The sequence below is a fragment of the Equus caballus genome, unplaced genomic scaffold (genome assembly GCF_041296265.1).
Source record: "Equus caballus isolate H_3958 breed thoroughbred unplaced genomic scaffold, TB-T2T haplotype1-0000016, whole genome shotgun sequence".
Lineage (NCBI taxonomy): Eukaryota > Metazoa > Chordata > Mammalia > Perissodactyla > Equidae > Equus > Equus caballus.
In genome coordinates this window covers 12673554-12961911 of record NW_027222391.1, presented here as the reverse complement: position 1 = coordinate 12961911, position 288358 = coordinate 12673554, and the positions used below count along the sequence as shown (strand labels likewise).

At 45.0% G+C, this 288358-nt stretch overlaps 2 long non-coding RNA genes and 1 pseudogene across 5 annotated transcripts; 2 read left to right on the top strand and 1 right to left on the bottom strand.

Moving 5' to 3' along the window:
• The first annotated feature begins 59227 nt into the window (after positions 1-59227).
• LOC138922856 (uncharacterized) lies at positions 59228-118552 on the top strand. 4 transcript variants are annotated; one of them, XR_011436022.1, is made up of 16 exons: positions 59228-68648; positions 69611-69779; positions 69927-70131; positions 70685-70740; positions 80731-80828; positions 85064-85890; positions 89005-89099; positions 89266-89448; positions 91075-91552; positions 91649-91768; positions 93411-93616; positions 98319-98591; positions 111139-111294; positions 112538-112663; positions 116430-116479; positions 116605-118551. It is a non-coding gene; the product is annotated as an uncharacterized lncRNA (long non-coding RNA). The 4 variants fall into 4 exon arrangements; XR_011436021.1 differs by having other exon boundaries at positions 116602-118551; XR_011436020.1 differs by having other exon boundaries at positions 59229-68648; positions 116430-116665; positions 117781-118552.
• On the bottom strand, positions 103584-111142 carry LOC138922857 (uncharacterized). Its single transcript, XR_011436023.1, has 4 exons — positions 109667-111142; positions 108875-108920; positions 108216-108276; positions 103584-107937 (listed from the first exon to the last, which is right to left on the bottom strand). It is a non-coding gene; the product is annotated as an uncharacterized lncRNA (long non-coding RNA).
• Positions 118553-118869: 317 nt separating the features above from the next.
• Positions 118870-262847, top strand: LOC138922881 (heparan sulfate glucosamine 3-O-sulfotransferase 4-like; annotated as a pseudogene).
• Positions 262848-288358: the final 25511 nt, after the last annotated feature.

Genomic DNA, 288358 nt, shown 5'->3' with positions numbered 1-288358 from the left:
ATTCCATTGTGTATACGTACCACATCTTCTTTATCCATTCCTCCCTTGATGGGCACCTAGGTTGCTTCCAAGTTTTGGCTGTTGTGAATAATGCTGCAGTGAACCTAGGGGTGCACGTGTCTTTCTGCATTTGTGTCTTCGAGTTCTTTGGATGAATAGCCAGCAGTGGGATAGCCGGATCATAACGGTAGATCTATTCTTAGTTTTCTGAGGATACTCCCTGCTGCTTTCCATAGTGGCTGCACCAGTCTGCGCCCCCACCAGCAGTGCAGGAGAGTTCCCGTCTCTCCACATCCTCTCCGACACTTGTCTCTTGTCTTGCTACTTAGAGCCATTCTGACCAGAGTAAGGTGACGTCTCATGGTAGTTTTCATTTGCACTTGTCTGATCGCTAATGATGTTGAGCACCTCTCCATAGGCCTGTTGGCCATCCGGATGTCTTGTTTGGAGAAGTCACTGCTCAGATCTTTTGCCCGTTTTTTTAATTGGATTGTTGATTTGTTTTGTTGTTGAGGTGTATGAGTTCTTTCTGTATTTTGGGTATTAACCCCTTATCCGACATACGGTTTGCAAGTATCTTCTCCCAGGTGTTAGGTTGCGTTTTGGTTTTGTGGATGGTTTCCTTTGCCGTGCAGAAGATTTTTTTACTTTGATGTAGTCCCGTTTGTTCATTTTGTATTTTGTTTCCATTGCCCAGTCAGACGTGGTACTTGAACATAGGCTGCTAAGACTGATGTCAAAGGGTTTGCTTGTAGACGTTGCGTGGTTTCGGGTCTGACGTTCGAGTAAAACCCGAGGGAGGAGGCTGCAGTTCCCCGAGAGCGAGCTTGGCGGGGACCCTGCGTCCCTGTCAGCGCACCTTCCCGCTCCGCGAAGGTCCGAAGCGTGTGGGCGGGGCCCCAGGAGTTCTCCCAGGAGGGTGTCCCTGTCCCTGTCCGCAGTCCACCGCCGGAGGGGGCGGGGCAACGGCCTGGGAGCGTCTGGGCGGCGGCGCGCGCCCGCGAGGAGAGGAGCGCGCGCGGCTGCCGGGCCACCGTCGCGGGAGGCGTGGGAGGCGTCGGCGAGCCGCGCCTGCCTGGCCAGAGCCGAGCCCCGCGGAGTCCGGCCGCGCTCTGCGGCTCTCTCCCGGGCCGGGCTCGTCCGTGGACGCCGCTCCGTGTCCCCGCTGGGCACAGCAGCCCGGGCCCTCCACAGCCATGGCCGCTGGCCTGAGGTGGCCCTCCTTCAGCTCCCGCTCTTCCTGCTCGCCGGACACGGACGACCAGGGCGCCTGCGAAGATGATGCCGTCTGGGAGAGGTACCTGGGGGCGTGGGCCTGGGGGCTGGTGGGAGGCGAGCGTGTTTCTGAGGAATAGGCTTGTGCGCCGAGAGGTGCCCGTCAGGTCGCGGGACAGCTGTGCGGCGCGCGGAGCGGGGGGGGGTGGGGGGTCTCTTCGTGCGCGTCACTCGTTCATGGAACGGGCGGTGTGTGCCGGGCACGGGGCCAGCCTGGGGACGCGGTGCCCGGGAGTCGGGCGCTGAAGCGGCCCCCGGGGTCTTGGCTTCTTGGAGGGACAGACGCGAAGTCGATAAGGACACTGGTCTCGATGCGTTCTGAGGAGTGCAGGTCTCCCTCCTTTAGAGGCTACGTTCCGTTGGGGTTTTCATGAAGCCTGTTGTGCCCCTGAAGCTCAGGCCGGTTCAGGGGAAGTGGCCTGTCGAGGGCCACGTAACGTTTGTGTGCAGAGCCAGTGCTTTCCAAAGCCCTTGACTGTGCGGAAGTCTAGCTGTTAGGGGTGCGGTGGGGGCTGTCCGGGGAGCATTGTGAGCACAGGTATGTGTCCCACACTTGAAAGTCTGGCAGAGAAAGCGTGAGGCTCGAGGGTGCTCCGTTCGTTCCCTCCTTGCACAGAAAGTCTGGAGAGCTGACCTTGGGACAAGTCCTTCCTTTCCTCTGGTCGGTGCGTTGTTCAGTGGTCTGGACACTTGGTGAGCAAGACTGACAGGGTGTTTGACGTACTGGGCCTCACAGCCTAGTTGGAAAGGACAGATAGGCAGCGACTAGTTACCTAGGAGATACGTAAAAACTATTTCGTGTTGGGTGCTGAGAAATACGGCATTTACTGATAGACTTTGTGGCTTAGGCAGTGATGTTGAAGCTGAGAGCAGATGCCTACAAGAAAAGGAGGACTTGTGCGGGAGAGCGTTGGGACGGGGCAAGGGAGGAGTATGGCCTGTCAGAGGAGCTGAAAGAGTGCCCTGGAGCCTGGGGCCGCGTAGGGACTGTAGGGTGGGGAAAACAAAACTTTTCGGTTAAGGCTGGCGCTTTCTATAGGTTTTTGGAGACCAAGCGTGGTGATTCGGAGCGTGGACTCTGGAGCCAGACTCTGTCAAACGGGTCCTAGCTCTGCCACCTACGGGCTGTGTGAACTTGGGCAAGTTACCGTACCATTCTGTGTGTCAGTTTCCTGATCTGTCAAACGGGGATGATTATCATACACACTCCATAGGTGAGTGTAAAGGTGAGAGGATATTTCATAGCCGTAAAGTACTTAGAGCAGCGTCTGGCCTGTAGTAGGCGTTAGTAGTGGTTGATTAAATAAATGGATAAATGCATACATAAGTATTAAAGGCTCGGAGGCTGTCCCTGGTGAAACGTGTGAACTTGAATGGATTACACCCAACTTTGTTTCCTTTCCAGCTTGCAGTTGCTACTGACCGCATCTGTAGCACCGTGGAATTCGAAATAATCTCCCTCGACTTGGCTGCTCTTGGGAAAACAATCTAATGCTGTCAAAATTATCCCAGGGAAATAAACGCCTTTTCAGTAGCATAGTAGGGTTAGGCTTATTTAATATGTATTGTTTATATTGGTTTGTTTAGTATTTGTTGGTAACCTTTTTTTTTTTTTCTTTTCTGCAAAGCTGTTCGGTTAAAAAGAGCAGATTAGCTATGAAATGGTTCAGACACAGAGAAAAGTAGAGAGTCGTGTAAGCAGAGCACGCCTTTCCCTGACTCTCTGTCGAGAGTTTGTGTGATTCCAGCTGCTCTCTGCCTCAGACACGGTGCCCTCTGCGTGTGCAGTCATGTAAACAGTGCAGGGTCTGGAACCGTGGAGAATCTAAGGCAGTCCCGTCATGCTTTGCTTAACAGTGGGGATCAGTTCTGAGGAGTGTGTCACAGTCAGGCAATCTCGAGACTGTGCAAACACCACCGAGTTCCTAATCCTAGATGGCAGAGCCTCCTACACACCTAGGCCACATGGGACTAATCTTATGGGACCCCCGTTGTGGACTGAAACGTCCCGATGTAGGGCATGACCGAACTGCCCAACTCCAAGGGCACGGAAGTGTAGCCTGTGGGGCTTTTTCAAAGAACAGAGACGCTCAAGGCCTCCTCTGGGCCCACTGACTCCGAATCTACTGGGATAGTTCCCGGCTTTAAAGACCAGACGTAGTCCTCCTCTGCAGACCTCTCATCAAGGGTTTTTCACACTGGGTTTTCCCTCCTCTGAGAAAACAGGCCAAGAGATTGTGAGGATCCATAATTAGTGTTTTAATGCACTTGGCAGGACTCAGTGTTTTTCGCGTTCTGTGATACTGGGATCTGCATCTTCACTGTAATGTGTTAAACCTTTAAGTCTTGTCCAAAAGTCACGTCATTACATAGAGAATCCTTCTGTGAATTCCAGGCAGATTGCCATCATTCTGCTTCCGTCTCCTCACCTTTAAAATGGGGAGAGTAGCGGTAACCTAGCTTTGGGATGTGAGGATTAAGTGAGATAGTTGGTGCAAAGCAGTTAGCACAGGATCTGGCACAAAGTGAGGCCTTTGATAAATTATTATTATTATAGTAGTTTTGATTTTCCTCCGGTCGGAATATAATTTAGTTGAAGTTAGTGACTGTGTCACAGCTGTGTCTCAGGCTGGTGTCTGCCGCCCTGAGCTAAGCCGTAAAAATCCCTAGAATAACTTTTCAAAAGCCTGTCAGCCTCTTGAGGCTCCTACACTTCTTTATTGTATTGTATTTTATTGTATTGTATTTTATTTTATTTTATTGCAGTAACAGTGGATTCTAACATCATATAGCTTTCAGATGTACGTTGTAATATATTTCGAGTTCTGTGTAGATTACATCGTGTTCACCACCCAAAAACTAATTATAGTCCGTCACCTCCCATGTGAGCCTCATCACCCCTTTTGCTCTCTCCCCTCCCCCCCTCCCCCTATGGTAACCAGCAATCCAATCTCCGTGGCTCTGTGTGTGTTTGTGATTGTTTTTATCTTCTGCTCATGAGTGAGATCACACGGTGTTTGACTTTCTCCTTCTGATTTATTTCACTTCACATAATACCCTCAGGGTCCATCCAGGTTGTCACAAATGGCCGGGTCTCATCATTTCTTATGGCCGAGTAGTATTCCATTGTGTATACGTACCACATCTTCTTTATCCATTCCTCCCTTGATGGGCACCTAGGTTGCTTCCAAGTTTTGGCTGTTGTGAATAATGCTGCAGTGAACCTAGGGGTGCACGTGTCTTTCTGCATTTGTGTCTTCGAGTTCTTTGGATGAATAGCCAGCAGTGGGATAGCCGGATCATAACGGTAGATCTATTCTTAGTTTTCTGAGGATACTCCCTGCTGCTTTCCATAGTGGCTGCACCAGTCTGCGCCCCCACCAGCAGTGCAGGAGAGTTCCCGTCTCTCCACATCCTCTCCGACACTTGTCTCTTGTCTTGCTACTTAGAGCCATTCTGACCAGAGTAAGGTGACGTCTCATGGTAGTTTTCATTTGCACTTGTCTGATCGCTAATGATGTTGAGCACCTCTCCATAGGCCTGTTGGCCATCCGGATGTCTTGTTTGGAGAAGTCACTGCTCAGATCTTTTGCCCGTTTTTTTAATTGGATTGTTGATTTGTTTTGTTGTTGAGGTGTATGAGTTCTTTCTGTATTTTGGGTATTAACCCCTTATCCGACATACGGTTTGCAAGTATCTTCTCCCAGGTGTTAGGTTGCGTTTTGGTTTTGTGGATGGTTTCCTTTGCCGTGCAGAAGATTTTTTTACTTTGATGTAGTCCCGTTTGTTCATTTTGTATTTTGTTTCCATTGCCCAGTCAGACGTGGTACTTGAACATAGGCTGCTAAGACTGATGTCAAAGGGTTTGCTTGTAGACGTTGCGTGGTTTCGGGTCTGACGTTCGAGTAAAACCCGAGGGAGGAGGCTGCAGTTCCCCGAGAGCGAGCTTGGCGGGGACCCTGCGTCCCTGTCAGCGCACCTTCCCGCTCCGCGAAGGTCCGAAGCGTGTGGGCGGGGCCCCAGGAGTTCTCCCAGGAGGGTGTCCCTGTCCCTGTCCGCAGTCCACCGCCGGAGGGGGCGGGGCAACGGCCTGGGAGCGTCTGGGCGGCGGCGCGCGCCCGCGAGGAGAGGAGCGCGCGCGGCTGCCGGGCCACCGTCGCGGGAGGCGTGGGAGGCGTCGGCGAGCCGCGCCTGCCTGGCCAGAGCCGAGCCCCGCGGAGTCCGGCCGCGCTCTGCGGCTCTCTCCCGGGCCGGGCTCGTCCGTGGACGCCGCTCCGTGTCCCCGCTGGGCACAGCAGCCCGGGCCCTCCACAGCCATGGCCGCTGGCCTGAGGTGGCCCTCCTTCAGCTCCCGCTCTTCCTGCTCGCCGGACACGGACGACCAGGGCGCCTGCGAAGATGATGCCGTCTGGGAGAGGTACCTGGGGGCGTGGGCCTGGGGGCTGGTGGGAGGCGAGCGTGTTTCTGAGGAATAGGCTTGTGCGCCGAGAGGTGCCCGTCAGGTCGCGGGACAGCTGTGCGGCGCGCGGAGCGGGGGGGGGGGGGTCTCTTCGTGCGCGTCACTCGTTCATGGAACGGGCGGTGTGTGCCGGGCACGGGGCCAGCCTGGGGACGCGGTGCCCGGGAGTCGGGCGCTGAAGCGGCCCCCGGGGTCTTGGCTTCTTGGAGGGACAGACGCGAAGTCGATAAGGACACTGGTCTCGATGCGTTCTGAGGAGTGCAGGTCTCCCTCCTTTAGAGGCTACGTTCCGTTGGGGTTTTCATGAAGCCTGTTGTGCCCCTGAAGCTCAGGCCGGTTCAGGGGAAGTGGCCTGTCGAGGGCCACGTAACGTTTGTGTGCAGAGCCAGTGCTTTCCAAAGCCCTTGACTGTGCGGAAGTCTAGCTGTCCGGGGAGCATTGTGAGCACAGGTATGTGTCCCACACTTGAAAGTCTGGCAGAGAAAGCGTGAGGCTCGAGGGTGCTCCGTTCGTTCCCTCCTTGCACAGAAAGTCTGGAGAGCTGACCTTGGGACAAGTCCTTCCTTTCCTCTGGTCGGTGCGTTGTTCAGTGGTCTGGACACTTGGTGAGCAAGACTGACAGGGTGTTTGACGTACTGGGCCTCACAGCCTAGTTGGAAAGGACAGATAGGCAGCGACTAGTTACCTAGGAGATACGTAAAAACTATTTCGTGTTGGGTGCTGAGAAATACGGCATTTACTGATAGACTTTGTGGCTTAGGCAGTGATGTTGAAGCTGAGAGCAGATGCCTACAAGAAAAGGAGGACTTGTGCGGGAGAGCGTTGGGACGGGGCAAGGGAGGAGTATGGCCTGTCAGAGGAGCTGAAAGAGTGCCCTGGAGCCTGGGGCCGCGTAGGGACTGTAGGGTGGGGAAAACAAAACTTTTCGGTTAAGGCTGGCGCTTTCTATAGGTTTTTGGAGACCAAGCGTGGTGATTCGGAGCGTGGACTCTGGAGCCAGACTCTGTCAAACGGGTCCTAGCTCTGCCACCTACGGGCTGTGTGAACTTGGGCAAGTTACCGTACCATTCTGTGTGTCAGTTTCCTGATCTGTCAAACGGGGATGATTATCATACACACTCCATAGGTGAGTGTAAAGGTGAGAGGATATTTCATAGCCGTAAAGTACTTAGAGCAGCGTCTGGCCTGTAGTAGGCGTTAGTAGTGGTTGATTAAATAAATGGATAAATGCATACATAAGTATTAAAGGCTCGGAGGCTGTCCCTGGTGAAACGTGTGAACTTGAATGGATTACACCCAACTTTGTTTCCTTTCCAGCTTGCAGTTGCTACTGACCGCATCTGTAGCACCGTGGAATTTGAAATAATCTCCCTCGACTTGGCTGCTCTTGGGAAAACAATCTAATGCTGTCAAAATTATCCCAGGGAAATAAACGCCTTTTCAGTAGCATAGTAGGGTTAGGCTTATTTAATATGTATTGTTTATATTGGTTTGTTTAGTATTTGTTGGTAACCTTTTTTTTTTTTTTCTTTTCTGCAAAGCTGTTCGGTTAAAAAGAGCAGATTAGCTGTGAAATGGTTCAGACACAGAGAAAAGTAGAGAGTCGTGTAAGCAGAGCACGCCTTTCCCTGACTCTCTGTCGAGAGCTTGTGTGATTCCAGCTGCTCTCTGCCTCAGACACGGTGCCCTCTGCGTGTGCAGTCATGTAAACAGTGCAGGGTCTGGAACCGTGGAGAATCTAAGGCAGTCCCGTCATGCTTTGCTTAACAGTGGGGATCAGTTCTGAGGAGTGTGTCACAGTCAGGCAATCTCGAGACTGTGCAAACACCACCGAGTTCCTAATCCTAGATGGCAGAGCCTCCTACACACCTAGGCCACATGGGACTAATCTTATGGGACCCCCGTTGTGGACTGAAACGTCCCGATGTAGGGCATGACCGAACTGCCCAACTCCAAGGGCACGGAAGTGTAGCCTGTGGGGCTTTTTCAAAGAACAGAGACGCTCAAGGCCTCCTCTGGGCCCACTGACTCCGAATCTACTGGGATAGTTCCCGGCTTTAAAGACCAGACGTAGTCCTCCTCTGCAGACCTCTCATCAAGGGTTTTTCACACTGGGTTTTCCCTCCTCTGAGAAAACAGGCCAAGAGATTGTGAGGATCCATAATTAGTGTTTTAATGCACTTGGCAGGACTCAGTGTTTTTCGCGTTCTGTGATACTGGGATCTGCATCTTCACTGTAATGTGTTAAACCTTTAAGTCTTGTCCAAAAGTCACGTCATTACATAGAGAATCCTTCTGTGAATTCCAGGCAGATTGCCATCATTCTGCTTCCGTCTCCTCACCTTTAAAATGGGGAGAGTAGCGGTAACCTAGCTTTGGGATGTGAGGATTAAGTGAGATAGTTGGTGCAAAGCAGTTAGCACAGGATCTGGCACAAAGTGAGGCCTTTGATAAATTATTATTATTATAGTAGTTTTGATTTTCCTCCGGTCGGAATATAATTTAGTTGAAGTTAGTGACTGTGTCACAGCTGTGTCTCAGGCTGGTGTCTGCCGCCCTGAGCTAAGCCGTAAAAATCCCTAGAATAACTTTTCAAAAGCCTGTCAGCCTCTTGAGGCTCCTACACTTCTTTATTGTATTGTATTTTATTGTATTGTATTTTATTTTATTTTATTGCAGTAACAGTGGATTCTAACATCATATAGCTTTCAGATGTACGTTGTAATATATTTCGAGTTCTGTGTAGATTACATCGTGTTCACCACCCAAAAACTAATTATAGTCCGTCACCTCCCATGTGAGCCTCATCACCCCTTTTGCTCTCTCCCCTCCCCCCCTCCCCCTATGGTAACCAGCAATCCAATCTCCGTGGCTCTGTGTGTGTTTGTGATTGTTTTTATCTTCTGCTCATGAGTGAGATCACACGGTGTTTGACTTTCTCCTTCTGATTTATTTCACTTCACATAATACCCTCAGGGTCCATCCAGGTTGTCACAAATGGCCGGGTCTCATCATTTCTTATGGCCGAGTAGTATTCCATTGTGTATACGTACCACATCTTCTTTATCCATTCCTCCCTTGATGGGCACCTAGGTTGCTTCCAAGTTTTGGCTGTTGTGAATAATGCTGCAGTGAACCTAGGGGTGCACGTGTCTTTCTGCATTTGTGTCTTCGAGTTCTTTGGATGAATAGCCAGCAGTGGGATAGCCGGATCATAACGGTAGATCTATTCTTAGTTTTCTGAGGATACTCCCTGCTGCTTTCCATAGTGGCTGCACCAGTCTGCGCCCCCACCAGCAGTGCAGGAGAGTTCCCGTCTCTCCACATCCTCTCCGACACTTGTCTCTTGTCTTGCTACTTAGAGCCATTCTGACCAGAGTAAGGTGACGTCTCATGGTAGTTTTCATTTGCACTTGTCTGATCGCTAATGATGTTGAGCACCTCTCCATAGGCCTGTTGGCCATCCGGATGTCTTGTTTGGAGAAGTCACTGCTCAGATCTTTTGCCCGTTTTTTTAATTGGATTGTTGATTTGTTTTGTTGTTGAGGTGTATGAGTTCTTTCTGTATTTTGGGTATTAACCCCTTATCCGACATACGGTTTGCAAGTATCTTCTCCCAGGTGTTAGGTTGCGTTTTGGTTTTGTGGATGGTTTCCTTTGCCGTGCAGAAGATTTTTTTACTTTGATGTAGTCCCGTTTGTTCATTTTGTATTTTGTTTCCATTGCCCAGTCAGACGTGGTACTTGAACATAGGCTGCTAAGACTGATGTCAAAGGGTTTGCTTGTAGACGTTGCGTGGTTTCGGGTCTGACGTTCGAGTAAAACCCGAGGGAGGAGGCTGCAGTTCCCCGAGAGCGAGCTTGGCGGGGACCCTGCGTCCCTGTCAGCGCACCTTCCCGCTCCGCGAAGGTCCGAAGCGTGTGGGCGGGGCCCCAGGAGTTCTCCCAGGAGGGTGTCCCTGTCCCTGTCCGCAGTCCACCGCCGGAGGGGGCGGGGCAACGGCCTGGGAGCGTCTGGGCGGCGGCGCGCGCCCGCGAGGAGAGGAGCGCGCGCGGCTGCCGGGCCACCGTCGCGGGAGGCGTGGGAGGCGTCGGCGAGCCGCGCCTGCCTGGCCAGAGCCGAGCCCCGCGGAGTCCGGCCGCGCTCTGCGGCTCTCTCCCGGGCCGGGCTCGTCCGTGGACGCCGCTCCGTGTCCCCGCTGGGCACAGCAGCCCGGGCCCTCCACAGCCATGGCCGCTGGCCTGAGGTGGCCCTCCTTCAGCTCCCGCTCTTCCTGCTCGCCGGACACGGACGACCAGGGCGCCTGCGAAGATGATGCCGTCTGGGAGAGGTACCTGGGGGCGTGGGCCTGGGGGCTGGTGGGAGGCGAGCGTGTTTCTGAGGAATAGGCTTGTGCGCCGAGAGGTGCCCGTCAGGTCGCGGGACAGCTGTGCGGCGCGCGGAGCGGGGGGGGTGGGGGGTCTCTTCGTGCGCGTCACTCGTTCATGGAACGGGCGGTGTGTGCCGGGCACGGGGCCAGCCTGGGGACGCGGTGCCCGGGAGTCGGGCGCTGAAGCGGCCCCCGGGGTCTTGGCTTCTTGGAGGGACAGACGCGAAGTCGATAAGGACACTGGTCTCGATGCGTTCTGAGGAGTGCAGGTCTCCCTCCTTTAGAGGCTACGTTCCGTTGGGGTTTTCATGAAGCCTGTTGTGCCCCTGAAGCTCAGGCCGGTTCAGGGGAAGTGGCCTGTCGAGGGCCACGTAACGTTTGTGTGCAGAGCCAGTGCTTTCCAAAGCCCTTGACTGTGCGGAAGTCTAGCTGTTAGGGGTGCGGTGGGGGCTGTCCGGGGAGCATTGTGAGCACAGGTATGTGTCCCACACTTGAAAGTCTGGCAGAGAAAGCGTGAGGCTCGAGGGTGCTCCGTTCGTTCCCTCCTTGCACAGAAAGTCTGGAGAGCTGACCTTGGGACAAGTCCTTCCTTTCCTCTGGTCGGTGCGTTGTTCAGTGGTCTGGACACTTGGTGAGCAAGACTGACAGGGTGTTTGACGTACTGGGCCTCACAGCCTAGTTGGAAAGGACAGATAGGCAGCGACTAGTTACCTAGGAGATACGTAAAAACTATTTCGTGTTGGGTGCTGAGAAATACGGCATTTACTGATAGACTTTGTGGCTTAGGCAGTGATGTTGAAGCTGAGAGCAGATGCCTACAAGAAAAGGAGGACTTGTGCGGGAGAGCGTTGGGACGGGGCAAGGGAGGAGTATGGCCTGTCAGAGGAGCTGAAAGAGTGCCCTGGAGCCTGGGGCCGCGTAGGGACTGTAGGGTGGGGAAAACAAAACTTTTCGGTTAAGGCTGGCGCTTTCTATAGGTTTTTGGAGACCAAGCGTGGTGATTCGGAGCGTGGACTCTGGAGCCAGACTCTGTCAAACGGGTCCTAGCTCTGCCACCTACGGGCTGTGTGAACTTGGGCAAGTTACCGTACCATTCTGTGTGTCAGTTTCCTGATCTGTCAAACGGGGATGATTATCATACACACTCCATAGGTGAGTGTAAAGGTGAGAGGATATTTCATAGCCGTAAAGTACTTAGAGCAGCGTCTGGCCTGTAGTAGGCGTTAGTAGTGGTTGATTAAATAAATGGATAAATGCATACATAAGTATTAAAGGCTCGGAGGCTGTCCCTGGTGAAACGTGTGAACTTGAATGGATTACACCCAACTTTGTTTCCTTTCCAGCTTGCAGTTGCTACTGACCGCATCTGTAGCACCGTGGAATTCGAAATAATCTCCCTCGACTTGGCTGCTCTTGGGAAAACAATCTAATGCTGTCAAAATTATCCCAGGGAAATAAACGCCTTTTCAGTAGCATAGTAGGGTTAGGCTTATTTAATATGTATTGTTTATATTGGTTTGTTTAGTATTTGTTGGTAACCTTTTTTTTTTTTTCTTTTCTGCAAAGCTGTTCGGTTAAAAAGAGCAGATTAGCTATGAAATGGTTCAGACACAGAGAAAAGTAGAGAGTCGTGTAAGCAGAGCACGCCTTTCCCTGACTCTCTGTCGAGAGTTTGTGTGATTCCAGCTGCTCTCTGCCTCAGACACGGTGCCCTCTGCGTGTGCAGTCATGTAAACAGTGCAGGGTCTGGAACCGTGGAGAATCTAAGGCAGTCCCGTCATGCTTTGCTTAACAGTGGGGATCAGTTCTGAGGAGTGTGTCACAGTCAGGCAATCTCGAGACTGTGCAAACACCACCGAGTTCCTAATCCTAGATGGCAGAGCCTCCTACACACCTAGGCCACATGGGACTAATCTTATGGGACCCCCGTTGTGGACTGAAACGTCCCGATGTAGGGCATGACCGAACTGCCCAACTCCAAGGGCACGGAAGTGTAGCCTGTGGGGCTTTTTCAAAGAACAGAGACGCTCAAGGCCTCCTCTGGGCCCACTGACTCCGAATCTACTGGGATAGTTCCCGGCTTTAAAGACCAGACGTAGTCCTCCTCTGCAGACCTCTCATCAAGGGTTTTTCACACTGGGTTTTCCCTCCTCTGAGAAAACAGGCCAAGAGATTGTGAGGATCCATAATTAGTGTTTTAATGCACTTGGCAGGACTCAGTGTTTTTCGCGTTCTGTGATACTGGGATCTGCATCTTCACTGTAATGTGTTAAACCTTTAAGTCTTGTCCAAAAGTCACGTCATTACATAGAGAATCCTTCTGTGAATTCCAGGCAGATTGCCATCATTCTGCTTCCGTCTCCTCACCTTTAAAATGGGGAGAGTAGCGGTAACCTAGCTTTGGGATGTGAGGATTAAGTGAGATAGTTGGTGCAAAGCAGTTAGCACAGGATCTGGCACAAAGTGAGGCCTTTGATAAATTATTATTATTATAGTAGTTTTGATTTTCCTCCGGTCGGAATATAATTTAGTTGAAGTTAGTGACTGTGTCACAGCTGTGTCTCAGGCTGGTGTCTGCCGCCCTGAGCTAAGCCGTAAAAATCCCTAGAATAACTTTTCAAAAGCCTGTCAGCCTCTTGAGGCTCCTACACTTCTTTATTGTATTGTATTTTATTGTATTGTATTTTATTTTATTTTATTGCAGTAACAGTGGATTCTAACATCATATAGCTTTCAGATGTACGTTGTAATATATTTCGAGTTCTGTGTAGATTACATCGTGTTCACCACCCAAAAACTAATTATAGTCCGTCACCTCCCATGTGAGCCTCATCACCCCTTTTGCTCTCTCCCCTCCCCCCCTCCCCCTATGGTAACCAGCAATCCAATCTCCGTGGCTCTGTGTGTGTTTGTGATTGTTTTTATCTTCTGCTCATGAGTGAGATCACACGGTGTTTGACTTTCTCCTTCTGATTTATTTCACTTCAATAATACCCTCAGGGTCCATCCAGGTTGTCACAAATGGCCGGGTCTCATCATTTCTTATGGCCGAGTAGTATTCCATTGTGTATACGTACCACATCTTCTTTATCCATTCCTCCCTTGATGGGCACCTAGGTTGCTTCCAAGTTTTGGCTGTTGTGAATAATGCTGCAGTGAACCTAGGGGTGCACGTGTCTTTCTGCATTTGTGTCTTCGAGTTCTTTGGATGAATAGCCAGCAGTGGGATAGCCGGATCATAACGGTAGATCTATTCTTAGTTTTCTGAGGATACTCCCTGCTGCTTTCCATAGTGGCTGCACCAGTCTGCGCCCCCACCAGCAGTGCAGGAGAGTTCCCGTCTCTCCACATCCTCTCCGACACTTGTCTCTTGTCTTGCTACTTAGAGCCATTCTGACCAGAGTAAGGTGACGTCTCATGGTAGTTTTCATTTGCACTTGTCTGATCGCTAATGATGTTGAGCACCTCTCCATAGGCCTGTTGGCCATCCGGATGTCTTGTTTGGAGAAGTCACTGCTCAGATCTTTTGCCCGTTTTTTTAATTGGATTGTTGATTTGTTTTGTTGTTGAGGTGTATGAGTTCTTTCTGTATTTTGGGTATTAACCCCTTATCCGACATACGGTTTGCAAGTATCTTCTCCCAGGTGTTAGGTTGCGTTTTGGTTTTGTGGATGGTTTCCTTTGCCGTGCAGAAGATTTTTTTACTTTGATGTAGTCCCGTTTGTTCATTTTGTATTTTGTTTCCATTGCCCAGTCAGACGTGGTACTTGAACATAGGCTGCTAAGACTGATGTCAAAGGGTTTGCTTGTAGACGTTGCGTGGTTTCGGGTCTGACGTTCGAGTAAAACCCGAGGGAGGAGGCTGCAGTTCCCCGAGAGCGAGCTTGGCGGGGACCCTGCGTCCCTGTCAGCGCACCTTCCCGCTCCGCGAAGGTCCGAAGCGTGTGGGCGGGGCCCCAGGAGTTCTCCCAGGAGGGTGTCCCTGTCCCTGTCCGCAGTCCACCGCCGGAGGGGGCGGGGCAACGGCCTGGGAGCGTCTGGGCGGCGGCGCGCGCCCGCGAGGAGAGGAGCGCGCGCGGCTGCCGGGCCACCGTCGCGGGAGGCGTGGGAGGCGTCGGCGAGCCGCGCCTGCCTGGCCAGAGCCGAGCCCCGCGGAGTCCGGCCGCGCTCTGCGGCTCTCTCCCGGGCCGGGCTCGTCCGTGGACGCCGCTCCGTGTCCCCGCTGGGCACAGCAGCCCGGGCCCTCCACAGCCATGGCCGCTGGCCTGAGGTGGCCCTCCTTCAGCTCCCGCTCTTCCTGCTCGCCGGACACGGACGACCAGGGCGCCTGCGAAGATGATGCCGTCTGGGAGAGGTACCTGGGGGCGTGGGCCTGGGGGCTGGTGGGAGGCGAGCGTGTTTCTGAGGAATAGGCTTGTGCGCCGAGAGGTGCCCGTCAGGTCGCGGGACAGCTGTGCGGCGCGCGGAGCGGGGGGGGTGGGGGGTCTCTTCGTGCGCGTCACTCGTTCATGGAACGGGCGGTGTGTGCCGGGCACGGGGCCAGCCTGGGGACGCGGTGCCCGGGAGTCGGGCGCTGAAGCGGCCCCCGGGGTCTTGGTTTCTTGGAGGGACAGACGCGAAGTCGATAAGGACACTGGTCTCGATGCGTTCTGAGGAGTGCAGGTCTCCCTCCTTTAGAGGCTACGTTCCGTTGGGGTTTTCATGAAGCCTGTTGTGCCCCTGAAGCTCAGGCCGGTTCAGGGGAAGTGGCCTGTCGAGGGCCACGTAACGTTTGTGTGCAGAGCCAGTGCTTTCCAAAGCCCTTGACTGTGCGGAAGTCTAGCTGTTAGGGGTGCAGTGGGGTCTGTCCGGGGAGCATTGTGAGCACAGGTATGTGTCCCACACTTGAAAGTCTGGCAGAGAAAGCGTGAGGCTCGAGGGTGCTCCGTTCGTTCCCTCCTTGCACAGAAAGTCTGGAGAGCTGACCTTGGGACAAGTCCTTCCTTTCCTCTGGTCGGTGCGTTGTTCAGTGGTCTGGACACTTGGTGAGCAAGACTGACAGGGTGTTTGACGTACTGGGCCTCACAGCCTAGTTGGAAAGGACAGATAGGCAGCGACTAGTTACCTAGGAGATACGTAAAAACTATTTCGTGTTGGGTGCTGAGAAATACGGCATTTACTGATAGACTTTGTGGCTTAGGCAGTGATGTTGAAGCTGAGAGCAGATGCCTACAAGAAAAGGAGGACTTGTGCGGGAGAGCGTTGGGACGGGGCAAGGGAGGAGTATGGCCTGTCAGAGGAGCTGAAAGAGTGCCCTGGAGCCTGGGGCCGCGTAGGGACTGTAGGGTGGGGAAAACAAAACTTTTCGGTTAAGGCTGGCGCTTTCTATAGGTTTTTGGAGACCAAGCGTGGTGATTCGGAGCGTGGACTCTGGAGCCAGACTCTGTCAAACGGGTCCTAGCTCTGCCACCTACGGGCTGTGTGAACTTGGGCAAGTTACCGTACCATTCTGTGTGTCAGTTTCCTGATCTGTCAAACGGGGATGATTATCATACACACTCCATAGGTGAGTGTAAAGGTGAGAGGATATTTCATAGCCGTAAAGTACTTAGAGCAGCGTCTGGCCTGTAGTAGGCGTTAGTAGTGGTTGATTAAATAAATGGATAAATGCATACATAAGTATTAAAGGCTCGGAGGCTGTCCCTGGTGAAACGTGCGAACTTGAATGGATTACACCCAACTTTGTTTCCTTTCCAGCTTGCAGTTGCTACTGACCGCATCTGTAGCACCGTGGAATTCGAAATAATCTCCCTCGACTTGGCTGCTCTTGGGAAAACAATCTAATGCTGTCAAAATTATCCCAGGGAAATAAAAGCCTTTTCAGTAGCCTAGATCACTTGATTCTTACACCCAAAGTCCTGGACATTATTGTCTCCAGTTTATATGAGGACACTGAGACTTAGATGGATGAAAGGCCTTTGCCAAGGTCACCCACGTAGTAAAGTGTAGAATCAGTATTAGAACCTGACTTTATATCCCCATCTCTGTGCATAGTGCCATAGGTGCTAAACAGGTTATTTCAATTAACGTGATCAGGCACAAAGTACCCTGAACTCTGGTATAAGTTCTTGGTCCCTTAGAAAAGGAATCTGCTGCTGTCCTTAAGGAGCCTGTAAGATTTCTGGGGTTATAGAATACATTGTTTGTAATAGAAAATTATGAAAGGGTGAGTCTGCAGGGCTAAAATGTTGAAGAGTGTGTGTGCATTAAGAGTCTTTTAGTTGCAAGTGGTAGAAACTCAACTCAAAATGGCTTCAGGAGACAAGAATACATGTATTGGAACACTTAACTGATTCAGATATGGCTGGATCAATGAGTTCAAATAATGCCATTGGGCATATGTCTCCTTTTGTTTTATTCTTGATTCTTAACCAGTCTCTCCTCAGTAAGGGAAAAGATGGGCACAGGCATCTCCAGGGTCTACACCCTACCAGCTTGTCCTCCCCAGAATAAAAATTGTGTCTATTTCCCAACATAGGTTTAACAAACATCCTGAGGTCCGGTAGTTGGCCCAGGTTTGGTGGTATCTCATTCTTGGAGCCTGGAGTTGGAGTTGAGCTTCAGGTAAATCACCTGGACTGATAATTTGGATGTGCTGGCTCCCTCAAAAGAAGATTGGAGGTTACTTCCAGAAGGAGTGATTAATGACATAGGCAGGCAATAAAAGAGAAAACATACTTTCACTACAGATAGAATATTTGGAGTTTCAGATTAACCCGTTTGTCCCGGTGTGATCCCTGTTGGCTTCCTGGAGGAGGCAGATCTTCCCTTTGGCCTTGATAAACATGGAGGGTATTGTGGTGAGGAGAGAAACAGGAAAGGTATTTCAGGCAGGGAGCCCCTTCTTCGCAAAGACTTAGATGTGGGAAGATGTGTGCAGGGGCACTGAGGAGAGGGTTTGCCCTCACAGAAAGGTTAGGGCTAGTGTCTCTTGATTAGGTCCCTGCTGTGTGCCCACAAGTGATCGAGCTCCTCGAAGGGCTATGGATAGTCGAGAGTCATCGCACAGTCTCTGGAGGCGGATGCTTGAGTTTCATCGTCATTTTCAAGCTGTGTGATGTTGGGCAAAATCTTCACGTTCCAGGGCTCAGTCTCCTGTTCTGAAAAATGGGAATAATAGTACCACCTCGCTGTAAGAATTAAAGCCAGTGGGGGCCAGCCCGGTGGCACGGCGGTTAAGTGCGCACCTTCTGCTTCTCGGTGGCCGGGGCTTTGCCAGTTCGGATGCCGGGTGCAGACATCGCACAGCTTGGCAAGCCATGCTGTGGTAGGCGTCCCATGTATAAAGTAGAGGAAGCTGGGCAAAGATATTAGCTCAGGGCCAGGCTTCCTCAGCAAAAAAGAGGAGGATTGGAAGCAGTTAGCTCAGGGCTAATCTTCCTCAAAAAAAAACAAAAAAGAAAGAAAAAAAAAAGAATTAAAGCCAGTGATGCCCAGAGAGTGCTTAGCATTGTGTCTGTCACATTAATATTCGATAAACGTATTATTTTTATTTCCCTCAGTGACATGAGGTTACTTTGACTCCCCCCTTTCAGATGAAGGTAAGTAACACGTGTAATGTGCTCTGAATCCGGAGACATGGCCCTCCTTTTATCAGAAAGCTCTTTGTTGGGGGGAAAGACAATTAGATAGCTAAGGCAGGGCTGAATCGTGTGGAGTCTTACCTCGTCCTAACAGAGCTGTGCTCCCACCATCCCAAATCCATGTCAATGTGGGGTTTTGAGTCAGAAACACCTGCCTTTAGGTCCCACTTCTACCCTGTACTGGTTTTGTGACTCATGAGCTACTCTCACGGTGCACATTTTAGGATACGTGACATCTTTCAATATCACACAGTTAAGAAGATTCAAAGCCCAGATTTGAATGTTGGTCTTCTGATTCCAGACAGGGGAAATCACAATCTAGGAAGTTCAACTCTAGGAATCTCTAGAAATTCAAGGGCTAAAATGACACGGTAGCATCCTCCTCCATCCATAAAAGCCCTTAGGAATTCAGGTAGCTCTTGGGGAAACCAAGGCCCCTCCTTGTCTCTCCACACCCCTTGGCCTCGTTCAGTCTCTGGGCCAACAGCTGAGCGCCCACCACATGTGGACACTGTAGGAGGTAGGAGGCCGCCTGTTGTTCAACACATGACCCAGGACCCTCTGGCCTTCCTGGGGTCAAACGCAGCTTTTCCTGCCCATGGCATCCATCTTCGGGTCACTCTTGATTGCAGGATGGGGTGTCAGAAGTCTACTCAGTCATTCACACACATTAACCCACTCATCTGGATTATATAGCTCTGCCGTTTTGAAAGCTCTCTCATATATGTATTTTCATACCATTCTCCTGGGAACAGCAATACCTACCATCTATTGGATATTTACTGTGTGAGTCTGGCTCTCTGCTCAAGTCCTGATGCATGTAGACCCACCAGGTTGTTTAAATGTCACCTTCTCAGTATGACCTTCTTGACCACTCTATTTAAAATTGCCTGCATCCTCCACCGCCCATTAGCATCCCCAGTCTCCTTCTTTCAGTTAATTTTTCTCAGTAACAGTTACCTCTCCCTAACGTAGCATCCAACGTAATTATTCATTTCCTAGTGTCTGTCTTCTCCCACTGGGATGTAAGTTCCACACAAGCAGTTGTTTCTGTTTTGATTACTTCCGTGTGCCCAGAACCAAGCCTGGAAACTGGCATTATGGATGAATGAATAAATGAGCTTAATATTCACAATATCTCTGGGAGGTCAGTTGTATTATTACCCCACTTTACAGACGATGAGGCTGAAGGTTAGGGGGAGTGCTTTGTTTTCATTTTCGTTTTTAGTTAATTTGCCCCCAATGTCACAAAACAGGAGAGACCAGAAGCGAGACCCGTGGCCAGGGTCTCTGGTTCCCAGTCCTCTGCTGTCTGAGCAGCCACGCGGAGGGAAACAAGTCAGTTCAGTGGCAGTCCTGTTTCAGTCAGCACTGCTGTTTATGCTTGCAGCGTCCATAAAAATGTTATTTTAGTCCTGACACTGATGCTTATGAATAAAATTTAGTCCTCATTCAAAAGCACATTAGCTGAAGCCATTTGGCGTCCTGTTACAGCGTTAATTTTTATGGAGAAGAATACACTGGCGAGGAGTACCTCTTCCACCTTCAAACAGAACAAGCACCTCGAAGGCCAGGCCTGGTGACGCTCCCTCTGATCATAAGGCATTCCAGCATGTTGCTGCCGCTTTACTTATGGGACCAGGGATATAATTTTCAGATGGTGGTTTGTTTTGCTGCCGTGTTACATCTCGGGCTTGGCAATTACATTTCATTAACAGGGAAACATAAGTGATAAATCATTGATCAGAAACAGGTTGTTAATCGGTCTAGTTAAAGCGGCTGCCGGCTGGTAGGGCGCGGACTATAAATTGATGGATGCCTGGGCTCAGAACTTGCCCAGGTAGCCCATTAAAGCAATACTGCTAATAATTTTCACTACTATTTATTGAGTTAGATTCCTATGTGCCTGTAAGTGCTTTATCCTCACAGCAACCCTAAAAGGACTATTCCCATATTACAGATGAGGAAATTGAATTCCAAAATGCTTAAATGATTGGCGGCACTTCACACACCTTGCACGTGGCAGGGTTTGGACTCTGAAGCTGGTGCTCTTAGTACATTCCTCCTTCCTGAACTTCACCATTGGAGGGGGAAAGGGGACCACATTTGAGGCCACCGGCCAAATGTTTGACTTGCACACTGCTCCCCGTGGCGGCGCCTTTCTGGGGAACAGACCTAAGGCAACCGCGAGGAGGTTTTGGGAGAAACGTAGAATTTGCAAGACTGAATTTTAATCTGTGCCTCCAAGCAGCTGAAGTTGACCAGCACGGCCAGGCTGCAGGGTAATTCATCTGACTTCATCGCCACGCCTGTCGTCCGCGAGCAGAGTGGTGGCAGCTGGGCCCGTTCACATCCTATCAACCTTGTCTGTTGGAATGACACCTGGCTGTGCTGAAGCCTTGATTCCTGTAATTAGGAATGTAAACAACTCCAGCTTCCTCCCATCAGCGCTGGCTCTGTGCCTGCTTCCAGGTCTCCCAGCCCCAGGCTGTGCCTCCTGAAACAGGTGCCCTCCCCAAGCTGAGGCCCCATGGAACTGTGGGTGCCTTTTATTTTGGGTCTACCAGTGACCTATTGGTCCCCTTACCCTTTCTAAGGCATGACCTCAGTTAAACTCATAGTGACCTCACCTGGGTTATTTATTCCCATTTTATGGATAAGAACATGACTTTGGGAGAGATTGAATGCATGAGCTAAGGTGACACAGCTACTTTATCTCTGGGACAGGTTTTTTGTTTAGTCATCAAAAGTCCAGAGTATACATTAGTGTTCACTCTTGGTGTCGTACATTCTGTGTACAACATAAATTTGTTTGGACACATTTCTCAAGACATATACCCACCATCGTAGTATCATACAGAATATTTTCACTGCTCTAAAAAATCTCTGTGCTCTGCCTGTTTCTCTCCCGGCCCCCCAACCCTGTGAAACACGCATCTTATTACTGTTTCCGTAGTGTTCCCTTTTCCAGAATGTCATATAGTTGGAATTATACAGTATGTAGCCTTTTCAGATTGGCTCCTTTCACTTAGTAATATGCATTTAAGCTTCCTCCGTGTCTTTTCATGACTTAATAGCTCATTTCTTTTCAGCACAGAATAATATTCCATTGTCTGGATGTCCCACAGCTTATTTATCCATTCACCTGTGGAACGACATCTTGATTGCTTGCAGGTTTCGGCAGTTATGAATAAAGCCGCTGTAAACATCCACGTGCAGGTTTTTGTGTGGACATAAGTTTTCAGCTCCTTTGCGTAAATACCAAGGAGCACAACTGCTGGGTCCTTGGTAAGAGTATGCTTAGTTTTGTGAGCAGCCGCCAAACTGTCTTCCACAGTGGCTGGACCATTTTGCATTCCCACCAGCAATGAACAAGAGTTCCTGCTGCTCCTCATCCTCACTCGCATTTGGTGGTGTCAGTGGTCTGGATTTTGGCCAGTCTAAAAAACTTTTGAACCCAGATGTTTTGGCTCTAAATCCAGTGAACCTTCTAGTGGGATAATAATGCGTATCTAATAGGACCAGTGTGAAGGTGAAATGACATCACACATGTATTAGGAAAAGGAGAATATCTAAGCTTTGGCACGTGCCTGGCGCTGTGCTAAGTGACAGGTGGACTTCATCCTCACAGTAACCTCGGGACTCAGGTGCTGTTACTATCTCCATTTTGCCAATAAAGACAGCAGCTCAGCGAGATTAACTGCTGTGCCCAAGGATGTGTAGGGAGTGGCAGAGCCAGATTGAAACCCAAAGCTGCCTGACTCTGGGGTCAGTGCCTTTAACCACTGGGCTCTGCCTTGCCTTGTATATTAGATAGATGTTCAATAACAGTGTTGTTCTCCCTCAGGCACACAGCAGGATCAGTTTCCATTCATTGGAGCAAAGGATCTACTGTGATGCCAGGGTCTCCATCAGGTGGCCTGTGGTTGTCCTCCTTGCAGCTTTTGTTATAAGACCCTGCGGTCAGCTCGCCAGCACACCCCGGCAGAGCCCCGAGTCCGTGCGTGCGGAGAATACGGAAGCCCAGAGCATCACCCTCCTCACAGCCTCAGCACGCGCTCTGAATCCTCATATCATCAATAACATTGATACCAACTAATTTAAACCCACTGAACCAGTGAACTGGGGCTGCAGATGTGTTTATGAGCAGGATACTAAGTAGCTATTTTAACTAAGTGGAACATTTCTTGCTTCAATTAATGAAAAGGTAGCAACTCTGAGGAAATATTAGGGGCATTAAGTTTTATATTGGCGCCATTTATTATATATGATTTTTAACACTTTTAATCACTTTATTCCATGTTGACAGCTACTGAGAGAAAAAGAGCTTTCCACGGTGAGTGTGACCCAGGAATTACTGTCAAGCTGAGACAGATGATCATTGACCCCTGAGTTGCCTTGGTCTTTTGAGGAAATAGTGAGGATTTTATTAGTTTTATTAATGGCACTCAGGGAGATCAAGTTATTGATTAGCAAAGAATGAGTCCTTAACACGCACATTTCTTGGAAAGGGTAAACGAAGTAGAAGGGAATTAACATTTATTCAGCACCTACTGTGTGCCAGGTGTGTGCTGGGCTATCTACATACTGAATTAAATCTCCAAGCAGTCCTGTGAGGCTGGCTACAGTGATGTCCGTTACACAGAGGAGGAAATGGAAAGACTGAGATACTTGCTCATTCAGTAAAACTTTTGCGCCCTGCTAGTTCACGACGGGGCTTAGATCGTGAATACTATAGTACACTCCCTGCCCTCAGGAAGCTTCTATTCTGGTGGGGGAACTAGATATTTATGATTATTTTTGATGATTATAATAGTGAAGCAAGTGCTGGGACAAGCAGAGAATGGAGGTTCTCTGGGAACCTGGAAAAGGCAAACTTCATTTAGACCTTAGGGTGAGAAGTTAAGGAGGGCTTCCTGGAGGAAGTGATGTCTAAGCTGAGATCTGGATGATGACCAGGGCTCAGCCAGGCAAACAGGGGAGGTGGAAGAGGGGTGGAAGCGTGTGCCAGGTAGAGGGAATATTATGTACCAAGGCACAGTGGTAGGGCAGAACCACTAACTTCCCAAGGCTCGTGTCTCTAGTATGTGACAAAGCTAATGTCTGAATCCAGGTTTATCTGACGCTTTCTATTGAAACCCAACACAAAAGGGAACCCGTGCTCTTCTTAGCCACATAATTAAAATATCTAGTCCTCAAAGCAAGCATCCAAGTAGTCTGAGATATGCCTACGGCTCCTAGTTCGTGCCTTGGTGGTCTGACAGTGACGTCCGTGGTCCCAGAGAGTCAGCATCTTAGGGCTTTGAAGCTAGGCGTGAGAATTGTTCTTGGCTTCCTTCATGGTTTCTCACACAGCGATGTAAGGCTTCAAGGGGATGTCTCTGTAAATGTTAGGTTGTGAGGAAGGAATCCCCGGGCTCGCCAGCTCAAGCGCTTGTAAGGTGCGGGGAGCATTTTGCCTTCGCGTTGGCGTGACTGAGGGTAAAGCAGTGCCAGCAGAATGGTGGTTCTTTCTCCACTGCCTGGCTCCGTCTTGCACCCTATGTGGCCCATTCCCAGGCAGGTGCTCCCCCTTGTGGGGTGGATGGCTCTCGCCGTTGTGATTCTTCATATTGTCGGTTGAAGTCCCGACCATATACGCAGGATGGGGTGGGATGCGAGCGACAACCTAAGCTCAAATGGAAGCCCTGCCATCTGAGACCCCTGGCTCTGATTGGCCTGCTTCAGCCGACTGCTCTCCCTGGAACACTCGCTGTTGTGAAGGGAATGCGATAAGCTGATTGGCTGAGGCCGGGCTTGGGCGCTCCACGCCAGCTGGGCAGGGGCTGCGCGTGTCCAAGACACGGTTCCGGTGGGGGGAAATGGGGCTGTAACTGAAAGGCTGGGGGGTGGATCCCGGGCTCTTGCGAGACTACCTCATGCCCTAAGGATATCAGTGCTCTCTTGAAATCCCAGTGACACCCACGACAAACACCAGCCTTGGGGAAACGCTGAGGGGGAGCCCCAGCTGTTTCAGGGGTCGCGTGGAAGGAAGCCAGTCTGCTCTAGAAACCCCAAAACCGGCGTTCCCGTCGAAGCTGCACTTCCACGCGCTGTGACACCTCAGGCACATCTTTTAGTCACTCCGGGCCTCAGCTTCCCTCTTTGTGAAATAGGAATGTTGATCCTGGGTTTGCAGTGCTATTGGTAGGATAGATGGGATACGGGACATAAAACCCCCCGTACCTGTCACACACCGTCCACGCGGTAACCGCCAGCAGATCCAGTGAGCTGCCTGGCTTTGAATCCTTCTGCTCCTCTTAGTATGTTATTCAACTCCGTTAGCTGTATGATATCTTCCTTTTTCCTATTATTACCTTATCATATTTTTCTTTTTGTTCTATGTAGTCTTGTTTGGTATTTTTAATGTTTTAGATTTATTTTTTCAATCTTATTATAACTTATTCTCTCTATTTACCCATTTTATTTTATGTTATCTACATAGCTTACCATTTCGTACGATACTGTAAAGAGAACATGATATACAGTGTTTATTTTCTAGTCACCATTTTTATCTTTCTAAGACTGCCTTTGAGCGAATTTCTTCTATTAGTAAATGCAATTAAGTTGATCCTACTTATTTATTTTTTAACCAATATTCGTTTCTTTAAATATGTTATTTGTTTTTAATGCTGGGTCTAAATACTCGGTGATTATCTGTTGTAATAATGGCACTGGAACTCTAAGCTGTACCCAGATACCCCAGCAACATTTAGCAATATTACATTAGAGCCCTTTGCAATTAAAAAAATAAATAAAAGTACTTTAATAGCCAAGATCTTATTTTTGTCTCGCAAAAGCTCTGCCAGGAGGAAGAGAAAAAATTAAAGTTCAGAAAAGCGCACCCTCTTGACTCAAATCGCATAGCTGAATGGTGGAAGCAGAATTCTCTTTCTTTTCTTTTGACTCAGAGCCCATTGTTCTTTCCATGTTAACATGTTCTTTTGCTTCAGGACCATGCACCTGTTGAATAAAGCCAAATCCTTGGGAACTGGACTTCACTGTTTTTTTTCAGGACAATTGAAATCTCATTTCCATCAAATTTCCCAGAATGTTCTTCACTAATCAAAGACAGTGTAGAGTTCACAGCAGGCTGAGGACGTGTCAGGTATCACAGCAGATTCTTGAGTGAATTATACTATTTTCCTCCAGCTAAGAGTGTTTTACCAGGAAACAGGGCCTTGTAGAAAGATCATGACCTTTGGAGTCAAGAAGAAAGACGTTTATATCTTGGCTTTATCATTTCTTGGCTCTGTGGTGACTCGGTTAATCAAGACATTTTCCATACCAGGGACAGCAGCCCAATGTAAAGTGATTTAAGTAAATAGAGGAATTTATCAGTCTATGTATATGCAGAGTTCAAAGGTAGCATTTGCTAGGTCTCGTGCCTATCTCTGAACCAATCTCTGTGTCCAGGGAGGGAAACACAGTGATTGGCTCTGCCTCAGCCATGTGCGCATCCCTGGATGCACAAGGACTCAGAATGGGGGTGGATAGTTTCTCAAAGAGAAATCAAGAGTCCTGAAAGGAGAGAACAGTCAGGAAGCTTCATCAAGAAAGTTATCACAATGACCTTGAGCAAATTATTTCACCTTGCTGAGCCTTGTTCTCCTTATTTATGAGACAGGAAGAATGACATACTTACTCTGCTTGTGGTTTGGATGAGATGTCAAAAATATTTTGCATGTAGTGGGTGAACAATAAGTGTGAGTTTTCTTACTCTCTTCTGATGCTTCCACCTCCATTTTTCCCAGACTCTCCCAGGAGTATGTATTGGAACAGCAATGGTGTGTCACCTTAGTAAGAAGCGTAGTTGCTTTAGTTGATTTGTTCTTCCTCCTTATAAAAAATGGTATATTTGTAGATAAGATGGAGCAGGAGATAATCAGTAAAAATAATGATACAGGAAATTCTTTCCTTGCTGAGAACCAAAACAGAAATGTGATCCGAGACCAGATAAGATTTGGGATGAAAATGCTTTCTAATTGTTGTTTATAGCAATTCTCTGCAGACATTGGTGGTGGTAACATTCTATCCTGATACCTTCCTAGGTTCTCAGGAGAATCCTTAATTTGTTGTATGACTGATTGCTTTATACCCGTCCTGTTCTACCAGAGGGCTGGGATAAGACTGAGGACAAGAGAAAGTGCTAGGAGAGAATTTTAGAGCTGTTTTGTGTGGTTTAAATATCTAGAGAGATGCATATCATTTAAAATTATAAGATAGGATTTAACCATATTATTTTTTCTTTACATTTAGATTTTTAATCTATCTAAAATTTAATATACAGTATAAAGTAACGGATTTCATTTTTTTCCCAGATAAAAGGCAGTTGTGCCAACACTATTTGTTAAATAAAAGTATGCTTTGGTTACTGGCATTTTTCATTATTTACAATTGTCATCTATAATGCAATTTATCTCAAGGTTCACCCCCCCATCTATTTATTTATTTATGTTAATACCGCATTGTTTTTATTATGATAATTTCATTATATGTTGTAATACCTTGCAAGGCATGTCATTCCTCAGTATTCTTCTTTATTGTATTTTTGGTTATTTGGGGAAATTAATTCTCCAAATGAAAATTACCATCATTTTATAAAATTGACAAAAGTTTGGTATCCAAATTGAAATTATATTGAATTAATATGATAATTTTCAAATAGTTGATATTTTAATACATTGTCATGCCATCCATGGACATTTATCTTCCCACTTACTGTATCTACATTCATATTCTTAAATACAATTTTATAGATTTCTTCATTTAATTCCCATATCTTTGCGTTTAATGCATTTCTAAATATTTCCTAGCTTTTATCATGTTTATGAATATGTTTTTCCCATTTTTATTTCTGAGTGCTCAATTTAGAAATGTATTGATTTTTGTGTATTTATATTACATACAGCCACTTTATCAAATTAAAATGTTTTGTTTTTTTTTTGAGGAAGATTAGCCCTGAGCTAACTGCTGCTAAAATGGTTTTTGTGTGTAGACTCTTAGACTTTCTATATTTATAATCGTGTCAGCAAAGATAAAAAAATTTTCTCTTCTTTTCCAGTAGTTCAGCAATCATTCATTTTTCTTGTCTTATTGTATTTTATAAAACCTCCCCCAAAATGAAAATTAATGCTCGTGTGCAGAGCATCTTTACCTTGTTCTTGATGTCAATGAAATGGTTTTTGAGAGTTTAAGGAGAGCAGTCCTGATGTCCATGTGCCATTTCAATTTCAAAATTAACAGTTCCTTTACTCGTATCTCATAAGACATGTTTTAAGGTTGAATTAGGTAGAAATCTTATGGCGGCAAATGGCAGAAACTGAACTTAAACTAGGTAAAGAACATTTGTAAATTCAAATAACTGTAAAGTTCATGTTGGCTTCAGGAACGATTGGACCAAGGTTCTCATTAATGACATCAGGAACCTGTCTCTCTCCATCTGTGATATTCTCTCCACTGGCTTCATGGCCACACTGTCCTCTAGTAACCCCAGACTTACGTCCCCTCAATGCAGCAAGCCAAACAGAAAGTGCACATTTTCCTAATAGTTCCAACTGAAATCCTGATCTGATTTGGTGACCATGAGCCTCAAAACTAATCAGTCGCTTTTGCCCAGAGGATAAAACTGTGACGGGACATGCCTGGATTATATGCCTATTGCTCTGGCTGATTTTAAGGCCCAGCGTGGGCTAAGAATGGGGATGGGAGAGATGATTCCCTAAGGAAAAATGAAGTGTTGTTCCCTAAAGAATGAGAATCAGCAAAACAACACGTTCCACCGAGTGACTTCTCATTATCCTAGTCTTCCTCTGGATATGTTCTCTCTCTTTTTAAGAAATTAATATTCCTTTAAAACTGAGTACTATATTAAAGTGTACTGACCAGAACACTGTGGAGGGAGACTATTATCTTCTTCTTTCTAGACAGTATACTTTTGCAGTATAACCTAAGATTCTTCACGTTTTTGCTAACCACATCATATTTCTGAGTCCTTTTGAGTTAGTGTTGAATAACTGACATCACAGATGTGACTACTTTCCCGGTCTTATCTACCAAAGTTTAGTACCATATTTGGTATTTTTAGAATCAGCTCCATCACTCCAGATTATTGGACTATTTTCCATTCCTAGTCCTGACATTTAGTCCTTTTTTCATTCTTTTCAGGCTTGTGTCATTTGATGAATATTTATTTCCTCCATGTATTCATCCCTCCGAGCCTTTGCCCTCCAGATTCCCATTGCCTGGGATGAACGTCCCTCTCCCATCCATTTGATGAATCCATAGTCTAATTTTGAGAACTAGCAAAATGCTCCTGCTGAAGTGCCCTGATAAGTTTTTAATGTTTCTCTGTGAGCATTTATCACCTTATGCTTTAAAAGAATGTTCTATAACAGATTAAATGACATAAGACTTTTCTATTTCTTGAAGATTTGACAGAATTCACTTCTGAAGCTTTCTAGGCATGTATTTTTTCTTGCAAAGTTGGATTGCCTCTGTGTCTGAGACCCTTTCTCCATTCTTCAATATTGAGAATTTGAATTTTATTCTTCTTCTCTTTATTAAGTGAACAGATTTTTTTTTTTCCCCAGAAAACCATGTTTGGAGTTGTATTCATCATTTCAACTTTTTTTTTTTTCTATTTCATAATCTGGTAATTTCTGCTTTTATCTTTGGAAAGTGCTGCCATCTGTTTTCCTTGAGTTAAGTATAATTTATTTTCATTTGTATAATTTAAAATTCATAACATTTAGAACTATGAATTTTCCTCTGAGACCTCCTTTGATACATCCTAGGGGTTCTCAGGAATTCATATTGAACTTTCTGTTTAAAGTATAATTTTAAATAATTATGTACTTACGTCTTCTACCTGACTACTCATGAGCAAAGCTGAACAGTGTTTACAGAAATATGTGAACGCAGAATCTAAGAAATGTTGATCTGTTCTGTAGATAAATGTGCACAACGTTGAAGAGTAAGTGTGTGTATTATCACCTGAGTCTGTTACCATGCTTGGACTTCAGCAACACAGGCCAGTATGAAAAAAGAGCATCAAGTCAGATTCTTGCAGTTGACAAGTTAGCTTAATCCACACAGGAATTTACCCACTCATGCAACTGAAAAGTCCTGGGTAATGAAGGATACAGGCATGATGCAATCAGCTGCTTAAATGATGTCATCACATATCTCGTCCTCTCTTTTTCTCTTTCACACACACTTCAAGTTGTAGCTATGTTTTCCCTTATTATCCTCTCTCTCTGTATTGTAATAAGCTGCCCTTCCTCTACAGATCCACACATGCACTCCTTATAATTCACAAGGCTTGAGGAAAAGAGGTACGTCCTGTGAAGTCCGGAGAAAGCCCAGGACAGCTCAACTTGGGATATGTGCCCATCCTTGCATTTCTGTGGCTCAGGAGAGGAAGGACCTTGATTGGCCATTCCTGGTCCCTGATGATATCTCTAGAACCACAGAAGTGGGATCTACCCCATGGAAAAAATGAAGATTGAGCAGCATTAGTAAGGAATTCAGGGTTGGGGGGGGCGTTCCCCAAAGGAATGGATATTGGACAGGCAAACAGATTCCACAATGGCTGATCCCTAGGTGTTCAGTCAGACAGGGTTCATGGGTAATATCAAAAGGAGGAATGTGTGGACTCTAGGAAGAGTCAAAATTTAGAGACCTTGAATGCCACATTGAAAATATTTGGGCTTCCTAGACATGTCACCCTAAGGAGGACAGGGTTTTACTTATGTGGCATCCAGTCGGGGAATGGTTGATTTAAATCTCATCATGAGGAAACATCAGACAAACCCAAATGAGGAAAGTTCCATTTAAAAGAAAAAAATGGACTCTACAAAAAAAAGTCAATGTCATAAAAGATAAAGAAAGGTTGTGGGAATGTTCCAGATTAAAGGAAACGAAAGAGACACAGCAAGTAAATGCAATCTGTGATCTACTACGTCCTGTACTAGAAGGAAGAAAACTGCAGTAAGGGACTTTATTGGGTCACTTGGCGATATTGGAATTCAGACGTTAGATTAGATAAAAGTATTGAATCAGTGTTAAATTTAGTGAAGAGGATAACTGGACAGTGGTGACGTAAAAACACCTCTTATTCTCAGAAATACACACTGAACTATTAAAGGTAAAAGGCCGTGATATGTATGACATACTCTAAAGTGGTTCTGGAAAATAATTGTGTGGTGTGTCTGAATATTTACATAGAGCAAATGATAAAGTAAAATGTTAGCAATAGGTAAATCTGAGTAAAGCGTATACAGGTATTCTTCGTAATATTTTTATTCTTTCAACTTTTCTGTAAGTTTTAAATTATTTCCAAATGTAACGTTTAAAAATATATTGGGATTTGTCTTTCTTTAGGCAATAGCAAAGTAATTGAAGTTTTTCAACAAGCTTGTGATATACGATACATTTTTAAATCTATTTCAAAAGACACTGCAATTAATGTCAACTCAGCCCTGATTCAGAACGCGATTGATTTCATCTTGTTGGCAGAGATCTCACACCATGCTCTTATTGGTTGTTTGAGGGCATTTTCAAGGGAATTCAGGAAAGGGTTTCCTCACTGCTTATATCTGCTGTGCCCTTTTCTCTAAAAATCGGAAACACCTTTTAAAGAGAGATTGTGCTGTTTACGATGGCCAGGGCACATTAGAATGGAGATGACCTGGAGGTGGGAGGGTATTTAGTGGGCTCTTGGCAATAGTTCTGCCGAGAAACAATGAGGGGAAGAGAAGAGAGAATGTCTCTGGGAGATATTTAAGGGAGTATTATCAGGACTTAGTAACTAATTGAACATGGAAGCCGGGGCAAGGATGATGAAAAAGCCAAGTTGTCTGCTGTCGAATCCTGATGAACGATAATGCCGTTAGCGGAACTGAAATAGAGGTAGAGAAGTGGGTGGATGGAGCTTCTGGAGCAACGTGGAAGAGAATGAGGTTGTTTTGGCGTTGTTGCCTCTAAGGGATTTCCAGTTGCACGTATTGAGTAGGAGATTGGAATGAGAGGTATGGTGTTGAGAAGAAGAGTCAAGACGCCCTGTGAAGTTTGCGGGTCCTCAGGGCATAGGTGGTCATAAAGCCTTGGGGACGGCTGGACTTCCTCAGGAAAAGTGGAGGCATGAAAAAGGAGAGGACTCTGGGATCATTGCTTTTTATGGATCACTCCAGAGCTCCTGGGACAATAAAAATTCACCACGCTTGAAATATATCTCATGAAGCCAAGTGGGACAAGTTGGGCAAAGTCCTAGTTTGTTTATTACCGAGGAAATAACTCAGAAATGGTGGAAGAGGTTAAGACTTAAATTCCTTGCTGACCAGAAATCTGAGTAGCTGGCAAATCCAGGCGAATGGTGGAAAGGTGGGCCTAGGTGTTGGGGGCTATCCAGAAATAAGAGCTGTTGAACATATGCCTTTAGACAGAACACAAGAATTGGATCATTCCATGTTTCCAGAGAAAGGACTTTAGCTGCCCAAACGCATCGCTAGAGTTCCTTACTTGAAAACGAGTCACAGAAGTATTTATTAAGGCATTTTACACAAATAGTCTTTCTCTGCTTGTCAGGTTCCCATCAGTAAAGATTTCCGGGTAGACGAGATAGTTGACTGGTTAAGTCTCTCTCCGACAGAAGGGACAGAAATCCACCTCCAACTGACTTAAACGAGTGTGTTGACTCACGGAACTCACCACCAGGGATTATGCAGTATAATGTTTAAACTTTTAGGCTCTGGAACCTGACACCCTGAGTTAGAATCTCTGCTTCACTACTTACTTATCCAAACAGTTTTCTCATCAGGAAAACAGAGACAATTATAGTACCTACGTCATAAGGCTGCATGAGGGTTAATTGATTTAATATCAGTAAATCTTTTAGAACAGGGTCTGACAGAGTAACTGCTAGTAAGCGTTGGCTAATTTTATCCCGCAGTAACTGGTGTTCCAACAATGCCCTGCATGAATCTGCCTCTGCCAGTTTTTGGACTGGCTCTCCTGTTGACATTGATCTCAGGCAAGCTCTCCCCTGTGCAAAGACAACCACCAGAAGCTGCAGGCTCGATGCTACCAGGTTAGCAATCCCGGCAGAAGGAATGTGTCTTTTGCTTAATATTTCCAGCAAAAGTTCCGAGGGGCCGGCACTGTGGCTGAGTGGTTAAGTTCGCGCGCTCTGCTGCGGCGGCCCAGGGTTCGGATCCTGGGCGCGGACATGGCACCGCTCGTCAGGCTACGTTGAGGCAGCATCCCACATCCCACAACTGGAAGGACCTGCAACTAAGATATACAACTGTGTACAGGGGCGGTTTGGGGAGATAAAGCAGGAAAAAAAAAAAAGATTGGCATCGGTTGTTAGCCCAGGTGCCAATCCTTAAAAAAAATTAAAAAAAAAAAAAAGATTGGCAACAGTTGTTAGCCCAGGTGCCAATCTTTAAAAGAAAAAAAAAAAAGGTTCCGAGGGTGACTTTCACTGGAACTAGGTAAAATGGCCATCACTGAACTGGTCACTAAGGGCAGTGGAATGAACTAGACTAATGTTCCCTCTGGAGCCAAACACTGTGTTTGCTTCTCTTTCATACTGAAGGTATTTTCATCGTGACACTTGAGAGGGTAGGTTGGAAGCGGGTGAAGGGATGGCCTGGCAGTGCAGGACGAGAAAAGTAGACTTTTAACCAATCCTGCTGTATTTAGCTTTATGCCACGCACTCACCTCTTGCAAGTGCCTGGTACCCCCAAGTCCCAGGCCTTCCACGTTCCTTTGGAACAAATTTGCTTGCTCCTTTTTCGTGTCTGCCAGTGTGGGTGCTTAATTCCAGCTTTTTCCATGCTGCCAAGTCAGTTTTGTCACCCACTCTTGTCCCCTCTCAAGTTCACTTTATCCGTGTATATTTACGCTACTTAACGTGTATTTACAGTCATGTTAGTGGACTTTCTGGAGAGAAAGGAGAAGAATGCACATGTTCATTCCACCTTGTAATCTTGATGCCCTACAGAAAGTTTTCTTAAGGTGGTGATTCCTGCCGTGCTGACAAATACTGTTCTCGAGTATAACTGTTTCCCTCAATAAGATGTGTTGGATAAATAGGAGAGACTATGGATTCTGCCTGCTTCCCTGAGCAGTGAGGACGCTTCTTTCTCTACCATTGATGGGAGGCACAGCAGACTATGCTTTAAGAGCAGCTGGTGAAGAAACTGGTTAGTAAGTACCCTTAAAGATGCTGTGGTAAGGACAGCATTTGGTAGAGAGATGTACAATGGTTAAGATCATGTGTCCAGTCTTATTAATCATAAATAAAGGTAAAAGAGCCCTTAAATGAGATCTGTGGGGAAACTCAACACAAGAAGCAGATGCTTAACTTCTGTGGGCACTTCTGGAAGCATCCATTTCATGAGACATCTCATGGCCAATGTCTCTGCGTTACATATGCAACAGTGTTTCTAGGTGCCAGCACCTTGGGCCAGCATGTGGGATATGAAGGTGAATAAAACAGAGCATCCACTGGGGCTTTGTTTCCCATTAGAAGGACTAAAATATTTTGGTAAAATGTGATGGCTGCCAAAATAGTAAAAGGCCCACTGTGGGATGTGACATATAGCATGTTATACAGAATAAATTAAAATACCTGGTCAAAGTGATTTCCTGATTACGTTTTTTCAGACTCTTCAGTTAGTGGTTTCCACCTGAACTGGGAAGATATTTCTGTTTTTTTGTCCATAAGCATCAGCTCAGTGCCTGTGGTTAATGTTCAGAGTTAACCCATTTTTATTATAATGCCTGTGGTTTTTGTATTTGTTGTTGTTACTTAATATCCGAGCTCATCTTCCCATTTAATGTCTTTTCTTTCAAGCATAAAATTTCCCCGCCTATGCTGAAATAGCATTTTAAAGAAAAAGGGTTCCCATATGAGTGTGTATTTTTAGGGCTAAAAGCAAAGATCCTGTTAAGGTGAATACAAAAACTCCACTATCTAAGTTAGCCTTGGGGCTGGTTAAGACCCAGAAGGTGGCAGGTAGAAGGAAGTGCTCAGGCCGGTTTGGGAAATCAATGGGAAAGTGTAAAAGTGGAATTTCTTAATAATACCCCATCCTGAAAACTAAGGTGACTTTGTTTTTACTCAATAATATAATGAGTTTTATTTTGAGTGATGCTGGATTTAATGGCTAAATCAATATGTGTATTTAGCCTTGGGCTTTATTTCCACAGTAAGTGATGGGAGATAAGCAGCCTTAGAGTGTGTTAATTGGTTTGTGTTTAGCATTTAGGCTAATCAGCAGTAGCAGAGGTGCCCCGGGCCACTTCGGGCCTGGTAATGGGCTTTATCTAAACCAGGCTTTGTTTACTTTATTGACTGGAGTTGAATTGCTCCTGTTTCTTATACACTTGAACGTTAAGCTGGATTTGCAAGTGTAAGTCAAGAATTAGCCCAGGTCTGGAACAAGGCAAACCAAATGAAAAGCAAGTATCATGCCATCCCTGGCATAGGACAGCTGTGAGGGTTAATAAGAGGCGGAGAAGACTTAGCTGGATGAAGAAAACTTTAAACCAGGCATCAGAGCTCGAGGGACCACATGTGAAACCAGGGTTTCTCAAATTCAGCACTATTGCCGCTTGGGGCTGGATAGTTCTTTGGTGGGGGTTATCCTGTGCATGGCGGGGATGTTTAGAAGCATCCCTGGCCTCCTTCCAGCAGAGGAGAGTAGCACTCCTGCCCCAAGTTTTGACAAACAAGTGTCTCCAGACATTGCCGACTATCTCCTGGGAGCCAGCATCACACCGGATTGAGAACCACTGGGTTAAATGAGGCTCAAATATAGCTTTGGTCCCTGCAGAGGTAGGCATGTATGTATGTGTGTATGTCGTTGTATTAGATGCTAGCATTTTAATAGTTTGGAGATTTCACGTAATTATCTGCATTTTGGGGTTCTCCTGAAATATGGGGAGATCTGTCCTCAGTGCCACATGGTAATTACCAACAGGAGGTGGTTAGTAGCTGTCCCTTTTCAAAAAGACACATGCTGTCCAGGCCCCCCTCTGCTGTGTCTCTCCCAGGCTGCTTGTCTCATTTGCCTGCACTGGCTCCTGGAGGCATTTGCTTTTCTAACTCCTGCTTTAACTTTTGCACTGTCAGAAGCGTATCCCTTCACGCCAGGAGGATTTGGGCTCAGATGGAACTGAACTTGGGTCTTGGCTTGACCATTACCGCTTTTGAGACTTCTCTGTGTCTCAGTTTCCTTATCTGTTGTATGGTTTAGCCTCAGGAGCATCTGCAAAATGGGAATGTTAACATATACAATTTAGAGAAGTTAGAGACTTAAAAGGGACCATATCTGAAAGCCCTAGAACTTAATAAATGTTGCTCCTCTGTCTCATTTTTTCAAATGCCCCTGGGCTTCTGTTCCGAAGGTGCGCAGACTCATAAGATTAGGCCATTTCCTCTCTTTCTCATTTGCATCTTTTCAGGCCTTGGAGACCGGAGCCTCTATCCATCAGCTGACAATGGCCGTCAGGGCCGCCACGCTTTGTTTTCATGAACTATGAGGGGAAATGGGGGTTTATGAGGCAATATCAAGGGAAGCTGCTTCAACACTACTTTTCTCTCTTTCCCCTCAAGGACAAACTTCTGGGGACCAAGGCAGTTAGATACAGTGCCCCCGTTACACACACACACACACACACACACACACACACACACACACACACACACAAATCAAGCAGGAAGTCAGGCATTCAGGACATGCAGCACGGATTCAGACTCAGCTGGCGTCTGTGAATTAGCTCCTAGGACCTTGAGGTCCTGAGTAATTTCTCCTGTACTGTCTCACTTGGCAGCTTCCGTCCTGCCGGTGGTCAGAGAAAGTGGGACGTTCTGAGTTAGTTTCGCTGGTGCTTCACTGGCCTTTACGCAGCTCCTTAAACGGTGGGGTCTTGTCCTGGAGTCTTTGCACATGCTGTTTCCTCTGTCTCATGTGTGCCTCTCCTCTCCCCCAAACCCTTTATCTAGTTACTTGTTCCCTTCCTTCAGCTCTCTGCTCAATTGTGAATTCCTCAGGGAAATGTCTTCTGATCACCTGATTCTGTTAGTTTGTTTCATGACCTCATGCTCCTCCTCTCAAAGCGTCTGTCATTGTTACCCTGTAGTCTCTTTAATAAGTATTTGTCTTCCCCGATAGACTTGCACTTGTCTCAGGTCAAAGGCCATATCTGATTTTGCACACCTTTATATCCTTAGCTCCCAGCATAGTGCCTAGAACATATTAGGTGCTCAATAAATATTTTCAAGTGACTGAGAGAATAGGTTTTCCTGGAGTAGCAATCTCCAGATTCCAGTGGCTTAACAGAGCAAAGGGGTCTTTCCCCTTCAGGCACGCTTCTTGTCGACAGCAGTAGGCTCCAGCCTCTGCCGCATGTCATCCTTTCGCAGATCTGTAGGCAGAGGCAGCCTCTGCCATCTGGACTGTTGCATGGTCAGTGTGGCCAAATGTGCACCAGCTCTTAAATAGCCTTCCACCCAGAAGTGACATATTTCACTTCTACTCACATTGTATGGGCTAAAGCAGGTCACATGTTGTTGCCTAACCTCAGTGGGGTGGGAAGTGCAATGCTCCTGTGTAAAAACCAGTTTAACCGTCTTGGCTATAAGACCTGTGTGAACTACAGCCACTGACCTTGGGGAATCAACTCTGCCAAGTCAGCCTTCCATTTTAGCTTAATTTATCCTGGCAGCGTGGGCCACATCTCCCTTGCTCTTAGGAAGCCCACATTAGCATCCATTCTTCCATTCCTTCAACTAACATTTTCAGAAACTGCATTCTGGGCCAGGCCCAAGGTGAGCAATGAGGCCAAAGATGAGTAGGGTGTGGTCCCTGCCTTCAAGAGGTCTATAGACTAGTATGGGTGGGAGTTTTTAATGTGTTTATAGTCTAAGTGGCTTTACAGTGTGGAAAGTGTAATTTTTAAATATAGTTTTGTTTGTTAAGGTAGGGCTTTTAAATTGAGGTTCAAGGAAACCTGGCAATCTCTGGATATATTCTTGGATGTCTGTCACTGTCAAGTCTGAGAAGTATTCGTCTAGGGGGATATTTACATGGAATCAAATAAATGCAACAAAGTCTGATGACTTCACAAAGACACGTTATGTATAGTGCTGAGGGAATCCTCAAGAGGGAATGACTAATTCTGCCTGTGGGAAGTGAAAGAAGCCTTCACAGAGGAGAGATTGTCTGAACTGGGTATTGAAGAAGAAGGCAGAATGACTAGATAACTTGTTAGAAGAGAGAGTACGTTTTGGAGCTGATAGCTGATTCCTAGTCTGGGATTTGCCATTGATCAGCTACATGATATTAAACAGTTCTCTTAATCTCTCTAAGCCCGGGTTTCTCTTCTGTAAGAATGGACATGACAACACTCCCTGTTGCGAGAACGGTTAGCACACATACCACATTCGCAGTTATCATTACCAGCTTGAGAAGGAAAAAAGAGTCCAAGTATGGAGGTACGTGTGCAGTGGCAGAAAGCTAAGACACAGCTTGGCATGGTTAGGAAAGTGGAAGTAGTTCAATGTGACTAGAGCTATGGATTGCTAACTCAAATTCCTCCAGGGGCCAGGCAGGTAAGATCAGCAAGTGAAACCAGAGAATAAAGATGGGTGGAGACTATGGCAAACTGGAGAGCCCACCTGTTGCCTGAAAACATTGAAATTTAACTGTTTAAAACGCACGAGCAGGTACAATAAATCATGACTTCAGGCTGGGTTTGGCTGGTGGACTGCCAATAACAGCCTGATAACAGGTATGTGTGTGGTCATGAGTGTGTGTGCTTGTGTGCGTGTGCATGCAGAAAACGGGCTTGGAATGGAGACAATGTGAGGGATTATGATAGAAAGGGAGGCAAAATTACAAGGGCTATATGAGGTTGAGATCTGAGTTACAGAAGTGAGGATATGAAATCTATAGATTCCAGGCTTCCCTTCCCATGTGTTATTCAAACCAAAATTAATGAAAGCCGGGCCAGGGTCAAAGAGCCTTTGGAGTTTCTGGAAGAGATTGAGAGGGCTGTAAAGTTGGAGAAGAGAGTAGATTCTACACCTGAATAATCAGTTAATGCCTTTTTAATGATTGTGAAGGAGATATGTACAAGTTCCAAGTCAATCTCAAGGATTAATTAACCAAGGCAACAGGGCCTGTGTCTCAGCAGATAAGCCAGCAGAGAGTGGCTTGCAGACAAGCCCATTTTACCGTCAAACAGGAAGACACAGATTCACGTCTTACCTCCTCTCACGTGGCATCTGCGGAAAGGACTCAGCATTTTCCTGTCAAAGTGTATGAGTTTGAGGAGCAGGGAGAGGAGAAATGATATGCAAGAACACTAAAAAGAAAGGAAGGTTTGTTCCTCATCCAATGAGCCAAATCTAATAAAGAAAGCTCCAGGGAGAAGAAAATCAAGATTCAGGCAGCTGAGAAAACCTGGTTAGCGGAATCTTTTCTAAGCGCTATTGAAGATTTCCTGAAATTTGTAGTTCCACTACCACAGTTTTTTGTTTCTCAGAAGCCACTAATATTTTTTCCATTGTTTATGAAAATGTCCAGGTACCCTAGCAATAAATTTTGTACATCACAGCCTCGGCTGACATGTCCCTGTTGGGAAGACAAGCTGAAGAGCATGAGACAGTTAAATGGCATTTCGAGGCTTGAAATAGTACATTATAATTTTGCCCTTGTCTCTACCCCTGCGCTCCAGGAGGTATAGAGGCCGGGCCACATTCTTTATATTCCCCGTGCCTGTTCAAGGGCCAGGAACCTGGCAGGTGTTTGATCAATGCTTGTTGAATAAATAAATTTATTAAATAAGAAATTCACGGTAAAAGCCCAAGTGTGTTTGGAGAGGTCGCAACAAAGAGACCAGATCTTAGATTGGAGCTATTGTTAAAACGTGCAGTTCAGCAGAGTGGTCGGGGGCAAGGTCATCGAGAGCCAACTGCCCAGTTCCTATTCCTAGTTTTACCACTTAAAAGCTGTGTGAATTTGGGCAATTCACTTAAGACACTTGCCTCAGTTTCCTCATCTATCAAAATGGTGAAGAGAACGTTATCTCCCTCAGGAGGTTGTTGTGAGCATCACATACATTAGTTGATATTAAATCTATGGGAAGCACACAATAGAATCCAATCAGTATTATTCCTGGGGTGTTTTCTGGTAACATTCGACACACATTTATGCAGATTCACCTAAAAGATCCTTGAATTTTCATTTAAGTGCCAGGTATTGAGTTCATTAATTTTGTAGGCTTAATTTTCTTTAATCCTTGATGACTGTGTTTTTCTGTACTTCAAATATGCCAAACTTGTTCCTACCTCAGGACCTTTGCACAAATGATTCTCCTCAGGTGTTCTCGAAGGGCTCTGTTGAAAAGAACACCCACTCCTATTGTCACTTTCTCTTCCCTTACCTGCTTCATTTCCTTGGTGGCGCTTTTCATCATCTGAAGTTGTTCATTTGTGGTCCATCTCTCCTACTGGAATGTGAACTCCCTGAGGGCAGGGACCTCGTGTTGTTCGCTGCTGTACCCTGGGGGCCAGTTCAGTGCCTGGCACATGGTGGGCACTCCCTGAATACTTAGTGAATGGACGAATGAAAGTTCTGTCATCACCATTTTACACATGAGGACAGCATGTCTCAAAAAGGTCAAGTCACTTGCCCACTATATATAAGCAAAGGGACAGAATTAGGATTTATAGTCATGATTCCGAGGTCCAGGCTATTTCCACCACACCTATGTGACTTAATGTGTTGGAAACTACTCCTGGCTGTTACAGTGAGCTAAAGCTCTGGAACACAGCCCTTCCCCCAAAGGAGCTATGCTGAGCCACCAGAGAAAAGATTTTTAAGACAAAATTAATAAAATTGATGGTTAAAAATAGATGACCCTATTACACCTGTACTTGGAGTTAGCCAAACGGGAGGTTAAGGATATAGTCTTCTAGATGCCCAGTCTGCCCAAGATTTCTGACTCCAGCCACAAGTTCAGGGATCCTCAGGGCCACTCTCACTTCAGACCAGCTGGTTACAAATTTTGGGGTTCCCACAACTACCCTCGGGTGCAATATTTCAGTAGAATGACTCTCAGAGCTCAGGAAAGTGCTATACTTATGATTGTGCTTTATTAAAGCAAAAAGATACACATCAGAACCAGCCAAAGGAAGAGGCGTATAGGGCAGAATCAGGCAGGCAGTTCCAAATGCAGAGCTTCTGTCTTCCTCAGAGATGCCTCATCCTCCGGACATCAAGTGTGGCCATTCGCATGTGGTATTGCCAAGGCAGGACGTTCCTCCAAGCTTTGTTGTCCAGAGTTTTCATTGAGGCTCCATGACTTCGGCATGACTGATTGAGTGATTGCCCATGTGGTTGAGCTCCATCTCCAGCCCTCCTCCCCTCCACCCACGTCAGGCTGCTGCTGTGAAGCTCAAAGCCTCTGAGCACAGGGTTGGTCTTTGTGGTCCGGGCAGGGCCAGCCCCCTCTCAGGCAGTTGGGTACCAGTTTATAAACTATCTCTGGGCCCCCTTTGAGGAACTTCATTAGCATAAACTATTCGGGTGCGGCCCCTCATGAATAACAGAGACATTCCAGTCACTCAGGAAATTCTCCCAAGAGCGAGGACAAAGGTCAGACCTCTCTCTAGAGGCCAAATTCCTTACTCCTCAAGCTGCCTCTCCAATTTTTTGGATTTAAGTTAAACCAACATTTCTCAGCTAAGAGTTCTTGGAATCCCACCCAGGGACATTGCCAGGTAGGAGAGACATTTTTGGTTGTCACAACTGTGGTGGGAGGTGGTGCGACTGTTACCAAAATATGAGCAGACCGATTTTGCCCTCTCACATGCTGTCTTGCTCCTGCAAACACAGCAACTCTGATGAGGCTGTCCTCATAGGTAAGGATATAGGAATCTGCCTACAAATGTGGCGGTCAGACCAGGCCCCAAATATCTGATTCTGTTCACCCAGACATGCTTTAGGTCAGAGTAGCTCACAGGTGTGAGTACGGCTGGTATATACTACATCATTCTAGAAGCTACGTGGACAGGGCGTTAAATAACACCGAGTCACATAATTAGGACGTTACTCACATTTTACTTCTCTTTCTGTCTGATTTTGCCAAGGAGAGTGTCTGAGTTTGGGGCTAGTGTATCTTTAACACCTCTCTATCGTTAGCTTCCCTCCTTGTTTTTTATAAAGAAAGAGTGGTTTTCGACTTGGACCCTTTATCGACAATATCTACGTAAAATTGTAAAGTGTACTTCGTTTCTGTTTCTGATATATTTGTGCTTACCATCTATTTTTGGCAAATGATACCAGTTATGTTAAGTTTCCTTATACATATAATTTCTCTCAAGAAGTACAAGTTCTAATTTAAATGAGAGCTTTTTATGTAAAAGTCATTCAATTGAAAGACAATATTAAGTAAATGTGGTAGAAACTTGTGGTGCTCACTCATATCTGGTCCTCCCTTTGGGCATCCAAGGGGACTCTGTCCCATTTTCCTGCAGGTAGACAGGGCCAGGACATTAGTCCTGGCTCAGAGGCAGGCTGAGGCAGGGAGTAGCCCGCGTGATCTCCCCACTGTCACTCAGCCACCATCCACCCAGAAGCCATGTGCTGAGAGGACCGTAAGCACTTTCTGGTGGAGCCTCCCTGAGGTGGGGGCAGAGCACATCTCCTGCCAGCCAACACTGGGCACGTGGCATGAGCAAGAAGTAGGCATTGTCTGCATTAGACAATTGACACCTCAGGATTCGTTTGTTATTACAACATAGCCTAGCTCTGTTTGCAACACAGAAATTAGTACCAGGAGTGGGGTGATTTTATAACAACAACTGAAAATATGCAGCATTAGCTTAGCAGTTGGAAGATGAGGCGCCTGGAAACTGCTGTCAGAGGCCACTAGCATGGTTCTCCCTAGTGGGCAGCAGCAAACATTTGGTCACACTGTCCCTTGTGATAACTTGGGAGGCAGACCATGTATGTGATTGACTGATGGCTCTAAGAAAGAATTGGAAAATAACATACTAGGAGTGTGTGTTGGCTGCATGTGGCAGTATATTGTGTGAAAGCAATGAGCTGGGAAAAAATTGGTCAGTTTGTAGTCAGAAATAAAAAATAAATGAATAAAGAGATTCCAGCAATTGTTTGCATAATCATAGTCATAGAACAGGAGATATGTAGTTCTGGCAAAAACGGAAACCCTTTATGGCAGCGCTGTCCGGAGCTGACTCTTTCTGTTGAGGAGTTACTGTTTAAATGAAGTCCCCTGTGTCAGGAGGGCACGTCTCCAGGATCAGTCATCAGCAGAATCATGGAGTTCATGTGAAATCAGAACTAGGGTTCTTCAAGTTGGAAAGAGTCTTCAAGGAACTCCCTTGATGAATAAGGCTAAGATATAGGTTTAGGATATTTAATGCTGAAGGGCTGAGGGGGGCAAGAGCCTTGAGAAGAAAACACAATTTGGAAGGAAAGGCAGGCTCCATGGATGGTACCCGAGGGAGATTGGGACAGCCAGGATTATGCTGAGAAGAACTGTCAGGAGGGAGCAGAGAGGGACTTCTGACATGAATTTTCAGAAGTCAGGGAGCAGCACCAGGATTCTCGAATGTGTTTTCTAAGGTAGGATTATGGGTGAGTTAGACAGCTGAGTCAAAAAGATATGCCAAAATGGCTCCTTGCACACATCTCCACTAGAGAGTTGATCACATGGCATTCCTCTTCCAGGCTCACCTATTATTCGATCTCTCTAGTTTGGGTGCTGCTTGAGAGCAGAGCTAAGGTCGTTGTCTCTATGCCCAGTGCCCAGCACGGGACCTAACCTAGGAGAGTGGGACTACGTTAAGATTTCATAGATGAATGACTAAATGAGTGAAAGTGGATAAAGGGAAATATAAATTGAGCAAGCAGCAGAGTTGGGGACCAGGGTTTATGTCTTGGTCAACAGGACGAGGAGTTGCAGAGAGAAGACTGGTCAGAACTGACAGTAAGGAACCAGAAGACTGGATGTTAGGACCCTCACTCATTCTTTCATTTATTCAGTCATTCAACAAACATTTTCTGTGCACTAGCTATGCTCCCGGCATGTTGCTGTGCTCTGGGGGGATCATGGTGAGCAAAAGAGACATAATAATTGCCCTCAAAGTGCTTACAGCCTAGAAGACTCTATTTTACAAATGAGGAAACTGAGTCCTAGAGAGGGAAGGGTAATACAGCCAGCTGTTGACAAGGTCAGGAAAGGACACAATATCCTGACCTCTGCTTTTAAGTATTAGAAACTACACCAAAGACCACAACTAGTGCATCAGGAGCCATATCTGGTCCTCAAAAACATTGTATTTGGCTCACATAGTGTTTGGAAAATTGGGAAATTCAGACAAACATCAAGTTTTCAAGTTTCTCTTGAAAATCAGAAGATCTGGCAATGCTGGGCCCATGCTTCCTCGTGGCAAAAAACTGACAGGAGCTGAATAGCAAGCAGGTGTTTACTTTCAACACAGTCACCCCATCTCCATTCCCTTTGTGGCACCACCTGTCTCCCGTAGTCATGTGACTTTGCAACCCCTAGCAAAGGATGGCAAACATCACATTCTTATCCTGCAAGTGGAAGCTGCCAGCTACTCAACTTTTCTTTCTCATCCGATCTCCCCTCCATCTTGCCTCTCAAGCCTGACTTCTACTCGAGCATAGGAGCAAAACGGCAGGGTGAGCTGACCCGGGATTCTCTCCCCTCCAAAATACAACAAAAGATCGGAAGAACTGAATTTCAGAGAATAAACATAATGCCAGCTTGTTAGAGACCTACAATACCAAGAAGGCGGAGATCATAACCTTGCTTACACCTTCGGAGGCGCTGGAACGGTAGAGAGAACATCGCTCCCTCCCCTAGAGTCTGCGATCGCTGCGGCGCGGGTCGGGAAGAAGCAGGGGAGGGGTTGCGCGACCGGGGGACCATCCAGGACTCCTGCCGCTGATTCAGTGGAGACCCGCTGACGGGGGGAAAGCTTCCGTCCACGGGGACCCCATAAATCAAGGGCATTGGGAGACCAGAGAACAGAACTGATCTGAACCCAGACTGGTGCGTGTGAGTAACAGCACCCCACCCCACCCCCCCCCCCCCCCCCCCGCCCCGGCAAAACCACTGGGCGCAGCCATCTTGTCCCAAGGTGGAGAGCTCATAACACGCGGCTCTTGACCCCCATCTAGTGGCGACAGGCTGTAACTGCAACTGAATTCTACTACCATGCGAAAAAAACGCTGCTCTACCATCCAGCAATTTATAAAAGCCCCAGACCAGAAGGAAAACAATAAAAACACAGAATTAAGTCCTGAGGACTTGGAATTAGGTAAACTAAGTGATAATGAATTCAGAGCAGCTATAATCAAAAAACTCAATGAGGTAGAGAGAAAGATAGAGAAACAAGCTGAGTTCTGGAGTTACTTTACAAAAGAGAATGAAATCATAAAGAAGAAGCAAACAGAATTACTTGAGATGAAAAACACAATGGACCAGATAAAACAGAATACGGATGCCCTGAATTCCTGTGTAGGCAACATAGAGGAGCAAATTAGCATAATCGAGGATAGACAGGCTGAATGGCGCCAGACAGAGGAAGAAAGAGAGCTAAGAATTATAAAAATGAGGAAAATATCCGAGAAATAATGGATTCAATGAGGAGTAAGAACATAAGGATCATAGGAATTCCCGAGAATATGGAAAAGGAAAATGGAACAGAAAGTGTGCTTAACGAAATTATTAAAGAGAACTTCCCAAATCTAGGGATCAATGGAGAAATGTGTGTAGAGGAGGGTTTTAGATCTCCTAGATTTGTCAATGTAAAAAGACCTACTGCAAGGCACATAGTAGTAAAGTTGGCAAATAGGAAAGATAAGGAGAGAATACTCAGGGAAGTAAGGGAAAAAAAGAGAATAACCTATAAAGGAGCCCCTATCAGACTGTCAGCAGATTTCTCTACAGAAACCCTACAAGCTAGGAGAGAATGGAGTGATATATTCAAAGCTTTAAAGGATAAAAATCTTCAGCCAAGAATACTCTATCCAGCAAGAATTTCCTTCAGATATGAGGGAGAAATTAAATCTTTTCCAGACAAACAAAAGTTAAGGGAATTTGTAACTAAAAGCCCTCCATTATAAGAAATCCTCAAGAAGGCGCTCATACCTGAAAAAAGAAAAAAGGGAGAAAGGGGACACAATCCACAGACTAGGGAGACCGATGGATAGGACCAGAACAGGATAGCAAATATTCAATTATAGCATTAGGGTAAAGGTAAGGAAACTACCAAAGCAAGGACGATCTTAGCACTCTAACTACAAATTAGTAAGACGAGTTGGAATAAAAAATGAAAATAATTATTTAGGAGGGGAAGAGCAAAGGGTCTAAATCAGTATTGGTCAAGTAAGTAAGAGACCACCAGAGAATAGACTATATTATACACGAGATTCTAAATACAAACTTCAAGGTAGACACTAAAATAAAGGACAGGACAGCGTCACAAATCATAAATAAGGAAAAATCTAAGAAACCCAGCATAAGAAATTGCAGTATTAAATGGGTAGTCTAAAGCAAACAGGAAAAGAAACACAGGAAAACAAGATAATGAGCGACAGATTAACAGCATTAAGTTCACATGCATCAATAATCACTCTCAATGTAAACGGATTGAACTCTCCAATAAAAAGACACAGAGTGGCAAAATGGATTAAAGAACACGATCCAACAATTTGTTGCCTCCAGGAAACACACCTCAGCCCCAAGGACAAACACAGACTCAGGGTGAAGGGGTGGAGGACGATACTTCAAGCAAATAGCAAGGAAAAAAAGGCAGGTGTTGCAATTCTCATATCAGACCAAGTGGATTTCAAAATAAGACAGGTAAAGAGAGACACAGAGGGACAATATATAATGATCAAAGGGACACTTCATCAAGAAGAAATAACGCTTATAAATATCTATGCACCCAAGACAGGAGCACCAAGATTCATAAAGCAACTATTAACAGACCTAAAGGAAGATGTTAAAAGCAACGCAATAATAGTAGGGGACCTCAATACCCCACTCACATCAATGGAGAGATCATCCAGACAGAAAATCAACAAGGAAATAGTGGAGCTAAATGAAAAACTAAAACAATTGGACTTAATAGACATATATAGATCACTCCACCCTGAAAGAGCTGAATACACATTCTTCTCAAGTGCACATGGAACATTCTCTAGGATAGACCATACGTTGGGAAACAAGGCAAGCCTCTACAGATTTAAAAAAATTGAAATAATAACAAGCATCTTCTCAGATCATAGTGCTATAAGGCTAGAAATTAATTACAAGAAAAAAGCTGAGAAAGGCACAAAGATTTGGAGACTAAACAACACACTACTGAACAAGCAATGGATCATTGAAGAAAAATTAAAGAAGAAATAAAAAAATACCTGGAAACAAGTGAAAATGATAGCATGCCATACCAACTCATATGGGATACAGGAAAAGCTGTGTTAAGAGGAAAATTCATCACAATACAGGCACATCTTAACAAACAAGAAAAATCCCAAATAAGCAACCTTAAAGCACACCTAAGTGAACTAGAGAAAAAAGAACAAATGAAGCCCAAAGTCAGCAGAAGGAGAGAAATAATAAAAATCAGAACAGAAATAAACACTATTGAAACGACAAAGGCAGTAGGAAGGATCAATGAGACAAAGAGCTGGTTTTTTGAGAAGATAAATAAAATTGACAAACCACTAGCCAGACTTACAAAGAAAAAAAGGGAGAAAGCTCAAATAAACAAAATCAGAAATGAGCGAGGAGAAATAACAACAGACTCTGCAGAAATACAACAGATTATAAGAGAATACTACAAAAAACTCTATGCCAACAGAATGGATAACCTAGAGGAAATGGATAAATTCTTGGACTCCTACAATCTCCCAAAGCTCACTCAAGAAGAGGCAGACAATTTGAACAGACCAATCACAAGGAAAGAGATTGAAACAGCAATCAAAAACATCCCAAAGAATAAAACCCCAGGACCAGATGGCTTTCCTGGGGAATTCTACCAAACTTTCAGAGAGGATTTAATACCTATCCTTTTCAAGCTATTCCAAAAAATTAGGGAAGATGGAACACTTCCTAACACATTCTATGAGGCCAACATCACGCTGATACCAAAACCTGACAAGGACGCCACGACAAAAGAGAACTACAGGCCAATATCACTGATGAACATAGATGCAAAAATTCTAAACAAAATTTTGGCAACCAGAATTCAGCAATTCATCAAAAGGATCATACATCAGGATCAGGTGGGATTCATACCAGGGACACAGGGATGGTTCAACATCCGCAAATCAATCAACGTGATAAACCACACCAACAAACTGAGGAATAAAAACCACATGATCATCTCAATAGATGCAGAGAAGGCATTTGACAAGATCCAACAGCCATTTATGATAAAAACTCTGAACAAAATGGGCATAGAAGGAAACTACCTCAACATAATAAAGGCCATATATGACAAACCCATAGCCAACATCATACTCAATGGGCAAAAACTGAACCCCATCCCTCTGAAAACAGGAACAAGACAAGGATGCCCTCTATCACCACTCTTATTTAACATAGTACTGGAGGTCCTGGCCAGAGCAGTCAGGCAAGAAAAAGGAATAAAAGGAATCCAAATAGGGAGCGAAGAAGTGAAACTCTCGCTGTTTGCAGACGACATGATCTTATATATAGAAAATCCCAAAGAATCCATTGGAAAACTGTTAGAAGTAATCAACAACTACAGCAAAGTTGCAGGGTATAAAATCAATTTGCATAAATCAGTAGCATTTCTATACTCCAGTAATGAACCAACAGAAAAAGAACTCAAGAATACAATACCATTCACAATCGCAACAAAAAGAATAAAAATAGATGGGGGTAAATTTAACTACGGAAGTGAAGGACCTATATAATGAAAATTACAAGGCCTTTCCAGGACCAATTCTTTGATTTCAAAAGCCGCTATATTAGAGCTTCATCAGAAAGCGTGCTTTTAGCCACACGTAACAAAGAGCTTTGATTCTTTCAGGTTACACAATAAGAATAGTTCGTTACTGCACATAAGGAGAAGTTTGGAAGGTAGGGTGGCGCCAAGGTTGGATAATTCAGCAGCTCAATGATGTCACTGGTGATCTGGTTATTCTTGGCTTTCTCCTCTCCTGTTGTGATAGGTCAGTTTTCTGTACAAGCTAGCTTTTCTTCATGGTCGTGAAGTAGATTCAGCAATATTAGGCATCACACCCAGAATCAACACCATCCAAAAGAACAAGAACGTGAAAAACAAGATATGACACCACATTTCTGGTGCGGTTTTTTTTTTTTTTTTTTATCAGAGAGGAAACCTTTCTCGGAAGCCGCCCAGCTGATTTCTGCTCAAGTCTGTTCTCCAGAATTGGGTCACATAGCTCCCCTGCATGAATCACTGGCAAGAGAAATGGGATCATCGTAATTGTTTTGGATTAATCAGATGTGTCCTCTAAGGCAGATGGGGAAATGGACACTGGTGCTCAAGCCATCAAAGAAGGAGCCACGAGAACCTGCTGCCACAGGGCAAAGGGGAGAGTAGATGTCGTTATGGGTCACTTAAATGATAAATGACAAACCTTTTTATGTGCATACATCTGTGGGCTAAGCATTTAGAAAATATCCTGCGACACATGATAGAATCCTTAGTCCTAAGTCATTGTCTTCCCTCCTCGTTCAAAGGGCCCCTGTTCATAAATTTCTACTGCCCGAGTCCCAACTATACATCTTTGGAATATGAAAAAATACTCTTTTTAATTTCAGAAGTAAAATCTGTTTTACCTTTTCAAAAGTGAAAGTCAAACTCTGAGCTGGAGAATATCTGCATGCAGCCATGCCGTCGGGGAACTATAGAGAGGTCCATTCTTAAGAGGTAGTGTGGCTTTCATTGGCCGGTAATTGAAACACTACCTACTGAGTGCTTACTGTTCAGTCTAACAGCCCAGCTTAATATTTCCTCTTCCAAGAAGACTTCCTTAGTTCACCCAGTCTGAGGTCCTGTTTCCAGTTCTCCATGAACATTGTCTTCTCTGTAGTCTAGTTATTTAGGTCCACATTTACCTCCTCCTTGCTGACTAGTCTGTGAGCTCCTCTGGATCTGGGCCTCAATCTCATTCTGTTTCTCCAAACTGTGGTGCAGAGCTGGACATAGGAAGTATGCAGCAATATTTCTATATGTTGATAAATGAATGAATACGTGACTGAACCAGCAGAGGAGTTAGCTGAGAACAACTTAATAACATTACTGCCAATCACGCCGCTACTAATGGTTAACACCCATGAAGCACGTTACCAATGTGCTGGGCGCTTAAGAGTCGCAACCTTATGAACTGGGCATTCCTTTATTACACGATGAAGAAACTGAGGAGAGGTTTGATACTTGCTCAAGTTGACACATCTGGTACCACGAGGGGCTGGGCCTAAACTCAGTTATGCCCGACTCCAGGGTCTTAAGCACTTTGCACATCTCAGGATGTGGTTGGATTATGTTCCATCACACGGGAAAGAAACAACCTGGATAACAGAGTCTTCTTAATTTTGGTCTAAATGGACTAAATAGGGTAAAAGAGTGAGTGGGTGTGAACTTGGGGTTCTGTTTTTAAACCTCCTTAAAATTTGTGATAATTGAATAGAAAACTCTGTTGCCTTGAATGGATGTGTTTGGTTATCAAGGAGAGAAGCTTCTCGATCTGCTTGTTGAGTGCAGCGTGGAGGCCTGGTCCCTGGGATAGCCCAGGGATGAGGTGGCCTCGGCAGCAACAACAGTTTGTTAAGAAGTTCAGGCAACCCGACGTCTCCACTTGGATTTCCTCTCTAGGCTTTGGGAAGATGTTCATGGCACTGGATGGTTGTTGACATGTGTTGATTCCATCTCTTGGCAAAGCCTAACTGGTCCAGGCCCTTTTTACAATCCAGGCACAAAACCGTCTGAAGTCAGGATTAGACACAGAAGCCCTGAGCTGTGGGCAGGAGGCATAGTAGCAGACTGTGTTAGAACATGGGCTTTGGCGTCAGAGGATTTCAGCTTTGAGCCCCGGGACTCCACAAATGTTATGCATTAGTTGTCATTTCATTATTATTCTGATCTTGACATGGTTACTAATTCCGAGAACTTGATCAAGTCATTCTTGGCCTTACAGATTTAGTTTCCTCAGCTGGAACTTGGGCGTGACAATACTCAGTTCCCAGAATTGTCATGAAGAAAAAATGAGATAAGGGAGGTGACATTGTAGCTCAGGGAGACCAGGGGCAGGCCTGGCTTTGTGGGCATGTGGCCTGTGCAGTTGCACAGGGCCCTGTGCTTAGGAGAGCTCCACGCTTGGTTTAATGATCTACTGTCGCCATCTTGAAATTCTTAATAATTTCTGAACAGGGGTCCTCACGTTTTCATTTTGCACTGGGCCCCACAAAGTCTGTAGCTGCTCTGCCTGGAGATCCCCTGGACATGTTACAGCACCAGTCCCAGGAGGAGAAAGATGCTCCCCGGAAGGAGCTGGCCAGGGAGGGGCTCTTCCTGGTTGGGAGAGCACCGTTTCCACATCTGGTGTCAAAAGGAGTGAGTGATCATCTGGACCATTTTTTGGGGAACCAGGATGTGCTCTTCCTTACCCCTGGACCTTTGCACAGCCTTTCCTCTTGCCAGTAACACTTTTCCCCTGCATGCCTGTCAAGACTGAACTCCTAGTCCTCCACATCTTTTGCTCTTTATGAGAAAAGACCTTTCAAACTTGCGAGCAAGTGGCATGATAGTATAGCCCTGGAGACGTTTGGGAATCTAGGCTTCCTTTAATGCAAGATCAATTTGTATCTCATCTTTGAGGAGTGAGTAGACATAGTGGGGAGGAATTGGACCCGGCACCAGCCAGCCTGGGTTCACATCCCAGCTCTGCCCCTTCCTAGCTCCATGACTTTGGGGGAGTTTCATAAACACTCAATCCTTTAGTCTCCTCATCTGTAAGAAGGAAATAATACTAAAATTACCTACATTCACAGGTCAGCTAGGAGGAGCAGATGAACCCATGCAGACACAGCAGCTGGAGCCATGCCTTTGCAGAGTGGGTACTCTTGTCCATAAGCTAGAATTATGATGCTTTTCCACGCTCTGTGACCTGATTAACTGAAAGACCTTTAGAATCAGTAAGGACCAGTTTGCAACTGCCCCCGGGAACTTGCTAGCTGTGCGAACCCAGGCACAAGCTGTTATATCTTGATCTTAGCCCTTCAATCCTAGGAATTCTGGGAGTAAGACCTGCGAGCAGCTGCAAGAGGTAGGATGTAAGGGAAGGAGCATAGGTTCGGGTCTTAGAAGCCAGCGCTTACATTTCATCTCTTCTCTTTACCAGCTGTGTGAAATTCCAAGTTATGAAAACTCCCAGAACCTTATTTTTCTCTTTAAAAATGGGGGTAGCAGTATCATTTAGAGAGGTGCTCCTCCACAAAAGAACATAAGTTCCACAAGGAGAGGGGTTTGCTTGCTTTGGTTCTTTGCTGCATCCCTCGGACAGTGCCTAGCACTCAGGAAGTGCAAAATAAATATTTGAAGGAAGGGATTGTTGAGAGAATTAAATAGCATGATTTATGTAAAGTACCTAGCATGGAGACAGGCCCCTACATAGCAGACGCTCAGGAAAGCAACGGCTGTGGATATTTTCAAGTCAGGTGGGTGGGAACACTGTGGGTCTAGCCAAGGGCTCCATTGGGAGCGGGACTGCCTGTCCCTGCTCCTGCCCAGGCGTGCTGCTGGGATTGAGAAGAGGGATCTGCCACAGCAAGGATGAGCAGAGTTGCTGAAGTGAAAACCAGGTGCGTGGATCTCTCCAGCAGAACGAGGGGAAGGAGATGGCTGTAGGTCACGTGGCAGTTTCCACTTACGCAGCAGCAGGAAGAATGCCCCCCGACTCCCTCAGGCAGAGATGAGGCTCTCATCTCACTCTTTTCTATCAGAGTAAGCTTAGAATCGTGGTAGAGCTTAGCTTACCTGAGGAAGGTGTTTGTATTCCAGCCAGGGAGGGGCTGGGGAAGGCTGGCACCCACTGCAACACGCTGCACAAAAGCAAGCTCTGATTATCACTCCATTTGTTTTGACTAGGCAAGTGTTAGATCCTTATCAAGCAGAGAGGAGCAAATTGGTTCCAAATTTAAAAAATGAAAGAGAAGAATGATCATTTAGAAAGCGTGTCAACAAGGGGCGCTGGCCTGATTCACCGGCAGCATGGCCCAGCGGAGAGTAAGGTGTGGTTTGAGTTCTGATTTCTACTCTAAGCCAGAGTATCCTCATAATACGTTAGGAGAAAGTGGCTCTAGCTCAGGTGTTCTCTTTACACTCACTGAAGAGTGTGTATGAGGTGAGACCCCCTCATCAAGACCTTGAAGAGAGGCTGTGAAGTTGAGTGGAATGAACACAGGCTGTGGAATTGGGCTGGTCTCGATTTGATGCATGCTCCACTGCTTGCAGGCTGGACAATCTCAGCCTCTCTGAGCCTCAGTTCCCTAAGCAAAAGTAATAAGAACGCCAGTGTGCAGTGAGAATTAAGTGGACATTACATATAGTCTTGCTTAATAAATGTTCCCTGGGTCCATACCCCCGCAATCCAGAATCCAAGGTTCCACAATCAGATTTCAGCTCTGGCTGATTCTAGGAAAGCCAATGAGAGCTGCAATAAATGATTGAGAGAGTCTCACCCCTGATCACCTCTTCTCTAGGACCTTCCTGGAGTCTCTGGCGTCTGACTGAATTCCACAGGTTCTTGGGCGGAGGGTAGGGTGAGGGAGGGACGGCGGGAGGCAGGCCCATGGATATCTTGATATCAGGGGCAAGACTCTGCTGGGTTCTAAGTGCAGATGCCCAACCACCGAGGCAGCACTTAAGGGTAATATATGCCAGGATGTCTGAATGACATCTTCAGCATCCTCAGCCAGTCCTCATCACTGCTCCGTATATTCATCATCTGCAGAGTTATTAACACACATTTATTGAAGCCCGCTTTGTAACAGGCCTGTCCTGGCCCAAGAACACAAGAGGCGTAAGTCATGGATCCTGCCCTTATTCTTGGGACCACATGGAATAAGTCAGATAATATCCCCAAGTTACCTTGCTCCCCATCCTGCATGGCTTCCAGCCTGCTCTCTGTGCTGGACCCTTGTCCACAGGACATAAACTAGTTCATCCATTCCTGTCCTAATGTATAATCTCCCAAACTGGAGATGCTTCATGAAGTATGGAATAGGAGGTCTGGATGCATAGAGTACAGGGTTTCAGATTCCAGATGCCTGGTGTCTCCATTTCAAGAACCAATAAAAGACAAAGTAGAATTAGCCTCATCGTTTGCCCACATCTCTTTTGCCATCTCTGTGCAAGGCATTGCCATGATTCTGCCATGAAAAATATTTAACAAAGTCAAAATACCATCTGCAGAAATTAGCAGGGGGGGATATTGGGTTTAAGTAGGAACAAGTCATGTGTGCGTGCATTTTGAGAGGTAGAAAAACCAAGAGCATAAATGTAAGATGGAAAGAGAGTGTTGTCGGAGGGAACACAGAGGGGGCAGTTATGAGGTTGGTCTCTGGCTCGCTCTTCTCCTCTCACTGATATAATGCACGTCTTTGGCTTTCTACGTGGACTGGCAAGTTAATATCTCCAACTCAGATACATCCTCAGTGTTCCATATTTGTATATCCAATTGCCTCTTAACACTTTCTCTTAGGTGTTTCAAAATACTCCGAACTGAAGCCATGCTCTTCATGACTCCCTTCCTCAAGTCTGCTTCTCTTTCTGATTTCCCTCTATCGGTGAAGTCACCGTGATCCATTCACTTGCACAAAGCGCAAACTTAGGAATCATTTGTGACATCTCTTTCTCCCTCCATCCCCCATCTCCAATTCATCACCAGCCTGTTGACTTTAATTCCTAAAAGTCACTCGAGTCGATCTACTTCTCTTCCACCTCCTGCCAATATGCTAGTCCAAACTGCCATTTCTTTCCTCAAAACTCCCCACAGTCTTCCAGCTGGTCTTCTTGCATGCAGTTTCTTCCTCACCCTGCACCCAGAGGGATTCTCCCCAGATGCGTCTCTGATCACACCATCCTGCCATTGACTCTGTCCTCATAGGGACATACTAAAACTCTTCAGTGGCGGCTCCTTGCTCATATGATAAAGATATGCTCTAGAGCTGGAGACAAAGTGAGCTCCCCCGAGCTGAGCACGGAAGTGGGAGTGGAGGAAGGATCCTTTATCAAGGCCAGGTACGAAGCTGTTACAGCACAAGGAGAAGTGGATGCTGGTCATGGAGAGACAGCAGACATCCACTACAAGGACAGTCTCTCAAGGGAGAGTTTTGTCAAGGAAGAACTTTGCAAGAGATTAACAGGATTTCAAGACCCTGTACAGGTGGGCTGAGATAATGGTTTCAGCAAGAGACTAAGAGACCTTAGAGGCTTAGGGAAAAGCTGACTGAGTGGAATCAGGGCACGTATATCAAGTTTAGGGCAGCGTTAGTAAGACCACACTAGTGGTGAGGCCAAGGCACCTAATATGCATCTGACTGCTGAAGACTTCCAGTTCATGGAGCTATACAGGAGCAGGCTGGGGCTGACAGGAGTCTGGCATGACTTGGTCATACTGAACCTCCGTTGGCTTCTCCCTGCTCAGAAACCATCTGTTCTATAATGTCTTCTAGAATTGAACTGGGATATGATGTTGTACTACCCGATCTCTAATTCCTGGGAGTCAGCCTTGAATCTTTGTTCTTGCCTGAAAATGAGCTCAATTGCTCATCGCCAGTCTCCTGGTGTCTCTCTCACCTACCTACCCTGAAGATTTCTTCTTTCTTTCTTGAAGTTGAACTTATATTTCATAATAGGTGCCTCTGTTTAATCCACCGTTTGAAGTGCTGGAGGAGCAAGGAAGGCCAGATGAGTTTCTTCCCTTTCAGCCCATCTTCTGTGTCTCTCTAGAGACATTAAAAAAAAAAAAAGCCAGCTCTCTGTTTAAAAGCCTCCAATTTTCTGCAGACTAAAGTTCAGCCGCTCTAATGTGGCACATGGAATTCTTTGTAACACAGCCTGCATCTTGTAGGGTTTCTTGGTTACAGGCACAGTAACTATCTCTGAATGGTGCAAGCCTTAGAAAGCTCATGGAATGGAAGGCATAGCTGATCAAAGAAGCCTAAGAAAGGACTGGAACCAGCAGACCTCCAATAATCCAGAGAATAGGACTTAAGCGACACTCTCTTCAAGACGCTGTGGCTGGTACAAACCAGCTCCAAGACATTTCCCTCAGCCCCTCCATTCATGATTTAAATTCCTAAGAACCACCTCCCACCACCATTGTGTGGCTTCTTAGAGGAAATCCCAACCAAGGTGTCCCACGTCCCTTGGGTAAGGAGCAGTGACCTAAGCTCAGCCGGCTTGATTGCGGAGGGCAGCGCCATTCTTAAGCCCATGCAGAAAACATCCCTGCACTGAGTCATCCGCCCTAGAAGTCTCCACTCTAGTCCTTCTCCCATCACGTCTTCCCAGGGGATAAGGAGGCCACAGGCCAAGGGCACTTGCCCACCTCAACCTGCACCCTCTCTTCTGGACCATTCTCTTGGTCACAGAGACCCTGGACTTCCCTGCCCAAGTTGGCTCTTCCCTGGATCTGTCCTCCCGAGGGCACATGGCACATGAAAGCCAGAGGGGATGTAAAGACTGCTGTCCACCCATTTTCACTGTGCAGGTTATGATGTACTCACACACGTACAAAAAGCCACTACAGTGATGGGCAGAGCTGGGAGTAGGAAGAGAAGTGGGGAACAGGCTGAGGGTAGGGATCCGGGAGCCATAAGCCAGGAGCCAGCTCTCCCCATGCTGCTATATTCTGGCAAGAAAATCTGAGAAGCCAGAGGATTCCAAATTTGAACTTGGCCTTCCAGGTCATTATGAAGATAGGAGGATAGTACATATTTTAAATGACACTTTAATAGATTGCTTTATCACTTTCAAATCCCTGGGCATGTGGTATATGGCCCTTCATTTGTACGCTTCCTCTGGGTCCTGCAAGGGTATAGGCAGGTCGGTCAAAGAGCATCAGGATGCTGCTACCCGAGGAAGAGGCCAGTGATGTCCACGTGCTGTTGAGATCCCATGTTCCCACCCCTGTGTCTAGTGACCCAGCGCCCCGTGACTCAGCTGCCCAGGCCCTGAGCAGACCCTGCAAATGCCGGAGGCTCCCAACTGTCTCCCTGCCTCCACGTTAGCCCCCTGGAGTCCTCTCAGTCAAGCATCCAGAGGTATCTTTAAACATATAATGAATCAAGCCACTTCCCAGTTTAAAAGCCTACGGTGACCGCTCCCCACCCCCACCTACCCCGCCCAGAGGAAAAGTCAAAATCCTTTCCACATTTCGCAAAGCTTTGCACGACACCTCCCAGCCTCCATCCACCGTCTCTCTGTCCTCTTGCTGACCCACTCCAGCCATGCTGTCCTTCTGGTGGTCGCTGAGACACGTCAAGCTCAGCCCTGCATGGGGTCCTCTGCACCTGCTGTCCTTGTGGCTGGAACATTCTTCCCTTGGTTGTCCCCATGGCTAGCTCTTTCAGCTCCTTCAGCTCTCTGTTTATGCTACTTCCTAGCACAATCTTCTCTGGTGACCCCAACTAAAATAGGGGGCCCCGTTCCCACCGCAGCATCTCCCACCTCCTTTCCCTGCATTATTCTCCGCACAGCACTCCCCGTCACACTATGCGTCTTGATTGTTTCTTGCACGTTATCTATCTAGACAGACTAGAAGAGAAGCAACGTGCGGGCAGGGACCTTTGTCTGTCTGTTCCCTGCTGTCTCTCCAGCACCTGGAACACTCCTGAGCTCAGAGGTGACACTCCACAAATGTTTGTTGAGTGAATAATGGGATGAATGAATGAAAGCATACATGCCATGCCCCTGAGCCCCTGCATATGGTCCCCTCTCTGTCTGGGATGCCACCATCATCATCTCCTTCAAGGCCTAGCTCAGCATTACCCTATCTCTGCGGCACCTCCTCCTCTCCATCCCACCCCAGCAGCATTGTTTTTGGTTCCCCCATCATGCTTTACACATACTTCTCTGATAATACTCACTACATTCAATTATTGTCTGGTGTTTTTTTTTCTTTTAAAAGATGTACATAAGCAGTACATGAATACATTCACTTTATTAAATATTCAAACAATATAGTAAGCGAAAGATCTCCTCTAGGCTACTCTCAAAATCTACCTTTCCTTTCCAGAAGTAATCTTGTCTGGGAATTTACATACACATACATGGATAAAAAAGTAAAGTTTTGTTTTGAGTGTGCATGTGTGTGCTTTATTATACCTATGTTCTGGCATTTTCTATGATTTGCATCTTTGACACAGAGTACTTTGTGTGATTGTCTGTTTTGTACCTGTATGCATTTAAATCACTTTAAAAAATAATTTAGCATTGAATTAGATAGAATGAAGGCATGAAGATTTAGTTGGCCATTCCCCATCTTATGGGTATTTAGATGGTTCACATTGCTGCAGCCATGCCACAGTGAAAGTTCCTACACAGGTCTGTTAGAGCATATGTGTTTCTCCAGACTACATACCTAGAAGGGAAATAGAGGATTTGAAAAGTGTGCAGATTTTAACCTGTCAATTCACCCTTTAAAAAGCCTGTAAAAATTATGCTTCTGTGAAGGTGGGATATTTTTAATATTTGCCTATTTGCTGGGAGAAAATGTCTCCTTCGAGTTTTGTTTTTCATTTCCCTGATTATTGCTGAAGTTTACATGTTTGTCTATATTTATTAGAATTTAGTTTCTCTTGTGACTCGTTTTTCCATCTTCTTGGCCCGTTTTTCTTTTCTCTTGCTGTCACTATCTTACGTGCCTGTTTGTTTTACTTGACTGTGAGCTCCTTCAGGTGGTCATCACATCTTATTTATCAAGGTTTCCCCTTCCAGAGCACACAGACAGTGCTTAATGAATGTATATCCAATTGCATTATTGAAGCCATAGGCATTACCCTTTATCATGGTTATCATCATTATCATCCTCCTCATCACCGCCAGTACCATTTATTTAGTCTCACAGGATGCTAAGCCCTGTCTCGGGAGGTGTGCGTATATAGTCTCTCATCTTCCTAATACCTCGCCCAACAAAGTGACTATTGGTAGCTCTGTTTTACAGATAAAGCAGTTGAGACTCATGCAAGTTACACGGGCTGCCCAAGGACACTCAGCCGGATTACGAAGGGAGGGGTTATGGAGCAGAGTCTTTTCAGCCTGGTTCCAAAGTATGTGCAGTCTCCCTTAGAGCAATTGGCCTCTTCCTGGCCAGGCATTAGAATCACCTGAACAGGCTTTTAAATGATAGCTATATCCAGTCCTACCCCAGGCCAATTGATTCAGAAACTCTGGGACTAGGTCTGGGGAAGTGGTGTTATAAAAATCCCTACATGATTTTGATGTGCAGAAATGGTTGAAAACCTTTGGTCTACATTGGGAGTGAACCAGCTTTTTTTGTAAAGTGCCAGATAGTAAATATTTTAGACTTTGCCTGCCATACAGTCTCTGTGGCAACTATCCACCTTTGCTGTTGTAGGGTCAAAACAGCCAAAGACAAAAATGAACGAACATGACTGTGTTCCAATTGAAACCCATTTACAAAAACAAACGGCAGCCAAATTTGGTCCATGGGCTGTAGTTTGTGGACCCCTAGTCTATATCATAATACTTCGAAGATCTTGGAATTTCGGATTGTCCCAGTCAAACCAGGACATCTGGTCACATTAATTACCTTGCTAAGTCTCAAGGACAGTGGCATGAGAATCTTTGCCCCACCTCAACAGATTCTGCTTCAGTAGGTTGGGGCCTGGGCATCTGCATTTCAACAAGGGATGCAGCTGATTCTGATGTAAGCAGACTTCGTGGGTCCTTACTGCAAGAATCACTGGGCTACCAAAGCATAATGTTCTTGGCAAGTAGCGAAAGCTTGGCTGGAGAAGCAGAACTGGTTCTTATCCAACAATTCTTTAAGCTCATGGATAGACATTTTGTGCGTCCCTGCCTGCCTTATGTTCCAGCATCCTGCCTCCAAGGTTCTGGAACCTTGGGTGCCCCAGCATCACATCTTCCCAGTCTGCACGTTGGCAGAGAAGGAAGCCGTCCTGCCTCTTCAACTCTGAAATTAGTAGAAGACCAAAGTCCTTGTATATTTCAAAATATTGAAGAAGAAAGTGACTGTTTAACCACCTACGTGATAAAACTGATACTGGCATTTATCAGTCTGTGTGTGTGTGTGTGTGTGTGTGTGTGTTTTAATAGTTCAGTAGTTAGAAAATGGAGCCTCCATTTTCCCGTCATCCGCTTTGAAGCTATGTAGTGGGTGAATGCCATCATTTCTGTTTCCGACCTCTTTAGCATCCATTATTTCTCTGTTGTCCACATCTAATAGTCTGGATCCTTTTAGTTGTTGATGGCGCAGCGATTACTGGGGCTGCTGCTTTAGGATGACTTCCAAATGCATCTGAACAGTTGAATTTACTTACTGCTTCCCTCCTGAAAGCTTTTTAGCATGATCCAGCTGGGGTGGTTTCATCGGGAAAACCATTATTTGCGGCTCTCTTTTTTTGAGGGGTAGAAATAAATTTCCCAAAAGGTGAAAGTGGACGCTGTTCATTGTGGATCTGCAATCTTACTTTTTCTTCTCTCTCCTTCTTACATTCCATTTGCACAGTTTTTCTCAGGAATGACTTCTTTCTGGGGAAATGGAATGTTCTAAATGGCACGATTGAGTCAAATCAATGTTTAGAGTGGTTTGGACTTTTAAGCCTTTTGCTGGATTTTGGCAGTATCATTTTATACTGTAAAACCCCTTTTTCCCAGGTAACCTATAATATTCATATTGAACATTATTCACAGCTTTCTAACACCCCCTCATTTCACTTAGCTATCAGCTAAGCAAATAGTGCTCAAGAGTTAAAAATATGCTATTCTTCCTCTACAGCACATGCACTTTTATGTGAAAGGGGAACCGCTCTGTGTTCCTAATCTCTATATACATATCTATCTGTGCATGTAGTAGCTTTCAACACTGTAATTAGACACAGAAACCACACCGTGCCAACACAGTGCACACATGCAGGTTTATAGAGCAGCTGTGACAAGTATATAATATGGTAAGACACCTTTTCACCAGCTGGGACAAATTCTAGAGTATACAAGGAGAGTTTCAAATGAAAATTAGGTAGAAGAATCTGAACTATTTCATGCAGGAGGACTGCACAGATGAAAATATCTAGGACGCCTCTCTGGAAGAGTGTATTTGAGAGGCAATGTGCAATACTGGAAGGCTGATAGCTCAAGGAGTCCAATCCTCTTGGATTTAAATCCCAGCCAAGGTGCTGTGTGATCTTGGGCAGGTTGCTTTACCTCTCTGAGACTCAAGTACCCTGTTACGTCACAGAGATAATAGCAGCACGTTTACCTCATGGGGCTCGTGTGAGGATTAAGTGAGGTAACAAATGTCAGGCTGCAGACACACTTTCATCATCTGAGGATCGGAACCACAGTGTGGTGATGAAAATGAAAGGAGATACGTCATCATTACAACAGAACTCTCTGGAATATGCCCCTCCCTGCCACACACACAGCAAATATGAGTCTCTTTTGTGAACTGTCAATGTTAATAGCATCCACATTTACTCAGCTACCCTCATAAAAAAATTAGAAGCTACACTTAAATGGTTTCTCTCTCCTCCTACCTGTCCCCTTCTTCTGGTGCCTGATCCCCCATGGTCACTTGGTACCAAATTGTGCCATTCAGCCTCCGAAATAACTTTCTAATTCGGTCTCCTCAGCTTCATCCTCCCTGTCACTGCCTCAGTTCAGACCCTTATTGTCTTTTGTCTGGATTAATGCAAGAACCTCTTAACCAATTTCAGTATCTTCGGCTTGGATCCTCCATGATCCATTAGTAGCCCCATTTTACAGATTAGAAAATTGAGACAGAGAGAGGTTCAATCAAGAGCCCCAAATCACACAGCTGGTAAGTGGTATTATAGGGATTCCAACCTCAGCAGCCTGGCTCTAGGATCTCTGCCCTTTCCTGCCTTGGAGCTTGGTGCAGTGCATTATTTGGTTGTGGAAATCGGCAGTACCTCCTACGTCTGGTAATTGCCTGGAGTGAGTCCTGTTTCCCCCTCACCAGATGTTTCCTTAGAGCTGCTCTAAGTGATACATCGATCCTGCATGAGCTCCAAGGAGCAGCCAAGCCATTCTGCAGGAAGAGAGCGGGTGAAGGAGGAACAGGCAGAAATGTACAAATGAGTTCTGGTGGGAGACCATCAGTGCATCGTGGATGCTGTCCAGAGGCTGACGTGGGCCACGTATAAAAAGAAGAGGCTGAACTAGGGATGGAGAAAGTAGGGATTCAGGTCCATTTCAGCATTTCAGGAGTCTGGTCCAGTGGGTGGGGCCTGGCACGAAGAACTGCCAGCGGGGATGATGCTGGGATTCTGGCAGTATCAGAGGCTGCTGGTTTAGAGCAGGATCGCAGGCAGACGTGATGCTGTGGTACCACAGGGACAGATCATCCATGTTCCCGTGAAGCCACAGCCACTCTGAAGCCGGGGCCAGGGCTTTCCCACGCCCTGTGGTCGTAGGCACTAGAGTGGCAGGAAAAGTAAACTGAGAAACTACAAGTTTCTCCTTGTAGAAACCTTACTCATTCTTTAAAGCTCACTTAAAAATTAATATTTATCTAAGGAATCCATACTTGTGCCTTTAAAATCAAATAGTACTGAAGGCTTTATAAAGGACCGTGACAGGCCCTCCCCAACCTTACAACCCCAGTCCTTTCTATCCCCCCAGTTCCATTCCCCATGGAAACCACTTGAGCCATTTCTATCCTAGCTGTTCTTGTGTTTACCTCCATTTATATAACTAGTACGAATACTTGTATTTAAAAGTAATTTTAAAATATTAGACACTAACTTCTTGCCGTGGTAGATAAAATTTGAGTAGGTAAAATTGCAGGTGGATGAAATTTGGTCGACACCCCATTCCCCTCTTCACTCTTCTCAGTCTGTCCTCACTTAAATCTTTATTCATGCAAAGTTCATCTTGGCATGGAAGGTGACCCCTTTCCTGGAACGTGTTCAGAGACTGCTCCTCCCCTGCTCCCACAGAGCTGTGTATCTCTCTTAGTGCACTGTTCCCCTTGCCCTTCCACGTTGGGGTTATCTATAGAACAGGTCACACAGCTGTGGTCTTTACTGCTGTGTGCCCGATATTGGTAAACCCTGCTCTTCTTCCCTGTCCCTAGCCATCTCTATATCTTTCTGCTTTGCCAGTCTCTGGGTGGGGGGAAACCAAAGTGGGTACTTCCTGTGTGCCCTGAAAGGCTGGGACGCCGGTCGTTCACTCTGCTCTCTCTTTCCCTGAAAGGAGAGCTCTTTCTAGCTGAGGAGTTCCCTCTTAGCACTGAGTAATGCCAGCTTAAAGGACGGGGTGATGCAGGCAAAATGAAGCTGTTCTTCTTTCTCTTTATGTGTGGTTATTCTCACATTTTTTGTTCCGCTATGTTGCTAAAGTTTCTTAAGAGGGCTTTAGAGCTCTCCCAGAACTCTTTTTGATCATGGATAGGTAGCAGTCTAATTGTTGATCTTTCTGGGAGGACAGAGGCTAACATCTCCTACTCCCCCATCTTGGTGACATCACTCACTAACACATCGTTAAGGCTTTTTCATTTATATTCATGAGGGATAGTGGTCTTGTCTTTGCATGTGATGTCTTCACTTGCCATTGAAATTAAGGTGACTCTGGCCTAATAGAATGATGTGAGACCAGCTCTCTCCTTCTAATATTTTCTGAAATAGATGGTGGGAGATTGGGATTATTTTCTCCATTAATAGTCAATGGAATTCACCAGTTGAGTCATCTGAATCTGGGCTTTTCTTCCCTGAAAGGGTTTTAATTAGTAATTTAATTTTCTTGTTTGTTACAGATCTATGGAGATTTTCTATTTCTCTTTGAGTCAGTTTTGGAAATTTGGATCTAAGAATTTGCCAATATCTTATAAATTGTCTAATTTGTGGCATAAAGTTGTTCATAATATTCTCTTATAATCCTTTAATTTCTCTGTGGGTGTCCCTTTCTAATTTCTGATTTTGGTAAATTCTATCTTCTCTCTTCCTTGGGGATGCTAGCTAAGGGATTGTCAACTTTATGTGGTAAACAGCCAATTTCTGGTTTTATTGATGTTTGTGTTTTGTATTTCACAGACATGTGTTCTAATCTTTTGTATTTCCTTTCTTTTGCTTGTTTTCAGTTTGGTTTATTTTCCTTTCTTTCCTTTCTTAGGGTAGGAACTTAAATTATTGATTTGAGACTTTCCTCTCTTCCACTATAGGTGTTTAATACTCTAAATTTCTCTCTAAGTACTGCTTTAGGCACATCCCATAGACTTTGATATTCTATTTTTTAAATTTTCATTCACTTCAAAGTACTTTCAAATTTTGTTCCCAATTTATTCTTTGACTCATATGTTATTCAGATGGGTGTCATTTAAGTTCCAAATGTTTGTGGATATCCCAGATATATTCCATTCTTGATAGCTCACATTCCATTGTGGTTGGAGAACATATTTTATATAATTTCATTCTTGCTAAATCTGTTGAATTTATTTTATGGCTGAGTACACGGTCTATCCTGGAGCATGTTCCATGTGGTATTGAAAAGAATGTGTGTTTTGTAGTCATTGAGTGCAGTGATCTATACACGTCACTTAATTTAATTTGGTTGATAGTGCTGTTCAAGTCTTGTATAACCTTGCTGATTGTCTTTCCTCTTTTTAATCCATTATGGACAGGAGGCAGTTGAAATTTCCAAGTATTGTTGAATTGTCTCTTTCTCCTTTCGTTTCCGTCAAATTTTACTTCACGTATCTTGAAGCTCTGTTGTTACATTTGTAAGCATTGATAATTTTTATATCTTTCTGATTTAATGACATTTTGTCATTTGGATATGTCCCTCTTTGCTTCTAATAATATTTCTTGTTTTAAAATCTACATTGTCCAGTATTAACACAACCCTCCAGCAATCTTTTGGTAACTATTTGTGTGATGTGTCTTTTCCATCCTTCTAGTTTCAACTTCTGTTTGTCTTTGAATCTAAGATGTGTCTTTTGTAGATCACGTATAGTTGGATCTTGCTTTATTATTCATTTTCCCAATCTCTGTCTTCTAATTGTTTTTTTTAGACCATTCACATTTAGTGCAGTTATTGATAGGATCAGAGTTACATTTGCCATTTTGCTATTTGTTTTCTTTGTCTTCAGGCTTTTTTGTTCTCTGTCCTTCCTTTATTAACTTCTTTTGTGCTAAATAAATCTTTCAGTATATCATTTTAATTCCTCTATTGAATATTTTTTACTGTTTTTGAGCTATTTTCCTAGTGTCTGTGGTAGGGATTCCAATATGCATTTTAACTGACTATGGTCTATTTCAAACGAATATTAACTTAATTCCTATGAAATATAGAATGTTTCCTCCAATGTAACTCTGTTACTTTCCCCTCTTGTGCTCTTGTTTTTATATATATTATATCTATATATGTTACAAAACCAATACTAGAATGTTACAGTTATTTCTTTGTACAATCTCATGTCTTTTAAAGAATTTAACAGAAGAAATGAGAAAATATATTTATAGATTCTTTTTTTTAAAACCCAGAAATTTATTACTTCTGGCTCTCTTAATTTCTTCCAGCTGATTCGAGGTACTGTCTGATGTCATTTTCTTCCAGCCCAAAGAATTTCCTTTAGTATTTCTCACAATTCAGTTCTGATATCAAGAAATTCTTCCAGTCCTTTTAAATTTAAGAATGTCCTTATTTCACCTTTATAATTAGTGGATAGTCTTGCTGGATAAAAAAATTCTTCGTTACCATTTTTTCTTTCAGTATTTTGAATATGCCATTTCACTGCCTTCTAGGGTCTATTTTCTCTGATGAGCAGTTAGATATTATTTATGTTGATGCTCTCCTGTACATGTTCAGTTGTTTTTCTCTTTCTTAAGATTTTCTCTTTGTGTGTGGCTTCCAACAGTTTGACTATGATGTGTCTAGGTAAAACTATATCTTTGTATTTATCCTACTTGGAGTTCAGTAAGCTTCTTGGATGTGTAAATTAACATTGTTTCATCAACTTTGGGAAGTTTTGGACATTATTTCTTCAAACAATTACAATAACTATTAGATCCACAATTTGAGGAGGTGTATTACATGAGATTTGGGACATTTACTGGGAAAGTCTAGGAACCTGGAAATTGGAATGATTACATGTATTTGGATTCACATATAGCTGAACTCATTGGGCACAATGAGTCTCCCTTGATTTCATAAGCAGTTGTTTCTCCCTGTGTGAGGCTGTTCCTTCATTGCTGGTATTCAACTATAGGATGAATCTCAAAATCATTATCCTGAGTGAAAAAAAAGCCACACAAAAATACACTGTATGATTCCTTTTGCATGAAACCCTAAAAAGATAAAACTAATCTAATATTGACAGGTGTAGAGAGAAACAGTTCCCAGATGGAGGTGTCTGAACAGTTTGAAAAGTGATCCAATATACTGGGGCTCTCAATAGATTGCCTCAATTACTCACTCAGATAAGGTTTGAATACAAGAATATCTTCAAGAGGGACATTATGTTCCTCAATATTTTATAAAATGATCACTAGCCATATGAGGGTGAATGCCAGGTAAGTACACCTCCCCCAATTACTGCGAGGATGGATCAGTGTGAGGTCAAGATTAAGGTGAAGAAATTGTATTCCTTCACTTACATGGATTTACCGAGCATCTAGGAAGCCCAAAGTTATTATCAGAGGAGAAGGATATGGTCAAACATATACTACTACTTGGTCAGAACAGATGTTCTAAACTCTGTGCACTTTGCCTGGCAGGTGTACACTTGCCTCTGCACAGCTTTGAGGCTTATTAGACAGTTCAAGTTTGTTGTACCTGCCACACACTCTGCAATTTTAAGGCCTTTAAGGTATACTAAAAGTCACTGCTTTGAGGAGCTTAGAAAAAGAAGTGAAGAGTAACTGAATTCTGACAGTGTCTGTCTCACTTCTCTCTCTCTCTCCAAATCCTAAGGGGTGATCCTAGTATAAGTTACCCCTGAAGGAGATACACACTATCCTCAGGCCCTGTCCGAACTTCCTTACTGGCTCCAGGCCCATAATAGGAATAAAAAACCAGCTATGTTCAGAGTAAAATTGCAAGAAATCCAGAAATTAAAAAACCAAAAACACAAAAGGAACTCAAGATCTTGCCCAATAAAGCAGAAACTAGGTAGCACATAAGGGGGTGGATCCTTACCATATTAGATTAGGAAGGATGAATTATGTTTGGATAGGCTCAAATTAATCAATATGAGTATACTCCCTGTGGACTCAGGAGCAGCCCATGTTGCATTTCAAAGCAATGAAATATGTATTTTCTCTAATGGGATACTGACAAATGTTTTTTGAAACTCTTAGAGTGTTTCTCATGTGCAGCCATCTTTTGTGGTGATATGAAGGGATCAGTGGTGGTGGCTCTTTGATCATGAAGTTCATTGAAATGAAATAGATGGGTATTCTACTAAGATGCTTCTTGAGATATATATCTATATACATGTGAAATTCTGGATCTTGTGGGCAGAAAACGAACACAAATCACCACAACAGGGATTTAGATTCTCTTTCTAAATCCTTGATATATCCTACTTTATAGACAGGAGGCTTTGACTAAAGGGAAGGCTGGGTCCCTTTGACAAAATTCCTCATAACTTGGTCACAAGAATATACAATTAAACATTCCCCAAAAGTCCCCAAGGGAGACCTGTGGCCACATACCCATCAACTCTCCTTCAAACTGGGTTTACAGTGTATGGTGGCATCATTGGAAATTATGGCTGCTACGATTACAGTCTCACTTAGGGGTGGTTCTGAAATGTGTGGTGAAAAAAAAATCTTCCCAGTGGGTAGAGTTTAAGGAGGTATATTTAGTTCACTTTGTGAAGAACTGACATGTACTTGAGTTTCGATTTATACTGATTTATGTCCAGTAGCTCAGTGAGTTGACAGGTAGTAGGGGGCTAAACAAGAATAAGACTGGAAAATTGGTGACCAAAAGGTCTAGAAGAGACACATGCGGATGGAATTCTAAGAATAGGTATTGAATGGGGTTTATAAATGCTTAACGGAGGATAGGATATCAGAGGGAAGAGAACAAGTGAGGTGTTGGGTATTTATTCCTTTGGCTCTCCGTGCTGAGCCATGTAATGGGCATTCACAATGTTTCTCTTCCTAAGACCACAGCTCTCATAAGGGTGGCCTTTTGTGCTAAGTTCTGATAATGTTACCTACTCTCACTACAGCCCTGGGGGTGATAATAACTCTCTACCAACACTAGTTACAGGATGCTTCACTAACCCTACCCACATTTTTAGAGCCCTATTTATTAGACTCTCCTCAAGTGTCCCATGGTTTCTTGACAACTGACACCTGTTTCTTCAGGGGACCCTGACTAATAGGCCCCACAACAAGCCTGATCATAAACTCCATGGGGGTAGGGAATTTACTCTCTTTTATTTGATGTTGCTATCCCAGCACCTAGAATGATGTCGATTGTACAGTCAGTTTTCAATAAATGTTTGTTAAACGACATATGTGTGACCACTTTCTCTCCTTCGTGATCTTTATGTTAAAGTCTATTATGATTGATTTAATATAGTTTAACCAGCATTCTTGTGCTTTTGTCTGTAATTTGGTAAAGAATGACAAAGAATTATAAACGTCAGCAAAAAGCAAGCAAACTTGTCGTTATGTGCATGGAAATCCAAGATATTTAACATAAAAATTTATGAAACAATAAGAGAATTCAGCAAGAATCAATGTTAATGTAGAAGACCCAACAGATTTCCTATAAACATCCACCCCTGGAGCACCTGTGCAGACCCTCAGTAGAATCTGCACACTGGGCCCCAGGCGCGCCAGGATGGGGCTCAGGGGTTGGTGGGTCCGGCGGCTGTAAAGGAACAGGGTGGAGGTCCCAGGTTGAAAAATTGTAAAATTATAATTTTACAGCTATATAATTTAACTACTTCAGTCGTCATGTCTTTTTCTTTTTACAAAGTCAATTTTCCTACCTAACTCCAAATTTTTTTCACACCATCTAAGTAATATTTTAATATTTTCCATATCCAATCCGTATTCAAATTTCCCCAATTACCTCCAAATGACTTATGAAAAAAATGCTATTTTAATCGGGAGCCAATAGCGGACTACCCTTTGCATTTGACAGCAGAGTTCAGGCTTAACCCTTAACCTCTTCGGGCTCGGAGGACCCTGGGCAGGAGAGATTTAAGAACACCGTCCTCCCGCTTTCGCGGAAAGGCCAAAAGTGACTTGAAATGTAGACGCGGAGGCCTATGGGAAATGTAGTTTTAAATAGGTGAGGTTCACCGCCTGGACTCCGGGAACGGGACGCCACGCTCCTTCTGCGCATGTGCAGCCGTAGCCTCCTCGTTTGTCTTCTCAGGACTCCAGAGAACCGTTGGGGAACTTTGGGGTGTGCTCGGAAAATGCAGGGTGCGCACCGAGGGCGAGGGACTAGCTGGGAAGGGTGTGCCTGTGCTTGGGGATGGGAGCAGGAAGTGTCTGGGACCTCGTCGCCCCCCGCGGCGGTGTATAAACCCGGGCGGGCCGTCAGAGCGGGTAAGGCCGATGGGGGAGACCCCGGCCCTCGGGCTGCCGGGGGGCGCAGGTGTTCGGGGCGGTCCGGGATGCCCGAGGATCGTGTGACCAGCCCGCCTGCAGCCCGACCGGAGAGAAGCCCATGTCGGCGGCGGTGGGTGCGGGAGGGAGGAGTGCGTTTATCAGGCGGACGGTGACCGTGGGTCTGCGGTGGAGCCCGAGCTCTGGAGCACTACAGGCCCGGTCAGTGCCAGCTCTGTCACCTGTTAGCAGGGGCGACAGAAGGAACCTGGGCGAGAGTCAGGGTTCTCATCTATAAATATTAATAATGATTGTTTCACGGCGACGTTTGGAAACATAGATCACTATTTTAGACAAGTGCCAGGTAGGAAGCCTTAAGTAAGTGACAACTGCTGTTATAGTTAGAGGACGCTTTGTTTTTTTACTGGATAGTTTAATGTACCCTGACAACCACTTCACCAGAAACCGAGGCTCGGGTCGGTGGCCCGATGTGCTCGAGTCAGGAGCTCCCAGCCAGGGAATTTGGATTCGAGGGCAGGTGTGCTTGGCTTCAGTCTCAGGCTTTGTCTGATGTCACACCTGCCCAAGACTGGCATTACAGCCTTCACAGCACTTAGGAACATGGCCTGTCCCTGCATCCCCAGGGATGTAAAGGAAAGGATGTGGATGGAATCCCACCATGTGTCACATGTATCCTGGGATTTCTAGTGTCTCTTCAGGTCCCTTGGGTCAGACAGAGGTGCCTGGCCCCCTCTGCATTGTCAGGCTTTCTGTCCTTGAAGTCTGACGTTATAATGAATTCTAAGAGTCAGCCTTTTTGCCCCTAAGATGAATTTATTTCTCAGATCCATGTCCCAGTTGCCTTGAAACAAACCAGCCCTTGTGAGGCAGGAAGCAGGGGGCCTCTGTGAGGGAGTCTTACCTGGAAGAGAGCGCCCCTCTGACCTTAGACCTCTCTCCAGAGCTTCAGAGCAGAGACAAGAGCCCAGAAAGGAGCAGATGCTAGATTTGCAAGATCAGAAGCAGGTCTTGATCCTCCTGCCCAGAATGAACCAGACTTGATGATGCCACCTTCAGGAGCCACCACACTGTGTGACAGTGGGGCATTTGGGCCGTCCCTGGGAAGTACAGGTGAGCTGGGGTGGCCCAGGGGCAGGCTGCTCAGGAAAGGCTGCTTTGTTGGAGAGCCGTGAGGGCAAGGTCTGGGGGTAAGGGACAACCAGGCAGAGGGAGGAAGTTCTGTCTCCAGTCCCCTTAAATGGCCCCTGCTATTTACAGATGCGCTGCTGTCACACATGTCCACCACCACATGTGACATTAGTGACGTTATCCTGATGTCACAGGATCCAAGAATGATGATCTGTGAAGAGTTTTCCAAGGTCACCTACTTCTAACTCTTTTGAAAGATTTAAAGACATTGGGCCTGAAAATTTCAGTGACTTGTCCAGGGAAACGCAGTTTGTGACAGTTCACTCTCTCACAGGTAAGTTACCAAAAGCATCTATCGAAAGGGCCTTTTGAGAAATACTTCCCAGCTGAAATGAACAATTACAAATTCCTGCCTTAAATCCTCCCATCTCTTTTACTAGGCTTTCCGTGGATTGTGTATACCAGGGGTTGAATAATATTACTGAGAAAAATAGATAAATGATGCATACTGAGCATTTTTCTGCTAAGTTAACTTTAATGAAGGAATAGTGTCTTGTCGTTTGGCGTCCTTTAATTCAACTGATCGGTTGTTTTTATTTCTTTCTGTTATCCAGAAGGACGCATGCGTTATTGTTAAATCAATCGAGTAAAGTTTATGTTCACTCAGTAAAAAACTGCAGATTTCAGCTCCATGGTCATTTCAGAATCACACAAAGACAGGTGTTGCTGCCTGTCCATGATCCTTCTTGTGCCTTTTCAAGGCCCAGAGGGCCCTGTGCCTATGGGGAGGATGATCCCCAACTGGGGTGCTGAGATTTGAGGAGGTGAATCTAAGAGCTGTAAGACAGCTAAATCTCAGGACCCCTGTCTTCTTTCTGTCCCCTCAGCTGAACCACAGTCCTCTGTACTCGCCCAGGAGCCACAGAGAGTGAACATCCCTCAGGTGAGCTCTTTATTCATTCCCCACTTTATATTGTAATGGATTTATAAGGTTTAGCAGGATCCATGCATTAAAGGAAAAGGAGAAGTTGAAATAGTAGAAATCAAGTCAGTCTTGAGGAAAAATATAGCGTGTTTTACTATTAATTGTGATGTTGGCTGTTAGCTTTGAGTGGGTAACCTTGTCAGGGTAAGTAGTTTCCCACTAAGCTACCTGTTTCAATCTCTTTACTTGTGATTGGGCTATTCAGATTCTCTGTTTCTTCTTGATTCAGTTTTGGGAAGTTGTATGAGTCTTAGAATTTATCTGTTTCTTCTGGATTGTCCAGTTTGTTGCTATATAGTTTTTCATAGTATTCTCTTATAATCCTTTATATTTCTGTGGTATCTGTTGTAATTTCTCCTCTTTCATTTCTAATTTTATTTATTTGAGCCTTCTCTCTTTTTTTCTTAGAGAGTCAGGCTAAGGGTTTGTCAATTTTGCATATCTTCTCAAAGAACCAGCGCTTTGTTTCACTGATCTTTTCTACTGTTCTTTTTTCTTTTTTGGTTTCAATTTCATTTATTTCTGCTCTGATTTTTATTATTTCCCTCCTTCGGCTGACTTTGGGCCTTTGTTGGTTCTCCATTTTCTAACTGTATTTTAAGATTGCTTATTTTAGATCTTTCTTGTTTTTTTAAGCTGGGCCTGTATTGCTATGAATTTCCCTCATAGGACAACTTTTTCTGCATCCCATATGAGTTGGTATGGTGTATTTTCATTTTCATTTGTCTCCAGATATTTTTTGATTTCTCTTTTAATTTCTTCAATGATCCATTGGTTGTTCAGTAGCATGTTGTTTAGTGTCCACATATTTGTCACTTTCCCAGCTTTTTTCCTGTAGCTGATTTCTAGTCTCATAGCATTTTGGTCAGAAAAGATGCTTGATGTGATTTCAATCTTCTTAAATTTATTGAGGCCTATCTTGTTTCGAAACATATGGTCTGTCCTTAGAATGCTCCATGTGCACTTGAGAAGAATGTGTATTCTGCTATTTTTGGACAGAATGTTCCATATATATCTATTATATAGTCCATCTCGTCTAGTTTTCCATTTAATTCCACTATTTCCTTGTTAACTTTCTGTCTGGATGATCTATCCATCGATGTAAGTAGACTGTTGGGGCCCCCTGCTATTATTATGTTGTTGTTAATATCTCTTTTTAGGTCTGTTAATAGTTGCTTTATGTACTTTGGTACTCCTTTGTTGGGTACACGTATATTTATAAGTGTTATGTCTTCTTGTTGGAGTGTCCCTTTTACCATTATATACTGCCCCTCTTTGTCTCTCATTGCCTTTTTTATCTTGAGGTCTACTGTGTCTGATATAAGTATTGCAATAACTGATTCTTTTGTTTGCCATTAGCTTAGAGTATCATCTTCCGTCCCTTCACTCTGAGCCTGTGTTTGTCTTTAGAGCTAAGAGTGTTTCCTGGAGGCAGCATATTGATGAGTCTTGTTTTTCAATCCATCCCACCACTCTGTCTTTTGATTGGATAATTCAATCCATTTACATTTAGAGTGATTATTTATATATAAGGGCTTAACGCTGCCATTTTATCACTTGTTTTGCAGCTCTGTATTTCCCTTGTTTCTTGTCTTGTGTATTTTGGACTGCCAGTTCAGTTTGGTAGTTCTCTATGATGGTTTTCTCAGTTTTCTCTTTTTTGTGTGTGAGGAAGACTGGCCCTGAGCTAACACCTGTAAGCAATCTTCCTCTTTTTTAGCTTGAGGAAGATTGTTGCTGAGCTAACATCTGTGGCAATCTTCCTCTGTTTTTTGTATGTGGGATGCCAGCACAGCAGGGCTTGATGAGAGATGCATAGGTCTGTGCCTGGGACCTGAAGCTGCAAACCCTGGGTGGCTGAAGCAGAGCATGTGAACTTAACCATTATGCCACTGGGACAGCCCCTCAGTTTTCTTTTTTTCTGTATCATTTGTGTCTCTGTTCTGATTATTTGTTTAGTGGTTACCATCAGGTTTGTATAAAAAATCTCGTAGATGAGATATACCATTTTCTGATAGCCTCTTATTTCCTTGGTCTAAGCCAGTTCCATCCCTTTCCTCTTCCTCTGATTTGTTGGTCATAACACATTCTGTTTTGTGTTGTGATTTTGTGGTTAAAATCACAAGATTATAGTTATTTTTGATGTTTTCCTTCCCTTTACCTTTCATGTCATAATTAAGTTTTTGCTAACCTCTTCTGGTAGAGAGCTGCAATTTTCTGACTTTGGCTGCCTATTTATCTCCTTGCTCAAGGCTTTGTGAACTCTTTTTTTTCTTTTTCAGGTATGAAGGTCTTCTTGAGCATTTCCTGTTTGGGGTGTCTTGTGGCGATGAACTACCTCAGCTTTTGTTTATGTGGGAAGGTTTGTATTTCTCCACCATATCTGTAGGATATTTTTCCCTGGATAGAGTATTCTCGGCTGAAGGTTTTTGTCTTTCAGAATTTTGAATATCTCATTCTACCTTCTCGTAGCCTGTAAAGATTGTGCTGAGAAATCTCCTGAAAGTTTGATATGGTCTTTGTAAGTTATTTTCTTCTGCCTTGCTGCCTTTAAAAATATTTCTTCTTTGTCACTGACTTTTGCCAGTTTTACTACTCTATGCCTTGGAGTAGGTCTTTTTACATTGATGTAATCAGAAGTTCTGTTAGCGTCTTTTACTTGTAATTCCAGCTCCTTTTCCAGGTTTGAACAGACTTTCTGCTCCTTTCTCCCTCCCTTCTCCCTCTATAATACCCGTAGTTTTTATGTTGCATTTCCTAATTGAATCAGATATTTCTCAGAGAATTTCTTCGGTTCTTTTTAGTCTTAATTCTCTCTCCTCCTCCATCTGAAGCCTTTCTATATTTCGGTCCTCCAGATTGCTAATTCCGTCTTCCATAACGTCAGCTCTGTAATTCAGGGTATCCAGATTTTTCTTTATCTCATTGTGTTTTTCATCTCCAACATTTCTGATTGGTTTCTCTTTGTAGGGTCAATCTCTTTTGTGACGTATTCCCTCTGTTTATTAATTTTATTCCTGATTTAATTGAACTATCTGAATTTTCTTGTAACTCGTTGAGTTTTTTAATGTTAGCTATTTTGAATTCTCTGTCGTTTACATTGTAAATTTGTGTGCCTTCAGGATTGATTTCTAGGTGCTTTTCATTTTCCTTCTGGTCTGGACTATTAATATATTTCTTCATACTATTTGATGGGGTTGGTTTGTGCCTTCACATAGATAGTATCTGGTTGCAGATTCCACCTGCCACCACTGGAGGAGGTTCAGGAGCTGTGTATTCTGAGCCTGCTGTGATCCCTGGTGTCTGTGCTTGTCCTTTGGAATCTATGCTGACAGGACCCATCTGCGATTGCCTGCTTGTAGCTGCTGCTTTGCTAATGTACGCACGGGCACTCTAGACGGGGTCCCTTGCCCTGGCTGACTGGCTGAGCTTGTGAGCCCAGCAGGGGGAGGGGCACTTCTTTTGCATGTGCCATCCCGTGGGTGTTCTCTGTTTGCCCTCGCTGTCTGTCCTCCTGGCGTGCTGGCTTCATGAAGACAACCCCACAATAGCTTAGCCTCCTCTGTGGAGCTTTCCTATGGGATGTGAGGGAACTTGGAGAGCGAAGGCATTCCTACAGAGTCTCCCCCCAGGCCCCTCTTTTCTCAGAGCTGTGCATGGTCCTGTGCCCTAGGTCATTGCTGGGGAGGGAGAGGAGATCCCCTTACTTCCTCCTCCTTCCTCCTGGGGGGTCCAGCACCTCCACCTTCAGGCATTTGGCTGCATGGGTCTCTCAGATGTCTTTTGTGTTGTGTGCCTGTCCTCTGTTGGTTTATGAATGTCCTTTTCATTCTTTCTTAGGGAGGAGAGTCTAAGGGAAGAGCTCACTCCGCCGTGATGCTGATGTCATGCCTGGTCATTCTATTTTTAAGTTTTTGAGGAATCTCTGTACTATTTTCCACAGTGGCTGCACCAATTTACATTCCCACCAGCAGTGTATGAGGGCTCCCTTTTCTCCACATCCTCTCCAACAGTTCTGTTTTCTTTGTAAAGATTGGCACCTGAGCTAACATCTGTTGTCTATCTTTTTTTCCTTCTTGTTCTCCCAAAACCCTCCCAGTACATAGTTGTATATTCTAGTTGTATATCCTGGCTGTGCTGTGTGGGATGCCACCTCAGCATGGCTTGATGAGTGGTGCCGTGTCCAGGCCCAGGATCCAAACCGGCAAGACCCTGGGCTGCTGAAGTGAGTAGCGCACACGAACTTAACCACTCGGCCATGGCACTGGCCCCTCTCCAACACTTCTTATTTCTTGTCTTTTTAGTAATAGCCATTCTGATGGGCATGAGGTGATATCTCATTGTGGTTTTGATTTGTATTTATCTAATAATTAGTGATGTTGAACATCTTTTCATGTGCCTGTTGGCCATCTGTATATCTTTGGGAAAATGTCTGTTCAAATCCTCTGCCCATTTCTTGACTAAGTTTGTTCTTTTGTTGTTGAGTTCTTTATATATTTTGGATAGCAACCCCTTATTGGATAAATGATTCGCAGATATCTTCTTCCAATTGCTAGGTTGTCTTTTCATTGTATTGATGTTTCCTTAGCCATACAGACGCTTTTTAGTTTGATGTAGTCCCATTAGCTTATTTTTTCTTTTGTTTCCCTTTCCTGAGGAGACATATTCAAAAAGACACTGCTAAGAATGATAGCAAAGAGCTTACTGCCTATGTTTTCTTCTTTGGAGTTTTATGGTTTCAGGTATTACATTCAAGTCTTTAATCCATTTTGAGTTAATTTTTGTGCATGGTGTAAGATAATGGTCTACTTTCATTCTTTTGTGTGCGGCTGTCCGTTTTCCCAACAGTGTTTATTGAAGAGACTTTCCCTTCTCCATTGTATGTTCTTAGCTCCTTTGTTGAAAATTGGCTGTTCCTAAATGTATGGGTTTATTTCTTGGCTATCAATTCTGTTCCATTGATCTGTGTCTGCTTTTCTGCCAGTATCGTGCTGTTTTGATTAATACAGCTTTGTAGTATACTTTGAAATTAGGGAATGTGATGCCTCCACCTTTGTTCTTTTTTCTCTGGAGTGCTGTGGCTCTTTGGGGACTTTTGTTGTTTCCAGTAAATTTTAGAATTCTTCTTTCTATTTCTGTGAAAAATGTCATTGGGGTTTTGATAGGGATTGCATTGAATCTGCAGATTGCTTTAAGTAACATGGACTTTTTCACTATGTTGATTCTTCTAATCCATGAGCACAGAATATCCTTCTGTTTCTTTATGTCTTCTTTAATTTCTTTCAACAATGTCTTATAGTCTTCAGTGTATAGGTCTTTCACCTCATTGGTTAAATTTATTCCTACCCACTTAATTCTTTTTGTGATTGTAAATAGGATTGTATTCTTGATTTTTTATTTCTGCTCGTTTGTTTTTAGTTTTTTGATGGATTCTTTAGCGTTTTCTATATGTAAAATCTCATCATCCACAAGTAGTGACAGTTTTACTTCTTCCTTTCCAGTTTGAATATGTTTTATTTATTTTTCTTACTTGATTGCTCTGGCTAGGACTAAGAAGGGTGAGCGTGGGCATCCTTGTCTTGTTCCTGCTCTTAGAGGGATAGCTATCAGTTTACACCATTGAGTATAATGTTAGCTGTTGGTTTGTCATATATGGCCTTTATTATGTTGAGGTACTTTCCTTCTATAATTATTTTATTGAGAGTTATTATCATAAATATGTGGTGAATCTTGTCAAATTCTTTCTCTGCGTCTGTTGAGATGATCATGTGATTTTTATTCTTCATTTTGTTAATGTAGTTTATAACATTGATAAAGAATACTGTTGTAATCCTTTGTATTTCTGTTATATTGCTTGTGATTTCTTCTCTGATTTTATTTATTTGAGGCTTCTCTCTTTTTGTCTTATTCTACCTAAAGGTTTGTCAATTTTGTTTATACTTTCAAAGAACTAGCTCTTAGTTTCGCTGATCTTTTCTATTTTCTTTTTACTCTCCATGTCATTTATTTCAGCTCTGATTTCTAGTAGTTCCTTTGTTCTCCTGACTTTGGGCTCTTCATTTTTCTTCTTTTCTGATTCTGTTGGATGTATTGTTAGATTGTTTATTTGAGATTTTTCCTGTCTCACAAGGTAGGCCTGTGTTGCTAGGAACTTCCCTCTTAGTACTGCTTTTGCTGTATCCAATAGATTTTGGTACACTGTATTTTCCTTTTCATTTGCCTCCAGATATTTTTCCATTTCTCCTTTAATTTTGTTGTTGTTCCAATAGTTAATGAATAGCACGTTGTTTAGGCTCCACATATTTGTGACTTTTCCAGCTTTCTCCTTGTGGTTGATTTCTAGTTTCATACCATTGTGGTTGGAAAAGATGCTTGATATCTTTTCAGTCTTCTTAAGTTTATTGGGAGTTGTTTTGTTTCCCAACAAACAGTGGATCTTTGAGAATGTTTCATGTGTACTTGAGAGAAAATGTATATCCTGCTGCTTTTGGATTGAATATTATATATGTATCTGTTCAATTCATCTGGTCTAGTGTTTCATTGAAGATCAACGTTTCTTTGTTGATTTTTCTCTCTAGAAGACCTATCCATTGATGTAAGTGGGGTATTAAAGTTCCCTACTCTTATGGTGTTGCTGTCAGTTTCTCCCTTTAGATCTGTTAATAGTTGTTTTATAGACTTTGGTGCTTCTACGTTAGGTGCATATATATTAATAAATGTTATGTCTTCTTGATGGATTATCCCCTTTATCATTATATAATGCCCATCTTTGTCTCTTGTCTTTTTTGGCTTGCAGTCTATTTCGTCTGATAGAATTATGGCTACACTCACTTTCTTTTGGTTGTCATTTGGTCGGAGTATCATCTTCCACCCCTTCACTCTGAGCCTATGTTTTTCTTTAGAGCTGAGATGGGTCTCCTGGAGGCAGCACATTTTTGGGTCTTTTTCTTAACCTGTCCAGCCTCTCTGTCTTTTCATTGGTGCATTCAATCCATTTACATTTAGGATGATTATGGATATATAGGGACTTACTATTGCCATTTTATCTTTTGTTTTATGGTTGCTCTATATTTCCTTTGTTTCTTTTTCCTTGTGTTTCTCACTACAATTTCAGCTTGACGGTTTTTGGTGATGTGTTTTTCAGTTTCCTCTTTTTTTATGTTTCGTGACTCTGCCTTAATTTTTGTTTTGTGGTTACCATGAGGTTTGTATAAAAGGTCTCACAGATGAGATAGTTCTTTTTCTGCTGATGGCATTTTTGCTTCATTTGACTAGGCAAGTTCTGTCCTTTTCTTCTTCCCTTGCTATTTTTGTTGTCAAAATTCTTTCTTTCTGTATTGTGAATTTGTTACCAAATTGGAACGGTTAATGTTATTTTTAATGCTTTCTTTCCCTTTAACCTTTGCATCATAATTGTTTACTAACATGTTCTGATACAGAGTTGCAGTTTTCTGATTTTATCTATTTATCAACTTGTTTAAAGCTTTGTATCCTTTGCCTTTTCATTTCAGACAGGAGAGCTCTTTTTGACATTTCTTATAAGGCAGGTCTAGTGGCGATGGACTCCCTCAGTTTTTGTTTCTTCCTCACACTTTATTTGTCAGCTGCAGCAGTGGACCCCCAGCTGTCGCAGCATCCAAGGACACAGAGCTGATTATTACAGTGTTGATTAATACAGTCCCTAACTAGCTCTCAAATACTTGTACTTTTCTGCATCCTTTCTGAAACCACCCTAGTCGAAGTAAGCAACTAAGTAACTGGATGACTTTAATGACCTCATGTCTCTGATCCTCAATTTCTTGGTTTGTGAAATGAGGCAGTTAGAAGGAACACCAAGTTTCTTCCTTCTCTATATTCTGTGATTATCAGAATCTACAACTATGGAGAGACTCAGGGAAAAATCAATTCCAGTGTTTTGGGAAACCATCTCACTTTCTCCATTTAAATTAACTCTTGGGGTGACTGAGATTGTGCCTCATATCCTCTCATAGCACTGCTCGTAAGGACAGTCTCAGAATCTTCAAGACAACTTAAAAGAAGGCCCTTTCTCTTAAATAGGAATCTGCCTTATGCCATGTTTTGAGCTGTAGAAAATATTTTAGAATGAGATTCTAGTGTTGGTAACAAATTTATCTACATTGCTAATTCATCTGAAAGCTCCTATTCTTGAAAATGTCCCATGTGGGGGTAAAGAAGTTCCATGTAAAGGTTTAGTCCATTTTTGTTGACAATCTCTTGAGTGGATGTTAAAAACCTGGATAACAGGATAATGTTCATGGAGATTGGGGGGAGGGACAGTGATGAATGAGTTTGGTTGACTTTCAGCAGTAGTAAGGTCAAAATGAAAGCATTATAAAAGAAGAGTAGAGATTTAGGTCAGGGCTTTCTATGAAAAACAAGTAAAAACCATAAGCAGATGGAAAAAGTTTAAGTGACACAGTATGGCAGATTCCACTGATGAGTTTAATAGGCAGCCATTTTAGTGGCACAGAGAGTAGACTGATTCAAGGGACAAGAACCAAAAAGCAAGGGGTCCCATCCTGCCCTGAGGATTCTTTTGTTCTGAAGTGTGTTAGCCCAGCTGAGTGAAGACCTGGGGAGGATGTCGTAGATCCTCTAAAAGGGGCATCCATCAGCTGCAGGAAGATGTGCCATCTCTCCCCAAAGCTCATTAGCAGATTGGAAGTGGCATGCTGCATTACTCTGATTAGCATTAATTTTATAATTCTAGGCATAGAACTTTCCTCCACATGAGTCAGCCTTCACACAAAAACACAGACGCACATGGTGTGGATAAAACACAAGTAACCTTACTGCTGCTTCCCATCTTCCAAGGACCCAGTGGGAAGGAAAACGTGGTTCCCTAGCAAAGAGGGGAGTTAAGGGCTGGAGTTTTCCAGCTCTCCAAGCTGGGTGCAGGTCCCACAAATCGGGGAGAAGTGCAATGCCATCTTTCTGGCAGACCAAGACTTTGGGAAAACTGGGTCCTTCTGATCTGGTTAGGGAAGACGCAGTACTTCCAACAGCCACTGCAGCAAGGCAACAGCAGCATTACAAGTGAGATGAGGAACGTTACCTCAGAGCCTCCCAGGGAGAGAGCATTTAGGCCCCTACCGTTTATTGGGATAACTGGTTCCTGGCCCTTTGGAAAATACCCAGTCATCCCAGGGCTAGACTTCTCAGGAAAAGTAACTTGCCAATCCCTTTAAAATTTGCAGCTAAAACCTATCTACGCTTTTATTTGTTACATATATTGTTGGGGCTTCATTTCAAACTGCTATATTACAAAACTGTGTTTCAGATAACTTTAAATCCATGGCAGTGACTTTCAAATTCTTTTGATGGCAACTCACAAAATAAATCTATAAATTATTTTTTATCGTAAATCAGTATATACGCACACACACCAAAGGAATATAAAAATTTTATGAAACTGTTCTTACCTTTTTACGTGTAATACACTCTAATATTATCTATTCCATTTTGTTTCATTGTTTTTTAAGTGCTTGTCACACTCTCTAGAATTATTTCATAATCCACTAGTTGGTCAGGACCTGCAGTTTGAAAAGCACTATTTTAAAATTATTGCTTGCAGGTACCCTAGCCGGTAGTCTGGTATCCAGATTTTTAAAAGGCTTATTAAAATGCATCATCAAAAAGCAATATTTGCTAAAGGACCCTCAGTCTCTATAAAGAGCACTCTCTTGGGGATTCCAACCACAAGTTACCAGATAAATAACCAGCTTTCCTTTGCAGAACTGAGATGTGAGCTCAACACCAAGTAAAAATGACATAAAATCAGAACAAAGTTGGAAAAGGAGGACCACCTCCAAATGCAATATGTGGTCCTTCTGGGAAACATGACGCAGCCTAGAGTGAGGTGAGGGGGACCAAACAGAAAAAAAACATTAATGGAGAAAAAATCAAGCTTGTAACTTCTGTCTCCAGGCTTCACAAGGTGCACTTGTACTTCCAACCCTAAGAGACAGAGTGATGTTCAGCATGACTCCATAATCCTGTGGCCTTGAGAACCTCAGCAGACATCAGTTAAGTCATTTAAGGATAACTGCAAATTAAATTAGTTCATCCTAACTCTATATGACTCCACTCATAGTTGGAAGTTAGTATATTGATAAGGAGATCTGATCGGTGGTTACCAGGGAAAACGGGGGGTGGGGGGAGGGCACAGAGGGGGAAGTGGTGTACCCACAACGTGACTAACAAAAATGTACAACTGAAATCTCACAAGGTTGTAATCTATCATAACATTAATAAAAAAAAAATTAGTTCATCCTAATTACGCAAAAATGATAAATTCAAATAAGCAAGGTAATTCAATTCTGAATTAAAAATTTTTTCAATCACTTGACATCTCAAATCAAAGCAAATGGGTAATGTTACCAATTATATCAATTCGACTCTATATTTCAATACATAAACATATGATGAACAATTAAAATTCTTATGTGATATGCATTTAACTTGTTAACATTTATGCTACAGTAGGGAACCACACTCGAGAAACAGGGCCATGTCCTTGAAAACCAAAGAAGGTTATCACAAAAGAGTCTTTGTAAGAATCCAGCAACAGGATGAGTCCCCAAAATCTATTAAATAAACTATCCCACAGGAAAAGTGAGGCAGATCACACTAGTAAAGGCAACACTATGGAAGCTTATGCAATAGTTATCAAGGGAAACATTTGATACATAATAAAAATATTTAGTTTTAGGAAGCAGTATGATAGGCTCTGATATGGTTGCACTTATGAGTACAGGACTTTCATAGGAAGGAAAGAAATGGAAATTCACTGAATGTTTGTGTTTTGTCATGCATCACTAAATACCTTCGATTACATTATAGCATTGGAAACTAGGAAGCAGAAATGTGAAATAACTTGTTGTAGGCCACACAGTAATAAATGACAGAACTAGGACTTAAACTCCATCTTCTAATTACACATCCATTATTCTTGTCACATCAATACCACTTTATCCTGAACTAGTACTCAAAATATGATAGTGCTTAAAATATTTGCTTAAGCATTTCTTAGGATTTCTGATCAAGGTCAATTCAAATTCCAATTTCAAGGCTAATGAATAAGAAAGTGACCTTTAAAAGGAAAAAAATACGTAAAAAATATACATGCATTCCGGGTGGCATCATGAATCTTCAAACTTTCGATATTCTTTGTGTCTCGTGTAAGGATGAAAAAAGTTATCTATTGCTGTATAACAAACCACAACAAAGTAGAGTAGCTTGAAACAGTAACTTATTCTTGTCTCTTATTGTTCTGTGGATTGGCTGGGATTCGCTGGGCAGTTCTTGCTTGGGGTCTCCTAGGAAGTACAGTCAGATGTCAGCTTGGGCTGAAATCCTCTTTGCCTCTATTGTGCTGGATGTCAAGATGGTTCATTTCTGTGTTTGCTGAGGATGCTGGCTGTTATCTTATTCGGGGCTGCCAACTGGAGGGCCTGCATGTGGCCTCTTCGTGTGACTTGGGCATCTCTCAAAGTGGTGGCTGGGTTCCAAAAGAAAGCATCCCAAGAGGATATATTCCAAAAGACCAGGCTTCTTACAGCCTAGCCTCAGAAGTCCCAGAAAGTCACCTCCACAGCATCCTATTGGTTGAGCCAGTCACTGAGGCCTAGGGGGAGGGATGTAGACTCCATCTTTTGATATGAGAAGCAGCAGGCAATAAGGGAGGGAGGGAGACTGCCCATCTCACCTTAGTCTTTAGCCTCCCATCTGGCATCTCTACTTTACCCAACTGAGTTAGAAGGGGAAATAGATGATACAACTACAATAACACAAATTATTGTGTGGTGTTTTCTCTATCTCTTTGGCACTCTCTCTTTCTCTGGAAACACAGCACTTCTTGAATGAATGGATAAATGAGTCTCTCCCTTTTCCTCTCTACTCCTTTTTTGCCTCCTCACCTTTCTTTTCTTCTTTTTAACTGCAGATGAAAGGTTAAAAAAAAATGTGTTAAGCAGCAACATACTCTAATTAGTAAATCTTATAGTTAGTTTCTACTCAGATCTCCCATTTCATGTCTACCTGCCCGATTCAGTCATCGTCCTATCAGGGAAGGTGATAAGAATGCAAGCAAAGGAGAGAAGAGAGGGAAAAATGGGAAAGCAAAAGTAGATTATCGAGGGAAGAAGGAAAATATAAATGGGAAGGGAAATAAATCAGGAGCACTGAACACCGTTAAGCCCAAATGGCTGAAAAGACAAAGGGAAAGAAGCAAATTTTTCCCTTATGATGCTGCATCCATCCTTCCTTCCTTTCCAATCCATGGCCGCCATCGCCAGCCTAGTCTAACCTTATTTCTTAATGCCTGAATTTTTGCTATATCATCTTACCTAATCTCCCTGCCTAGTTTTTACCCCTTAGAAATCATCAAAAATGGGGCCAGCCCGGTGGTGTAGTGGTTAAGTTTGTGTGCTCCTCTTTGGCGGCCTGGGGTTTGTAGGTTCCCATTCTGGCACAGACCTATACACTGCTGATCAGGCCATGCTGTGGCAGGCGAGCCACGGATGAAATGGAGGAAGATGGGCACGGATGTTAGCTCAGGGCCAATCTTCCTCCAAGAAAAGAGAAAGAAATAAAATAAAATAGATCATCAAAAACACTCCTTTCCTCATGGTGCTCTCAGTTACAAAAAAAGAAAAGAGAACACTAAATGACTTCTGAAGGATTAAGTCCAATAGAAACATTTTAAGAATTTTCATAATCTGACCTAACTTTCCTTGCCACTCTTGTTTCTCAAGTCTCCCATATGTGAAACTCTTTACTCAGCCAGAGCACTCTACTCAATGTATCCAAATACACAGAAAAATGAGACTAGATCTCACTATTACATCATGAAAAATACAAAACCTGAATCAAGGAAAATAACAGACAACAAAAATATTACATTACAGAAAGCAGTGTGGTGACATTATAAGCTTCTAATTATAGCGCTTATGGTCCAGCTCACTTCTCATGAATACAGCCTTCTCCTTTTGTCTTCTGTCCTTTGCTCTAAGGATCCTATCACCAGGAGCATTCCCCGCCGCTCTCTGCCTTCCTAAATCCTGTCTCATCAGGACCCACAACATTAACTGACTAATTTGGAAGACGTGTGATTAACAGAATCATTCTGGACCTGAAGTCCCTTGTTAACACTACAGCATCAGATTTGATTCTCGATGGACACCAAGTCACTCAAATTCCATCTCAGTTTTTACTCTGTAGATTTGTTCAGTATAGGGTTGATTAAGAGACCATTCACCCCAGTTTGGTAGATAATTCAACCAGCCTCCAATCCAAAGTTTGTACAACTTTGATTTGTAGTAATTACAAACAGTAATTACAGAAACAGTTAAAACATTCATTGCTAATATTGTAACTCTTTGGGAACCTGATATAAATGCAGTTTTAAAAAAACAGGATACTTGAAGATAGTAACGTACACCGTGATTAACAAGATTTTGTGGTGAGAGTAGTTTATTGTCAGGTATAATTAAAGCTGTAGATGCTATTCTGAAAGTACAGACTTTAGGGGGCAAGGGAAGAGAGTTTTTGAAGCAAAGTACAAATTAGGAATAATTACAGTGATGGTTATGGAATGTCAACATCCATTTCATCATGATGAGCTCAGTCTCCTTCAAAATTCACTTGAGTCCGGGAAAGCATTAGTGTAAGACAAAAGGCAGCTTTGGGAAAAATACCTTTGAAGTATTAAGGAGTAGAGTGATTGGCAGTCAGCAAACATAAAAATGGACGAAAGAGTAAATGTCTTGATCACCTACGGAAAGTGTACACTTGAAGTATCTTATTAAAAAACCAGTTTTCTTTTTCATGTCCAATGTTGAATGCACCTGCAATTGTTGTTTTTTCATCTATTTTGATCCCCAAACTGGATATAACTAAATGTTTTATGGGAGTCTATAAAGGTGATGAAATTATAAAGAAAAGCAAGTGAAAGATTATCAGACAGGAGAGTGGAGGCTTCTGGGGTGATATCAACATTGTATGATTTGACATGAGTGGTGGGTCTGTGGGTGCTCACTTCATTCTCCTTGTTTATGGTTTATGCGTGTTGCTGTTTACAAAGCAGTTATGTAGAAAATCCGCTGACACTACTACCTTCGACAGTTCATTAGCCCAAGGGTGTCTGTTATGCTTTAACCAGGGCTTTGCTCATGTTCCCTTTTGCCCACATGAAGCCAGTTGTGCATTAAGAGATGACACAAACATCTCTTGAAACAAGAGATTTCTTCTTGTTTTCTAGAAGAAGTAGCGAAGCTGGTCTAGCGCTTGGTGATGTTTCCAAACAGTCCTTTTGTGAATGGCCATGAGAAGATGTCCTTCTTCAGCCAAGGATGAAGTCTTATACTTTGTATTATTTAAAGTACCTGATGCCATGCTACACAACTAGTGAGTGTGCATCCATCCATCTGACAGATATTTATTGACTCACCTACCAGCTGACTGCCTGGGAAGCCAGAGCAGTTTGCCAACTAATATGGTTAATTGGGATTTGATAAGTGCTATAAAGACACCAGAGATTCAGCAGTTTCTCCCAGCTATGGAACTTATTTTGGCTAATGGATATCACTCCCACTCCCATTTCAATCTTACAAAGGGATGCTAGAAGAGGATTGAGCAGTCAGAAGGTGGAAACTTAATAAAAATTGAAAGTCAGAGACGGGAGGGAATGAAAGCAGCAGAGGAAGAAGGAGGCAGAGACTGGACGGCCAGCAAGGCCTCAGTGCCCTGCACAGTTTAAGCTGAGCCAGGTATTCTTCCTGTTTCCTTGCTTGATCTTTGCTTGATCCTCCCTCTTGCCGACGCCCTCACCTGGAGGAGTCAAGCCCAGCACAGATGCCACTGAGACAGGTCAAAGCCAGGGAAAGGTCCTGGGATCAAAACTTGGCTAAGTATGATCCAAACTTCCAAGCAGTCAGAAGTAGAAAGAGCCAGAAGATAAACCTAACCCATTTTTGAAGGGGTGCCAAAGGTGAAAAGCAGGAAAACCAAAATTACTCATCAAGTCTAAAGGGGGAGCACAGAGCCAGAAGCTGAGAGGAGAAGAGGAGTCAAGCGAGTCAGTGCCAGGTAAAAACAGAAATAGAGAGTTGAAAAAAAAAAACAAAAACAAAGCAAAGCGAAATGAAGGGTCCAAGACAATAATTGGGAGCATTCCTTGGGGTTTGATAATGGATTTTATGGGTTAGCTTAAGTTAAAAGCAAAAGATGTGAGCAGATACCTTCCTTCCTTCTGACATTATCTCCCACCTTATCAACAGTCCATTGTTACCAAGGCATTAACAACACTTACCAAACAAAGTCTAGAAGCCCTTTGGGCAGTCTTGCTAAGAACCATCTTAGTCTAGACTGATTTGGCCTTGAGGATGACCACATCTCCTCAGGACAGTTCTCCCTGGAGTCCTCCATTGGCTATTTTGGGAAATGACGCACTTGGACAAATGGTCTACCTAAATGAATGGTTCAGGTCTGAGCAGCATGAGACACTGGCAGATAGGAATGCCTCCCTTAGCAGCAGGAAATTCAGCACTTACCATGTCCCATGCGGCATGCTCTCCCAGAATACTTTTAATATGATATCCCAGTGTATTTAACATTTTAAAATTACTCCATTTGGTTAAAATCAATTAGATTTTTTTGAGGATCTTGGTCTTTCTCCAGCCCAGTTTAAACCATAATTTCCTGAAGACTAGGATTATCTCGCCATGTTCTTTTTCACGTCCCCGTCGTTTCTAGTCAAGCCTCAAAACGTGAAGTCTGCACTGTGGGTTCATAGCACCTCAGAGATCATCTCGATTCTCCCCATCCCACAGTGGGAAATTGACCTCAGTGAACGTGGAGTAGAGTGTTTAGTATCAGCCTTAAAATAAGTGTTTTCTTTTTTATTGTCTTTTCTTCCTGTCTGCTTTTCAGAGTAGAAGCAACAGTAATTTAAACTTTTCTACTATGTGACCTACACTCCACAGGTACCTTATAATAGCTGAGCCAGGGCTTAACAAAGGAATTGGGTGTGTGTGGTATTTGTGTGAGCATGTGCTTGTGTGTGTGTGTGTGTGTGTGTGTGTCACAATCTGATTGCCGATGTGGGATGGGAGATGGGAAAGAATGTTTAGGCACTTGTGTATTTATATCAAAGAGATGGTAGGACCCACAAAAAAGAATTCATTTTTTGTGATGTTAATGTTATATTTTGGGGGGAGGTTTTGGGGGAGGAAGATTTGCTTCTAAGGGGTGGACTCATATCTCTGTGTGGGGAGGCTCAGTTATAACGACAACTGAAGTCTCTCCTGGCGTTGGCATATTTCATTCTCGTAGGGAGAAATGCAATGCTCATCCCTCCTCCCTCACACCCCCCACCACTTCCTTGGTGCCCTTCCAAGGTAGGGCCCTTGGTGCTGGCTGCTCATTCCTCCCCCAGGGGTGGCTTTCCAAGGCCAAGAGGGCCAGAGAGGGCTGCTGCCAGAGATGCTTCTGTTCTGGCTCCTTCTCACTCCCCTTCCTGTCTGCTGGGCCTTTTGGTGGCAGCCCCTAGTCCTGACGGGGTTAGAGTACCACCCTGGAGCGGATGGTGTGTGCACCAGCAAGCATCCAGTCAATTCATGAGTTATCCTCTGCGTGAGCTGGGCTGTGATGTGCCGTTATCTTCCTGCTCCCATTGTACACTTCACACACCAGCTTTCTCTCCAGACAGTTGTTTGATCACTAACTACTTCGAATATCATGACCATAGGCTCATTTATTTTTTTCTGTTTTAAAGGATGGTGCTGGTGTGCACAGGGAGCAGCCACGTCAATTTACACATTTGCCAAGGTATCCGATTGTGAGCTGCCTATCAAGGTGCTGACTTTAATAAAAGCTTATTACCATGAGCATTATTTAGCATTTATGTGGCTCCTCACAATTGTTTACCCATTATTTCTCAGCGCTCCCCTGTCCAGGTGATCAGTGTTAGCAACCCGCATTGTAGAGGCAATAAATCCGGGGTCCTGGAGAGGTTTTAGTAATATCCCTAAAAGGACACAAAGTGAATAACCACAGAACAGTGACTTTCCTGGAACCCCTTGAAACTGGCCTGGACCCCTCTCCCTCTAGCATACTTGGCGAGTTCACTCATTCCATCATCTGGTTTGCAGACCTGCACAGGGTGGGCTCTTCTCACAGATTGCAGCTCCCATACCCTGAGGCCTTCCCTGGCAACCTTATCTACAACAGCATCCCTTCCCCAAGGCTCTATCACATTCCTGTGTTTATGGACTCCACAGAGCTTAGTGCCACCTGAAGTTATCTCGTTTATGTGAAGTTGTGTGTCTTTGTGTTTGTTGTCTGTCTGCACCATTCAGGAAGGTCATCACTATGAAAATAGCAGTCTTGCCTGGGTTGTTCATGCTGTGTCCATCCTCTTTGTTGAAAGCACCTGTCATTACAGTAGGCACTCAGTAATGCTTGTTGAGAGAATGACAAAGACAGACCCTGTAAATACTGTTACTCACACGTCATTTTCTTTGCCTTTTTATCTCTTTCTGGATTTTCTGGCCATAGTCACACATACAGTCAGTTATTCTCAATTACGCTGGAGCTAATGATCCAGGCTGTGGATGGCCCAGGTCCTTGGCTTCCTTCCCTCTCTGGCTTCCTCTCCTCTGGAGATTCCTCCAGATCTTTCGGTCTTTTCTGGCCTTAGTTGAGAGGGGTCGAGAGGAGAGTAGGGCAATGAAAGTCCTATTAGACAATTTTGCAAGTTCTAATAGCTTTTGACAGGTACAAAGTTGAAATTATTGATCTGAAGATTTATTTTTTACCTTATTTGTGGATTTAAAAAAATGCATCTGTTTTATATATGCAGTACAGTGAAAAGTGCTTTGAAGAAGTTAAAAACACTGGATAAATGTAAGAGAGAATTATGTATGTATGTAGTCCCATTAACCTTGGTAATTGAGACTTGGTTGTAGATTTAAAATATAATTAGTTTTGATAGAACAGTAGCTCACACTTTTCTAATGGGTAGAGCCAGACGAGGCTTAGAAAACGTACCTTTGGTAGATTTTATTTTTGAGCCATCAAATCAAGACAAAGCTTACAATTCCTTCAGAGGCTAAAAGGGTGGCAGTAGTCGTGATTTCTCATCAACAAGTAAGAATAGGCAAATGGTCTTAAACGATTGAGTTTTCTTGCTTCAAATTTCAGGACAATGAGAATACAGTTTCCTCCGAAAAAATCTTAGGCTGATCTTGGAAGAAAGACCCCCTGGATCATCTAAAAATAAAGTTTTCTATTTAAAGGTTGGTTTTAATGTTCATTATAGCCCTATGTGCTACCAGAAAATGGTTTGCCTTTTTGTTTTAAACATAAGGAATCAATGTAACGCCTTATACCTGATAACCTGTGCTGTTGTATTTGGTCCTCCCTACAACTCTGTCCATAGATATTATTGTTGCCACTTTATAGATGAAAAAACGGAAGCAAAACCATTAAGTGCCTTCCCCAAGGTCTTAAAAGAAGTCACCAAGAAGGTGGTGTGGCTCAAGTCTCCTGACTCCAGTTTACTATTTCCCACAATAATGTTGGAAAACCACATTGGAACGGGAAGACTCATTCCAAGTACTGCTGTCACACCAGCAAGCTTCAAAGGTCAGGCAGATATTTTACTTTACGGTTAAATTGGCCACGTTTGCTCAGTGTGTGCTATATCCCAGGCCCTGTGCTTTGCCCTGGGAGGATTCTGGGAAAGTAAAAGACGGATTAGACTTTTCTGGCTCTTACAAGCTGGTGGGAATGGGAGACACATACATACAAACGTGGAAGGGCAAGGGGGACAGTGCACTAAGAGAGATACACAGCTCTGTGGGAGCAGGGGAGGAGCAGTCTCTGAACACGTTCCAGGAAAGGAGTCACCTTCCATGCCAAGATGAACTTTGCATGAATAAAGATTTAAGTGAGGAAAGATTGAGAAGAGTGAAGAGGGGAATGGGGTGTCGACCAAATTTCATCCACCTGCAATTTTACTTACTCAAATTTTATCTACCACGGCAAGAAGTTAGTGTCTAATATTTTAAAATTACTTTTAAATACAAGTATTTGCGTATTAGTTATATAAATAGAGGTAAACACCAGAACAACTGTGATAGAAACGGCTCAAGTGGTTTCCATGGGGAATGGAACTGGGGGGATAGGAAGGATTGGGGTTGTGAGGTGGGGGAGGGCCTGCCGTGGTTCTTTATAAAGCCTTCAGTACTATTTGGTTTTAAAGGCACAGGTATGGATTCCTTAGATAAATATTAATTTTTAAGTGAGCCTTAAAGAATGAGTACGGTTTCTCCAAGGAGAGGGAGGAGGTGGGTATTTATAGCAGAGGACCCAACATTAACAGAGAGAGGCGGCAGGAGAGCAGAGGGAAGAGCAGGTGACCCATTAGGATGACTGTGGAACACACCTCCCTGCGTGGGGACACCTGAGCTGGTGCTTGATTGCAGAAGGCCTTGGATAGAAGGGCGCGCACAGACACACACACACACACACACACACACACACACACTCATGTGGTTGTCGGCAGGAAAGCAATAAAGGGTATTGGGCAAAGGGGTGATATGCTCAGAACTGAGCTTTACGTACAGCAGTGGTTCTCACCTTGGAGATTACCTTGCTTGTTAAAATTGCTGGGCCCCACATCAAAGTTTCTTCTTGAGTAGGTCCAGAGTGAGGCCCGAGAATCTGCATTTCTAATAAGTTCCCAGGCAATGCTAATGCTGCTGGTCTGGGAACCACAATTTGAGAAGCAATAATAGAGTAATCTGGCAACAAGGAGAAGTCGAGACTAGAGTAGTGGGAGAATGAAGGTCAAGGGACTGTTCCACTAGGACAGAGCAGAAGGAATGGGGCCCTGATGGTGAGTGACGGTGAGAAAGTCCAGAACAGCAATCAAGAAAACAGACTGACGGCTTCAAAGGATAGAGGACCATTGGGCCATGTTCTGGGTCACACCAAATCACAAATCACTGTTAAATCTCCAGTGCTTGGGCCAAGTATGCCAAGAAGCACCTGAAATTCATTTTTAAAGCAGCAATCCTGTCTAGAAATTAAGCTGTGAGTTTTGCCTTACTTTCCCTTTCTTCCCCATCTCTAACCTCATTCTAGTGCAATTTAGGTTACAAAAGCATCTTCCAGGGAGAGCATTCATATCTGCACGTGGTCAGAAAGTGTATCTGTCTGTATATATAAAATCGTATTAAAGCTGGTTTCCTTATTATTTCATTTTAGAACATCCCTGTAGCTAAATGGTGTTCAAAGTAAACATGGAGAACAGAAAGCATCCATCTCTACCTAGTGGGGCAAAAAATGACTGAATTCCCATACCATATAAATACCCCATGAAAAGACAGAGGAATCCTTGATCCACCCAACATTCACTGAGTATCTGCCTTGTGGCAAGCACTGCGGATGTGCTTGGATACAAAGATAAATAAAACGTGGGCTCCACTCCCAGCAGTTCAACATCTAGCCGTCTTTGTCCCATGCTCTTAAATCTTGCTAAGGCTTGGGTTTTGTTTGTAATAGAAATTCTAAAGCAGGGACAGAAGAAGTTATCTTTTCTAAATTGCCCACCTCTGTTGTCTAATTATTCCACTGAGGAAAACACTTGGTCCTGGATTACTTCGCTGAGCTCAGATATGTTTTGCTGACACACAGAGTCTGGGCAGCATCCAGCCCCCCGTTTACTCCCTGGTCTTTAAGTCTAGTAAGTATTTTATCATTTACACCTTTCGATGTCCAAAGAGAGTGCCGCTCGGGGTTTAACACATGTAATTTCCTTTACTACCTCCCCAAATAACAGGGTCATTTCAGGACCAGGACAGTTTGGCACTGGGACGTGTTTCCCAGAAGTACTAATAGTTCGAGAGAGGAGCAAGTGTCTTCACATCTGCAGGTCTGGGTGCCGAACTTTCTACTGTCGGTGAGAATCATGTCCCAGTGAAAATGTAGAAGTGAACCAACCCTCAAAGGGATAAGGTGACAGGGAGTGGTGTTTACTTGAGTCAGAGAGTAACTGAAAATGACTTCTGCAGCTGGAATAAAACAAAGGGTTGAAGGTCAACTTCCTCTTTGATTTTGGCTAGTCAGCAGTTCAAGCAGCCTTTTCAAATGTTTCGTGTCTGCTGACTTGTCCAACTCTATAAAAGACCCCACATCTTGCACCAACCTGTACCTCTTGGGCACTGGAGCGAAACAAAAGGAAAAATGTTCCGTCTTATTAGAATTAATGAAGTCATGCCACTCACATCCGTCCACGTTACTCCACTTTGGTCACCACCATTGTGGTCCATGCTGACATCATTTCTCTCGTAGATTACTGCAGTGGCCTTCTCACTGGTCTCTCACATCCTGTTTACCCCATCCAAAGCATTCTTCACATTAAATCACTGTAATTCATTAATTCACAGTATTAATTCACAGTAATCTTTTGGAAACTCAAATAATACAACTAAAATCTGAATACCCTACACATATAAAGAAATCCTAACTTAAAAATTTCCCCTGGCTCCCCATTGCTCCAAAGACTTAACTAGTTCATTTGGCCCAGAGAACTCTGCTTAATCGGTGCCTCCCACGCTTTTCCCTCTTCTTGCTGCATCACGTTCCTCCCTCCTCACTCTCCCTGCTCTCATCACCCAGATTCCTCTGCCTGGAACACTTCTCCCTCCCTGCTTTGCCAAGTTGTCTCCTACTCACCTTTTACCTCTTAAGCCTTATCAGCTCCTGAGGGGTGGGTGAGGAAGACCCTCTTCTCCTTGGTTAGGCCAAATCCCCATGTTTTAAACTCCCTTGGCACCGACAACCAGCTCATGAACCCTTCATAGAATGTAACATGGGACATTTACACAATCTCGTATGATTAATTTCTGCCTGATCTCCCCTCTAGACTGTAAGATCCATGAAGGCAGAGACTCTACCTTTTTGCTTACCATTGTATTCTAGACCCTGGCATAGTGTCTGGCACATGTTAGGTACTAAATAAATTCATTCTGAAGGAAGGAAGAATGAATGAGTGGTAAATTGATACTTCTAAAATAATAAAGAGGAGGCCTAGCATTTTAAATGAGTGATAATAATGGGGTAGCACATATTAAACTTCTAGTGTTAGGTAAACACTGTTCAAAACTCTTTACTCATTCATTCCAGTTCCGAGGACCAACCCTATGAGTACACATCAGTATCTGCACATAATAGATGAGATCTGAGACTCAGGCTACTTGTGCAAGGCCAGGCAGCCAGTGTAAGGTGAAGCCTTAACAGTTGTCAATATTGTTACTCTATTTATTACTATTCTCACCTTGGTGGAGTTCCTAAGAGTGCCATCGTCAAAGGGGGTGGTGTTGGGCAGGCACAGCCCACCCCCAGGCCTCTGAGCGCCTTCTCAGGCTGGGCCTGGAGTGAGAGTTTGGGGGCCCAGGGGCTGTGAGGGCCTGCCCACCGTATTGGAAATGGCAGATGGAGGAAAGGATCCTTCAGGCTGGGCAGTGGGGAAGGTCACTCAGGCATCCAGAAACCTTCCTCAGAACCTGTCTTTGAATTAAATCTCAACTCATATCTTCCAGAAGCCTGAGGTGAGATGTCTGGCCGTGTTGCTAGTGCCGTCGCCCTCAAGAAGCCAAACAGGCTCTCAGAGTCTCTCAGGCCCTGCCCCCGGACGTGGCCCCGCCCCAGAGCATGCTGGGCAGGACCTCCCCATAGATCCCTCCCATTGCCAATGTATTCCTCCAGAGGATTCTGAGCTCTGCTTGGTGTTTCCAGCTGTGATGAGGTAAATGTAGTCTTGGTCCTCTGGAAAAGTAGATAATTAAGGCAGATAGTCCACACATGTGAAAGTGTTGTGACTTGGAAAGGGTGGGCAGATCCCAGGTTGGGAGGATTAAGGAAAGCATTGAGGGAAACCTTTCAGTATGGTGGGAAGGAAGGAGGAAAGAAGAGATGGAGGATCTCATTTTGGTTTTGGTTTTGTTTTGTTTTTGAAGTTTTTATGAAGAAAAGTTCCCATCTGATGACTTCTCTGTTTCCCTCTGGTGGTCCAGCACATATGATCAATGAGCGAGGAGTGTGGACAAGGTGTAGGAAAGTGGAATTGTTTTGAGAACTTAGGCAAGCGAGTTGACTGAGAAAACAATCACAGAAGCTCCCCCGAGACAGGGCCTCTGTTTGTTGCCTCCACTGGGTGTCCCAAGTGCTTGGAAGAGCGTCTGGCACATGGTAACACAGGAGGAATGACTGGATTCTGAGGCAGTGGTGGAGCTGAGCAACAGATGTAGAACAGAAGTTTATGGGGCACAAACACACTTGTGTGATTTTATCCAAGAGGAAGCAGGCCCTTATTTGAAGGCAGTTCTAAAACAGGCAGAGTTGGATTTTGCTAGACAGGACGAATGAAAGAAGGGGGTAGGCTGTTTAGAGCAGAGCAGTATATTTAGGTTTAGGATTAAGTGATGCCCCATGAAGTTTTCCTTGGAGAGGGAGGAAATGAAGACAAAGGTTGTCAGGTAAGCAGGGGAAAGTACGGAGTGGCTTGTAGTTCCTGAATAGGTTGAGGCATTAGCATGCTGAGGGCAGAAGCTGAGAGGATAAAGGGAGGAATGTCAGACTGTATTTTTTCAGAACACACAAGTGTTGCTGGTGATAAGTTCTAGGATATGGCCATAACTGAACTGGAATGAAGGTAAAGGACTCTAAGATGAGAAGGAGCAGACAGTGAGAGATCAGATCATTGGATGGTCTATCTGCATGGATGTTGGGGCCTCTGATTGATTCCTTCCCCTTTGAGTTCCTTTCCTGTCCTCCACAGAATTGGCATTTCCTCTAACTCTAACCTTCAGTCCATGGCATGACTCTGGACAAGAAGGCAGAAATGGGGTGGTGAGAGAGAGGGTTGAAGTAGACATCCGTTTTGTTTTTGTTTTTATTTTGACACTCAGCATTCACTCACCTTCTAAAAATAGTCCTTCTTTTGCCCTCTGGGGATCTAACCCCGTTGTCAGTTTCAGTCCATGTGAAGTGGAGCTGTTTATCACTAACGCTCTTACTTTAAAGGAGGGCATTGAAGTCAGGCTTGGCCAAAAAGATTGGTCCATGCTTTTGGCAACAGTGATTGGTCAGGGATGGGCATGTGACCCAACAGGAAACAATAAGGCACAGTGGGACTTTTGAAGGGACTAGTGGGAGAAACAACCCATTTTTAGCTGCGCTTTTAGTTTGGAAGATGTAGCTACGAACTTGCCAGACAGACTTACAAGGTAGCCAGTCCAGAATCTAGAGCAGAGAAATGGATAGAAACTGAAACTTGATGACATCAGCTGAGCCCCAATATGAATCCTCCTGCGTGAGGGCAGCCTTACTCCCAGACCTTTTTCAGGTGCCTGAGTCAACAGATCCTGTTTTTAAAGTCAGTTGAATTGCGCTTGCTATCATTTACATCCAAAGAATCCCTCACAGCGTAAGGGGGCTCTCCATCCCTGGCTCCCTCTTCTGTGCTAGCACTCTGAATATATATTACCTTCTCTGTCCTTCAGGTCGTGCCGTTCTATAAAAGAGGGTAAAGAAACCTACTTCAAAGCATTGTAAAGTTTAAATGGGATAATGTACATAAAAAGCATAAATTTGTTTCACAACATTGAAGTACAATAAGCAGTACTTAATTTTTCTAAATTAAATCTGGCTCAAAGACCCCATTTTAAAGGGTAGGAAGATATGCAATATTAGTCATTAATGGGAGCTTTTTGCCTATTTAGTTAAGTATTCACCATCAAATATGTAGGTAAGAGCCTGTGATCTTGAGTCCATCTTGGTTGCCCCTGGGACTTTCATTGCCCAAGCCCTTCAGGCCCATTGAAAGGCCAGTGGCTGCACAGCCTCTGTGCTAAGTGTGAGCAATGCCGTGTCTTGCGACAGCTCTCAAGATGATGGGGCTTGATGATTAGTCATCTCAGCATCATCACTTCATCCCTTAAAACATTGTGCTGTCTCCTAGAGGACTTCCACACAGAACCCGTCCACCTGAGGGACTCATCTCTACATCCTGATTCTCAGGGTCTTGGAGCCACTGCTACCTTTAGGCAACTCTCCTTCTCTCACCCCAGCACTTGTGTCAACCCCTATCTCCTCTCTCCTTGGAGCAGCCAGCTAAAGTCTCCTCCCACATGAGGGTCTGGACAGGACTGTACAACAGGTATCTCACAACTTCTGCTTGGGTTCAGGAAACATGAAAGCCATTAATAACTCCTGAACCCAGAAGCCCAGAACTTCCTGTAAGACAAATGAGGAAAGGTAACTTTTATTCCTTCTGGAATCCCCTCAGGTGGAGGGTAGAAACAGCATTATCCTGCTTCAAATGAAGGTTGCCTCAAGCTGGGCAAGAATCCCTGCAAAGGAAAATTACCTACTCTTGTCAGCCCAACCCCCTCCCACAGTGAAGCATTGCTAAACTTGCATAATACTCAGTTCCTTCTCTACCTCCTGGCCCCCATAGAAGGAAGGAACAGACCCCGAGTCTCCTGGGAGAGATAGGGAGGCAGCCTCCACAAATCTCTGAGCTTCCACTTGGCCTCCCTAAGGAAGACCAAACGTGTCCTTGTGACCCCAGGAAAATAGCCTAAATTAGGCTCTGATCCAGGGCCAATGGAAGTTCCAGAGGAAAGGCCTCAAGAGGAGCCCCGGGGCCAGCCCCGTGGCCAAGTGGTTAAGTTCGCACGCTCCGCATTGGCGGCCCAGGGTTTCACTGGTTCGGATCCTGGGTGTGGACGTGGCACTGCTCCTCAGGCCACATTGAGGCGGCGTCCCACATGCCACAACTAGAGGGACCCACAACTGAAATATACAACTATGTACTGAGGGGATTTGTGGAGAAAAAAAGAAGGAGAAGATTGGCAACAGTTGTTAGCTCAGGTGCCAATCTTTTAAAAAAAAAAAAAAGAGAGAGAAGAGCCCCTTCTCATAGCCTGGGCCCCTTCATTGTGGCTGCAGATTACGGCACAGTTCTGAGTGTTAATCCATGTGAAGGCTGCCTCAAGAAAGCTGATTCCCTTAGGCAGCACCTGGTACCAGAGAAATTCACAGTGCCTGAAGCTGAGATCTGGGGTTCCCATACCCAAGCCACATCAAGGTACCAGTCAATTCATGCATTTTATTCGCCCTGACATTAGGTTTGGAGTGTGGGCTTGAGGGTATAAAAATTCAGGTAACCCATTCCCATCACATTCTATGTCACTGAAAATTCTTCAGGTGCCACAGAGTACCATGTAAATGAGACCCCCACCCCCACCCCCCACGCCCCCCAAGCTGCACAGCACTGATCTCTGGGTATAAGCAGCAAGCCCATGAAATCTAGAGAAATTCCTCCTCATCTCTCCAGTCACTGTTCAGCTAATACGTTTTCCTTCTTTTGGTAAGAGTCCTGCTTTCCCATAGGAACTGGAATCTGGGAGAAAGGAAAACAGTACTAGAAGCAGAACAAGAGTGTGGGATCACTCCTGGGTGGTACTGTCACCTCATTTGGACAGTTCACTGCCTAGATGTGCTGAGTGTGCAAATTCTGTCTCGTTGCCTCATCCAGTGTTTCTCTGAATAGAAGCAAATATCTGGGCACCAGGTATGACTTGTCTTGTGACCCCAGCCAGTAAGTCAGCCCTTTTGAGCCACCACCTCTCCCTTGGTTAGAAGCTCTTTGGCAATGGGTTCGTGGAAAACATCCCAGAATGGGAGCTACATGCTGAATTCCCTAGTACTGGCTTTGCCATCGATTGTGTGATCCATTCTCTGATGTTCAAGCTGTGAGAAGCAAATTTGAAATGATGGATGTGCTATATTAAATATACCAATAAGAGCAGAAGTTAAACCTTGCAAGCTGTAGGGTTTGCTTCCTCGATAAGCCTGGCTATCTCTATGGGAACTGAAGGTTGCTTCTTTAGGCCTATAGTCGGGGAGCTAGAGCAGAGTGGAGATTTGGTGGCGAAGCGAGGATGAGCTGTCTTGCTCCTAATTTTTCCTCCCCTCTAAGTCTGAATACTGGCAGTGGTGAGGCAGGTGGTTCTAAGGGCTCCTTTCACTTTACCGTTCATGATGACCCCACACCGCCTTTACCTCCATGCCACCTTTCCCTGCTTCTTTGGATGCTTCAATCTCTTTGATGTTTTTCTTACCAGACGTTTCTCCGCTTAGCCATTAAACAGCTTTACCTTTGATGACGTGGATATGGATGAGCACAAGGATCCACTTGGTCCCTTTGGTCACTTTTGCTTCAGTGAACTCAGTGGGATGTCCAAGAAGAAACCCTTGTGTTAGGAAGAGTTCTAAGAAGGTTTCAAAGATCCCTTCTTTTGCTAGTCACACCCTTGTATAAACTGCTCCCCTTGAGTGTAAGCTGGACCTCGTGATTTGCTTCTGACTAATAGAATAAGGGAAAGGTGATGGGATATCATTTCCCTCGTTAGTTTACAAGATTGTGACTTCTGTCTTGCTAGCAGACTCTCTCCTGGCTTTGATGAAGCAAGCTGCCATGTTGGAGAGGCCTACATGACAAGGAACTGAAGGTTGCCTCCGGCCAACTCCAGCCAACAGCCATCCAGGAATTGAGGCTCTCAGTCCAACAGGCCTTGAGGAACTGCATCCAGCCAGCAGCTATAGAAGTGAGCAAAGAAGTGTGTATTTCCCCAGTCAAGCCTTCAGATGAGACCCCAGCCCCAGCTGCCACCTTAATTGCAGCCTTGTGAGAGACCTTGGAGCAGAGAACCCAGGTAGGCCTTGCCTAGATCCCTCACCAACAGAAACTATGAATTAATAAATACTTGGTTTTTTAAGCCACTAACTTTTGGGGTATTTGTTATATAGTAACTAACACACCCCTAAATTACTGTAACCTTGGTGTAAGATGTAGCATGGCTGGGAAGGCAGGCACCAAATGAGAGGACAACCTCCTTGACAGCATTCCTGGAGATACTGTCTTCAATCTCGAAGACTATCCCAAGTTCTCTTAGCTGCAGTGGTATCATTGTGCTCCCCCCAGCCCTGATTAGTCTCCAGGAGGTGAGGCCTAGGTAAGGTAATGCTGGGTGGAGTGGATGGCCAGGATGTGGGGTGTTAATCTGTCTGGAAGGGACATTTTGAGCTCGAAGTGACCCTCAGGGATCATGAGGTGTGATGATAAGGTCATTCTTCCCCTCCTCATTTTTTCTTTCCTTTTCCACTCACTCCACCATTCCTTTTTCCCTACTTGTCTCCTTTTGCCCCAAATTCTGGGTGGCTGCCTGACGACCATTCCTACAAATGATAGCCAGGTGATCTCTTGGTCTTGCAATAATTCTACCAAGCTGGGCATCCTGAGGAAGTTTCCCTCGGGAGCGTCTCTGCCCTTTCCTTGAGGTGTCCTCACATGCAGGGAGACCTCATTGTTGAGCTCAGAATGTGCCTTCCAGACAGATTACCACCCCACATATAACAGATTCTTCGGTGGGACCCACCCAGTTCCTGGACCCTGCCCTGGCCACTCCAGTGTCCACAATCGCAAAACCCACCCATACGCACACCTGCACTGATTGCTCACCTGTGAGATACTCAGGAATCAGCAACTTTTTCTAAATGAAGGTAAGTTACCATTTTCAGGAAAATATTCATATCTCTGGTCCTTTTCAGAGCTGCAAGGTCTCTCCTCCCGTCTGCTCCAGGAAGGGTAGAGGAAGGGGAAGGGTGAACTGCCCCCCATTTTCGTTAGGGTCAGCTGAGGCGTGGGGACGCGGCCCACCACCCAGACCTCCTGAGGGAGAGAAAGGCTCTTAGGAGCAGGTGACATTCATTCCTCACCAAGAGATCCAAGAGCAACATTTCCCCCTGCCACTCACCTCAGGGCCTAAACACCCCCACACTTCCAATTCCAAAACTTTCTGAGGCAACAAGGGGAAATTCTGGCTGTATCCTTCCAGAGGAACGCATCCCACCCTGCAGCTGTGTATAGTTCAGGATAGTGAGGGAGCAGATGGAAAGACAAGTTGAGCCAAGTTCTGGACTTGAAGGGTTCTTCTCATTTTGAGAAGGCCCGGAAGTTTTTAGAGTAAACTTTTTGTACTTTTTATGAAAAAGTAAAGTGTTTTAAGTACAGGACATCTGAGTAAGGTCAAATACAGGACCCAAGATAAGACTGAGAAAGCCACTGTCAGGCCCCCTACAAGGGACTGGTCATCTTGCAGAAACCAAATGAGGAAATCAGTCAGAGCTGACTTCCCTCCTTCCTTTCCCTGAGCATAAGCGCTGGGAACCCCAAACTCACTCCCCCAAAGCACCACACAGAGAACACTACTCTCTCCTAGCAGAAACATTTATTGAGGACGATCAGTATTCTTGGTTGTGCTAACCATGGTTCTCATCAGAGGATGTGTTCTCGTGAAAATGGCAATGCTTTCTCAACAAGGACTGAATGATTTCTTTGGGGACATTTTTCCTCCCTGGAAGTGTTGGAGAAGCATTTCCTGTTTGAATAGAAGAGTCAGATCTCTGAACACAGTGCTTTCATTAGAGGTGAGGGTGGCCGGAGGGACGTGGCATACATCATGCATGCAGGTGGGTCTTGGATGGGGCACAGACTCCCTTTAGGGTGGGGAAGGGGGTTGACTCTGGCATAAATGCTGGTCCTTGAAGGCCACAACTTTCCAGGGCTGTCTGATCCTGTCTCTTTTCTGTCTAACCCTTGTACGAAAACTCTTGTCAGGAGGGACAGCATCTTGGCTGCAGGATGTGGTCCTTGCCCATTCCCCTGGCTGTGGGTCAGAGAGAGCCCCGTAGTTGGAGGGATGTCCCTCGTCAGGCTCTACCTGGGCCTGCAGTTCCCCCTTCTGCTGACTTCACTCTGCAGCCTCAGGTTCGTATCTCCATGCCGGTTTCTCCTCTAGGATCTTCCCGATGGCTGCCATGAGCTCATGAGCTTCAGGAGGCCCACAGCTCACGAGAGCTGCACTTTGAGCTGGGTCTCGGAGCGGTGCAAAGGTTGACGTGAACTTGGCTTTTTGCTGGGGACTTTCCTGCCCTGTGATTTTTTTCTTGGAATTAATCCACTGACAAAACTGCCTCATTTTTTTTCTGAAGTAACTTTCAGGAGGAAACTGTTCATTCTGTGACAGATACGGGAAAGTGCCCTCTAATTCTCTGTCCTCAATAGAGTGGCTCTTCTTTCTGGCTTTAGACGTCCCAACTCCTGAATCCTCGCTTCCACATTCTCCTGCTCTGGAGTCCAGAGGTCTCACTGTCTTTGCAGCTGGTGGGAAATTCCTATCCTGGCATTTCCATGAGACATGCTTAGAGGCCCAGGGTTCCCGCCAATCCCCATTGTCCTCCAAGTGGACTTGCAGCACCTGGGAAGCTCCCATGTCCCCACTGGAGACGCTCTGGGACTGAGTCAGTGAGGAGTCGGAAGGCAAGCTATCTGAAGTAAGGGATATGTCAGCGGGAGAGCCTTTAGGCTGGCTATGTTCCCTGCTCTTCAATTGAAACTTCAACTCGGTAAGGAGCTGTTTTTTAATGTCTGATGGCTTGGAATCTTGGGGAACTGGTATTTTTGGTGAGGGACATTGACTGGTCAGGGTAGTTTCTACTTTGCTCACATTGATATTTACCATTTGGGAGCTTCCCAACTTGTTGGTTGTCAAGATGTCACAAGATTGTGATGTAAGAACGCACAGCTCCTCAGCCTTGAATATCTCCCTGAAGTTCATGGTGGACGTGGAAAAATGTTTTCAATTCTTCTCCACCATCTTTTGGCCCTGAATCATGTCCTCTCTATCACTGGAACTCACATTCTCATCCCTTGGCACATGTCCAGCCCCAGCTTGCCTTGTGGGCACCTCTCGGCTGCATCTGTTATTGTCTAGTGCAGTCTTACTCTGACTCACTTTGTCTATAAAGCTGTGTGTGAGGATCTCTGAAGTCTGTCTGCCATGCTCGATTGACTGGATGTCCTTGGCAAGCTCCTGGTCGCTATCAGAGTGGGATGGTTTTAGGGCCCCCTGTCCTTCGTTGCCCGCAGATGAGGTAGCAGGGAGTGGAAGATCCAGGATGGGGACTGAATTCGTTGTTTGCACCTTATTTCCCTGAAAACTTTTAGAGCTTCCCTCAAGGGGCTTGGAAACCTCAAATTCCTTTCCCTTACTTGGAGTCTTATTTCGTTTGTCACCTATGTCTTGACCCCCTCTTATTACTTACAGAACAATCATTTTATTCTATTTTTCCCTTTTTCTCCTCCCTTCCATTTTTAAAATCATGTTGTTTTTAGAAAACAAAATTGGTATTTTATTTTTCCACCCTTGTAACCATCTTTATTTTACTTAGACATCTACAACTTAATGTATTTCACGCTCACCATCATAATGCTTTTTGAATTTTGCCCCAGTTGACACTCAGCCAATTTTTGAGTCCCAGTCTGTCTAAGTGGAGTTGCCTTTCCTCCAAACCCCTATTGTAAGGGTGGGTATGTGTGCAGTCCATGGTGAGACCCCCATATATCTGTAACCTGGTGCATAGTCTGGGACTCACCTCTGGTTCATGAGCTGCAGATGTTCTGGGGGAGACCAACCATGGCTCCACCAAGGCCGTGAATATCAGAGGCGGCACTTCCATCCTGATAGGTGAACTGTACACATTAAGGGCAAGATCTTGTATATTCCTATTAAGCATAGATGGACGGAAGGCAGCAAGATCACCTTCCCAAAGAGGGGGATGCCATGCCTGATGACCTCCCTGCAGATAGTGTTTAGTATTCAAAGAACAGCCCAGTGCCTTTTTGGAATAAGGCATCAGTGTGCTGTGCAGTGCCTGGATCAGCCTCAAGGTGGTGATGCCTGGATCAGATTGAGGAGGGGGCGGGGGGAACAGGACAGGGTCACCATATGGATGATGATGTGGCATAAAGCTTTGTTCTACCAGCAAGGTCCTTCTTTCCCCTCTTCATTTTTTCTTTCCTCCTGGCTTACTCCAAGTCATCTTTTCCTTACTCTCAGCTTTATTTTATCCTGGGAGGTAGGTGGCTACTTGGTCAACATTGTTACTACTGGCAGCTGAGTGATGCTTTTGCTCTGCAACAAAATATCATTTGGCAGTCTGAAGAAATACCTACAGAGGGGAACCACTTCCCCCAGGTGCCTTTCCAGTAGGGAAACCTCAGTGTAAAGTTTAAAGTATTCTTCCCTAACACATTAATATGACTCACATGACAGATTCTTAAGGCGTGTCTGTGCTGTTGCTAGCCCCTCCCCCACCAGCCCAGGATCCACTGCAGCAATACCCTCCCCCACCCCCCAAATCCCATTTAGGGTTCACCCCCTGTGGGGTCCTCTGGTCACTGACCTCTAAATCATGATGAAGCCACTGTTTTTTCTTCATTGTTGTTTTATGAATTGCATACCTATTCTTGGCCCTCTTCGGATAGAGAACACCTGTCTTCCCTACTCTCTGAAGGATGTAAAACATTCAGTGAGCGGAAGGTGTGGGCTGCTCTACACTTTCGTTAAGGCTAAGCGAAGAGGCAGGAGGCAGAGCCCACCTCCTCAAACTTCATCAGGGAGGAAATGGGCTTTTGGGGGCACGTGATATCGCTTTGTCAACAAGAGCTGCAGAGCACTGGTGACCTTTCAGAAGCCAGAGGAAGCAATCAGTAAGAGCTGAACTCACTCCTCCTTTTCCCTAAGCACAAGCCCTGAGTTACCTGAAACCCATGCCCCCAACACAGGACACAGAAAAGACATCACTATTATTAGAGAATCATTTATTGGGGAGAATTAATATTCTCCACGAGAAGGAATTATTTTGTGGTGGGAAATTTTCCGCTCTCGAAACGCTGGAAAAGCGTTTTCTGTTGACGTAGAGACGGATCCCTAAACATAGTGCCTTTAGCAGTGGTGAGAACAGCTGGAGGCCCCTGGGCCGGCTTGACGCCTGCAGGTGGAGCTTGGATGGGGCACATGCTCCCTGCGGGGCACAGATAAGGGACGCTTCTGATCCAATAGCTGATCTTTAAGCGCCACGACTTTCTGAGGGTGTCTGTTGTGGTCTCTGATCCGTCTAGAACATGTAGGATAATTCTGGCCAGCAAAGACAACTTCTTGGTGGCAGGACTTGGCCTTTGGCACTTTACAGGAGGGAGCCCTGTAGTTGGAAGGATGCCCCTGGACGGGCTCTGCCTGGGCCTGCTCTTCTGCCTTCTGCTCAGTTTTCACAAACTTCCTCAGGGAAGGAAGGGGCTCTTGAGGGCGGGTGACCTCTGTTGCACACCGCTGCCCCAGTTTCTCCACTGGGAACTTCCCAGGGACCGTCCTGGTCTTCTGAGCCGTGGTGGTCCCAGTAACGGCAGCTCTCCCTTTAACCAGGCCTCTGCTCTGTGCAGATGATATGGGGCGGCCCTTTTCCGGGGGATGTTCTTGCTTTTTGCCTTTTGTCCCAGGACGAAGCCATTGAAAAATGTCGTTCATCTTTTTTCTGAACAGACTTTCAGGAGGAGGCTGTGCCTTCTGTGATGAGGTCTGGGAAGACTTGCTCCCAAGCGTCTCCTCTGATGCTGTGATCTGAGTAGGGAAACTCTTTCTTGTAGGTTGGGATGTCCCCAACCCTGCATCCCCTCCACCAAGCTCTTCTTTGTTGGGGCCCGGAGGGCTCAGTCTCATTGTAGCTGGTGGGAATTTCTTATCCTCGGACCTCTTTAGGTCTTTCTTAGGGACCCAAGGCTCCTGCCGCTGCTGTCTGCTGATCCCACTGTCCTCCAGATGGACACGCAGCACCTGGGAAGCTCCCATGTCCCCACTGGAGACACCGTGGGCATGAGTCAGTGAGGCCTTGTAAGTCAAGCTCTCTGAGGCAGGGGACCTGTCAGTGTCTTGGCCTTGGACCTGGCTCTGATTCCTCTTCTCTAGTTTTGACTTTAATTCCCCAAACAGATGTTCCTTAAGATCCGATGACTTTGGGTCTTGGGGAACTTGTCTTTTTGGTGCAGGGCTTTCAATGGTCCCAGTAATTTCTATTTTACTGTGATTCTCACGTATCATTTGGGAGCTTCCTGGCTTGCTGGTTGTCAACACACTACCAGTTTTTGACTGCAGAGCATTGAGCTCCTTGGCCCTGAATATGTCCCTGGCCGTGTTGTACATGGAAAAGGGTTCCGACTTCATCTTTTTGTCCTGTCGCCCTTCTCTTCTATCACTGGAACTCACTCTCTCATCTTTTGTCTCAGGTTTGGCACCAGCTTGCCTTGCAGGCAGCTCTGGGGGGCATCTGTTGCCTAGTTGAGTAAATTTCTGACTCGTTTTGCCTGTGATGCCACATGTGACAGGCAGATGAGTCTGCCTGGCACCCTTACTCCTCTGAACAACCTCTGCAATCTCTTGGTTGATACCAGAGGGTGATTGTCTCGGCACCCCTTGTCCTTCCCTGCCCATAGGTGATGTAGCAGGGCAATGACGATCCAGGACCAGGGCTGAATTTGTTGTTTCCGCTTTTTCTTGAAGAACAGATTTAGAGCTTCCTCTGTGGGGCTCGAAGCCCTCGGATTTGGAGTCGACTTCCAAAGTTGGGTTATTTGAGGGGGGCCAGTAGAAATAGGGCAAGGACTGGGATGCAGCATCTTCCAATTTAAACGCCTGTATGGATTCAAGGACCCTGCAGGGCAGGCCCCACTCCATCCTCATACGGAAACTTTTAATATGGGTTTCCATCATCTGTTGTGCACTGGAATCAATGAAGCAAATCTCCTGGAAGGTATTCAGGGAGGAGTCCCCACCCACTGAAGGTGGCAAACTCCTCTGAGTTATTTGGGTGCGGGGTTTGTCAGAAAGCAGCAATGTCTGCTTGCTAGCATGCCATGAACTGCGCACCGTCCCAGGGAGCCGAGCCTCACTGATTTCCTCAAACTTCTTGCTCAAATGTGCTTTCAGGACATTTTCAAGTTGTTTCTGATCTAGACTTTCCTCCAAGGCCCTTGAAGCTTTCCCTGACAGACTTGCCATGTGACTATTTAGGTCTTTCTCAGAGTCATATGCCGGATCCTTATCTGAAGAGCTCTCTGGGTCACTCAACAGATGAGCTTTTGGGCCGTTCTCTGGGCTATGCCCCTGATCCTTCCCCATCTCCTTCTCTACCTGAAGCAGTTCTGAACCCCTCTCATGGAAGCTTTTGGATTGGCTCAATCCAACATTTAGATCTTTGTTCACCGAGATCCGTGAGAGTCCACGATTGCTTTCTGACTTAGCTATCTCTGAGAAATCTCTTGGAGGCATCATCAGTGACAGACACTCACAGATCCTGCGGGGCAGGCCCCACCGGTGTTGGATGAGCCTCTTTCGAAGGTGATGTTCCAGTTTCTTCCTCAGCTCATCACTGAGAGGAAACTCTACGGGAAGGGTGGAGATGGAGGCATGGGCCTGGGAGGCCTGATGGTAAGGAAAGTTGGGAGCTGAAGAACAAAATTCTTCCTGAGATCTTTGGACTACAGAGGGGGAACCCCACAAACTTTCCTGTTGCTTCTGCAACACTTTCCATTCCAGTTGTTGAATTTCAGATGAGGTGAGAGACTCTGATTCATCCGGGGGTCTATGGTAACACACTCCACAGATCCTTCTCTGGGGTAGAGGACCAGATGGTAGGATTGGGAGTGGGGATTTAAGGTGGGCCTGGGACTTGACCTGAGTGAGAGGTAGGGGCTGGGATTGGGGCAGGGTTTGAGGCAAGGGTTGGGGCTGGATCTCAGGCAAGGATGGAGGTGGGCGATGGAGAGGTACTGGGGATTCTTGGCCCATGGAGGCATTTGAGATGGTATTGAAAAGGAAGATTGTGGTGCAGTCACGTGAGTCACGGATAGCAGAGGGCAAGGACTCGCTGTGCAGAGATGGGAGACCCCAGAAGAGCTGCATACATTTTTCCTGTAAATGGTCCTCCAAGATTTTAGGATATGGGGGCTGCTCATGCATGTGCAGCTCCTTTGGTTTGCCTGCACTGCTCCAGAAAGGAAGGGAGAATGCTGAGTCACACTCATCAGCATTTGACTCTGACATTTTCCCCGAAGGATTTAGTTGGTGGCCTGGCCTAAGTTGTTTTGGAAAAGAGCCCTTCTCCTTCTCCTTTTCCTTCCACATCAGGAAATCACTCCTCTTTCGGACTTGTCTCTCCAGGAGTGCCAGGACATGAGGGCTGAGAAATGAGAGGTTACCAGGCTCTATAAGGTTAGCTGTAGGGTGTCTCTCCAGAGAGGACTCTGGAGAATGGAGGGCAAGAAACTCACGATTAAAATCACGTGGTGCCAAGGTGGAAGGTGCTAAGAACAAGTCTTTGGCACAAGCTTGCCACCAGGATAATTCTGAAATTGACAGGCTTGAATGGTCAGTGCCTCTGATTGTTGGGACATAAGTGGACAACCCACCAGGGCTATCTGGAGATGAGTTCTCTGGAACAGACTTCAATAAGATGGAAACCGATTTAGATTGAGTCACAGTTAAAGGGTGGTCTGTCGGTGGTGAGACAGACAGGCTTGGTGGTGCGTGATGACAAGCCAGTGAGTCACTGGGATTCATTATCTGGGGCAAATTTGGTAAGGGGTTAGTATCTTGGGAAAGGGTGCGGTCAAGAGAGAAGATCGTATTCAGAGACAGAGTGGCCTCTGGTTGGAGAATAGGACCCGTTGCCTGGGTGTCATGTGGTGGGAGAGGGGGAAGGGCAATGGGTTGGGGTGGGGAATGGTCTGCTGGGAATTTGGACTCCAAGGGAGGAATAGGCTCTGGTGGCATAGAGTGACCCGGTGGTGAGGGTGAAAGAAAGTCAGCTAAGGGTGTCATTGGGTTAGGTGAGAGAACGGAGGGGGGCGGTGGGGAAGGGTCAGGTGGAGGGGATGGTGTTAGGTCTCCTGGAGGGACTTCTGAGAAGGCAGAGGACAGAGTGAATGATGACTCAGTCCCAGAAGCTGTGGAAGCCATAGAGGACACAGAGGCAGTATCATCTTCCAGGTCCTCCAGGAACAGCAGCCGATTGATTTCAGCAGTTGTGCTATTACACACCTCACAGGAGGGGTCTGGGCATAATAGTTGACGAATGCGGGTGGTATCGAGAGGCCGGCCTAGGGGCCTGCGGGAGACAGGAAGTAGAAAACTGTAGCCAGGACCAGAACAAGGAAAGGAGGACCTGCTGGCCTGTCAGGGGAGGGGCCACCTGAAGCCTGCTGCCCCTTCACAATGCCCCACATCTATGACTTCACCATACACTCAGCAGCCCTCACCCCAAGGCCTTCATTCACATACCCGTTCCTATGGCAAACCCCTCCCATGACTACTGCAGGCTGTACTGAATCCCTGGAATTGCAGAGAACATGTCAAAGAGGGATCAGGAAAGAAAAGACTAGTCACCTTTTCAGAATAGAAATTAGCCTCCTTTTCTCCTCTGTTTCCCTCTGGTAGTTTCTCCAACCTGGGAAACCAGAAGAGTGAATTACATGTAATAAAGGTAGAAGCATAGGTGTTACACGGGAGTCCCTTTATGGGAGACCCTTGGGATATTAACGGGATATTAACTCTGAAAGCCCCAAGAATCAGTAGATGTGGTCAAACGGTCAATGATAATATTAATAAGGTTCACATGTGTTTGTTGCTTCATTTATAAAGTACTGTCACATACATTATCCCATGGGATGTTCAAAACCACCATGTGAGGAACATAGGTCAATGGTTACCTCAAAGAGGAGTCTGATCATCCAGGAAGTCAACGTAGTTTCACAAGGTCAGGACACAGAAGTTCTGACTCTTGGCGTCTCCCACGGCAACCCACTGGGCAACACCCATTGTCCAGGCCCATCACTGCTTCATGCCCAGAGCTGGGCAGAGCAGGAATCTGAGAAATGTCTCGGGTTCTGACTACCTTCCCATGAGCCTTTCCTCTGAGGCCTCTATTTTCTGAGAGGGACTCTATCTAGCGACTGACATCCTCAGAGACCATGGACCTGGGACCTCATGGAGAGGACAGGATGTGTCACCCTTGGAGAGCTCAGGTGGGATAGGTGGAACCTTACCACTTGATGTTCCACCTTTTCTTCTCCTCTTGGCTCTGCCCTGACGCTGAGAACAAAAAGAAAAGAATGAGGAGCGAGGACTTAGTTGGCTTGCTCCTCTCTCTAGGAAACTCAGATATTCATCCAAGATTAATGTCACTCTCTATTTTTATTACTAGCACTTTGTGTGCTTTCCCTTTCTGAATTTCTAAAGGTGATAAGATACTTTCAATTTTTCCTTCTTTGAAAAACTCGAAGGAGGATTTTTGGCTAGAGTCCACACTTGATATTCTCAGTCAGAAGTCCTCTGCTCAAGGAGGGCATAGACTCTGAGGCCCCCAGTCACATCTGTGCTTCCTCAGATAGGACCCTGTATCCTGGGACAGAGCTCACACTCCAGTGTCTGCTCAGAGGCTCAGCCCTGCTCTCCTGATCTGCCCAATACAAAGGACGGTTTGGTCGAATGACGCCCGTCATGGGAATGTGACTCGTGATCCAGTGTTGGGAACAGTGTTCTCCTACACAGAACCCAAACTCTCTAAATAACCTAATGCAGGGCCGTGAAATCACTGATGGGATTTTATCCGGGAATCCTCCACCACACCCAGATGGTCTGTGAGTTTTAAATGGGAAACAGTCCCAGCTGAACCCCTAGTCCTGCCTGGCCTATTCCCCTAGAAGGATGATGTTCTATCCTCTATTCAGACTTGCCATCTTAGGAGTCTCTCTGGACCAACTCATTTAAAAATGTGGGACTAGAAATGGAAACAACAATAAAAAATCCCTGTTGGTGGCTTGCCCAGGGATCCTTACCTTTTGGTAGATTTTGGTTTTCCACAAGGTTGGTAAAGATGGAATCCCCACCAGGAAGCACAGGAACAGAAGAAGCAACCACAACCCACACACGATGCTGAGGTTATAGTCACTATCTAAGAATGTTGAGCAGATGCTCAAAAACAACTCCATATGGCTATTCAGAAATGAGAGAACATTCCATTGACTGAACTCCATTTTCTGAATCACAAGGCTGCCTGAGGCAACTGAGCTCTGAGAGTGTCCGCACTTGCCTATAATCCCAGGCCTGCATCACAGAGCACTGAAGAGTCACAAAGGGTTTCAGAGGGTGGGGGAGGGGACATGAAGAGGGTGTGCCCATGGCCCCTTCCTCCCACCAGCCCAGCTGATCTCTCCATCCATCCTGGGCCCTCCAGGTCCCTCTGCCCTACCCTGCCATCCTATTTTCCAACTCTGTCCGTTCATGAAATCATACAATTACATTAATGAAATTTTGTGCCTGTTCCACCTGTACTCCAGATATTACCTGGGCCCCCTTTACTGTTTGGAGAGCTTGACTTTGGTTTCACCAATTCCACTGCCTCGAAAGTCTGAAATGCTCCCTGGAATTTTTGCTTGTACCCAGACATTTACACTCAGAATCATATATGTCCTCAAATCCATCTTTCCTTTAGAATGTTTTTGCCTTACATGAACCCTGATATAGAACTTAAAGTTCTTCTTTACTCATTTGGTTTTGTGAATGTTGAATAACAAATTTTAGTTTTTTGCTTCAGTCAGCCTTTACCATCTTCAGCCAGTGGGGCTGACTCAAATAATTGAAATGAGTAATTCATTATTCAACACTCACAAGACTAAAATCAGTACAGGCGTACCTCACTTAATGAAAGGGAAATGTTTAGAGAAATGCATCATTAGGCACTTTCACTGTTGTGTGAACATCACACAGTGTACTTACACAAACCTAAGTGGTAGAGCCTACTACACACCTAGGCTATGTGGTGCTACCCGTATGGGACCACTGTCATATATGTGGTCCATCAGTGACCGAAACATCGTTAATATTGTTACGTGGTGCGTGACTGTGGTGGATGACAATGACAAAACGGAATACCATTTTCAAGGCTTCTAAAATGGAGCTGGGAGGCCATTAAGGAAGTGGGGCTTATGCTTGTACACCACATCCACCACCAGATGTTAACTGAACTTTTGAGCTTTACCTGACAGCAGAGGTCACATCTTGAAGTGTTTCCTCATTCCAAGAAGGGACAGTCTGCCTAGGACCAACTATGTTCTGGCAAGTCAGCTCACCCCATGCCAGAACCAGTCAGTAACTGTTCACTGTAGACCTTTGTAAGCCTGTGTCCTTTCCTTTTATCTACCCCTGCCTCCTTTGTCTTCCTAGGAGCACATTTGAGCTTCTACTCGAATCTACATCTCCTGAATTGCAATTCTTGAGACCCCAAATAAACTTTTTGGTTCTTTTGCAGTTTATGCCTCTTATTTGCTGACTTTATATGGTGACAGAAGTGGGATCCCTAGCTACTGACCTTCAATTCTGGTGCCACTTCACAGACACAAGCAAGGTGCCTGCAAAGAATCTTTTGTGCTCTGTCGTCTCCTCCTGGTGGCTCTGGTTCCTGGTGGTAAGTCCTCCTGGGCCTGGACCTCCCATTTTTGGTAGAGGTCCAGACTCTTTCTGTAGGCGTCCTTTGATACTGGTTCTGGCCATCCTTCCGTTGTCAGCTTTGTTAGAAACTTCTGTTTCTTTCACTCCTTTTTTGGGCCTTTGATCCTTTGGTAAGTTCATACAGATGAGAAATCCATTTTCTAAGAGGACCACCAAAGAACAGCCCCACTCTGGGACTCCTGCTGGTTTTGTCTTTAAAGAATACAGACCTTCTACATGTAGATTTTTGTTCCACTGGGCTCAGATTACTCAGGGTGATTTAAGGCTTCACTGGCCTAAATGGGGCTCCTTTGAAATTCCTAAATTGGTTTATCTGTGCACTCAATTGGAAAAAGCCTATCAAACCAAACAAGTAAAATGGGAAACTTTTTAACATTGGTATCTTGAGGCCTCTAAATGAAACACTGAAAAGGACACTTCCTTGCAAGCCATAACAATGTCATAACTAAGAATTTCAAATGATTAAATGTAAATGCCATCGATAAAAGAATATTAACTCCTCCTGTATTCGTCAGGGTTCTCTGGAGAACCAAGGAGATTATCTATATATAATATATATTAATATTGCTATATAATAGAATATATAATCCATTGTATCTATATTTAAATTCATTTATTTAGTTCTATAAATTACATATATACACTCAAAATTTATATATGAAAGAAACTTTGGCCTCACCCCTAACTGCCTAAAAGAATTTAAGACAGAAGGCCTGTTCCAGGAAGGAGCTGTCAACGTAGGGAACTCTAGATGTGGTAGAGAAGAAGGTACCTAGCCGGGCCCATTTTACACAAGTTCTCTCTCATTTGTTTAGAGATGGCCCAGCAAACATTTGGTTTTCTGTCTCCTTGTGAATTGGCTTCCTCCTCTTTGAAGTCCCAAACCATGACCCCCAACCCCGCGCCTTTGTAAAATATCTAAACCCTAACCATAGGCCTGGCAGACACGCTGTGGACTGAGCAGCAGCATGAAGACCAGGGTCAACCTGATGACATTGTGGGTGGGACTACTGGCTGTTTGTCCACATCCTTGTCCTGGGTGCCCAGGAAGGCAGTCACCCAGCAACTTGCAGTGAGGTGTGGCGTGTGACTATGTTTCAGCCAATGCAATGGGAGTGGAAGTGGTGTGTGCCATTTCCAGGTTGGAACTTTTGAAAGCAGGTGTGTCTTCTCCGTGTTCCTTCTTTCTCCTTGTGCAGATTGGTTGCAGACAATGATACAGGCGTCAGGAATGGCGGAGCCAAGAGACGGGAATTCACGGGTGACTGACACACCCTGTGGAAGAGAACCACCTGCCCAACGCGAAACCCACCTTGGCCTGTAAGGTAATCACACATAAATTTCTACTCTCTGGTTATTCTTTTTCGGGATCTGCTTGTTATTTTCTTAACTATTATGGAAATATTTCAAATATGCAGAAGAGTACATAGTATGACCTCTATCTCCGGCCCCAATACCCAGAAAGAACAGACGTTCAATTCTGCCCTATTTGCTTCCGATGTTGCATTCATTTGCTGGGGCTGCCATGACAAAATGCCACACGTAGGGTGGCTTAAACAATAGAAATTTATTTTCTCACGGTTCTGGAGGCCGAAGTTCAAGATCAAGGCGTTGGCCGGTTTAGTCTCTTCTGAGGCCTCTCTCCCCGGCCACTTCTCCCTGTGTCCTCACCCGGTCTTCCCTCTGTGTGTGTCTGAGTTCTAATCTTCTCTTCTTACGTGACTATCAGTCACATTGGATTGGAGCCTACCCATGTGACCTCACTTGACCTTAATTACCTCTTTAGAGGCCCTCTCTCCAAATACAGCCCTATTTTGAGGTCCTGGAGTTAGGACTTCAACATATGAATTTTCAGGGACATGATTCAGCCCACAATGATATCTGTGTTTTTAAGAAGCAAAATGTTGCCGTCACACCTAAAATTCACATTTCCATCCCGTTCTCCTCCCTCTCTCATCATAGGTATCAGTATCCTAAAATTAATTACATTCTTTATGATTCCAAGAATATCCATGTGCATGGCTCCATTAACAAAAGATTACATTTTTATGCATAGTCAAGACATACATGTGTATGTCTCCATGAACAAATTCTTACATTGTTAGGCACTTAAAAAATGTACAGGAACAGCATCACACTGCACATGTCCTTCTTTGATTGGCTTTGGGCTATAAATGGGGAAGGAAAAACAGCAGCCGAGGGTAAGAGAATAAATAAACGGCTTATGCATAAAAACCCAAAAGGACAGATTTCCAAGAGCGTCGCGGTTGGTGACCATGTGGAGGTTCTGGGAGAGAGGTGGTTCTGGGAGAGTGGTTACCTGGAGAGGGCGTGGAAGCTCAGTGTCCTTTCCCCATGTCTTGCCCTATGCGTCTGTTCCATCGAGCTATTCCCGAGTCATATCCTTTTCTAATAAACAGGTAATCTAGTAAGTAAGAGGTTTCTCTGAGTTCTGTGAGCCGCCCTAGCAAATTCGTCGAACCGGAGTAGAGAGTCTTGGGAACCTCCTACTGACAGCCAGTTGCTCAGAAGCATAGGCGACAACCCAGACTTGCTGTTGGCACCTGCAGTGGGGGCAGTCTTGTGGGGCTGAACCCTTAACCTGTGGGGTGTGATGCTGTCTCTGGGTACATAGTGTCAGAATCGAGTTGAATTGTAGGACACCCAGCTGGTGTCCCAAGAATTGCTTGTTGGTGTGGGGGACTCCCCCGACCCCCAACCCCACACACATTGGAATTGGTACCAGAACCCAGGAACAAACTGTGAAAGATAAGCGTCTTAGCTTGGGTTCCCATAACAAAATGCCATAGCGTGGGTGACTTAAACAACAGAAATTTATTTTCTCACCATTCTGGGGGCTGGAAGCCTGAGAGCAGGATGCCAGCATGGTCAGGTTCTGGCGAGGGCTGTCTCCTCAGCTTGCATAAGGTCCCCTTCTCACTGAGTCCTCAGATGGCGGGGTGTGTGTATGCGTGTGAAGAAACAGAAAGAGAGATCTCTTCAACTTCTGATGAGGCCACAGTCCTATCTGATTTAGGTTCCACCATTATGACTTCATTTTCACCATAATTACTTCCTGAAGACCTTGTGTCTGGACATGGTCACAACGGGGGTCAGGGCTTCCATTATATGAACTGTGGGGAGACAGAATTCAGTCCATAGCAATAAATAAAGAGCAAATAAATAGAAACAAAGGTTTGGCATTTATCTTTATCATTTCCTTTCTTCCTGACTTTACTGTCTCGCTCTTTGTCTAGCTTCTTGAGCAAGCAGCTCGTTGGTTTCTAATTTTTCTTTTTAGATAAGTATATTGAAGGTATCTTTCTTCGAAGTATTGTTTAATTCCGTCCACCAGATTTTGTCATGTAGTGCTTACAGCTATAATATTTCCTAAGTTCCATATGAGATCCCTTTCAACGCAAGGTTCTATAAGTTCCCGGCCATTATTATTATTTTCTCATCTGTCGCTCCTTTTACAAGTATGTAATGTTCCTCCTTGTCACCATGTTGGTTTTGTCTGGAGCCTTACCTCCAGATTTCTATAGATATACTTTTTTATTGACAAGTAAAGGACAAAATGAGGAAATATCTTTGCTATATATAAGCGTGGTATCAGTCTACACTCCTGGGACAGTGTAGACTTCTAATCTGTCACTTATCCACCTTTGTGAAAAGGAATTCTAATATTGGCTCACTGAAGTCATTTTGGTCAACAGCAGAGGAAATTGATAATATGTATGTTTTCATCAGTCAGATAGTCCATGTTGTGCTGTATTCACAACAAACTCCTAAGTCTCAGCTAAAAATAACCAAGGTGTATTTCTCAAACATGCTCCATGTCATCAGGGGCTGGCTCTGTATTATCCTTGCTCAGTCTGGAGGATTGAGTAGATGGCAGCTAAAAGATGCTCGATCCAACTTCTTGCACAACTGCCAGGCAGGAAAAACACACTCCCACTGTTTGCCAAAGGTTCTGTCTGGAAGAGACAACCTCACTTTTGCTCAAGTTTCATTCACCAAAGGCTCACAGAGTCACCTCTGACTTTAAGGGGCCAAGAAGATACATCCCTTCTGTGGGCCAGAGAAGAGCCGACAATATCTGGTGAACAGCAGTAATAATAACTATACACTGTGCTCTATTGTGCCTTCCAAAGCTTATTTTTGCTTTTTGTTTGTTGATTTTTCAAAAATTCCCTTCAGTTATGTGAGTTACCATAAATCCTTCTAGTCAATTTCTTTAATAAGAAAACTGAAGTTAGCCAGAGTTAGCTTCTTTCGCTTAAAAAAAAAAACTAAGGCATTAGATTTGGCGTTATAAATGTCACTGAGCGGCTTAGGAAAGTGAACTTCAGTTTACACCTTGGGCTGGTTTTGAAGAAAGGGTACACACCGATTTTTCAAGGATAAGGTTTTAATAGGAAAAGAAGCAGGGCATGGCATGAGCCGATATTTAGGTCCGAATAATTACTGGTGGCTGCAGCATGTCAGGCAGGGAGCCAGCTGTTTTTGCATATGCTCTCTAAGTCAATTTAATTCTTTATAAAAACAATATGAGGTGAGTCTTACTATTCATCACTTACATATGCAGAAACTGAGGGTCAGGGAGGTGAAATGACCTGTCCGAAAGTCACTTAACTAGCAAATGATGGCTTTGTTTCAACTCCATCATCTGATCAGGCAGAGGTGAAAGAGAAGAATGCAATGTGTGCTTTTGGGTAGTGGGTACTGTTCGGTTTGGCAGGACTGTGGGATACATGCAAGGCGGAGGGGCCCTTGAGTGCTAAGGCAGAGAGTTGGAGTCTATCAGGTAGGCAGTGAGAGGAAGGTTTCTGCATCAGAGAGGGCACTGGTGGAGCCATGCCTCAGAAACATTGATCTGCTATTGTCCTCTACGATGAAGAGAAATGAGGCACGCTGGAGGCCTGGAGACCAGTTGGAGCAGCATTGTAAAAACTCTCATAGGCCTGAATGGGCATGGGTGTTGGCAATGGAAAAAGAAAAAAGTATTCTATCGAGTCTCCAGACGCCCAGGGAATTGCTGAACGAAGTCTGAGTTCTCCCTATGTAGATAGCTCGTACTTTTCATTATAGGTTTCTCAAGAACTGGCTCCCAGAAAAAACCTGGATGGAGAACAAAACAGGTAAGTGCCCAAGTGAGAAATCTACAAAGCTCCTCTCCCCAAAAATCACCTCTTCCCCATCAGTTGTGGGGCCTAACATTTCACCAACGGGGTTCCGTTCTTTCAAGAGTCTCTTATTTAAGTAGGACTATCTGTGGACAAGAGGGAGAAGCGACACTGGGAAGTGTCCTCATTAGCAGCATCCAGGCAAGTAACATAAATGTATGAGGGCACTCTGGGGGGGCACCGTGAAGAACAGGGCACATGCTCCATGTCAGGGGGACCTCTCGGTTCTGGCTGAGGGGCCCAAAGTTGCAGGATCTACTATTTCAGCAGAAACCTCATAGCCAAATTTTTTGGGAAAGTCCTCAATTTTACAACATTGCAACCAGTTTCAACTTCTTAATATCACTGCGCTGGCCACATTCAGCTCTTAATTTGTTACCAGTTTGCCACCTCTAGGTTAACTGTTAGTACCATTTTATCAAAACCTTTCCAAATTTGAAAGCACATCTTTAGTAAAACTAGCTACAGAGCAAGTTCATTTGGATTGCCGAGAGCTGGGATAGAGAAGTCTGGGAGCCGGGCAGGGACTGTAGGGAGGCCCCTGGACCACGTGCTGGGCATCCTGGTGCCTTAGCTTTGAAAGGGAGATGGACGACAGCAGTGACAATATTTGCTGCAACCGGGCCCTCCTGGGCGACCACCCAGAGCTGGGCTTGGAGCCGAAGGAGGGATGGGCAAGCTGTGCTGCTCCCAGCTCCAGTTGGCCCCTTCCCATTAACATTACAGGAGTGCAGTTGCGTGGTGTTTGAAAAAGCATCCCTAGTTCCACGAAATGATTTACAGGACACCAGACTCTGCATTTCAGAGGTCTCCGGTGTACCATAAAAAATATATTCTAAAGGAACAATCTTTATCTGAGCTGAAGCTGCAGTGAAGGAAGCTCACGTCCAGCTGAGAGCAGCCGTGAGCTTCTGTTCACTCAGGGAAAAGTCTGTGTTCATGTTATTGGAGCAACATTTTTTTCTCTCTTTGGCACTAGGTATCTAGTTAATATTTAGACACTATATACATTTTCTTTCAACTGTTGTCCCTGTTATGTGATCAAACAAAACCGGAGATGCCAAGCACATCAGCCCTGTAGGTGAAAGCAGACCCTCCAGGCACCCAGCTGTGGCTAGCAGGGTAAACAGGACTCACTGGAGCCAGCCTCTGGGAAAGACTGGCGCCAGGTGCGTGCAGGGCCAGCCCCTGCCCCCAGGAAGCAGAGTTCGCTGGAGTGCCTCAGTTGACCGCTCTGCCTCTTCCTGCCATTCCAGCCTCGCGTTTCCTCTACCTCCCTGAGCAAAAGGAAACAGGAAGCAAAGTCTAGTCTTGAATGTTCCAAAGCCTTATGATGTTTACCATTCCCCCCAGGAGAGGGAGGTGAGGGCCGGAAATCTCTCTGCAAAGAAGATACCTTTTTTTTTTTAATTCAATGAAGTGACGCACAGACACAGCAACACAACTTCTCTCTGCTTATAAGTTGTTAAGAGCGATGATAGTCTATTTTAGTCCAGGGAAATCCGAACTCCTTTAGCCGCAATGGCCCCCAAGGGGCGCATGTGCATGTGTGGTTCAGGGTGTCCAGGAGGAGACAGCCTCTCCTTTTGGAGCAAAAAGCATAGTCAACCGGTGGCGGGACAGAGGCAAAAGCTCTAGGGCAAGGAAATCTGGGGGTTTGTGTCAAAGCTCCACCAATCAGGAGCTTCAAGCTAAGATGGGGAGGCTGGAAAGATGGAAGTTGGCATGGGAATCCTGGTATGGACAAGAAATTCCTCCTGGGTCAAAGGCAGGAGGATGTCCAGGAAGGGAGAAGGGCGGGTCATGGATGGACCGAGTTTGCTTGGAGTCCCATGAGAAAAGGGGAAGCGAGAGCTCACCACCTTGTGGCCCCCAGCTTCCTGGTCTGCGGCTCTGGCGGCAGGTGTGGGGCTCTAGTCTCTGAAAGTATTGGGAGAGGGAAGGAGAAACTGGCGTCCCAGGCTCCCAGGGGAGGGGAAGCACGCGGGTTTGGGCGGCAAACCCCTCCAGCGTGAATGCGTTGCGGGGCGGGGGGCGGGGGGGGGGGCACGATCTCCGCTTTGCCAGGTGCCCCAGCCCTAGCGCACGCCTCCGTTCCGCGTCCCAGTCCGCAGGCGCGCGCGAGGCGCACTCACCCTTCCCTTGGCGACGCGCGGGGCGCGGCGCGCGCACGGGCCCCTCCGCCTCCCCTCCGCGCCTCTCCTCTCTTCCGGCCGAAAGTTAGCAGCGGGGAAGGAACTCGGGGCTGCAACAGCGCGCGGCGGCAGAGGCTGAAGCGGGAGCCGCGGCGGAGCCGGGAAGCGGGGGCGCTGCAGACGGAACAGGTGCAGCCGGCGGGTCAGTGAGCCCCCCCTCGTGGGTGGTGTAGGGCCACCCGGACTCCGCGGGAAGAGTGGGGAGTGGGGCCATGCAGCCGGGCTCTCCCCTGGCGCAGCGGGACAGCGGCCAGGGCCGGGGGTGCAGCGGCGTCGCTTCACGCAGCCGGGGCGCCTGGGCGGCGGCGGCGGCGGCTGAAACTATGTCCGGGCAGCGCCGGGGGCTGCCGCCGCTGCCGCGAGCCGGGAGCCGCGGTGGCCCAGTGGCCCGCACCACCTCCGCCTCCGCCTCCGCCTCCAACTCTCACCGCGCCGCTGCCGCCCGGCGCCTCTGCTAAGTGGCCGCCGGCGAGCAAGTTGCTTTTTCTGTGCACCTTGTCCCTGTCCGTCACCTACCTGTGCTACAGCCTCCTGGGCGGCTCGGGCTCCCTGCAATTCACCCTGGCGCTGCAGGAGCCGCCGCGCGCCGCCGCCGAGCCCCCGCCGAGCCCGCCGCCACCCTCTCTGCTGCCGCCCCCCGTGCGCCTCGGCACCCCCTCGCAGCCGCCCGCGCCGACGCCGGACAACGCGAGACGCGGGGAGCCCCCGGAGCCCTCCGAGCAGCCCGCTGCCCCCGGGGCCGACGGCTGGGTGTTGGCAATCGGCGGCGGGGGCGCTCGGGACACCTGGCTCCGGACCCTGCTGGCCCCTGGCGAGATGATCACTGCGCCGAGCGCGCTGCTGGAGTGTGAAGCGCAGGAGACCAGCACCACCGACGAGGAGCTCGCAGGCCTGAGAGCGGCCAACGGGAGCATCGAGAGGCGCGGCGCCCTCAGCATCCCCGACTATGGGGAGAAGAAGCTGCCACGCGCTCGTTCGTCATCGGGGTCAAGAAAGGAGGCACCCGCGAGCTGCTGGAGGCGATCCGAGTCCACCCGGACGTGTGGGCCTGCGGGCCGTGGGCATAGAGCCACACTTCTTCGACAGGAACTACGAAAAGGGGCTGGAGTGGTACAGGTAGGACTCTGGGCTTGGCGCAGGGGATAGATGGGTGGGGAAGACCCAGAGGGAAAGCTGCGGCTTCCCACGCCCTTCGATATCCAGGCATCTCCCCGAGAACCCTTCGCCCCACGAGGGCTCTGCGGACCCTGGCGGGCCTGGTCGGGGGAGCGCGGAGAGGACTGGAGGCTGGCCAGGGATCACTGTATTTCAGGGTTAGGGGAGCTGGTGTCACACTGCCCTGCCTGCCTCAGGCTCCTCACCCAGGGAGGTGCTTTCTGAAGCTACCTAGCTCCACGCCTGGGAATCCCCAGCCCAGGTGCCCGCGGGGTGTTTCCCAGCCCGGGCTCTTGTGGGGCTCTGCGCTGCTGCGTTGGGGACGCTAAGGCATGAAGCAGGATAGCTAGATTGACTGAAGGGCTTTGAGATCTGGAATCTCTCAAAATCGCCCTCAAACGTATTTGCGTCTCTGGAATCCGACTTTAGTATTTTCAGGTTAGAGCAAAATGAACAGGGAACAGTTAAAAAGATGATGCTGGCGAGTTTTGGCTTGCTAGAAAAGACTGAGGATGTTCCCCATCTCCAGCAACCCTGGGTTGCTTTGGCATCAGGAGCATCAAGGTCTGCACGACAGTCGGTGCCCTAAGAGTTTTTACATCCTGCACCCCTGCCCTTTCTAGCCGTCGCCTCCTTGGCAACAGATTAGAGCTTCTGTCTTGTGAGATGTTCATCTCCCTTGTCTTCCACCGTCTCCCAGCGGTGAGGGAAAGGAGAGGAGAGTAGAAAGTTAAGTGCAGGTAAAATAACTTAGTGATCCGGCTTTCTGGCCCGCCGTAACATTTAAAAAACACTGGAGCAGTTGCCCAAAAGGCAAATCTCCTTTACTCCCCCCCCCCCCCTTTTTATCTCTTTCTGAAAAACATCTGGATGGCTGGTCCCATCTCTGTTGCGTCTCAGTAATTAATTGGAATTGTCAGACAAACACAGGCTTTGTCAGCTAAAGTGGTATTATCATCTTCACAAGGCCAATAGGTAAAATAAGGATTGTTTCCTGACGAGTTGCCTTGCTGTTGAAGAGATGTGCTTTCTAAGTTTAAATTGCAGCCTGCGACAGTTTTAGAAATAACCTGACTTCAGAAATATATAGTAAATGTGTATTATATAATAATATATATTGCTATATGTGTGTATTATATAACATCTATTATATATGAATATATAATATGTATTGATTGATTTCTTCCGCTTTAGAAAATACGCCTTATGCTTTCAAAGCTTGAGAAAAAGTAGACTTAGGCATAAACATTCCAGCAGGTTAAATGGAAACAGCAAACGTGTCTGTTAATGTCTCGTCTGTTTCAACAGACGAGTTGCAACATTTTAGGAGGCTTCAAACAGCCCCTTCCTATCAAAACAGAAACCAGTCAATGCCTGCTTGAACTGGAAAATCAGTATTTATAACATTGCAAGTCATGGCTTCGAGTTTGCGATTATAATTAAAAAGGTGTCAGGATGATTAATGCAACAACAGCAAACCAGAGAAGGAAGGGGATGTTTGGGAAGGTTTCGGTTGTTTAATTGTTGGTTGTAGGAATGTTCTGATTTCTGCTGTGGGGCAGCTTCAGCCCTATGAGGGTCACTGTGGTCTTTTCCAGTTCTAATTTTAAAGCTGTGTATCTTGTGAGAAGTGTCAGATGCCATTTGGGGGAAAGGAAGGCTTGAAGATCAGATCTTTCCAACGTGTGTTGTGTTGCTTTGTGGCAGCTGGAAATAGAGATGGGGGTGTTTGACTCAGGTGACTTAAAATAATGTTGATGACGTGTGCGTGGTGGAGTGTGTGTCAGGAAGTCCCATCGTAGGGTCCGGAGAATTTTCTGAATGAAAGGATAGAAGATGCCAGATTTTCTCATGTTGTTTTACACTGTGGCTGGGAAAGGAAGGTATGAACCGGCCTCGCTGTCATGACATGGCTACTGAAGATGTCATTCCAGCTCGGTGGTACTCTCAGCCATCACTTGTGGTATTTGGGCCTTGTGGTATTGGGTGTCAGTATTTGGTAGCCACCTGTAGAACTGTTCCACTGGAGAGGTGTGGACAGAACTGGATCCTCTTGTTCCTCACTTCAGAGGACCATGCGGTGTCTCTGTGTCCTCGATCTGCTACGCCAGTGACTTGCCTGTGGGAGACCCTTATGCTCAGTGGTGCCGATTGGAAGTGCGGGAGGAGAATCTGTCTAACACAGAGGTAATCATTAGCCACCCAAACCTGGCTGTTGAGAAGACTCCCAGAAACCCGTTGGACCTGCAGGAGCCAAGTGGGCTGGCACTGGCCTTGGACCGCTCTCCAGCCTTATGAGGGACAGCAGTGCTTTGAGGACATTTGTGGGAATTTTACTTGCTGCACCTCTTCAGGCTCCTCTCTCTCCCATGTAGGAAGAGGGGATGACAACCTCACTCTATTGTGGAAAAGGAAACAGTGGCATTGATTCAAACCAGTAACAGAAACTCTTCCTCTTGGTTCCCTGGTGCAACTGTGTCTTTTCAGTGGTGGCATCACTACTTAAATGGTTATACCACGTATTCTGCCTGAAATCTTACTCTACTGTTTAACTGGTTAGAGATCCACAGGTTAATTAAAGGCTTTGATTTCCCCCCATATATTTATTTTGTTTTTGTTTTTCTTTTCAGTGTGTTTCCCAATAGCCTACTAATTCTGCTAGTGTTTCTGTTCTGGTTGTGTTTTCAGCAAGAGGGAGAGCGAGAAGAAATTGGGGCTGCTCTCGGCACAGCTGGCTTGGGGTTTCCTCATATCCAACTAGGCAGCCCTAGCAGTTTTATTTCTGGTGTCACTCCAGCTGTGTCTAAATCTGGGTTTTGCTTTCTTCTGTGCTGTTGATCTAACGTGAGTCAAAGACACATCTGAGTTGAGAACATGTGCATTGGATTTTCAGGGCAGGATGGACTGATGGATTAGGATGTGTGTGTTAAAGCTATGGAGAAGCAAGCCTCAGTTGGTGGATGGACAGAGGCCAGTGATTAATAAGTGGGAGTAGATTAAACCCTCTATTCCTTCCTCTGTCCACCCCCCAAATAAAAGGGTAAAGCCAGAACACACCTTTCAGTATGAGCTGATACACTCTGGCTGGGCAGAGACCTGAACTCTCCTAAGGGATGGGACCTTGTGGCAGGCCAACTGGCTGCCACGGCAGAACTCATCAAAGTGACAGAGACGACTCGAGCTGTGGCCTCCCTCGTGGTTTACAGACTGAACAGTAACCGTGACCACTTTGCTCTGGGAGCCACTCAGCTCCAGGGTGCTGAGAAGGGACCCTCCACGGTTTCCAGTTGTCTGCAGTGGTAGCAATTAATAGGCAGGTCCCGTTGGCTGGGGGAAAATAACTCAGGAAAACAGCTTCAGTCATGCTCATGCCACACAGAGGAAAGTGGTCAGCACCATTATTCGCATGTGGTATTTGGAGAGAATGAAAGAGGACAATGGAAAGGCGCTGGCATTGATTGAATGCCTGTGATTGTGGTGGTTGGTGCTTCACAGACATGTTATCACATCGGGGTGTCATGATGAGGCTGTGAGTTAAACAGCAACATTCCTGGTTTACACTCCAGGTGGCTTCCGGAGGGTGAACCACTTGCTGAAGGTTGCTCAGCTGGTCAGTGGTTGAGTTGACCACATCTGTCCAATTTCACAGTGCTGGTTTCTTTCCCTGTACCACGCTGCCGCACAGAAAGTACTAGAATGTGTTTTCCTTCTTTCATTCAACAAACACTTAATAACGTTTACCGTGTGCCCAGTAGTGTTTTAGGTACTGGGGATAAAGTGGAGAAGAAGACAGAGGGAGGACCTGTTCTCGTGGAAATGGCATCTTTTAGTAGGGCGTTAGGGGAGACAGCAAACAAACGAGTCATTCTTTTAACCTTTTTAATGTGGCTGTGGAAAACTTAAAATGACGCTTGTGACTCCCATTGCATTTCCACTGGGCAGGGCTCCTGTAGAGCAGTGCTTTTTAAACTTGAAATGCACATGGATCACCTGGGGTGTTGTTAACATGCAGATTCTGATTCAGCAGGTCTGGGGAGGGGCCTCAGACTCTGCATTTCTAACTTCCCAGTTGATGCTGATGCTGCTGATCCCTGAACCTCACTTTGAGAAGCAGGAGTCTAGAGAGTAATTGGGGTGTGTGTGTGTGCATTCACAGATGTTATTTTAAGTCAAATGGTTAGGGGAAACCTCTCTGTGGAGGGGATGTAAATGAAGTGAAAGAGTAAGATCCTTCCATGTGGAGATCTAGGTGGAGAGGTTTCCAATAGAGGGAACAGCAGGTACAAAGGCCCTGAGGTGGAAACAGCCCTTATGGCCTTACAGAGTGTTCTTTCATTACTTCAAAAGCAAGGTGTTTGTAGCTGGACAAAATTGGGTTTTGCAACTTACTAGTTAGATGGTCTTGGTTGGATAACTGATTTAACATCACTCATTTTCAGTTTGTTTATCTGAGAATAATTCCTTCCTTGCAGGATTGTTGAGAGGAATAAATGAAATAATAAAAGTGAATGTATTTTCTAAGCAAAAAGTGAGTATCCTAGACCAAAAATCCAAATGGACTCAACTGCTGGGTTTTTCCATTTCTCAAATCCTTTTGGTCTCATATGCCTTACCTTCTGTCACAGCTGTCTTAATACTGAGAGAAGAGTCTGTTATTGGGGGTGTTTTTAGGAAAAGTCTACTAATGATTGGCTTTGCAGTCTACATCTGCTTAACCTCTTAAACCAAGGGTCACCAACTCACATGCCTTCTGGGCCCACAGCGATTGTATAAATGAGTGAAATAGACCAGGTGGGGAGAAACTGGGACGCACATGCTCTGTCTAAAGGGGCAGCTACGCTTTTCCACGTGCAAATGTGGCATCAGGGTTATCAGATCTTCCACTTGGTAAGAGAAACTGGAAATCCAGTTTTTGATGTGAAATTATCTGGTGTTTAATGTTGGCAACAGACGGAAATTTCTTCCGAGCGCAGTGTGGGCCAGCACTGCAGACAAACAAAACCCACCTGTGGGCTGGGTACAGCCAGCCGGCTACCAGTCTGTGGCTCTGGCTTAAACTCATTTCGGAAAGTAACTGGCACACCCGTACCCTTTGTAGTTGTCAGAATTGTGGCTTCTGTGTGCTGTTTTAGGTTAGCGTTTTCCTCCTTTGCAGATTTTGCAAGAGCGTGGGGCAAATACCTGCCAGATACATTGCAACAACAGCAAAAGGAGCTGGGTAGAAAGAGGAACATTGAGGCAGAAAAGGACAATTCCCCCCAAAATTTCCCATTTGTTCCCAATGAACATTTTCCAGAAGTTGAGAAAATTTTCAGCTTTTCACTCGTTAATGAGGCAGTCCCCTATTTGATCCATATTGATAAACTATACTTATATAATAGGTTCTGGTCAGGTAGATTGAGTAAGACCTGAGAGTTAGAAAAATTGGGTTCTGGCTTTGCCTTGCCCCATCCTAGTTCTGTTGGGCGTCGGGTTACTTATATTAAATTGTTTCTTTCTCTCCTTTTCTTTTCTTTTCTTTTTTTCTAAATCCCTGTTTCTTTTCTGATGAGGTTGTATTGTCTCCGTAGGGCCCATTCGCCCACTAGAATGCTTTGGTTCTGGAGCAGACATCTGCGTTAGACCCTTCAGAGGAAGCACGAGAGCACTGTAGGAGCAACATTATTTGGAGCCTGTTTTTGTATCTCTGAGTCAGAATCCACTGCATCCTCCTTGTGTGACCTTAGACCAGTTACTTAATATCACCAAGCCTCCAGTTTTTTGTCTGCAGAATGGGCTCAATGTTACTTACTTGCAAGTGATTATGTGAGGGTGAAATGAAGCGGCCCTTAAAAAGTGCCCCCACGCAGAGTGTGTGACATGATGAATTTCTTCTTCTCCTTCTCTCCTCTCTCTCCTAATTTTCCTTTTCCTTTGCTTTTCTCCTTCATTTTCCTTCAATTCCTTCCTTTTATCCTGCCTATCAGTATGGAGGGCCCTACAGAGAAAGCTGTAATGCATTTTTCATTAACAAATCGTCTTTCATTTCAAGATTATGTCTGAATGAGGGATTTCAAACCCTGAAGCGGCTCTTAAGTAGCTCTCCAGAGAATAATCCAAACCAATTCCAGAATTTGGTCTACCGTGACATGAGCCGAAGGAGGAGAAGAGTCTGATTTCCTGGGGTACCTGCAGCCAGCCTTCTCCACTAAGGGGACGGGGTATGGAAGGGAGCAGGCTCTCGGGGCTTTCCTGCTCACATGTTCTTGAGCCCACAGTAGGAATGGAGGCCGCCTGCAGTGGAGAGGGACTGAGGCATTTAGAATGCCGAGGGCATGCTTTGCCTTCCATTTTTCTGCAGAGCTGAAGGCACTGGAGAAGGCAGGACTGTTCGAGAAGACCCCGCCAAACTCCCTACGTTGCGATTTGGCCACTTTCCCTGGAGTTCTCTGGCCATCAGAACATGATTTAATTATTTTAACTTTTGTAAATCATACCAGGCATTTTTAGTTTTAAATTGAGTCAGGAGAGGGGCCTTGAGACTTTAGGTGAATGAGAGATTGCTAGGGTTGTGCGTTAGAGAGTTTTAAAGGTTTTGGGTTTGCATAATGGATGCTATTTCTGAAACTGATTGAACCACCGATCTTTCAAGTCATCTCTTGATTCCATTGGTTTCTGCGGTTTGACAAGCTCCTCTAGAACTGTTTTGGGAATTTCAGTCTGAAATTATAATTCACTAAGGGAGCTTTTCAGCCCATCTTGCCATTAATTAAAAGCAAGCGGTTGATGATTTTTTTCTTAACACTCACTAGTTAGGGTTGCCTGCCTTTACTTTTTTTTTTTTTCAGTCTTTATTTAAGAATGTGTAAAGCATATTTACAGGGAAACAAAGCAACACATCAATTAGGCAATACTTTTTTGGTTGTGAATGATAGAAATTGAGCTTAAATTATTATAAACGAAAAAAGATGCTTTATTGGCTTATGTAATTAGGAAGTCTGTGGGGTAAGTGGCTTCAGGAAAAGCTGAATCCAGGGGCTTGAATGATTTGACAAGGTCTCTGTCTCTTTCCATTCTTTGCCAGGTTTGTCTCTACCTTGCCTCATTCTCAGATAGGTTATCTCACTACATTTTAGGCAAGATGGTAAGCAGGAACCCATACAAACATTATATGTTTATTTAATTCTTTTGGAAGTAATATATATTTTTTAAATTGAGAGATTTATACTTTCCCCCAAATTACAGAATTGTTAAATCTCATTATGGAAGTCTCTAGTGTATTGTTTTTTTCTGCATTGTGTTGAATTGTAAATGCTATTGAAAATTCCAGAAATATAAAATTTTCTAAATTTTATAGTCTCTTTTCTTGGTCTCTTGAAAATTTTCAGCTAGCTCTATTCACGTAAAAATACCCTCAACCAAAAGCAGTAGTAAACCATAGAGAAGGAAATAACTTCTCCATTAAAAAAGGCTCATATGAAATGACCACACATTCAAGCAAAGCTGAGTTCCCGAAGGCCAAGAAGATTCCGTGATGGATTGCCTCTAAAGGAGAAGCGTAGACCCATATTTTCATGAGTACGGTTTTGCTGATCTAAAGATGTATGGGCACACTGAACAAAGTACTTTACTTATAAATGTAAGTTCACATTTGTGATGTCTGATCACTGAGATAATTAATAATGAGGCTACATGAAACTTAGGGTAGATAAGTGATTTGGAAAAAATTTTTCTTAAGAGCTTCTGCAAGAAATTCCTGGAGATGCCTGTGGTCCAGGTTGGGTCATGTGCTCATTCCTAAAGCTGTCGTTGTGTAGTACCCTGATCGGGCCTGGCTGATGTAGCCACCCCTTTGGCCTGGAGTGGTGGGGGGAGTAAGCAACCAGGGCTAATCCCATTGAGACCATAGGGAATAGTTTCCCCATGAAGATGAGGTGTTCGAGGGTTCTGTTGCTAGAAGAAGTGGGGACCAGTCTAGCCACATGTTTATTAAACCTATAAAGATCTACTTGGGACAGGTGTATGATCTCTCTGAGTATTTTAACCCAGAAAGAGGGACAAAGGGTTAATTTTGGGAGGTTCCATGCACTTGTTATTTTAGTTATTCATTTATTTATTTATTCATTAAACATGTATTGACTTTCAACTTTGTGCTGGGGCAGACATGAATCAGTCATGGCCAGTGATCTGAAAGAGCCTGCAGAGTGGAGAAACGGACAAGTGAATGGTTAGCTCACAAAGTAATAAAAGTCCTGACACAGTGGGGTTTATTCCAGGAATGGAAGGATGGTTCAATCTTAGGAAATCTGATAATTTGACTTATAATTTGACTTATTCTTAATATGGGTAAATGAGAAAAATTCTGTGAATTATTTGATGGATGCTAAAAGGCATGTGATTAAATTAGCATCTATTTCTAATTTTTAGAACAACTCCTAATAAAGTGGGATCTTACCCAAAGCCAGCATCATCTTTTTTTTTTTATTAATGTTATGATAGATTACAACCTTGTGAGATTTCAGTTGTACGTTATTGTTAGTCATGTTGTGGGTACACCTCTTCCCCCTTTGTGCCCTCCCCCCACCCCCCCTTTTCCCTGGTAACCACCGATCACATCTCCTTGTCAATATGTTAACTCCCACTTATGAGTGGAGTCATATAGAGTTCATCTAAGCCAGCATCATCTTTAATGGTGTAATACTAGAAACATTCCCATTAAATCCAGAGCAAGACTAGAATGCCCATTATCATCACTATTATTTACCATTGCTCAGTAATTAATAGATGATGCAGTTAGATACAAAAAAGAATAAGAAAGGGGGAGGTAGAATTATCACCATTTGCCAGTAATTTCATTTCTTTTGGAAAATCTAAGATAACCAATCCCCCCATGAATCTATTAGAAACAATAATAGGGTTCATTAAGGGCACTGATGAGGAAATTACTATGCAAAATCTGTAGTTTTCCTACATGCCTACCCCAACCGTTTTGAAAATATAATGAGAGAAAATATTCTATTTATAGAACCAGCCAACCAAACAGAATAACTTGAAATATATTTAGCAAAAGTTGCAAGGGACTTGTAAGAACCAAATTTTAGTACTTTATGGAGGGCCATCAAAGAAAGAGGAGTAAATGGAAAGTGACCTCTTTCTCTTGGCTGGCATGTCTTTTTTCCATCCCTCCCCCCCCCCTCCCTCTCATCTTGTCCCTGGCTCTTCCCTCCTCCCTCCCCCCTCCCTCCTCCTTTCATTAGAGTTCTTTGCTGCTAAGTTGAGGGTGTGTTTGAGAGTGGTCTGAAAGTATTGGTTATATGAACGTGGCGAAAATGTTATACTTCATGTATAAAATTCCCTTACTTTCCACATTACGGAGAAGATGGTAAGACAGCTGTTACTGTTTAGATTCATAAACAGTGGGGTGGGTGCTGATTGTTTTCTATCCCAATTCAGGGGTGGTAGGACTGTGCCAAGGTGTGGATTAATAGTTGAATTGGTGTAAATCAGTAAATTTACATGCACTCCTGTTGTTGCAAAGCAAAAGTCCAGTCAGGGACAAGTGATGGTTATTCTCAATGGGACAGGGAGATGACGGTGTAGATGGGAAAGAATAATGGTGGCGGTGGTAGTGACAGCAGTGGTGATAGACACATATTGTATTCCTGTGTGTGCACCAGGCTCTGCTCCAAGCAGTGGAGTCATTCAGTCTTCAGAGGACCTGGCGAGATAGGCGCTGTGATTTTACAGGCGAGGGAGCTGAGGCACAGAGAGGTCAAGTAACTCACTCGAAATGTGGAGTTGGCATTCAGACCCAGGTGTTTGGCCACAAACATGCAGCATTTCCTTTTATTTGTTTCAAATCTCTTTCCCACTGGAGGTGGTGTCTTCCAGCATCACGGGAGTGAATAATCACTGCTGGCGTTCCCTTCTAGGAGCTTGTGATTTTCTGCATGCAGATGGACTGCTTGCCTACCAGATGGGCTAATTGAGGCGGTCTCGGCCCAGCAGCAAACTGTGGCAGTGGCTTCCATTCTGGGACCAGGCTCATTCCCACTGTTCCCTTCTCCTGAAATACTCGGCCCCAGATCCTTAAACTACCCTTGGCTCCTTATCTGTCCTTCAGGTGTCGGCTCAAATTTCAGCTCCTGGAAAATACCTCTCCCAGTTACCTAATTTAAAGACCCTTTTCCACGTCTGAGCTTGTGACGCTGTTTTATTTTCTTCAGAGCATTTACTGCTTTCCAAAATCATGCTACTTAGTTACTTCTTCCTCACCAGAAGGCAGATTACATGAGAGTGGGGGTCTTGTCCATCTCGTTCCTTGCCGGTGCCCAGAACAGTGCTTAGCACCCAGCAGGCACTCCGTCATGGTAGTTTATTAATCACTAATTCTGAATCAATGAATTAATGAATGGAAGGAGGGCCTGCTGTGTGCTAACTTTTCTTGCAAAACTCCAGGCTTCTGAAAAGAAATGACACTCAACGTTTCTTGGGAACTCTGGCTAAGAATTGTTGTCAGCTCTTTCACGTCCTATTTTTGCAAGACTATTTTGGGTACAAGAAAGAGAAACCCACTCAAACAAACCATGTGGGCTCAGCAGTCTCCCACAAGCTGCCTACCACACAGGACATCACCTCCTTTATTCCTCACTGCAGCCTCGTGAAGTCGAGACTTTCTCATCCCAGTGTTACACAGAAAGTGAATGTGACCTGGAAGGGCGGGCAGGAGTCCCAGGGTCACACAGCAGGCTGGCACAAGCCAGGTGTCTTCACTGTAACGTGGCTTTTGGTTCCTGGCCTTTGTTGCTGATGCTGCCGAAGTTTTAGAAGAGTTCAATTACTCCCGATAGACCGTTATGCTCTAAGAGTGGATTATGTTTCTCTAAATGCGTTATCGAAATTACATAGTTGGCATTTAACAATCAAAACATTACGCTGAAGTCCGTGTTTGATATGTCACTCACTGTAGGTACAGGGGCACCCTTCCCGGTGCCTCCTGGCTGAGCCTTCTGCAGGGGGCTGGAGGGTTGGGAGTCGCTGGAGCTGAGGAAGTATTTGAGCCTAACTGCCTGAGCGCCTCTGTCACAGGGCAGTTGGACTGTTTGGAGCCATGTTGTGTTTTGAAAGAAAAAGCTGAACCTGAAGTCAGAATTAAGGCTTTGAGTCTGAGTTCTGTGTCTACCTTGCCTTGTGCACATAGGTAAGTGTTCAGCCTTTGAGCTTCTGTTTTCTTATCTCTCAAACGGGAGTACCAGTCTCTAATAATTCCGTGGTGCTTTTGCAAGGATAGAATGATGATGCTGTGCTGGGATCTGCTTTGTCTACGTCTGTTAGTTGTTATTAATCCATGCACGTTTTCGTGAATTCCCCCAGGTAACTGGTTTTCTGGAATATTGCCCTCCAGGGAGTACCTGAAATACAGGACGAGCATTCTTATCATAAAGTTAGATTAAGAAGTTTAATTTACAGAAACTATTATACACCATGGATATCAAACATCGTGAGGGCAGACTGCATAAAGATCCTGGAATTCTGGAGAACCTCTGTCTGCATAACTCTTTCACCCAGCTCAGGACCACTGATGCGTCATTCTTTTGTACTGAAAACGTAAAGAGCGGTGGGGTTTCTCATGTATGCCTCCAAAAAGAAATTCTTATTTTAAACAGTGCAAGATGTATTTTAGATCCTGTCTATCTTTCCATTGTCTGTGGCCGTGGGTCCTCTGATTCTCTCAGAAGGAGGACGGATGCAGGAACCGTGCATTGCACAATTTTCAGGACAGATTTCATTTCCAATGCTCACGTTCGCCGTAGGCTCACTTAGATTTCTTATTGGTACCTTTACTTTTGAGTTGGAGGGTACCATCTATGTAAGAACACGTACATACCACGGTTAGAGCAATCCTACCTTCCCTTCAGTTTGCAGAAATCTCAGCTGTCTAGCAAAAAGGCATATGCAAATTGTTTTATTTTCAATGGCTAAAGATTGGAAACCGCCTCAGTATATATCAGTATGAGACTGGTTAAATAAATTATGGCATGTCCACAGAAGGGCTGCAATGCACTGTTCCAAAGAATGGGACAGCACTGTGCTGATAGACATGAAGCGATCTCCGGGGTCCATTGTGGATGACAAAACCAGGGTGCAGAGCAGAGAGTGGTGTAAATCCTTTACACCGTGAACTTCTCTTTTTAAAAAATCATATGAGTGTATTTCTTCAACTGAAAATAGGTAATGGAGGGGCCGGCTCCGTGGCCGACTGGTTAAATTCCTGTGCTCCGCTTCAGCAGCCCGGGTTTTCGCCAGTGTGGATCCCGGGCGCAGACACGGCACCGTTGATCAAGCCGTGCTGAGACGGTGTCGCACGTAGCAGGACTAGAGGGACCTACAGCTAGAATATACAACTATGTACTGGGGGTCTTTGGGGAGAGGAAGAAGAGAAAAAACAAGATTGGCAACAGATGTTAGCTCAGGTGCCAAGCTTTAGAAAAAAAAGTAAAAAAATAAAACTAGGTAATGGAAAAGAGTGAAGATTTGTAAGCGTCTAAGATATTTTAGCAAAAACGTCCACCAGGAAAACTCGGTTGTCTAATGTTGATAGTGTATTGGTTTTGCTTGAGAATTGCGTGCTGAGCTCTCCCAGGGTGGAGGGAACCCTTGGGGATCAAATAGGCACTTGGAAAGAGTTCACCTCTGAGAATGTCCACTTCCGCCCAGTCTACACCTAGGGAGGACCTGCGTCATTCAGTCATACTTAACCCATTTAGAGGCAGCCTCTTTAAAGCTGAGTTATGCCAGTCGGTACATCTCATGACTAGAATTATGATCGGCTTCTAGGGTTGCTGATCATTCAAGTGTTTTATGGAAGACTAAAACTGGGGAAAAACACATGCACACTCTCACACACCCGTGCACGCACTTTAAAATGATAAAGTCAGTATTTATGACTTCAACATTATGGACCTCGTGGAAGAGCTGGGGTGGGCTTGAAGAGAGGGGGTTTGGCTCAGCGTGGAGACCCTGGAAATGTGTATTAGACACTTCACAGCACTTGTCACCTGTATTTAATCCTACTCTTCTATTCTGATTGGATTTTCGGTAGGTTTATGTTCAGGTTTTAGCGTCATTCTGACCCAGGCTCAAATCTCAGATCTGCTAAATCCTAACTCTGTGACCTTGGGCTAATTGCTTGGCTTCTCTGAACTTTATTTTGTGATCTTGCAAAGTAGACAGTGTAATACCTTTACTATAAGGCTGTTGATTGGGTTAAGGGAGATGAATTATACAAAGTGCCTAGCCTCATGGCATCCCCTGGTAGATACTGATTAATTGATAAGTGTGTCTCCTTATGATGATGTTCTGGGAAGAGAGGCCTTCTGTTAGGAAGGTGTTAGTGGGAATTAAAGAAGATCTCTGCAAGGCTGAGAGGGCCAGAGCAACAACACTTTCAGGAACAAGGAATCAGAGACCCAGTGGGGGAAGCAGCTGTACAAACCAAGATTCCAGAAGAATTTCTCACATCTGTTTCTCAGTAATGATAATTAAATTTAAAATCCTTGAAATGTCCTATGGAGTTTGGGAGGGCATCAAGGAAGAATCTGGAGAGATGGGGCCCCACTGAGGAGCCAGGCTGGGAGCAGCAAATCAAGGAATTCAGTGGGGACACTAGGAGTTCCTTTCTGGGATCTCCCTGAAAAAGTATCGGGACACAGTACTTGGAAAATGACCCCATACATCTAATGGTGTGAAAATCCTGTGGTTTCTTTTATTGGGCACAACTTCTGTACGTATGCATATCAGCCCTCCCAAATCCCAGGCTTCCTATACGCTTCATAGCACACCTGCCTCATTCTGATCCAGGAGATGCAGAAGGCATGGAACACATTCAGCTTCCCTCATGGTGCCAGGAGTCCCATCCCATCCTCATTTGATGAGGTGTAGTTCGGTTTAACAACACCACCCGGGCAGACAGGGAAGCGATAGAGAGGAAGTTCCTTTCTGGGATTTCAAACCCAAAGACAGATTTCCAAGTACAAATTAGGGATATCTCGTATTGTAAGAGACTTGAGGCTTCAGATTCTCACTCATCTCCTTTCCCTTCCTGTTGTCATGGGGGCTTCTTTTCCCTGAGTGATTACATCTTGCACTTTTTGTATTGCTTCAGGACCATCGAGTCTCACGTGGGACATTTTTCACCGCTCGTGGTGTAATACACAGAGGTAATTTCTTTCAAATCATCTTTGCTTGAAGTGGTTTTCAATGACTTCAGAAGAGTCAGAGAATGAATGGAGGACCGACTTTCGAGCCTCGGGTCCAGGCATGGAGCATCTCCCCTCAGCCTTGCCAGAGTGTTAAATGTGGGCTGTTCAGTTGCACTGATGGCACAGAAATAGACAGCTATCCATTTTATTCTCTTGTTTGACCATGAAAGAAAACATTATGTAATGCTATGATCTGTTTAAGTCTCTTCCAGATCACTTTTGAATGTTTTATTTTATTTCTGAAATGGAATGTTGGGATGTTTTCATCAGAAGGGAATAGCTATTATTTCTCCAAGGTGGAGGTTAGTTGTTGCACTGGGGAAACGGTTAGACAAAGCAATCTCGAGGACAGGGTGGTGGAGTCTAAAATTATGCCCTGTGTGTTGCACAGGCAGCCTCTAATAGTTATCTATTTTCAGTGTTTTTCAAGGCTCTTGCATACGTGGTGTTTTCTTTCCTCTTGTTACTTTGAGCTCAAACAGTGAGAAATTTGACACTAGAACACTTTCTTGGGTTCTTTGCTTCTTGTTTCATTTTATTCCTATTCTTTCCTTTCCCTCTCTTCCTCTTTCCTTCTTCCAGTCCCCCCTTCATCCCTCCCTCCCTCCCTTTCCCCTCCTCCATTCCTCTCAGGATGGGGCCTCCAAAACCAGCTTCAGGTTCAGTAATTCACTAGAAGGACTCACAGAACTCAGAAAGGCTGTTATAGTTATGGTTTATTACAGTGAAAGGATGCACACTAAAATCAGCAAAGGAAGAGGACACGCTGGCCAGAGGCCAGGAGAAACCAGACCCGAGCTTCCAGTTGTGCCATCCCAGTGGAGTGGCACAGACAGTGCTAATTCTCCCAGCAGTGGTGTGTGACAAACGTGCTGAGTGTTGCCAATCAGGGAAGCTCTCTGAGGCTTGGAGTCCAGGAATTGTGTTGAAGGTCACTTGTGTAGGCCTGGAGTGCCCACATGACTGACCTTAGCCACTCGGACTCCAGGTCCTCCACCCTCCAGAGGTCAAGCTGATATGGGCTGGCCCAGGGTCCCAGGAAAACAGAAACAGCTTCTCATTGTCAAACACATTGTTTGCATAAACTATTTGGTGCGGTCCAGTGTCCCAGTATACAGAGACACTCTTATCAGGCAGCATATTCCAAGGGCTCAGAGGTTATGTTCCAGCACATGGTCAAGGGCCAGTCCTTTCTTTGGAATGTGCAGGGTTTGGGCACCCCACGCCTGCTGAGCAGACCCTTTAACGTGTGCTGCCATCCCAACACGACTCGAGGTCAGGCAAGTCCAAGCTGCTGGGAACGTAAAGATGCTTCCTTGTATTATATGCAAATCTGAGAACTTCCTTGGGACTAATAGAAGATTTACTCTTCTCTCTTGGCCGTCCCACAGTGAGTAAACAATGTTTTTAGGACCTACTTTGGAGGGAGAAACCTTTTCATAATGTTTCAAAGGAGCAGGGAGTGTAATCATTTTGCTGCACTTCCAATTGGCCTCTCCTGATCCAAGATTGGGATAGAGAAACGTCACAGAATCCTTAAGCGATGTGACTAGAGATGGCCTGCCTTCTCTCGGAATCCAGGGAACATTTCAGTCACAGCAACTGGATCAGGCTTTCCGTTTTTCAAACTTATGTCTTTCAAACAAATATTGTAGTTTCCCCCCTCCTTTGGTCTTCCTCTCACTCCTCTCCCTGCCCTCCCAAACCCTGGGGACCAGGTGAGCATCAGGAAAAATTGCCAAGTGGGCCGCGCTTTTTGGAGGCGCTTTACTTCGGCTACCTTTTTACATTGTATGAGTCCTTTCGACACATGTCTGCTCAAATCAATTGATATTCTCATCCCGACCGACTCATTTGATGAGCCACATTGATATGCCATCTCTTAGGCTGACCCTTGTAACTCTGCCACCAAACCATAGGAAATGCATGATTATTTTCATGCTAACAAGCCCCGGAGAGCAACAGGTGTTTCCTTTTCTAGCTTTTCACAGTGACACCCATTGACCTTCAGCTGACATTCTGGGTGTCACAAAGGATGGTCAGAACCTGGGTGATCCCATGGATCTCTTGACACCCTGAAGAAGCCTCAAGAAATGGCTTTGCCGGTAGTCTTGTGCAGTCTCAACCGATCTAACAATAACAACAACAAAACCTCAAAGGCACCCCCCTGCTTGAGTGGGATCAGTTAGATTTCTGGAGGGAGGCAGTGTAGCTGGGTTATCAGAAGCCGTGTGTTTTAATTGTTGGTCTTGCTCCTGCTCCTTTCTAGCTGTGAGACCTTGGGCCTGTCATCTACCCTCTCAGGCTTTCCGTTTTCTCATCAGTGACACGAGGGTAGCAATAGTACCTACTTCCTGGCATAGTGATGCTGATTAGGAGGATAGAGCATGTAAGGCTTTTAGCAAGGTGGTTAGCACACGGGAAACAGCCATACAATGGCAGCGTTATTGTTGGCAACATTCGTAGTAATAATAAAAGTAATACATTCTGATGCAGCCGTGGATCACCACACCTACCTTGTAAATTTATGGGTGAAAGGTGCCTTCCCAATAGATGGTCTCTGAGATCCATCCCATGTAGGGAATTTCTAGAACCTTCTACCTCAGCTTCCTCTTCCTCTAGGATATGGGGAAATGGAGATAGTGGATGACGTTTTTTAGAGTTTATCAAGATGGAAGCACTGCATCTTATTATTAAAAAAAAAATGGTGATGTGAGATACACTTTTTTTATCTTTGGTGGTTCTTATTATTTTTGAGGAAGATTGGCCCTGAGCTAACATCCGTGTCCGCCTTCCTCTACTTTATACGTGGGATGCCTGCCACCGCAGGGCCTGGCAAACGGTGTGTAGGTCTGTGCCTGGCATCCGAGCTGGTGAGCCCCAGGCTGCCGAAGCAGAATGTGCAAACTTAACCTCTGTGCCACTGGGCTGGCCCCTCTTTGGTTATTATTTAACTGAGTAATCTTGACTCTCTCCATCCTGAACCTGGGTTCTGATAACTGGACTTGTTGGATAGTCTCCTCATCAAGCATCTCGGTGCAGGGTGACAGGGGAGTCACCCGTGTAGTGAACAGGTGAGGGCAGCAGTCTGCGCGTGAGTTAGGCTGGGCTCTTTGAGCTCAGAAGCACTGGGCAGTGGTGTGTAATGGGTTCTTGCAGGTTGCCTAAGTTCTAATCCTAGCTTGGCTGCTTACTGGCTGTGTGACCTTGGACAAATTACTTAACCTTTCTGTGCCTCAGTTTCCTCTTTTTTGAAATCTAGATACTCATAGTACCTATCTCATAGGGTTACCCTGAAGATTGAATGGGTTAAACAAATGTACTGTGCTTAGAATGATAGCTGGCATGTATAATAGATGCTACATGGATGATAGATGGTATTATTAAGTGTGTGAAGATTAAGTTCACTCCTACAAAAAAATGTGCTCTCTCTCAAAATTTTTTAAACCGTGGCTCTCTTGGTATGTCTTTATAGATGTTTCTTTACTAAAAGAAAAGACATAGGGCCATGTAATCATAAATGGCAGCCGACATATGGTGCTGGTGCAGGACTGCGATGGGACTGTGGCTGCTGGGAGATTTGGGGCCTCACCCAAAGCTACAGCCCTGATTCCTTTCTAGCCCGTTGCTGCCCTTTGCACTGTGGGCTCAGTGTTGTCAGAGCTTATGTCTTGCAAGAAAAACCAGAGATATGAATTTTTCTATGAAATCTCCCAGGTCTTTTTTTTTTTTTTTTTTTTGGTGCGGAAGATCAGCCCTGAGCTACCAGCTGTGCCAGTCCTCCTCTATTTTGTATGTGATTCGCTGCCTCAGCATGGCTGATGATTGGTGTAGGTCCGTGCCCAGGATCCAAACCTGTGAACCTGGGCCACTGAAGTGGAGTGTGTGGAACTTTAATCACTGTGCCCCGGAACTGGTCCCCTCCCCATTTTTTAGATTGTTACAAATGTATAAAATCAGAGGATAGGCCAAAGAAACCCATCTGTGCAGGATTCCCAGCCAGCTCTCAGAGGCCTTCCTCCTCGTTTGTTCGAATGAGGACCCAGGCCCTCAGAGGGGCACAGCATGACTGTGAGCGTGTTGGCTTGGGGGAGAGCGAGGACTGGAAACCAGGCCCCTAACTCCCAACCCCAGGGCTGCTTGCCATATAACCATTTACTCAACACATGTGGATTGTGTGCTTCTGTTCCCGGCACTGTATGAGGTACCAGGGTACAGCGGGGCCCAGGAAAGACACAACTCTGCCCTCTGAAGGAATTTACAGTATGGTGGAGCACTCAGCCAGAAGCAAGCGAACCATCCCAGGCCTTTCTGGTTTCCCTAGGAGGCCGCAGCGAGTGTCACGAGCAGACCTGCGTGATCAGGACAGGTGAGGTAGTGAGTTGAGGTGGCCTTTCCCGTGTGACACAGATGTATACCAACAGAAGTCTTTGAGAGAGAGAGAGAGAGAGTGCTAGAAGCTGAAGGGGTCACCTGATGGTGGGGATTTCAGGCTTTGTTATGGGCGGGTGAGGGGGCCAATGGCTACTTTGGCCCAGTGGAATTTTCTTGTGTGTCTTACATCATTGCCCCTGGGACACCCACGCCAGGCTATGGAGGGCTGACCCTACCAAGAGCCTGTCTACAATGCAGTGTGCTTTGCAGATTCTGAACGAGCCGTTGGTTTAGAAAACCCTCAGCAGAGTATTGCAATGAGTGCACTCCCGATGTCCGTGCACTGAAGAACTTGGCCACCAGCCCCTTGAGCTCTTGCAGAAGAAGTCTCATTCCAAGCCTAGATAAGAAGCCAGCATGCTCCACCTGCCCCAACATTTAGGCCATCAGCATTATAGGACATAGTAGTCTATAGTGTTTAGATTAAGTCAGGACTCTGTCTGTTGCAAGTGACATCCCCTTTACCCAGAAAGGAATTTATTTCCTCAACTAAGTGAAAAACCAACATTGTCCAGAGGTTTCAGGCCAAGCTGCACCCAGAGCCTCAAAACCATCAGTGTTCCGTCTCTCTCCAGTTCTTTGCTGTGCTCTCTGTTGGCTTCATTCTCAGGCAGGTGTCCCTTACGTGTGGCTGCCAATAGTTCCAGGCTTACTTCAAAATGGCCTGCTCACAGCAGAGGAAAGGGAACGCTTCTTTCTCAGTAGATTCAGTGGACGTTCCAAGACTGATTCTCATTGGCCCCAGTTGGGCTGCATCCCATAGACCTGGGTCTCCTGCCGCCCCTGGAGCTAGCGTGAAGGCGGCCTGCCCCAAACAACACAGACTAAGAAGAGGGAGGGATGTTCCCAAAGGAAAACTGGGGTATTAATTACTACAAGATGGAAGAATAAAAGTTAGGCAGAGAGGCTCTGATGGGTCAAAGTCTCTGCCTAAGATCTTGGACCAGTTTAATTTCCTTAGTCACTAAGTTCAACTTCGCAGTGCTTCTCACAAAGGCCCCTCCGTCTCTCCTAGTCTAGGCTTTCATCCCTTCGTGCCTCAGAGTTGTCTCCAAATAGGCCTCCTCATGGTGTCTGAGCAGAAGTCAAAAGATATTTTCCAAGGCTGTCATGGTCACAGTTCTCCAGAGAAACAGAAACAATAGGAGACAGAGAGAGAAAGCTAATGACTGATTATAAAGAATTGGCTCATGTGATTATGGAGGCCAGGAAGTCCCACAGGCTGCCATCTGCAAGCTGAAGAACCAGGAAAGCTGATGGTGTAGTTCATTCTGAGCTTGAAGGCCCAAGAACCGGGAGTGCTGCGGTCCGAGGGCAGGAGAAGATGGATGTCCCAGCTCAAGCAGAGAGAGTAAATTTGCCCTTCCTCCATCTTTTTGTTCTATTCAAGCCTTCAACAGATTGGATGAGGCCCACCCACACTGGTGAGGGCAGATCTTCTCTACTCACTCTACTGATTCAAATGCTCATCTCTTCTGGAAACACCATCACAGACTCACCCAGCACTGTTGTACCAGCTATCTGGGCATCCCTTAGCCCAGTCGAGTTGACCCCTAAAATTAACCATCGCAAAGGCATAGTAAGGGAGCTAACTGGAGCGGTGGTCCAGAACAGTGTTAGAAGAGCATGTCGTTGAGGATGTGACCACTCTTGGTCATAATGTCCTTACAGAATGACCTTGGCTCTTTAAATGTTGCGTATGATTCATTTGAAGGGAGAAAAGAAACTGTGCTATATGAAGTCGCCTATTAACATGTATGAGGTAGAATTCATCATATGAATTTTGAGGATGTTGCTGTGAGATTACTTGCTGTACTGCACATATGAGATTCCTAGCACTCACTGGATACTCAGTAAGTGTTCTCAGATTGCCTCGGATCTAGACAGTGCACTCTTGTTTGTGTGATCCCTAGGAATAAAGCATTGCCAGTTAAACCATAACAATCCTTTTGCATTTAGAATTTTCACATTTTGCATTTACTGAAAGAGCCTTCCTGTGCTTGGACATTATCTTCTATCACTCTTGTGATTCATGTATTGGAAAAAGTAAATGCAATTAGTTGGTTCATGTATTCCTCAAATTTCCTTTTTGGCGTTCGACTCTCTAAGTCACCCCCAGGTTGCAGTGTCCTTCCCTGGCATGCTCTTCATAGTACTGTTCATAGTTCCATCAAGGCCATTGCTCTTGCAGCATTTTTTGCAGAGTGCTCATTATGGTCCCCGGGATTTTCTTGCAGGCTGTTACTGGTCTTGGTGCACAGGCCCAGGCAGTAACAATATGTCATGACGACTATGAGACACATTTTTATTTCAGACAGGTTGAAATGTGAATAAAAATATTCATTTGAGATTGATGAAATATGGTATCTTGCTCACTTTTCTCTGCTCTCCCATCTTTACTAATAGCAGCACCAGGGCAGCAAACCTTATATTGCTCACTGAATTGTATGTCCTTTCCTGATATGTGCAGAAAGTGTGTGGGTAACTGTGCCTTCTGTCCTCTGCTCATTGTGTCTCCTCCAGAAAATCTTCCCGGCTGGCAGCATGCAAAGTCAGTGTACAACAGCTAAGCATTTATGACTGTCAACTCAGCTCTCCCTCTTTCCCCATCACTCATTGTGTGCCAGACACACTGGCTGTCTCTCTCTGTTAATTGAAAAGCCCACGCTCCGTTCTAACTCAGGGTCATTGTCTTTGTTCTCTCCTTCATCAGTGGTTCTCAACAGGGGCAGTTATGGCCCTTCCTCTTGGGAAGTGAGTGGGAGCATTTTCAGCTGCCCCAGTGACTACAGAGGGGAGCTTCCATAGAGATAGGTGGGTGGGGTAAAGAGATACCGAATGTCCTGCAACGCTCAGCACAGACCCACATAAGAAAAAAACCCACTCCATACGCCAATAGACCCCCTTCAAGAAAACCTGCACCTCCGTGGCTCTTGCCCTTAGCTTTGCCTGGCTGTCTCCCTCTTCTCACTCACTCACAGCATGAATGGTCTCCTCTGGAAGTGTTCAGAGCACAGCCTGCATCCACAGGCTGCACCCCTGCTTCCTGCAGCCCTGGTCACTTTCTATCATGCCACTTCGTTTATTACTGTTGTACACTTGCCACTGCCTGAAGTCACCTTGTTTATCTTCTTACTTCATTATCGTTTGTTTGTGTCCTTCCACTAGTGCATATACTACCAGAGAGCAAGGATCTTGCCTGTTTTGTCTACTGCTGTATCCTCAGCATCCAGGAAAGAACCTTGCACTTGATAAATATTTATTGAATAAATGAATGAACAAATGAAGACTTAGAATTGTCTGCTAGTTATCTGAAGCCTCCAATTAGACGGCAGCTATTTGCATCTGCCCACTTTCCCTGTCTCCTCTTTAGTGAGTGACATGCTTAAAAAAAACACGGAGCAAGCAACTCAAAAGACTCACCAATAGTTGGCTGTCATAGTGACTGCGATTCCTGTTCTTGTTTTCCAAGGAACTGTGACATTGCTCATCATTGTCAAAGTGAATTGGCTGGGTGATGTCTTAAGCTGATTGTTTCCTGAAAAGAAGCAAGACTCCCTGGACATGTCTGTCTATTTGGGATGGCAATACATGGGGGAGATTATGATGTTGGTTATTGAGAGATGTCCTTTCCACTTAAGCTTTCTCTGAGAATGCCAGTGCAGGTTCACAGACCTTTAGATTACAGGGGAACAATGTATTCCAGCTTTGGCATCTTTCTGTAGTTGAAGTGATTAAAGTAATGGTATCTCTTCAAAGCTTCCTCCGCAAAGATAGAGATAAGACTCAGGAGAGGCTGTTTAGCCAGTGCTCAGGGCTCCCTCTAAGCATAGGACATGTTTCTGTCTGTTCCCTTAATATAAATATTTGCCTGCTCTGAACAGGTCCAGTCTCTTAGATGGAATGAGCCTCAAAGATGGAATGAGCCTTAGGTTCCAGGTGACTCCTTTGACGGACGGTGAATGAACTTGGTCAAGGTGGGACAAGTAGTTAGAAGCAGAGCCACGATTAGCAACCAGGTATTCTGGTTGTGGCTCCTTTCATGTAGAAGAGTCTTGTTGATTTTGTGGTGGCTGATTCAAACCATGCAAAATGAAAGGATGGTTAAAACAATGATCACTCCTTTGTGGTAAGCACTTTCCATGCCGTTTTCTCCCTCCATCGTAGCAACCTATGAGGACACTACTATGTTACCCCTTATGTAGATGAGGAAACTGAGGCTCAGAGAGGGGGAATGTCTTGCCCAAGGTCACACAGTGGCAGAGCCAGGGACTCACATATTCCCTGCCCTTCCAAACCTACATTCTTAATTGCTATAGTGGGTGGGGTTTCCCCCTCCCAACATTATTTACTTTTTAATCTCTCTGTTTACCAAGATCCATGGAAAGAAAGAATGTATGAGTAAATATAGTTGAAAGATATGGTGAGAGTTTCTTATTACTAGATTTTTAGTTTCTGTCTCGAATCTGTCACTATTGCATTTTTGATTATACTATACGGTTTGTGTGTGTGTGCACTTTACTTTTGCAAAAGGTGTTTGAATTGAAGAGATTTCTATTTTTGAATCATTTGTCTTCTTTCCTTCCCATGCAGGACTTTAGCAAATGTTGCAAAATTCATTGTACACAGACATTTTTCCGTTCCATTTTGCATTTGAACATCAGAGATCTATCATAAATTGGTTTTATTTCCATTACTTTAAATGATGTACTCCTCAGTCTTTTTTGTTTTGTTTTGTTTTGTTTCTATGGTAAGGAAAGCATTTACCTTGCCGAGATTTGATTTTAAGTACCAGCACTGCATTTCCTTAAAGGATGCATTCAAGAAAGAAGAGGAAAAAAAAAGCAATGGGTCCAGATTGGTAGGACTCTATGTAGCCAAATAAAGTCCTCAGTCATAAAGAGCTCTTCTCAGTGAACTTGAGTGAACTTCAGACTCAATCAAGTTTTAAAAATAAAAGAGGCTATTATATCATCTTTGTGTGAAATCATAGTAAAATATGCTCTGCAGCGTCTAACGTCCTCTTGCCTGTATTATTTCATTTCGTTGATTCAGCTTCGTTCAGTGAGGTTCGTTTCTACTGTGAATGTGTCTGGCCCTGTACTAGGTATTGCCATGTGGGGGAAGCACGTTTCTTGCTCTCAAGGAATTTATGTTGTTCTAGAGAGGCGTGGATACATAAAGAAGTGCGTGTTCTGATAGAGGTGTCTCTGAAGCATAGTGGTGATATATTGGCCATCACTCTCAGTGGCAAGTGACAGAAACCAACTAAAAGGAGAATTTATTTGCCTACATAACTGGAAAATCGATAGGTTTGTGTAAATATTCAAATAGCTGGGTTTGAGTGTGCAGATGCTCCCCCTGCCCCCCAGTCAGTCCCTTGGCTCTTCTTTCCTTCATGTTGCTTCATTTGTGGACAAGTTCTCTCATAGTGGCAAAGATGTTTCCAGCAGCTCTATGCATTCATCTTACTGGCTTAGGGACCCTGGGTGGTGAAGAGGAAGCATCTTTCCTAATAATTCTACAAAAAGTTTCAGCGTTGATTTGGATTGGACCCAGTTGGGTCTTATGTTCACCCTAAGCCAACAATGGTGATCAGGAGAATAGGCTATGCTTATTGGCCAGGTCTGAAACGTGGGTAAACTTGGGTTCTGGGGAATAGGGTCAACCACACCAGGAAAACATGACAGAGCAGGGTGGCTCCCAGATTAAAGTAGGGTGCTGTTAGAAGAATAAGGGGGAATGGAACCTGGGCAAGTAAAAGGAACAGAGGTCTGTCATGCTTCTAAGTCATTCAGCCTTTTGAAAGGCTCATGTACTATCTTCTGTAGCATTAGGCTGTTTCCATGTTTATCAGCCACTGGGTTCTCTTTCTGCTCTCTGTGTACAGTGTGTGGTTCATGGTTTGAGCCTTAGCATCTGCTTTCCTTTGTCTCTGCTTTCTACCTTCTCAAGTGGGAATGCTTCATGGCTTCAGTTGTCACATATGCGAAGGGTGGTTTCGAATTCTTCATCTCTAGCCTTGACCTTCCTGACAAAGATGTGCCTCTGAAATCTAACGCTTCTCTTGAACCACCTTCCAGTTGTGCTACATTCACATCAAAGTTTACATGTCACAAACCCAGGATATCAACTGTTCCACAAAACCGGAATCCCAGTGAGCTTCCCCAAAGCCCCAGGTCATTGAAGGTACCAGAGAGGTCCACAGTTCCCAGTTGCCAGCTCAACATTCTAGACAGTTAACTCTTAAGATCTGCTCCAATAACGGGGCAATCATGGGAAGCTTGCATGTTTCAGCGTGAAAGAGACAGTGTAGCTTTCTGATGGTGAATGCATGGGCTCCGAGCACCAGAACTCTTGTCTTTGAATCTTGGCTTTGCACTCATCCTCTCATCTGTGTGACCTCAGGCAAGTTATTTAACCTTTCTGTCTCAATTAGCTCATCCATAAAAATAGGGGTAATATTAGTAACTACTTAAGAGTGTTGTGTGAATCAAATGAATTATACATCTAAAGCACTCAGAATAGTGTTATCACATAATCCCTTTAAAAATGTTAGATATTTATTTTGGGAGCAAGATGAGGTGTAAATCAATTAATCAATCGGTGTATCAGGGAAGTTGATATCCTGTAAGACAGCTCATTCTTTGGTTTGATGGGTCTTCTTGTACTACTGACTCCCTCTGACTCTCACATCCTGCTCCACTTTCTTCTTCTGTAGCTATGCAGAATGTCTTATTGTTCTAGAACGTGATGGCTTTGCGAATATTTCCCGTCATCTGTATCATCCCATCTCAGTGTTCCCTTCTTCAGGTTAGGTAGTCTAAATTCTTTGGTTGACGTTTTCTAGGCACTTGCCCACTCTCTCTGTTCCATCCTGGATCCCTTCAATTTTGCCAGCATTCTTCTTCAAATGAAGTGTGCAGAAATGAATTCAATATTCTATCTATTGTCTGCAAAGCCTATTAGAAGGCTCATCTTCTCTGTTGTTTATACTCTACCTCCATTAATGTAATCTGACTTTGAATTGCCTTTCTTAAGTCAGCTACATCACACAGTTGACCGATATTGAGTTCTGTGGTCAGTTAAGACCCCTAGGAGACATACTTTTTCATTTGTTGAGATTTTGACCAAATGTCTTTTATGGTTGCATTTTTCAGTGGGTCTAGACATTTGCCTGAAGTTTGGTTCTGCCACCCAGCACGCTGGATAAGCAACCAGCTTGATGTGAAGTGCACGATTGATAAGCTGCAGATATGAGTTAGGATTAAGTTCAGCTGCTGTATATATAACAGAAACGTTCCAAATAACAGTGACTTAAAATAGGACAGAAGTTTATTTTTCTTTTCAATAAAAGAAATCCAGAGTTAGGCTTGGTCTAACGTAGTCCATAATTTCTCCATGCCATTAGGGACTCAGGCTCCTTTTAGCAGGTGGTTTTCCCTCTTTAATATGTTGCCTCAGGGTTCAAGATGGCTTCTGGTATTCCAGCCATTGCATCCATATTCTAATTGAAGGAATAGAGAAGAGCCAAAGAAAGGCACATTCCTTCCTTTTAAAGGAGTTTTCCTTGAAATCTTGAAAAATGCTTCTCATTGACCAGGATTTAATCACATGGCCATGTCTAGTTGCAAAAGAGGCTGGGAAATACAGTCTTTTGGCTGAGGAACTATGCACCCAGATAAAAATAAGGGTTCTGTTACTAAAGACGAAGGTGAGTTGGGCATTGTCAGTCTTGGCCACACATGTGTTAGTGATAACATTTTGAACAGGATCAGGCATTGGCTCATGCATTGCACAGCTAGAGGTCTTCCTGAGTATGGCTCTGAGTAGATGATCAGTCCATCAGCATTTCTGAAATGTTTGTCCTCAGACCATCTGTATCCGATTTGCTAGAGATGCTTCTTGAGGATGCAGAATCCTGGGCCATGTCCTATATTTTTATACACATTAAATATTTGATTACTCCCTTTAAAATGGATTTTATCGAAGCATAATTTACATTCAATAAAATGCACAAAATTTAAGTGTGATGTTGATGAGTTTAGATGAATGTATAGTCAAGTGCACCATCCAGATGTGCAGCACATGTCCATCATCCAAGAAGGTTCTTTTGTGCCCCTTACAGTCCCCTCCGTCACTGTGGCCCCAAGAAATACACTTTATGTCAGTTTATTTTTGCCTTGTGTAGAATTTTATATAAAAAGAGTCATATAATATGTAGTCTTTTGTATGCCATTAAAACTTGAGATTCACTGATCTGCATTTTTTTTGAGGACTATTAGCCCTGAGCTAACATCCACCACCAACGCTCCTCTTTTTGCTGAGAAACGTTGGTCCTGAGCTAACATCTGTGCCCATCTTCCTATCTTTTATGTGGGACCCCTGCCACACCATGGCTTGATAAGCAGTGCATATGTCCACGCCTGGGATCTGAACCAGCAAACCCTGGGTCACCGGAAGCAGAGCACATGAACTTAACTGCTATGCCACCAGGGCAGCCCTTAATCTACATGTTTTTGATAAAAATAAGCTCTGACTTCTCTTAACCATTGTTTCATTTGGTTTTAATTTCTTCATCTGGTTTCTGTAATATCATGGGACAATTTGTCAGATGTTGTATTTGGCAAATATTGAAACATAAATTATCCACTGCATACAGCCTTTCCCCTGCATTTTCCTCTGATTAAGTCATTTCTTCGTTCCTCTTATCATGCATGAGTTGCTTATTATATAGGCTACATTGTTCAATGGACCTACCTTTTGATTCTAAGCTTACTCCATGTCTATTCCATTAGTCTGTGTGCTTCGTAAGGCCACTGCCTATTCTTTGCTCCTTATCGAATCCCCAGTGCCTCTGACAATATCTGGTTTGGTCAGAGAAAAAGTATTTTCAAGTGACTTGAACACAGAATGTTGTTACAATTGTTATAATATGATGTAAAAGTGCTATAGGGCAGCAAAGGAATGCGGCTGAGGAAATTCGGAGAAGGACTTGTGGAGGTTGTCTTCTGGACCTTGAAGGAAATTTGCTAGGCAAAGAATGGGATTAGAGCATCTTGAATAAGGCAATCATTGTGCACAAAAACATGGAGATATGAGTGCATAGAAGTTACGTGAGGAGGAAGGAAGAGTTGCCAGTGATCAGAGCATGTGGCGTGTAGCAAGCAAGGAGGGGATCAAGCTGTCAGTCAAAAGTTCATGTTAACCATCACAGTTAATCAGAACACAGTGATAGAAATTGATGGCTGGTGTGGAAAAATACTCTCTGCATCATGCCTTGATACTAGCATTACTCCTCTTTCCATAGATTTCTGGCCAGTAGAGGCTGCGGACATGACGGTCACGTAGCCGAGAGTGCTATTTCCGAAGGCAGAGACATGGTTCATTTTCAGCACCATGGGTTGTGGACAGCACCTGTTGCATCCCTGAGCTGTTGCTGCCTTCTACAGCCCAAGACTTTTGGTTTGTCTCGATGCGGGACAGGCCTCTCAACCTGTGGTGGCAGAGTACCAATTCTTCAGAACCAAAAAATAACAAGTACTCTTACTGGCACAAGGGTAGGCATAGCCTTTGCGTTTCCTCATCTAATGCTCACAGCTCTTCTCGGGCAGATGTCATTTTGGCTTTTCTTTTAGAGGAGGGAAATGAGGTATAGAGAGATGAGATGAGTGGCAGATTCAGGACTCAAGCCTGGGTCTTCCTGACACCGATATCTGCACTCTTAGCCGCTACCCTTGTCTTCCAGCGGGCACTAACAGACTCTTGTGGAAGCCTTCAGCCTCCTTCAGATGCTCAAGCACAGATACGTTCTCTACGTAGAACCAGCATTGCAGATAATTTATAGTTGGAATCTGGCTAGGGCCAGCTCAGTAATACTGGGAATGATGGGAAGAGAGAGGCTTTTCCTAGCTGGCTCCCTCGTGAGTTTGAAAGGGCACTCTCAGATAACATGTCAGCTGGCAAGCAGGTGTGTGCATCTGAAACGTTCTAGAAGTTGCACCTGTGAAAGGGAAGTTAGTAGCATCCGGGAATTGTCTCTCTCTCTCACACCAATAAAAGTCTTGAAGCGCCAGTAGAAAAAAACCCTCAGCTACTTTCTCACTAATTTCATTTATAATTATACTTCCCTAATGGTTGTCTGGGAGTTGGTCGGTGGGAACTCCATCTCCAAGTCTGTGGGAGAGATGTGTTGAGCTCTCCCCAGAGTCGCTGGTTCCTGGCTGTGCTTGGATGAGCATGCTCACATATGGCATAAGCATTTCTTTCTTAATGGTTGCATGCCACTCCTCCTCACTTTAAAATGAGCCCACACTGTGCCCCATTAGCTGAAATTGACATGATGGTTATTTTCAATGCCATTTCTTTAAAGAACTCAGTCTCACTGTGCATTGCTAGCTTTCCCCCCTTGCTAAGCAGAATGAAGAACCCCTGGGAAAGTGTGGTGGCAGCTGTTTGGAAGCTGCGGAGCCCAGCTCCTGCCTTCCCACCTTCACATCTACACCTCAGAGAGCATCACACGTTATACAGACATTAAAGCTTCCTCCCTCAATGCAGAATCTTCTGGAAATCTCAGAATCAAAAAGCTCCATGATAAAAATGCATGAAGCAGTGTCCTTATTGGTAAACTTACATATCCAGCTGAGATACTGCACATGATAATGCAATTTTCTATGCAAAAAGGGTTTATCTCCATCCAAATATTCTTCCAAATCATTATTCATTCTGGAGAAGTGATTGCTGTCCTAGGTTAACTGATTGAACTTTTGGAACCAAAGCTTATCTTACTGGCTATTGCCTGACTTCTCGTAAATTGCCATTAGATTGGTAGGAATGAATATATGTACACTCCATTAGGAAATATTAAAGTTTTTTTATACTGGTTTAGAATAAAAACAGGATTAAAAGGGGGCATTTCTGAGATTCAGTACAGCATGAAATTGAAATCTTTTTGGCATATGAAATATACAATATGAATATTCTTCCCATTTTCTGATAGCTGAGGGGGTTAGGAAGAGCGGAAAAACCACTCCCAAGTTCACCTGTAGATGCTGAAACTGGAGAAGTGGGAAAAACCCGTTCTGGTATTCCCAAAGTCTACGTCTGTTAATCATCAGATTCTGAAGCAACAACAACAATAATAACAATGAAACATTCTTAAGCTTAAGTGTGTGTCAGGCACTGTCTCATATGCTTGTCTGTTTATAGGCAGATTTTTAGAGTTTTTAAAAAGCTGGAGCAAGACTGCCTTGGTTTCAAATTCATCTTCTGCCTCTCACATGAGCTTTGGCAAGCTCCTGCTCTCTCTTTGCCTCAGTTTCCCACTTTTAAAAGGGATAATAACAACTGTATTACCTCATGAGCCTGTTAACAGAATTAAATTATGTCAGAGATGCAAAATGGATCCTGAAACATAAGAAGCTCTAGATAGATGTTGGTTGTTGTTATTATATTATTATTATCGTCATTATATTTTGGTGGCTTTTCAAAGACCTCTGTGAGGTAGATATTATTAATCTTAGTCCCATTTTCCAGATGCTGAAATTAAGGTTAGTAATGTGGAAATTGATCATTTCCTGAAGAAGCAGGAAACACACATACTTTTCTGGTTTGCCTTTGTGGTGTAACAAACTCAAAAAATTTTGTACCGTAGAGCAAGCACTGTTTTCTTCGGCTCGTGTATTCTGTCGAGAAGGAATAGGACGGGCACAGCAACGTTGGCTTGTCTCTGCTCCACAGCTTCTGGGGCCTCAGGTGGGAGAACCCAAATGGCTGGGTGCTGGAATCCTCTGGCGGCTTCTTATTCATGTTTCTCCGGCCTGGCCGGTATGATGTGAAGGCCGGGTTCAGCTGGGATGGTTGATTAGAATGCCTCATGTGGCCCCTCCATATGGCTTGGGCTTCCTCACAGCACGGTGACCCCGGGGTAGTCACGCTGCGGCTCAGGGCTCCAAGGGTGAGTGTTCTAGTGACAAGGGTAGAAGGCACATGGTCTTTAATGGCCTAGCCTTGGCAGTCACACAGCATCACTTCCTAAACTAGGGGTCAAAGATGGTGAGCCTGCCTAGGTTCAAGGGAAGGGGCACAGACCTCCGTTTTCCATGGAAGAAGCGTCAGAGACTTGGAGCTGTGTTTCATGGCCGCCACGCTACTGTTGAGACTGGATGCTACCTTTGTGTCTCGGGATGGACCGCCATTACTCACTGCATGCGATACGTTGTAGCTCTTGAAAAGCTCAGAGTGTGAACTGCTTGAGGAACTTTCTGAGTATTGATGAGCTCAGCCCTTGGTGGTACTGCCATCTTGAAAGCTATTTGCATTCACACTTACACAATTCCTCTCCTGTGTATATTCAGGTTCCCACTCACTCGCCCTGCCCCCATGTGGGAGTGTGTGCACGCGCGTGCACGCAAGTACAGTATCAGCCTCTCCTGTTTTCGTTATTCCATCATGTTACTTCACCCTCCTTTTCCCTTCTACTTCTTTCCAGTGGATTCAATTACTTCTCTTTGCTGCCTTAGCAATAAAACAGTTCCCTCCACAGCATTAGAACGAGTCTCTCTCATTATTTCATTTAGATTGTTGTGATGTTTGAAAACTTGAGGACAGGGCAGGCAGGAGGAAAGGAATGTTAATTTGCAGGGAGTCCCTGTTGTGTGGTGGGAGTGCTGCCAAGAGGAGCCAAGAAGCTGCCACTTGATGTACTCATGGATACATAAAGAATTGATGAGAGATTCTGAAAACCGCACAACCCCAGTGTCTGCTCATGCTGGGACTCATGACCTTACAGGAGGGGGCGCTGTGTAGGTCCTGGCCAAGCCCAGTTTGAAATGGCCTATTGGCACAACTCCTCTTGTCCATTTCAGAAGAGATATTTCCCCTGAAAATGTGTGTGCAGATGCGACTACATGTCTGTGTGCTCATGTGTATATGTGTGTGGCCTCATTCAGTTTTCCTCCATACTCTCCAATTATGGAAATGCTCTTTCATTGTGGTCATCACTGGGAAAATGCAGTGGGTGGCAGAGGCTGAGCTGAGGATCCTTATAATTTGACTCACAGAATGTCAGAGAATGTTACACAAAGCAAGGAATTAAGCTCTGTGAGTGCCAGAGTGACATTGATTATGTAGGAATGACATACGAATAATTACAAAGCACTCAGGGTTTTTGTTAGTAATCTGTGTTTAGAGTCCCCTTTCAGGAGTTTGAAATGTCATCAGGTAACTGAATAGTGCTAACAGACCTGCATTACATTCCTGCTTCACACTGTGCTAAACAGGAATCATGTTTGTTACTAGACTGAAGAGCATCTCGGTGAAAAAAAGAAAAAAGGACTGGTGGGGAGTAAGCAGGACTAGATTTCAATCTAATTGTCTTTCCTGTTTTCCTCTGCTGTTTGGCTCACACACAGTGGTAGTATTGGTGGTCAATGAGGATTAGACCGTTTGCTGGAAGGCAGAGTGAGAAAGGGCTGGTTCTGCTGCCGTCGGCAGTGATCTCAGCCGAAGATGGATGGAAGGAAGTCTCAAAGTCATTATGCATTAGATGGTTAAAAAAAAAAATGGCTTTCCCACTGTGTTTCTGTGAGTAGAAGTTTTAAATCTACTCCACGGCTTCCATTTTCTTTTCTTTTTTCATCCTAAGATTAAATCTGGGACTGTTTGAAAGCTTCCAAACCAGAGAATGATTCAGACCAGATGTGGGAAGACAGGTAGAGATTGGATAGGATGAGCCTTCCCAGTTCCATTTACTCTCTGAATAAATATGTCGCAAAAAGAGGAATTTCATGGAAGACTTTTGGGGTCGCAGTCACTAATTCTGCCAACTAATTATCAAATCAAGGTGTCGGGCTCTTCCCCAGCAGACTCTAGATAGTCAAGTTCACAACTGCCAATGCTGGCTGACTGGGCCAATGGAAAGCTATCGTTAATAACCTGGAGACATAAAATGGAGGTGCTTTCGGGGGTGCAGACATGCGTGCTCGGATAAGAGAGACTATCCTGCACATGAAAAATGAGATCTTAGAGTTGTGCAAGAATGAGGGGAAAGTTTAGTCGTTAATCACATAGGTCATAATGAGGAGAGGAAATCACCATGCTGAAAGGGTTTGTCTGAATGGATTATAGGCAAATTCAAAAGAAGGAGGAAAAAAAGCAACAAAGGGCACTGCTGGTTTGGGAATTGGGCTCTTTAAAAGTCCTCAATCATTCTCACAATCAATTTTGCATTTCCTCAATAGCCATGTGAAACAGGGCTGTCTCTTCATCGTCTTAGATTAACCACTAAACTGCAAACCATACATTAAATGAAGTACCGAGCATTTGTCCTCCAGAAATATACTTGAATGTTGTTTATTTCCCCAGTAGGTCTGCTGTGATGCATTTAGGTGCCATATCGCTAAATACTTACTGTGCTTTAATATCTGCACCAGCTCGTCTCCAACTGCCTGACTTAGGAAGCAGCTGTGCGGGGGCCCCACAGTTACAGATAGAGTTTTTCTCATAAACTGTTTAATTGTTTGCTTCTGAAAACAATTTGACTGACAGTATTATAGAGTGAGTGTTGTATTGCAGCTGGCAATCCCCTTTATGAGTTTTCTTAGCAAAATACCATGTTGACATATGCTAGGCCCACACAGAAGATTCAGTTATATGGCGGCCTGATCTCCAAGGGAAATGTGCTCAGCAGAAGTTCCCCGGGGAAAATGACGCTGCCGAGGGTAAGGCGGTCTGTAAACCAGTGCTCTCCTGGCATGGGTTGCCTCTGATCAGACTGGCACTGGGTGTGGACCAGTGGTTCCTCCCCGCTCTGTTGCTGGGGGCAAACCCTGACTCCTTCTTCAGAGCTGAGTGAAAGTGCAGTGTGTGATGCTTCCCTCATGACGCTTCACTCATGACATCTGTCCAGCCCCGCAGGCTTTCACAGGGCTGCTGGTCTGCAAAGCCTGGATAGGTAAAGTGCTTTGGGAAGGAGGCAGGTGTGCTGATATCTTTGTTTCACAGACCAGGTCTCCTAACATAAGTGGCCAATGGGCCGAATGGCCTCCCAGCTCCCCAGTGAGGGTGCATTTCCTTTGGGAGTTTAGTTTCTGGCAGACTTTGTGTTTTGTGCTTTTCATGCACGATGATCTTATTTAATCCTCACAAGCACTTTATGAGTTTACACTCTTCTTATTATTTCTGTTTGACAGATGAGGACACTGTGGCTTAGCAAGTTAAGTGTTTTATCAAAGATCACTTAGCGATGATGCATGACAAGTCCTAGTCTCAAGCCCAGGTCTGTCTGGCTCTAAACCCCAGGCTTCTAGAGGAAATCTTAATAAGGACAAGAGATTTCTTATGCCCAGTGTTTTTTTTTTGATGCCTCAAAGGCCAATAAAAGCACCAAAGAAGTGAATTCCACTCATTCATTTAATTCATATTTCCTCCTGCAGTAATCAATGTATTAAATTTTTCCATATTTATTCAGCATCTGCAATGTGTCAGACACAGTGGTAGGCATGGGTGTATAGCAATGCCTTCATGAAGCCTTCAGGTGGAGGTGAGTGGGATGCATAAAATCGACAGGAAAACAGAAATCTAGACAAAGCAATTTCAGACAGTGAGAATTACTAACAAGCACAGTAATGTAATAATTACTGACTTGATTGTCACTCTTATGATTGAGATGGTTGAGAAAGGCTTTTCTAAGGATATTTCACCTGAGTTGAAGCCTGAATCACGAGAAGGAGCTAGTCTTAGAAAGAGCTGGGGAGAGAACAAGTTCAAAATCCCTGGTAAAGGAATGAGCTTGTTGTGTGTAGGAACTTAAGTAAAGCCAGGGTGTCTGGACCAATCCTTGGCAACTATACCTAAGGCCCTGGTGAGGAACCTCCAGTCACACAGTCCACCCATCCCTGCTTCTGTCCATCCATATATCCAGTGTCCATAATCCATCCATCATACATCCATTTATGCATGGCAAAACCATCCATCCAACCATCCACCTAGCATTCATATATTCATACATTCCTGTATCCATATAGAAACTGTCCATCCATCCATCCATCCATCCAACAAATATTCATGCAAGGCTGCTCCTTAAGTCCCATTGCTTGACATTGGAGCCCCAGAGATGAATAAGACATGATTCTTGCCTTTAAGAATTTCAAATACTATTAAGAGAGACAGAAATTAATACACATAATGTAAAACGTGGGTTCAAATGTAATGTTGAGAGTACTAAAGTTGCCGAGAGAGGCAGTGATGAGCTCTGTCGGGAGTCAGGGAAGGCTTCACTGAGGAGGTGACATTCGAGGCATGTTTTGGGAAGGAGCTTTTCCAGGTAGAAAAGGAGGAAGAGGAAACAGCATGGCCAAAGGCCCAGAGGAGGGTAACCCGAAGCATGCATGCAGGGCATCTAAGGGGGAATGGAGTGAGACCGGGCAGTGCTGGGAGGGGAGGATGACCTCTGTATTCTAGGCCAGAGGTCAGGAAATGGAAGCCACAGGTTACATTGGGCTTGCAACTCTGTGTTGTTCAGCCTGGACTGAACAAAGGTTTTAAAAAGTAAATCCATTTCTCAGTTTTTAATTTGGAGAGCTCGCACACAAAATTCCAGATTTCCAGCTTGTCTTGGAAAAATTTGGCAACACTGGACCTTCCTGCAGGGTGACAGTGGGCTGGCCGTCCAGTCAAGGCTGCCCTCTTCTGTTGGGGCGTCTGTTCCCCGGGGGCCTAGGCCTGCCCTCCCCGTTTCTCCCCCTGACACTGCAGCTGAGTATCAGTTTTCCTTTGTCATCCCACTTGCGTCGTTGTTTGTCTTAGAGTAAAGAGGAAAGTAAAATACTTCTTTTCCTTCCGTCTCTATTAAAAGAAAGCAAACAAAAGGTAGACTGAGAGGTCTGTCTGTTTCAAGAAAGTGAGAGAGAAAACATATTTCTTTGTAGAAGTGAAGACTATTCCTTCATCTTTAATATGCAAACAAAGTATGTCAGTGTGGGAAGGATGCAACCCTAGGTGGCATTATAGAAACACACACACGCACATGCACACGCACGCACCTGCCTCTTTCCTTCATGTGGCCTGTTTGGCCCTGAAACACTTTGGAACCTATAAGACTTACTGCCGGCCTCAGGGAGTCTGGAAGGATTTTAAGCAGAGGCGTGACATAGGTGGTGTTTGATCAGCGATTGTGTAAGACCAGTCTGGTGACAGTGGGAACGCGGATGATGATGATGGTTTTGCAGTGGGAGGTGAGGGGACTGGGCAAACCCACAAATAGAAAAGCTGTGACCGTTATGCAGTTGAGGAAGGGTGTCAGTCTGCATGAAAATAGGACAGCGGCAGGAGGAGTCGAGAGCAAGGGCAAGAGTGGAGGTTTAGACAGGACGTGAAAGTGATAACTCGTACGACAGCCATTTGTACCCCTTCCTCGGCTCTCATCTCGCCCCAAAGACGAAGACAGGTCTTCAGATTCAATATTGACCCATAAACCTTCCCGCGGAAGAAGAGCATATGCAGCCCCTGGAAACCTGCAGCATATCCTCATGGTGAAACGGCTCTGTTGGTAAAAATGCTCCCGGTGTGAAACAGATGTCACTGGTGCTGGTGCAGAAAGATGAGGAAAGATAACGAATTACAATGGAGTTGAAAACACTGTTAAAAAAAAACAAAACAAAAAAACCTAACAGCATAGCATGGCAAAGGAGCAAAACTGTTTTGAAGCTGCAAATCTTTCCTGCACCTGATGGTAAAAGCCTGTGAAACTTTCTACTTCATTGAAAGCATCCAAGCAAAATGTGTTACAGTAGCTCCCTTCAGCTCTCATCCTGTGAGTATGTCTTATATATTTAGTAAGATCAAGAACACGCTGAGGGCGGGGATCTAGCCATATGTTTCCTGTATTATTTTAATTACCTGTTACTTGTGTTTTTAGTTTAATAAAATCAGTTTCCCATAGATTCAAGACTGTCATATAAGATTGAGCAGGTTGTGCACTGCAGAAGTCTAGCAGGACACTATTCACATAGATCTCAATATGGATGGTGCTCTCTAGATTTATGCACTGTTCAACCTGTGCAGCTGTACTTACTGGCCCTATTAGACTGAATTAACTCCAGTTCTCACACTATTTTGATTACTGTAGCTTTGCAGTACATCTGAAATCGGGGAATGTGAGTCCTCCAGCTTATTCTAGTATGACTTTTTAAAACTTGTGTTCAGATCTCAGCTCTAACACTTATAGGCTATGTGACCTTGGGCCAGTTATTCAACTCCCTCGAGCCTTATGTTCCTTACCTTTTTTTTTAGGATTGGCGCCTGGGCTAACAACCGTTGCCAATGATTTTTGTTTCTTTTGTTTTTTTTTGTTTTTCTCTGCTTTATCTCCCCAACCCCCCCCCCCCCGTACACAGTTGTATATGTTAGTTGCAGGTCCTTCTAGTTGTGGGGTGTGGGATGCCGCCTCAACGTAGCCTGACGAGTGGTGCCATGTCCGCGCCCAAGATCCGAACCTTAGGCCGCCGCAGCGCAGCACGTGAGCTTAACGACTCAGCCACAGAGCCGGCCCCTGTTCCTTAGCTTTAAGCCAGGTCCAGTTACATCCTAGGCTCTGGAGCCAGACCACCAAGGCTTGAGCATCTCTTTCTGCCACCTCCTGGTTGAGCGACTTTCAGAAAATTCACTTAAACTGTCTCTGCCTTCCTTTATAATCCATAAACTGGGGATAATAATAGCACACATCCCATGGAATTGCTGTGAGGATTAAATGAGTTAACATGTGCAAAGTGCTTAGAACAGAACACTGCACACAGTAGGTGTTCGATAAATGCCAACTCCTACTATGATGTGCACTTGGTGCAGTGTCTGGTGTACAATAACTGCTCCGTAAAGATTATTATTTTAAATCTGCACAGACCAGGAACAGTCCCAGGGCCTGAGCACACAGTAGGTCGTCTGTTAGTTGAATGACTGCTACATGAGCCTTGCTGGTTTGGTTTTGAACAGACTAGAATGAGGGAACAGCAGATCAAGCAATTGAAGAGGAGAGTGGAAGGTTTTTCTTTGTTAGGTGGGTACTATATAAAAATAAGTTTATTTTTGTACTTTTAAATTTTGTTTTAATTCGTGTTTATTCTATCACCTTTTTACACTTTATAGTTTATTACCATTTTTATGCCTCCCTTTTTAATAGACTATTTTTTTAGAGCCAGGTTAGTTTCACAGCAAAATTGAGCAGAAGGTACAGAGATTTCCTGTATACCCTCTGCCCCGACGCATGCACAGCCTCCCCCATTTTCAACCTCCCCCGCCAGAGCGGTGCCTTTGTTACAATCGATGAATCTACATCGACACGTCATTATCACCCAGAGTCCCTGGTTTATGTTAGGGTTCAGTCTTGGACCATCCGTTCTGTGGTTTTGGACAATTTATAATGACTTCTATCCACCGTTATGGTCCCACGCAGAGTGATTTCACGGCTCTGAAAACCCTCTGTTCTCTCCCCCTTCATCCTCGCCCGACTCCCCATCCCTGGAAACCGCGGATCTGTTTACTGTTTGCGTAGTTTTGTCTCTTCAAGAATATGATGTAGTTGGAATTACATAGCATGTAGCCTTTTCAGAATGCCTCCTCTCACTCAGATAATGTGTGTTTAAAGTTCCCCCATGTCTTCTCATGGCTTGGTAGCTCATTTCTTTTCGGCCCTGAATGACGTTCCATCATCTGAAATAAACACAGTTCATTTATCCTTCACCTACTGAACGACATCTTGGTTGCTTCCAAGTTGTGGCAATTGTGAATAAAGCTGCCGTAAACATCTGTCTGCAGGCTCTCATGTGGACGTGAGTTTCAACTCCTTTGGGTAGATGCCAAGAAGCATGGTTGCTGGATCAGATAAGAGTATATTTAGTTTTGTAAGAAACTGCCAAACTGCCTTCCAGAGTAGCTGTAGCATTTTGCATTCCCGCCAGCAATGAATGAGAGCTCCTGTTGCTCCACACCATGGCCAACATTTGGTGTTGTCGGTGTTCCAGATTTTGGCCGTTCTAGAAGTTGCATAGTGCTATCTTACTGCTGTTTTACTTTGCATTTTTCTGATGACACATTATGTGGAACATCTTTATAATTTATTTTTCTACTCTATAAAAGTAAAAAATATGTCCACCCATTACATCCTGGTCACATGTTGTGGAATTCCTGTGTCCCTTCCTTTTCTTCTCCTCAGGCGCCAAATGTAAGGGACTCTCAGACTCCTCAGCCTTTCTTCCTGGACACTATGGTAGAGCCTGTCTGGTGCAGGCGTCTGCTCAGCTGGGATCTGCTAGAGAAGCAAAACCTCTGGAGGTCAAGGACTGAGCCTGTCTTGTTGACTGTTGAGTTCCCAGCCCCTCTGGTGTCTGGAATGTTGAAGGATCCCAATAAATGTTTAACATATATGCCCCCGGGTTGGGTCATTGAATGGAAGATAACTTTTGTCCTGTAGGGCAATGTTATCTTCCAAGGGGCATGGAGTTCCTGCATACTTTCTCTCCCCTGCCTCTGACGTGAGCCCCTAGAGTAATTGAAGGCTTTCCAGTATGTTACAAAAAGATTCTTCTGGTACCCAAGGTGGGATGGTGGAGACGCCTTCCTCCTTGGGTACCCCCCTTTACCCATTTCCTCCAGTTCTCCCCAACCTAAATGTGAGGGAGGAAGAGGGAGTTCTGAATAGAGCAGGTACTTCCTGCTTCTTTCTTACTTATTTGAACAATGTCTTTGCTCTAGTCACTGTATCATTCCAATCCGATACCAGTAGTGATTATATCATTGATCCTCTTTTCAGTTATTTCTAATTGGTTACAGACATTAATCACGGTCTCTGCATAACAGATTGTATCTGCTGTCAATACCTGTGCTCAGATAGCCGTTGCCTTGTAGATTTAACCCATTGTCAGGATTCTTTGAGGGCACCCAAACTCGTTGTCTCTTATGTTGCCATTGTGCCAAGCCTGCTTCTTTTTGAGTCCTTCTTTCCATGTGGCTGTCACTGCCAGAGTCCTCAGGAGGGTCGAGACCGTCCAGGGGCCTGGGCTTTCTCACTTCTCCGAACTTCAGAATGGATAATCCGTTTGCTGATCCCCCGTCCCCTCCAAGGGCATAACGACCACCTCGGCTCTGAGCACTCAGCCACCTGGGCAGCTCCTTCTTTGCCCTGTGAAGGCAGGTGGAAGAATGGCGATTGGGCGCTCACAGTTGCCTGCAGGCTCCAGATGGTCGTAGCCAGAGAGGAAGAGGGGACTTTGGTGTAAAGAAAGGTACTGAGAAGGGTCACCGTGGCTCAGAGACAACCTGCTTGGGAACAGAAAGTGAGAGGCTAACCGCAGTCACTCAGGTGCCCAGTACATGATCAGAGCACCATTGATTAAGGCGCCTCACTAAAGACCCCCAACAGCTGGTGTTCGGCAAGAGCTCCCTCTGCCCCGGCCAGTGTGTTCGTGCTTTTAGGGACTGTCTGATGGAATCTTCCCTGCAGCCCTTTCCTGTCTCTCTTTGCAGCTTCTGTCGTGTTGTAGGCACAGTGCTGGTCACTGAGGATGCTGAGATGAACAAAAGAGAGCACAGCCCTGCCCTGTGGAGCTCACAGTCCCATGGTGCAAACCGGTAGCAGTGAAATAACCACATGCGGTGACAGGTGTTGGGAAGAGAGGCTGTGGGGCCGCCTGTGCGGGTAGAGGGGCCGCATGCTTGCAACAGGCCCTTTCTGGAGGCTGGGCAGGCTGGGCAGGTGGAGGTCCGAGGGACGGTAGGCTTCGGTGGCTGGAGAGTGGAGGGAAGGACCTCCTAGCGAAGGGCCAGCCATGGAGCAAGAGCAGGAGTGGAGAGTATGCGCGTCCGAAGCCCTAGGAGATAGGAAGTAGGTGTTTCCGTCGTTTGTAAATAGGAAAACTGAGGCTAATCCAGATTCAGAAATCTGCCCGAGGCGACGCAGTAGATAGCAGACTGTATGAGTTTGCTCCAGCTGCCGTAACAAAGTACCACAGACTAGGGGCAGAAACAGCGGGAACTCCTTGTCTCACGGCTCTGGAGGCTGGAAGCCTGACATCAAGGTGCCGGCAGGGCTGCTTTCTCCATTGGCTTGCGACTGGCCATCTTCTTGCTGTGTCCTCACCGTGGCCTTTCCTCTGTGCTTGTGCGTCTCTGGGGTGTGTCTCTCTGTGTCCTAATCTCCTCCTATAAGGACACCAGTCGTATTGGATTAGAACCCACCCTAAGGACCCCATAAGCTGAATTACTTCTTTAGAAGCTCTGTGTCCTAAGACAGTCACATTCTGATTACAGGACGCTAGGGCTCCAGCATATGAATTTAGGGGACACATTCAGCCCCCGGCACTGACCTTCCCAAAAAGAGGGCTTGGTAGAGTCTGAGGAGGCAGGTGGGGGCAGCCCGGGGGTGCTGAGTCAGAGACGAGGGGGAAGAAGTGCAGCGCCGCCCTGAGGCGGGGCTCCGAGCAGGAGTGCGCGAAACGCAGAGGCTGAGCCAGGCTGGGGAGGGTGACCGTGCCTTGCCAGTGGAGTGAATGCATGTGCGCTGGTCTCCACGTCAGACACTAGAGTCGGAAAGAGCCAGGTCAAAGCCGGGGCCAGCCTGGGGCGAGGCACAGATCCTGGGGAAACCAGAGTCTGGTCAGAACCCGCTTGGGTGGATTTCCTGCAGCCACGTCTTGCTCTTAATTACAAGCAGGTAATCATTGTGCGTCATTCTGTAGCTACCATCAACTCAGATGCCCTGCACCCGCCACTCAATACAACTGTCTGTGATGATGGAGATGTTCTCTGTGCCCTCCAAGATGATGGCCGCTAGTCACAGGCGACTGTTGAGCGCTTGCAGTGTGTCTAGTGCATGTGGCTGAGAGCTTTTACTTTTATTTAATTTTAGAAAGTTTACTTTTAAATTTAAAAAGTCACACGTGGCCACCACATTGGATAGCCTTGTCCTTGACAGTGCAGCTGCAATCATACTGATTGCTAGATCAGCCAGGAGGGGTTTGGGATCTCCAGGAATAGGGTGCGGGGGTGGGGAGCCGCTCTGAGAGGTGCACTTGTCAGCTAGAGCAGTTTGTCCACGTCTGCTGGACGCGGAGACCCAGCTAGGGGCGGGAGGGAGCCAGCTCTTGTGAGCTGCCCTCCCATTTCTCATTCTAAAGAGAAGGCAGGGCTCACTCATTCAGCAAATGTTTCTGAAGCGCCTCCTCTGTGCCTCTGACCTCACGTCACTGCGGGGCTCCACTGGGGTAGTAGTCAGTCCCCAAGTATACTGCTTAGTGCGTGGTTGCCGTGTGCCAGCCACACACACTTTCTGTTATTAATTTAATCCTCAGAGCCATCCTCTGCGGTAGATACTATCTTTCTCACTTCACAACAGAGGAAAGTGGGATTCAGAGATTTTGAGTGACCGCTTCAGCAATTGGAAGAGGCCGGATTTGAAGCCAGGTCCCTCTGACTCCAGAGTCCACACTGGTAGTGTCTGTTCTCTTTTGGAAGATCTCATTGGAGAGGGGTGCATGTGAGGGGAGTGGGCCGGGGAGCACATCTTGTTGACTTTCGGAGATGCTGTCACTTGCAAGGCCAGCTTGTGTGAGGAGGACGCTGAGGGTGAGGCATCCACAGGCATCTGCTGAGAGACTTAACTCAAGCAAAAGCCAGGGAGGAAGCTGACTGTGAAAAATGGTGAACCAAAGGGGCAGGTCGTCTGGACACAGGGAAGGGCTAGTCTGTTGGGTCGTGAAATGCATATTGGGACAGGGACAGGCAGCTGGGTGCCCAGGAGGGAGCGTGGGAGTGGAAGGGCCTATCTCCTCCACCTGCTGTGCCCACTTCCTGCACGCTGCCCCTCTGGCCTCTGCATCACATGCATCTGAGAGCAGCAGCACGCTCGGGGTAGCAGCTGCCTGATAAGAAGGCTGCTCCGACCTCGACCTCCGGCAAGGTCATCTGAGACCTGGAAGTTATGAGAGGAAACAGCAGGTTTAGAGGAAAAACTGGCCTTTGGGGAAGTTGCAACAACTTGTGATTTCTACGGCTGTTTTGCTTTCTGCTCAGCTGCTTCTCCAGGATGGAAGACAGCCCAGGCAATAGGAAATGCCACCTGATGGCCAGCTCTCCAGTCTCCTCCCAGCATGCTTCAAGCGGATTGTGAGGATAATGTTGGGAAGTTTAAACCCAACCAAGGCCCTCGGGGTCCAGAGCAGACATTTTCCTGCCACCTCTGGTCAGACCTTTGAGTGCCGAGTTATTCATGCATTTACCAAATATTTCTTGAGCGCCGGGCACTGTGGTGGGTCCTGGGGTACGGGCATGGACAGGACAGCACTGTCCGAGGCAATTACCAGAAGGACGCGGAGGAGTTAGCCAGATGAGGGCATGTGGCTGGGGGAGAGACATGGAGTGTGCAGGCAGAGAGAAGGAATGTGGGCTCTGAAGGGTGCATTCAGGAGACAGAAAGACATTCATTGTGCCTGGATCTTAAAAGCAAGGAGGAGGAGTAAGAAGTGAGGCTGCAGGGGGATGAGGAAGATCAGACGATGAAGGGTTTCCTAAGCCGCAGTACGTAAACAGATGGTCTCTTAGGTTGACGGCAGTACTGAGTTGCTGAAGATTCTAAGCAGGGGCGCGACTTGCTCAGATTGGAATGTTTATAAAAATTACTCTAGCTGTGTGGGGCTGGAGAATGGATTAGTTGGGGGCAAGAAAAGATTCAGGAAGAACAGTTTGAAAACTAGCACAGGTGATGGCCTGGATTGAATTAGAGACGCAGAAGCCGGGATGGAAAGAAGGGGAGGGGTCAAGAAATGAGGATGATTCTAAGCACTCGGTGAAGGAGAGTGCAGCTTCCAGGCTGACTTCTGGCTCAGGCGACTGGGTAGAAGAAGGTCCCAGTTAGTGATGCAGGAGACACAGAAGGATGAACAGATCTGTAGGGGAAGATGATGAATTCTGTTGAGGACATGTTGGGACATGAAAGGGAGGTGCCCACTGGCAGCTGGACTCGGTGGCCTGGAGCTCAGCAGTCGACCTGGGCTGGAGGTGATTTGCAGAGCTGCAAGGCAGCGAGGGTGCGAAAGGGCTTATCAGTGCCTGCTGCAGAACGGGAGTGCCTCCATGGACAAGGAGGCAGAGGCGCAGAGAGGCTGAGGACCATTCAGGGCTTCGTACCCAAGCTGAGATTTGAACCACACCCTTTGTGTGTTTGTGTGTGTGTGCGTGTGTGCACACATGCACGTGTGTGTTTTCCCCAGTAGGCAGTCCTGTCATTACTCATGCCTGTGCCAGCCAGTGTTTGAAAATATCACAGTTGCCTTTGCCAACTTGGTGCATAGCATTGGCTTAATTCTGTGGGACATCTAGCATTGACTGCCCCTAGAATAGGGACGGCACATTGATACTGGAGCTGGGGATTCAAATTGGCATTAGCTTGGTGGACAGGCAAATGGAGGGAGCATAATGTAGCCATGCGTGGTGAATGCTAGATTCAGAGGGTTCCTCTTTTGCACCCTGCCATATGGGCAGCTTCCGTGGCCATGAGCGTAGATCTTGGTGAAATCGCTTCTCTGCTGAAGAACGAGAGATCAGAAGATAGTTCCGCTCAGTGCTGCGTGTGCATGAACTCGCCGCGGTATTATTTGAGGTCAGAGTAACCTTGTGAGAGGCCACCTTCTGATCCTGCCAGCTGTCTCCTTTACCTGGAAAAAAGCTTAGCCATAAAAGAAGAGAAATAGCTTAAGGGGAAGGATGGAAGAGAGGGGAAGAAATAAATAGCCGAGATGGGCAGCACAGCCATACTTGTGAACACTCTGGGCTGTTGGAGCATGGCAGAGTGGAGTCTGCGTGAAATGTTTTGTGAAATAGCAGAGAGCAAGGCCATAGCCCCTGGGCTTCGGAGGCCGTAAGCTTATTAAAAGTTATATTTTGCTCCGTGGAAGCAGACCCTGTTTGTGTGTGCGTGTGAAAAGGAAACAAATCCTGGCATGAGATTCCGTTCCACTGAATTCATTCGGAAAGATGTTCCTGTTCGGTGGGCCAAGACGTGGTGAAAAACCATAGACGCTGCTTAGAAGCTGTTCTAAGGGGTCCGGCTTGTCAAGACCCAGTTCTGAGCAGCTGATTGCTGCTTGCCATTGTTCGACCTGGACTGGGGCTGAAAATGCTGATTCCCTGAATGTCCCTAAAATAGAGGCCAGCTCAGACCGGGCTTAGAGCTGGTGTGAGAGCACATGAGCCAGATTCTAAATCAGATCGAAGCAAGAGGGGTTGTCAGTGCTTTGACCAGAGAGATTCCCTGGGTGTTAATTCCACCCTCTGTGAGTAGGACTCGGGACTGGAACGCATCCTCAGCTCAAGGTTGTGGCCATCTTCTTGTCCCTTTTAGCCCTGCGTGGGCCGTTGTCTTCTCTGCGTCTCTCAGTGAATTTACTTGGACTAGTGCAGAGAGAGCATCCTGTTGGCTTAACCAAGTACCATCGCCCCCTAGTGGGCAGAGCCCTCTGTACGAAGCCTCATGGTAATCGTTGGCCAACCTATGGAGGTATCTTCTTTGAGTCAGATGCTGTGTTCCAGTCCAGTCAGTGGCCAACTCAGACAAAGCCATGTTACTTTGCCAAGTGGGCAGTGCTGGGAGGGGGAGTTTGAAATGGCTGGACCGTGGCCGACTTGCACACTCCCAGTATCTATTGTCGGGGCGAGGGCTTGGCTCAAAGCTAAGTTACCAGACTGGTTAACGGCTGGTGTGTTAATCGGCCGCTGTGTTAGAGAGTGGGCCCAGGAAGAGCAGGTGTGTTGAGTAGCAAGTCCAGAATCCCAGAATGATGCAAAGACCTTCCCGGGCTCGTCTAGTCTATTCTGTCAGGGATGTGGGAATCTCTCTGGATTTGGGTCAGAGGGCGAGGTTGAAAACCAGACACCACCACTTAAGAGCTGCGTGGTCTTCGGAAGCTTGATTAACCAATCGGAGCCTCACCTCTCGTGCTGTGAGCTGGACCAACAACAATGCCCCCTCCCAGGGTTGTGAGGATGAGGTGAGGAAGGTACCTCCCCTAGCATCTGGTACCCGGGAGGCACGTAATGCCTTCGTCTCCTTCAGTGAAATACCAGGGACCTTTCAGCATAGAGTCACTTGCGGAAGGAGTATGTCCACCCAAGGGCAAGTGAGTGGGATATAAGTTACATAAAGATTTTAGTTACTGCAGCCAAAAGAGTTTGGCAGACGGTGGCCAAACTTTCTAGGTCAGTGTCCGGAGAGGAGAGATATAGAGAGTGTTAGTGGTGATAATTTTGTCTGTCTGTCTTTCCTGCTCACTCACTCACTCATCTGTCACTTCTCTCTCTCTCTCATCTACTTTTTGTTCCATCTATCAGTCATCTATGTACACACACCTCATTTTTTAATTAAGAATTATTTCTTGAATGCCTAATATCTGCCAGGCACGGGGGGTACAGTGATGAAGAAAACAAACCCATGACTTCATAGAGCCTGCGTTTGAGGCGTGGGGTGCAAAAGATGATACATGAAAACTAATTCATGGCAGACAGTGACAGTCTAATGTGCTTCCGTGTGCACTGCTTCATCTTATCCTCGCGGTACCTCTGTGACGGAAGAGGGTCTCATCATCCCATTTTAAAGACAAAAAAAGTCAGACTGGGGGGGCGGGGGGTGCCTCGATTTCACCAGGTGGACACAGCCTGCCTGGGGCAGAGCCTCCTGACTCGGCATCCTGCATTCTTTTGACTTCCCCATGATGTAACTTCCTTGGAAAAGGGAGAAATATGAACTGACGGGAAAAAAGAGAAGGTTTTCAAAATAAGAGTTTGTAAATCAACCTTAAGAAGTTCCATGAGTTGCAAGGGGTAAAAAGTAGCTCACTCGGTTACCTTTATTTTCCCTTCTGGTTTTAAATTCCCATAGCACACTTTCTGTGAGCAGTGCAGGGGACTTTAGCTTCTCGCATTGCCAGGCAAATATTTATCCTTATGGATAAAGCAATGCCATAGTCGTCTTCATGGCCTTATTCTAAAACGTCTTCCCTCCCTCTGGAATTTTACACTAGGCCAGCATTCTTGTTTTTGTTTGTTTTTTGGTGAGGAAGATTGGCCCTGAGCTAACATCTGTTGCCAATCTTCCTCTACTTTAGGTGGGACGCCACCACAGTGTGGCTTGATGAGCGGTGCTACGTCTGCGCCTGGGATCTGAACCTGCGAACCCTGGGCTGCAGAAGTGGAGCACGCACACTTAACCACTTGGCCCCCGGGCCAGCCCCCTAGGCTAGCATTCTTGACCGTTCCTCTCCTCTCTTTGAGGATTTGTCAGGGGCTGCAAGGCAGATGCCCAGTGGGGCCGGGCAGGTGTGACAGTGCGTGAAGGGGGCCTGGTGGGAATACTGGTGACCTTGAGAGTGAGCGTGTGTCCTCTGGGGGCGGCCGTGACTCAACGCCATCCAGTCCCCACAGGTGTTGAGGGTGCACCGTGTTGCCAGTGCTCGTCCTTTGGGAGAAACAGAAGTCAAGATTTCATGCACAATATCTTCAATTTAAATTTTAGTTCAGTTTCAACAAAACAAAATAAAACCCATAGTGTGGGCCAAACCAAGCATGCCTGCGGGCCAGGGTATTTTGGGTCATAGGCTGGGTTACAACCTGCTGTCATGGGACACTTCTCAGTGGAGAGAAGGGATGTGTTTACATCAGAGATCAGATTTGATTTGTTTGGCCCGGAGAGTTTTGAGACCCATTTTGAGTTAATGGCTAATATTTTAAAAGTGGGATATTTCACCCAAAGATCTAGGTTTCTGGCTTCTTTAGAAAACAAAAATCAAAAGATGGAACAACACTGAGTCCAGTGTTACCCAGTCACAGACTCCTGGTGCTGAGTGTGGCACTTCCTTTAGACAGGGGCTGCCTAGTTTGCCACAGTCCCCATCGCTCCCTATTGTTGACTTCTGGCCCACTGCACTTACTAATGTGATCTCCCTGATGCCTGTAGGCATTGGAGTTTGTGCTCACAGGTTCAAATCTGTGTTTGATCAGAACGTGAAAGGGGCATTCCAACTCACCTGACATCAGTGTGGGTTGACGGTGAAAATCAGCGTGCTAGTTCTCCCCAAGCAGAAGATCGCTCCCAGGAGCAAAATCAGTCCTGCTGGATCTTCCTAGACCCTTTTACTTTTTATCTGTGCCTGGTGGAAGATCTGTGTGTGTGTGCGCCTGTGCGTGTGCGCACACCTGCATCCATCCTGTGTGTGCACGTGTGCGTGCATGGCATGGAGGTTTGATCTTTCTCCCGTTTCCCTCCATCTCCCCCTTTACCAAGCAGTTATCTCTGCTGTCTTCGGCTCTGGCTCTCAGGCTTGGGGAGCAACCTCTTGCTCATTGGTGTCAGGAGGACCAGGCATCCTCACTCTCGTGGTGGGCCCCTCTGAGTGGCTGGCGATCTTGCTGTTTTACGTGTTGTTCGCCTCTCACAACCCGTTTCTATCTGCGATGCTCTGAAATCCGTGGCAGTCTCCTTGAGATACGCGTGTTCAGCAGCTGGGACCACTCAAAGCTTTATCCCTCTATTCTGCCACCATTGCCCCTTCATGGAAAGGATTTGAAAAGGAAACCTTGACTTTTAGATTGATTTTTAAATAAGCACCTATTTAGCTGTTGGTGCTTGAAAAGCAGCCTGGATTATAGTCTTCCAACAAGCAAACAGTATTCTAATTGATGCCTTTCCTAGCTGATGAAAGGGGCCTCTGCGGGTAATTCCCCCCAGCCTGGGGACAGACCTGATATTCACAGGTTGTTGACAACAGCGGGGAGTGGGGAGAGGTCAGGAACGCGGGCACAGGCGAGTGCTTTCTCCTCTCCTCGGTCCTTCCCCCGTGGACTCTTGTCCTGCAGCTTCCTCTCCCTTCTAGTTGATTGCCGTGGTTTTGGTGGTCATGCCAAGGTTTTTTTGCTGCATTTCTGAGAACAAAATGCAGACTAGGAAGTACTGTTGCATTGCTAACCCAGTGGTTTCCAGGAAAGATGATGGACAGAGTGTTTAAAATTGGATTGGAACTTAGAAGTTTCCAGATTCGTAGATGCCTCCCACCGGGTGAATAGTTTTCTCTGCTTTTACTAGAGATGTCTAGAATCTAAAGTGCCTTTGCCAAGAGATGAATAAAAGCCTTTCCTCCTCCATCGGGCCTTCCTAGAGTGTGAGAAAGAAAACATATTCTCCTTTCACTCCAGTCATGATGGCCTTGAGGAGAAGTGAATAGCCAGCATTTATTGACCACTCCTTAGACACCAGGCTTTGGGCTGAGTGCGTCACATGATCATCTTGTCCTCACAACCAGCTTAGGAGGCTGCTCTTGTTGTCATCTCCAGTTTACAGATCAGGAGACAAAGGCGCAGAGAGGTTAGGTAACCTCTCTCAGGCCACACAGCGGGGGAGGGGTGGTACCTGGGTTTGAGCTCAGCCCATTCTTTTAAGTGGAACACACTCTGCGCTGCAGCCTATGTTGATACATTTCATCCGGCTGCGTGTTTCCTGATACTTTTCTCTCTGCCACTTACAGAGTCTGTGGAGGCCGAATGTTGCAATTCGTGAAGAGCGGTTAGTGTGCAGGACATTACTCATCATAAAAGTGAATAGTCAGTGTTTATGACATGGCAGGGACTGTGCTAAGTGCTTTAAATGCATTTTCACTTGGGGCTCTCACACTGACTCTGAAACGTGGGTATGGAAGTCACCGACCACGATCCTACCTCCAGGATTTGAACCAGGATTGATACAGTTAGAAGTGAACCCACCCTTTAATTTACCATGTTGCAATTTCATCCTCTGCTGTTCTCTCTTCAGTGTCTCGTCTGCTCCAGCCACAGGATGGCTCAGTGCTGTTGGTTTAACATGCTACATGATTTCCTACCTCAGGACCTTTGCACAACCTCAGCTCTCTGCTTGGCACACCTTTTCTCTTCTTCTCCCCTCAGCAAACCATGCTTTAGCACCCCGTTCAGGTGTCACCCTGGGAAACTTTCGGCATCTTCCATGGAAAGAGCTAGTTGCTTCTCTCTGCCTCCTCCCCTGGAACCCTGCTGTCTTTAGACTTTCTTACTGCCCTCCTTACACTGTGTTGTCATAATTTGTATACCCCATGGAGTTGTAAATCCTTTGAAGTGGAGATTATGAAGGATGCATCTCACCCGACTGTGTGGTTTGTCACTCTCCCAGAACCTACTCCAGTGGCGGGTAGTCATAGGTGCCCAGGCGCCAATGATGAGTCCCTGTCTCGCTGGTGCCTAGCCTGGAGCACAGGAGCAGACATGCTGAGCGCATATGACAGTGCTTGTATTAGTCAGGGCTCTCCGGAGAAACAGAGCCAAGAGGATATATACAGACATATTTAAGGGGACATTTGTCATGGGAATTGGCTCACGTGGTCATGGAGGCTGAGAAGTCCCGTGCTCTGCCACCTGCGAGCTGGAGACCAGAAACCAGGTGGTGGAATTCAGTCTGAGTCTGAAGGCCCAAGAACCAGGAGCTCGGATGTCCGAGGGCAGGGGACGATGGACGTGCCAGCTCTGAGAGACAGAGGGAACTCACCCTCCCCCCCCTTTTTCCCGTTTGGGCCCTTGAGCGAGTGGAGTTGCCCAGCCGCTGTGCTGCCAGCGGATCTTCTTTACTCCGTCGGCTGCTTTAGTCCCTTCCAGAAACACCTCGCGGACACCCCCAAAATAGTGTTCTCCAGGTATCTGGGCATCCCTTCCCCAGCCCTGTCCAGTGGACAAGATTACCCATCACCGTTCTCAGTATGGTTTTATTGATGGTTTTGTATCATTCTGACCCCCTCCCCACCTCTTTGTTACCTTCTGGCTTCAAACAGCGTTTAGTAGACGATGGAATCATGTTTCTCGCCCAGAGGTTGGCTGACCTCTTCCTGTAAAGGGACAGAGAGCAAGTATTTTAGGTTTTTCAAGCTGTGTGGGCTCTGTCAACTACTCACTTCTGCCATTGTGGCGTGAAATCAAACTTTGTTTGCAAACATGGCAGCCGGCAGATGTGGCACACCGGCTGTCGCTTGCTGACCTGTGTTCTAGGAGATTCTTGTTGTGACAAATACTGGAAGATGATAATTGGGCTGCTCTTATCACACTCAAGATTAGCTTAGTTGCCCAAGCCACAGTCTTAAACTGGGCCTTGAAGAGAGGATTGTGTGTTCAGTGTCATGCATAGCATCACTCCGAGTGCCTCACTGTTGGCCCATTTAGGTATCATTAAAGGGGTCTCGTAGGTTGTCATGGAAAGGACCTATGCTTTGGAGTCAACTATTCTGGTTTGAATTCTGCATTTAAGCTGTGTGATCCTGGGTAAGTTACTGAAATACTTAGATCACCATCCTTACCTTGCAGCATTTTAATGGGCTGCAAATATTTAGCCTGTTTCAGGCACATAATAGGGATTGAGCAAATATTAGTTACTTTGTCTTCTTGCAGGCTTTTACCGCAAATCCCAACCTTTCAGCTGCAACATGGAAATGTAAACTGTAAAAGCCACTAGAGCCCAGGGAGGCCCAGTGTATTTGAAATTCTAGAAAGAGTCTTTGAAAAGTGAGCGACATTTAAGTCTGAGGAATTTGTCCTTTCTAACTGTCTCACCATTCTCTTTGAGACGGAGTGAGAAGAATTTGACATTTCATTTTCACACCTGAATGTTACAAGTCTAATGCAAGCTTGGGAATCAGAGGTGGCTGTGACGTCAAGGGACGGGGAACGGAGGTTGCAGACCAAAGGCAGAGATGGCCTGTTCAGCTCTGCAAGGAGGTTGATTGGATGCCTACAAGGTTATCAAAGGGACTCTTACGAACATTCTGGGACCAGGAGGAGTAAATATTGGGATGCTCTATTGGGAAAAAGAAGTTGGATGAGACCCCTGTATCTATCTGTACGTGCCACACATCATAAGTATCTATGTCCCACAGCTCCTTGCGTATGGTGTAGGGCACCTAAATGTCGCAGAGAACTGTCTGGCTCCGCGTCTGCCCACACTTCGCATTCTGTTCCCAGACGGGATCTCTGCAAGCGTTCAGAAATGCCTCTCCTTGGTCCAGGCTGACTTCTGTGCTCCTTACAGCCAGTGTCTTCATGTTTTTACCATTGAGCTTTGGTGATGTTTCTGTCCTATTGCCTGCACGTGGGGCCTCCCATGACTGGACCCCTCCCCAGGCAGACCAAAACGCTCCTTCCTGTCCAGTCCCAAGGCATTCTGTTTATAAGCCCTCAGACCACTTATAACACGGAATGGACCTTCGTCGTGCCTCTCTCTCTAATAGATGAAAAGCTCCTTGAGGACAGAGGTCACATCTTATTGATCCTTTTAGCTCCAGTACCTGGCATGGTGGCAGGTACTTATTAGCGGCTTGATAAATATTGCTGACTTTGAAAACAGGAAATTATTTTTAAATTTGGAGATATTTTCAAGCTGACAAACTGAAAATGTCTTGAAACGCTGGCTGTCCAGAAAAAATGGTTTTGTGTTGACTTTGAAGTTGAGTGGCCCGTCCTTTTAAACCAGCCCCGCTAGGCCCTCGGCGAGTCTCAGCGCATCTTGGTGACAGAACGACATCGCCCAGAGGCCTGCGGTGATTGGCTGCATCATGGGGCGCACTGTCGTTCCAGATGTCGGTCCTGCGGGGTTTTCCTGCGGGAGCAGCAGGGAGCGGAGCCACCGCTCAAGAAACACTCCAGGATCTGCAGCTTTGACCCTGAGAACCGTCCACGCAGGTGGGTCAGGCGGAGGTTCAGTCCACGGTGACTGGAGGGCAGGGCGAATGGGTCAAACCAGGCATTTTGTGGGAAGTGGTTAATGTTTAGGAAGAGTGAGCACTTGAATAAGAGTAAGCAGCCACGGCGAGAGCCCTTCGGGTGGCTTCTCAACCTGGGATTTAGCAAACGTCTGCTGGCTGCCCGCCATGTGCTGGGCGCTCAGTGAGTTCAAGACCTTCTGAGAGAGGCACTAGCAATGTTTCCATTTTGCAGTTGGGAAAATCAAGATTCAGAAAATTAAGTAACTGTCGCAAAGACTTAGAGCTGGAGAGCTGGAGTGACTGTGATTCAGACTCAGGTCTCTGTGCTCAAGAAATGCCCTCGTCCTTTGCTGTGGCAATGGTGGTTTAGCCCATGAACTCTAAAGCCAGACTGGGTTTCAACGCCGGCTCTGTTACTTATGAGCTGTGTGACCTTGGACAACTTACTTAATCTCTCTGTGCCTCAGTTTCCTCATCTGTAAAGTGCGGATAATAATAGTTCCTACCTCACTGTGATGATCAAATGATGTCCTATGTATAACATGCCCAAAACGGTGTCTGACATCCAGCAGGCACTGCACAAGTGTTTGTCATTATTACGTAGGACCACCTCTTCCATACAAGGCGCCTACTTGGTCTGTTGCATCGTTTTGCATGAATCTTGGTGGGCATAGCGCAGCGTACTCTTCACCCACTGTCCCTTTCTCGGACAGCACTGAATTTCCAGGGACACGGGGACCTTTGACGCATCTTGCCCCAGCTCGTAGCTTAAAATCTGGTGATGTTATTATTTTTCTTCTGCACGATCGTGCATCGCAGGGATTTCTCTTATAGCACTGACTAAACAGGATGCTATTTCTGCAGGGGCCTTGGTGACTGAGCTGCTGTGGAACCCACCACGTTTATGTGTAGTTTGCGAACTGGCAGGTTGATCCATCAAGAGTTCCAGGAGCAGAAGCGCACCTCATTCTGTTTTTCTGGGAGGTCCCCCGCCACGCTGTCTGTGTGATGTGCCGGAGGTTGGTTTCCTAAGGGCCTGCAGCGGGAGGGACATCAATACTGAGGGTTCTAGAGAATGAATCTGGACAATGAGTGTTGCTGGCCTGTGTCTGCAGGGTGAGCAACTGTTGCCTGCCTCTTGCCCTCCCATAAAGGAAGGCGGCACATGTCTGCAGAATGTTCCATGGCTGAAGGGTCGCGGATTCTGTCATTAGAAAACACCAGGGCTTGTTATATGTTTAGTGGGAAAAGCCTTCCCTACGTTGGTCCGTTCATCTCGCCTGCTGCTTGCAGACCTCCTCTGGCTGTGCGTTAGGTACAGAATCAACTCCAGAGTCCTTAGCCTGACACACAGGCCTTACGGTTTCAGGTGCCCCAAGTCCAGCTGGGTGCAAAAAGCCACGCCCTCTCCCCCCACTTGTACCCTGTAATCACTTTCCACTGAATTTCTTGACTGGTCTCCAGATAGTTTGTACTTGCTCATAGCTTTTGCCTTTGCATGTGCTCTTTCTTTTGTATGGTATGCCCTGTCTCCTCTTCTCCAATGGCAAACTCCTACTTATCCTTCAAAACCCAGCTCTGATAACGCTTCCTTTGGAGAAGGCTTCTGCAAGGCACCTAAGCCAAATTACTTGCCCTCTCTCCTGTCCTCCTCTAGCACTCTCTTCTCTGGTATGATAATGAATCCATTGACTTTTGTTATCTCTCCACCAGTGCATACTCCTTCATGGCAGAGACCGATTGTCTCTGACCTCCTTTATTTCTGATAGGAGTGAACCATGAGTTCGAAGTCCTGGCTTGCAGGAGTCTGGTTTCTGCAGGGCCGTGCCTGCTTGGCGAGTTCTCCTGATTCAATGCATTTATTTTTAGCAACAAAATTTAGCGAAAATCCCCAAATATGCATGCCGTCACTACAAGGTGCGTTATTCCGTGGGTGTTGCTTAGCCAATGCTCCCTCCCCGTTTTAATCCGCTTCCCCCTGATTGGTGCCGTCCTGCACCCCTTTCTCTAGTGCTGCTTCTCTGAAAGGCGTTCCGTGTCTCCGCTGCCCCCTGATGTGTGGGTGGGGAGTCTCTCTGGACTCAAGCACGTTAGCCTGTCGGCGTTGGTGAGTGAAGTCAGTCATCTTGCAACTGACCCAACCTCAGAATTAACATTTCCAGTCCCCACTTTGTCTGTTTTGTTTGTTTCTCTAAAACCTGCTGGTCTCCTTCACACCTCCATAGCTTTGCCAGGATTCAGTAATCACTCATTTTTTTCAGCAAATGGTTATTGTTTACCTTCCATGTGTCAGGCACAGCTCTAGGCATTGGGGATGCAGCAGAAAGCACAAGAATGTAGAGCTTCTACCTTGAATATATGACTAAATTAAATATTGTGACGGAAGATGAGAGCACTGTGGAGAAGAATGGAGGTGAAAGAATAAGTCTTGTGGATACTTGGGGGACGAGCATTCCTGGAAGGGCTAACAGCAGGTGCAAAGGCCCTGAGGTGGAGGAGTACCTACCGGGTTTGAGGAACATGGAAGATCGCTGTAGAAACTGTGACTTTTATCCTGGGTGAGATGGGAAGACATTGGAGAGCTTTGAGTGGAGAAATGCCACTGACTTCATGTCTTCACAGCATTACTGTGGCTCTTGTGTTGAGAATCGACTGTGTGGGCCAAGGGAGGAAACAGAGAGCAGTCAGAGAGCCCTGCGGTCATCCACGTGAGAGCTGCGGCGCATCGGACAGTGGTGTTCCCAGTCCGCGAGGACACCCTTCTCTGTGCCATCAGGAACAGTCTTTCTCCTGTAAAATCGAGGGCCGGGGCATCCTCCTGCTGTAACTCTCCCGGACTTTCTTCTCCTGCCCTCAGCACGTTTGACGTAAACTCCTGCGGTAGTGATCATCACGTGCTGTCATCCTCACTGAGCTTTTCTTCCTGCGCTGGTTTTACTTCACTTGGGAATCCTTGGGAACTTACTCATTTGTGAATTCCCAGGGACTGGCACAGAGCCTGGGACATAGTAGGCAAGTTTGGAGGGCGGGACACACATTGCAAAGCTACCTGGTGGACACCCCAACGCCCATGCTCTCCGTTTCTTGGCGTTCTAGAAGAGAGCTAGTCCAAGTCTTGCCTCTGCCTTGCCGGCTCGTGTGGCTGAACAATTGTGCATTCTGAAAAGAAGAGCCCTTAGGGGGATGAAAAGATTGTAAGAGAAACGGATTTAGATTCGCTAACACTGAGCTAAGAACTGTGTGCATGTTTCCGGATTTCATCTTCACTCGATCTCATGAAGCATCATCTCCATTTTACAGATGGGATAACTGAGGCTCCAAGGCTTTAGATCACCCGGCCAGTAAGTGGCAGACAACAGTCCAACCCAGGTCTGTGGGCTTTGAAGGCCAGCGCTCTCCCCAAAGATAGACTGTTCCACCGAACCATCGGGAACCAACTCATCCTGCCTGATCGCCTTCGTATTATAAAACCTAGTGGGGAAGGCTGCAGCTGTTAGCTCTGGGTCTTACTCCAACTGTCCACCAAGGGATGCAAGAGTTTCTTGAGTAACTCAATTCCTTAGAAAATAATTCGCCTTCTTTTCACTTTCTGCATTCTCTTCTCTAAAAATTTCACATAAATAACATAATATACCATTATAATATTTTATAATGCATAATATAAAGTATATTAAATATATATAGATATGTAAAATATAAATAGATATTATGTTATATATATATAAAGTCACCCAGGAGATACATGGACAAAACCTGAATGTCCCTTGATGGGGGGAGTTAAGAAAGGTGCAGCCCTAAAAAGAAACTGAGTGGCCCTACGACATGCCAGGACGGCGTGATTCCTAGGTGCATTTTAAGGGGAAATAATTAAAACAAAGCGTTCTGTGTATCGTGTGTTTTCGTTTGCATAGAAAGAGGCCTGTGCAGATGCACACCGGCTGAGCTGTGGGCGGTCCTGGCGGGCGGGGAAGACGTTGGCACAGTGTCTGATTCTTCGGTGGGGCCAGGTGGATGGCAGGTCACAGGTGGGAGGCAGACTGATTTTTCAATAGATTCTTCTATGCTATTTGATTTTTTAAAGAATCTAAGATGCACACATATATGTACACATACGTATAAAATATGTATTTCGATTGGTATATAAGTATAATATATATATAAATGTTGACATGTATTTTTTAAAATCTAGCTAATTTTAAGCAGGGCTTCCCCGGTGCATGTGGTATCTCTCGTACACCATCGCACAACTCTTTGGCTTCACAGACGGTCTCTGGGGACAGAGGCCCTTTGGTTGGGGACAGCCACTCTGGAGGCTGTCAGCTCCGCGTGGGCTGCCTGGCTCGCTGAGGCGGAAACCCCCTGGGGCCTGGCCTCATGCCCTCCCTTTGAGCCCTTCCCCTCCCGCCCTCAGTCTGCTCCCTGCGCATCCTTCCAGGCTCAAGTCCTGCAGGATGGAGCAAGCCTGCTTCTCTTACGGCTCCAACAGGAGCTGACGTGAATCTTACTGGCTGCTGGCCTGCTTAACTTGATGTGTCCGCTTGGCTAGGCTCTGGTGCCCAGTTGTTTGGTCAAACACCAGTCTCGATGTTGCTGTGAAGGTATTTGTTTTAAATGTGATTAATATTTAAATTAGTAGATTTTGAGGAAAGCAGATTATCCTCCACAGTGTGGTGGTCCTCATCCAATCAGTTGAATCTGTCTGTCTCCATAGATCTATCTATCTATAAATCTTTATCATACAGACATATGCCTATGTCTACATCTAGATATATCTATACTGTCTGTGTCTATGTCTATATCTGTATCCATTTTATCTCTCTCCCCCACCTTTTGGTTCTGTTTCTCTGGAGAAACCTGAGAAATATACAGCTGTGATTGGCCTTACTTGAGCCATGGTCCTGCCCCTGATGCATTACTTTCTCCATAAGAATGCAACACACTGGGCTAAAGTTAGGGGTTGCTCCCCGGGCTGTGGGGGGAGTGAGATCCGCCCTAATGACCATGGTACTGAGGATGGGAGAGAGGTAGTCTGGAAACCAGAATCAGGCTGTTACAGGAAGTAGAATAAGTGGAGGCTGGAGTGAAACACAACAAAACAGAGAACAGAAGTCCATCACTGTGGCTGTTATTATCTCCTCTTGCAAATGAATTAACAGGCTCAGAATGGTTAAGAGGCATGGTTGAAGTCACACAGGAAGTTGGTAATTGAGCAGGATTCAAGCCTAAGTGTGTATGATCTTGAAGTCTTTATTCGTTCTTTGTCCCGCATCATTTCATTCCTTCCTTCTTTTATTCATTTCATCATCCAGCCAGCCAACAGTAAACTAACGTTTACCGGCTGCTCACTATTGACAGACATGGACTGTGCTGGACCCTGAGGAATCCAGATCATCTGACCTTAAAAGTGAGAAAAAAATGTTTCCTGTGCTGCAGACCGCTTTTCAGATATTCCAAACAAAATTCACTTTTCTCGAGCTGCTCAGAGCAGGCACATTCAAATCCGGATTGGTCTTCAGAGAAAAGTACAAACTCCTTTTCCGCTGAGCCAACTCATTTTCAATTCACTCCATGAAGTCAGGCAGAGTACCAGGAGGGTAAAAACAATCGTAACGACACCACCGCCCACTGCTGTTTACAAGAAGGGGCATTCCTGGTGGGGCAGAGGAAGATGGACGGCACCCGTGTGCCACAGCTGGCATGGCGTCCTGGCAAGTGGCAGATTTATGGCTCTGGCATCGCCAAAGGAGGAGTCCCTTTCCACTGATGTCCTTCCGAGCTCCCCTGGTTGGTTATTGCTCCGTTTCTTCTTAGCGTGAGTGATGAGAGGGTCCTAGGAGGCAAGTGGGTGCATGCAGGCGAGCAGTTGTTCCATGGATTTATGGTTTATTCTCTGCTCGAGTCACTTTCCTGGCTGCTGCCACTGTGAATGAGTTCCTCTGTGAGAGCAGCTCCTGGCGTCGCTGTGCCCACTGCTGCCTCCGGGCCTTTGCCGGACATGCCCTGCCTGTTACTGTAGGTCAGTCCAAGCCCTTCCCCTTCCATGTGGCCAAGCTGTAATACTAGTAATCGTGGTCCCGTTTGACATTCGTGTGGCACTTTACAGTTTATAAAGTAAGGTACGGTTTATAAAGCAGTGGGTCACACTGGTTCAGAGCACGGTCTTTGGAGCCAAACTGCCCGGGTTCAGATCTCAGTTTAGCCTTCACAGGCCAGATAATCGTGGGCCACCTACTCTCTCTCCCTCGGTTTCTGCATCAGTAAAGTGTGGGCAATCAGAGGGGCTCTTGTGGAGAGTAATTTGAGCTTATCCATGTAAATCAGAGGGTAAGCCCTAAACAAATGATTACTATTTTTATTTTATTATGTAAGTCATCCTAAAAGAAGGAGGAGAAGCAAAGAATTGGCATAGTGGTTTGTAATCTCAGCTCTGCCACTAATCTGTGTGAGCTTGGGCAAGTTATCAGTGTTCTGTCATCTGTAAAATGGGGATGATGACAGTGCTCACTGCACAGGGTGGTTGTGAAGGTTAAATGAGATGTTGCCTGGTAAGTGTTGAGCACAGTCTCTGTGATGCAGTGAATGCCCAATGACAATCGTTTTTAACGGTAACTAGGCACCTTAGAAACATTTAACCACTACGTCAAGTGAGCTTGATTTGTGCGATATAATCCTAAAGGAACTTTATTTTTGTCTTCTGTTGTTTCTTCAGATTTACTCAGTGGGGCTGATTCTGTTGCTGCCTCTGGATGAAAATTCTGGAAGGCCCTACTGACTTTTTGGTACCTATTCAGTAACAGAAGGTCCTACAGCCCCTGTAAGTTGCAAAACTCAGTTGCACATCAATAATTAACATATTCAGTCCAGTGCAATTGCTAAAGCTTTAAACGTGGTTTCTGGGCTTGCCACACACAGGGCAGCTTGCTGTCATGACAGGGAGGTGACCAGCTTCTATCTCCTCCCTCATCTGCTGACCACAGTTTCTGCCTTCTCCAGCGCTGGAGAGGGGACAAGGGAGAGGAGAGGGGACATGAAAGTGTTTCCTTGACTGGACTGTCGTGAGCTGGTATCAGCACACTTCCTGGAATTGGCAGATGTTTCAAGCAGGCTCTTTTGCTCGTGGTTGCTTTCGGGGTTTCTTTGGAGATTCCCATACACATCGACATCCCTAATTGCTGGAGCTCTCTCACCAGCGATTCTCTTGATGACAGAAATTGCATCGCTGTTTCTGCACTATCACTTACAACTTCTTCTCAGCCCTTAGGAAAACGCGATTTCACTTCATCTCTTTCTGTTGAGATTCCGTTTTTCCTTCCAAGTTGTCCTCTTGGATAGAACCTTCTCTCTTACACATGGCTCACGTCTGGTTCACGGAAACATGAGCTTCCCACAAACTCATTTAATCTTCACCTGCCTTTGTGTGATGAGTGCTGTCATCGGCATTGACAGGGGCAGAATCTGAGACGTTGAGTGTACACGTAGCATATCCAACATCACACAGCTAGCAAGTGATGAAGTCATGACCTTAATCCAGGTCATCTGACCCCATAGCCGAGATTTTGACCACCCACGTTGTACTTTCAACTTAAAATTGAACATAATTGTTTTCCTTCACTGTCTGAGAAAAGATGTGTAAAAATTATGTACAATTCTCCTTCTTGTCTTTTGATTTTTGGGGAAGTTATGGGAATGAAAATGTTCTAGTCATGCTTATCTAGTGTTTTCTCCTTTCCTGCTTCTCCCTCCAGAAAAGTCTAACCGTACAGAAAAACAAAAACAAACTCAGCCACCAAATAGAAAGACCTCTGTCTTTTGCTGGTGTCCATTTGCTCAGCATCACAGAACTCAGCGCATGTGCCCTTCCCACGAGCTGTCTCTCTGCCTCCCACCTTTTCTGTGTGTTTCATACCAATTCTCTCTAGCTCACGCTTAGATTTTCTCCACTGTTGGATCTTAACAATATAGTTTGGAATTCAATTTATAAGAAGAATATATTACACTTTACCAAGTTACACTGCATACCCTCTGAATCTGATTACTGACATCTCTGGGGTCTCAGGATTACTTCAGAGCAAACTTGATTAAACAGTGTTGGATTAGTTAAAGAGGGGTGCATCTACAGCTGCCTGGATAGCCCACTGTTCTTTAAGAAAAATATTGGATAGGGGCTGGCCCGGTCGCTCAGTGATTAAGTTCGCACGTTCTGCTTCTTGGTGGCCCAGGGTTCGCCGGTTCGGATCGCGGGTGCGGACATGGCACCGCTTGGCAAGCCATGCTGTGGTAGGCGTCCCACATATAAAGTAGAGGAAAATGGGCATGGATGTGAGCTCAGGGCCAGTCTTCCTCAGCAAAAAGAGGAGAATTGGCAGCAGTTAGCTCAGGGCTAATCTTCCTCAAAAACAAAAAAAGAAATATTGGATAATCCAATGCAGGCAAATCAGACATCAGCTTGTTTTGTTAATGTTCTGACCTCATTTAAAATTAATGAGATTTTATTAAATTAGAAGATCCAGATAAGTTAAAATAAAATTGATTCATATATTTTTGCAGAGTTGAGCGTACGAAATCAAACTTCCAGTCTTATTGGCTTACTAGTTTAAAAATACTTTTCATAGATTTTAGTTCTCTTGGGGTAATAGCTTGTCTGTTTCAATGGTATGGGGTGTCCTGTCAAATGCTTTCGTTGTAATCAGCATTTTCTTTCCCCACTTAACACAAAGAAAACCTAATCCACCCCTCATTTTGCTGCTTTCTTTGAAAAAAAGAGAAGGATTGGGAGCTATTTAGCCAATCTGCCTTGCTGCAATTTCTCATATCAGAGGAATCTCGTTCTTCTTTTTTTCCTTCATATTTTGTAGATTGCAAATATGTTTGAAGACGTCGTTATCAGTGAAAGGATTCTTTTCAGTTTTCCACTGTGTTTCTTTTCATCAATCTAATTCTCTCTTTAACTCAATGCTGCTTTTATTTATAGCTTGTGACTCCTCTTCCGAACCTTCTTCTACTTTCCAGAATGGTTGCATTTTTAAAGCTACGCCTGATTGCCCATATTTCCAGTTTTTGCAGTTAGAACCATGGGGATTTGGCTTCCCTGCCCTCTGTTTTAACATCAGCTCCATTCATGGCTGTTGTCCCTGAAAATCACATATCTGCTGTCTACCAGAAAATCAAGCCAATTCTTGTTTTTTTCTGCCTGTGGCGTAATGACAATTTCCTGCTTTCTAGACACTTGAGTCATTTTGACGCTCCAGCTACTCGTGGGGAGAAATTGGTTATACTGAAGGATAGGGCAAGGTGACAGTGAAAAATATAATTAATAAAGAATTCGTGGTAATTCAGATGCTGAGTTTACTTATTTTTTTACACTCAGAAGAAAGATATTTATGAGCATTGTTTTTGTTGTGGTAAAATATGTATAAGAAAATTTACCATTTTAACCATTTTTAAAGGTCCAATTCAGGGGCATTAAGTACATTCATAGTGTTGGGCAACCATCACCATTGTCTGTTTCCAGAACTTATATATATCTCAGAGATTTTGAAGTACTTGGGTGACCAAATCTGTTAAACATTTTTAAAGCACTTTTTACGTCATTGTGTCATTTTATTTGTTCTTTAAGGTACATCTTTTCGTTTATCTAATTTATATTTATTGAGTGTTCCTGCTAATCTGGGCACAGTTCTGGGCACAGAGGGCTATAGTGTTAACCAGAAAGACAGGAAGCTCGTAGCTCAGTGAATTGGCTGGAGTGATTTCCAGGTCTTCTTTAGCTAGTCAACATTTCTTCACCCGTATATGGATATGTTGTCCTTTTCAGAGCAGTCAGACCAATGTCCCTTTACTTCAGTCTTCACTTCAGGCTTCTTCTCAAACCCCATCCCAATATTATATTTGGACTTTCCCAATCCTACAAAGGACTTTCTATTCCTTCTCCTTTATAGATATGTACTTTGCGGTATTCTTTCATGGATGTTTAAATGGTATTATATTGTATGTATTTCGGAGCAATTTGCTTTCTTTTTTCCCAGTTTTATTAAGATATAATTGCCACGCAGCACTGTGTAAGTTCAAGGTGTACAGCGTACTGATTTGACTTACATATATTGTGAAATGATTACCACAAGAAAAAACTGTTTTTCTCCCTGTGATGAGAACTCTTGGAATCTGCTCTCTTAGCTACTTTCAGACCCAGCATCCAGCAGTGTTCGCTGTACTCATCATGCTGTACCTTACACCTGTAGTACTTTTTTATCTTATCCCCAGAAGTTTGTACCTTTTGATCATCTGCAATTTGCTTTTTTACACAGCAACATTGCTTGGAAATCAATGCATATTGTTGTATTTATGAGTCTCCAGCAAATGCTCGTTGAATCCTTAGCATGCGGCAGGAGCTGTGAGCTAGATGTCTTCACCTCTCTTTCGCGTGTAACCTTAACAACAGCCCGGGAACGAAGTGTGTTGGCACCATCCTCATTTTATATACAAGAAAACCGAGAATCAGGGTCTTCAGGTGTTTTGTTCAGGGTTGCACAGCTGGTTAAGTAGAGTCAGGATTTGAACTCAGCTTCCTGACCTCGGAGCATATACAATTACCATTCCACCAAGCTGCCTCTGCCTGGTCGTTAAGTCAGAAATTTCAGTCACTCACAAAGATTTTATTTGTAGTTAGTCCAAATAAATAGCCCCTTAATCATGCGGTCACACGTAAATACAACATTGCAAGTGTGGTGAGTGTTTCAAGAGAAGTGCGTTGCTCTGTGAGAGGGGTTGACCTTCACTGTCTCAGCTTCCCTGAGGAAATGGTAATGAGCTGAAATTTGAAGGATGAATAGAAGTAACCAGATGAAGAGGAAAGGAAGAGAATTCTGGGCAGAGGGAACAGCATGCACAGCAGTTGTGATCAGAGGGAGCACAGAGCTTTCAAAAACCTAACGTCCAGTGTGACTGAAGCACAGACAGGAAGAGAGGAAGTGGATGAGACAAATGGGGAGAGGTCGGGTCCTGGGCAGGCAGGGTTCAGGGCCTGTTTGCCATCTTGTGGGTTCTAGTCTTTATTCTTTATTCAAATGATTTCGAGCAAGAAGGGTGGCGTTTGCGTTTCTAAAATATCACTCAGCCATACTGAGCACAAATTGGACACAGACCAGAGTGAAGGTGGAGGCTGTTCAGTATTTGGCGAGCTGGCAGCTTGGACAAGGCTGGTGGTGATGGAGATGTAGAGAGTGACTTGATACAATTGTATCAGCAGGATACAGCTGGACCAGTACAATTCTACTGCCAGAGGTACAATCAGCAGGTCTTGGCGTTGGGTTGAATTTGGCCAGGGAGGGAGGGAGGATGTGAATCAGTAACATCTCCTGGATTTCTGGCTTGAGCAGCTGAAATGGAAGGTGGCGATAGTCACTGAGCTGGGGAAGACTGGAAAATGGCCAAATATGGGGCGAAAGATCAGGAAGTTGGTATTACTGTGCAGAATGGAAGGTCGGGTAGCTGATTTCAGAAGGGCCCTCCGACTTTCTGGGCAGTGAGGCGGCTGAGAACACAGTCCCTGGCATCAGACGGCGGCTGGAGTCCCTGCTCTGAAACTTTCGGCAGCTTCCGCTCGCTCCTCTGGGCCTCAGTCTCCTCTCGGGTCCCAGGGATGTTATCAGCCCTGCCCTGATGTGCTGAGAGGATTTAGAGAAAACTGTGCACGAAGCACTCAGCCCAATCCTCCGCGCTTAGTAAGTACTCAATCTAGTTAGCTAGATCATTATCGTTATCACCATTGTTATTATTCTAAAATGATTTGTGACTAAAATATTGGAGGAGTTCGGAGTGACAGAGTAGATAACTCTTTATCTTTTCAGTTTATGCCAATTAAACTTTCTTCTTGACTTAACAATGGACTCCCCAAACAATGAGATGTTGTTCCTCGTAGAGGACATTTTATTACAGGTAAATCACGCAAATGGTCGCCTTTGAATATATGTTGTACAAGAGCCACAATACATCATTGTAAAGGTCACCGGTGTCAGTTTTTAAATGAATTTTTCCCACTCTTAATAGTTCAGATCAAATTCTTGATTATATTGAGTTATCAAAAAAAAATCCCCTGTAATTTCAGAGGCTGGTGTCAGCCTCAAGAGTGACAGCCATGTGACTGTGCTGTGAGGGATGCTGTCAGCAGCATGAATGGGAAAATTACTTTTATGAACACCAGATTCTCATGGGAGGGCCCTGCCTCTGACATGTGTCAAGAAGGAGCTGCCAAATTATTCTCTTCCCAATACTTGCTAAATTGAAACCAATTCAAACATTGCCGGTTGAGGTTGAAACTTCTAGGCTATTAAAAATGTCACATAAAATATGAGTGTACTTATTGGAAAAGGGTAATTCTCCTTCTAGAGATTGCATAGGTAAAGCTTTCTGATTTTCGGAACGTATAATGTAGTTTCACTAAATAAATATATGACGAAGCTTCAATGCCTTATCTCTATTTGAAAGAAATATCTTTTATAAGAAGAAAAATACTGGGTATTTGGAGAACAGATGTTAGCAACAGTCTAAGCATTGCCCGTGGCTTAGATGGAAAACTAGAGGAATGTGTGTTCAAAATCAGAGGTGGGGACGTGGTCCTGCCTAGACCTTGTTCATCTTGCAGACGTGGTTGGCCTGCATGGGGATTAAAAAGACAGTCCCAGCTAGCCACACTCAGAGGAGCTGAGTAGCAGCTGCCCACCTTGGACTGGCTTGTGCTCACTCTATTCTGTACTTTTCTGTCTTACCTGTCTGATCCCTGTAGGAATTTGAGTCTGTAACCTCTTCCCTAAGTCTATTCTTTTAAACCAGGGATATGCTGCCCCCAGAAGTCCATAGCACTGGGTGAGTGACGTGGGTAACTCAGAATAATACGGCACATCTTCTTGGAATGTTGGTTTTACATGACAATTTGGAGGAAATGTTTTCATGTTAAGACAAAATATTTTGGAATAGGTTAGCAAATTCACATGACATTCTGTTTTTGAAAAAGTAATAGATGAGATTTGAACATAACCTAGAGTTTGCAGTAGCCCAGTAGTCACTAGCTGGCCATGATCCCAGACGCAAAGGAGAATCTGAAAGTTTGGGGAAAGACAGTTTCTTCCAGGTTGGAAGCATACAACAAGCCCTCCTGACCAAAAGGAGGGTCTTCTGCTGTACAAACCCAAAGTAACTAATGATTACAAGGGCCTCTATGCAGTAAAAGCAGACCAGAATAGTGCTTTAATGGAATGAGTGTTTGAAACCTGGAAAAGAGAAAATGAAGCATCTTTCATTGAAGAGGAAAATTAGGAGGATCTAGTTATTTTAAACAAGCTGCTTAGTCTTTAATGTATGCTTTTTCCCCACCCCCACATAATGTATTCCTGAAAATCTGCCTGGAAAGTAGACAGACATATAGAGAATAAATGCACTTGTGTGTACTAAAGAAAGTTATATATGAGATTTCAAAGGAACATCAAGCTAGATAGTGGAAAGGCTTGACTCTTGAGTGTATTCTTCCTTCTCCTTGGTCCATGAAGGATGCTTAGTGGGAAAAGTTTGGAATGGGTTGCCTAAGTCATGGACTTAAAGCTGGAAGTGGTCTTGGAAATTTTAACAGCCAGGACTCTTGGCTGCAAGTGACAGAAACCCAAGTCACTGCCTCAAGCAAAACAAGGAATTATTGGCTTGCAAAATTGGAAAGTTCAAGATTGGATATGACTATATTCAAGTTCTCAAAAATATGTCATCACAAGTCAATCTCTGTGAAGGATCTCTTTATCCCCCCTCTTTCTCTCTTTCTATCCATGTATCATTTATGTATTGTCTGTCTGTAGCTCCGTCTATAATCTGTTTTCTCTTTTTTTATCTATCATCATCATTTCTACTTTTCTCTGTTTCTTCTTTATTCTCAGGCAGAGACCTACAGTGCGATAACGATGCCGAGGATTGTATTCACGAGTTAGTTATCAATCTCAATGGCAAAGTTTGCTGTTCTTGTCACATCATTCTACCAAAAAGCTGTGCTAAAATCGTTGGTTCTGTTTGGGTTCCATGCTCATTCTTAATCAGTCGATGATGTGGCCAGGAAATGGAATAATCTGATTGGCTGGGCCTGGGTCACGTGGGCTTGGGGGTCAGTTCCACCTGAAATTCCTAGTCATGAGCGTTTCTTACCGGAAGAAATTGAAGTGACAGCTACAAAAGATCTTATTTAGTTCTGATTTCTCACCTTACTCATAAAAGAACTCAGGTCCAAACAGATTTTTTTTTTTATTGTTTCATGAAAAGATAATAATGAGTAGAACTAGATTTTTTAAAGTGATTTTTTAATGGAAATATAACACATACAGGAATGTGCACAAATCCTAACTGTACAGCATGATGAGTTGTCATAAAGTGAATATACTCATGTAACCACCACCTAGATCAAGAAATAGAATACTACCCAGAAGGCCCTCTCTTGTGTCCCTCACCATCACTACCATCCAACCACTAGGCCTATCTGGACTTCTATCACCACAGATTAATTTTGCCCATTTGAACGTTACATATATGGTGTCATAAAGTGTATAGTTTTTGTGTCTGGTTTCATCAGCCCCACATTGTTTGTGAGATCCATCCATGTTGTGGTTCATTCTTTTTCATCACTATGGGGTATTCCATTGTATGAGTCTGCTGAAAATAATGTATCTATTTTACTATTGATGAATGTTTAGAATGATTCTGCGTTTTGTTTATTATAAACAGTACTACCATGAGCATCCTTGAACCTTCCTTTGGTGGGGGCATATATTTTGTGTTGAGTATATTCCAAATAGTAGAATTCCTTTGTCATAATGTCAAGTTAACTTACAATTTGGGTGATAATTATAAACAGTTTTCTAAAACTTGCCACTGACAATTTTAATTCCCACAGCAGTGTTTGAGAGTTCGAGATACTCCACATCTTCATCAGCACTTGGTATTGTCAGTTGTTTTAATTTTTAGCTTTTTTGGTGGTTGTGATGTAACTTATTGTGGTTTTAGTTAGCATTTTTCTGATGACTAACAGGACTGAGCACTGTTTCATGTGCTAATTGAACACTTGCCTATACTCTTTTGTGAGGTGCATCTTCAAGGTTTTGGCCCATTGGTTTTAATGGTTTGCTTTTTTTTCTTATTGATTTATGGGCATTCTTTATATTTGCTGGATAAAAGTCCTTTGTTGTATATATGTTGTAAAAGTATCTTCAACCCGTCTGAGACAGGCCTTTTTGCTCTCTTCATGTTGTCTTTGTAAAGAGGAATTCTTGGTTTTCATAGAGCCTAGTTTATCAGTATCGTTCATTATAGTAAGTGATTTTTTCACCCTGCTTAAAAATTAAGACTTCATCTCAGGGTCTTGAAGATATTCTAAGTCTTGTTCTTAAAAGATTAGTATTAAATTTTTCAAACTTAGATCTACAATCTATATGAGATTGATGTTTTTGGTAAGACGCGCAGTAGAGGTAAAGATTCGTTCTTTTTCTTCTCCTTTTTTCTGATGGGGTGTCCAAATGACACAGAACCATTTGTTAAAAAGTCCACTCCCCTCTGCCCCCACTGCAATGTAGTGTCACTTTAGTCACAAATAAGTGACTGTATCTTTGTGGGTCTATTTCTGTGCTCTCTATTCTGTTTTGCTGGCCTATATGTCTATCTTTGAGCCAATTTCACACGATTTTGGCTCTTGTAGCTTTGTAATAACTCTTGATATCTGAAAGTCTAAACCCTTCAGGCTTGTTCTTTTTCTTCATGATTGTCTTGTCTTGTCTGGGCCCTCTGTGTTTCCGTATATATTTTAGAATCGTCATCTCAATTTCTGCAAAAATAATTTATTGGAGTTTGGTTGCAATTACATCAAAACTATAGCCTAAGTTGTGGGACAGTTGGCATTTTTATTTAATTGCTCTTTTAACCTATGAATGTGGTATATCCTTCCATTTATTAAGGTGTCAGTTTATCTCAATAATGTTTTCTAGTTTTCTGGTCTTGAACATCTTTTCTTAGATGTAGTCCTTAGTATCTGATAATTTTGCAAATGGTGTGTTTTAAAATTTTTTATTTTCTAATCATCTATTACTAGTATATAGAAATACAATAGATTTTTTTTAGATATTGTCCAAATGCACTTTCATCCTTAGTCATTTGACTGTATATTCTTTTGGGTTTTATGTATGTATAAGCCAGTGCGCTGTGAATAATGGCAGTTTTATTTCTTCCTTTCTAATCCTCTTATTTCATTTTGGTGTCTTATGGAAGTTTAGCTCCGATATATTCTTGGATAACGGTAGAAATAGCATCTTTGTCTTGTTCCTTATTTCAGAGGGGAGACATTCAACATTTCACATTTAATTATGATAATTGCTCCAGGGTTTTTAGGTTGCTCTTTGTCAGATAAAGGAAATATCATTTTATCAAAATTTGCTTATAAATGATCATGAATGGGTATTGTGTCTTATCAAATGACTTTTATACGTCTGTTGGTACGATGTTTTCCTCTTTTTTTCTGTTAATATGGGGAGTTATGTTAGTTTTTCAAAAAAAATATTGAGATATATTATTATATTAATTGACAAGATATCTTTGGTAATTTTTATTTGGCATATTCACGTCCATGTTTATTAGAGAGAGTGTGCTGTAATTTTCCTTTCTTGTATAGTCATGTCAGATTTGGGTTGTTGTTTAAGGTAATGCTGGCCTCACCGAACAGGTTGGGAAATATTGCTGCTGTTGTTTTCTCTGTTTATTCTCAGGAAGGTTTTGGGTAAGACTAGTGTTAATTGTAACTTGAATGTTGGAAGAATTCACTGGTAATGCTCTCAGGGCCTGGAGATTTCTGTGTTTGGAAATTTTTATTTGCATTTAACTTTCCTAACTGTTATAGAGTTATTCAGGTTTACCACTTCTACCAATTTTCTAAATTATGTTTTTCTAGGAGTTTTTCCATTAATGTGAATTTTCAAATGTGTTGGCCTAAATTTGTTCCTAATTTCTTACACTGTTTTTCAAATGTTGGTAGGATTTGTAATGATGTTGCTCCTTTCACTCTTGATATTATGATTTATGCTGTTTCTCTTTTTTCTTGACCATCTTGCTGGGTGTTTATCAATTTTGTATGTCTTTTCAAAGAACCAACTTCTACTTCTTTGATTTTCTCTATTTTCATATTAAATTTGTCCTTACGTTTATTATTTCTTTCCTTCTCCTTTTTTGGTTTATTTGGCTCTTTTCTTAAGTTCGTGCATTAGATTAGTAGATAATTGTTTTCAGCTTTTCTTCTTTTCTAATAGATGCATTTAAGGTTATAAATTTCCCTCTAATTACAACTTTAGCTATATTCTACCAATTGTATTTCTTTTTTTTTGTTTGTTTTGCTTGAGGAAGATTGTCCCTCAGCTAACATCTGTGCCAATCTTTCTCTATTTTGTATGTGGGACATGCAGCGTGGCTAATGAGCGGCATGTAGGTCTGCACGCAGGATCCAAACTCGTAAACCCTGGGCCACCGGAGTGGAGTGCGTGAACTAAACCACCATGCCACTGGGCTGGCCCCTACCGATTGTATTTTTATTAATATTCAGAAGAAAATATTTTCTAACTTCCATGTTAATATGTTCTTCCACTCATGGTTATTAACAATTATATTGCTTAGCTTCTGAACATTTTTGATTTCCTAGTTTTTCTTTCATTATTGATTTGTTGCAGAATTGTAAGGTAGTTGAATGATGTACTCGGAATGATATTTGCTGGAACTTACTTTATGATCCAGAATATGATAAATTTTAATAAACATCCAGATACCCTTGAAAACTTTGTGTGTTATGTCATTGCTAAGTGTAGCATTCTATATATTTCAACTAGGTAAATACTGCTAATCATGTTAAGCTTAAAAAAAATTCTTTCTGGTATTTTGCTCTGCTTTTTGTACCAGTTGCTGAGAGTTACTGGGAGAGTTTGTTAAAGTTTTCTTTTATGTGTGTGCAATTGCTTATTTTTTTTTTAGTTATATCCTTTTTTGCTTTATATATTTAATGTTATGCTATTAGTTGCAGACAAATTTAGAATGTTTATATTTTTCGGGAAGATTGACCATTTTAGTAGCATAAAAGGTTCTTTATCTTTAGCTACGTGCCTTGCCTGAAAGTCTGCCTTGCCTTGTATCAGTATAGCTGCATCAGCTTTCTCTGATTTAGAGTATGCAGCACGTAACTTTTTCCAGCCCTTTCCTGTCAACCTTTATTTGTTCTATTAAAGGCATGTCACTTATAAGATCAGTATATCATTTTTCATTTTAATTCAGTCTGTTACTTTAAGTTGATGCGATTAGACTATTTATATTTAATTTAATTGCTAATATGTTGCAATTTTATATAACTATTTATTTTTTATCTTCCTACTGTTTTGTATTCCTCCCTCCCTCCCCGTTTGCTTTCTTTTTGGTTCGTTCAACATATTTTAAATTATTCTATTTCCCCCCTCTATTAGTTGGTACATGACCGTTTAGGAGTTCCGTAGGGCTTAAAGCATAAGTCTTTGAACTGTTACAGCCTCATAGTGACCTGTTCACAACTAATGCTAGGAATAAAGAACATTGTAACTTCTACCCTTTCTAGCCTTTTGTGTTATCGTTATCATGCATTTTAATTCTACAAATATTTTATACACCATAAAATATTATACTTTTTTGTACAATGTTGCATTAAATTCATTCTCATATTTAAACGTTATTTATTCCTTTCTGCTTCTCCTGTTTCTGTTGGGATCGTTTTCCTCCTTCCTGAGTAATTCCTTGGCACAGGTCTGCTGGCAATTAATTCTCTTAAGTTTTGTCTCTTTGGTGGAAATGTTTTTATTTCGCCTTCACAAGTGAAGAATGTTTTCTCTGACTGGAGAATTTTAGGTTGGTGGTTATTTTCTTTCTCTGCTTTAAAGACGCCATTGCATTGTGTCCTAGCTTCTACTTGTTTTATTGAAAAATCAGCTGCTAGTCTAATTTTTGCTCCTTTGAATATATGTATCTTTTCCCCCTTTGGATGCTTTGAAAATTTTCTGTTTCTTTCATTTTCAATAGTTTCTATATGAGTGAGTTAGGTGTAATTTTCTTCGTATGTATCCATCCTGGGAGTTGTATCACACACCTTGATGTCATTCACTAGATTTAGAAAATTCTGAGCTGTTATCTATTCAGATATTGATCCGATCCCATTCTCCCTATTTTTCTCTTGTAGGACTCAGAATTCCAATATTATAAACCTTTTCCCAGGGTTTCATACATCTTGTTCATGCTGTTCTCTGAACTTTTGGGATTTTTTAACTTTTTGTGTTTCAGTCTGGGTATTTCCATCTGTCCATCCGTCTTCCTGCTCTCTTCATCTTTGTCCAGTCTGCTGGACTGGATAACCTATCTACTGAGTTCTTAATTTCAGTTATTGTGGTGTTCAGTTCTAGACTTTCAATTTTATTCTTTTTTATACATTTCAGTTATTTGGTCAAATTCTTGAACATCTCATCTCTTTTATTGAGCATTTTAATCAAAGTTTAAAATTTGAGTCTCATAACCCTAGTAACTGAGTCACTTGTGGGTCTCTTATTTACTGTTTCTTTCTTTTCCCGTTGATAACTACTTTTTGATTTTCCTGGCAATTTTGATTGGATGTTGGACATTATGGACGTCAACTTGTGGAGGCTCTGGCCGGTGCTCTTGCTTTCCGGTGAGAATTCACCCTTTTCTATGGCAGGCAGCAGGGGACCGATCATCTCACACCATCATGGATAGAGCTGACTTGAGGTTGTATTGCATTCTTTGTAAGGCTCAGTCTCCCTTTTGTCCGCCTTCATTCCTAGCCTCTCACCGTCTAGGTGTGCCAACTTAGAGCCCATGGCATTTCCTAGAAGGCTTCCCCTTGGCGGGTCTTCAGATCTAACTAAGTGTTGTCCCTCCAGCACCGTGAGACTGTCAAAACTCTTCGTGTTTTTGAATCCATTTTGTTTGGCTTCTTAGCCTCTGGCCTGTGAGACTTCATAGATAAATGCCTCAAGAGGAAAACTGATGCAGAGTAAGTCTCACTTCTCTGTTCTTTCCTTCTGTCTCTGATCTTTCCTCCTAAAGTTCTGGCTAAGCTGGCAGCCCTGAACCCCCATTTATATTACCCTCAGCCCCATGCAATGGCCTATATCTCTGCTGGTTTGTGTCCCTTGTATGGACTGCCCCTGTCTCTCCTTTCAGCTTCTTGACCTGTGCCAATAATTGACAAATGTCCTGTGGAAAATATCAGCATGCAGAAAATTGGGCTCACCTCCGTGAGCTTTCCTTTCTAGGGTCTGGATTTTAAATTCTGGCTGCCACGGAAACTCTCTGATGCTTTCAAACAGATGAATTTTGCCGTGCTGTTGGCTTTTATCATTGCTCTTGGTGGGAGTGTTGGTCTGCTACAAGCTACTCCACTTTAGAAGAATCTAGAGGCTCAGAGTTTGATATTCTACTCAGATTTCCTGCCTGGGGCCTAATAGTGCTTGTCAATATCTGTTCGTTGTTGCCATTGAGCAACCAATTATGGCCTTGCCAAGATGAATGATTATCAAGGACACTTTTTTAGCATTTGGAGTTTATGGTTATTGTTCCCATCTATTAACACCTTCTGTAATCATTGCACCCTATAAGATGGGAATCACGATCCTCGTTCTGTAAATGAGGTAACAGATCTTTCAGGGGTGATGAAGCGGATCGCTCAAGATCACACAGGAAAAACTGCCATTGTTTGGACTCAAACAGAAACCATTAGACAATAAGTTTTTCTACTTCATCCATGTTACTTTTCCTGAAAGAAGTTTCTAGATATGGAAGAATTTCCAAGTATTTTAATTTATTTATCCTTTTATTTATTTATTTATTTACTTATTTATCCTTAATCACAAGTAATATGACAGGTAGGTACTTGGACTCTTATGGTCAGAGACCTGCATTCACATTCAAAATCTTCCATTGAATGCTGATAAGACCCTTTTAAGTTACCTTTTTAATCTTCTATTTTCTCACCTTAAAAGATAATAAATTGTACCTTGTTCTCAGGTATGTTAAGAATGGCAAAAGAATGAATGCGCGTGAAGAGCTTAGAACACCTCATGCCGTCCAGCAGGAGTTCATGTTAGCCCTCATATTTAATTATAACATTCTTGTTGTGCTGTTGCTATTGTTGTGTCTGACGCCTCTTGACCATTGCCAGCACTCCCTGTATTTCCATTTCCTTCCAAGGCTTCCCGTGTAATATTCAAGTGATGAGTTTGCAGAGATCCAAAAGCACTGCTCATAAACCATTCAGACAGCAGATGCTTACATTTTATTGCCAGGGACATCTCTGCTTTGTCTTCAGTCGGTAGAACCGTGAGTAACAGTCGGAATCCTGGGTTCTTGGAAAACAATGTTACTCGAACTGTAAGTTTCTTTACCCAAGCAAGCCTTGAGAAATCAAGAGCCTTTGAGGATATTGACTGGAGCAAGGGATTTCCTGTTGTGTCATCTTTTGGCTGCTGTCTGAAGGCGCACTTCATTCTCTGCTGGTGAAGCTGTCCATTGCTTCTCATATCCTGTCATCATAGAAGTGGCAGAGGCTGTGTGACATCCCGGAAGAAAGGAGTGTTTTGACATAAGTATGCGGTGAGCTTGGGGTGGAAGGAGGGGGCAAAGAAGTCAGCCTGCTACTCCACTCCACAGAGGGGCAATTCCGAGAAGGAAGATGCACCCAGGCTGGCTTTTCTCTCTCTGGGAATGCAGAGAGCGGTCACAGAGCTGCTAGGAGGCCGTGATTCATAGTGTTGAGTGGGCCTCCGAGTGTGAAAGCCAGGATACAGGCATGTATCAGTGAGTATACCAAGATGTGTTGCGGGAACACTTAACCCCAAAGTCTCTGGCTTACAACCACAAAGGTCTATTTCTCACATTTCATGTCCGTTTTGGGTCAGCTGTAATTATGCTACACAACTGATTTTCTCTGGGATCCAGGCTAATAGAGCTGCATTAACGTATCTGGTACATGAATGGTTTTATGGCAGAGAGAAAGGAGAACATAGCCGAATACCATAAACATACAGTGACTCTTAAAGCTTTTGATTAGAAATGTTTGCTTGAAACTTTCATGTTTCTTTCATTGGCCAAAAGAAGTCACAAGGACAATCTTGATGTCCTTGTGGGTGGAGAAAAATAATCCTTCTCTAGGGAGAGGCAGTGAACATTTGGAACAATACTGTAATCTACCACAAGGATGAGTTCATCCATAAAGAAAGGGGTTGGATGCCCAAGGATGGGTTGTTGAAGCAATCTGAATATCCAGCGCCAGCGGCTGGGAAGTGCTGAGCTATAGAAGGCTTTACAGCACCCTAGCCTTTCAGACGTTTGTCTCCCGTCCTCTCTTGGAGCCTGCAATCCCGTTATGAGATATTCTGACCCGGAGACCTTTCCTCATCAGGAATGCCCACCTGCCTTCTCTGGCAGCACTTCCCTGGACGTTGAGCATAGCACAGATATTACATGTGTGATCCCTCTAAGGAGCAAATAAAGGCTTTCTTGAAGATCCCAGGTATGCAGTCTCTTTGGTGGTGTGTCTGAAGCAAGAAGGTCCTGTGCAATTTGAGTACCCCAAGTGTTGGGGTCTCTTCAGTGAGGAAAAGCCACATTTGCATGTTTGTGGAGCAGACTGGAACTGTAAGCTACAATTTCCCTGAGCCCTCCTTTTCCTTTGGTCGCTGCCGTCTTGAAGTGGAATGATGGGTGTTGTGAGTGGTTTCCATGCCACCTGCACTCAAATTCTCATTGTTACCTTCAAGTGCCATTTCTTTTCAAAGCTCCATGCCTTTCAAACATTCTCTACTGGCTGGATTTTGTAGGGCTTGCCCTCACAGTGAGCTCTTACTCATTCTTTTTTGTTAATAGACGAAAAATATGTCCCCAATGAAATATTTATCATTTATATAGCACAAGTCATAGATCTTTAGAGACAAAAGATAAGCCAATGGAAAACAAAATTTGTTACCTTTAATTTCAGGACCCAGAGATAGCTATTGTTTGTGTTTTAGTGTCTAACTTTGCCGACCTTTCTCTATGAACCATCACCAGCAATTTGAATGATATCATGTGCATGGTGATTAGCAGTGTGGAGGCTGGAGACAGCCTGGGATCCATCATAAGCTGGCCCCACTGCTCATAACTTGATGGTCTTGGGCGAGTTATTGAAATTCTCCAAATGTGTTTCCTCATCTGTAAAATGGTAATTTTACTTTTCATATGATTGTTAGGATCCTGTGAACTATTTCTTAAAATGTTCCTAGAATGCTGCCTAACACACATACTAAGTGCTTGATGTTGATAGCTATATTTTTCTTGATAATCTATTAATATATTTCTATATCAGTAAATCTACATTCATACCATCCTTTTTAATGAAATGATTATATTACAATAGCAGTGTATATAACATAATTCTTTGAATCAGTTTTCTATTGTAGAATATTTAAGATGCTTTTTTCGTTTTTAACTATTATCGGAAAAAAACTATGTCCTCAAATATTTATCTGGGAGAAATCCCTAGAATTTGGATTACTGAGACAAATAAATGGCCAGTTTTAGACCTTTTGCTATAAATTTCCAGTGCTCTCTCTATAATATTTGCCGGAAGTCTCTGAGTCTGCTACACTTGACTCCATTCAATTCTATTATTTTTCTTAATGCTGTTTATTTGATAAGTGGAAAAAGTTGTCAAATTTTAATACAAATGTCTTTTAATTCTAGTCAAATTGAATGTTTAAAACATACCTTTGTTAGGGCTTTTTTTGCCTTTTTATGGAGGTGGCATCACCCCCTTAAATCTTTTGTCCATTTTTCTATTGGCCCGTCACTTTCTCTCCCTCCCTTTTTCCCTCCTTCCTTCCACTCCTCTCCCTCTTTCTCTTTCCCTCTTTCTCTCTCTGATGGAAATAACTTTCCTTTTCTAATTTCAAGTGCAGTACATGTCAGCTGGAATATAGATATATATCAAAGAGAAAATGAAATTTCCCATGAAACTATACCCTGAGACAACTTTATTTGCAGTGTCGTGTCTATCTTCCAAGATTTATCAGTGGTTCTCAGACTTCAGTGTGCATTAGAATGTCTTAGAGGGCTTGTTAAAACACAGATTTCTGAGTCCCATACCTAAAGTTTATGATTCAGTAGGTTTGGTCTGAGGCCTGGGAATTTGCCTTTCAGACAACTTCCCCGGTAATGCTGATGCTGCCGGTCTGGGGACCACAGATTGAGAACCATGCTTATATATGCACACGGACAAGATATACATACTGCTCGGTGACTTGCTGTCTTTTGCAAAATTTATCGCAGACATTATTCACGTGGTTCTGACCCACACTGGTATGCAGCAGAGTGTGTATTATTCCACTGTGTGGATGTACCTTATTTATTTGATATCAAAGGCATTTAAATTGTTGCAGCTTTTTTGTTATTACGATAACAGTACATCCTGTTTGTCTGAGTAGTGTATTTCTGCAGGCTTTTCTGTAAGACAATTTCCTAGAAGCCGAATTGTTGGTAAATGGGCATGCACATATAAAATTTGACACATTTCATTGCTCTCCAGAAAGATCCTACTAAAATTTACTTCTGCTTACCGGTGTAAGAGTCTCAGTTTCCTTACACTCTGGTCAAAGACAGAGTGTGATCTGACTTTGCCAGTCGGAGGAGAGGCAGATTGTATTTCACTCCTTGTAATACAGTTTCTTTTGTTATTTGTGATGTTACGCATTTTAAATATTGACCATTAACATTTCTCGTTAGGACATCATCTTTGCCCATTTTTCATTCTTATTGTTTCATAGAGGCTAGTTATTTAATGATAAATATTCAGCCTTTATAATACAGGTTGCAAATATTTTCCAATTTATCAAATACTTTTATTTACCTTTTTTGATGTGGAGGAAAAATTAATTCACCTTATATTTTATGTAAGATGTATTATATATTTTCTTTCATGTTACTTTCCTTCTTGATTTTATGTTTAGAAAGCCTTTTCCAATCTGATATCATTTGTTTATTCATTTATTCAACAATTATTTTTGCTTACTACTATGTACTAGAAGCTTTCCAAGGCACTGGGTATAAACAGCTAAAAATCCTGTCCTCATGAATCTTGCATTTTGGTATGAAGAGACAGACAGTAAGCAAAATAATAAAGAATTGATATAGGGGCCGGCCCTGTGGCTGAGTGGTTAAATTCATGCACTCCCCTTTGGTGACCGGGGGTTTGCAGTTCAGATGCTGGGCATGGACCTACACACGTCTCATCAAGCCATGCTGTGGCAGCATCCCACGTAGAAGAACTAGAATGACTTGCAACTACGATATACAACTATGTACTGGGACTTTGGGGAGAAAAAAAAAAAAGATTGGCAACAGATGTTAGCTCAGGGCCAATCTTCCTCACCAAAAAAAAAAAAAGAATTGATATAGTATTTTAGAAGCTGATGATGCTATGGAGAAAAAAGCAGGGGAGGATGATATGAATATTTGCTTAGATTTTCTTCAGTTTGTTTTTATAATTTCATTTTTCAATTTTTAATTTTACATTCATTTACAAATTATCTTGGGGTAAGGCCTGAGGTGTGGTTTAAACCTGTCTTTTATCTAAATTTATTTATTGAATATATTGTTCTTTCTCTATCTGAAATATCAACTTTAGGGTCCACTCAGTACTTACAGATTTGGGTCTATTTTCTTTCCTTTTTATTCTGTTTCATTGACCCACCTCTGTTATGGTCTCAGGAAGAAGGTTTTTTTTGTTCCTTTATGTATATTGTATTCTCTAATATTGCAACTTCTCCCTTCTTTTCACTCTTTTTCAGTCCTCTTTGGGCTATTCTGATCTGCTTATACTTGCTGATGAATTTTACAATCATATTGTCAAGTTTCAAATAAAATCACTTTGGGATTGTAGTTAATAATGTTAAATTTGTAGATTAATTTTAACGTCTTAAAATTGATACAGTATCGTCCCTCTAAGAACTTCGCTTGTATAACAGTGCATTCTGTTATCTTTATATTCTCCATCAAAGGATTAATATTTTTCATTTGGGTGGTGTGCGTTTCTCTGTAAAGCTATTTCAAGATGTTTTATATTTTTGTTGTTATTGTGAAAATTGCATACTATGCTTTTTAACTGGATATTAGTGCCATGTAAGGAAGCTAGTGGGTTTTAAATTATATGTGAAATAATTTAATATGTAATATTAATTACATATGTATTCCACACACACACACACACACACACACACACACACAGATATGGCCTGGACTGCCTACTGAACAATTTTAATAAAGTTGCAGTGGAATCTCTTGGACTTCTATGTAGTATTGTGTGATCCACGAATAATGGATAGATGCCTCTGCCTTTCCAATTTTTATACAGTATTGCTGCATCTTCTATTTTCTCATTGCCAACCATTTCCAGAATGCTGCTAAGTAAAAGCTGAGACAATTTCCATTTCTTGTTCTTGGCTTTAATGAGAATCCCTCCATTGTCTCATCGGTAAATATGATGGAGCCCACATTTCTCGAACACTTAACATTTTCCAGGGCGTGCCTTGTGCTAGGCGCTGGAGGTCAGGAGCGTTTTATGTGTAGATGTTCTCAGCACTCACTTCTTGTCCTTTTATGACATGCCCTCCCTACAAGCAAGGTTTTTAAAAAATTTGTTAATTCACTCCTTATTTTACTAAGTGTTCCTACAGACTTTTTTTTTCCATGAAAGGTAAGTGAGGACTTCATTTCCTTGGTCCTTTTCTGTCAGAGAATTTCTTTTTTGCTGCTTTCACAAAGGGTTTCCAACCTGCCTGAAGAGACAGTGCCTGGTTCCAGCTGTTTTTCATCAGAACTGCATACTTTGTTTCATTGTCTCTGGCATCTAATGCTGCGATGGAGGAGATTGCCAACAATTTAATTTCTGTTTCTTTGCGTTTGACCTGGAACCCCGCCCCTCGGGTGGAACTAAAGTATCAAGATGTATCTAAATGTTGCTGTATTTTTTCACTTTTTTTCTGTGGTAATAAATGAGCCCTTCCATTTTGTCTCTTTTAGTATGTTTTCAGTTTCTTTTTCTCTCTCTCTCCCCGTCTCTTCCTCCTCTCTCTTTCTCCCTCCCTCCTCCTCTCTCTCACCCTCCCTTCCCTCTCTCTTTCTTTGTCGTCTTCTCTCTCTCTGTCCCCCTCCGTCTCCCTCTTTCACCCTCTTTCTGTCCTCCAGAGAGGCTCACTAGCCTCTGGGTGTGAATATGTTTGAAGTGAGGTAATCCTGGGGCTGGCTCGGTGGCATAGTGATTAAGTTTGTGTGTTCTGCTTCAGAGGCCTGGGGTTCACCGGTTTGGATCCTGGGTGCAGACCTACACACCACTCATCAAGCCATGCTGTGGCGGTGCCCACATCGGGGAACTAGAAGGACTTACAAGTAGGATATACCACTGGAGCTTTGGGGAGGAAGAAAAAGAGGAAGATTGGCAACAGATGTTAGTTCAGGGCCAATCTTCCTCACCAAAAAGCATACCTTAAAAAAAAATTGGAAAAAAAGTGATAATCCTAGTTGTGGTCATTTAGTTTATATTTCATTCGTTGTATGTTTTCAGGGTTTCCAGTTTGTATTGTCCATCACCATCATCAACATAGCTAGAGGAGCCATTATAAAAGTAGTTTCTAATTAGCTTTATCTTTTTTTCTTTTTTTTTTTACATTCAGAAAGAGCTTCTTCAATTTGTTTTGCTCAACAAGGTGTTGAAATTTCCTATATTGTCAGTTCAGCTCTTTACCACCTTTTGTGTTTTAATTCTGTAAATCATTCTTTCTTTCCTTGAATTAATTCCTTAACTTGGTCAGCTTCCTCTTTTTTTCCCTCAGTAAATTGCCTTATTATTTCCTCTTACTTTACAGGGTCTGTGTTTCTGTGATTTCCTTGAGAGTGAAAAGCAGATGGTATCTAAAATATCCCCGAGCAGTTTTTCTTGAAATACGATCCTCCGCTCTTGTCTGTTGGGTTCTGTTTAAATCCTCCTTCACGGTTACACATCTTTTTCACAAGCCTCTTGTGGTGGTGGAGGTGGTGCTTGTTCTTTTTAAATTTGTCGTTGAATGTGGACAGCCATATTCCAGCTTATTGTTTGCCCCAAAATTGCACAGCATTTTTCGAGGATGTTGCTGTGTTTACCCATGTGCCATTGGGATCCTTATCTGCGATCTAGTAAGATTGTTGTACGATGAAGTGAGATAATGTGTTTCAGGAGCTGAATCCATTGGCTGATGCTTGTTACTATTATTGTTATTACAATATTTTCTCAAGTTGGAGAGGAGGATGACCAAGGTTGGTCTCAAAAGGTCAAGGAGACCACAGCCTTGGGTGGGATGTGAAGGAGCTTTGGAGACCAAGGCAGTCCTGTCAGCAACTTCTCCACGCTTGCTAAAACTCCATGCCCGTGTCTGTTTGGTTGCTTGGTGGCAAAGTGGTGTGACTGAATCAGGCTCCCTTCTTGATGCTACTGGCTACTTATCAGGGCTGCGCTCTCCCTCAGCTTCCTGTCTTTTGCGTCTCTAAGAGAGTCCTTATGGGATGCTGTTTGATTTCCCTCAGATTACATCTTGCTGTCAATACTCTCCAGAAAGGAAGTTGTCTGGTAGTTCATTTCAGTGTCCTTACATCTGCAGCGTACGTCACCTATGTTTGTCAAAGTATTGACAAGTAGATGGCACCCTTCTGTAGATTCAGTGCTAGGGTGAAGTGCCCGTTTCATTTGTTCTCTGCTTGGTTCCTCTGTGTGTGAGTGCATGTGTGCATGTGTGTGTGTGTGTGTGTGTCCCCACATCAGAGATAGAACATTAGTCCAATTCTCACACCTCCATTTTCCCACAAGTCTTCTACTCATATAGTGCCAGCTCAGTTGTCAGTGTTCAATCCACTGAATCTCCGTGTCAATGGCACACACATGTACTGTGAGAGTTATCACAATCAGCTTTAATTATTCCTTTAAATTATTGTTGCCGGGGCTGGCCCCGTGGCCGAGTGGTTAAGTTCGTGCGCTCCACTGCGGTGGTCCAGGGTTTTGCTGGTTCAGATCCTGGCCGTGGACATGGCACCGCTCATCAAGCCATGCTGAGGCGGCATCCCACGTGCCACAACTAGAGGGACCTGCAACTAAGATATACAGCTATGTACTGGGGGGGATTTGGGGAGATAAAGCAGAAAAAAAAAATTGCTCTCTTCAGTAGACCATGAGCTTTCATAGAGACTGCCCTTACTCATTTTTTTAAAGTTGAACTTTTTATTTTGAAATAATGTAAGTTCACAGACAATAGTAAGAAATAATACAGAGAGGGTCCACCTGTCCCTTATGCCGTTTGCCCGATGGTAGCATGGTAATACCTCACAGAACTACAGTACAGATCCCAACTAGGATATTGACATTGATGAAATCCACTGACCTTTTTCAGTTTTCCCCACTTTTACTTGTACTCATTTGTGTGCATGAATGTGTCTGTAGGTTGTGCGTGTTGTGTGCACATGCGTATTTACTTCTGTGCAATTTTATCACATGCATAGGTGTGTGAGTCCTCTACCACAGGCAGGATACAGAAGCATTTCCATCACCACAAGGATTCCTCATGTGACCTTTTATAGCCACACCCGTATTCCTCCCAACATTAACCCCCACAATCCCTAGATCCTGGGAACTACTAATCTGCTCTCCATTTTTATAATTCTGTCATTTCGAGAATGTTATATAAATGGAATCATGCTGTATGCTACCTTTTGAGGTTGGCTTTTTGCACTCAAGGTAATTCCCTGGACATTCATCCAAGTTGTTACGTGTGTCAGTAGTTTATTCCTTTTTGTTGCTGAGCAGTATTCCATGGTATGACTGTAGCCCAACTTAACTGTTCATCTGTTGAAAGACTTCAGAGCTGTTTCTAGTTTTGCTTATTAGGAAAAAAGCTGCTACGAACATTAGTATGCAGGTTTTTGTGTGAACGTAAGTTTCCATTTCGCCAGGCTAAATGCCCAAGAGTGCAGTTGCTAGATCATATGACAGTTTCACGTTTAGTTTTATAAGAAACTGTCAAACTGTTTTCCAGAGTGGTGGTACCATTTTACATTCCCACCAGTGATGTGTGAGTGATTCAGGTTCTCTGCATCCTCGCCAGCGTTGGAGTTGTCACTGTTTTTAATTTTAGCCTTTCAGCCAGGTATATGGTGATACCTCATTGTGGCTTTAATTGGCATTTCCCTAATGGCTAATGATGTCAATTATCTTTTCATGTGTTCATTTGCTATTTGTATATCTTCTTCAGTGAAATATCTGTTCATGTCTTGTTTATATTGTCCAGTTGGATTGTTTGATTTTTAACATTGGGTTTTGAGAGTTCCTTATTTACTCCAGATATTAGTCCTTTGTGGGCTATGTGATCTGCACATATTTTATTCCAGTTTGTAGCTTGTGTTTTTATCTTCTTACTAGGACCTTTTGCAGAGCAAAAGTTTTTAATTTTAATGAGGTAAAGTTTATCAAAATTTCCTTGTATGAATCTTGCTATTGGTGTCAAGTCTAAGGAATTCTTTGTCTAGCCAGGATCTCAAAGATTTTCTCTTGTTTTTATTCTAAAAATGTTATAATTTTACATTTAAGCTCATAACTTGTTTTGTTATCTTTCCTATAAGGTTTGAGGTTTTGTTCTATGTTCATTTTTCTTCCTGTGCAAATTGTCCAATTGCATCATTTGTTGAAAAGGCTGCCTTTCCTGCATTGAATTGCTTTTGCACTTTTGTCTGAAATCACTTGGGCATATTTGTGTGGATCTATTTTTGAGTTCTCCATTCTGTTCCATTGATCTGTGTGTCTTTTCCTCCATCAGAGCCACACTGTCTTGATTACTGTAGCTATACAGTAAGCCTTAAAGTGAGCGATTCCTCTCACTTTGTTTTTCTTTTTCAAGATTATTTTAAATATTCTAGGGCCTGTACCTTGCTGTATAAATTTTGGAATACATTTGTCTATTTCTACAAAAACCTTGTGTGGATTTTGATAGGAATTCGTTAAATCTATAGATCAACTTCGGGAAATTTGACATCTTTACTATGTTGAGTCTTTCAATTCCTGAACATGATATGTCTCTCCATTTATTTAGATCTTCTTTGATTACTTTTATTTGCATTTCGTAATTTTCAGCATACAAATATTGTACTTGTCTTGTTAAATTTACAACTTTTATTTGCAGCGGTTGTAAATGATACTGTGTTTTTAATTTTCATTTATACATATTCATTGTTAGTATGAACGTGCTGTTGGTTTTTGTGTGTTGATCTTGTATCCTGTCACCTTGATGAGCACACTTATTCCTTCTAGAAGGTTTGGAGGAATAGATTCCTTGGGATTTTTGTCAACAACCATGTTATTTGCAAATGGGGTAGTTTCACTTCTCCTTTCCAGGCTGTGTAGTTTTATTATGGTTTTCTTTGCCTTAATGCAGTGGCTAAAACTTCCAGTATTATGTTGAATAAGAATGTTGAGAGTGGACCTCCTTGCCTTGTTTCTGATATTAGTGAGAAAATGTATAGTCTTTCACCATCAAGTATGATGATCTTTATCAAGTTGATTTAGTTCCCCTCTATTCCTAACTTGCTGAGAGTTTTTATCATGAATGGTGTTGGATTTTGTCAAATGGTTTTGCTGCATCGGTTTTTTCTTCTTTAGCCTTTCGATACGGTGAATTACATTGATTGATTTTTGAGTTGGCCTTGCACACCTGAAATAAATCCCAGTTGGTCATGGTATGTAATTCTTTTCATACATTGTTGAATTTGCTAATATTTTCTTAAGGATTTTGCATCACAGTTCATGACAGATATTGATCTGTATTTTCCTTCTTTATATTGTCTTTGTGCTTTTTTTTAAACAGGATCATACAGGCCTCATAAAATTATTTGAGAAGGGGTTCCTCCTCTTTTATTTTGGAGAAGAGATTGTATGTAGTTGGTGTTTATTCTTCTTTAAAACGTTTGGTAAAATTCTGTAGCAAAACCATCTGTGTCCAGAGATTTTCTCTTTTGGGAGTGTTACAATCAGGAATTCAACTTCTTTAATAGTTATAGGGGTGTTCAAACTTTCTGTTTCATCTTCCTTGAGTTTTGATAGTGTGTGATTTTTGAGAAATTGTCCATTTCTTCTAAGTTGTTGAATTTATGAGCATAAAGTTGTTCATGGTAATTTCTTGTTATATTTTTTCGTTTTTTCTTTTCTTTTTTTTGTTTTTTTGAGAAAGATCAGCCCTGAGCTAACATCTGCCTGCAGTCCTCCTCTTTTTGCTGAGGAAGACTGGCCCTGAGCTAACATCCATGCCCAGCTTCCTCTATTTTATATGTGGGATGCCTGCCACAGCATGGCTTGACAAGTGGTGCGTAGGTCTGCACCTGGGATCCGAACCGGTTAACCCCGGCCACCAAAGTGGAACGTGTGAACCTAACGCTGTGCCACCAGACTGGCCCCTCTTGTTATCTTTTTAATAGCTCCAAGATCTGTAGTGATATCTCCTATTTCATTTCCGATATTGATGACTTGTGTCCTCTCTTTTTTATTTTTGTCAGTTTTTCTTGAGTTTTAGCTATTTTACTGATTTTTTTCAAACAACCAGTTTTTTCTTTCATTGATTTCTCTATTGTTTTCCTATTTTCAATTTCATTGATTTCTGCCTTTATTATTGCTTACCTATGCTTTCTTTGGGTTTATTTTGTTCTTTTTCTAGTTTCTTGAGGTAGGAATTTAGCTTATTAGTTTGAGATCTTTCTTCTTTTCTAAAGTTATCATTTAATGCTATAAATTTCCCTGTTTGTACTGCTTTAGCTGCATTACACGTATCTTGATATGTTTTATTTTCATTTTCATTTAGTTCTGTATATTTTTCTTTCTTTTGAGACTTCCTCTTGGACCCATAAATTATTCAGAACTGTGTTATTCAATTTCCAAATGTTTAGAGGTTTTTCCTGTTGTCTGTTAATGCTTTTTAGTTTGGTGTCATTGTGATCAGAGAAAATAGTTTGTTTGATTCCAGTTCTTTTAAGTTTATTGAGATTTATTTTATGTCCCAGGGTATTAGCTATCTTGGTGGATATTCTATGGTGCTTGAAAAAATGTATATTCTGCTGTTGTAGGGTGGAATTTTATGTATATGTCATCTGAATCCTATTGGCTGATTGTATTTAGACCTTCTGTATCTTTTCTGATTTCCTGTAGTGGTTCTATCATTTTCTGAGAATGAAGTGTAAATGTTCCCAATTCTATCTGCAGATTTGTCTGTTTCTCCTTTTATCACTATCAGTTTTTGCTTAATGTTTTTCAGGCTCTGTTGTTTGATAAGAAACACATTTAGAATCATTCTCTTACTCATTTTTATATTTCTAATACAGGGCCCAGCATATAATATGTGCTTTCAATAAATATTCCCTGAATTACTTAGCAAGTTAAAATTAAATAAGTACGTAGGTGAAAGATAGAAAATATTTCATTTTCTCAAGCTGCAATTCCCCCCCCCGGTTGTATAAATTATGCATCATATAGTGTTCAATTAAATCTTATTATTTCCTCATTTATGTTTATTAGTGTTGATTCAAAAATTAAGTTTGAGAAGGAGCAAACTTAGCAGAAAAAGCACAGACTTTCAAGTGAGATGGATTTGATTTTAGATATGAGCTGTGTGGCCAAACAGAAAATTTATCCTTTTTACTTTTCAGCTTTTTTGTCGGAAAGTGAAAATCATGACAGTCTATCCATTAGGAAACTTTTGGTGACAGAACTTCTGGCTTAAATAACAATAAAAAATTGGTTTATTTAACAGAAAATTTTGGCAGTAACTCATCCTAGGTGTGGCTTTATCCAGTCCCGAGCTTCATTTTGTCATCAGGGAATCTAGCTGTATTTCTTGATGATTCTCTAAATTTGGTCTTCCCTTAGTGCCAGTTTTATCCTCCTAGTGGCTTCCCTCATAGTGGCCAAAATGACTTTCACTGTTCCAGACCTCACAGCTTCTCACCTTCCCACCACAGCTTGGCTTGAAAAGGGTTAGCATCTCTTTGGGCCGTGCCTGCAGGGACTTGTTCCCCAGAAGTGCCACAGACGTTTTCTTGCTTCTCATTGGCTTTCGCTGGATCACATGTGCATCCCTGAACCAATCACCATAACTAGTAAGACAGAGCTAAGAGTGATGTCAGTCCCAGTCATACCACTTGCCTGAGAATAAGGGTCTTTGTGGGAAATGGAATGCAGGGGAGTCAGACAACACATATCTGTTGTAGTTGCCAATATTTCAAGATTGTTATGAGGATTAGAAATAATATGCAGAGGGTACCCTTTGTAGAGCCTGGAATGGTTAGTTACATGTCCAGTAACTCTTGATATCGTAATGATGATGATGATTTGTAGAGTTTAAGTAGATGTCTCCAGAAGGTTCTTAGAATATTGTAGGGATGCCTGCAAGATAATTTGAGTTTTGAAAGTGGTTTTCTTGTGTATGTGAGGAAGATTGACCCTGAACTAACATTTGTTGCCAATCTTCCTCTTCTTTGTTTGAGGAAGACTGTCATTGAACCAACATCTGCGCCAATCTTCCTCCACTTTATGTGGGATGCTGCCACAGTGTGGCTTGACAAGCAGTGCTGGGTCCATGCCAGGATCCGAACCTGTGAACCCCAGGCTGCTGAAGTGTGGTGCACAAACCTAACCACTATGCTACCCCGCTGGCCTCTGAAAGTGTTTTTATCAAAAATGACACTTAACTTCTGAGGTCCAGGGAGATCTAATGACAATGGACTCTTAGCTGATCTTTCTATCTGTGGTCTAGCGTCCTTCAGACCATTCTGCATGTCGCCTCCAGGCTGAAATTCCTAACCTATAAATCTGATCAAATCACTACCCCAGTCGCAAGCTTCGGATGTCTCTCATTGTCTACAGCAGTGCCTTTCAGACTTTATTTGCATATGAGTCACACAGAGTATTGTTAAAACTCAGATTTTGATCTGGTCATTTCTAACAAGTTCCCGAGTATTGCTGCTCTGGGGGTGCACTTGGAGAAGATAGGCCTATAGAATAAAGAACAAACACTCTTATGTGGCCAAGACCTCAATAATCTGACCTCACCTACATCCATAGCCTCTTCTCCCATCATGCCCCAGCCTGCCCCACGCATTGCAGCCTTGCCTAAATGCTACAGGCATTTGCATCCCATTGACCTTTCACAAGGCCGTCTTTCTGTTTGAAAACTGTGTCCCCTCTGCCATCTTCCTTTCCAAGTCTTACTATTGCCGAATAATCTTCTAGTCTTTTGTTGGAAAGTTTATTTGACATGCCTTCCCGTGATCAGTTAAGAGCTCTTCCTATACAGTCTCATAGCACTGGATTCTTTTTGTCTCTGCCTTCCTATACAAATACTATTTTCTTGGTGATAGAAAGGGCTGCTTTTTTTAATGTTGGTAAAAACAACAGAAACAGTTTATTATGTGCTGAATCCTGGGTTAAAGACTTCCCATGTATTATCACATTCAGTCTCATGTAGTCCTCACATCTACCCTGGGAGGTAATTATTTCTTAACGTGTTAATCAGGACTCCCACTTGCAAAGGACAGAGTCTGGACACTGAATTCAGTTGACCCTTTAAAACAGAAGACTTTGTTGGTTCATATCACTGAACACTCCTGGGAGTAGGTATAGTCACACATATGGTTCAACCACAGACTGGATGAACAATATTCATGGTATATCTATCTGGCAAAGGACTCATGTCCAGAATGTATAAAGAATGCCTACAAATATATGCCTACAAAGTATAGATACACAAGAGCATTAAAACGGGCAAAAGGCTTGAACAGACAGTGTGTGAAAGAAGATGTACAAATAGCCAATAAATGGGGAAAAAAATGTTCAATATCATTAGTCATCCAGGAATACAAATGAAAACCACAATGAGATACTCTTCTGCAACCACTAGAATGGCAAAAACAAGCAAAACAAAACAAAAAACAAAATTGTCAAATCAAGTATTAGGATATGGAGCAGCTGCTGGTACATTACATTGCTTGCTGTGGGGAATATCAAATGGTACAACCATTTTGGAGAACTGCTTGTTAATTTCTTATAAAGTTAAACATCCGTTTACCTACTGACCCAGAAATTCCACTCCTAGTTATTTACCCAAGAGACATGTAGCTGTGTGTCCACGAAAAGACTTAAATAGCAATGCTCACAGCAGCTATATCACAATAGCCAAAACCTGGAAACAACTGAAATGTCCATCATTGGGTGAATGGATAGATAAATTGTGGTATATATTGACAGAGTGGGATATTATTCAACAACAGTAGGACAAGCAACTGATATATACAACAATATGGCTGTAGTTCAAAAACATTTTGTTGAGCAAATGAAGCCAGACACAAAAGGATATTTTTGTATGATAATATGTACTCATGATGATAGAAGTAAAAAAATGGTTGTTTCTAAGGGGCAGGGAATTGATCTGAAAGGGGCGTAAAGGGACTATCTGGGGTGATAGAGGTGTTGTATATCTTGTGTTCAGTGGGGGTTGCTTGGAAGTTTGCACTTGTCAAAACTCATTAAACCAAACACTTAAGAACTGTGTATTTTATTGTAAGAAAATTATACCTCCATAAAAATAATTATATAGTACAGGGGAAACTTGAAATAGAAGATGCTCACTGCTGTTACTGTGTCCATTTTATAGTAGAGATAAGTTTGAACTCAGAGACATCAAATGGCTTGCACAAGTTCACATAGCTGGTATGTGGTCTGCAAAGACTCCCAATAGCTGTACACTAACCACTCTATCATTCCATCTTCCTGGCATCTGCTACAAGATCTGGTGTGTAGTAGGAGTTCAGTGAATGGTTATAGAGTGAATGAAAGCGTTTGTGATGAGTGCTGGTAGAGTTGTGCCTTACCCAGGTAGTGGAGCCACAAATTCAGGAAGGTACGAGAGATGTAGAGGTGTGTCCTCATGCTAGGGTTAGTGCAAGGGCTGGCCCTGATACCCCCATCCCAGGAATAGTTTGTGTTTCTGGGAATGAACTGTACCTACAGCAGCTAGATTTGCAGGACTTGTGGGAATGAGCATGTTGGTAGATGGACCACGATGACCACACAGTGCCATGTCTGGGTCTATATGTAGCTTTTGCAGAAAGCGAGTCTGAACCGCGTCGCCTATTTCCCTGGTATGGAATGGGAAATGAGAAACAAGAACATCTTTCTCCCCGACGAAGGAGTTCCCAGTGATTTTTCTGCACAAGGGGTTGTGTCACTTCTCTGCTTAAACTCACTGGTGTTCCCCATTGTCGAAGTGTGAATCCCACCCAACTAAGGATGTCTAGAGTCTGTGAAGCCCTCTCTATACAATTTTGGGGACCCTTTTCAAGGAAAATGGAAATAAAAATATATTTCAAGTAAATAAACATGACCACGTGAACATGCTGTAGGGCTCCTCCCAAGGTCTTGGATTGGCCCCAAGCAAGTGAGGGGCTAACTAAAGCTTCACCTTCGTTAGCTTCGGGGTAAAATTGCCTCTGTGCCCAAAGATTTTCACGTAATCTGATTCCTTCCTATCTCACTCAACTTGTCCCCTTACTGCTCATTTTTCCAACCCTCCACGCAGTTCCTGCCTCATGGAACTTCCCGGAATTGACCAGGCTAGTGGTTTCAACATCCATTCGGCCCAGTGTTCCCTGTCTATTACCAATATTTTGGAGGACCTCCTGAGGTGAAATTCATAGACAATATAACCGTTCCACATGCCTGATAAAAAATCAATATTATCTAATTGTAATCTAAAGGAGAAATAAAAATGAAATAATTTATTATAAAATAATATGCATACCAATATGTAAATGCTTGGTTATGATGACACCAAAAGGCTAACCATGTACCCCTGATTTACGAACTCCCACTTTCCTCCCCTACCCTCACCCCATAGGGCTTGGTGCCTTCAGCATTGGGAAGCATTGTACAGGATCATTTCTGACTCTGGTTTTAGCAGACCCTATACCTTCTCTCCGGGCTGCCTTCCCCCACTGGTCCTATCTTCTAAAATCCTCCAGAACCAAGGCTCAGACAGTGGCCCTCATCTCAGCCCTCCCAGAAGCTTCCATTGACAGCTCACTTCTCCAGAGGCGATCGATACCTTTGTCATCTGTACCTCCAACATCCATCCAGACTTGTGGTTTGCCCTAGCTGAACCACATCATTCCTACAAATTTATCTAAACCATTTCAGTTAATGACCAAGACATTCAACTCCATATTGAGTGTTTCACATCCTTTTGTCTTAGTACAAATTAAAATAAGTTTTGAAGGAAGAAAATTGACCAAAACTTGACTCTTTAGAGATTCAAAGTAAGAAAATAAGAAAGTAAACAGAGGAAGAAGTCCCTAAGGACATAGAGCGTTTCTGAAATGTACTCGAGATTTGTTCAGTGTTTATTCGACATGTAAAATTAACATGAAGTTGTCTTGAGACAAATTATCTTTTTTTAAATATTTTTAGATGTCTGGCCATAAAGAACACCTGGACGAATGGACAGACGCTCCAAAGGGAATGCAATCTTGAGGGGCGAACTGGGTCCAGGTGGAGGGATTGTTTGAGAGACGTGGACAGGGAGCTGCGTCTTGGGGTCTGGCATCCGGACAGAAGGCTCCTGGGTCTGCGATCAGCATGGGATGCCTTTCTAAGGGCTTGATATGGTGATGGAGGCTTCTTCATTGTTGGCCTCAGATGGGTGGCCCTCTGGCTTCCTAGATGCTCCTAGGTTGATGAGGGACTGACCAGAGTAGGGGAGCTGAATCAGAGAATGATGACCCCCAGGGGAGGAGCCGTTAGAGCAGAAGGGAAGTCAAGGGCGTTTGGAAGGAGACAGATTTGAGATTGAATCTAAGCTCTGTCTCTGCTAAATAGGGAGATTTGGGATAAAAAATTTTACCTCCTAGTTCCCCAGTTTTCTCATCTTCAAAATGGGGCTAAAATAGCACATACTGAAAAATTCATTTTAAGTGAAAATTATACTTGATTGTACATGTTAAAAATTTAAGTCAATACCTGGAACACGGTCAGTAATCAATACATGATAGCAATGATTGCAATCATTACAATTGGAATTATAAAAACAGCAATATAATAAGAATAGAAATTACAATAACAAAAAGCTAACAAGATCAGATCCCCATTGAGGACTTAGGGTATAACCCAAGAAAAGGCAGAAGCCCATTTAGATGGTGGCCAGGTGGTAAGGATGGGGCAAAAGCAGCCCTTTGGCTTCCCTGGGTGTCCAGGATCAGATTTCAAAGACACCAGTTATCTAATGCAGGAATACTTCTTAATATTATTGTTCATGGTAACTTTTATTGTTTATCGTAGTTTGTAGTAAAGAAGTCAATCCTGCCCAAGACATCTGGTCTTTGTCTTTGGCTTACTGGGAGGTGATCCAGTGTTCTGCTTGATAGGACATGGTTTTTGTTTTGCTTGGGACCTGGGGTCACACTGGGTGGTGAAACAATACGATTTAGGGTGGGGGATGGCCACACGTTGGGGTAAGGGTGAGCCATGCCAGAAAGGCCAACAATGTGATTTGGGGTGGGGGCTTTGGGACACGGGTGGAAGGGTGGAGACTGAGACTGAGATCAGCCACAAGGGCAATCCCTCATGTTGACATAGTGAAGTCCCCTGAGAACTCTGATCATGGAGGCTCAAGGAGCATCCTTGGGTGGCACTGTTCTGTGCATATTGTCACACATGGATGCCAGGAGGGTAACGTGTCCTTAACTCCATGGGGAGAAGACAACGGGACCTCCCCTTTTAGCACTTTTCCTGGACTCTACTCCATACATCTCTTCCTTTGGCTCATCTTTTCTGTATCCTTTCTCTGTGTAAGCTATAATTATGAGCATAACAATTTTCAGTGAGTTTTGTGAGGTTTTTTTAGTGAATTATCAAACTTTAGGGTATTTTTGGGAACCCATCAAACTTGCGGTTGGTGTCAGAAGTGAGGCAGTCTTGGGGACTGTGCCCTCTAACTTCAAGTTGTCCTAAACCGTCACAGATAGGAAGCTCACAGAAGGTATAAAGAACATTTAAATTCATCCGTAATCACACCGTTCAAAGAGAATCACAGTTTTATTTTGGTGAACCTCTTTATACATGTGAATATTTGCAAATCTTGTACGTACCGACGTGTAACATAATTTAAAAATGTGTATACCCTAAGCATTTTCCCACGTTATTAAATATTCCTCAAAACAGAACATTTAAGGACAACGTAATATCCCATGGATCTCCTGTAATTTAATCATTACCCAGTTGTTGTGTTTTTAAGTTATTTACAGTTTTCATTATTATAGTTAATTCTTGGATGAACATCCTTGAGTTAAACCTCCACATATGTGCATGATTATTTCTTTAGGATACATTCCTAAAAATGCAATCATTGAGCTTCCTATATTCTGCCAAACTCTCCTAGAAGGTGGGGCTGGCCCAGGGGGTGGGACTTTGGTGTCTACATCCAGACTGGAGCAGCACACACTCCCTGGAACAGTAGAACCTTGGAGGGCAAACAGAACTCAGACCTGAGCAAACTCAGTGACCCACAGGACTTGTTCATATCAAGTACAAGTCACATCGACTATGCACTTGACTTTGTCAAAAATTTTAGAAAGCCTTCAGATTCATAGGGTGGGCTCTCACAGCTCTTTGTAGGGGCAGTCTTGATAGAAAGTTCTTCCTTCTGAGCGGAGTCAGCCAGGTAGCCTTTTGCTTTGCCTAACATTTTGCTTTGGTATCTTCAGATGGTTTTGCTTTCAGAATCGCAAAGACTGAGCTCCCTTGAGGAAACTGAGGCAGTTACCTTCCATCCCTGTCTCTCGTTGATCTAAATGTAAGCAGAGTCATCATATACTCAGTGAAGCTAGTGACCATTAGCTTGTGTTCCATTTGCCACAGAGTTCAGAGGGCAGCCCAGGACTAATGCACAGTTCCTGAAATGAATACACCTTGAGAAGTATCCTCCATCCTTCCTTTGTCAAGTAAGCTGTTGGAACACCTGTGAAAGATTTCTGGATGTGGAGTTTGGAAAGTGAAAGGAATGAGCCTGGGCAACACTGGCACGTAGTGCCCCTGTCTAACTCTATGTCGCAGAAGTTTATGTTCCTGAAATGTCATTTCAGTTCTAGGTGAGAAGGTGAATGGAGAGGGGAAAGCAGAGGGCTATGCCAGCTTCATGTCAGGCAGTTTTCAGCTGCCTTTTCTCTAGACCATTAGTTTATTGATGGTAGGTTGTCTTTCCAGCAAATCTCTTTTGATTGCAAGTGTAATGAAGGCGTATTTTAGTGTCCTTCTAGCTCTAGGGAGAACTCAAGCTGGTTCCTCTCATTCCCACTGAAGTGTCAATGCCAAGGCTGATTCATCTAGATTTTTAGAGCCATCATTCCATCTTGAGGGCTTATGACTACTCTGAGCCATCATAAAGGGGATGTGTCTACGTGGGGTAATTCAGATGGTGCTAAGCAAAGTCTTAGGGCACAGACAGGTTTCTCTTTGTCAAGGATGCTGGCTGCTGTCCTTCCCAGATGCCCAGGAGAAGAGCAATTAACATGATGGTGCACAGTGCTCACCTGAATGGTGGAAAGCAGGCATCAGCTTCAGCCTCCATCCACAAAGCTCCTCCAGGTCCAGGGACCCCAGCCTCTTTCCTTCATCGGCAATGCCAGGCTGTCATTCCCACTCTACTGGGGTGACCCTCGGCAGGGTGCTGGAGACCTCTCGAATCCTGTTCACTTTCCTGGTCCTCCCTTGGGAAGTGAGAAGAGGCTCCTGTATACCCTCCTGTCTGTAATTTTATCCTTAACTCTTGTATTCCATGGGACCTGGTCTCACTGGGTGCCCTGACAGGAGTCTAACCCTCATGTTTCTCTTTTGCTGCTTTTCCTGAGCCTGTGAGATTTTTTTGTGGCGGGAGAAAACCTCATGCTCACAGATCAATGAGCGTATTCTTCTATGCCTATTGTTCAGTGCAGGATTTTGGTCTTTTGAAACTCAAAGGATACGGGCTCTTGAAACTCAAAAACCTTTTTTGCTCAAGACTGTAGTCCTTGCCTTGAGTTTCAAAGGCCTGTTTTGAACCTCAAAGACCAAGCACTGACTCTCTCTCTCTTTGGATACCTGCTAGAAAAAACGCTACACCGGAGTCAGTGGGTGTAGAATGCTCTAGCTATTGAAGGGGTAGGAGGAAATACCTGGAACAAGAAAAAGAAATTACGTCAGCTTCTCTTTCACAATAACCCATCCCAAGTTTCTTCACACAAGAAGAGACTCAGAATTCAAATTCAGGTCAGTCCTCCTTCAGCCTATATGAACCTAAGTGTCTTCTGGAGTTTGTCCAAGGAGAGCAGTAAAATTAGAGTGATGAGTAACCATTGTTGATTATTTACCCCAAGAAGTAAGCTGAGCGTTTTAGATGGAACATCGTATTTTCACAGCAATCCTGTGAAATAGGTGTTATTGTTCTTGTTACCATTTTCCAGATGGGAAAACTGAGACTCCTAGGGATTAGGGACATGGTTAATTAGTGATGGAATTAGAAGAGAAACCCAATCCAGAGCCACATCTCTAAGCTGTGTGAAAAGAGGTGGAGGTGATGCGAGCTTGGTGAGTCAAGGAGTCAAAAGAAAGATTTATTGGACTCTCAAGAGCTAGCAGTAGTGCTCTTTTATTCACAGAATAGCATGGAGTAGTGGGGGACGGGACCCGTGGGCAGTGAGGAGCTGCTGGCATGGGGACGGGACCCGTGGGCAGCGAAGAGCTGCAGGCGTGGGGACAGGACCCATGGGCAGTAAAGAGCTGCAACGTGTTGAGGGTTAGAGCTAAATTTATAAGGCATAGGTATTTGAGTTATTTCTTTACAAGACAAAGGAAAGATCATGAAAAACGTTGTTAAAATGATGTCAGTGTAGGTGGGGTCTGGTTATTGGGTGGTCCTATAACTTTGGGTAAGAATCAGATTGGATTAAGTCAGGACGTCCTATGCTTCCCGGAGGATGATATAGTTCAGTATGTAGGGCAGGATGCCTTGGGCTTCTCTCCCTGGGGCAGCCTTGATCCACATCGGAGGGAATGTAAGAAGGGTCAGTATGAAGAGGGTAAATGAAGAAGAGATAAATCGAAGGAGTCTCATCACTGGCCTATTGTACATTCATCTTCCTTTACCAGGAACACCCTTCCCTCAGATCCTGTGAGGTTGAATCCTTTCGTTATTCAAGTTTCGGATGACAATATTATAGACATCATCATCGACCACCCCAGCCAACCACCCACCGTGTGCACACCCAGGACCTCAGCCACATTTTGATGAATCCTGTTTTATTTTTTTAAATAGCATCGCTTCCTCTGGAATGGTCTTGTCATTTATTGATGTTCCTCTGTATTTACTATCTGTCTTCCCTTTCTAGAATCTCTGGAGCATAAGCTTTGAGGTGAGGCACTTGGTGGTTTCGGCCTCTTGTTTATCCTCAGTGTTTAGCACAGTGCCTGGCTTCTACAAGCTTGCTCCGTAAATCTATTTGAGTGAGTTTGATTGAGTGAGAAGGAGCACTCAGAAAGGTTAGAAAGAGAAAAGCCCCATCTTGCATATCTCTAAGCCACATTTCAGAATAAAAATGACAAGCTTAACCGCTCATTGCTTTTCAACCTTGACATCAAAAGCTGCTTAGGAAGGTCTGGCTGGTTTGCTTTGGGGCTGCCTCTTTAAGCGAGGATCAGAAAGCACCTTTAATGTTGAGCTTCATTTGTTTATCAAAGACAGAGGAGCCTTTGTCCTCCGTCGCAGCTGGTATGCAGCAAGATGGGAGCATCCTCTGCCTTGTACTTCAGAGGAGCCAAATGTAACTACAACGGTGGTTTTTCAACTCCGAAATAATCCGGGAATGTGCAAGTTCAGCTTAGACACCCTAAGAGGAGGAGAGCAGGGAAAGTTCAGATTATAACCCGCTTCTAAAGCCCTTTATGCAGATGGGAAGACCAGCTGGAGTGAGTTTCTGAAGTTCTGCTTCTTCAGAGAATTTAGGGGTTCACCAGCTTTTGGGCTGTGCCCACCAAAGATGTCATGGGTACCAGGAAAGAAGGCATCTGAAAGGTAGCCACTGCAGCCCCTTCTAGCTTTTTCCCCTGAACTTGACTCATTTGAGTATCACTTTTACAAAATTTTGTCATATCCAAGGACCACCTGTGGTTAATATATGTAATTATATATATAATATTATAATGTATATACACGTATCACACCTGTCACACAGGGATGTGTGTATGTTACTATACTTACTGTCCTTTGTTTATTTTGACTCTGCATTTAAATGAAAACTTTACATCATTAATATAAATGGAAAAGAAGGAGAAGTATCAGTGACCTTAGGTGGAAGGGAATTAGAAACATAACGCAATGAGAAGAAGACAATATTATTAATTCTCTGCCTTTTAAAAATGAGAGATTAGCAAATGTTAGGTGTTAGAGACATCTGAATAACCAAAATTAGACTTTCTCTTTTTTATCAGAAAGAATGAAGGAAAGTTGAAAAGAGTATCTTTCCTCCTGTGTCTGTTGATCTCATCACTGCTGTTTACCTGAAGACATCTGGCAGAACGCCTAAAACGGTGGCCGTGTTTTGTCGGCAGCTTCAAGAACCACTTCACTCTCCAAATCTGGAATCCCGTCTGTAATTTCTGGCCAAGTGATCACCAGGCCTGTCTCCATCATTTGCTCTGAAGGAAGCTCAGTCTTCTGACACAATCCACGCCAAGTTCTCTCTCTTTCGAGTGAGAAAGTCCTGGAACCAGGAGTTTGAGTGGGGTGAGAAGGAAGCGAGTCCTTCGCAGCCTGTGAGAAGACAAGATATTTCAGGCATATGGAACAGCATTTAAAAAGGCAGAAGGAGACAGCACGGCCTATTTTAGGGGAACTGCAAGCAGTTAATTCAGTGTGGCTGGATCCACATAAAATGCCAAAGGGAAGGCAGAGAGGGGTGAAAGAAGAGGTGGGAAAGAGGGAGGCGGGGTGCAGGTGCAGACCCTGGGGAGCCAGCAGGCCATGCTCCTGACTGTGGACTGCAGTTTTGACGCCAGCCAGGTACTTGCTGCCGTCCTTTGCACTGGTATTTATAGGTAAATTGTATTTGGGTGGCAACAGCATTCCCTTCTGGAAGAAATCTATTTTTGCTGCATGAATATATTGATAAGATTTGGGGGTGGGTGGGAGGGATGTGAGGGCTTCTAGGATTTTGTTTACCTTTCTGGGATATGCAGGCTGAGGGCAGAGATGTATTTCTAAGGATCATGAAAGGGGATTTGTAAAAGGCTGGGCAGCCTAAGAGATAAAGGCTGTTAGGGGAGGAATTTCCATTAGGGGAATAACGGAGTGTCTGATGGGAAACTTGAAGAAATTTCTGCTCTCAAGGCAGAAGCAGACACGGAGACACTGATTGAGCATATGTAGTTTATTTAGGAGGTACAGGGACACACCAGGGAGTGAGGGGGCCATACAGGGAAGGAAGGCAGCTGATTAGTGGGCCAGTAGTAAGCCGGCTATCACAGTGGCTGCCTCAAACTTAATCCTGTGGGGTAAACTGAAACTCTGGGAAATGGGGTAAAAAACTGCCTCAGAATCATCGTGCCAAAGGGCAGGTCAGTGGTGAGAGGCCGTCCCCAGGGAGATGTTAATTCCCAGGTGCTGCTGACGTGTCCTGGGTACAGGCAGAGTCGGATTCTGAAATGGGGGCAGCGTTTCCAGGAAGACGAGGCTCTGAGTGTTGAAGTCAGAACAGCACGTGGAAGCGGTCGGAGCGGCTATGTGGAGAGTCACCGGCACCTGCTTGTCTGGTTTGGCGTGTTGTACCTGCTTTCCCAGGACTCACGTGAAATCTCCCATAATCTGCCCATATGTTGTTCATGCATTGGAAAGATGAATCTGATGGGAAGATGTGACTCATTGCTGAGTGTTGCCTTAAGTGAGGCTCCACAGAGACCTGGCACTTTCCAAGCAGGCCGGCCTCATCTGCTGATACAGCTACGTTGGAGTCATCAGATCCTTCTTAGTTGCAGTGATAAGAATGCAACTCTGACTTAAAAACCAAGTAAAATGAAACTTATTGGATCTTAGAACTGAAAAGTCCAGGGGATGGTCTTCAGGTACAGCTTGATTCTAAGAGCTCAAATGATCTAATCAGACTTTGGATTCTCTCTCTTTCCATCTCTTATGTCTATCTTTCTCTGGACTGATTCCATTTTCTCCTTATTATGATAAGATGGTTTTCAGGAGCTTTAGGCTTGCGTCCTGTTTTTCCATCCACCCTAGTAGAAAGATGACTTCTTCTTCTCTTTTTTTTTTTTTTTTGGTGAGGAGGATTCACCCTGTGCTAACATCTCTGTGAATCTTCCTCCATTTTGTATGTGGGACGCCTCCACAACATGGCTTGATGAGTGATGTATAGGTCCAAGCCTGGGATCTGAAACTTTGAACCCCAGGCCACCAAAACAGAGCATGCAAACTTAACCACTACGCCACCAGGCTGGCCCCTAGAAAGATGACTTCTTTTAACAAACAATTACAATGAATTTCAAGACTGAGTCTCGTTGGCTATGATTGGCCTTCCTTGGGTCACGTAGACACCCCTGAAACTCTTGCTGGGGCTAGAGTGGCTGCCCAGCACTGATTGGGCAGGGTGAGTTCACATACCTACCTACCCTTAGAGCCAGAGGGGTGCTTAATTCAACCCAAATCTCACAGACTGAGAAGTAGAAAAGGAGCTGTTTCCTGGGATAACATGAGTACCATTGATAGAAAATGAAGAGTGCGTGGATGCTAGGCAAGCAAGAGCAAGAGATATCCACTACAACCAAGAAAAACCAACAAGATGCTCACAGACCTGGGAGCTCAGGCCTATTTTAAGGACCTAGTACAAAACCAGCATCTGAGGTTACCATGACCCCAAATACCCAATCTTGATAACCAGCCCCCTTCCTGAGCCAGACCTACAGCTTCCTTTCAAAGCTGCTGACTCCAGCTGACGGATGAGGGTCCCAGGGTTTCCAAGGCACTGGATTTCCATTGACTGCTGTAACCTTGAGCTACAGACTTTATTGGCAGTATTTAACACAAATCTGTTTTCCATCCTTGTCAGATCCCGCTTCAGTATGCGCCACAGGAGGAGAAGTCAAACGCTAAATTGATTTCTTTAATGGGGAGTGCTTTGCAGCTGATAGCAACCCTTCTGGAGATGCATTAGTCAAGTTACAATGGAGTCTTTTCTCGCTGGCTTTTATGGACTCTCCTCTTTGCCAGGAGTATAGGACTGTGATATCATCATTTGCCTGTTTTTTCTTTTAACTGGAGACTAAGAAGGTCAGGGCTCCCACCTCCCGCCTCTAGGTCAGAAGCTGAGTCTTTCTAGGGAAGATTTAACTGTAGGAGTTAGTATCTTGAGATTGCCAAGAATGATTAGTGTCAAGGTGTTTCTTAGCAACTTGAGCGCAATAAGGGGCTGGAATCGTGTGAATGAACACTTACTTGGGAATCTGGGAGTTGGCCTTCCTGCCTGTTTGTGGGATTTTATGGACTGTTTATACTGTAGTTTGAGATAATTTGGTGATTTTTCTAGAATATAGTGAGCTCTTGCTTACTTCTGTTCGGTAAGGATTCGTTCCATTTCTGTGTATAATAACAATAATAATGGTGATTGGGGGCATACCCTTGTTCTGTGCTGGGCTCTCTCCATTGTCTCACTCAGTCTTCACAACAGTTCCATGAAGTGGGTCCTGTTCTGCCTGCTATGCTGATGAGAGCCTGGAGGCAACAAAGTTACACAGCTTGCCCCAGGTCGTACAACTCATGTAATTAGGAATTCTCAGGGCCTGTATTTATACCTTTGTTTGAACTCCAAAGATTGTTCTTTTAGCCACCCCTGTATATTTCCATCCATGAGAAGGCATTGTACACTCATCAAAGACGGATTTGGTGCCATCTCCTAGGATAAGGACCCAAATTTAGAGCATCACATTCTGGAGTGTGACACAAAGAGAAATAAAAACTGGAGGGATGTGGCCAATACAGATCTTCTTAGCCACACCCACGATACCAACTCATGAGGAAGGACCATCTTTACTTCCTAGTTGTGTTGATCATAGAAGGTGTATTTTCAAGGTAGAGGCTGTTATCCTGTTAAGATATCAGGTAGATTTTCTGCAGGAGAAAAACCCAATGGTTTTTGCGTCTTGGAATCCATCATGTATCTTGTCTTCAACCTTCCGAGATCTGACCTCTCAGGGGACACCGAGGCAGCTTAACACAACTGCATGACCAAAAATGACTTACTGTCTCTGAGCCTCAGGTTTTCCATCTGTATAATGGAATCGATGATGTTATTAATTACACAGGATAACTTGTGAGGGTTGAATTCAGTATTATACATTAGGGCTTCAAGAGATGTCAGTTGCTACTATTTTGTTTTATGTTGCTGGGCTTCAATTTTTACATCTCTCCAATGAAGAAGCTGGATCAGCTCCATTTCTGAACCATGACTGTCACCTGAAAACGGATGGGGCTGGCTAGGGCAGAATGAGGCAGGAAACTGAGATCTGTGGACAAACTTGAGGGGTCAGAAACAGCTTCAGAAGCGAGAGCAAGTTCGGTCTAGCTGGTGACACTTGGTGTCACGAGGATCTGGCTACAGACAAGAAGTGGTAATTGAAGGTGGCTGTTGGCGTTCAGCACGTCCAACAAGGGATGACGGGCGACATATCAGGCTAGCAGAATATGATGAACCTGTCACTGGGTGTTAGGGACTGAACCAGATACCATTCAGAGACAGAGCTCTATAGACTGGATATAGACAAGGTTGTAGACAGGGGATGATGTTCCAGTTACTATTTCTGTGTAACAAACCACTGCCTAACCTAGTGGCATCAACTGACCATTTTATTAGGCTCATGCATTCTCTGGGTAAGGAATTTGGGAGGGCTTGTCTCTACTCCCTGATGTCTGGGGCCTTGTTTGGAAAGACGTAAAGCCTGGGAGTGACTCAGTGACTTGAAGCAGGAAACATCTGGAGGCATCTGCACTCACTTAGCTAGTGGTGATGCTGGTTACAGCTGGGACCTCGGCTGGGGTGTCAGGCAGAACACTTCCTATATGTGATCTCTCCATCTGGGCTAGTTTGGGCTTCCAAACTAGCATGGCACTAGGTCTTGAGACTGAGTGTCCCATCAGAGCGAGGCAGAGGTACATAGCATTTTTACTATTAAGCCTCAAAGTCACATAGTGTCACATACTCTAGGTTCAAGAGGAGGGAACACATACTTCGCTCCTCAGTGAGAGGGAGGGCGGAGTGACATTGTAAGAAAAGCCTGTGGGATGGAGATTTTGCTGCATCCATCTTTGCGAAATCGAATCTACCACAGGTGTTTATAGTCTAAGTTGTTATTGTGTGAATGTTAATAGCACAGACTGGAGCCAGACTGCCTGGCCTCATGTCCTGACTCCACCACTTACTAGCCGTGTGATGTTGGGCAGGTCGTTTAAACCCTTCGTGCCTCAGCTTCCTCATCTATGAAATGGGACTACTAACAGGACCTATCTTTTTGGATCGTTGTAAAGATTAAATGAACTAAGAACATGGAAAGTACTCAGAACAGAGCCTGGCACATGATAAACTAAAGGCAGGTGTTTCCTATCATTATCATCACTAAGAAGGTTTCTGAGGCAGAGACTCAGGCTTCGGGAACTAGCCAGGAACAATTCAGAGGCCCAAACGAAGGAGCAAGATATAGGTCAGCCTATTAGAAAACAAGGACTGATGCTGATGTAGAATGTGAGACAAGAACTGATTAATTGCTTCTCTTTTGGATCCGAACTGATCCCAGAGGTGGGGCCTCTGTTTTAAAGGCAGACAGGAGCTGGGGGCCAGTGGCCCCTGCAGGGGCGAGGTGGGCTCCAGGCACAGGAAAAACACCAGGCCTGATTCTGTCACATCTATTAACCGTCTGACCCCACCACACTTCCTTTCGCCTTTCTCCACATAAGCCCCTCCATGTCTCATCGTGCCTCATCTTACTTGCTGAGTGACAGGCCTGGAACTAAGCCGTGTTACATCATCAGTGAGTGACAGAGGAAGGAGGCCTAAGCCATCATGACAAAGGATTGTCCAGATCTGTTTGGGGAATATTCCAGTTGAAACAGAGGAGGAGAGCAATCACATGGGTGGGCTCCACCACAGGCTTTATGAAGCCCCTTGGTATAAGTCAGAGTTTTTTCGTGGCAGATGACAGAAACCCAGTTCCAACCAGCTTAAGCTAAAAAGGGAATTTATTTGCTGCTTAACCGAAAAGTCCGGGAGGAGACAGTCTCACTTGGGTCTATATGCTCCAATGATGTTGTCAGGAATCCTGTCTTTCAGAACCACTTTCCTTTCTTATTTACTTTTAAATTTTTGGCCCTATTCTCAGGATAAATCCATTCATTCATTAATTCATTCATCAAATAGCTATTATGGGTTTATTATGCACTAGGCATGTTTTAGTGAATAAGACAGCAAGTCCTTGATCTCCTGGAAATTATTTCCCGAGGAGGAAGATAGAATAAACAAGCAGACAGATGAAAATGTATGTATCATATGATACATTTACATACATACAGCTACTAGTGTAATGGAGACAATAAAACTGGGTACAGGAATACAGAGTGACAGTAGAGGGAATAGTCACAGCAAATCTCTCTGAGCTGGTGACGTGGGAAAAGGGACGCCTGTAGTGAAAGGGAGCCTGCTGTGGAGGGAAGAGTATTCCAGCAGAGGGAACAGCCCTGCAAAGACTTTGAGGCAAAGATCGTCTTGCTGTCTTTGAATAACTAGAAGGAGAACAATACGGCTGGGCCTTAGGGACCAAAGAGGAAAGTCATGTGAGAACAAGTGGGAGAGGCAGATGGTACAGGGATTCTGGCCATGGTAAGGAGTTTAGATCTTATTTTAAGTGTAATGAGAAGCCATGGGTGACTTTTAAGTGAGGGATCAATATGATCTTATTTGCCTATTTAAAAGATCACTCTTTCAGTTTTGTGGGGAATGTGTTGGCAAAGGAGGAATCAATTCTTGGTTCAAGGCTGACATCCTTCCGGATTAACAACCCCTCCAGACAAAGTCCCAGGGAGAGATCTCATTGGTCAGCCTTGAGTCACATGCAAATTCATGGACCAGCCACTGTGGCCATAGTGATGGGATATTTTGAATGGCCCAGTTGAGGTCCCATATCCACTTCTAGATGTCGGAATGGGGCTAGCCCCACCCCATCCACTGAGAAGGAAAGAGTGATTCCTTAATTGAAAACTGTGGGTACACTTAACAAATGAGGTGATGGATGTTGGACAGGCAAAAGGGATAGAAGTCCTCTGTGCTCCTCAGTGACATTCCCAAAGTGAGGACATCCATCTCTGCTTGAGCACATTCAGTGATATCCAGGGGCTTCCTTCCTCCTTGCCTCTCCTCTCCGTCACTCACCAGAGCAGCCACTAGAGAATGGCTAGAATGGAAAGGCATTTCTTCCTGGTTTTAAACTAGGGCCATTTCCACTATGTGGTCCTTCTTCTACTTTCTGAAGCCTGTCAGGTGAGCCTAAATACTGTTCCATACAGCCCTTTGGAAGAGAGTAGCAACATCTCCCTCAAGTATTTATTTGTCTACCCTGAATAACCTCGGTGGATTCCTTTCTCTCCCCAGGTCACAGCCCCTTTGTCATTCTAGTTGCTTTCCTTAGAGTCCTTAGGACTTCATCAGATTTTCAAATGCTCTATTCTGTTAATGGGGCGGGGAGGAGTGACTCCTGGTTTAACAGGAGCAATTTCTTATTTTAGGCCTAACCTAGGCTGAACTAAAAAAGTATGGTGTGCAAATGAAGTTGTTCCCAGCTTAGACAAAGAAGTCACTAGTCCATCGATCATTGATGTTGGGGGCAGATAAGGGGAGCAAAAAGCAGCTTGGAAAGCAGAATGGGAACTTACCAGGAGGGGGGATGTTCCTGGGGACCTTTGGGTTTTCTGTAGTTTGTAGCCCTCTTTTTTATTTACAGGAGGAAAGTTGGTAGGAGTATTCCTCCCATACCATCCGTATTTACCTTCAGTATGGAATTCATCATGTTCTATAGTCATGCATTTATTCAGCAAGCATATATTGAGCACCTACTGCATACCAGGTACTGGGCAATAGGGATGTAGAGAGGAGCAAACAAATCTTCTGGACTCAGTCTGTTGTGTGGACAGATCAGAAAATCACTAATGGTAATGAAGTGGGATCAGGGCTATATCAAGAATATATGCTAGTGAGGATCCTTCTAGGAAGTGCCTGACACTGGGGCTGAGGGTGGAGGATGGATGGGTGAGGCGGGGTGTGTGTGTGTGTTCTGGGCAGTGGGAACAGTATACAAAGAAGGGCACCAGGGCTTCAGAGAATAGGGTGATGTGAGTTAAAAAAAAAAGATGGGGTGGGGGGGAGGATAAATGGGATACAGCCGGATATTAAGCTTGATCACTAGACAAGGTAGGTCTGGGCATGGCATATGGGGGCGTTGGGAGTGATTGAGAGTGTCAGTCATGGGCAGTGACAAGATCAGAGTTGTGTTTTACAAAGGTCACTTTGATAAATTTGTAGGGGGTGGACAGAGACCGAGGTGGTCAGAGGCGATGACAGGAGCTTGATGAGTGGGCAGTAGACCAGGGCAGCATGAAAACCAGAGCAGAGATAGCGGCTGTCTTAGTCAGTTCAGGCTGCTATGACAGAATGCCATAGACTGGGGGCTTAAACAATAGAAATTTATTTCTCATCGTTCTGGAGGCTGAGAAGTCCAAGATCCACGTCCCAGCGAATTTGTTGTCTGGTGAGAACTCTCTGCCTGGTTTGCAGATGGTTCTTTCTTGCTGTGTCTGCACATGGCAGAGAGAGAGAGATCATCTCTCTCGTGTCCCTTGTAAGGGCACTAATCCCATTCATGAGGGCCCTACCCTCAGGACCTCATCACCAACGAGAGGCCCCCCCCACCTCCAAATACCATCACATTGAGGGTTACCTTCACTATATGAATCTGGGGAGGACGCAAGGATTATTCAGTCCATAGCAGTGGCCAAAGGGACAGAGGGACAAGGAGGGAAGGAGATGGAGTTGGGGTAATACCGGCAGCCCTGGTGAATACCTTGTTCGAGGAACCGAGAGGTGGCAGGCCAGGCTCTGCACCCACATCCTTCTGGACCCCGCCTCTGACCAACAGAATCTCAGTCTCTTCTCAGAGATTCTCCTGGGAGTGAAACCAGTGTGAATAGAGAATCCTTATGGGAATTACAGGCAGATTGCCATCATTCTGCTTCTGTCTCCTCACCTTTAAAATGGGGAGAGTAGCGGTAACCCAGCTTTTGGATGTGAGGATTAAATGAGACAGTTGGTGCAAAGCAGTGAGCACAGGATCTGGCACAAAGTGAGGCCTTCAATAAATTATTCTTATTATAGTAGTTTTGATTTTCCTCTAGTCGGAATAGAATTTAGTTGAAGTTAGTGACTGTGTCACGGCTGTGTCTCAGGCTGGTGTCTGCCGCCCTGAGCTAAGCCGTAAAAACCCCTAGAATACCTTTTCAAAAGCCTGTCAGCCTCTTGAGGCTCCTACACTTCTTTATTTTATTTTATTTTATTTTATTTTATTTTATTTTATTGTAGTAACAGTGGATTCTAACGTCATATAGCTTTCAGATGTACATTGTAATATATTTCGAATTCTGTGTAGATTACATCGTGTTCACCACCCAAAAACTAATTATAGTCCGTCACCTCCCATGTGAGCCTCATCACCCCTTTTGCTCTCTCCCCTCCGCCCTCCCCCTATGGTAACCAGCAATCCAATCTCCGTGGCTCTGTGTGTGTTTGTGATTGTTTTTATCTTCTGCTCATGAGTGAGATCACACGGTGTTTGACTTTCTCCCTCTGATTTATTTCACTTCACATGATACCCTCAGGGTCCATCCAGGTTGTCACAAATGGCCGGGTCTCATCATTTCTTATGGCCGAGTAGTATTCCATTGTGTATACATACCACATCTTCTTTATCCATTCCTCCCTTGACGGGCACCTAGGTTGCTTCCAAGTTTTGTCTGTTGTGAATAATGCTGCAGTGAACCTAGGGGTGCACGTGTCTTTCTGCATTTGTGTCTTCGAGTTCTTTGGATGAATAGCAAGCAGTGGGATAGCGGGATCATAACGGTAGATCTATTCTTAGTTTTCTGAGGATACTCCCTACTGCTTTCCGTAGTGGCTGCACCAGTCTGCGCTCCCACCAGCAGTGGAGGAGAGTTCCCATCTCTCCACATCCTCTCTCCGACACTTGTCTCTTGTCTTGTTACTTAGAGCCGTTCTGCCCAGAGTAAGGTGACATCTCATTGTAGTTTTTCTTTGCATTTCTCTGATAGCTAGTGATGTTGAGCACCTCTCCATATGCCTGTTGGCCATCCGGATATCTTCTTTGGAGAAGTCACTGCTCAGATCTTTTGCCCGTTTTTTTAATTGGGTTGTTGATTTTTATTGTTGTTGAGGTGTATGAGTTCTTTCTGTATTTTGGGTATTAACCCCTTATCCGATATACGGTTTGCAAGGATCTTCTCCCAGGTGTCAGGTTGCGTTTTGGTTTTGTGGATGGTTTCCTTTGCCGTGCAGAAGATTTTTTGACTTTGATGTAGTCCCATTTGTTCATTTTGTATTTTGCTTCCACTGCCCAGTCAGACGTGGTACTGGAACATAGGCTGCTAAGACTGATGTCAGAGGGCTGACTGCCTATGTTTTCTTGTAGACGTTGCATGGTTTCGAGTCTGACTTTCAAGTAAAACCCGAGGGAGGAGGCTGCAGTTCCCCGAGAGCGAGCTTGGCAGGGACCCCGCGTCCCTGTCAGCGCACCTTCCCGCTCCACAAAGGTCCAAAGCGTGTGGGCGGGGCCCCAGGAGTTCTCCCAGGAGGGTGTCCCTGTCCCTGTCCGCAGTCCACCGCTGGAGGGGGCAGGGCAGCGGGGGGGGGGGAGCGTCTGGGCGGCTGCTGGGCCACCCTCGTGGGAGGCGTGGGAGGCGTCGGCGAGCCGCGCCTGCCTGCCCAGAGCCGAGCCCGGCGGAGTCCGGCCACGCACTGCTGCTCTCTCCCGGGCTGGGCTCCTCCGTTCCGCCGGCGTCCGTGGACGCCGCTCCGTGTCCCCGCTGGGCACAGCAGCCCGGGCCCTCCACAGCCATGGCCGCTGGCCTGAGGTGGCCCTCCTTCAGCTCCCGCTCTTCCTGCTCGCCGGACACGGACGACCAGGGCGCCTGTGAAGATGATGCCATCTGGGAGAGGTACCTGGGGGCGTGGGCCTGGGGGCTGGTGGGAGGCGAGTCTGTCCCTGAGGAATAGGCTTGTGCGCCGAGAGGTGCCCGTCAGGTCGCGGGACAACTGTGCGGCGCGTGGAGCGAGCGGGTCTCTTCGTGCACTTCACGCGTTCGTGGAACGGGCGGTGTGTGCCAGGCACCTGCCCAGGGGCCACCCTGGGGATGCGGTGCCCGGGAGTCGGGCGCTGAAGCGGCCCCCGTGGTCTTGGCTCCTTGGAAGGACAGACGCGAAGTCGATAACGACACTGGTCTCCATGCGTTCTGAGGCGTGCAGGTCTCCCTGTTTTAGAGGCTACGTTCCGTTGGGGTTTTCCTGAAGCCTGTTGTACCCCCGAAGCTCAGGCCGGTTCAGGGGAAGTGGCCTGTCGAGGGCCACGTGATATTTGTGTGCAGAGCCAGTGCTTTCCAAAGCCCTTGACTGTGCGGAAGTCCACCTGTTAGGGCTGCAGTGGGGGCTGTCCGGGGAGCGTTGTGAGCACAGGTATGTGTCCCACACTTGAAAGTATGGCAAAGAAAGCGTGAGGCTCGAGGGTGCTGCGTCCGTTCCCTCCTTCCACATAGTCTGGAGAAGTGACTTTGGGACAAGTCCTTCCTTTCCTCTGGTCGGTGCGTGTTCAGTGGTCTGGACACTTGAGGAGCAAGACTGACAGGGTGTTTGACGTACTGGGCCTCACGGCCTAGTTGGAAAGGACAGATAGGCAGCAACTAATTACCTAGGAGATATGTGAAAGCAATTTTGTGTTGAGTGCTGAGAAATACGGCATTTACTGATAGACTTTGTGACTTAGGCAGTGATGTTTAAGCTGAGAGCAGATGCCTACAAGAAAAGGAGGACTTGTGCGGGAGAGTGTTGGGACAGGGCAAGGGAGGAGTATGGCCTGTCAGAGGAGCTGAAAGAATGCCCTGGAGACTGGGGCCGCGTAGGGACTGTAGGCTGGGGAAAACAAAACTTTTCGATTAAGAATGACGCTTTCTATAGGTTTTTGGAGACTAAGTGTCGTGATTCGGAACGTGGACTCTGGAGCCAGACTCTTGTCAAATGGGTCCTAGCCATGCCACCTACGGGCTTTGTGAACTTGGGCAAGTTACTGTACCATTCTGTGTGTCAGTTTCCTGATCTGTAAAACGGGGATGATTATCATACACACTCCATAGGTTAGTGTAAAGGTGAAAGGATATTTCCTATCCGCAAAGTACTTAGAGCAGCGTCTGGCCTGTAGTAGGCGTTAGTAGTGGTTGATGAAATAAATGGATAAATGCATACGTACGTATTAAAGGCTTGGAGGCTGTCCCTGGTGAAGTGTGTGAACTTGAATGGATGACACCCAACTTTGTTTCCTTTCCAGCTTGCAGTTGCTACTGAGCGCATCTGTAGCACTGTGGAATTAGAAATAATCTCCCTCGACTTGGCTGCTCTTTGTAAAAGAATCTAATGCTGTCAAAATTGTCCCAGGGAAATAAAAGCCTTTTCAGTAGCATTTTAGGGTTAGGCTTATTTAATATGTCTTGTTTATATTGGTTTGTTTAGTATTTGTTGGTAACATGTTTTTGGCAAAGCTGCTCGGTTAAAAAAAGTAGATTAGCTGTAAAATAGTTGAGACGCAGAGAAAAGTAGAGAGTCGTGTAAGCAGAGCACGCCTTTCCTTGACACTCTGTCGAGAGCTTGTGTGATTGAAGCTGCTCTCTGCCTCATACACGGTGCCCTCTGCGTGTGCAGTCATCCAAACAGTGCAGGGTCTGGAACCGTGGAGAATCTAAGGCAGTACAGTCACGCTTTGCTTAACAGTGGGGATGAGTTCTGAGGAGTGTGTCATGGTCAGGCAATCTCGTGATCGTGCAAACACCACGGAGTTCCTAAAGCTAGATGGCAGAGCCTCCTACACACTTAGGCTCTACGGGACTAATCTTATGGGACCCCCGTTGTGGACTGAAACGTCCCGGTGTAGGGCATGGCTGTACTTCCCAACTCCCAGGGCACGGAAGTGTAGCCTGTGGGGCTTTTGAAAAGAACGGAGACGCTCAAGGCCTGCTGTGGACCCACTGACTTAGAATCTACTGGGATAGTTCCCGGCTTTAAAGACCAGACATATTCCTCATCTGGAGACATCTCATCAGCGGTTTTTCACACTGGGTTTTCCCTCATCTGAAGAAACACGCAAAGAGACTGTGAGGATCCATAATTAGCGTTTTAATACATTTGGCAGGACTCAGTGTTTTCCACTTTCTGTGATACTGGGATCTGCATCTTCACTGTAATGTGTTAAACCTTTAAATCTTGTCAAAAAGTCACGTCATTAAATAGAGAATCCTTATGGGAATTCCAGGCAGATTGCCATCTTTCTGCTTCCGCCTCCTCACCTTTAAAATGGGGAGATTAGTGGTAACCTAGCTTTTGGATCTGAGGATTAAATGAGACAGTTGGTGCAAAGCAGTGAGCACAGGATCTGGCACAGAGTGAGGCCTTCAATAAATTATTCTTATTATAGTAGTTTTGATTTTCCTCCGGTTGGAATATAATTTAGTTGAAGTTAGTGACTGTGTCATGGCTGTGTCTCAGGCTGGCGTCTGCCGCCCTGAGCTAAGCCATAAAAACCCCTAGAATAACGTTCCAAAAGCCTGTCAGCCTCTTGAGGCTCCTACACTTCTTTATTTTATTTTATTTTATTTTATTTTATTGCAGTAACAGTGGATTCTAACATTATATAGCTTTCAGATGTACGTTGTAATATATTTCGAATTCTGTGTAGATTACATCGTGTTCACCACCCAAAAACTAATTATAGTCCGTCACCTCCCATGTGAGCCTCATCACCCCTTTTGCTCTCTCCCCTCCGCCCTCCCCCTATGGTAACCACCAATCCAATCTCTGTTGCTCTGTGTGTGTTTGTCATTGTTTTTATCTTCTGCTCATGAGTGAGATCACATGGTGTTTGACTTTTCTCCCTCTGATTTGTTTCACTTCACATAATACCCTCAGGGTCCATCCAGATTGTCACAAATGGCCGGATCTCATCATTTCTTATGGCCAAGTAGTATTCTATTGTATATATAGACCACATCTTCTTTATCCATTCGTCCGTTGATGGGCACCTAGGTTGCTTCCAAGTTTTGGCTGCTGTGAATAATGCTGCAGTGAACCTAGGGGTGCACGTGTCTTTCTGCATTTGTGTTTTCAAGTTCTTTGGATGAATAGCCAGCAGTGGGATAGCTGGATCACACGGTAGATCTAATCTTAGTTTTCTGAGGATACTCCCTACTGCTTTCCATAGTGGCTCCACCAGTCTGCACTCCCACCAGAAGTGCAGGAGAGTTCCCTTCTCTCCACATCCTCTCTGACACTTGTCTCCTGTGTTGTTAATTAGAGACATTCTGACCAGAGTAAGGTGACATCTCATTGTAGTTTTGATTTGCATTTCTCTGATAGCTAATGATGTTGAGCACCTCTCCATATGCCTCTTGGCCATCCGGATATCTTCTTTGGAGAAGTCACTGCTCAGATCTTTTGCCTGTTTTTTTAATTGGGTTGTTGATTTGTTTTGTTGTTGAGGTGCATGAGTTCTTTCTGTATTTTGGGTATTAACCCCTTATCCGATATACGGTTTGCAAGGATCTTCTCCCAGTTGTCAGGTTGCGTTTTGGTTTTGTGGATGATTTCCTTTGCCATGCAGAAGATTTTTTTACTTTGATGTAGTCCCATCTGTTCATTTTATATTTTGTTTCCATTGCCCAGTCAGACGTGGTACTTTAACATAGGCTGCTAAGACTGATGTCAAAGGGCATACTGCCTATGTTTTCTTCTCGAAGTTTCATGGTTTCGGGTCCGACGTTCAAGTTGTTGCGGTTGGTTGGTTGGTTGGTTGGTTGGTGGTTTTGCTTGCGTGTGCGTGTGATCTAAGGTTCTTCAAGTCTACGTCTGTGCGTTCCCTTCTACCCGATGGGAAATGAAATACACAACCATACTTCTTTTATTTGTTTAGAAAATATTTTACCGTAAGTCCAGTAGAAAATGCGTTGTGAACATCTTCAGTATGCACAATTGTGAAACAAACACAAGTGAGCAGATCCCAACTGGAGAAATCACTGGGGTGTCTCTGTACTCCTTCCCCATTCCCGTTCTTCGGTCAGCCAGTGTCCTACCCGCCCCACTTCCTCAAGGTGGCAGATCCTGATTGCTGTTTTTTCTCCCTCATTCCTTTCCTTTTCTGTGTAGTATTTTTCCTCCGTGGATTTATGTTTCTCTAAGCGATATTATTGTTGCTTGGTTTGAACTTTACCAGAATGTCTATTTCTTTCTTTCACCGAATATGCTGTTCCTGAAATTCAGCTGCTGATGCTTGTAACCGGTAGCTCTAGTCCATTTTCACCGCTCCCTAGTTTTCCGCACATTTCCTGCTTCACAACAAAGGCGAGCAGGTGTGCAAAGCCCACAGCACAGTTCCCGCCGTGAGTCAGCACTCAGTCAACATTTGTTGAATGGAACTGAGCCCGGACTGACTGTTAACAGCGACGCTTGGTTCCCCAGGCTGCATTCTCTGTCCTTCGCGCCATGGCCAAGGATCCTGTTTAATTCATTTTGAGTTGATTTTTCTGCATGGTGTAAGTTAATGGTCTGCTTTCATTCTTTTGCATGTGGCTCTCTGGTTTTCCCAACACCAGTTATTGAAGAGACTCTGCTTGCTCTATTGTATGCTCTTGGCTCCTTTGTCGAATATTAGCTGTCCATACACGTGTGGGTTTATTTCTGGGCTCTCAGTTCCGTTCCATTGATCTGTGTGTCTGTTTTTGTGCCAGTACCATGCTGTTTTGGTTACTAGAGCTTCTTAATATATGCTGAAATCAGGGAGTGTGATACCTCCAGCTTTGTTCTTCTTTCTCAGGAATCCTTTGGCTATTCAGGGTCTTTTGTTGTTCCATATAAATTTTAGGATTCTTTGTTCTATTTCTGTAAAAAATGCTGGAACTTTGATAGGGATTGCGTTGAATCTGTAGATTGTTTTAGGAACTATGGACATTTTCACTATGTTAATTCTTCCAATCCAAGAGCACAGAATATCTTTCCATTTCTTTGGGTCTTCTTTGATTTCTTCCAACAATGTTTTACAGTTTTCGGTGTACAGATCTTTCACCTCTTTGGTTAAGTTTATTCCTAAGTATTTTATTATTTTTGTTGCAATTGTAAATGGGATTGTATTCTTAATTTCTCTTTCTGCTACTTCGTGTTAGCGTATAGAAACACAACCGATTTTTGCCTGTAGGGGATCAAGACACTCAGCCAATGCAGGCTGACAAGTAGCCTGAGGGCTTGCTGTTGGGTGGGGCAGGTCCCTAGGGCCGCCTGCCTGCCCTGGCTGAACTGGATTAGATCTGTGCTCTAGTGGGTATGGCAGCCCCCTGGGCTAACAGGCCAGGGGAAGAACCTCAGTGGTGTCTGCTGGGGTCTGAGTTAGCACGCCTGGACCATGTCAGAACAATAGCCCCCACCAATGTCTCAGTCTCGGGAGAGGTCTCTCCTTTCACCGAGATGCCCCCAGAGCCCACCAGGTGAGTCTCTTTTCACCAAAGGACTGTCAGCCTTCTCTCCGGTGATTTTAGTTTGCTGAGACAGGTGAGTTTGTGCATGGGCCCTTTAAGACCCGACTCTTTTCAGTTTTCGTCTGACAGCTTTTCTGGGGGTATTCCCTGCTGTAGTTAATAGCCAGCGAAGCCAGATACTAAGACCCTCGTCTCAGTTGTGCTGAGTCTAAAGGATGCTTTTAGTGGTATTGGCCCCTGCTTTGGACCTCGCCCCTCCAGGGAGGGCTGCATACCCTAGGGTGGCTCCCTCCTGGCCAGCTGAGAAACTCCACTGCTCCCAAAGGTGACTTTTTTCTCTCCAGCTGGAATTTCTGGCCCTTCTGCCTTTGTCAGGACTGTCCCATGTTGTGGGGGTTCTTTTTATCCAGTTTTCAGTTTTCTATACAGGGTAATTTTTCCAAAAATAATTGTAACCTGGTTGCGTTCATGGGAGGAGATGAGTTCAGAGTTTGCTTACACCGCCATCTTGACAAGATCCGCCACTTCTACACTTCTGTTACTTCTGTTTTCATTTTCTCCCTCCTTTGGTACAGAGCCCATCTGGGGACCCTATTGAGGTCATCTGTCTCATGGGGGTTGTGAGGATTAAATGTGGAGTGCTTCCAACAGTCCTTGGCACACAGTAGGTGTTCAAGTTTGGTAGTTATTGTCATGACCACCACCCCATCATCCTCAAACCATCACCATCACCATCACCGTCATCATGACCTCGTGCTGTCACTCCTACAGTCTGATAGTTAGGACTCTTCAGATTGGATACACTAGATTTATGCCTAATAATTCCACTTGTTTCAGCAGATATCTGTTGAGTGCTTACCATGATAGCTAAATTCTCCCCACTCCCCATTCTCTCGTCTCCTTATCTTCCCATCATGCTGCGACCCTAAGTCAGCTCTCCACTCTTTTAATTTTTTTAACAATGACCCCCCAAAGCCTCACAGTGTCCTTGAAATTACCACTCCATAATTGCCAGCCTCCTCTATTTCCTCAGCCTCTTCTTAGCCCTTCCCTCCCTCTCTTTGCCTTGGCCCTGGCCCTGCCTATGGAATATCCTTTTCTTGAAGCCCCGTCAAGTGGTGCCTGCAGATCTCAGGATTAGGGGGTACGAGATTTATGTCCTCTCTGCTCTTTGTCCTCCCACACCATTTCTTTGAGATCTATAGTCCCCAGCTGGAGCACCCTCTCCTCCTCATTACTCTTTTCTGCCTAATTAGTCCCCTGTTTCATTGAAGACTTGATCGCCTGGCCCACAGCTTTCCTCTCTGCCTCAATTCTTGCTGTCATCCTAGTTGACTTCAGTGTGCATGCGGAGGACGGAGCCTGCACACGGGGTACTCATTTTCTTCAATACCTCATCTGTACTGCTGACCTCTTCTCATCCACCTGTCCCCATTCCCACCATAATACCCTGGATTTGCATCCTGATGCTGCACCACCTGACAAATGAGCAGTGCAGCACCCTCCAGCCCTGATCTCTTCTTTCCAGCTTGCTTGGTCACTTAATTCAGCTAGGCCCTCAGCATATTTTACCTCAGGCCCTCCATGGTGTACTCTATCCTTTAGATGCTTCCTCTATGCTGTTACCTCTCAGCTGAGCTTGGACTTCATAGTCCATCCATGATTAATTCTCTTGGCAATGCCTTCCTCTCCCTTGCCCTTTAGTCCCAGTAAACCCAAAACCAAACTACCCATTTTTGTCTTGAGTACCGGAGATAGGACTCAGAGCGGGGCAGCTGGGTACTACTTTGAGTTCATGTCACCCCACCTCCCCTGTGCCCTCACAGAGCCTGACCATTCTAGTAGGATTCTCTTGTCAAGTCACTCTCCCGTGCTCCAGAATATATAATTCAGACGTTTTCCACAAACTTCTGATTTACTCCCCCCAACCCTTCATTCTCAAGATAATATGGGTGATGTTTTGAGTATGCTTAACATAGAAAATAGAAGCCTTCAGATTGGAACTCCATTCACTTCCTCCAAGAAACTTAACCAACCTATCCTACTGCAATGTCCTCCAGCAAAGACCACCAGAAACACATCAGTAGGTAAACCAGTTGGGTTTAATTGCTCTTTGTAATGAGGGAGGCCTCACATCATAGGGAACTCTGGGGCCTATCAGGATGAGGGCGTTAGAAAGAACTTACAGGATTTGGCCCTTGGTTGGATAGTTTGGGGAGGGTTCAAGGAAGCAGGGATTTGCTCTGGACTGGGTGCTGAGAGGAGGCAGGGACAATCCTGTGATCGTGTAGCTCAATCAATCCTTTCTAGAAGGAGTTGTGACTAGAGTGAGACAAACGCCGTAATTCATAAAGAACCCACAGTTGCTCACTTCAGGCAGGAGAGAGGGATGTTTGGTATTTTCTGGATGGCACGACGGCCTTGTGTTTGTCTGTTTAGGCAAAATGATGAAGTGGTCTTGTTTTGTCTCACATCATTGCTGTTGCAGCATGACCTTGTGCTGGTGTCTGTGAGAAGTTTATGTCCAACAGGTGAACAGCATGGCTTGTGTGAGCACAAGGCCAGCTTCTAACAACAGGAAAGCCTGGCTCGTGGTACCGGAGCAGCTCCTGGATGTCAGCACTTCTTTTCTTCTTTTCACAGAGGAGGAAGTGAGTTTTAAAAAGATAAATAGGTGTTTGCCAGGCAGGAGAAAACAGCATGAGCTAAACAGGATGCAGATTGAAGCAGAATAGTGTGTCAGGAGACATTGACATCGGGTGGGGGAATGGGTGGCAAGAGAGAATTCCATTGAGGTTGTGGGAGAATGAGATGTAGAAGGTGTCAAGGCTAATGGAAGGTCGTGAGGGGTTTTAAGTGGAAGAACTGACATGATCTGGGGTGTGTTGTAGAAAACTCCCAGCAGCTGTGGGGGAGATGGGTGGTGACAAAGGGAGGTCTGTGCTCTTTTCCGTCCCCACCGCTGCAGCCCTTGCTCAGGTCTGTTCTCTCACCTGGTCTATTGCACCACGGCCTTGGTGTTGGACCTGCTTCTGGTCTAACCCCCTCCCCCACCCCAGTGATCATGCTGTGGCCAGGGTGATTTAGCAGAATCACAAATCTTATCCTGTCACTTTGTCAGTTACAACCTTTGATGCCCCATCAGCCATGAGGTAAAAACCTACAGGACATTGCATGACACACCTCACCTTTCATCATCTGATCACGCCACCTGGATACCCACTGCCAGTTGGGAAGATCCGTTAGGATGTCTCAGAATGATCTCAAATTCATGATTTCCAAAACTGTGCTCTCGCATCATCTTCGCGTGTTCTCCTCCTTGTTACCCCACCCCAAAACCCAGTGAATGGGGCCATTGTTCATTCAGTTCCCAAGTACCAAATGTAGGAGTCAGCTTGGAACTGCCCTTTGGTGTACCACCTTATGTGATCAATCACCCAGACCTGTTGATTTTATTTGTTCGATATTTCTGGAATCTACCTCCTTTTCTCCACCTGTGCTTCCGCCATCTCAGTCCAAGCTCAGGTCACCTGTGGGCTGAGCTATGGCACTAGTCTGGTGACTGAGGACCCCAGTCACTGTTCCCTCCTCCAAACCCATATCTCATAGTGAATGCAGAGGTTTGTAAAGGGCATATTTTATCCTGTCACTCCCTAGTTTACTAGCTTCTTGTGGCTGTTGTAAAAAGACCAAAGTTCCTTATGTGGTCTCCACCGCCCTGCCTGCTCTGTCCTGCTTCTCCAGCCTCCCTTCACACCACTCCCCCCTTCCCTAAGGGATCCTTTCTGTTCTTCAAATGTGCCCTGTTCCTGCCTCCCTTGGCGCCTGTCAGCACACTGTTCCCTCTGCCCGCAATGCTTTCTCCCACCCTCCCTGCCGCAGTGCTTCCACGTCATCTCTCAGATGGAGGCAGCCACTCAACACTCTTTACTGAGTGCCTACTCAGTTTCTGGAGACAGTGTTCTAGCATGGATACAGAAGTGAACAAAACAGACAAAACTGGAGCTCTTAGGCAGCATTTATTCCAGGAGGGAGACAGCCAGAAAGACAATAAGGAAAATATCTGGCATGTCAGGTGGTGATAGATGCAGTAGGAGTGTTGGAAGGAGTTGTGACTGGAGATGGGATGGCCAGCGAAGGCTCCAATGAAGTTAATGCTGGGGAAAGACTTGTGGAGGGCGAGGGAGTGAGTCCTGTGGATATAGGGGTTAACGGTGTCCAGACAGAGAGAACAGAGAGCAGAAAGGCCCTGAGGCAGGAGCTGGCCTCCCCTGTTCCAGGAGCCACAGGGCCAGCCTGAGTGAGATGGAGAAGAGTAGCAGATGGAATCTGGGTGGCCGTGGGTACAGATGCTGTAGGCTCTTGTAAGGCCCTAACTTTTCCTCTGAGGTAGGCACCATTGGAGGATTTTGAACTGGAGAAGGAGGTGACGTGACTTGACTTTTCACAGGATCACGTCAGCTTCTCTGTGGAGAATAGACGGTAGGAGACAAGGCTAGAAAAGGGAGATGAGTGAGTGGTACTGGAATATTCCAAGTCAGAGATGCTGTGGCTTGGATCAGGATGGTAGCAGAGCAAGTTCTGAGAGTCTGTCAGATTCTGGGTCCATTTTGAAGAGGAAATGAGCTGATTTTATGTGCTGACAGACTGGATGTGGGGGAGACAGAGGAATCAAAGATGACTCCAGGGTTTTTTGGTTTCTCTCAGATATGGATCCCTCAAGGAGGCCTTTCTGACACCTGCAGTCAAGATCGTGCCCCTGTTATATGTCCTCATGACACTCTCTGCATTGCCTTGGTGGTCATCAGCGCAGTTGTAATTCAGACATACTGTTTCATGCTTTTCTGTCTAAAAGTTCTTGGTCAGCCGTAAGAATCTCCGCGGCCTCTCGAGGAACCCGAGGCTGCAGTTCCCCGAGAGCATAGCGGTGACCCCGCGTCCCTGTCAGCGCACCTTCCCGCTCCGCGAAGGTCAGAAACGTGTGGGCGGGGCCCCAGGAGTTCTCCCAGGAGGGTGTCCCTGTCCCTGTCCGCAGTCCACCGCTGGAGGGGGCGGGGCAACGGCCTGGGAGCGTCTGGGCCGCGGCGCCAAGTAGCACGCCTCTGCTGGGCCGCCATCTTGGGAGGCGTCCATGAGCCGCGCCTGCCTAGCCGAGCCTGGCGGAGTCCGGCCGCGCTCTGCTGCTCTCTCCGGGGCCGGGCTCGTCCGTTCCCCCGGTGTCCGTGGACGCCGCTCCGTGTCCCCGCTGGGCACAGCAGCCCGGGCGCTCCACAGCCATGGCCGCTGGCCTGAGGTGGCCCTCCTTCAGCTCCCGCTCTTCTTGCTCGCCGGACACGGACGACCTGGGCGCCTGCGAAGATGATGCCATCTGGGAGAGGTACCTGGGGGCGTGGGCCTGGGGGCTGGTGGGAGGCGAGCGTGTCCCTGAGGAACAGGCTTGTGCGCCAAGAGGTGCCCGTCAGGTCGCGGGACAGCTGTGCGGCGCGGGGCGCCAGGGGGTCTCTTCGTGCGCGTCACGCGTTCATGGCACGGGCGGTGTGTGCCGGGCACGGGGCCAGCCTGGGGGTGCGGTGCCCGGGAGTCGGGCGCTGAAGCGGCCCCCGTGGTCTTGGCTCCTTGGAACCAAGTCTTGCTGGAAGGACAGACGTGAAGAAGATAGTGACGTTGGTCTCGATGGGTTCTGAGGAGTGCAGCTCTCCCTCTTGTACGGGATTGTTAAGGCACCTTCTAGTTTTAGTTTATTTGTTGTTGTCTTTTAAAAGAGATTGATCGGATCTCACGGTGTTTCTGTGCTGTGTCCGTTTCTGCCTTAATATGTGGCTTTCTAATTCTAGATGTTTGTTTTTCTTTTTTTAACATCTTCCGATGCGTGTTTGAAATAATTAAATGTGGAGTGTTGTGCTGTATTTTTTCTCCTTCTTGTTTTTGGAGGAGCAGAGGAGAAATTTTGAACGACTGAAATGTTATGATTCAGTTTTTCTTCTTCTTACAGTAACTTTGTATGGAATTTTTTTTTCCTGTTCCTGGATGTTGTATGGACAGGGTTCCTAGTGTGAGAGAGCCCACTTCTGTCAGGATGGTGAAGCGCAGTTTCTTTCAACATAACGCAATTGGGAATTAAGGGGTATATTTTGTTTCTCTTTCCTTTATGCAAAATCCTTCCTATTCCTTTTTTCTTTCCTTCCATCCTCTTTCCTTATGGCCCCGTCTCGGAGGAGCACAGCCTCTTTTGCCAATTTCTGGTTCTCCCTTAGAAGCAGTGCTTCTCCAAGCTGACACCTCCAGAGCCTTTCCCCTTGCAGCAGCGTGCTCGTGGCCACTGCCCAGGACTACCGAGTCCTTCGCCTGTGTTGCATATTTCAGCAGGTAGTGTTGGACTTCCTCTTTTGAGGGTGGTTTGATGTGTTTTATCTGATTCCTCCATGACCTTGTCCTTTCCATGGAGTCTTAAACCTTGCAATTCTCCACTCTGCCAAAGGCTTTCAGTCGTGGTCGGAGCTGGGCTGGAAGTTGGCATTTCTTTCTGAACTTGCAGGTCATTTGAAGGTTGTGGTCATCTTGGCCATCTTGTGACGCTACAGGCTTGCTTCTGTGTGGCTTCGTTGGTTCTCCTTGTTGACTGTATGATTTGGAGGAGGTCGATTGTATGACTGTGGAGAGTTTTGGATCCAGGGAGCTGTCTTGATCTTCCAGACCCTGAAGGCTCTCCCAGAGTTCTTCCCGGTATCGATTTTCACAGGCCTTTCCCACACGTGATGTTCTTCCTGTTGTTTTCTTGATCCGATGGTATTTCGATGCCAGTTTCATTTTTAATTAATGGATTGTGTCCTTGCTGCCTATTGGTCATCTGTATTTATTTCTCAGTCAATTATTTATTCCTACCCCTTAGCAATTTCTTAGTTGGGTTTTGGGAGCTCCTTCTTCAGTGTGGATATTAACCATTTGTCTATTTTACGTGTTGCTCCTATTTTTTCTGAGTCTGACTCATCTTTTAACTGTGTTTCTAGTATTGTTGCTAGATGGAATAGTGTATCTTGGGAGTCTTTGCACATTAGTGTAAATCTTTTTGTTTTTGTCTTCGCTCATGGGTGAGAGATTGGGTATCGAATGCTTATCTCACACAGTTTTGTCCCTCGTCTTTGTCCACATACCTTGCTCCATTGTATCCTAGAATTGCAGATGAGCAATCTAATTCCAATGTGACCTTTTTTTCTCTTTCTTCCTAAATCCCTAGAGAATTTTATTTATTCTTGAAGTTCCAAAACTTTCTCAATATGTGTTATGGTCATATTTTTTTCTCATCAATTTGGCCTCATATCTGATGTGTTCCTTTTGATGATTGGGGCCCTCCTTGAGTTGAAGAAAGTTTTCTCTGAGATGTGTTTAAAGATTATTTTTCTCATCTGCTCTGCTCTCTCCCTCAGACATGCCAATCATTCTTCTATTGAAAATCTTTTTCCATCTCTGGAATCTTCTTCTTATTTTCTCTCTTTTCCTTTATCTCCTTCTTTCTGAGAGAGTTTCTCAAGAATGGCTTCAACATTATTGATTCAATTCCCAGTGATGTAAAAACTGATCTTGATTGTTTCTAAGCTGCATGTAATCTCAAGGGAAATTTTATTCTTTCCCAAATACTTTCTCTTTTTCCTTTTGTCTATTTCTCCCTTGCCACCCTCTCCCTTTACAGCTCAGTCCCTCAACTTATACAAGTTTTCATGTCTTGCTTCATAGAGCAAACAGTTTCCTGAATTTTCCTGAGAACACAAACACAGCAGAAGCTTTCTAAAATATAGTTCTGTTTCCTCAAATAGAAGTCTTTCAAGGACTCTTCTCCTGACTTTTCAGCTGAACGTTTCTATGTTCATGCTGTACAGTCTTGAAGAAAAGTAAGACAAAGACATATGGCTGAGATATATGTTCTGATTTCCACGTCGGCGTATTCACGAAGGAGCGAGAAATGGACAGCCTTTTCCTATTAGTTAGACGTAATTTCTACTTAGTTCGTATCAGGTTGCTATGTGATCTTTTCCTTGTTCCTGCTCTGAAGTTGGAGAACTCGGTGATGTGCACAGCCTTGAGCCACATTTCTAGTTTATTTTTTTTATTTTTATTTCTTTCTGCTGATGAAGATTCGTCCAGAGCTAACATCTGCCGCCAATCTTCCTCTTTTTTTCTAATTGAGGTCAAAAGAGTTTATAACCTTGTGAAATGTCAGTGGTCCGTTATAATTTGTTCGTCGCCATATCAATGTGCCCCTTTCCCCCTATGCCCAGCTCCCTCCCCTCTTCCCCTCTGGTAACCAGTAAACCGTTCTCTTTGTTCGTGTGTTTACCTTCCATGTATGAGTGAAATCACATGGTGTTTGCCTTTCTCTGTCTGGTTTATTTCACTTAACATAACACCCTCAAGTTCCATCCACGTTGTTGTGAATAGGACAAGTTTGTCTTTTTTTATGGCTGAGTAGTATTGCATTGTGTGTGTGTGTGTGTGTAAATATATATATGTGTGTGTGTGTATGTACGTATATGACATCTTCATCCAGTTGTCAGTTGATGGGCACTTGGTTTGCTTCCGTGTCTTGGCTATTGTGAATAATGCTGCAAGGAACATAGGGGTACATAAGTCTCTCTGAATCATTGATTTCCAGTTCTTTGCTTAAGTACCTAGTCATGAGATAGTAGTGAAGAGACTGTCTTTTCTCCATTGTATGTTCTTGGCACCTTTGTCAAAGATTAGCTGACCATAGATGTGTGGTTTTATTTCTGGGCTTTCAGTTCTGTTCCATTGATCTGTGTGCCAGTTTTTGTACCAGTACCATGCCATTTTGGTCACTATGGCTTTGTAGTACATTTTGAAGTCAGGGATTGTGATACCTCCAGCTTTGTTCTTTTTTCTCAGGATTGCCTTAGCAATTCGAGATCTTTGCCCCATATGAATTTTAGTATTCCTTGCTCTGTTTCCGTCAAGAATGTCAGTGGGATGCTGATAGGGATTGCATTGAATCTGTAGATTCCTTTGTGTAGTATGGACATTTTACCTATGTTTATTCTTCCAATCCATGAGCAAGGAGTCTCTTAACATCTGTTTAAGTCACTATCAATTTCTCTCACTCATGTCTTATAGTTTTCTTTGCATAAGTCCTTCACTTCCTTGGTTAAATTTATTCCTAGGTACTTAAGTTTTTTAGGTACGCTGGCAAATGGAATTATATTTTTGAGTTCCCTTTGTGTAAGTTTGTTGTTGGAGTATAGAAAAGCAACTGAATTTTGTAAGTTGACTCTGTACCCTGCAAATTTACTGTAGTTGTTAATTATTTGTATTAGTTTTCCAGTGGATTTTGGGGGGTTTTCTATATACAAGCTCATGTCGTGTGCAAACAGCGAGAGTTTCACTTCTTCACCCCCTATTTGGATTCCATTTATTCTTTTCTCTTGCCTAATTGCTCTGGCCAAAACCTCCAGTACTATGTTGAATAAGAGTGATGATAGTGGGCATCCTTGTCTCGTTCCTGTTCTCAGGGGGATGGCGCTCAGTTTTTGCCCTTTGAGTATGATATTGGCTGTGGATTTGTCATATATGGCCTTTATTATGTTGAGGTAATTTCCTTGTATCCCTATTGTTTTTCATAGTTTTTATCATAAATGGCTGTTGGATCTTGTCAAGTGCTTTCTCTGCATCTATTGAGATGATCATGTGGTTTTTATTCTTCAATTTGTTGATGTGGTGTATCACATTGATTGATTTGCGGATGTTGAACCATCCCTGTGTCCCTGGTATGAATCCCACTTGATCATGATGTATGATCCTTTTGACGTATTGCTGAATTCAGGTTGCCAAAATTTTGTTGAGAATTTTTGCATCCATGTTCATCAGCGATATTAGCCTGTAGTTCTCCTTTTTTGTGCTGTCCCTCTCAGGCTTTGGTATCAGTGATGCTGGCCTCGTAGAATGTGTTAGGAAGTGTTCCATCCTCCCTTGTGTTATTTTTAATATCTTCTTTTAGGTTTGTTAACAGTTGCTTTATGAACTTTGCTGCTCCTGTGTTGGGTGCATAGATATTTATAAGTGTTATTATTCTTCTTGATGGAGTGTCCCTTTGATCATTGTATACTGCCCCTCTTTGTATCTCTTTACCTGCCTTGTCTTGAAGTCTGCTTTGTCTGATGTAAGTATTGCGACATCTGCTTTCTTTTGTTTGCTGTTAGCTTGGAGTCTCGTCTTCCACCTCTTCACTCTGAGCCTGTCCTTGTCATTGGAGCTGAGATGAGTTTCGTGGAGGCTACAAATTATTGGATCTTGTTCTTTAATCCATCTTGCCACTCTGTGTCTTTTTATTGGAGAGTTCAGTCCATTTCCATTGAAGGTGATTATTGATGTATGACGGCTTAATGCTGTCATTATATCACTCGTTTTCCAGTTTTCCTGCATTTCCTTTGTTTCTCGTCCTGTGTGTTTTGGTCTACCCATTGAATTATGCCGTTTTTTATGCTGTGTGTCTTTGTTTTTTCCTTATTTCTTTTTTGTGTCTCTGTTCTGCTTTTTAGTTTAGTGGCTGACCTGAAGTTTGTATTCAGAATCTCGTGCATAACATAGTCCCTTTTCAGATGACCTCTTACTTCCTTGGTCTAAACTGATTCAGTCCCTTTCCACCTCGCCTCCTAAGTTATTATTCTCATATCTTATTCCAGCTTGTGTCATGAGTTTGTGGTTAAAGTGACAAGATTGTCTTTGTTTTTGGTGTATTCCTTCCCTTTAGCCTAATGCTGTAGTTGAATATTTGCTATCCTGTTCTGATCCTGTCTATCTGTTGGTCTCCTTACTCTGTGTTTTGTGACCCCTCTCTCCCCTTTGTCATTTTTTCAGGTATGAGGGCCTTCTTGAGGATTTCTTGGTGTGGGAGGATGGGTCTCATGGCTACGAAGTCCCTTAGCATTGTTTGTCTGGGAAAGTTTTAATTTCTCCCTCATATCTGAAGGATGTTTTTGCTGGGTAGAGTATACTTGGCTGAAGATTTTTATCTTTTAAAATTTTGGATATGTCATTCCATTCTCTTCTAGCTTGTAAGGTTTCTGCAGAGAAGTCTGCTTATCTGATAGGGGTTCCTTTGTAGGGTATTTTCTTCTGCCTTGCTGCCCTGAGTGTTCTTTCTTTGTCATTCATTTTTGCCAGTTTTACTACTATATGCCTTGCAGTAGGTCTTTTTACTTGGACACATCTAGGAGATCTGAAGGCTTCCTCCAGACACGTTTCCCTCTCATTGTCTAGATTTGGGAAGTTGTCTGCTGTTATTTCTGTGAGCACGCGTTCTGCTCTACTCTCCTTATCTTCACCTTATTCAATACCTGTGATTCTTATGTTGTATTTTCTCATTGAGTTGGATATTTCTCGGAGACTTTCTTCATTTCTTTTTAGTCTCAGTTCTCTCTCCTCCTCTGTCTGGAGCATTTCAACATGTCGCTCCTCTGTGGTGTCCACACGAGCATTCAGGGAATCTGTATTTTGTTTTATAGCTTCCATTGTGTCTTTCATCTCTAATATTTCTGATTGATTCTTCTTTATAGTTTCAATCTGTTTTGTGGACTAGCTCCTGAACTCGTTGAATTGTTTCTCTATGTTCTCTTTTACCTCATTGAGTTTTTTGACAATAGCTCTTTTGAATTCATTGTTGCTTAGTTTACTTATTTCTGCATCCTCAGGACTGAATTCTGGGTGCTTATTTTCTCTCTGGTCTGGAGATTTGATGAATTGCCTGATGCTGGAAGGATGAGTCTTTTTCCCATTGTGATAGTATTCTGTTGCAGTTACAGCCTGTTGCCAGTGGATGGGGGTCGAGAGCCGTGTATTCTGAGCCCTCCACCTTCAGCTGAGCTGGCCCAGCGCAGTGCGGGTCGGGGGAGGGGCACTTTCTCCTGCGTGCAGTCCCGGGTTTCCCGATCAGCTCTCGCTGTCTGGTCTCCTGTGGTCTTGGCTTGATGAGGTCACCCCTGAGTGAAAGCTTTTGCCCTGTTAAAGGGCTTCCCTTTAGGCCGCCAGGGCCCTAGGGAGTCCTGGGTGATTCCACAGACGCGCAACCCCTCCCCCACTCCTTCTGTCACAGAGCCTCCCTGGCAGTGACCACAGTCTTTAGGGGAGGGAGCAGAGTTCTCTCTTACCCTGTGCCGGCTCCTCTGAGGCAGGGCTCCAGCCTCTCCCCCCTCTGTCGTGTGGCTGCCATGACTCTCCGAGGATTTTTGTGCTTTTAGGGTATTTTCTTTTGGAATAGGGTTGCTCCTTTTTGTTGTATCTTGGAGGGGAGAGAGTCCCGGGCAAGCTCACTCCACCATGATGCTGATGTCACTCCATTGCTTGTTTAATCTTGAAGTCGGTTTTGTCTAAGGACGGCAACACCTGCTTCTTTTGTTTGCCATTACCTTGGAGTCTCATCTTCCGTCAGTTCACTCTGAGCCTTTGTTTGTCTTTAGAGCTGAGATCTGTTTCCTGGAGGCAGCATAATGTTGGGTCTTATTTTTTAATCCATCCCACCACTCTCTCTCTCTTTTTTTTTTTTTTTTGAGGAAGATTAGCCCTGAGCTAACATCTGCTGCCAATCCTCCTCTTTTTGCTGAGGAAGACTGGCCCTGAGCCAACATCCGTGTCCATCTTCCTCTACTTTATATGTGGGACGCCTACCACAGCATGGCTTGCCAAGCTGTGCCATGTCCACACCTGGGATCCTAACTGGCGCACCCCGGACCGCCAAAGCAGAACATGTGCACTTAACTGCTGAGCCACTGGCCCAGGCCTACACTCTCTCTCTTTTGATTGGAGAATTCAATCCATTTACATTTAGAGTGATGATTGATCTATGAGGGCTTACTGCTGCCATTTTATCACTTGTTTTCTGGTCGTTCTGTATTTCCCTTGTTTCTTGTCCTTTGTATTTCGGACTGCCAGTTTAGTTTGGTAGTTCTCTAGAATGATTTTCTCCGTATGTATCCTTTGTGTCTCTGTTCTGATTGTTTGTTTAGTGGTTGCCATGAGGTTTATCTGAAAAATCTCATAGATGAGATAGTCCATTTCCTGATGGCCTCTTCTTTCCTTAGTCTAAAGCAGGTTCCATCCCTTTCTTCATTCCCTTCTAAGTTACTTTTGTCCTAACTTCCGTTTTCTGATGTGAGTTTGTGGTTAAAATGATGAGATTACGGTTATTTTTGATGTGTTCCTTTCCTTTATCTTCAATATTATAATTGGTTGCTATCCTGTCCTGATAGAGAACTGCAGTTTTCTGATTTTGTCTGCCTATTTATCTCTTTGCTCAAGGCTTTTTTAACCCTTTCTTTTTCTTTCTGATATGAGGGAGTCTTGTGGCAATGAACTCCCTCCGCTTTTGTTTATCTGGGAAAGTTTTTATTTCTCCATCATATCTGAAGGATAATTTCGATGGATAGAGTCTTCTTGGCTGAAAGTTTCTGTTTTTCAGAATTTTGAGGATATTGTTCTGTTCTCTCCTAGCCTGTAAGGTTTCTGCTGGGAAATTCAGTGAAAGCCTGCTAGGGGTTCCTTTGTAGGTTATTTTCTCCTGCCTTGCTACCCTTAATATTTTTTCTTTGTCATTTACTTTTGCCAGTTTCACTAACATATGCCTTGGAGAAGGTGTTTTTACATTGATACAATTAGGAGTTCGGTTAGCTGCTTTTTTTTTTTTTTAAAAGATTTTATTTTTTTCCTTTTTCTCCCCACAGCCCCCTGGTACATAGTTGTATATTCTTAGTTGTGGGTCCTTCTACTTGTGGCATGTGGGACACCGCCTCATCGTGGTTTTGATGAGCAGTGCCATGTCCGCGCCCAGGATTCGAACCAACGAAACACTGGGCCACCTGCAGCGGAGCGTGTGAAATTAACCACTCGGCCATGGGGCCAGCTCCTCAGTTAGCTTCTTTTACTTGTAAATCCAGTTTCTTCCCCAAGTTTGAGAAGTTCTCAGCTATTATTTCTTTGAACAAGCTTTCTGTTCCTTTCTCTCCCTTCTTCCTCTGGCATACCTATAATCCTTCTGTTGCATTTCCTAATTGAGTCGGATGATTCTGGGAGAATTTTTTCATTTCTTTTTTATCTTAGTTCCGCCTCCTTCTTCTGAAGCATTTCTATGTTTCTGTCCTCCAAGCTGCTGCTTCTGTGTTCCATAAATCAGCCCTGTTATTCAAGGACTCCAGATTTTTCTTTATCTCATTCATTGTGTCTTTCATCTCCAACATTTCTGATGGGTTTTTATTTATAGTTTCAGTCTCTTTTGTGAAGAATTCTGTCTGTTCATTAAATTTTGTTCCTGATTTCATTGAACTGCTTTCCCAAGTTTTCTTGTAACTCATTGATTTTTTTAATGATAGCTATTTTGAATGGTCTTTCGTTTATATTGTAAATTTTTGTGGCTTCAGGACAAGATTGATTTCTGGGTGCTTGTCACTTTTCCTTCTGGTCTGGAGTATTAAAGTGTCTTTTTGTACTATTTCAGGGGGTGGATTTGTGCTTCCCCTTAGTGGAAGTATCTGATCGCAGATTCTACTTGCTACCAGTGGGAGGGGCAGGAGCTGTGTATTCTGAGCCCACCGCGATCCCTGGCATCTGTGCCTGTCCTTTGGAATCTGTGCTGACTGGGCACGTCTGCCGTTGCCCGCTCACTGCTGCTGCTTTAGAAATGTGTGTGCATGTGCTCTGGTAGGAGTCCCTTCCTCTGGCTGAGCTGGTGTGTCAAGTGGAGGGAGAGGTGCTTTGTTTTGCATGCAGAATCCTGGGGGCATTCTGCTCTGCACTTGCTGTCTCCCCCCCCCCCCCCCGCCGGGGTGCTTGCTTGATAAAGATGCCCCTGCAATTCCTTGGCCTCCTCTGTGTGGGGCTTTCCCACAGCTGTAGGCAGCTCCAAGAGTAAAGGTGTTCCTGCGGAGAGCTGCCCCTTCCCACTCTCCTCACAGAGCCACATGCAGTCCTGTGCCCTAGATCACCGTCAAGGAGGAAGAGGAGATCCCCCTACCTCCTTCCACTTCATCCCGGGGGTACAGCACCTCCACCTTCAAATGTATGGCTGCCTGGGTCTCTCAGACGTCTGTTGTGTTGTGGGAATGTTCTCTGTTGGTTTATGAATGTCCTTTGCATTGTGTCTTGGGGAGAGAGTCTAAGGGAAGAGCTCACTCCACCATGATGGCGGATGTCACTGGTTTTTTGTGGGTGTGTATGTGAGCTGCCATTAGCATGGCAGATGGGTGGTGTAGGTCCGTACCTGGGAACCGAACCTGGGCCACCGAAGCAAAGTGTGCCAAACTTTAAGCACTAGGCCACTGGGGCTGGCTGCCAGATATCTAGTTTAAAATAGCCAAGTGTCATGAAACTTTCTAGTTTAAAAAGTCACTCATTCTTTAAAATAATAACCTGATGTCTAAGAAGAAATATTGAGATACCACTACCTTATTGTCTTTGTACAGTATTTAAAACTCATTCCTGGATGGGCTGTTTCTGCATTCGTGGCTAAAAGCTACAACTTCACCATGGCCGCCCCACAGCTCCTTTCCTTCCACATGCACGTTTCAGCTCACAACTGATGCTGGATGAGGGTGTTAAAGACTCTGAACCCTCTACTAAATAGTTTCCATACTGAGGGAGATTTTAATTCCTTCGCTCTGATGAAAGAAAGTCTATGCTTGTGAGATTTCTTGAAATATTTTACCATGAATGGTTCCACCAGTCTACCTGTAAGCTTTAAAGGTTTAACTCATGGAAGTTCTTCCGGTTTTCTAGCAGGTAATGGTGAAATATTTCTGGTTCCTAGTGCTATTGAAATTCTCTGTGTACTCTTGAGTTTTTACATCTAGGTGAGTCTGCGGAATGGCTCATCAGAAAGTACCCACTTTCTATTCATGATTCTGAGCTAAGTAGATTGTGAATATGTCACTCTGCTGCATAAAATTCTCCAAGGGTTCCCAACTATGTATAGTGTCAGGTAGAAAAGCCTCTCAGAATAGCATGTGAGCTCTTTACAATGTGGCACAATCCTATCATTTCAGATTCATGTGTATTCACTTCCTGCCATAGATCTCAGACTCTCGCCACACTAAACTACTGATCTCTTTCTCCAAACCTGTCAGGAAATTTCAGACCTTTCTACTTCTACTGATATACTCTTCCTTCTGCCTGTAATGCCTTGCCTCTCAGTGGGAATTGATATTTGTCCTTCACAGTGGAACAGAAATAACACCTCCTTTTTCTAGTATTTCCGATGCCCAAAGCAAAATTCATGACACCATTTTCTTTGGCCCCGTTGCTGTGGCCTAAATGTTGTGTCTCCCCAAAATTCCTTTGTTAAATCCTAAGGCCCAATGGGATGGTATTAGGAGGTGGGGCCTTTGGGAGGTGATTAGGTCATGAGGGCAGAGCCCTGAGGAATGGGATTAGTGCCCATATAAAAGGGGCTTCTGGGCCGACCTGGTGGCACAGTGGTTAAGGGCACATGTTCCACTTCAGTGGCCTGGGGTGCACCCGTTTGGATCCCGCGTGCGGACATGGCACTGATGGCAAGCCATGCTGTGGTAGGCGTCACACATATAAAGTAGAGGAAGATGGGCATGGATGTTAGCTGAAGGCCAGCCTTCCTCAGCAAAAAGAGGAGGATTGGCAGCAGATGTTAGCTCATGGCTAATCTTCCTTAAAAAAAAGGAGGGGGCCTTCAGAAACCCCTGTAGCCTTTGTCTCACAGAAATTATCTTCTACTGAATTTTTCCTCCCTTTTATTACCTCTGTTCTCTGCCTCCAGAACCCCGATAAAAGAAAGGGCAGACATGTATGCTGCTTCACATTTCTCTCCTACGTGCCATCATTCTGCCTTTGGCTCTGGTCTGCAAGATTCCACTGACATGGTCTCCAGATCACTGACATGTTGTTAACCATCCCCATTCTCTTAGTCAGTCTGTCCACTGAATTGTTTTAGTGTCAAACATATTTTTAATTCCCAGGCACTCATTTTCGTCCTCTGATTACTCCTTTTTTGCAGCAGCAGTCTGTTCTTACTTTTGCACGTGCCATCTTTCCTATCTCACTAGAGTCATTTCTTACTCTTTTAACGTTGTTTTGTTTCCTGAATGATCTTTATTTCCTAAAAACACAATTATTTTACTTGTTGATCTTAATGTGAGTCACGTATGTGATTTTTTTTTCTTCACATTTGTTGACCCTTGGCTGTTAGTTCTTGTTTGTGAATAAAGATCTAGGCTGTTAAGCGGTGGGAGTTCCATTTGGATTTGTGTAGCTCTCTCTGCCAAGAAACTGCTCCCTGGATGAGCCTGTACTGGTGGGTCTGGTGCCATAACTGGAAAATGACAGTTCAGAGTTGTGGGGGTCAGCCGGCTGTGGAGAGCAAGTCAAAAAAGGGAGGACTTGACTTGAGCAGTGAATTATTTTGATGTGTTCCTTCTTGAGAAAAGCTGTGTTGCCTCTCCTTTTTCATTAAGGTGCCTGCTGGATGTTCCAGAGTTTCCTCAGACTCTGCTTTGCTTCCCATTCATGGTTCTACACTCAAATGAGGAGGCATCTGCATGTAAGCAGGTCACTTTCTTCAGCGTGCACAGCTAGGATTTTTATGTGGGGGCCAAAAGCCTCTGCTGTCTGCTGTATATATTTGGGAGGAGGGCAGGGAAGAGAGATGTGGTCCAACTAGCCCAGCCTTCCCAGATGCAGTCTTTTAAATCAAAAATATTCATCATATGTATATATATATATGTGTGTGTGTGTATATATATATACACACACATATATATATACACATATATTGAGCAGTATGATAAGAGTGGCAAAATGGCTGAAAATTCTGTCTATCCTGTGTCCATGCCCCTCTGCAATGTGACTTTGGAGCCCCTCCTAGCAAGAGGTGGCATTTGTTTCTCCATCTTCTTGAATCTGGCTTGGCCCTGTGGCTTAGTTTGATCATTGGGATTCTAGAACAGTGACCTGAAGGAGAGACTTGAAAACCGCTTGCACACTGGACTTGCTGTCTCTTGCTGCCCTTATAAAGAAGATAGGTAAGGGGCCAGCTTGGCGGCATAGCTGTTAAGTTCGTGCACTCCACATCAGTGGCCTGGGTTTGCCAGTTTGGATCCTGGGGGTGGACCTATGCACTGCTTATCAAGCCATGCTATGGCAGGCATCCCATATATAAAGTAGAGGAAGATGGGCATGGATGTTAGCTCAGGGCCAGTCTTCCTCAGCAAAAAAAGGAGGATTGGTGGCTGATGTTAGCATAGGGCTAATCTTGCTCAAAAGAAACCCCAAATAAGTAAAAGACAGGAAAGTTAAAAATACATTTTTTTCCATATGAATTCTGAGCTATCAGAACTAACAGTCCTGGGAGCCAGCCCGGTGGCTCCGCAGTTCAGTGTGTACATTCTGCTTTGGTGGCCCGGGGTTCGCCGATTTGGATCCCGGTTGCGGACATGGCACTGCTTGGCAAGCCATGCTGTGGTAGTCGTCCCACATATAAAGTAGAGGAAGCTGGGCACGGATGTTAGCTCAGGGCCAGTCTTCCTCAGCAAAAAGAGGAGGATTGGCAGCAGTTAGGGCTAATCTTCCTCAAAAAAAAAAAAATAACACTCCTATGAAGAAGCCCAAGAGGATGACAAGAGGCATGTGGCCCATTTGCTTCTGTTGCTCTGACCAACAGCCTGCCAGACTCATAGCATGTGACAAAGACTTCCCTAGATTATCCAACCAGCAGCCAATTTACAGCTGAGCATGGATGCCTGGGATACAGAGCCTGGGAGAGATGTGCTGAGTTCACGCAGATAAGAAGAACTGCCTAGCTGATCCAAATCATGAACTAAATAAGCAGTTGTTGTTTGAGACCCCTAAGTTTTGGGGTAGTTTATCACCCAGCAAGAGCTCACTGATACAAACACCGCATTGTATTGATGTTCCAGCTACTGTAGATACTCTGATAAACAAAGTAGATCAGGCCTCTGTCCTCAGGTGACGAGAAACAAAGAAATAAATGAGTCAGACAACTTCAGAGATTCACACATGCTCTGAAGGAAAGCAAGCAGGGTGATGTGACTGGCTGGGGTTGGGATCTCATTTAGATACTGTGATCAGAGAAGAATGCTTTGAGCAGCTAAAGTTTGAGCCAAGACCTGAGTGACAAGGAAGAGCCAACCATGTGAAAGTCTGGAGGTAGATTGTTCCAGACAGGAAACAGCAAGTGCACAGGCAGTGAGCTGGGGGGATACTTCACGTGTTAAAAGGACATAAAGAAGGTCAATGAAGCTGGAGTTGGTGAGCAAAGGAGAGAGAGAGGGGAAAGATGTGAAGTCAGGAAACAGACCTTGGGGGAGGACTTGGCCTGTGATTCATTTACCAGTTACCTTCATGCTTGTACCCTGTCTCATCTCTGTCCTTGATGTTTGTGGACTAGGAGCTTGGAGCTCTCAAAGGACCCCTGTGGGAAGGGTCCCTCTTTTCTCCAGCATTTTGGTCTACATCTTTCTGTGATCTGTTTTCATCAGTCAGATCTATCTGCTTTCTGTCTTCTCGGATTTCTTCAAGATGTCCTCCAGCTGACTGCCATTCTAGTTTACTAGCATTACCACGGATTCGTTCTTTTTAAAATACAAGATGGTTTTTGGGGGCGTTTTTAAGGACCTTCGTATATATTAGTCCCCAAATCACCATCTTTAGTTGAAATTCTCATATCTCATGTTTAAATTTGGAGCTCTAAGCCCATAAATCTCCCATCCCCCTTTGTTATCCTATCTTTTTCTCTGTTTCTTCTCTTTTCAGCTTGTCTTTACAGTGGTTGGTGAGAGGCCAGCCCTCAATGGGCTCTTTATTCACTATCCAAGAAATATGTCCTGAGAAGCTTTTATCTGCAAACAAAATGGAAGCCCTTCTCACCTACCAGTTGCCCCTTTGCAGCCACTTGCCTTGCTCGGTTCCTGCTGAGTTGAATATGCTCATCCAAACACCCCCTGCTGGGACACTGAGGGGACACAGGATCAGTTCTTCCCAGTGCCTTCCACTTCACTAGACACTTCAGGTGTTTCATTTCCTAGGGAGGTTTTGATGTCTCAGAATTCATATACCAGAAAACTGTATTTGAACATCCTGGTCTTCCATCTCTCTGTCTGTCTATGTTCTATCTTCATTGAGTTTTGGGTGCCACAAATCATTAGATGGCACATAGGATGTCATACCTGGGAGGGATGGTCCATGTTACCCTTTTGAGAACAGGAGATGCTACACCCTTGCAGACCAAGAGCTTGGCCTTCCTGGACGTTTGTAAAGTTTCCAGGCAAGGAATCTTCACTTATCTCCCTAAAACAGATAAACATACTTTTGTACAGAGATGAGTGCACGTGAAAGGTGAGACTAGCAATCTTCAGGGCCCAGAGCTTACTCATGATGTTTTCTTCCACAAATCTGTTGGGTCCTTTGCAGAAGCCCAAAGTACAAAACTCTTTGCCTGCCCTGCATTTGCCTTACAGGAATACCACTACACACTTCCCTCCAGCCCAGAATCAGAGGCCAGAGCACGTTGAATGAAGAGGAAAGGAGGTCCATATTCTCTTTTCTACCCCAGGGCCATTGCGAGTGCTGTTCCCTTCACCATTCTCCGTGCTTTTCCTCCAAGTCTCTTACTTATCCTTCTGGACTCAGCTTATATGCCGCTTGCTCGGAGAGGCCGTCTCTGCTTTTCTGATCTTCCCTTCCTTCCCCAAGTCTAGTGGATGCTGCTGGTGCCCTGCCCGGGTCCCCTTCACTGGTGGCACACTCTTTCCTCAGTTGCTGTGAGTATTCATTGCTCAAATGGAGCTGCCTTGCCTGGGAGGTTACTCCTGGCCGCAGGGGACAGTCAGTGGCCAATGATTGACTGGGGCACAAAAAGCCGGAAGCCTGGCCTCAAGGTGGACCAGAGCCTTCTGGGATACGAGGGAGAAGTTAGTCTCCAGCTGAGACAGCCCCTTTGCTTAGTTTTCTTCTCCTGTCTGCTGCTTCCCTCACACTGCACCCCCTCCAGAGAGCCCTCCTCCAATGAATCCTTTTCACCAGAGTCACTGTCTCAGGCCCTGCTTCTGGGAAGCCTGACCGAAGACACTGAGAAAGCTTTCTTTAAGAGGTTTGTCTGTGTATTTACACAGCGAGGACAAGTTTTCTCTCTGACCCCTGCGCCTCTAACAGTGATGGAGTGTCATGTGAATGGACTCGGATGTGAATAGTCCCCCTGGAACTGGCCACACAGCAGCCCCCCGTCTGAGGCTCCTGAAGAGCTTCTCTAGGAGGTGGAAGGGGAAGAAGAAAGAGACACTGCACACAAGCAGTTCACCGGGAGGCTGTGCTGTCATTTCTGAAGCAGAGCTCTTTGACCTGCTAAAAAGGGGTATCTTTTAGAGGCTTTAGTAAAAATCATTTAATCTAAAATTCAATATCAATGCCGCTCGTTAATTTTTAAGAACCCCATATCTGTTCTTTCCCTGAAGTGAAACAAATTTGGTTAAGGATGGGTGTTTCTGAGTTTATTTCCTACACAGTTGAAAGCTCAATGTCATGGTTAAGTCTCTTGTCCCAAAGGTAACCCCTTGGGAGCCACAGCAATAGCACAAACTAATGAAACAGGAGGAATTCATGTTTGAAGAGCCAGAGCCTCTGGAGACATTGACTCAATGGCCTGAGCCCCACAGGATGGTTTCGAATTGAGTTCCTATGCAAATGTTTTTAAACACCAGTCCTGTGTCACTTACACATTCAATACTTAAAATTTAGATTATCTGGAGGTGACTCTTGAGATTTAACAATTGTGACGTTTTCTTGAGGCATGAACTCAACTCACACATCCGACAAAGTTGGCAGATGGTGAGTGAACGAGGTGACCATTGAGCATCTACTTGGCATGTGTGCAGTAACTCACATGAAGGGATTTAAATCTTTCCAACTGTGAATGTTGCTAACAGAAGGGCAGAGGTGGGGGGAAGAAATGGCAGGTGTTTGAGGGTCTGCAAGACCAAAGCTCTCACAGCTGTCGCGTGATTACCATAGGCCCTCCATGTCAGCCACCACAATGGCTGCTTTAGAATCTGATTTTCCAGATGCACAGTTAAGGATACAGAGGCACTGATGTGCTGTCTTAGGAGGAAGATGGAGCTTGGGTGTCTGTTAAATTGGAATTTGAAGGTGATCAGGGTTGTGATCCCCTCTCTGATTTTCCCAGCTTCTCGCACCCGCAGTTGAAGAAGCCGTGTCCTGATAGTCTCAGGCAGACTAGTTCCGCCGATTCCTTATTCCCAGTGCAGGTTTGCTTTTCTCTCTGCATCTTTCTTTTCTGTTTATGACACCACCATCTTAGTTGCTGAAGTTTCCAACCTTGACCGTAGGCCCCTGTACGTTTGTCCTTCTTATGTCTTCTCCTGTCATTAACCTCAGGGCCACCTCCACCCCTTATCTTCTGGCTATGATTCCTTGGGCTCCTCACGGGATGTGACCATCACTTCCATCCACTTGAATCCTTCATGGGCCTGGCCTCGCCTTGGACCTTTGGGTGACTCTGAGTCTCTCCTCCTCCAAGAGCATCATTATGGGGACCCATTGGGAAAATCCTCTACTTTGGCTCTGCTCCCAAGGTCTCCTCCTACAGCAGCGTGTGCTGCCTTTTCCCTATCACGGGAAGCGTGTGAGATTAACTGTTTTGACTCCTTTCTCTTGTTTGAAAGAAAGCAACACCAAGATGTGTGTTTCCTCCCAGAAAGACTAGAGATAGGCAATAAGGAAGGGGAAAATGTGTCTGCAAATCTGTAGCTTAAAGCTTCGTGTGTTTAAAAATCATTCTTGTTTGTCTTTTATATTCCTATAAAATGCATAGAGAGTTTTATCCATCAGTATTCCAGACAAGATCAAAGAAGCCTATGTTCTGATAGCACCATTAAAGAGGAGGGGCCCCTCTCTCCCTGCTGCCCCTGAACAAAGGCTCCCGTGAAAGCTAGGACAGTCGCTCTGACACCTGACCCATCACCAGATGAACCTCAGGAGCTCTGGGCCCAGGGGTGTCCTGACTGGAGCCAGAACACAGGAACAAGGGAGGTTATAAGACCTGAATAGTACTTGGCATTGGATTTGATAGACACTGCAGGGACTGAAAAACTCTTTAGCCAGTTTTCTTCTTTTACTCTCTCATAGTTTGTATTTCATTTCCATCAAATGGCATGAAAGCATGTCATTGGCCAGCGAGAGGATGAAACCCTGATGTGGACTGGACCTACCCTAAACCTAGTGTGAATGCTGAAATCCCCACGACTGATCACAGTGACTTCTCCTTCTACCTCTTCAGCTCTGTCTTCCCCTGGAGCCTGCTGTCTGTCAGCTCAGGATCTCCGTGCTCACACCTCTCTGGCCTTGCTTGTTTCAGCCCAAGGTTAGCCACTTTGCTGGTTCTCGTGAGCATCCCTGATGCCCTTACCTCTGTGCACTTCCATGACCCCTGCCTTCCCATCCTCAGCCATGCCACTCATGACCCCCTTCAATATCTAGAATGTGAGGCCGCACCGAATAAAATCACAAGAGTTATTTGCTCTTTATCTAGTTGGCCCTTTGATGGTTCTGATGTCCTCAATCCTTCACTGGTTGACCACAACATATTCTTAAAGTACTCCAAACCTGTTCCACTCTGATCAAGGTCCGTATGCCATCCCCACTGCCAAACTCGGCAAAATCATGTTTTGTGGGGACCAAGTCCATCAGTGTGAGTTTTCTCAAAATCTCTCTCATCTACATCAAATTCATTTTTGTATTTGCCCCTCTCTTGTTTTTCTTCTTTCCTCCAATAAAGAAATTTCCCTTGGTATTATCTAATCAAGTTGAAAATGTACATGGTCCCTGACTCAGTATTTTTTTCTGTCTCTTCATCTCCTTGCTTATTTTCCTGTTGACTTATTCTATGTATTTTTTTTTAGAAGGTCTGTTTAGTTCTTAGGAGGATGAAGCTGTAGAGAGAGCCATGCTAATTATGTGTGTCCCTTTCCTCCAGAATCTCAGCCTCCTCCAAAATAGACACAGAGGTCGGACACTGTCATCCTGGAGCTCAGAGCTCAGTGGGGAAGATGGAGTATGAATAAAGTGTTACAACGCAACGTAAGTACTATAACGGATGTCCACTCCAGGTACGAGTGCGGCACAGAGCAGCGGATGAACTCAGTGGGGGTGGAGGCAGGAAAGCGTTACAGTCAAGAAACAGCTGAGCTGGATCTTAAAGAATTATTAGTTCAGTAGACAAGGTGGGGAGGTAGCCATTAAATATCTGTTAGATTAGTAAACGAAGGGTATATCCCACAGAGAAAACAATGGGTGCCAAAAGAGTGACGAAGTGACACAGCTCTGTCTCTTGAGGAAAAGTGCAGGCTCAGTCTAGCTAAAGCAGGTGGGAGGAAGAGAGAGCTGGCAAATGGGCCTGAGAGCTCAAAAACTAAAATAAAGAATATACCTAAGAAAATTAGATGAAGGAAATAATACTGATAAAAGCAGAAAATATTGGTTCAAGAAATCATGAAAACAGTAGCATTAACACTTAATTCCAAGAGTTGTTTCTTGAAAAGAAAGAAAGAGCAAGAAAGGAGAGACAGCAAGAGACCAGAAAGGCAAGAAGAAGGGATGGAGGGAGGATAGAAAGAGGTCTTGTAAGTTTAATCAGGGGAAAAGGAAAACACATACAAAGTAAATGTATTGAAAGTGTATTTATAGAGGGCTCGATACTTCCCAGGTCCTGGGCAAGGTGTTGGGGACAATCAGCTGTATAGACAGACACGTTGTCTGCCTTTGAGGAGCTGAATTTTAACGAAGAAAGTGCTTCTTTAAACACGTAACTACACAGACAAAATATAACCCACTAATTGAGAGATGTGAAGGCAAAGTAAAGAATACAGCGAGAGGCTGGAGCAAGGTCAGAAATTAACTTGGGGCTGGGTGCTGGGTCGTGAAAGGCTATCTGAAGATGTGGCATTTCAGCCAGCATCTGGGAGAGGAGGATGAGTTAACCAGACAAAGAGTGAGTGCAGAAGCAATCCAGGGAGAAAACCAGCCCGTGTGAAGGTCTTGAGGTAAGAAAGTCCAAGTCACTGGAAGAAGGTGAGTGGGGCTGCAGTGCACAGAGGAAGCAGAGAGTTGCCAAGACTTACAGGGAGGGTGCCAACAGTGTCAGTTTGGCCAGGACTAGGGGGAGGGTCCTGGCGTGTAAGACTTTCAGATTTAACACTGGGACAGTCCCGAGCAAACCTGGATGAACTGGTCACCCTATTTACAGGCCTCATTCATGATTTTGGACCTTAGCAGCAGAGCAGTGTGGCAGCCATAATCGAGGCAGCCATAGTGAGGATGGAGAGAAATGGACGGATTCAAGAAATATTTAGATGTAAACTGACAGAACTTGAGGACAAAATGATAGCCAGGGAAGGGGTTAGGGCAGGGGGAATAATCTAGAATGAACTGCAGATTTTTCTGGCTTTGGAAACCAGAGAGATGTGCATTAAAAAGGAATTAATACAGAAAGAGACGACGCTAAAGTTGGTCTTTGACGTTAACTATCAAGTGAGAGCTCGAGGTTTGATCACATTTGAGCACACAGGAATAAATTTTGGTACCCTCCATCTCTCCCACCCCTCGGATTGAAATAGAAAGTGGACCTGGTAGAAACCCAAATGTGCTCCAGACAGAATTTGGAATTCAGTTTGAACCTGTAAAGAAGTGGAGTGTTCCTCACCCTGATAAGGGGACAAGACAACATAATAAGTAAAAGGAAAACCGGAAGGCTTTGTTACAGACCGCATTCAGCCTGCATTCAGATGGCATGTCAAGAACTGTATTACTCTTGTCCCCTCGTCCAACTCTTAGACTCCCATAATTAACCCAGAGGAAGTTGTAAGTGAAATAATTATGAAGTCCTTTCAAAACTAGACACTTGACACATGTGTTATAGAAACCTTATAAAAAGGAAACTGGATTCTTGTAAATTTTAAGATTATATGAATTCAGACACAAAGACACTCCTATGAATTTTCACAAAAATACTCAAATCACAGAGTTTGTTCTGCCTGCCATTGAGATGTGGGGGATTTTGCTGTGTGCACTAAATTCTCTTCTTCTTCTTTTATTTATTTACTTATTTCCTTCTTCTCCCCAAAGCCCCCCAGTACGTAGTTGTATGTTTTAGTTGTGAGTCCTTGTTGTGGCATGCGGGACGCCACCTCAGCATGGCTTGATGAGCAGGGCTATGTTCGCACCCAGGATCTGAACCGGTGAAGCCCTGGGCTGCCAAGCAGAGCACGTGAACTTAACCACTCGGCCACAGGGCAACCCCTAAATTCTCTTCTTTAACTGCCCATGTCACGAGAGCACAAGACTAGAATGAAGACAAGCACGGGAGACCAAGGATGAGAGTTTATTGAACATGAAGGTCTCATCCACATTCGAAAGCACAATCCCGGTGAGACCTCAGTCACGTATCTAGACGGGTGAGAACTTGCTTCCAGTGTCCCTGAATCCCAAATGGAAGGATGCTTTTCCTGTATGTGGGAGCCGAACGCCAGGGCTGGGAAGGGCTGCCAAACTCATTCAGCCCAGTCTTACATCCGCAGTCTGTTTTTCAACACTCCTTCACTCGTTTATTAATTTAACAAATATCATTGGCACCTGCTGTATACACGGCACTCTTCTAGGGACTTGGGATCTGGTGGTGAACAAAACAGACACCAGTTCCTCCTGTCGTTGACGTTATGTTCTAAAGAAAGGATTCAAGTAGTAAACAATAAGAATAAGCAGTAAACATAGTGAGTAAGTAAGTTACATAGATAGTACCATAGGTTGGAAGGTGAAAACAGTGCAACAGAGAAATAGGAGGGCAGGGAAAGAGATCAGAGCGATGGTGAGGGGGCAATAAGGTGGTTGAGTAGCTCCTTGTGAAGATGATGTTTGAAAGCAGTTTTGAAAGAGGTGAGGCAGTTAGCCACGGGGATCTCTGGGAGGAAAGCCTGGTTGGTGGTTTTATTTCCCTCCAAGACAGTCCCGAGTGCTCTAAAGTGGGCTGTTTAGCAAAGTGCTCCACTGGGTTCAGAAGCTGGGCTTTGCTCAGGTCCCACTCATGAGTCGTGTGTCCTAATCAGTTTGTTCTAGAGTACTCTAAATAGCCCACCACCCTCACAAGTCCCCTGCCCCCAGAGCCCCTGCTTCGGCTCTCCCTGTTGTAGGATAATGGATGTCGTGGAATTGTCTGTTTAGGTGTCCAGCTTCTGCAGGAGGAAGTACAGAAGCTCCGAGATTAGGCCACACAGGGTCGAAACCTGCTTCTGCCGCTGACTGGCTGTCTGTCCTTCATCAGGTCATTTAACCTCTGTGAGTCTCAGTTTCCTTATCTGTAAAGACAAGATGATCATGTCTGTTCAATGGGAGTGTCATTAGTATTCCCAGAGAAATTGTGTGTATAGCGCTTGGCATGGTGCTTGGCACACAGTAAGCACGTAACTAAAACTAAGACTCTGGTGGTGCCCACTCCAGTGCCATCTCCTTGAGGGCAAGGCCCCTCTTGTCTTCCATTCTAGTTGACCAGTGCCTGGCATAGAGCCTGGCCCGTGTAAGGATGGTCGTGAGCAATGGAGTGCAGTTTGTCCAGGAACACCCAGGAGAACACACCCGAAGCCTCACTGGAGGACTCAGCCTCCTCGTCTGGTTGGTACATAGCCACCCATCCATCCGTTCACCAGGATGACAAGTTTATACACACACACCAGAATCAGGTTTTTCCTTTTCTTTTCTTTCTTTCTTTTTTTTTTGTGAGGACGACTAGCTCTGAGCTAACGTCTGTTGCCAGTCTTCCTCTTTTTTGCTTGAGGAAAACTGTCGCTGGGCTAACATCTGTGGCAGTCTTCCTCCATTTTTTGTATGTGGGACACTGCCACAGTATGGCTTGGTGAGCAATGTGGAGGTCCATTCCTGGGATCTGAACCTGTGAACCCCAGGCTGCTGAAGGAGAGTGCACAAACTTAACCACTTCGCCACTAGGCTGGCCCCCAGAGTCAGATTTTACTCCTCTTTTTTCCCTGAATTGACTGTCTTGGGAAGAGAAGAGTAGCCAGGTGAGGGGACGTGTGTGGGGAAGTTTTCTTCCCTACAAGAAAGACTCTAATAAATGAGACTGTTTCTTATCCAAGTTATAGTATTTCTTGGCACTTTTTTCTTTCAAAATGTGTTTTTTGTCTAAAATTGAAGCGTAATAGTAATAACAAAATTGTCTCGAGTGTCAGGCTCCAAGTTGAAGGTAGGCTGTGATTCTGTATATAGAAGAGCTTCATAAAGAGAATCAGAACTCTGATCCCAAATGCCCCGCAGTGTGGGTAAAAAGGTACCAAATTAAAAAGACTGTTGCCAAGTTTCCTTTCTTACTGCGTTTTGAGATTCAGAACTATAACGGCATGGCGCTCAGACTCTGTCAGTATGCATTGGACTCTGGTGGCTAATGTGCAAAGTCCATAATTACCCGGCCCTTCTGGATGTCCCAACAGGAACCAAGTGGTGAGGACCTGCAGGCATCTCTGAGCCTCCTGAGGTTGAGGGCCGGTGGGTGGAAACCCCATTCTGGGCCAAGGGAAGTGGCAAGATAGTCATTCTTGCTGTGAGCTGGTTTGAATACAGATGTGAAGTGAAGAGGTGATAGTGCTGTGACGCTGTCTGCTGTCCAGGCTTGTGGCCCCAGTCGAGCCTGTAGCCTGTCGTTGTGAATACATCTGATGGGCGGCTGTGGCAGTGACTCCTCCTTCCACAGCGGTCTCCTGTCCTGTCGAGGGTGTGTCCACAGCTGAACAGAAATCCCACCAGTTTTCCACTTTGCCCTGGAACAAAGGTTGACCCAGAGCCTCTGAGCTAATTCTGGCCACTGCTTGTTCTGTCAGTAAAGTTTGAGTGGAGCACACCCGCGTCTGGCCGTTTATGGCCTGTCTGTGAGGGCTTTTGAGCTAGGATGGCGGAATTGAGTGGTTGTAGCAGGGGCCTGCAAAGCCTAAAATGTTTATCATCTGACCCTTTACAGAAATGTTGCCAATGCCATTCTACGTGAATGAAGGTGTCTGGAGTGCTTGCACCCAGAGAAGGTTGTGAGATCGTTGTCATCACCCAGACGTGGTAGCAGACACCTGCACTCACACTCAGATGAATCTGGGGCTGGCCTGGGACCTCGACGCAGACATCTGGTTGCAGCCGAAAGACATCGTCCCTCACCTTAAATTAAGGACGTTAACGTGAAATTGACTGGTCTTGTAATTTTGTTTGTACTTGATTTTTAAGTTTGTTTTGGTTTTAGAGTTGTGTAAGAGCTAAAAGAATAAGGAAGTTTTACCAGGATGTCTGTTTGTAAATATTTAATTTATGTTTGAATAAAAGTAATTCAAGTGACACTAGAGCTCCTGGAGCAGTTTCGGAGGGGGATTTGTACATGACTCAGGTTGGAGAAACATGGCTGAAGCTTCTCCCTCTGCCCTTCACGCTGGCTTCCCTGCCTTCTCTTCTCTATCTGCTCTAAGCTATATCCTTTAACCCGAGGCTGGCAGACATCTTCTGTGCAGGGTAGGTAGTAAATACTTTTAATGATTTCTGCTGTTTAGCACAAAAGTGGCCATAAACAAGGTGTAAACAAATGAGCATGGCCGTGTTCCACTAAAACTTTATGGATGACGCTGAAATTTAAATTGCATTTAATTTTCCTGTGCCATAATACGTTCTTTTGATTGGTTTTCAACCGTGTGAAAATGCAAAAATCATCCTTAGCTCATGAGCCGGAAAATAAAACGACAAAGGACTGGACTTGGCACATAGTTTGCTGACCCCCGTCCTTTGATATCAATGAATGTGTCTTTCCAAACAGTAGATTTTCTTGTGTTCTTGCTTAAAAATCTGCACTTGGACCCATGTTTCTTATTGGGTTAAGTCCGTTCACCAGGCATAGCACTTCCTCCTTTAGGATATTTTTCCAATCCCATTTTCTTCTCTAGCCCTTGATGAAATCTGTGCTCCGAACACATTGAACTCATTATTGTTCCTCTGTTTTCCTGCCTTCTTTTTTTTCATGTCATCTTGCCTTTTGCATGCAGTCTTAGCCCAGTACACCCTTCCCCTCATTCTCACCTGGCAGCGCCCTAAATGTTCCTCCTGAGCCGTCTCTCCTGCACAGTGTCCCATCTGCACAAGCAGCGCAGGCTGCTCCCTCCTGCACTCCCACCTGGTACTCAGTGTCCTATTAGAGAGAGCACTTATGAGGGTGAATTCTAATTGTTTATCTGAGGGGTTTCTTGCCCTGATCACAGGAGCCTTTTGAGACAGAGATTCTGGCAATTTATCAACATCTAGCAAGGTATCCTAACACCAAGTAGATGGTCACGAAACATTGGCTTAGCGAACGGTCCAGCAGTTATTAGTAATAGAAATAACAGCTACTATTTATGAGTCCTTTTGATCCTTCAGACACTGTACTGAGCACTTTGCATGTATGATCTAGTTAGTGTATCAGGTTCAATGAATTTTCCCTCCCTCTCATTGTTTTTCTTAGGTCACAACTCCTTAATGTCATAAGGTACTTACTGTATATTCCACAGTGGAATTTCAGGCATGGAAGATAGGCTGATGGGGGATATTTAGGTCCCTTAAATCCCATTGGCTCTGCTGCATGGTTAAGCCAGTTCCACATTCTTGCCCTATAGCAGCCCCATGCCCTGAACAAAGAAAAGCCTACCAAGTTCTTATTAAAGAAAAGATAAAAATAAACTGTTGGCACTTCAGCAGACTTCTGCTTCAGCTTTGTCACTGGGTGAGATTAGGGGTACGCCTGCTTTAGTGGAGTCTCTAGGACATCAGTGATGCTCGGGTTCGAGTCAGAGAGGGCCCCAGGGCCCTGACTGTGCCTCTCCTCCTGGCTGAGGCAAGAAGAGGCCCTTTGTTGGGCAGTGGCTGCTTTCCAAATGGAGAGTCCTTAATGACTCTTCGACTGCTTTACACCCTGAGGATAATGAGTAATGTTGCTGCTCGGTGGTTCAGCACCAATGTTTCAAAGAAGATACACAGAACATGCAACAAATCCGGAATCTGAACCCGTCCCAGGGAGGAAAAGGCGTCTCCTTCAATGTTCAATAGAAGAAGTCCGTCCTTCTGGGAAATGTATTTAGAGGGGAAAATTTAAATAAATAAATAAGAGGCCCTTGTGATTTTTTGTGCAATTACAATTCATTTTTGTCTTGTTCTTCCACGGTTGAGGCTACACGGTAGGAAGGTCTTTACAAGGAAACATAAAGTGCAAGGCAGTGGAGGTAACAGAATTTTTCTGAAAACTTGGGATAGTGCCACCTTTTCTAGCTACTTGTCCCAAAGCTCCTTTCCAGAAATGTTCACTGGTTCTTTCCTAGCCTGTGGCATGAACTGTGGCAGATGCTGGGGCAGTGACAGAGCTGACTCAAGGGTAGAGTCTGCCTTTGCCCTGTCTAGGCAGGAAGCCTCTTCCCTAAACTGAGTGAAGAGGGGAGACTCAGCTGTTTGGGGCTGCTGCTGAGCAAGGATGAGAGAGAGGAGCACAGAGAAATGCTCAGTGAGTTTGACAATGCTGGAGCAAGAGTGAGGTTGCTTGAGGAGTGAATGGAAAGAGAGGGAGTGGAAAAGATGGGTGTAGACAAACTGTTTGGATAAAGTTTGCTATGAAAGTCAGAGTCACAGTGGCAGTAGCGTGCAGGGGAGGGTAAGATCCGAAAGAGCCTTTTGTGAGCATTTTTTTAGTGGAAGAGGCTTATCTAATTTCAAAAGAATTCCTGATGGCAATTGTTGATCTTTTTTCTGTCCTTATAATGTCACCTTTTCCAAAATGTCATGTAAATGGAATCACACAGTAAATCCCTTTCCGAGACTGTCTTCTTTCCCTTGGCAAAATGCATTTCAGATTCCTCCACATTGTTGTGTGTCTCAACGATTCATTCCTTTTTATTGCTGAGCAGTATCCCCCCGTATGGACGTACCACTTTCTTTATGCATTCACCAAAGGGCACTTGTATCATTTCCAGTTTTTGACGATTGTGAAGAGAGAGCTGCAATCAACATTCACACGCAGAGTTTTGTGTGTACGTGCTCCCCTTTGTCTTGGGTAAAGACCCAGGAGTGGGGTTGCTGAATTATATGATAATTGTATGTTTATTTTTACAACAACTCCCGAGTTATTTTCTAAAGTGGCTTTACCATTTTGCTGAGTGTAATTTGTTCAAAAATTAGTGACTAAAGTTAAAATTTATGAAACTCCAAAGGCAAGGACCTGGTAAACAGGGAGAGAGCAAAGATACAGAATCGAGTGGGGAAAGGTGAATCTTCAAATTCCCAGAAAGAAGCAAATGGGATGCAGTAAAGAGGAGCAGGTGATGGCCTCACACAGAGGAACACCACCTTTCTGAGAGAGGAGACAGGATGGGTGGGGGTGGGTGCAGTTATTGGCTTGTTAGCAGAAAGTTGAGAAGACGTTTCTATCTTTGAGGCAGAAGCTAGCAAAAGAAAAAAGGGGAGGTGGAAGTTTGAGAAGAGTGGAGATTTAAAGCAGTCTGCAGAGTGTGGGGAAACGAGCTGCCTGGAGAAATGTGGTAAGATGTCGGGCAGTGTTGGGCTGGTGATCGGTGATTCCAGTCTGCTCTCTGGAAGCTAATGAGTTTATGATACCAGCCAGAGAGTAAACTGAAGTGCTGGACGGTTAATCCAGGCCGGACAGACAAGCAAGTGAAGGCAGGCCGGGATGATGGACGGAAAGAAAGTCAAAGAGTTGGTTCATTATTAAGTTCTTGTCCCAGCTTCAAACTCACCTGGAGCTGGGACTGGTAATCTGAAAATGACATTTCTGCATGGCCAGCCGGTTTCTTATTAGACTGTCCCAATAGAGAGAGAGAGAGGGAGAGAGAGAGACAGAGAACACTAGAGGATGATTGCAAGGCTGAAGGTGGGAGAAGGGACTTGCTCATTCCCGTGTGCCCGTTGTTGCTGCGACCATCCCCCTTGCAATGCTTCACCGTGTTGTCAGTGACGCTTCCTTCTGGAAGCTGCAGTTGAGTCCAGTTTGCAGCTCTTCCAGCCTCTCAGAACCAGCTTCATGGCACCCTCTCCAGGGCAGCCGCAGCAGCCGGCAGTGCCCCTCCTCTGAGATCTGGGCCCTGGGCCCATGGGCCCTCCTCCAAGCTTCCATGGTTCAACGCGCCCAACTTCTTCCCTTTGTTTTCCCCTTTCTAGTGGTACTAGCTGCTTCCTGCAGTTGCTCCCTCCCTTAAGGTTAGAATTTTGCCTGTTCCTTTCTCAATACCAGTTAACACTTTTTAGTATTAAATTGTTTCTGTTCAAATAAGTTGTGTGATTTCTTTCTCTTGAATGGGCCCTGAGGGCTCAACTGGTGGTACCTAAGAAGTGAAAGAGCATAGTAATAAAAATATTTGAGGCAGTGAATTGGAAGCTTAGGAGGTTTGTGTGCTTGAATTAGTAACTTAGAGTGGAAGAGTGTGAGCGTGATGACCAGCTGGAGGCTGCTTTGGTCAGCGGATGGCTGAGCTGGAGGGTCAGGTTACTGGAGATGAGGGAGTCCCAGGCCTGAGATGCATGGCATGGCCGGTGAAACCAGCCCGGATGACGACGGGGCTGGGACGGAGAGGAGAAATGTGTGCCAAGGACTAAATAAATAACCAGGCAAAGTCTAGAATGTCATCCGATGAAAGGGATATGCAAAGAATAGGCAGTCAGAGTTGAATGACCTGAGCTTCAGAAGAATAGTTTTTTCTTTGTTTTTTAATGAGATGAGGTTATAAAATTTTCCTGACAGGTGTGCAAAAACTTGAATAAATAAAAAATAGATATCCAAATCCTGGATGGAAAGTCTTCATCCTCTCCAATCTTAATCCCAATAGGACTTTCTGGACCTTGATGACAAGTTCCTAATTGTCATCTGTGCGAATGTTATGCCAGAAACAGAGAGGAGAATTTTGAGGGGAAAATGAGGGGGAAGGAGCTTTGAATAGATACTGCTGTGTATTCTACAACAGCAAACCGGTGACATAGGAATACACAGATCAATGGAACAGACTGGAGAGTCTAGAATTAGATCAAAGATAATGATATAGAAGTTTAGAATCGGATAAAAGTGGCATTTCACGTTTGTGGGGAGAATAATTTGCAGATAATTGCTTAATCATTTGGTAAAACAATGTTAGACTTATGTAGTTGAATACATAAAGGAGGCAAACATTCTTATTAAGTTACAAAAGGAATGGGGCCGGCCCCGTGGCCGAGAGGTTAAGTTCGCACACTCTGCTTCGGTGGCCCAGGGTTTTGTCAGTTTGAGTCCTGGGCGCGGACATGGCACCGCTCATCAGGCCATGCTGAGCCGGCATCCCACATGCCACAACTAGAAGGACCCACAACTAAAAATACACGACTGTGAACCGGGGGGCTTTGGGGAGAAAAAAGGAAAAATAAAATCTTTAAAAAGCAACAGACTATTATGCTGTTATTTAAAATGACGCTTCAAAGAAGTTTCCCCGCATTGTTCTATGGCTGTTCCAGGCACAGGCTGTTATCTCTGTGGACTCCACATCTTGGATGTAACAGGCAAGTACATCCCCTCCTTCCCCAGCCTGTAACATTGTAACATTGAAAATGATAGCCTAGATTCTAGAAGGTACATGAAATGGAAATAACTGATGGGAAGGTTCAAGTCATTCTGAACATTTTCAAATGCAGCTTCTCCCCAGTTGAAGGGTGTCCTGAAGACCCCATGTCCATAAGACGGGCCTGTGGTCATCTGTTTTGATTCGCCTATTTGATCTCCATTTAAAAACCATCTCTTCCAAGTCATGTAGCTTGGAGTGGGATGGGGGGTCAGGAATTCCCTCAACATCTATCTGGCTCCAAGAGTGAGCACATGACAGGGGCCTGACCTGGCCAATCAGGGCTTTCAACCATCAGAGCTGGGGCAGATCATAAAGAGTTGATGTGTTTGTTGTAATTGACATCGTCAAGCTCCTGGATCCAGCTGCACCTGAAATCTACCCCACTACTGTCTACATGTGCAAGCTACAAGCCCTTAGAAATTATTTTATTGAATTAAGCCAGTCTTAATTGAATTGGATTCTTTCCCTTGAAACTCCAAAGAGTTCTGACTCACAGGGTAGAGAGGCACAGTCACAATGGCAAATATCAGTCTCCTTTGCCCTCTCGCTCTACGTCAAGCATCTACCTGAACTTTTTGTACTTGAAATTTCTCCTGATACGTAGCTATACTAACAGCTTTCAGCCTGCCTTAAAATTTCATACCTTTTGGAATACATTTTTACAAGTATTTTAATTAGAAGGTGGGAGAGAGCAAATTTATACAAATCCTTGAAAAGTCGTTTAGCAATATATAGTAAGAACCTTAAAAAAATAACCCTTTATACTTTGTCTCAAGAATTCCCCTTTTTAGCATCCAACCTAAAGACATACTTAGTAATAGGGGTTTATGCTAAGGATACCTGGGAAATTAGGAAAGACAAGAACCTCAATTGCCAAGCTGCCAGTTCTCACAGAGACTAGAATGTTGTTTAAGCTCAGCTCATCCAGGATTCCATGCTCCTACAGACACTAGGCTATGCTGCCCCCCTCTGAAACACATTGCTCCCCACCTCGTCACAACGGTGACTCACTTACTCTCTACATTTTATTGATCCTATTGTTACTAAATGCTCTCTGCTCAGCTTCTTGGTACCCTGTAGCTTCTGCTTATGGCATCAGCCACCTCAGAGTCTGGTGCTGCCCTCTTCCTGTGTGTCCTCTACCTCACCACCAACTGCTGACTGTCTCTGGCTGATGGATGGTTCCTGCTGACAGTAGTTCTATGGACCCCTGGCTCCTGATGAACAAAAGCTCCTGCTGAAACCTGTCTCCTTTTGACCTGTGGCCTCTGCTGACTCATGGCTCGTGCTGACTCATGGTTTCTAGAGATCCACGGTTCTTTCTGAACCTCTGCTCCTGCTCATCCATGGGTCCTGCTGACTTACATCTTCTGCTGACACATGTCCTTTGCTGAAACATAGCTCCTGCTAAGCCATGCCTTCTGGTCACCATGGCTTCTGGAGGGAAGAGGAAAAGGAGCCAGCCCTTCAGAAGATGCAGGGCTCCAGGAAGCGAGACCTCAGTTCGGGGTAGGCTTGGAACGTCAACAAAGATCTGCGGCACTGATTGTGGACGCTGTCTAGGAGGGCAGTATCCCCAAACACACACTTGCTGCGCCCTTCCCCCTACTGAACCGGCTCCATTGCCCATTGTCAACCCCACGGTATCTGAGAGGGACCGTGAAAATCTTCCCGTCCTCGGCTACTGGAAATAGACTCACTTTTTGCAGAAAATCCCTCACTCTACTTCTTCAAGCATGTTTTCTCTGTGGAGCTCCCAAAAAGCCAGTTTTTGCAGTGTGTGTGACGATTTTTGAGCACTCTAGAAAAGTTTGTCTTCTGTTTTAAAAGAAATAAGTTCCTGTAGCGGAAATAATACCTGAATGTGAAATATTAAAAAAGAAAGATGGCAGGAAACACAGATTTATAGATTCTCAGCGATAGAAAATGCCCTTGAACTTTGAACTCCCCATCTTTTGTGTGAGTGTCTTGCACAGCATGCTGCCTGAGAACAATCCAGCCTCTCCTTGACTGCCTCCAGTGAGCACGAGCTTATTCATCCTGGAGCGAGACCATTCCGTTGTTGCCTAGTTGTCATTATGGCAGAGACTCCTCACACGGGTCCCAGTATCTTTCTCCCTGTAATTAATTCAGCTGTACGCCCCGACAAAGGGGACAAAAGGTGAATTCTCATATCACAATTCTTCAAATATTTAAGTACAAACTATTGGATCACTCACTTATTCATTCTTTCATTTCCAGGAACAAATAATTATCTAGCCCCAAATGTCATTAGTGCTAAGATTGGAAATGCCACCCTAGCCCAATCTAACATAAAGTGAAATATTATTGTTCCCAAAGAAGGGATGTACCGGACATGAAGGATTATTTTTCCTCAAAGTAATCTTGAGGATTGAGGGGAGAAAACGGCAGGCCTGAAAGCATTTTTTTCTCTCCCTTCACCCAAGAGTATGAAAATGAAGTTCTCGCCAGCCTTCAACTTCATAGTCTTCTAAAAGAGGTTTTCATGACATTGTTCTTCTCCTCCTTGTCCTTATTTGAAAGAATGGCGAGGTGCTCAGTGCCTTGCGGCTGTTCTTAGAACAAAAGCAGCTCCTTGCTCAGTGCTCATAATGAGCCTCAAAGGTCCTCTCTGTGTCTCTGAGCTGCCTCCTGTCCTGGCTGATTCCTACCCTGGAGTCACACGTGTGGAAGCACAGCCCGGCAAGTCTGCGGTCTGTACCAGAGAGACGGGGGTTGCGGCTAAGCCTCTGCTTGTGGTTCCCAGCCACCTGACAAATTCTGCTCACAGAAGAAGCCTTTGTCGTTGCTCCTCCTCTTACTGCTGAATGTGTTCAATGCTAATGATCTGAGTATGGTTTGCAGTGAATAAGGTGACAAGTTAATAGAGATGAGTTTATTTTTATTTCAAAAGCGAATAAAAACCTGGGAGTAATATTTGCCAGAAAAACAAGTCCTTAATATATAAAGAACTCTGACAAATCAATAAGAAACCCCAACGCCTCATTACTTAATAAAAATCAAACTAGAACTGTAATAGGTTAGCCCACAAAATTATCTAATTTAAAAAAATTGTTGATTTGGGGTTAGGTATATCTGACCTACGGATGGGATGCTAAATGAGTACAAATTTCTAAAAAATCCAATCTGCAATAATGTATAAAGAACTTTTAAAATATAACACGCTTTGAAACAATAATTCTCCTTTTATGAATTTATCTTGGGGAAATAATCAGAGATTCATACTCTTATGTACAAGAATGTTATCAAAGCATTTATGATAAGAAAAATAGAAAGTATCTAAATTGTTAAAAAATTCTTATATCCAATGATGAAAAAATATGTGCTCATTAAAAAGGTGATTTTCTTAAAATTTTATAACATAAGAAAATGCCCCCAATCTTATGAGATAAGTAACAATTATATGAACTATTTCATTTAGTATGTCATCGTGTGGGAGAATGAGCATGGATCAAGATAGAGAAAAAGCATCAGATTAGTAGCAAAGGTTATTTTTGGGGTGGTGGATCATGAGTGATTTTTTGTCATTAACTTTATGATCACTCCAATTCCTGCACAAAAGGCATGTACAACTTGATAATTCAAAAACTGTGAAAGATTTTAAAAACCTGGAGGCACCAGGTCTGGAGGGAAGATCACTGAACTTAGGCTCAGACAGCCCCGAGTCTGACTCCAAGCTCAGCTGCTCTCTTAGGGTGGACCTTGACAATCCTGCCTTATCCTCTGGGGACCACAGGCTCGAAATAGGGAAACGGGAACCACCTCCTGCAGCCATCCTGATAGTTAAATGAAATGATAGACCATGAGAGTTGTGTCGAGGCTGCCCGATAATTGTGAAATAATTGAAGAACTGAACTTGGGACATGAGGAGCCAGAATGATGAAACTCCTCTGGGCATGAAAGTGTTCACCCAGCCATGATAGTGTAGGAAATCCTGAGTTGGAATACTGAGTTGGAAACCACTTTTTGCTCTGGGATCTCATGTGAATTACCTCATCTCTCTGAGACTCAGTTCCTTTATCTGTAAAATGGGGAACAGTAAAAGTACCTACTTCACAGTATCATGGGGTCAATAGATAATGCAGGAGTTAGCAAATACAGCTCGTGTGCCAAATCTGTTTTTATAAATAAAGTTTTATTGGAACACAGGCACGTACATCTGTTTACTTATCATCTGTGGCTGCTTTTGTGTCTCGAGGGCAGACTTGAGTCGTTACAACTGAGACCGTGTAGTCCACAAAACCTAAAATATTTACTCTCTGGCCCTTTATGGCAGAAGTTCGCTGAGCCCTGAGAATGTATAGAAACAACCTAGAAGAGTGTCTGTCACTCAAAAGATGATCCTGCTATTATTATTAATATCATTATTGCCTGACACCTCTGCTTAGAAGTAATTCTGAAAAATTACATAGTCCAACCCTGTTTTCATCAGTATTAAACCTAATGAGTCCCAGAAGGCAGAGTCATTCTTGCTGACTCACTCTTTAAAAACTGCCAGAGCAACAGTTCCTGAGGAATCCTTCTGCAATCCAGCCCAACAGGGATCTATCGTCACCTTTAGGAAAACATTTTCTCTCCCAGCCTCGCTTTCACTGCTGTTTCTATGCACGTTCTGCTCCCGACCAAGAAAAAGAAGATCTTGGTGTGAACTTTCTGTGCAGCCACGTCTCTTACCATAAGAATAGTGTGTGGTCACATCACAGTTTCCCTTCCAAAGGCCATATGTCCCCAGTTCTCTGCTATTGCTTGGGCAGGCTCTGGCCATAGGCATCTTGGGACACCAGGAATTCAGCCAGTGTAGACAGGGAGAGAGGCAGGGGTCAAGGAAACTGACCTCACTCTAGAGCTGGCCCAGTCCCAAATGTACAGTGTCTCAACGGGGGCGGCAGTTTCAGGCTCCGCTGAGGAAATAGCGTGACCTGAGGAGCCCAATCCAATGGAGAGGGTGAGATCAGGGGAGCCCAGGCAGCAGGCAGTACCCAAAGTCAGCACAGGAAGATGGCAATGGCATTGGCTGTGGATCTGTCCATTCAGATCTCAAATGCCTGCTAGGGAAACTGAGGCAGAAGACGCTTTATGTGGATTGGGCTGATGTGGTGAAAGTAGCAGCAGTCTGTCTTATGAGCCTGTGAACGCCCAGGCTCAGGGTGGGTTATCCGGACACCAAGTCTCAGCCCAGCTTGTTGGCTCAGGATGGGCGCACAGGTGAGGCCGCAGCTGGGAGGTGTCGGGCTGCCGGAGGAAGCAAGCTGTGGAGGCTCCATCCCACACACACTAGCCTTTTCCCTTGGTCTCTCTCACCTGCAAAACATCAGTCACCCATGGATGTTGGTTGCACTTTCTCCACATAATTATGGAGTTCATGATGGGATTTTGATCCTGGTGAAATCCACGCAGAATTCCACTCTCTCCTGAAATGCCTGGTAATTCATCAAGCGTTTGGGTCTAGAGTGGGGCCTGAAAGTTTGTATTTCTAACAGGTTCCCCACTGATGTTAGTGCTGCTGGTCCAGGGATCTTGCTTGGGGCAACTCTGGGTATAGGAACAACTCGTGTGTAAAACAGAGGTATGGACCTTAAAGCGTGACCTCCATCTCCATTTCATCCAGATCAGAAGCCTGAATAGGTGCTATCGACCCATTTTACAGATGAATAGAGGGAAGTACAGAGAGATAAAGTAGGTGGGCTCAAGGAAAAATGCTTGGGAGCAGTCATCCGGCTGGGGAGGGACCGGGGAGGGGAGGGCATGAACCAGGAGCTGCAGATGTCAGGGCCAGCAGAGGCCCTGCAGACACCCTTAGTGAACGAAGTCATTCTGCAGCAGCTTGGAGCACGTCCATTCTGTCTCCAGTTGTCACCACGTGAGAACGGACGCCCAGTATTGCTAGATCTTCCAGTTTTTCAAGAGAAGTCAGAAATCCCAATTTTAAAGTGTAAATTAATTCCAAATTTTAAAAAATACTGTGCAAGCCAGGTGGTATACATCTGCCAGCTAACTTTGGCCCAGGGGCCGCACGTCTGCACCCTACGTGTTAACGCTTTTCGATCCTTGCTGTGCAACTAGATTTCCTAGAGCCCTTTTTAAAACACGGATGTTGATGTAACAGGTCTGAGACAGCTCAAGATTTTTAATTTCTAATGAGTTCCTGGGTGATGCCCGGGCTCCTGCTCCACGGACTGCGCACTGAGTAGCAAAGCTCTGGAACAGAGCTGCTCAGTGTGTGGTCCGTGGACAGGCAGCAGCAGCATCACCTGGGGCTCGTTAACAACGCCTCCTCTCAGGCCCAGCCCTAGAAACACTGACTCCACATTCTGGGCCTGGGGCTTCAGAAGCTGTGTTGTAATGCATCCCGTGGACAATTCTTATGCACAAGCGACTGGGAGAGGCGCTGCCTGGGTCAGCGGGGCTCCACCTTGGTGGGCACTGGAATCACTTGAGGAGCCGTCCAGACACTGAGGCCTGGAGACGCTTTTCATTGGCCTAAATGGGGCTGAGCTCCGGAATTTTTCAGTCTTCTCGGCCGGTTCTAATATGCAGTGAAGGTTGAAGCCCGTTGCCCTAGAAGGTCACATCAGGTTCTTCTGTGTATTTTGTCCAAACTGGAGAAATAGGAATGTGCTTTTTGAAAACAAAGAGGTGCTTGCAGCTAATGCCTGGGAGTGGGGGTTGCATATGCCTGAAGCCACCGTGCCTGCACAGTAGCCCGCGTGCCCAGGAGGAAGTGCCGAGAGGTGATGGGGGCAGGAGCCCTAACTCTTTCCCGGGTCCCAGGAAGCCACGACCATTGGTTTCCCTGGCACTTCACAATTCTTCACACAGCCAAGACCCTGTCGGGAAATGAAGCCAACACCACACTTGGCCACTTGGAGGATGATAACCGGCCAATGCCTGCAGCGGCCAATGGCCAAAGTAACCCATCCACAAAAAGCCCATCTGGCCAGGTGAAGAGGCCTGGCTTTAGTGCTCTGCCTGGATGCACACTTATAAAGCAGGCCAGTCTGTTTTCTGGTTTTATAAGTTAATTGATGACCACTTAAATGTCCAAAATAGCAATAGGAATCACAGCAGATGATGACCATCTGACTTCCCCTCCTGTGAGCGATGTTTGAACTCTCTGGTCTGGACTGTGGTCTCTAAAGACCAGTCGAGCAAGAAAACGGGACTAGTCCAGGGCTTCAGAACACAGAGAAAAGAACTGACATCAGAGTCCCAGAGGATGGCGGACTTGTTTCCAGTGGCAGAGTGCAGAGCGAAGGAACAGAGCAATGGAATCGTCAGGTCCTCCAAGCATACAAGGAGAAGGAAAGGGAACTAAAGTAGATAATCAGCAACATGGAGAAAGCCAAACAAAGCTGGTGTGTCCTGGAGGCGGAATTTGCAGAGCATCCCAGAGGACCATAGGATGCAGATGTTTATGGGATGCTTGCGGCTGAGGAGGTGGACTGGAAAGGAGATACCAAGGGCAATAAGCCTGTCTGGACAACATCTCCCATTACTTCCTTCCACACTGGCCAGTTGGTCAACAAATATTCATTGAGCCCTGGCTATGGGCCAGCAATGGGTGGAGTTGGACTGAGCTGCTCCAGTTTCATCGATGATTAGTTTTAACGTGAGCAAGCGTGTTCTGAAGGTTCATTCAGACATTTTGCAAATATTTGTTGAGTACTTTTGTATTCCGAGTACTGTGTGTAACAGTAGGGATACCACAGCAGAGGAAGCATCCTGGACAGCTGCTTCCCTCTTAGAGATTACAGGCTAGCGGTGGAGGCAGATCATAAACAGGCAAGAGGACGACACCGATAAAGATACTTCACTGCTGTGGAGACAAGCGATAGGTACTAACAAGAAAACTTTTCTTAAAGAAAACTTTTCCTTTAGGTGTGTGGAGACATTTCCCAGAAGAAGTGACATCTGAGTTGCTATCTGAAGGGCGAAGAGGAGTTAGGTTAGCCAAAGCCGTTCTGAGCCCCTGGCAGAGGGCACAGAGTGTGCAAAGGCCTGGAGGCAGGAAGGGTCCTGACGTTTTCAAGAAATGGAAAGGAGGCTGGTACGGCTGGAACCTAGTGAACAAGGAGAAGGAGCCAGCTCTTGCCAAGCCTAGTGTGCGATGCAAGGGACTTCGGCTTTGATCCGAGAGGAAGGAGATGTCATTTAAAGCTCTAAGGAATCAGGACAGCCTGATGAGTGAGGCTGGACACATTCTTTAGATTGTCAGTCTGCGATGATGCCCCAGTCACCCCTGATAAATGGAGTTTTGCCTGAACTCTAATTCCCACCAGATCAGGAGTTCTCAAGATGTCCAGGTGATGGAAGCTGTCCTTTCCCAGCAGCGGCCCCAGCTGGCAACTAAATTCAGATTTCTTAGATATGATCCCAAATGTTTGTAGGGCCCGTGTACCTTCTGATCTTTCTGCCCAAGAGATACAGCTCAGGTGACACTGCTGGCTTCACCTGAGCTCTTGGTTTGACTGCGGCATAGTCAGCTACTGTGTGCAGACGGCATCGGAGGCTCCAGAGCAAATGCACGGTGGTGTGCTCTCTGTATTTGTACATTACAGTGGTTGAATGACCCGGAATCTCCTTAGTGTGCTCTCTTTAGTGGTCATGTAGGATCCATCTTCTCACTACGATCTCACTATATATTGTCATGCGTCGCTTAATGACAGGCACACATTCTGAGAAATGTGTCTTTAGGTTATTTCGTCGTTATGTGAACATCATAGAGTGCACTTACACAAACCTAGATGGTATAGCCTACTACACACCTAGGCTATATGGTACTAATCTTAGGGGAATACCGCAGTATATGCGGTCCATCGCTTTTCTGCGTTTTGGGGGAAGGCTCTCATATTGACCTCAAGTGTGTGTTTTGGAGGCTAGAGGACAACACACACAGAGACGTGGGACGTACACGTCCATAAACAGCATATCTCTAGAGACCAGTTCCCAGCATAGGGACTGTAGCTAAGCATCTCTGATAACGAGTAGGCTTCTTGAGATCCCACACACGTAAATGGGTTTTCTCTGACCCTCGGGTTCTTGTCCGTGGACTTGAGGATGTCTAGGAAGTCCGTGAAATGATATGCCAATTTCTGAGTGTAGATGATTGTTTCTGGGGAGAGGGTTGTCAGAGCTCCATCTAAATCAGCGGGAAACAAGGTTTCTATTCCTAAAGATGGCTCTAAGATTCAAAGACTCCAAAGAAGTCCACTGCCGTGTGACCTTCTGAACACCTCTTTAGAAGTTATCTGAACATATTGCCACATATGCACCATTTAAACTCCTCTCACCATTTCTCAACTTCCTCTTCCAATTCCTTCCTCATCTGAGTCCACTGCACTATTTTCTCCATAGAGTTGGATGACAAGAAATTCAGTATTCTGCCTTTAAGATCACCTGCCAATCTTATGACTGACACAGGGTGAGGTCCAAATATCAGGCATACTAAAAGGGATGTGGCCCAAAAGAGAGGAAAAAATGCCTGTAGATTTGCATAGGGAACCATTCAGATGAGACATTTGCATTTCAGCAGGACTTACACATTCCTCATCACTTTTCTGGAATGCCCAATCGGGGGGCAATCACATGCCCTTTATACTATATTGCTACAAACAAATATATGCTACACATTTGTTTGGAGAGTCTAACCAATTAAAGAAGGAATGAAAAAGAAGGCACTGAAATAAATAATAGGAAAAGAAGAAATAAAAACGTAGCAAGATAATATACATAGAAATTCACAGAAGTAACAAAATTATCAATATGAGTTAAATACGTTGTAAAGTAAATAAATATATACAAACATTAATATCACCCATGTTCACCAGCTAACCTAATTAGGCACTATTCTCAACAATAACAACAAAACCTACGAACCACATAAAAGCTTTGTGTCTATAAAGAGATGCGTCATGTTGTAAAGATGTCCATTCTCCCCAAGGCTTAGTTCACAGATTTACTAAACCATAAATGCCTGAGTTTTAGTTATTTTTGTATCCTCAGGACCTAGCCCCTAGCACAAACCCAATAAATATTTGGATGAATGAGCTCCAAACCAACCAAAATTATGAATGAATTTTTCTAAGAACTAGAAAAGAAGTGATACCTAAATTCATTTTGATGTGAAAATAGGAGAGAATAACTGAAAAAGGAAAGCTGAAGGACAGCAGCTCTCCCAGATTTAAACCACTTTACAGATCCGCAGATACTCACACAGGGTGGTCTTGAAACTCACACACACACACACACACACACACACAAAGTCATGTCATTGGAAGAGGAAGCCAGCAAAAAGGTAGATATAGGAACTATAAGTTTAAAAACAGAAGCATTTTAAAACAATGGAAGAATGAAGAACCACTGTTACCTTTTCAGTAAATAGCATCCAACCATAACCCGAATCTCCTCGACTCGTCTCTTTCTTTCTTCTTTGTCCCCAACACTATGTATGATGTTAAATACTTTTTCCAATGAGTCTCCAGTGCCATTGTCTTCGCTCTGGCTGTCGTCCTCTCTCTTACCCTGTTGCACGAGCTTCCTCACTGGTCTCCTTTCACCTTCTCCTCTTTCTCTTCCTCCACAATCCTCACTCCACCTTCCCCGAGACTTGTCTTCCTAAAGCACCAATTTTCTCAGGTTTCTGCATAGAAGGGCTCCCCAAATTCTACTGCAGTGGTCCTCCAGCTGTGATCCCCCCAAACTGGCACAGAAGCTTTCTAATGATGGTCTTGCCCATATGAGAACAAAGCCAATCAATGCTGCCTGTCTCCAACAGTTGCTCTTCACAGTCATGGGTGGTCATATATTTGTGTCCTGCCATCTTGTGGTGGTTTGGGGAGTATTATGAATCCTAGCATGCCCAAAAATGCAAAAGCAGTCAGAGTTTTGAAAAGATTGTAAGAGGAGATGAAAAAGTATAATGAAAATTAAGGAACTTACAAGTAACGGTGTGGGAAATGATGCCTCAAGAGATTTTCAACGTCCTACAACGAAACTGTCCATTTTAGGGAAAGATGGCCATGAGTTTACGCTAAGCAAAACAAGTTGAGTGTGCTGCTTTTAAAGTTTTTTAAAGCTTTGAAGAACCAACCTACTCCTTCTATTGGATGGAAATGCATCCAGGGGCTTCTGAGTTAAACACCACAGTCACTCTGGACTTGAGAACATGTGGATCTATACACAGCCATTCACTACCTAACTTAAAAAGAAAAGCTGGGTAGAGTTTTTCTGCTGCTAAGAATCAGATATTGTCTTTTTCCAATCCATAGACAAAAAATGTTAAGTTAAAGGATAAAACTGCCAGTGTGTTAGGTCTCCCCTAAGAATTTTTCTTCCCTCTTGGAATTCTCTATCGCCCCGCATCTCTACCTGCCTGTTAGCAAGATTGCCCAAGTGTCACATGTCAGAGAAGCCTTCCCTGAGCCCCAAGCACATCTCAGAGACCCCGTGCCTGTGCCCGGCTCCCTCTATGCTAGCCCTCACCAGATCTAGCAGAGCAGAACACTTTGATGAATTTCCTCAAGGAACAGCTGGGCAGGGGTTCAAGCGGCAACTCCAGCCTGTGCATCTGCAAGTATCCAATGACCACGTGAAATCCAAGCTGGCTGATTTACAAATGTTCACACTGACAGTAGACAGGTACCTGGTAGGTGCTTAGAAGAATTTCTGTGCAGTTCTGAACATTTATTTGCCTGACAGGTGACCCAGGAGGTGTGGTGACATTCAGTGCACTAGTGGGCACTGGGGCACACAATGCACTAGGGCAAGTGTCGGCAACTCTTTCTGTAAAGGGCCAGACAGTACATAGCATAGGCTCTGCGGGCCACACGGTCCCCGTGACAACTACTCAATTGTGCGGCTTAGTGCTGGACAGGGCACCAGTAAACCTTTTTCATAGAACAGGCAACAGGCCAAAGGTGGCTGACATATAGACTAGAGAATACCGGGAAAGGAGGCCCATTTCAGGATGAAGTTCAGGAGTTCAATGATAGCAGAACATTTAAGGGAGACGTCCAAGGCAGAGATCAATGTAAGGATGAAGAAGTGCCAGGACTGGAGGCAGAAAACTGGGAGCCATCAGCCACGAGGTGCTGTTATGGGGCTGACATCACCTAGGGGTCTGGTCTGACAAGAGAGGAGACCAAGGACACTCCCCTGTCCCAATACAAGGGTGGATACGCAATATCACTTCCCATCACGAGGGCCCTGGAAAGGCAGGGATGTTACAGTCTAAACTCCCTCAACTCAAACTTTGTACAAAGAGGCTCCTTTGTAACTTGGGGCTTTCATTCCCTTTTCCAAGATAAGTAACTTGAAAGTTTCAGATTCACAGGTGAAAAAGAAAACTTCCCACTGGCTAGAAAATAAGGCAATTCTAAAGCAAAGTGTCTATTGACTTTTTCATGTTTTCTTTTTACTGTGAAGTCTTTTACACTCAAAAACTTCTAACCTATATGCAAAGTACGATGAATCACCATAAAACACACGTCCCGTCCCCATCTCAAGAAGCAGCCCATTACCTAAACATGACTGTCCAGCCTTTCACATCGGGAGAATTAGTCTCCAGAGCAGAGGTCAAAGCAGGCAGCCCAAGGCCAGAGAAAGCTTGCAGATATGTTTTCTTTGGCCTCCACAGGGGATTTTTCTTTTTAGTTGACAGCATTTAAATGTCAAGAAACTTTGCGTGGAAATCAGCATTCTGGGGGATCACTGAACATGGGAAGATGTGGCTACACTGTGTGAACATTCCCCACGGCAACAAGTGGCTAGAGCTGGGAGCAGCCAGCTCCTGCAGATGGACACGGACCCACTGGCTCATCAGAGTCCTCACACTCACTACTGTCTTGTAACCAACCGCCCACTTCACTTCTTAATTTTACCTGCCCTGGCACTGGAGTCTGTGACCCCTGCTTACAGAATGTAATTGTGGCTTCCAAGTTCCTGGAGTATGGGAAACAGCACTAAAAGTCTAAAAAGTTCACAGGCTCTGTCTATTGGAACATTACTGAAAGTAAGACGGGTCCATATCCCTTATCCAGCATTTTGAAATCTAAAGGACAAGTTCTTTTTATACCTCACTAGGCAGCGAAACTGGAGCTGAAGTGACATGAAGCTGTCTATCTTCTCTATGTATTCCATTCAGTGTGAGGTACATTCATATATTTTGCTACAGAAATGCTAACACGTTTGGCTAAGGGCTGCTGCCCCAGACCCAGCTGGAGACATTATATAAAAATGACATGTACACATTATTACTTTTCCAAAATCTGAAAAATTCTGAATTCTGAAACTCATCTGACCCCAACGACTTTAGATAAGGGACCGTGGGCCTGTTGTGCTTTTAATATCTATGCTGGAGAAAATACACACACACAAACACGCAAGGCAGACAGAGTGCAATAATAGTTTTAAATGAATTTTCAGTGGATTAATTACTGTGGCATCTACCAATATGTGAGAAACATAAATAGAATGATGTATTCAAATCATCTGTAGTCTGACAGGAATGTGAGGTGCACATACTGATCCTAGGACCCTGTGCCCGAATGTCCAGTCCCTGAAGGGTCTGCCATGCCCACAGTGGGAACGGCAGCCACAAAGGGAATTCCAGGTTAGAGACACATGCTGCCTTCACATATAAGAATGATGCTGTATGACCACGTCCTTTTAGGATTCATTTATTTCTCAGTAAAAGTGGGTTTTCCCTTGCCTATACATACCCTGTTTGATATTCTAGGACTTCACAATATGTCAAGTACATAAAAGGCGCGGGAAGATCGGATCAGAAGGAGCTGCAAAGATCCCAGATTTCTTTCCACTCCAGAACATGCTGCTAACCCACATTAAGCGTCAGCTGAATGAAATCCAGCTGCAAGTGCTCAAACGGTCCAAGGGGAGCAGATGTGAGGCCTCTAGGGATAGAGTTTTGCTTAATGCACTATGGTGGGGAAAGGAATGCAAAAACCCAAAAGTGGGGTTTGCCAGGGAGCCAGAACCAAGCAGCTGTTTGGGGTTTCCCATAGCCCTGACTGTTTGTTTATGTACAGCCACTATTTACACTCTTTAATTCCTCTGATTCAGGACCAGACAGTTGCCATGTTACAAGAACACGTCAGGATAATAAAAGTCAGGCAATGAGGGGCTATTCTTTGCAGAGACAGAGTGGACTTCATCCACACATGCCAGTCTCTACAGATTCTGATGTTGCTGCCTTTGCATGAAAGTCAGCTAGGGCATTTTCCTGACGCTCAGATTCAGTCCTCGCAGGGTGGCCTCAATTTTGATGACAGAGAGCCAGTTAAGTCTGACGAGTTTCCTTTCTATGAGCCATTGGCAGAGTAACTATAACTGAGAAAGGACTCAAAAAGGGTTCACTATACAGCAGTTGAGAAAGGAATTTGGTCATTTCTGTGACATACAACATTTTAAGATAATAATTAGAGTTATGACTGATAACATTATATCAGGACATATCAGATTTGTAGGAATTTCACATAATTTCTAGAATATTTATATACCTATGAAAATACAACATAAAGAAGTCTAAATGTTATTTCTTATTTGAAAATGCCTCCCATGTAATTTAACTTATTGAATAAGCCTAATTAGTATCATGTCCCTCTTTTTATAAGGAGAGAGAACGAGTCCTTAAGATGTTGCAGGGATCCTCTGAAAAATCCCAAAGTTAACTAGAGGTCGAAAAAGACTTCATTTAGGATTTGATTTTCAGAAGTTCATCAAAAAATCTCAAATCAGTTTTAAAACCCTTCGTCAAATAGGATCATAGGTCACTGTGAGCTAATACTCAGTTATGCCTTCGACCATGGTGACAAAGACTTTCAGACAAATAGAGAAAGTTAAATGGCCGTAAGAAAACCCTTAGCTCTCGCAATCAAAGACCTGATAAAAGCAACACGGGAAATGATTTTGAAAACATAAAATCCCTTTTTTGCCTTTTAGGCAGACTATCAAATGTAAAGAGAAGCCTTTCATAATCTCTTCATCAAGAGCAGACTAGAAGCCCAAGAAAACCTCATCCTTATAACAGTGAGAAAGCCAAGTTTCCAATTTTGCACCAGCTTACTTTTGGTCTTAGAAACGCTGACTTAATTAAATTCCTTCAATCTTTGCCAGCTTGGCTAGGCGGAAAACTTCTTTTCTCGGGGTTCCTTTTCCACAAACCTTCAGAGACTTTCTTACTCATATTCAGAGTTTGTTCTTTCCTCTTTCCCATAACCACTTTGACTTTAGGACCAATTTACTTTCTTAAAGCATCTCCATTCCTTATACCTTCTTTTACTGAAAACATACATTTCCTTATAGCATACATTTTTCAGTGCGGCACAAGACATGTTTACTAATAGACCCAAACATCTTTTGGGTTTTTTGTTTTTAATCAGAAGCTGAAAGTAGATAAACCTATGTTTAGTAATTAATGTTTTACTATTTTATCTTATCTGGAAATGGTCAAGATACTCAACAAATTTCTAGCATTTAACTTAATTTAGTAAAACTCAAAGGTTTCAAGTTACCAGGAGGTTTTGAAGTTATTTTTAAGTACTTATACCATAACACATGACTATTATTAAAAAGTTCAGCTAAAAACTTTTATCTTACTTACATCATTTACTTTACTTGTTCCTAATAATTTTGTTTACATTACCTACAAAAACGCGGAGCTCGGGGCAGGCTGACCGGGACTTTCTGGTCGCTGCGGCGGCGGGTCCCCAGGCCCGCGGGGCCAGCCGCGCCGCCCCCACGCCCCGCGCCCGGGCAAGAGCGCACGGCAGGCCCAGGGCGCGGCGCGCAGCCGGGCCTTGGCCGCCGGCCCCGAGTCGGGCCCCGGGGACGACGTTCCGCCGGGCTCAGCGGGGCTGGGGGCCGCGCGCTCCACGAGCACCTCTGGGTCCCTTCCCCGCTCCACCGCCCGCTCGACGCATGGGGAAGACTCCCTTCCCCGACCAGAGCCCGCCCCGCGCTGACAGAAGCGGGCGCACAGCGTGCACGCGGTGTGCCACACCCCGCCTGTGGCGCCCGAGAGCCCCCAGACTCCTCCGGGGGACCGCTTCTCCAGGCAGGGCCGCAGGACGAGGGGGGCGAGGCGGCGGGGCAAGGACCCCGGCGACTGTGTGGGGGATGGCAATGGTCAGAGTGCTCAGGAGGGTCGTGCTTCCGCGCAGGGGGCCGACGTGTGTCCAAACCCACTCGTCGGAACTCTGCAGGTGGAGGCGGGTCCCCACCTCCCTTGGCCCTCCGAGTGTTCTCCAAGCCGGCTGGGAAAACCCTCACCCGGCCGCAGGACAGGAGGGAGCGTGGGAGGCGCTCGGCGGCAGTCAGAGCCCTGGGGTCCTTTCTGCCCACACGCGCTGCCACGCGCACAGGTGGCGGTGGTGTGGGGATGGCGGCCTTCAGCGCGGCGGTCGTGGCGGGCGGCCCCAGGGGGCAGGAGGGCCGCCTGGCCCCCGGGGGCGGCACTGAAGCAGAGGGAGAGGGCGGCCCACCGCCGTGGTGGGAAGCCCTGGGCTTGAGCGGAGGCCCACGGGGCTGGCGGTGGGGGGTGCGGGGGGTGGAGCGGGGCACGCGGGTCAGGAGGTGGCCATGGGTGAGGGCCGGGCGGCAGGCCTCGCGGTTGCGGGCAGCCCCGCCCCTCCCCTCCGGGAGCCCGAGCCCAACGGTTGGAGCCCGCGCCCCGCCCAGGCCCCGCCCAGGCCCCGCCCCCAGGCCGCCAGCCCGCCGTCGCCTAGCAGCGCCTGGCTGTGATTTGACTCTTAGCCTCGCGCAGCCGCCGGGGCCCTGACACTTGGCGGGACTGTCCGACTGGGCTGGACGCTCTTCGCGGAGCGCACCAGGTCAGTACTGTGACCCGCAGCGATGGCCTCCTGGTTTGGCCGCCTCGGCCTCGGCTCCGGCTTAGGCCATTCCCTGGGGCGAGTGGGCGGCAGTGTGGCTTCCCTCCCCGCACACCTCTCTGACTTCACCAGAGGTGTGCTGAGGAAGGGGACGCAAAAGCTGCCAGACTTCCCCGACTCGGGGAGAAAGGAGACGGAAGCCATTCAGGCGACCGGACCACCCGAGCAGGAGAGACCGGCAACTCCAGCTCGGAGAGACACCGCAACTCTGCAGGAAACCCTCGAGGAAGGAGACACGAGGCTCGCCTCCCTGCAAGAAGAAGGCAGTCACCTGAGGGAAGAACTGGAGCCACAGAGACAACAACGGGCTCGAGCCGCTCCAGTGGTTGACCCGAACACCCTCGACGCCGTGACACAACTAGAATCTGAGGTGTCTCCACTGGAAGGGATCGAAGGTCACCTGGAGGAGGAAACCCAGCATCCTCCAAGGACCACTGAAGAGCAAAAGCAGAGGAAGGCACTGAAACTTGGGACCGAAAAGACGATGCCTCTGACCGAGCGGCTTGATGAGCCGGACGAAGATGAGACCGGGCCACGAACTCAGACGATCCAGCCGCAAGACTGGGAGAGCCAGGGCCTTCCCGCTCGCCTAGCTTCGGCTGCCTCCGTCCAGGATGCGGGGGGCCTCCAGCAGCAACTGCAAGCCTACGCTTTGGAAAGGGAACGAGTGTTGGCCGTTTTCGACGAGAAGGTGAGGGAAAACAGCCAGCTGAAAAGGGCGTATCACGCAATGATGGACCTGCTGGTGGCCAAAGAAGCAGAGCTCGGGAAGCTGCGAGGCGAAAATCAGACACGGCGCCCTCGCTCTGACGGCGGCGGGGAGGACATGTTTCGAGAAGCGATCCGGCACTTATCACGCCTCGTCCGAGCCAAAGACATTGAAATCGGTGCCTTGAGCCAGAAATGTCAGACTTTACTGACCATCTGGCAAACGTCCGACGCTGGCCATGAGGTTCGGGGCGTGGACGCGAATCAGTTGGAGGAGCTTCTCCGGGAACGGGACACGTTGAAGCAGCGGGTCAACGTGCTGGAGGAGTGGCAGCGGCTGGTGCTGACCGAGGTGCACAATCTGCAGCGGGAGTCATCCCAACTTCAGAAGGAACTCCCACCACTCGAGGCCCGGGCCTTAGTGGACAGCGAGGAGAAGTCTCGGCGACAGATGCACCCTGCCGCCCCGTTGCCCCGTTCTCAAGGGGATGCGACCCAACTCCGGCTCTTGGGGAAGAGACTGGCACAGATGCAGCTCGGCCTAGAGCAGCTCTGCAATGCCGAGGAGGTTCTCTTGGGTCCACCCGACCTCACGTCACCACAGCCGCCCGCCGCATCGTCGCGGACTTGCGAGGCAGCCGGCTCTCAGGAGGCAATTAAGTCCGAGGCGCTGGGCGAGTCTTCGAAAGGGCCGCCAGCAGAGATGGAAGCCTTAAGGCGAGCCACGGAGGAAAAAGACGCAGCCATCAGAAGCCTCCAGGAGGAGACTCAGAGACTGTCCGAGGCGATGGCCGCCACCTCGGAACTGGAGAGAGAACGGCACGCACAGACGGATTCCGAAATTCAGCGGCTCAAGGAGAAACAAGAGGCTTTACAGAACACGCTGGAGGACAAAGAGCTCTTAATCGAGGCGCAGAGGGAGGAATTCCTTTCTCTGAGGGAAAACCTCACGACCCAAGCGAGCGAAAACGAACTTTTGAGGCAGGCGGTGACAAACCTGAAGGAGAGGATAGTCCATCTGGAAGCGGATGCGTGCCAAGTCAAACAGGAAAATGCAAAACTGCTGGAAAGGTCCAGGGAGAAGGACACCGAAAACCAAGCCTTACAAGAGACGAACATGCGCCTCTCTATGACGCTGAGGGAGAAGGAATTCGAATGCGTCTCCGTGAAGAAGGCGGCTCTGGCTTTTGAGTGCCTCCTGAGAGAAAAAGAACAGGGCCGGGCTGGGGAATTAAGCCAGCTTCGCAATGCAGTGACCTCCATGCAGGAAAAGAGCATTCTCTTTCAGCGCGAGAGAGATGAGGCGGCGCTGGCGCTGAGACAGGAACGAGTGGAAAACTGCGCCCTGCGGGAGGAGGTTCGCCTTTTGCGGGACCAGGAAGCGCGCTTAGGCCAGGAGCTGGGGAGGTCTCGGACGCAGGCTTCAGAATGCGAAGACGCGCATCTCCGGGCAGCGCGGCTGGCAGAAGACAGAGCGGCTCAACTCAGGAGGAAAGTCACGGCGCTAGAGGAGAGGCTCCTGTCATCTTCCCACGCCATGCAGAAGGCGAGCCAGCGGGCCGCTGCCCGGCTCGGGTCCCTGCAGGAGCAACTGACTGCGGTCACCCAGCAGAAAGAGGAGACTGCCCTCCAGCTGTCCGCCTCCTGGGAAGCAGAGAAGCAGCACGCCGGAGCCCTGGCCAACCTGAAGGTGGTCCTGGCCGAATGGATGCAAAAGGCAGACGGTCTGGAAGGGAAGCTGAGGTCGCTGCAGGGACGGCTGGAGAGAGCGCAAGCCGCCTCGCGCCTGCAGGAGGAGCAGATCGGAGAACTGCAGCGACAAGACGAGGCCCGACAGGAAGTGCTGGAGGACGTCCAAAAGAAGTGGACCGGCTTAGTGAGCACCCTGGAAGGAAAAGCAGACAAGGCCCTCCTGAGAAAGCTCTTCACGGACGCCTTGCAAAGCGCCAGACACGAACGCCGGGAAGCGTTCCGACGGATGGGAAGCACCCTGGGTGTGGAAAGGGAGGAAATGGAGCAGTTGCTGCAGGAAGAGCAGGGCGGCCTTACCGGATGGGTGACCGGGCGGCTCGGATCCCGCAGTGCCCCCGACACGCCTCGGAGACCCAGCCAGCAATCCGAGCTCAAGAGTTCCTTCTCGGAGCTTCTGGTGAATTTTCTAGAAGCTGAGTCTCAGGGAGCTTCTCCACCACGACAGCTCCCCGCTCAGCCCAGGAAGCGTCCCGAAGCACCCGCCAGGCAGAGACTGGCTAAGAACGTGCCAGCTCTTCTGAGACCCGCCCTCGCAGCCACCCCCAGAAGATCGGACGGGAATCCCTGCTCCCCAGCCGTGTCTCTCATCGACCCACCCGGCCCCGGAACCGGAGGGTCTGGGCACCTTCTCTTAGACGCCGTGACCGACGTCGTGCCCACGGGCACACCTTGGCTGCTGCCACCCGCCAAGAGTGCTGCCGGGCTGCTCCAAGGCCTGTCCAAGCCCTAGAGGCTCCCCAAGCCGCAGAGGAGACGACGGCGCTTTCAGGAAAGCCGGTCCCCGCTGCGGGTTCCTTAGCACGGAGTGGCCTTGTGCTAAAGGTCACAGGTTTCTCTGCGGCTTTACTCGAG